Source organism: Ochotona curzoniae, unplaced genomic scaffold, assembly GCF_017591425.1.
Source record: "Ochotona curzoniae isolate NIBS_2020 unplaced genomic scaffold, NIBS_Ocur_1.0 scaffold_4683, whole genome shotgun sequence".
NCBI lineage: Eukaryota > Metazoa > Chordata > Mammalia > Lagomorpha > Ochotonidae > Ochotona > Ochotona curzoniae.
This window is the reverse complement of record NW_024467121.1, coordinates 31,346,717-31,635,074: the sequence shown is the minus strand read 5'-3', so window position 1 is coordinate 31,635,074 and position 288,358 is coordinate 31,346,717. Positions and strand designations below refer to the sequence as shown.

The 288,358-nt window shown below is 42.3% G+C and overlaps 1 protein-coding gene across 2 annotated transcripts; it reads right to left on the bottom strand.

Moving 5' to 3' along the window:
• Window positions 1-49,230: 49,230 nt before the first annotated feature.
• Window positions 49,231-198,982, bottom strand: SIPA1L2 (signal induced proliferation associated 1 like 2). Of its 2 annotated transcripts, XM_040967996.1 has the most exons (22): window positions 198,931-198,982; window positions 143,283-145,010; window positions 129,414-129,547; window positions 127,236-127,424; window positions 123,193-123,367; window positions 119,552-119,655; window positions 111,377-111,534; window positions 107,737-108,313; window positions 103,504-103,778; window positions 92,105-92,362; window positions 90,271-90,354; window positions 88,840-88,940; window positions 88,381-88,484; window positions 86,396-86,784; window positions 80,747-80,974; window positions 77,071-77,224; window positions 74,607-74,826; window positions 66,198-66,329; window positions 56,677-56,730; window positions 55,993-56,116; window positions 54,672-54,753; window positions 49,231-50,599 (listed from the first exon to the last, which is right to left on the bottom strand). In XM_040967996.1, exons 2-22 carry the CDS (start codon window positions 144,754-144,756, stop codon window positions 50,453-50,455), a joined length of 5,163 nt encoding a protein of 1,720 aa, XP_040823930.1. In that variant the 5' UTR covers window positions 144,757-145,010; window positions 198,931-198,982; the 3' UTR covers window positions 49,231-50,452. The 2 variants fall into 2 exon arrangements, with proteins under 2 accessions (XP_040823930.1, XP_040823931.1); XM_040967997.1 differs by lacking the exons at window positions 56,677-56,730; window positions 198,931-198,982 and having other exon boundaries at window positions 143,283-145,013.
• Between the last annotated feature and the right edge of the window lie 89,376 nt (window positions 198,983-288,358).

Sequence of the window (288,358 nt, the reverse complement as noted above, 5' to 3'; positions counted from 1 at the left end):
AGTGCTTCTGTGTAATTACTGCAGGGCTGCCGTGAGAGCAACAGAGCAACACTGTGTTATGGTGGGGCTGTTGATGGTATCACATCACTGCTCCCCGCAGAGTGAGGAGGGTGGGGCAGGGGGCAGTGGGAGGAGATGACGCCCTGGCAGCTGCATCTTCAGCCCTCTTGACAAACTCCTGAGGTCGCATTTGAATAGCAGACAATCCTGAGAGCTTCAGGTTGGGTTTGAAACACCCAGGTCAGGGTATCCAGGTACAGGGAAGAGCTTGCATGTTTGGGGTGCTGGGAAGACTCTTGCTAAGGAAGTGGAACTGGCTGGATAATCCATCCAAAGCCGAAGTCAGCTGGAACATATTCCCAAGTGAGAACGCTGGTGATAGTTAATAACCGGCAAAATCCCGGTGGATGACACCATCTGCAGCTGAGCTGATGAATTAAAGTCTAAGCAGTGGTGGCAGGAGCAGGAGAGAACATGTTGCAAATGAAGCTGATCTGGATGCATGCTAAGGGACTCACCCTTCCATGTCATAATTGCTGCACTCTCTCAGGCATTACAGCCCAAGCCTTCTCAGCTGTCACAGGTTGGAGAACCAAGGACAGAACAGAACTGAACAGAGCTGTAGTCAATGGTTCTCTTCAGGCAGCAGCTCAAAATACAAAAATTTCTTTTCATCCTGGGTCTAAAATATTCAGATTGGAATGAGATCCTGATTTTACCTGGAAAAGCTACATGACTTTGGGAGGGACCACTTCATTTCTCTGGGTCTCATTCTTCATTATTTACAAAAATTAGAATGATGATGCCTGCCACCAGTGTTATTGGGAGAGTAGAATGAGATTATGTGTGAGAAACAATCAAAGATGTTTTGATTTCAAAAATTAGACCTTTCACTTTCAGGCAAAATGGAGTATCATGTATAAGAATATTGGGAGATTTCAGCTAAACTGATTTTATGCTAACAAAAGTCTCAAGGAAGGACACTGATAACCTCTTTGGTCAGATTATTAGCCCTCCACAACGAGCTGTGCTCAGGGAGACAAGATCAACAAATTATGACAACTTCATAAACAACGACATGATGGAAATGAGGGGAAAACGTATCTCCCCAAAACAGCACAATTTTAATGGATATCTCACCCAAGATTTTGTAATTTATAAGGGCATTCTGAAGGTGAAAATCTGGCAGTGGTTACTATACGGCACACTCAATGGAGAAAAGCATTCACAGACATGTTCCACTTCATGCTCCTCTGAAAGCTCTCCATCGCCTGCATGCTTGGACCCCAGCCTTGAAGCAATAGTTTTATACTTCTTGAGCTGTGCTTTGACAACACTTTAATATAATGTCCTTAGGAAAGAACTGGGAAGAAATCTATACTCTGAAGGTCAATTAGAATTTGCACTGACACATTGAACTGAGCAGTATTCAGCAGACTAGAAGTTAATTTCAATGAGAAGATTGATTAACTTGCTGATAAAACATTCCATTCAGAGACCATGGCAGAGCACAGAGAGGCCTGAGTCTGTGTTACTTAGCACTAGCATCTGCTGCTGTGGTTTATATACTGGCGATGCTGCTACCCTTCTGGGAGCATTATCTACCATTAAATCAGTGTGGTCTGTTTTGCATGCAGAAAGCAAGACATTGGAGATCATCGGCTGCAGGGTGAGTTTGGTTTGGGAAGGACATCTTCTAACTTTGGAGAACTGAAATCACTCTATTTATGATATATTGGGGTTTTGTCTTCCTCTCCCCCTTTTAACTCTTTCTTTGGCAGGAATGGGACTTCTCTCATCATCCAGCTTATAATTGGTCTTCTGAGTCAGTTGCCGCCTAGTCCAGCATGGTCAGTGACACAGATCAGGCCACATACAATTTACCTTGATAACTGAATAACTGGATAGAGTGGGCGTTATGTGCGTGCATTTCTCAGAACGCTGAACCCTTCTTCATCTACTTATGCTAGCCCATATAATAAAACTGAGAAATTGCTCCCAGAGGTCAAAACTTGCTGAGTTAAAAATCTCTTGTTGCTCTCATCCAGTATCAGTGTTATATCAGAAAAATCATGAATTTCCAAGGCTACAGGTGAACAAAGACTGGAATTCATCACCTAGTGCTGACAATTCAGCCCTTGGACGTTTGGCCATGTAAAACCTTGGTCATCTCTGTGAATTGAGAGGTTGCTTCACTCTGTCCATCTAATTTCTGCCATTTCACTCTGGACAGACAACAGGATACAGACTTGGTGCCAAGGAAGAGTGAGTGGCTGTGACTTTGACACCTGCTCATTAGAAAGTGGACTGAAACAGTAATGAACAATTTCAAGCACCTGTCTTTACTCCATCTTACTCATCTGGGCATACAGCTGTCCACAGATGACCATCTGGACTCTCCCTGTCTTCGTGTAACATGGAAAAAAGTAAGATGGAGAGACAGGAGAATGTGAGTTAAAAGGGAAGCTTAAAGAGGAGTAGATAGCAACACACTGAAGGAAGCACCAGTTCAGGCTTAACTGAAATGAAAACTGGGGTATTGTCAAGACATAAAAGGCATAAGGGCAAGATGGACAGCCACCACAGCATTGGCAGGAAAGGGTCCAGGGCACAAACAGCTCATTCTTAGCTCAGACATTCATGGACTAAGCTGGTGGCTCACACTCTGATTCTACTATTGGTCTAACTGGCTACCTGCATCCTTCTGAGTCAATTTTCTGCTGTGTGACTCAGTCTAGCTCTCTATAATATGGCTTAGTGACTACTCTGGACCTTGGCTCGAGGTCCCCAAATTCATTAGGTAACAGATACCACAGACAACACTCTAGTTGTGAATAATTTGCATTTTCCCTCAGTGGCTACCAAAAAGAACACACAAGGGTATTTTTAAAAAACTTTGTATAAAACGGAATTACAAATAAATTTATTTTGGTGCAGAGAAACATGAAATCTATACATATGAAGGATCTTCCAAAAGATCATGGGAAAATGCATATTATAAAAAAAGCCCTGCATGTATTTTTAAAATGTTTGCACAAAAATAAACTTGTTTTGGATTCCATTTTCCCATGAATTTTTTTTTTATTTTTTTTTTTTTTTTAGATTTATTTTTATTATTTTTTATTGGAAAGGCGGATATACAGAGAGGAGAGACAGAGAGGAAGATCTTCCATCCGATGATTCACTCCCCAAGTGAGCCGCAACGGGCCGATACTATGCCGATCCGAAGCCAGGAGCCTCTTCCGGGTCTCCCACATGGGTGCAGGGTCCCAAAGCTTTGGGCTGTCCTCGACTGCTTTCCCAGGCCACAGGCAGGGAGCTGGATGGGAAGCGGGGCTGCCGGGATTAGAACCGGCGCCCATATGGGATCCCGGGCGTGCAAGGCGAGGGCCTTTAACCACTTGCGCCACCGTGCCGGGCCCATGAATTTTGAAATACTATCATGTATCAAGCTAAAAAAAGATTCAGTGAATTTATCTCAAATTTGGGGCTATGCTAAAATATAAACTATAAATGATATTCAGGTATTTGTTTTAAAATTCAAATACTATGAACCTGGGAAGACACGAGAGTTATGAGAAGTAGAATAAGACTTAAATATGTGCGGGTTAGGAATTTCCTAGACAAGAAAGGCAAAGGCAGAATGAACAGGAGCTAGACAGCCAGAAAGCAAAGTCACTGTACCCATTGCTTCAGAATGCCATAAGCAATTCAGTTTCTCAACATAAGGATCCACTGTGCACTCTGCAGGGCCTGGGATGCATGAAGGCCCATATACAACATGTTAAAGTCTTTACAATTTTTAAGTTAAACTTACAACATGATAAAATAAATCATCCCTCTTCTCTTGTAAATATTCTATCAGAGTTACAATCTAGAGATAGAAAAAGATTTAGACATGATGTTAGAGCAGGCAATGGAGTCTTGAATATGACATAAAAAGCACAAGCAACAAATTAGATAAGTATACAATTATAACATTTTAAAACTGTTAGGGCCCAGCATGATGATTTAGTGACTAAATCCTTGCTTTACACATACCAGGATCCTATATGAATGCTAGTTCAATCCCAGCTGCTTCACTTCCCTTCCAGCTTTTGCTTGTGGTTTGGGAAAGCAGGAGATGATGGCCCAAAGCCTGTACCCATATGGGAGACATAGAAGAAGTTCCTGGCTCCTGGCTTCAGATCAGCTCAGCTCTGGCCATTGTGGCCACTTGGGGAGAGAACCAGTGGATAGATCTTTCTGTCTCTCTTTCTCTCTATAAATCTGCCTTTCCAATAAACTTAAATATTTTTTTTAATTTTAAAAGTTTTGTGCTTCAAAGGACACTATCAAAAATAGTGAAACAACAATCCACAGAATAGAAAAAATAAATATTTTCAAATCATGTAGGGCTGTAGGACCTAGAATATATAAAGAACTATTGTACCTCAACAATTTAAAAAAGAGCTCAATTTTTAAATAAAGAGACCTAAATGACCACAAAATACATTCTCTTAAAAAGGCCAGCATTATTAGTCACAAGGAAATGCAAAAAATCCTGATACGATACCATTTTATGCCCAGTAGAATGAGTTCAATTAAAATGAAAAACAATGACAAGTATTGGTAAAGATAAGGAAGAATAAGAACCCTCAAACATTGCATAAGGGAGTGCAAAATCATCCAGTCAATTTGGAAGAATCAGGTAGTTCCTCAAAGTTAATCTCAGAAATGCCACATGATGCAGAAGTTTCACTCAAAAATATATACTCAACAAGACTTGAAACTATATGTTAAGGGGCAGGAATTTGACTCAATACTTAAGATATTGCTTTGGATACCCATATCCCACGTCACAAGTCCTGGATTCATTTTATAGCTCTGCCTCCATTCCAGCTTTATGCTAATGTATATCATAGAAAACAGCACATAATCACCCACCAATGCTTCAATCCCTGCCAACTGTGGGAAACAGGGGTAGCATTCCTGGCTCACAGCTTGGGCCTGTTCTGGTCCCATTGCATTGTGGCATTTAGAAAGCGAACAACTTTATGGATGTTCTCTGTATCTCTCTTTCTCTCTCTCTCTGTATTTGTCTCATATTTCTTGCTGCCTTTCAAGTTAAATGAAAAAAAAGAAAACATGTCTTCATCAGAACGAATAAATGTTCATAATAGCTTTAGTAGCACAGCAGTAAGATTGTCCGAGAGCAAATAAGCAAGTGTCTATCAATTGATGGATGGATAAACAAAATGTGGTACAACGGGATATGACTTAACCACTGCTGAAGTATTGATTTGTGTTACAACATGAGTAAATCTTGAAAACAGTGTGCTGAGTGAAAAAAAAAGTCAGGCACAAAAGACTTTACTTATCACAATTCCATTTATATAAAATGTCCAACAGAAATAAATCAATTGAGACAGAAAGAGTTCCAAATGGATTACTACCAATGGGTATATGATTCATTTGAAGAGTTGTGACATGTTTTGGATAGTATATCCCCATGAAGGTACTAAAAGTCATTTAATAGTATACTCTAAAAGGATGAATTTGTGGGTATGACATCTAAGTCTCAACTAAAATTGCCATGGAGGTTGGAGTCATACTTAGAATGTGTGTTGTCACCCAGCCACCAGCTTTGCTTCTCCTTTCTTCCATCTCTCTTCCCATATCATGAGCATCCTTACCCCCGACTGGGAACCTCCACTCCTATGGCTTCCAGGGAGGTCGTTTTCTAGCCACAACTGAGAAATGGCCTGCAGCCGTTCACACCTTCTCTGACAGCTTGGTGGCAAGAGGAAGTGATGATGGATCATTCTTTAAAGCTTAGAGTAAGGAAGGCCACTGGAGGGGAAGTCAGGTTTCCACATATAAACCAAGGGGCAGGTCTGGGGCAGCAGCCAAGAGACAGATGTGAAGTCTTGCACTCAAAAACAGAGATTTGGAGGAAAACATGGATGGGAACCTAAGCTCTTAGATCCCAATATGTGATGTTTACCCCTATGCACACTGGCTTGCGGGCAATAGCCTCCTCATGCTTTCACGCAGCTCCAGTCCAGCACCAGACCAAGGATCCAGCCTGCTAGGCAGGAACTGACTTCCCTGGAAACACTCAGCACTTCTAGGAAGAAGATTGGCATTAGAGACAGGACACCTCACCAACCCCACGGCGAGCTCATATCGATGGGTATCACAATCACTTTCCAGTACATGGCAGACCTTTCATTTGGAGCAGAATGCTTAGGGAGAGGAGAGGGAAAAGCATCCTCTTACCTCTTGCCTCTGTTTCATCTTTTCTTCCCCATAGAGAGCAGAGAGGAGGGAGGGAGGGTAAGGCTCACCTGCAGCAGGATCTCTGTTCTAACAGGGAATGCATTGGCTGAGCCTGGGAAGGGCAGACCTCAGTGGCACTCAGGAAGCCCTTCCTATTAAATAGAAGCCCCAGGTGAGCTCAGGGAAAAGGAACCCAGAAAAACAGGTTAGGAGTATTCCAAATCAGCCAACCTCCTTGGGCTTGGTACCCTGCCTCTCTGCCACCGAGTGGTGCTGATGATTTACTATGCTTCTTTTAAAAATATTTATTTATTTTATTTGAAAATCAAGAGTTAGAAAGGAGGTGAGAACAGAGACAAGTTCTTCTGTTTGCTGGTTTGTCTGATAAAAGGCTACAACAGCCCATGTTGAGCTGATCTAAAACTGGAATCCAAGAGCATCTTCCAGATCTCCCAGGTGAGTGCAGAGGCCCAAGGACTTGAACCATCCTCTGCTGCTTTCCTGGGCCGCAAGCAGAAAGCAGGGTGGAAAGTGGAGAATCTGGAATATAAACCAGTGATCACATGGGTTGCTGGTACCACAAGGTGGAGGACGAGCCTGTTGAGCCACGACACTGGCTCATGTTGAATATGATAATTTTATATAAAAGTGCTTCTTTTTTGTTTTTAAATATTTTATTTATTGATTTGAAAAGCATAGCAACAAATGGAGGGTCAGAAAAAAAGAGAGAAATATCCTTTGCCATCTGCTGGTTCCTTCTTCAACAAGCGATGGATCAGGCTGAAACCAGGAGCCGGGAACTCTAACCTGGTCTCCCACGGAGGCGGCAGTGGTCCAAGAACTTGAGGCATCTTCTCCTACTTTTCCCAGATGCATCAATAGAAAGCTGCATCAGAACTGCAGTAGCTGCCAGGAATCAGTTCCTCTAATGTAGGATGCCAGTGTTGGTACAGCACCGCAGTTGGGCCACAGTCCTATACTGCAGCATCTGACCAACTCCCTTTTGAATTACAGTCTAGCCACTGAGCCTCATTTTCTTTATCCATTTAAAAATGAGAGGTTTGGGCCCAGGGCAGTAGCCTAGCGGCTAAAGTCCTCATCTTGAACACACCTGGATCCCATATGGGTGCCAGTTCTAATCCCAGCAGCCCGGTTTCCCAAACGCTTGGGATCCTGCACCCACATGAGAGATCTAGAAGAGAGTCTGGGCTCCTGATTTTGGATCAGCACAGCTTTGGCTGTTGCAATTACTTAGGGAGTGAATCATTGGATGGAAGATCTTCCTCTCTGTCTCTCCTCCTCTCCGTATATCTGACTTTCCAATAAAAATAAATATTTTTTTTAAATGGGAGCTTTAAGTGGGATTCTATGTACAAACACCTTAGCACAATCTTGAGACATCTTAAAAACTGCGGCAGAAATGACAAGGCAGGGGAGGACGGGGCAGCCTGGACACACCTGTGTCCCTTGGCTTGGCCTCGATTCGATGGGCACAAGCAGAGTCAAAAATGACAATAGACTTCCAAGTGTCATCCACCAGGATTGTGCTGACCATATTTGTTTATTGTCAGAAAAACTTACACAGCAAAAAGCCAAGCCTTACTTTAGGTAGTGTAAACAATTAGAACTGGACGTCAAAGTACAGTGTCTGTTTCAGAAAGTAGTTTGCAAGTATTCATTTTTAAATAAAGAGTTGAAAACTCTGGTCACTCAATCAGTTCCAAAAAGACTCAAGGAAGCGGTAATGCGCTGGCTACTCATTGCCTGAAAAATCTTTCTTCCTGAAGTATTTTTGCCTTCAAGACTTGGCCTGGCGCGGTGGCGCAAGTGGTTAAGGTCCTCGCCTTGCATGCCCAGGATCCCATATGGGCACCGGTTCTATCCCAGCAGCCCCGCTTCCCTTCCAGCTCCCTGCCTGTGGCCTGGGAAAGCAGTCGAGGATGGCCCAAAGCTTTAGGACCCTGCACCCGAGTGGGAGACCCGGAAGAGGCTCCTGGCTTCGGATCGGCATAGCATCAGCCGTTGTGCTCACTTGGGGAGTGAATCATCGGACGGAAGATCTTCCTCTCTGTCTCTCCTCTCTGTATATCTGCCTTTCCAATAAAAAAAAATTAATTAATTAAAAAAAAAAAAAGACTTGGCCAAGTCTTCCCCTTCTCTCTACTCCCTGCATTCCATTGTTGGCTTTGGGGGTCTTAATGTTGAGTTCTGGGCTGCACACAAAAGTTAAAGAGTCACCATCCACTGTTCTGTGCCATAATACCTCCCCTAAACACACACACACACACACACACACACACACACACACACACACACACACACACACACAGTAAAATGGGAAACCTACTTTATCTGGTGCCTTGGCAAGGCAGACATGGAATATAAAACAGATTAACCCACATCCAACTTTACCGCTATCAAGAAAAAGCCACCCTCCCCACAGATTTGGCTTTATTTTGGCCAATGCAGTGCGAAAGACACAATTGTTGTGTTTTTTTTTTTTATGGAGGGGGTGGTGACTATGGGGAGAACACTATCGAAAATCCAGAAATTCAAGGGCTCGCTGTTTGCTATTATTTCCAAACTGCTATCTCCTATTTAAATTTTAGGCCAGTTGCTATTTTTATCGAACGTAGTATGAAACACAAATGATGAATTGTTTGCTGCCATGGACGTAAAATAAAGAAGGACAATGCAGGTAAAAATAACGCAGCTGTGATTTATAGAGTGACTTCGGGATTTTTCTCTCCTTCCAATATTCATCTAACTTTCTCTCACTTCTCCAAAAATATTTCTCACTCCTAATACTTATTCTTTCTTATCCCTTGGGAAAAAAAATTGTTTTAAAACAAATAACTCCCTCCAATGGCATGCACTTAGTGATCTAGTGGTTATTTACTCAAATTTCTCCAGCATCACAATAGCATCAAACACTGTGAAGGAATCAAAGATGAACCCCCCCGCCCCCCCCAACACAGGGACAAGGGTCTTACCTGGGGTGAGGGACACAGGCTGCTCTAAGTGACACAGCCCTGGGTCCAATGCAGATTGGATGACTCCCATTCTTATTCCTGCTTTCCTACCCAAACAGCAAGATTCAAGCAAGGTTGGGTAAAGAGAGCATCCTACAGAGCTACTGGGGTAGATCATCCCTTCCTGGTAGGGAACCACAGGTCCAGCCCAGTAAATGATGCTTAAGAAGTAGGGTAATGGCTTTGGGACCAAGTTGCCTAGATTTGAATCCCACCTCTGTCAATGTGCCATGTGGGTAATCTGGGCCAATTTTCTTAACTTTTCTAAACTCTAGATTTCTCTACAATAAAATGGGAGTAGTAATAACACCTATCTCACTGATTAATTGTAAAAAGGGCCAACACCTTGGCATGGTAGGTAAAGCCTCCATGTGTGATGCTAGTTTCCAATATGGGCACCAATTCATGTCTTGGCTGTTTGACTTCCAGTCCAGTTTCCCGCTAATGTCCTGGGAAAGCATTGAAGCATGGTCCAAGTTCTTGGGCCCTTACCACTCACATGGGAGACCTTGAGCAGCTTCCAGTCTCCTGGCTTCAGACTGGCCCAGCTCGGGCCATTACAGCCATTTGGAGAATGAACCAGTAGATATCACCTTTGCTCCTTGTCTCTTCCTCTCTATATATAATTCTTTCTTTCAAAAAAAATGATTCTTTTTTAAAATATTAGAAATATACTACATAAAGTACTTAATAAAATGTGCAACTATAATAGCAGTATCAATAGTGTTGTTATAACAAAATGAAAAGCCCAACCCAGGACAAGTTCACTGTCAAAGATGAGGCATTCCAGAAGGAAAATAAATTGAACAGCTTCTGGTTAGCATAGCCTTCTACCTTAATACAATGGAATAACTGTCAGCCCTGCAGGGAAGGAAAAGAGGCGACTCTGTCCGCATGAGGAAATCAGGCCACTTGGCTGAGTGACAGCTATTTCTGAAATGGGGTACCAGGCAGTAAGTAGGAGGTAGAAAATCAACACTCAGAAATAGTGGTTTGGGCAGAAGGACCAGGGGACCCAAGACCTTATGACAGTGGCCTGGGGCAGGAGCCATGCTCCTGTCTCTGCTCAATGCTCAGAGACAGAGAAGGAAATTGGCACTACAGCTTGATGTTCTGCAGTGCCCTGGGAGGGCTCCTGTTGGTCCAGCAGGATCAGGGGAAAGCTACTGAAGTACTTCTGGTGTCCGGTAACATCATGGGGGCAAGGGAGGGAGGAGCCAGCACAAGAGGAGATTTGGTCCTATTACTAACAGACACACCAGACAAGTTCTTGCTTTCATAGGGTTACTTCTGTGAGAATACAGAAACCACATAAATGAAGTTATCATTTCCAAGTAGCTGTCAGGCTGTCTTCTTTGCAAAAAAGTTACAGTGGATCAAATTTTTTTAACCCGATATCACTAGGAAGGCCAGAGTGTAAAACAGTTATGATCCTGGCCACTAGAACTAGCTTGCTGGGATCAAAAATAGCTCTGCTATTTACATGTAACCCTGGGCAAAGTCCTCAGTCCCTCTTACACTTTTATTCCCTTGTCTGAAAAATTGGGATGATAACATTATAGCCATATGCTTTTTTAAAGGATTAAGCATGAAGGAAAATTGTTCGTCACATGATAATTTGTTTTAAAGGCTCACAGATAAATTGGGACATAGCTACCTTAGGACTTTTTTTTTTCCTAAGTAAAAAAAAAAAAAAATACAATAGTTTCCTGAGACAAACAACATAGAAAGTATAAGTTATTTAAGTCCAGAGTTTTGAAATAATTCTGCTTACAGGATGTAAAGCTTCAGATGCCTTCTAGACATGGCTTAATACATGTTAGAAATCCAGGAAAAGGTGGTGGCATGAATTTGGGAATTACCATTCTGAGGAAAGATTGCATACAAATTCAGAAGAAAAAAAAAACTATGAAGGTGAGACTCCAGGGCTTTCCAAAACTCAGAATTAGGAAAGGGAGAGGGACCCAGGATAACCACCCTGACAAGGAGCCATCCGTGAAGTCAGAGAAAAATGAAAGGGAAGAACGTACCAACAACCAACACTTCAGAAGTGGCTAACCAGTGGAGTAGGAGTTGGAGGAGAACTGAAAACAGGTCACAGCTGGGTGTAGATGGTTGGGGATCCCACTCACAATTCAAGATACGGCTGAAGACACCTTGTACGTGTGGGTTCAAAAAAGAATGAGGGGTCAGCTCTATTCAAATATCACTCAGGGAAGGGAATGCTGGTAAAAGATGGGCTCAACAGCAGCTTCTTAGTACTGATGGGAATACAGATGAGAGAATTTTTGCAAAGTCCTAGGACAGGCAAGAGCGGCTAGGATTTAATGCATGGGTTCTGCCTTCGGAAGTGGCAACAGTATGTAACAGAGGGAACGTGGTCAGAGACAAGTAAATTAACTGATGTGACTATGGGGTGAAGATTTTCTTCCCACTGCTTTCACATTCTCAGGTCGTTGGCTGAGTATACACATGAGTGGAAGGTGTTAGAGGGCTGAGGAAGGGGATAATCCCAGGGAGAGCAAGAGCGACCTAGCAGGACCCTGCTGGGGTTACTGAACACCCCTGAGCAGCCTATCTACATCTCTGGTCATGAACCTAAGTTAGTGTCAGGGAGTTCAGAGGTTCTATCACTTTGATCAAACAACTGCTCCTGTGTAGACCTAAAGTACACCTGCAGCTAACTAGTTTTTGTCAGATTCTGCAATAGAAAGATAGCAGTGTGTGTGTGTGTGTGTGTGTGTGTGTGTGTGTTAAACATATATTAATTTAATTTAAAATTATAGTTACAGATGGAGATAGATGAAGACACACACAGAGAAAGAGAAAATGAGAGAGAGAGAGAGAGAGAGACAGAGACAGAGAGAGACAGAGAGAGAGAGAGAAGCGCATCCATTAACTGGATCCACTGGTTCACTCCCCAAATGACTGCAAAAGCAAGTCTGGGTCAGACCAAAGCCAGGAGTCTGGAATTCCATCCATGTTTCCCATGTGGGTAATAGAGATCCAAGCACTTAGACCATCAAACACTGCTTTCCCAGGCACGTTAGCCGGAAACTGGACTGGAAATGAAGTAGCCAAGACTAGAACTGCTCCCTGTATGTGATGATTTAATCATCTGCACCAAAATGCTAGCCCCTAGACAAGATTGTTAAGGGTGCATGTACAGGTGTCATTAAAAGGATGGATTATAAACTGAGAAAAAATGAAACTGAAAATGAAGGGCTTAAAGGTGGTAGGATTACAGACTGCCAGTCCTAGTGGGGTGAGAAACGAGGAATGATTAGATGCAGGATATGAGAGTGGAACTAGAATGATAGCAATTGTTAGTTAGAAACTGGAATCCTCAAAACGGCATAGTTAATGGGAGCATGGTGGGTGATTGGGGTAGGCTGGAGGACAAGGTTACTGTTGACAAGGCTGAGGATGTCAGATGCAATGTGTGGCTTGTAAACCACTAGGAATGATGACAGGAGTGCTCAGGTGTAGGGGAGGAGGGTGTGGAGAGAGCACAATGAGCCAGCACAGAAACCTTTGATGAATGAGAGGAGTCTGCCAATAGATTACAACTTGGGTGTGTATTATGAAAGAGAGAGAATAAATGCTAATTAAGATCAAAGAGGGCCCCACCCCTTCTGAGCTCAAGTGGGATGGTGATGGAGCCCAGCTATGATTGCAAGACACAGAAAAAGCACTGTGTCCAGAAGACCAACTCTGCCCTGCCAAGGGGAATATGGAAGCAACTTCCAACAGGAGCTGACTGTGCCATAGCTGGCCAGGATGCCCAGCGAACAGGAACTAGGTGTCAGAAGCCTGAGGGCTTGAGTCAAACTCAGGGATAGGCCACACCACAACTGGACAGTGGTCCCAAGAAAGGATGCCAAGAAGAAAAACAGCAGCAGTTAGAGAGTGAAGCAGGCAGAATGATCGTCTTGAGCAGTGGATGGGCAATCAGTTCTGGCTTTATCCACTTTATCATCCTTCTCTGCAGCACTATTATCTCTGCAAAGGTGAGAAGGAAAGATACAGGAGTGAGAGGACCATGGAGTACACATAGTTGGGCAACCTTTCCAAAAGAAGGGCTCTCCCCTAAGGCAGAGAAGGGGCAGTCTTACCAGGACAAAACAAGCTCCCTCAGTTCAGCAGAGACTTGCTGAAGCGTAGAGATGTAACAGTCCACACTGGGGACCAACGCAGCATCAAGCAAGAGCCAGCTGGAAGATCCCAGGTACCTCAGCTTGGGACACCCGGATCATCAGACTCAGTAATGACCCTAGGAGCTGGAATCCCATACCTGACACCCAGAGATGCTCTGATCTTCATTAAAGAAGGGGAAGAGCTGACGCTCTGCTTCCCTGTCTCAATGGCATTCTTCCTGCTTCTTATCCACATGTTGGAACAGGCACTGAATTCAGAACAGAAGATTCATGCTGCTGACATGGTGTATTTATATACTCCTCCTCCATGGAAACCCAGCAGATAGTAAATCAGCCAAAAACCATATTTAATAACTCCTAGTAAAACTCAATTTACTCACCTGCCAACCATGGAGAAGTTGATTGCTTCGTCAGAGGAAACCCATTCATTGCAGAGGATTGTAACTGCCCTAGACACACGAAACACATTTTCTTATTTTGGATAAGGATGATGCATTGAAAATGAGCCATAAAATAGCCTGGGAGCAACATGCCTGCTGTTAATAATAGTGCTGGATTACTTTATTTGTCATATATTCCAGATCTGTCTACCTTGGTAGCTGGCACCATTCCTGAATTTTTAACAAGGACTCTTATAGGGCAGCAAGAGGAGGCTGATAAACAAAGACTTGTAGGGAAAGACACACGAAGAACAATGTCCTTCCTGCCTGGTTGTCTCCACCAAGTCATTTGACTTCAGTCTTTGGGGTGGTAATAGCTTTCTGAATGACATCTTATTATACAGCAGTTGTACTACTACTAAGTTTCCTAGACACCTTTCTTCATGACCTCTGATTGGATTCATCACTGGGAAATGGTTGGAAACTTTCATCCCTACCTCACTGACTTCAGCTCTCTATTATCTGCCTAGAATTTTCCCCAACTTTGCTGTCTCTCATCCACAAGCTGTTTGTTCCTGAGAAAATTCCTACTGCTTTCCAGCTGACTCCTGGACACAAGTGCACTTTTATACAAGGAGTCGGAACCAGATCACCAGAGAGGAGGCCAAGGATGCTGCTTGCTAATTTAGTGCCTGTTCTCCTGTCTCTTGCATCTTTTTCTTTGATATGTAAACATCAATTGTTCCAAAGGAGATAACATGCTTTCTGTCTCTGATCTCATTAGCATAGTTAGTATAACTTAAAAGTTCCTCTATCACTTTGGCAACCAAGACCACGAGAACTTACATAGAAAAGAATACAAGATCCAGGCTGCAATGAGACACAAGGAACTAGCATTAGCCCAGGTTCTAGAGCTTTCTCTAGGGCTGTGGAATTACACCAATAATGAGCTGGAACTAGGTTTTGCAAATAAGCCACACTGCACAACCAATGCACTAATTGATACTATACATTTGCCTGCTGTGGACCAGCCTTGCTTCTCCAGCTGAATGTGAAGTCTCTTCAGAATCTTTTTTGATAAACAAGAAGGTTTCTACCACTGTTTATACCTACACTGTCAGGATACATTTAAATAGCAGAATGATGGACTTGTAACTATTATTGAAGGATTATACTTTGGTAATAATACAGGGGAAATCAGTAAGGGTGTGAGTGTGGGGGCTTGGGAAGAGCCAAGGGGAAGTCCCTGAGCCTATGGAACTGTATGAAAAATCAAAATACATTAACTAATTAACAAGCTAGGATCTACAGAAACCAGGCTGTGGTTGTATATGCAAGAACTATGGAAGGTTAGTTGCAGTAAGATAAATGCTTATATTACTTAAACTTGCAGAGGTACAGGTTTTGCAACAGGTTGGGTCCAAATCTAGACAAGACTGTTATAGTCATGTAATGTAGTGTTTCTTTCCTGCCTCTTTTGAAGAATATTGATTTGTTTTGGGGGATTATTGTCAGAGTTTGATGAGATGACACAATACATTGGAATACAATGTTCAGTGAAGTTTTTTTTTTTTCTTTATTTCCACCCCCCAACTTTACCTTGTTAGCTGAATACAAAGTCTGTACTAACAAAGGTATGTGCTGAACTGGTAGGACCAAGAAAGAGAAGCACAACCTTAGGTTCGGTAATCACTGCTCTCTGTTCAGTGGCTGTACTGTTTAACAGTACCTGGTTCAGTTTATTCAGAAGAGATGATAGGTGCTGTTAGATAGCAGCAAAGAGACATTGAGGCTTACGACGGAAGAAAGGTAAGATGTCATATTCCAAGAGATTAAAGACAAAAATTTTAATTTTGGTTCTGCTGTAAATCTAGGGTATTTTCTTAGGTAATTCTGAGCCTCCATCTCTAAAGTGAGGGCATTTTTAGGTCACTGATTTAAAAAAAATTTTTTAGATACAAAACTCTTTCATCAATAATACTTATGCCCCAGAAAGCAGATTGTTATCATGAGGCATGACAGCTTTGGCCAATTCACAGCACTTTGTGAGCCTGATGTGGAGAAGGATTCTTTAGTAAAAGAGAAATCTGTGATTGGTTAGCAATATCTGCCAGGGACATAAAAAGAACACAGGTCTCCCAGTGCATGGCATGCTGTCTAGAAGAAAAATTTGATAAGCAGATAAGAGGAACAATCCAAGCCCAGCAAAACAGAGATGTCCGATCCTGGTTTGCTCTCACAGCAAACCATCCTACGATATGATCTTCGAATTCCTCCTAACCTCTCCTAACTCTTCAGTCTTAGAAGTAATACACTAAAAAGCTGAACTATTCAAGGTTGTGCAAACAGTTTGGTGCTTAATTACTAGAACTATTCCAACAAAACCAAGCAGATAGAAGAAGACAAATAACCTGTGTATTAGGCACAGCCACTGCACTAAAATTTTTGCCTCAAGCCTCATTTTAATTGAGACACGAGAAATAAATTAGGGTTTGAGGGAAGGAGAATTTGTACTAGATCATCATGTTTGGCTGTGGAATGTTTAGTCGTCTCTTGCAGACACCTGCTTCATGTAATTTACCGTCTTATGGGATCTTTTAATGGCCTTTTTTCTAAGGGATGAATAATGTCCCCCTGTGTTGCTCCAGAAGCAAAAAGGGGGGGAAAAAAAAGGCCACAGCTGGGCAAGATGTTTAGCAACTTCTACTGTATTAAAGAGATTGCCAGACTCAGCAATCTACGGCAGTGCAGATTCATCACTGTGTTCATGGGGTACTTCAGTCCCAACCAGCACTGGGCATCTCCTCCAGCAGGCCAAGAGATAAACTTCCCTGGAGCCGGAAAGGGAAACCTGCCTGAATTCTCACTAACTCACTCCCCCCCCACACACACACACTCATGGAACTCTGAGAACTTGGTACCGGTTCCTTGCTCCAGATGCACAAGTTTTGATAAAGGAAACTAGAAAAACACACAGGGGAGCTGACCCCTAGTAGCTATCCTCCGCTGCAAACCATATTTGAAAGAGGAAACCAAGGTGCAGGGGCGGAGGACAGCTAACAATATAAATGCACGGTTTGCATGCTTTTCCTGAAATTTCATTGAAAAGAATAGCATGCCTGATTAAGTTATTTTCTCTGATTATCCTGGGAAATTGATTCTGAGCCTATTAAACCACCCATTTAAAGGTTTCTGGACTAGACAAATTGAATGATCTTTTGAAAGCATTTGGAACCATGCCATTAAAAACGAAGAAGAGGAAGATTTGAACACTGATGATGTTCTTTTCCCTGAAAATACAGTTCAGGACCAGTCACTCCAAAAAACTAAAATTTCAACTCTTATCTATAACATGAAAAGGAGACACTGGGGAACACAAATGAAGCCAATTATTTTTCAGTGCTTTCAAATATTTTGGTTACCTGACATTTACAAAAGGCCCCCAAACATGAAGGCTGAAAACAGGCTTGTCTCATAAGTTGATCTACTATTTTGCAATGCCATGTAAATGTTACTGCAGTTAAGCAAGTATCAGCACCCTCAAGGAGACCAGGCTTCTAAACAATACATCTTCACAACTGATGGTTTTGTACTTTTTGCATATACTTTATTTATTCAACCATCATATAAAAAATACTTGACATCATCTCCCATGTTTAGATCAAAACTGCAGTGAAATATCCTTTTATATCCACCAGGATAGCTATAATAAAAAAGAGCAATGATAAGTGTTTGGCCAGGATGTGAACAAATTGGAGCCTTCATGCCAGGCAGTTATGATTATAACATGGCTCAGTCACAATGAAAAAATCTGACAGTTCTCAAAGCGTTACTGCAATATCCAGCAATTTCACTCCTAAGTATATATCCAAAAGGCGTGAAAATATATGTTCACATGTACATGAGTACTCACAGTAGCATTATTCATAATAGTTCCAAATTGGAAACAACTAAGGTATAAGTAAATAGAATATTATCATCCAGAGACCCACATTGTGGTGCCAGCAGGTTAAGCTGTTAATGCAACGCCAGCATCCCTTATTTTTTTTATCAGCGTGGTTGCTGTTACACTTCACATATAGCTTTCTGCAAACATGTGTAGGAAAGCAGAGTATTATGACTTAATCATCAGAGTCCCTGCCACCACGGTGGGAGACCAAGATGGAGCTCCTGGCCTGACCCAGACCAAGCTGTTATATCCATATAAGGACTAAATCAGCACATGGAAGGCTTTCTCTCTCTTTGGCTCTTTCTCCTTCTCTCTTAATCCCTCTCTGTCATTCTGCCTTTCAATAATTTTTCAAAATGATATGATGTACTTGGCAATACAAAGAAATAAAGTACCAGTACATGTTACATTGTGGAATGTGCAAAACATGAAAATCCACAGAGGCAGAAAATGGAATGTCATCACCATAGACTGGGGTGATGGAGGAAATGCAGCACTAGAACCGTGGGGTAGTTGGAGGAGCAGATGAAAGTGCTCTAGGGTTATTATACTGATGCTTGCACTAGTCTGAGTACAATAAAAAAGCTACTGTATTGTATGCTTCAAGTGGGTAGTTGTCTAACATGGGAAATGCATCTCAATGAAACTGTCACCTAGGAAAAAGGAAAAAGAAAGGGAGAAATACCATAATATCCACTGCCCAGAGTAGACAAACAGTGTAATAAATAAATGCATCAAAAGAATGATAACACCATTAATTTGCCATATGATAAAATGTGCATTACTAATGAACAGAAAGTTGTGAATTGTTTCATTCATTAGTTCAATGAGCTATGATACAGAAGTTATTATTCATCTGTCAAAGACTAAAACTAGATCCTATGTTGATGCATATAAAAGCAAAGTTAAAATGAACTAAGATATAAATTAACAAAATTACATATGTGTTTTGAAGCAAATAACCTTATACTTTTGGCATGTAGAAGGGTTTTATAAACAAGAAATAGGGTATAACTATTCTAAGGAAATGACAGACAATCATGTTTATCTGAAAAAGCTATGAAAAATACAAAATTTGCAAATAAGTAAAACCATAAAATATTGCTCTATTGCTTTAAACAATGTTGAATGAGCATAATACAGGAGTTCTCAGAAGTTTAACAAGAGTTTTGAGAAACATGTTAATCAAAGATTAGCAGATAAATTCTTTTGAGTAGTAGATACTTTAAAATGTCCTCCTAGAGGGAGCTGCCATTTGACCTAGTGGTTAAGGTGCTTGTACCCACATCAGCGTGCCTGGGCTCAAATCCTAGCTCAGACTCCTGACTCTAGCCTCCCTGAGGGAGCAGTGAAGGCTCAAGTAATTGGGTTTTTGCCACCCATCCAAGAAATATAGATTACTAACCCACTTCACAGTCTCGACTCCAACCCATCCCCAGTGGCCGTAGGCATTGGAGGAGTGAGCCAGCAGACAGGAGCTCTTGCTCATATTCTGTCAATCACTTTCTCTAGTCTTCTCAGAAAAATGTTTAAGGAAATAACCTTATGTATATTCAATAGCAGCAACAACAATTCTTTTTCCAGCCTGCAAAATTTAGAAGAATTGAAAATATGTAATCTTACTGGGAAAAGACATTCACTGTCCTACAATGCTAAGAGACAAATTTGTATATGCTTTGGGAATCAAAATATAGCAAGGTCTATGCAGTTTGCTACTCAAATTTCTTTGTAATCTCAAGTTAGCAGTCTTGACTTGTAAAATACCTGTATGGGTGCACAAAATATAAATATAAAGATTATCCATGTAAATAGTGTTCACAGTAGTGAAAAATTGGAAATAGCCTTTAGAGCCCATTGCCATGGGTGAGCACATGAACTACAGTACACAAAGCAGCACACAATTGTTAAAACAATAAATGCCCGGCCCGGCGCGGTGGTGCAAGTGATTAAGGCTTGCACGCCCGGGATCCCATATGGGCGCCGCTTCTATCCCGGCAGCCCCGCTTCCCATCCAGCTCCCTGCCTGTGGCCCAGGAAAGCAGTGGAGGACGGCCCAAAGCTTTGGGACCCTGCACCCACGTGGGAGACCCGGAATAGGTTCCTGGCTTCGGATCGGCATAGCATTGGCCGTTGCACTTACTTGGGGAGTGAATCATCGGACGGAAGATCGTCCTCTCTGTCTCTCCTCTCTGTATATCTGCCTTTCCAATAAAAAAATAATAAAATCTTTAAAAAAAAAAAACAATAAACGCCGACGTAGAAAAGCTCCAAGACACATTCTAATGGAACGAAAAGTAAGTCCCAAAACAATATGCATTGGAATATATCGTTTATATAAAATGCCTATATAGAATATGGAAAATGATCTGCTAACTCCATTACTTGTAGCACGTTTTAGAAGCAGGTGACTCTTGCTCTATACTGTTCTTTTTGTTCTTTGTTTTCCAATGAGTAGGTATTTGAGCATCATTTCATGAATTTTAATTGATGCCTAAACTAATAAAGGGCATAGATGAATTCTTAGTGCCTTTGCCACCCTACACACTTGCAATTTGATCTAGACCTCATTGACTGCCATCTAGAACTGCTTTCATTTCAAAGGAGGCCAAAAACTCTTTCCAGAGAGTAGACTTTCAGGCTTGAGGCCACGTCTGATCTGACAAGGGACACCAGCGTTTAACTCTCTTTAATCGATGGCCTCCGGAGTACACACAGCCAGTTGTTGTCTGATTATGATATTAAGACAGTCAAGTTTATCTCTGCACCATATTCCAGCTGTCTGTGATGGTGTGAAACAGGGGCAACCAACAGTGAGGTGCTTGCAGGCAGAAGAGTGCTTCTTTTGGCATCCGTGGCCTGGCTCTGCTTTAACCTGTGGCTTTTTTAGGAGAGCAGATGAGTGAAGAGACTGCAAAGCAGCTGTCCGAGTGTGACTATGTTTGGGACAGGAACATACTCACTTGGTTACTAAGGTTTGAGGCTAAGCAGTTTAAGAAATGGATCCCAGTTTGCATCTTAACTATCGTGTTGACAGAAATCTAAGCGAAGCTCACACAAAACAGGACCCACAATGCACATCGACTATCTTCTTGAAAAAATGTTGATGCAAAGGGCAGAAAACTTCTCAAGCTATAACACCATATACTTCCTGGCTTAACAACGACACCAAAGTGGTTAAGTTACATCAAGGTCGTACAGAGAATAAAATTTGAACCATGTAAGTTAGGAATTGGGACTCCCCTTTCTCTTTCTCCTTACCTCTTGCTCCTTCTGTTTTTCAAAAGTCCAAAGTAACCTAAAATTTCAAGTAGGCATCATTATCTAGCCCCTATATCTTTCACTATCCCAATTCTAAGAAAAACAGAGGTCTGTTTGTCTCAGATCAACCTAGGATTGGTTCTTCAGTTCTGGGAGCTGCTCCCCTCACTCTAGCATCAAGGAAAAAGGAAGACAGGGCAAGGAAAATGGCAGGTCAATACTCATGCTGCCTTCTTTCTCTCATCTTCTGGCTCAGGGAGGCAGGTGAGAGCAGGAGGACTGGACACCATTATAGCCAGTCTACATTGCATAGCCTCACATCGGTACAGAGTGGATAGGGTATAAAAACAACACAGCTTCCCACATGGCAGTCACAGTCGTTGTTCAGGCCCAGTCTTGGCATTCAGGAGACCAGGCTCCCTGCTCTTCTCAAATTGAACAACTCTAAGCCAACAACAGCTCTTGGTGATGATCCTGAACCCTATCTCTCTATATTTGCTGGTCATCCCCTTAAGTTTCCTTGTGGCAGATACACAGTGTCAGCAACTCCAGGAAAACTCAACAGGGAGCATATTTCTGAAAGTTAAAGTTCCCCAAATTAGGTGCAAAGCCAGCATAAGAAAATGCCCCTTCCAGTTATATAATTCTGCTCCATGTCTAAACTCCATTAAACACTTGATTGACTGATGATTTGCTTGTCCAACTAGACTTCCCTAAGTCATACATGCATTCATTGATTCGAGAAATATTTACTATATTTCTGCCATCTAACAAATACTATACCATCACATCTTGAACATTCAGTGTCACCAAGAGGTAGTCTCTGCCCTCAGAGCGTTTCTGGTCTGAAGGGAGAGATTAGTCTTAGAAGAATAATTATATACCTAGCTACCATCATGAACATAAATACTGGTAGCTATAGAAGTACAGAAGAGGGACAACCTCCAGGTCTGGGTGAGCTGGGACATCTTTTCATAGCAAGATTATTGTCAGGGCTGTGAGACCAAAAGCATATCCAAGGAGGAAGCCAGGCCGTGTCCTCAGAACAGTGTGTGCAGGGTCAGAGGCAAGAGGGAGCTTGGCCAGGGGCAGAACTGGAGGGGAGGCCAGGCTGGGTGCTTGGCCATTGAACAGTGGGGAAGAGTGTAGGGCCAAGAAAGTGTGGCTCCTGGTTTAGGACTCATCTGGTACATTTTAAGTGCATTAATGGCAGGACTGGTACACTTTGTGATTATTTGGAAGGGGAGGTCAGAGGTGAGCCTTGGCAGGACATATACTGAGATGGAGAACATCAACAGTATAGAAGAGAAGTTAAGTTCAGAGAGGGGCCCAACATGTAAGAGAAACACAGAGACGCCCAAACAAGAGAGAACAGAACTCCCAACAGAGAACATGCCCAGGGCCAGGTTTGCAACAACTCCGACCAGATCCTCAGGGCAGTCCTGCCTCACTGCTCACTAGCAAACCCCATTCTCATTCTTCTTCTTCTTGTTTGTTTGTTTTTTTTTTTTAATATGTAAGGTTGGCAATGTGATGTTCAAAGGGCAGTAGTTTGGGAAATAAAGTCTCTTCCATCAAACTGAGACAGTCTCACAGGCCAGCTACTGTTTTACCTTGACTCTACCATCGGACTTTCCTCCTTGCCTATCTCTTTGTTATAACTTCTCCCCAGGAAGGACTTCATGGTCCTGCTGGTAAAGAGCATTGTTAGCTCTGCCATAGCCTCAGGACAATTATAATTGTGGGGAAGGCCCAAGAACCGCAGTGCATACAAGCATGAGGCTGACAGTGAATAGTGACACTTTAAAGAACAGTTGGTCAGCAGCCATCAGCTCAGAGCCACCGTGGCCCAGCAGCTCAGGGCCAGGGTCCTGAACTGAAAAATGAAGTAACAACACAGATAGACACATTTTCAGGCTTTTGGAAACTCAGACCACTTACCGTGCATGATTCAGAACTTCGTTTGACCTCATCAAAGCTCACAAAATCGGGAGGTCTCAGGCAGCCATCCCTCAGGAGCGTTGGAACCCCTGGTTAGCTCTGAAAACCAGCAGTGCTTATTTCCAAGGGAGAGTTCCACCTCTGCCCACCCCCAAGGCATCTGGATCAATCTTCTGAAGCCAGCAGAGGAGGCTGCACTTGAGCTGCATGGACCTTTGGTCTAGACTCAAGCATCTCTGATTCCCCTCTGGTGATGTTTGTTTTGCCTGTCATGATTTAGATAAGCTATTCAAGTCTCTTCAGTACTGGATCCCTTAACCCCCATATATTCTCTTCCTTGATCTGGTCAGGACTTTCCTGCCCCATAGAAACCTCTGATTCATCCTTACCCACACTCTGACAGCTCACCAGCAACTTCTCTTAGCAGCTCTCTGTTCTTACTCGCACGAGATGATGCTAGTGAACCTGGAACCCTCATTTGCCACATGAGTCACAGGTACCCAGGTGCTTGAGCCATCATCCACTACTCCCCAGACCCACTAACAGGAGACTGGATCAGAGCTGGAGTAGTTGGGTCTCAACAGTCACTCTGTTCTGGGATGCCAGTAGTGTAGGCAGCAGCTTGGCCCACTGCTCCCCAGCACTGGTTCCAAAGGCTGCCAATTTGCACAGGGCCTGAAGCTCCCCTTTCCCAGATTTTCTGTGAGCCGCTCTTGCACCTGCTGTTGTTGCATGGCCCTACTTAGCAGCTTCACTGCTGTGTCCCAGAGAAAATGCCTCTCAAAGAAACCAAGTTGTTTCTGTTTTCTAGTTCCAATTTGGTTGCACAAGCCAAACAGCACAGGAGTAAGAGTTTTTCATTTGTAGGAAAAAGCACACTTTGCCACTGGTTCTGGTACTTGCCTTGTTGCCATTTCTGGAAGACAAAAGGGCCTTCAGCTGAGTAAAGGAACTCTTAAAAATTTCTAAGCCTGGGCCCAGTGCAATGGCTTAACTGACTAATTCCCTTACAAGTATTGGGATCCCATATGGGTCCTTGGTTTGTGTCCAGGTTTCTCCACTTTTCATCCAGCTCCCTGCTGTTATGTGGGAGGGCAGTAGAGGATGGCCAAAGCCTTTGGACCCTGCACCCAGATGAGAGGCCAGGGGAAGGCTCTTGGCTCCTGGATTTTGGATCAGCTTGGCTCCAGCCATTGTAGCCATTTGGGGAGTGAATCAGTGGATGAAATGTCTTGCCTTTCATGAAAAGTGATGTCTTGCCTTCTTTCTGTAAATCTGCCTTTCCAAAAAAACCCCATATATATGAGATATATATAAATCATATAAATATGATATATATAAATATTATATATATAAATTTTTAAAAAGATATCTAAGCCTGTGCCCTGCCCTTCTCTATCCAGAATGACCATGCTGATGGAATCAGCTTGTCTAAGGTTTGCTCTTCTAGCTGGACTGTCATGGTTCTGGAATTGTCCTCCAGAGGAAATGACAGGCCAGAGAGGTAGGTTCACAGGCTGCCCTGATGCCTGAGTGTGCCCCGTGGACAGAGTCTGGGGTGGATAGAGGAGTCACAGGAACACACAGGAACATTCTGGTACTTGTGGATCAGCTCTGACCTTGGTGCGGAGCAAAGGTTTGGGAAAAGCTGGGGGTGGTGAAAACTACTCCAATCAAAGTGGCATAAAGGTGAATAAATTGACCAACTGACACCAGTGCCCTGTCTAGATGCCTCAGGGACATGAGCCATTAGACTCAGGATATTGATTCACTGATAAAAACAAAAAACAAAACAACCAAAAAAAAAAAAACCACTCACTGTAAATTGCATATGCAATCAGAGTATCGTTTTTTAAATTATAGAATAAGAAATTCCACTGTCAGATGGATCAATTGTTCACATCGGTCTGACTAACATTTTCTATCCCTGTAGGTAAATTAGATAGGAATCTAAACATGAAATTTGAGGTGGGGGTTGAGAATAGTGCAATAGCACGGTATCTGAGTCTATTTCTTATCTATATCCTAGCTTCTGGCTGCAACCTCGCTCAGCACCGGCTATTGCAGCCAGCTGGGGAGTGAACCAGCAAATGAAAAATCATCCTGTCTCTGTCTCTCTGTCTCCCAGTCTCTCTCTCTCTCTGTAGCTCTGACATTCAAATAAGTAAATAAATCTTTTTTTAAAATTCACAGAAAAACTGATTTTAAGGACACTGGTACTTTCACCAGCTTTGTGAAGCACCTCAGGAACATTGTAAGAGTACTTGAGATTTGTTAACCAGGTATGCAAAGACACAAATGAGGAAATGCTTGTGATAAAGGGAAGCGTTCAGGTTCACGGTTCCCTAGAGACAAAAAGCACACAGGCAGTGCGCCACAGGGAAATATTGGGGTGGGGCAAGAGTCAGAAGGGATGGGGGGAAAACATGAGTAAGAGCCTTTCTTGTGGTTTCACATGAAGGAACAGGCGAGGCAGGGCAAGCAGGTTTGGGATGGGGTGATTGGGATGATCTCAGTACTCCATGGGCCTATGAGCGGGTCCTAGTGTGTATCCCTGGCCCTGAAGTCACAAGGGTAGTGGCCCAGATGAGGAGAGCTCCATTAGAAGAGACGGGGTGTGGGTCTTGAGTCTGTTAGTTTGTACCTGAAGGCAGGTTTGCAGGTGAGTCGCTTATCATCCTCAGAAACTGCCGAATCCTTAGGAATCAGCTAACAAGGGAAATGACAGTACCTCCAAGGCCAGTGACACCCCAGCCCATCCAGGCACCCAAATACATACCAAAAGGACATGCTTGATGATTACAGTATAGAAATTATATGTGTAAGTTTGTAAACAATTTGAATATTTGAGAGAATCAGTTTATGACAAACACTTGCAGACTGTGCTGTGGACAAGTTAGATAATTTTTTGTTTTTGCTCTACTGGAGCTCATGGTTTAGCATCAGTCTTCAAAAGTCCGATCGTCTATACCTGAAATAAGGATCTACCCTTTGGGTGGGACTTAGACGGCTTCCCTGCCTAATGGTGCTCAGCTGTGTACCTACCACCTGCGTCTACCTGGATGCCTCGTCTTCTGTGACTTTCTGTGCATATTCCTCTTGCATTCTGGAGGTTGCGATCTTTACTCGGGTTGGCTGATACATCAAATTACGACATAGCATTTGTCAGAGTTCTCCAAACAGAAGCAAAAGGATTCTCTCTCTTTCTCTTATAAGTAGGACATCTTAAAAAGTTTGGGGAGAATGTGTTTTGTGAAAAAAGCTTGGTGTGGATTCTGAAAACTGTTTCTAACAATACAAATGTCTTTTAATGCCATTTTTTAACTTCCTGAATTATCCTTCTATAGCAGAGGGAATTTGTGAGAAGGAATGTGCTCATATGACTATGGAGGTCACGAAGTCCCAAAACAAAAGTCATCTGCAAGCTGGAGGCCCTGGGATGCCAGCAGCATAGCTGATTCCAAGTCTTAAGTATAAGAAGTGACCGAAACAGAAACCCTGAGACTGACTCCACCATACTGGACTCAGTGCCACCTTGAATGCTTGCTTACCCATTACTGCCTTAAATCCCTAGCTCCGGCATTGTAACCTAGCGACTAAAGTCCTGTTCTTGCATGTCCCAGGATGCCTGGTTCGTGTCCTGGATGCTATACTTCCTTTCCAGCTCCCTGCTTGTGTCCTGGGGAAGCAGTAGAAGATGGCCCAAGGCCTCAGACTCTGCACCCACATGGGAGCCCCAGAAGAAGCTCCTGGCTTCAGATCAGCTCAGCTCCAGCGGCTGGAGACACTTGGGGAGTGAACCAGTACATGGAGGATTTTTGTCTTTTTTCTCTGTAAATCTGACTTTTCAATAAAAATAAATAAATCTTTTTTTTTTTTTTTTTGAATTCCTAGGTCTCCCTTTTCTTGAATACCTATTTACCCAGCGTTACTTTAAATCCCTTTTAGGTCTCAGCCCCTTAAGGCCCATTTGCCTAAGTAAGCTTAGGGACCTTCCGTTTTAAATTGTGTGCTCCACTAATGCCCCGAGGCATTTATCCACTTACACCTGAGTCAGTCAGTCTGGGTCCCTACATTCCCTGGAGGAATGCACCTCGAGGCTATAAATGTGTCTTCCCCCTTTGTTCTCTCTCTTATCCTTGTGTTCGCTTTCCCTTTCTGCTCCTACTTCGTCTCTGCCCCATAGCTACTCCTCCCCAGCCCCCTACCCAGCTAGAATAAAGATTTCTCCTGCAGCTAGCTCACTTGCTCTGTCTGGAGTGTTGGGTTTGTGGGGGAAAAAAGGTAACACAAAGATGGAGAAAGTAGGAAGCCACTGGTCCAAATTCTGGAGTTAAGGCCAGAGGTCCTACAGTCCTGGTGCACAAAGAGCAGAGTGTGTCTCCCTGTTCAAGAAGGCAGTGAGACCTGCTCTCTTCCCTCTGCTTCTGTTCTCTCTGAACCCTGAACCAACTGGATGGTGGTCACCCACAATGAGAATGAATCCTTCTCACTTAGTCCACTCAAATCTATAAGCTAATCTCCTTGGAAACATCCCCACAGGCACCCTAAAAAACAAAGCTTCAGCAGCTCACTGGGGCCTCTTTAATCATGTCACATTGACACCTAAAATTAACCCTTCCAAGTCACCACCCTGGCCTGGCAGCGTGAGTTCTTATGAGTAACTTTACCTCCATATCTCAGTTCTGATCACATTCTGTGCTGAGACCGTGGTTTGAAGGTCATATCTCTGAAGATTGTGTTCAGGCTGCTTTCTCAAATCCCAAGAAAAAAAACCTGGGAGGAGGACTGACGATGATAAGGGACTTGTAAGGTGAAGATAACCCAAGTTCACACCAATCCCTGCTGTCCCTGGGAATGTCCTTCATCAGACTCCAGTGGAAAGAAGTGTTGAATAAAATCAAATTTAGAGAGCTCCCAGTCCAAGAGCAACCTCGGAAGGGCGTGTATCATCAGATGCCTCTTACAGATACATGTGTGATATATGCAGCCTCATCACCCTAAAGGGAAGACAGCATAAAGCACAGTGCAAATGTGTGTACTGTTTTAGCAAGTTTTCATCAGGGATAGATCCAGTTCTACAGCATGGATATTGGGGATTTTATAACTCCACACAGTTTTCTCTAGGAACAATGTTATAAAATCAGTTTCCTGGACTGGTACCCCAAATCTACTTCATTGCTCAGGAAGATCTGCCTCCAGAGATGAGGAACTCACCCAGGGTCATGTCACAGAAGACTCCAGATTGCACCAGCAAGCAGCTGGCTCAACATGCCATGAGCTGCAAGCTGGAGGCATGAGCATGGAGACATGTAAGTGTCTTTCTTTTTTTAAATATTTATTTTTTTAATATTTAAATAAATATTTTTCATTGGAAAGGCAGATTTCCAGGGAGAAGGAGAGACAGAGAAAAAGATCTTCCATCCCCAAACAACTTTAATGAGTAGAGCTGAGCAGACCCAAAGCCAATAGCCAGAAGTCGGGAGATTTTTGGGGGTCTCCCACTCTGGTGCAGGGTTCTAAGGCTTTGAACCATCCTTCCTTGCTTTCTCAGGCCACAAATAGGGAGCTGGATGGGAAGTGGAGCAGTCAGGACATGAAATGGCACCCATATGGGATGCCTGCACTTACAGGCAGAGGTCCCAAATGCAAGAGTGTTTTAAAGGCATTGTTTTTAGTGGTCCACCTTCATTATTACCCATCAACACCCATGTGCTTGCTTCCTGGGCTCTCCACTCCAAGCTCAAGAGAACTTACACTGTCAGTTGACCTGAGTTAGAACTCTGGATGACAAAAGTTCAGATGAGCTTAAACAAGATGTGTTTCTTACTTAAAAGAGCCATTCTGGTGCAGATCAGCAGTGGTTCCAGGAAGTCCATCAGTACTCAGGCACTTGTCTGCTCTTTGCCCTTCCATCCTAAACCTATGCTTTTGTCCTTTCTTTCCAAGGGAGACACTTTAGCTGTGCTATCAGCTGTCTGTGTTTGTCAAGGGTAAATATTCAAAGTACATTTCAAGCTAAATATTCAAAATACATTCTCTCTCTTGTAAGATTTATCTATTTTTATCTGAAAGTCATATTTTACAGAGAGACAAGGTCTTCCAATTGCTGGTTCATCCTCCAAATGGTTGCAATGGCTATAGCTGATCTGATCTGAAGCTGGGATCCAGGAGATTCTTTAAGGTTTCCTATGTGAGTACAGGGTCCCAAGAACTTGGACCATTCACCTCTGCTTTCCCAGGCCATAAGCATAGAGCTGTTTGGGAAGTGGAGCAGCCAGGATACCAAATGGCACTCATATGGGATGCTGGCGCCACAGCACAAAGGAGTAATCTGTATACCACCACATAGATCCCAAAATTCATTCATTGTTAATTCTCATAGTGATTGTATGAACCAGGTAATTATTATTCCAATTTAGCAACTGTCTATCACCCTGGTGGGACAGCAATGGCACTTTCCAGGATTTGGACCAGCCTGTGCAGGCAGGAAATCAGTGTGTGAGCTTGCACAGTTGATCTTGCATGCCCCCATGCTACACTTGTCGATGGGAGTTTCTTCTACCACCAGCGTAGGGCTGGTCAGAGAACCCAATTTTCTTCAATATGCTTGCTGCAGTTTTGTTCACATTGGCTCACACAGAGAAACTCTGTTAGTCCTGCTTACTTTCTGTGTTAACCATCAGTGGTTTCAATTATGCTGGTCTAATCCCAGGCAGAGAAAAAGCCACCCACAGCAGCATCTGCCACATTAGGAATGTGTTTCTTTGCCAGCAAATGTCAGGGATCAGAGCTGAACACGGAGGAGGCGGGGCAGAAAATGAAGCGAAGGTGGAGACCAAGAGGGGAGGATCTGGCGGAGAGTGAGGAAAGCTGGGCCTATGCAGACGGGGCACTAACCAGGGGACAGGTACCTGGGGACCCAATGGTGCTGAAAGTAATTTGATACCAACACTATGCATTAGGCTTAGATCCCACATGTGACTCCTTACTCAAGGTCATTCAAGTTAAAACTGAATACAACAGAATTCTTCCTATCAGCTCAGGCTATCCAAGATGGGAGATGAGATCAGAAGTGAAAATCAGAGTCAAGCCAGAAGACAGAGAGCAAATACATTAGTGTAGCAAGGTCAGAAACAGCAGCCAAGGTCAGTGCAAAGGTAGAGGGAAAAGCTGTGTCAGCAAAGATCCCTCAGGTATGAGGATGGTGAGGCCACATGGCAAGGCTGGTGCTGGGCCCTAGGCCACCTGTTTCTTCAGTGGAACTTGTCAGTACACCAGGGCAAAGGAGAGATCCCTCTAGAAGGCAGGCAGAACACCCATGCCCTGTACTGGGGTGCAGTTCAGGCTCATGAGTGAGCCAACTGGGACATCCAGTCTGTCTAACAATAATTCACCTAGGAGGACACATTTCCTGATTCATACTGTGATGGCCCAGCAGTCTGTAGAGACCTTGGAAGTGAGCACGTGTCATATGTTGGTTTTGTAAGACATCCTCTGCCACATAGTCCTTCCATTGCAAACACACACACTTGCATGCTCACACACACACACACACGTGCATGCACACAGACATGTCTCTCAGGTGGATGAGAATCAGAAACTCAAGTGTGAGAAGGGGCTTTGTGGGACCTGTGTGTTGGGCAGCGAGACCTTCCCCAAGGCCCAGTGACCCTTGTGGCAGTGAACATGATGCTTGCATAGGAATCAGACCCTGCCTTACACTCCCTGCTGGACTCCAGAGGGCCTTGGCCAGAGCTCCTTGTGCTCCACAGCTTTCAGTAGCTCCACACTGGCATCCCTTTCCCTAGCAGATTTACAGACTGCTTTGCCTGCATGTCCTCTGTGTCCAGCAGAACTTCCAGCCCCTCCTTGGGTGAGCAGTGTCAGAACCCAATGAATGACTATTCCCACCTGCTGGTTCACTCCCCAATGGCCACTATAACCAGAATTGAGCTGATCTGAGACCAGGAGTCACGACCTTTTTCTGGGTCCCATACATGAGTGCAGAGGGCCAAGATCTTCACCCATCCTCTGCTGCTTTCCTAGGCTATAAGCAGGGAGCTGGGTGGGGAGTGGAACAGCCAGTGTCCACATGGGATGCTGGTGCCACAGGCAGAAGCTTAGCCTATCATACTAAGATGCCAGGTCTGGGAAAATAGTTTTTACCTCAAAGTCTAGTAGCTTTTAAAAGATTTATTTATTTAAAAGGCAGTGACAGAAATAAAGGGAGAAGGAAGATAGATAGATAGATAGATAGATAGATAGATAGATAGATAGATAATTTCCACCTGCTGGCTGGCTCCCCAGATGTTCAGGAAGTCTTTTCCTCATTATTATTGACAGTCTGTGCCTAAGCATCTAGCCTCTGATACACATTGCTCTGGGTACATGGATAAATAAGTTATGATCCCTGCCCTGAAAATAATTTTGCCTATGGATTCAATCAAAAGACAATCTGAGTGAGAATGATGTGATTACATAAATGCTGGTAAGCATGCACTGGCCTCAGGAAGTTCCCAAGCAGATCAGAGAGGAAGGAACCTGTTCCTCTGTCCTGCAGCTTGATTTTGCAAATGGCAGACAAGTCTAAAGTGATCGTGACTGTGTTGCTATTCACACGGTTGCCTTTGTAAGCTGCCCATGACAGAGGCCTTGCCCAGAGCTGGCTGTTGTAGGGAGTACAGTGCACTGACTGGAGTCAGAATGTCAACTTGACCTGCCTAGACTCCGAGACTTGGAGTTGAGAAGACACTCAAGTGGGGAAGAGACCTCAGTGCTCCCTGGAGCAGCGGAGCTGCCATCGGCTCTTTGGAGCTGCAGGAGTTTGGGTGGGGACAGGCTCCCTCTGTAGCTGTTGAGGGACTCTACCTAGGCGAGCCGCTTCTCCAGGGTCACGCCTGGGTTCTCCAGGGAAGGCAGCCACCCTGGCATTCCCAGGGGCTGTCATCCACTCCCCACCTTAGACATGGCAGGGGAAGAGGAGCGGCAGTGTTTGTGTAGTTGTTACTCCTTTGTAGAGTTCCCATCTTTCAAAATGTTGCCCAGAGACTCGCTTTACAGAGCAAATAGCAACAGGGCTGACTGGTGAGATGGGGCAGGCAACTGGCAAATAAATCTGAGCCAGGATTTTAGCTCACATAAATTAAGCTGAATGAAACTGGCAGTCTGTTGTCAGGTCACTTCATGGAACCTGAGACTCTAGTTGCTAAGTGGTCAGCCACACAGAACTTCACCCTTCTCCTTCCCCACCTCCTCCCTCTGCACCAGGGCCATTCCCATGACCCTTCCGAGCTGCGTAGACCTTGACAACCAGGATCTTAGCAGGCAGCCTTAGAATGAGCTCTTGGGTCTGGGAGCTGGTGGCAGCCAATCTGTGCCCAGGAGGAATGTGGACAATCATCCCAGTATCCTCTTTCCTCATGGCCTCAAGCTGATTCTGCAAGATAGGAGGCTCCTCTAGGGGCTGAGTAGAAACACCCACGTTGGTCATGTTGCCCTGTTACAACCTAGCTTTACAAATGTCATTCCATGCCACATCAATTTCTCCCAGAGTCCAGCCACGGACTTTGTCTTTAGGTGGGTTTCACTGGCAAACACATCCTCTGGGTAACTACATCCCCAAGCACCTCTGCTTCTCCTGCAATCCCATCTCCCACAGCATCTGCTATGTTTCCACTCTGTGGAAAATGTGAGCATAGAAATGCAGATGTCAGCAAGGCTGAGCCAACATGCTCCACACACCTTGGTCCAGGCTGTGGATGTGACTCTCCCCAGTTCAAGAATCACTGGAAACCCAGCCCAGAAAGCCTCTGCCTCACGCCTGATCCAGAATATGGTCTTGGCCTTGGGGCTAGCTACCAGCTGGCATGGCAGTGCTGTGGGAAGGGGGAGTGTGTTTCCCCATCCTTCTCCAGGTAACTGGCAGAAGCAGGGCCCTGCCTGGTTGCAGGGTGGTGTGCCCAGGAACCCTCTGAGGATCTTCATCCACTACACAAATACCTTTGAGCCCAAGAGCAAAGGTTAAATAGCAAACAGAAACAGTATTGTGGCAGGTAGAAAGAGAGACCATGGAAAATGACTCATTTTACATTTTAGTATCTTTAAGAGGACTAAACAAGTACTGCTTTTTGAGCACAAGGCCTTGCATCCTCATTTTTCTTCAGGTTCCAAATTATATAGCTGGCTCTTGTGAACACCACACACCAGGGACCCTGACCAACCTGTTGGCCTTGCCATGCCATCTCACTTTCTAACAAAATGGCAGCAGACAAAACATCAGCACTCAGGGTGACATCTGGCTGACCCTAGCAATGGAAACAGCACCCAAGCACTGTCTTCCTGGACAGCGGCCAACCACAGTATGTCCTGCCTAAATACGCTGGGGAGCAGAGTTACAGAGTGGGTATTCTTTTGAAGACAGTTAAAGCCAGAGGCTATATACCAGCTGTCTGATCTCAGCCATTGTGTAGCAGGGAGACACATCAGCACAGGCCAGCAGCAAGTTGACTCTTCATTCCAGCAGTTCCTGCCTGGATTGTGGGCAGTGATGGAGCAGGAGGAGGGCAGACCGCAGAGACAAACAGAGCCTTTACCCAAACTGCTAAGAAGTCAGATAACCCACCAAGCCAGACTTCTTTCTTTCATTCCTTTGGATTTGACCTCAGTTCAGTTATGTAGTACTGAGTTGACCCACTTGTGGGTTCAAGGCAAACTTAGATTCATAGATGACCCCACCTGCTTTTTCATTCTGTTTTGTTTTCTTCCTTGTTAATTTCATTCTTTATCACAACCCCTTCCCCAAGCCCTACTTTTGAATTTGACCACTTTTCCTGAGATCTAAGACTGTTTATACAATCCTGCTGTATAGCAATTTATGCATATTTATGCTGACAGAAAATATGCTTTGTTGTTCGGTGGTGTGTAATTTCAAACGGCATCTAAATGGCACTGGAATATCAGGCTCTTTAATTCTTACTTTTTTTTACATCTCACGGTGTCCTGGAAGCATATCTCTGAGCACTGCAGTCCTCACAGCTTCTGGGGACTTCAGGGAATCTGCTCGTGGAGACAGCCCCACGATGATTGTTCTTGTTGTGGTAGGCACACAGTATGCCCAAAAGGTGGGGCACTGTGATGAATGCACTTTGGCATGAATATGCACATTTCTTTTAAGACAGATATACACACACACTTAAGGTATCTTCAAAATGTTTGTGGAAAATGCATGTTATGAAAAAAACCTGTACATGGATTTTTAATGTTTTTGCTCCCAAGTAAGCTTCTCTTTTCACTCCACTTGCTCCGAGTGTTTGTGAGTGTTCTCATTCAGACATATATGTTTATCGTCTATGTTGAATGTTATTGCACAAGCACTACCTGGTTGCTTTCCCAATGTCTGCAGCAGTCTATACCCCAGCCAGCTCCTGCTCTCCCACACCCTCGCCACCAGTTGCTGGTCTCCAACTTTCCAGTTCTGGTCAGTTGATGCAACTCACTTTTTTTTTTATTACATTTCATTTTATGACACAGTTTCATAGGCTCTGGGGTTCCCCTACCCCCTCTCCGTACCCTACCCCCATGGTGGATTACTTCACCTTATTGCAGTATTACAATTCAAATCCAGCCATAATTCTTTCATTGCAAGCATTGTACAACTCAGTTGATTCTCTGTGATTTTAATTGGTATTGCTTGGAATACTTCTGAGGATAAGTTTCTCTTCTTATACTCATTAGCCTTGGGACTTCTCCTTCTGTGACTTGTCTGCCCACATTTGTTGCCTATTTTCTCCACTGTATTTGTCTTTTTTTTTTTTTTTGTCACCGATTTGCAGGAATTCTTTTCAGATGGAACAACAGCCTTTTGTCAGATATAGAAAGTGGACACTTTTTCTCCCAGAAAAACATTTCCACCCATCTGTTAATTTGCTCTCTGATGCCAGTGATTGAACATAAGTCTAGCTGTGCACTAGTGAAGGCAATTGCATTGTTCTCTTCTCATGTGTCTTTTAAATATTTTACTTAATGAAAGCTTTCTCCTATCAAGGCTGCAAAGACACCTTTCTGTATTTTCTTCCTGTTTTATAATTTCCTATAACTGTGAAGTTTTCTTCAAGCTTTAGCTTCAGTAAATCTAGAGTTGTGAAAATTGTAATTGTCAGAAATCGTGGGTTGGCTTTCTATGGCTCTATGACTTTCACACTAATAAAATAAAAATGAAAACTAAGTGGGAATGAACATCAAGGAAGCAACAGGGAAAAGAAGATTTTTATAATCTGCTGCAGTTAAGGAGCAAGAATGCTTATTAACTGTTACATCCCAGAACCAGACAACCCTGAAGTTTTTCCTTATGCAAGATAAGAATTCCTGGACAGAGACCACCTCTCTCCTTTGCTTCATTTGTAGCCACTTACTGGTTCATGTGACTTTTTTATTCTGTGTCCTTTGAAGTATTGACTTGAGTCCAAGACAAAGTGTCATGCCTGCCACACACACACACACACACACACACACACACACACACTCTGTACATGCAATGCACTCACAATTGTGCACATGCATACACACATATATCTGAAAGGATGCCATCTAGTCATGGGATTGAAAAAGGAATTCATTTTGGTGCAAATTTTTTTGAAATCAAGGCGTAAGTTTCCCAGGATGTGCATTTCTGTGGAGCAAGTATGCATTTCACACATACCACATACATATATGCATGAACACACAATGTACACTACACACACACACACACACACACACACACACACAGGCTGTGACTCCTGAGGGCAGCTGCATCCTCGCAGCCTGTATTGTTACTCTGTGTTCTCCAGGCTGCTGACCTGGGAGGATACAGCTCTACAGGCCATGTGGATTCCTTTGTCCTGCAATGACACCGGTTGACATCATCCAACATATTTACTTTATTACCAGGCAAATAGGAAGTCCAGCAAGAAGTCGTTGCCTTCCTGATGGTACCTTTGACAACCATGATCCCTCCTCCCGCAGCTCCACTTGTCTCCTTGAGTAGGCAATTGAGAGGTGTCAGCACAGAGAATTGAACTAAAGTGGTTTCCATGTGTCTTGCTTGGGATGGAGTATATTTTCTTTGCTGAGTGTGATTATATTGGCCTTACCCACTCCCTCCTTTCCACAAATATTTACATCCAACCAGTACCTTGTGACCTGGAGGCAGCAAGTCAAGGAAAAGGCAAACATTTGCATAAACATAGGGAGAAGAAGTTCGTAGGCCAGTTAGACACTGGTGCAAGAAAATATAACCAGGTAAAACTCATGTTGAGCTCCTAGTAAATGCCTGGCAGGACTTTAGGAACTGGGACCCAGCCATGAACAGCAGAGGTAAGGAGCCCCTACTCAACTAGCAGCATGTCTAAAAAATTAACAGTACACTATTACAGAGCAGTAACTGTGTGCTGGTTCCTTATCCATGTGCCAAAGCTGTGTGCACTGAATCCTCAGGACAGCACTTTAAAGTGGATAGCATTATCCACCTTCCTCTGTGCAAAAAACAGAGACATGGGGCTATGAAGTAGCTTACCTGAGATCTAACTGCTCGTAAGAGTCAGCATCCTGGGGCAGCTGTCAGGGTGCAGTGGCTTAGGCCTTGGGTTGGGATGCCTGCATCCCACAAAATAATGCCTGGTTTGAATCCAAGCTTGTGTGTGCCCTCATTGAGCTCCCTGTGAATACACCTGGCATGCAACCTTGTACCTCAAGCTCCTGAGGAGTACTCCCAGGAGACACCTGTGCAGGAAGGATTCAGTCTATTTGCTAGTACAGGGCCCGCCCCCCAAGGGTTAACCTTTCCAGGTATGCCTGTTGCACTAATCGTGCTTTTTCTACCTGTTGCGCTTGAGAAACTGCGGGCCGATCAAGCAGGGCATGATGTTCCCCCACCACATTGCTGATGGGTTCATGTTGACCTAACCACAACCTTCCTGATACACGCGAGACATGCAATGATCAAAGAGCATGAGAATATTCCCAGGAGGAACTAGTCAGGGTATATTAGAACAGCCTGAAGTTCCAATAAATGGCATTCTTCTTACATGAATGACCCAGTGTGTTTGTGATTTTTTTTAACCCTAGTCCCTCCACTTGGCTCGGGGTACCTGGTGACACACGCATTGCCAGCAGCTAGAACTCAATCATCCTCCTAACCACAGTGTGGAAATAAAGGTATGTCTAGGACACTGGTGACACTGCAAGAGTCCCTTTGAAATCTCAGTTTTCAGCCCAGAAAGTGTGAATTAAGCTTCTACTGTGTGTCAGGCACTCTGATAACACAAGAGTGACAATGGTGGAAGACCAAGTAAACAGCAGTCATTCAATATGTGCTTGATGAATGAATCAGTGAAGAGACTAATTAAAGACCAGATGCAATCATGTGAAAGGCTCAGCACAGTAAACCTAAGCCATTCTTGCTCCTGTTAGCAGAAGGCACTTGGTGTAAGTGGCTCCAAAACCATGAGAGCAGGCTGCAGGCCAGGTGACTTATCCATGACCCCACAGAGCTGGTGTAGGAAAGGATTGACAGTGTCCCTCCATGAGGCAACTATGGTACAGGCATATCTACATGCCTGTACCAACCCAGGACCCACCCTGCACTGCTGCCTGTCACCTGCTATGATGAAATTCCAAATGCAGGTGCACAGGAACTGTCAGGTGAAATTTAAATACCAGTGACAATTCCCAATGTAAAGGAGTCCCCGAGATGGCAGTGTTCAGTCTGTGCTGTACTGAGGGGCTCTTCGCAGGTTGGTGAGGGGCATACAGAAGAGGCAGTGAGTCAGTTCTCTACACATTTTCCAATTTCTGGGTGAGTCAAATATGGCAGCAAGTTCCTGGGAAGAATGAGAGGTCCCTATGAAGACACAGGCACAGGCATTCAACCCTGTGCCAGAGAGATTGGTCAAGACAGGCACATTCTGAGTATCTGTTTCCTTCCCCAACTCTGGGCCCTGACTCACCATCTCCTTGCTCATTTAGACTCCGCAGGTGGGTACTGATGCCTCAAGGATTCAGGTCGCTACTACCGACAGGGGAGGTGTGGATGAGTTTCTGACCCTGGGCTTCAGCCTTGTCCAGCACTTACTATTGCAATAAAGTGATCAGCAGCTGGGAGCTCTCTCTTTCTCTGTGTATCCATCTCTTACCATCTCTCAAGCAGATCCCCTCTTGTGGGACTGGCGAAAGGAGAGGTACAGGAAAGGGGGCAGGTACGAATAGAGAGAAGCAGTGCAGGATGGGAGAGAGACATTCTTGGAGAAGGGAATATTTTCCAGTGCCAAGGTCATGGAAGGACAGGGAGAAGCATGGAAGATGTCATCATGGCTCAGCAGTTACGTGCCAATGTGTGACACATAGGAAGGTACCGTTAAGGCTGATGATAGTTATCAAGATATCTGTTCTGGCAACTGGTAACCTTGTGAGAACAGTCAAGGTTAGGAGTATTTAGGAGCCACATAGAAAGCTCATACATACAGTCAGTGTAGACTGGAGAGGCATCCTATCAAAATAAATTATAGAAAATACAGACAAGAGAAAGAGAAAAGGCTGTTGTTAGGTAAGAAGTTTTGCAAGATGAAAGAACATGAGCTACTTTTACAAGCTGAACTGAAGGATATGGTTAGGAGAGAGGGGAGGTTGGGCATGCTTTCCAAAGACATGGCGGGTGGTGCGACTCAGCCAGGGAAAGGCTAGTGGCTTGGATAAGGAAGCTGAATGGCCCCTCCTCTGTAGAGGGAGGAAGGAGAAAGGAAGGTGGAAGAGCTGGTTTAGCCACAGTGAGAGAGGGAAAGAAAAGTGGAAGGAGCAAAGGTGGAGTGCAGGGCTGGAGTGGGATGAAAGAACTCACCATTTCAATGGCAGAGGATGGGTGTTGGGCGAAGATGAGCTCAAAGGTGTGGCTCGGGTGTGAGCTGTGGGGAGGTGGGGTAAGTCCACAGAAGACAGAGGCAAGAACCCCCAGGAACACGCACGGCAAGCTGTTGTTCCCAGCACAGCATGCTGCTCCCCTGTCTCTCTCCTCCCTCCCACTGCTCACACAAAATAAAAAAACGAACAAACAACAACAATAATAAAACACTAAAACCTCATTCACCTCAGCTTTTTGTATGAGACGGAGGGGGCAGAAAAGAGCTTCCCTGGCACAAGGCTAAACCTGGTACCAAAGTCCCTCCCCTGGAAGGGACACGGGGTCCCTGAGCTCAGGACCCGACTGATGTCCAATGCTGTTGTGGCATCTGCAGTGCCAAGGAAACAAAAGAGAGAGGAAGATGTATGAGGTGGTACCCAAAGCCTGCGTTCTCCCCCGTTAAGACATGACTCTGGTCACTCCTGACCCTTGAACCACAAGTGGCCTTTCTGCTGGCTAACAGCTCATTCCTGGGGTCGGATTCACTGTGACTTGTAGACACTTAGGGCCCCACCTCGTCCAGACTGCTGCTGCCCTCTCTTCTTCAAAGTCAGGACAAAGTATTTTTTGTAGGGTCCAGTCTCGCAGTGTGAAATGTTACCTCAAGGATATGAAGAACCCAGAACCAAGGCCCGCAGGGGTTCCTTCTTAAACCCCTGACCGGGCCCAAGCTTGCAGCTCCTTCTAGCAGCTGTGATCCTGTGGAAGAAGCCTGAATTCTTCGGGAGCCAAGCTGGCTGAGTGTGCGGGACTGTGGGCAGCTACACTGGCCTGGGGCTCCTCAGGACATGAATGGGACTGAGCACCTTGTAATGTGCACAACACAAACAGGAAAGAGCCTGTGGGTTGCCAGCTGTTGCCTGGTCTCTGGAGGGGCCCCTGGGGCCAGGAAACTAGTTGTGGGCACCTGCTGGTAATAGGCACAGGCCCACCAAAGGTTTGCCTTTGCTAGATTTAAACACTCAGAACTTGGGAGTGGGGGTGGGGTGAGAAATGCTCCCACTGTCGGTGTTTACTTTGGCACAGGATATGGGCTGGCATCATTTAAAGAGAGTCGATTCCTAGCTGGGAAACACACTGCTGAGCTCTGTGTGCCTCCCTTCACAGTTGTGGGGATGCTTCAGCTCCACCTTGCTCTGCTCAGGTGCAGTTAGCAGGTGCAGCAGCAGATGGGTGGCCATGCAGGTCCTGGGATTTTCAGGGGTGGAGGAAAGATTGGCCCTCTAGAGTCTGCCCCATGCTTCCTCCCAGACACAGCTTGCTGCTGTCACCCTGAGTGATCCAGGTAGGCAAGGGATACGGGCATTTGTGAGACACACGAGTTCCACTGGCCCACTTCGTGATGGTTCCAGCTGGGTTCTGCTGATGATGGCCTCTGTGCCCTAGAAGACACACATGCAGGCTAATTTATGACCATCACTATATGGATTCTAACAGCACCATGCAAAACACAGGTATTTATGAGTTTCAATAGACAAGTGTTGATCCATCATCTTAGGGCACTTGAGCAGAAGAGAGCATCTTTACTGCATTTAGCACTCTTGACCCCAGCATCCACTGTTACAGTGTTGTTGTTCCTTCTCTTTCTGCCATTCCCTGAGAAATCTTGTCCTTCTACTTCTCTCACCACTGAGATAGAAACTAAGCAAGCCAAGAGAGTTAGGACTGGCAAGTGCAAGGTCAGATTGGAGGGGCTGGCCCTGGCAGAGCCGTCCTCTCTGCAGTCTCTCTCCCTATCCACTTGAGATGTGGTATTACTGTAGTATCTATGGACAGTGGTCATTCCTCTGTAAGTAAAGCTGTCTCCCCTCACACTGCCACTTGTTCCTGCTGTATTCCCAGTGCCCAACACAGTGTCTGCCCCGTAAGAGAGGTCACTGGCATTTCTGGGTGAAAAGGAGAATACTTCTGAGGAGGAAGGGGAGAAGAAGAGAGGGAGCACTGAGACTCTGCATAGAGTCACACCAATCAATAAAATGTGAATCAATATCAACTATGGGATACAGCTTCTGTGAGTTTGAAAGTTGAACTTGAGAATGAATGCTGCTTGTGAACAAACTCTTCATATAAGATAGAAGAAAGAATCTTCAAAACAGAACTCCCACAGCCCAAGTCTTCTGGGAAAGTAAATGTCTGATACAAGACTTTTTGTTTCTGTTTTTCCTCCCCCGATACTTGACACTAATCCTAAACCCAACTGTCACTCTTAAAAGGTTTGCCTATCACATGGGTCCTCCCTGCTGTTACACAGGAGGAAAATGGATATGGAACATTTGTATCAAGCACATGGTCTTGCTTCTTTCTTCTCAGGCCAGGTCCTGCTCCACCTTCTAATTTCAGTAAGTGAACACTTTTGGTAAATGATAGCCAGGATAAGCAACCTGGTGCAGGGGTGGGTGGGTCACACACTGTCCAGGCCTCTATTTAAGATGATTTACCCCCTCACTTCAGAATTAATTCATGCTCCTACACAGCAAGGTCAGCCAAGATCACATAAACACTCAAGTCTATTCTCCCTTCCTGCCAAGACTGGCCGGCAGACAGGAATCAGCTTTTTAGGAAGGGCATGTTGAAACATTCCCCTCTGTTCCAGGAACACTCAAGGGCACCGACAGACATTCCCCAGTTCTCTAACAACTAGTGTGGACTTGGGTGAGATAGAGCTGTTCTGTGAAAACAGAGAGACTTCTCTGGATAACCAATTTGATAACTCCTACTAGCAACGGTGACTGCCACGCTTGTGAGAAATGGGTACACACGAGTGAGTCAATGTAAAGTCCCAAGAGGCTGAATGGGGGTGGCAGTCCTGACCCAATGACGGCCTTCCTGCTGGGCTGCCAGCTGTGTGCTGAGCATGGTAAAGTGCACTCTGAAATGCTTAGGCAAGGCAAAGGAGTCTTGAATCTGACCTGTGTCTTGGTTATGCTCAGGTGGTCACTGATGCTGGGAAGCAAGATTTATCGTAGGGGGTGTGTTATAGGCAGGGCCAATAAGGCTAGGCTCATGTGTTAAAGCAGTGTTGAAAAGCAAGATTTTCTTCAATAATTTCTCCTCTTAAAGCTGTCCAATAGTGCTTTCTTATTTTTCACTTCTAGGCCTTGTATAGTTAACGCCAAAGATATCTATTAAAGCTTAAGTGCAGATATCCTTATTCAAAATGCAAAAACTAACCTGTTTATAAACACAGCACTTCCTCTGATCTAGCCAAACAATGGCTTATCACAAACCACACTATAGACCTGGCCTTGCTGGAGCCCCTCATACCTCCACCCATCTAGTCTAGGATGCAACCTTTTGTAAAGTGAAGGGATTGGCCACTTGCAGCTCTGTGAGTCTCCTTCCTTTCACTCTGTATCAGTCTCATAACAGTCTTTGTTTTTTTCTCTTCCAAAGCATTTCTCCTGCTCCACCCCAGCCTGAACACCCTTGTGTCTAAGCTCCCAACTCCTCAAGCACCCTGGAGCTATTCATCTTTAATCACTTCCCCTGCTGCTCTGGGGTCTGATCTCATTCTCCAGCACATCCAACCTCACTGTCCTAATAGATGCTCCTATTGCAGAGCTAACTGTTGAAATTTAGGGCCTGGAGCAAACATTGTGGAATCATTCTTCCCCTCTATGCATTAATTACCAAATTCATCACTCTTCAGAGAGGGCTTCCTTTCCTCTGTTGCTCTTCCTGTGGGCCCCCAGAGCACAGCTCTGGAATGACGTCTCTTCTTGCTGAATAGATGGCAATTGATCAAAGTCTGGCTGGCTGCTCTTTAGCATCCAGAGAGCACTTCAATGGCATCTCTGTATTTTTCTGCACTTGTTCCAACATGCCTTTATTTATTTTTGTCAGATTAAGCTTCCTGGTTTCCATGTGCTTATCCTTTCCAATCCCTACAAACTCACTGACCCAGGGCCTATGTCTTTACTTAAGCATATTCACATTGTTGGACAACCAACACAACGGTCTCTAGAATGTTCTCATCTTCCCAAACAGAAATCCTGTACCCATGAAGCAGCAACTCCTCACTACTCCCTCACACAGTCCTCAGCAGTCACCATTTATTTGGTCCCTATGAATTGGACTACTGTTATCTCCTGTAAATGGAATTATATTGTATTTGTCCTACGGTGACTGGCTTATTTCACATTGCAGAAGATCTTAAAGCTCAGCCATGCGGAAGCATGTTTCAGCATGCTGTTCCTCTTGAAGACTGAGTAACCTTCCATTGTATGTGTACCCACCTGTTGATGGATCTTTGGGTTGTTTCTGCCTTTGAGACCTACCGATATAGCTGCTGTGAAAACGGATGTACAAATACCTCTTTGAAGACTCTGTTTTCTTTTGGATTCTGCTTTCTTTTGAACTCCATGTCCGATTTTTTGAAGGAATCATGTTGTTCCAAAACAGCTGTCCAATTCATAGTCCCACTAACAGTGTACCAGGATTCAAATTTGTTCACATCCTAGATGATATGTGCCCCCAGTATCCTTGTTCAGTTACAATAAGATGCATCACAAGACACAGATCAGCAGGAAATGGGCCATCCATGATAAAACAATAGATAAGTTCACAGATTTCTTGAAGAACCAAGGTTTATTCCAGCTGGGTAAGTCAATTTTTCAAGCAAAAATTTTGAAAATGTTCATATATATATTGGCAAATCCATTTATAAACAAAATCTGCATTTACAAACAGAAATTTGATATCCATATCCATGATGGTCCTTATAGGGTTGAACAAACTTCAAGTACCTAACCTGTTTCATAGGACAAATGAAGACAGACTTTATTATAGGATCTTTACTTATATGACTACATTATTGGATAATATTTAGGCTTTAAATTTTTAAAAATTATTTATTTGAAAGGTAAAAACAAGATGTCCTATCTGCTAGTTCTCCCCGCAAATGCTCACATATTCAGACAGGGCCAGACTGCATCTAGCCATCTGAAAGATAACGTGAGGCACCACTGTGCATGGCCAAAACCCAATTATTTGAGCCATCAGCTGCTGTCTCGTAAGGTGTGCGTTAACAAGAAGCTGGATCAGAAGAAGAGCTGGGATTTGATCCCAAACAGTGTCTTTACTGCTGTATCAAACCATCACTCCTAACAGCTGCATTTGGAAATTAGGCTCCCCTGCAAGAATGACCCTTAACCAAGGATACCATGAACAATTAGGGTGGCCAAGTTGAGTTCAGTTCCATCTTTTAGCGCAAGACACTTTAGAAGCTCCTGCCAGGGATCTGTTAAATTAGGAAGTAATCTTGGTTTCAGAGATCACCTGAGCAACAGAATTAGTTTAAACCACATGGCTTGTTTTCCGCCAGTCCCATGAATTAGGTCACTATCAGAACTCTAACCAACTCTACTTCCTCGCAAAAGATCAGAAATGAGATTGCTTTCAGATAATGGAGCTTGAACAGCAGCCCTCTGAGAATTCAAGATTGATGATGCCAAAAAATCAGGTAGGAGCTCAGGGGTTAAACAGGCTGGCTTCAGTTCCCAGTCAGAAGAAAGTGCATTTCCTCTCAAGAGCAGGGCTATTTGAGCTTTTAAGTGCCACTTTTAAAAGGATATAGAATGTCCATTCTTGGAATTTTATATTCATGGAAGTGGGGGTTGTGGGCTGCAGCCTGCTGTTTGGCAAGTCCTCAGACCAGATGGGGTTCCACAAGGTGTTTAATCAGATCCTAGAGGAGCACACGACTGCCATGTTTAATTATTCCAATTTAATGGAGCATTCAGCTAGATCCGCTTGGTTTGCCATCCATGATTATGGTTGTGGGAAGAGGGGCACAGACCCAGACACCAAGGCGATAGAGGAGCTTTTGCCAGGGTCTGAAATCTCCATCTGCAGATGTGTATTTATAGACAGCACCAATTTGGTCCAGGCAATTTGCTGAAATGCTGTGACACGGAACCTCCTCTTGCACACTTGGATCTCTCAGGATCACTGGAGGCTGGGAAAGCAGCCGATGTTGAAACAACAGAACTTCTGGTACCAGTGCCTAGCAGCCTGGTTGATGGCAATGGCTGGCCAGGACATTGGAAATCTGACCCTTTTGTACTTTAATAACACTCATAGTTTTATAGCCAAAGGATATTTGCATGTCAAGGGAGTTGTTTTTCATTTGCTTCTCTGGAAAACCAGGCTGCTTGGGAGATTTTCAGCAAGCATGCGGTATTAGGGGTGGGAAAGGGAGACAGCATATTTTCAGACTGTGCAGGTGCCAACATTTGAACTTCAACTTAACATTTGAAGAATTTCACAGGGCAGGACACTTTCTGGTATTAGAACGGGAGGAAGTTTGCCTAATAATTTGAAAAACGAATGAAAAGAAAACAAACTTACAAGTTCCTGAATCTGTTGTTCATAGTGTAAAATTGGGGGATAATGCTCTTTAAAAATTTTATAAAACACACAAGGAGATGATATCATGCTTAATTTTCTAATTTCCATTGGTGAATCACACCAGGAAACTTGGTCTCTGGGTTAGTCTGAGGGTCAAGAATCCGTAATCAAATGCATTCTTTGGGCTTGGGCACTTTTTTTTTTATTGTTTTCCCTTTTGTAAATCATACACATATCCTACATGCCTCTAAGCAAGTAGTGAATCAAATTTATTCAACTCTACTCTTCTTTCTGTGAGTAGCATACCTGAACTTATTACACTGGAATCAGTGGAATTATTTGACAGGCAGTCAGTGAGACAATGAGTGTTCCGAGCAGTTGGCTTACTCCCCAAATGACCAGAATGGCCAGGATTGGGCCACCACTGAATCTGAGAGGCAGCAATACAATCCAGGTCTCCCTTAAGGGAGATAGGGATCCAAGGACTTGAGTCATGCCTACAGCGTCCTACAGTTTGCATAGGCAGAAAGTCAGAAGCTGGAGCTGGGAATTGAACTCATATTCTTTGAGCAAGCTGAAGCTTGCTCTCAGGGAAACAGTTTAAATTTTAGTCACCTAATCCTCAGGAACATTTTATTAACCAGTAATTTAAAGGAATGAAGCGTCTTTAACAATCTTTCATCACCCTTCCATACCCAGGTCTCCCAACCTGGAAATTCTTGAGAACATACACAGGCTTTTTCTGAGACTATTGGATAGCCTTCAGAGGCTTATGAGCCTTTGTTGTCTAGAAAGGTCCACACAGACTTCTTCGCTGACAGTGCAGCAACGTGACTGTCCTAACAGGGCTGCTCTGTCACTGAGAGTGGCTTCTCTGGGGACAGCAGACTTTTCTTCTAGTCGACTTACCTGGAACAGCCACAGCTTTTCCATAACCAGAGATCTATTGATCAGTCTCAAAGTTATGCCCATTCTCCCTCTAAACCAGAGTTCCAGGTTTCTTGCATGAGGGGCAAATAATTTTTCTGATCCACGTAGTCTGCTATTATAGTTACAGGTCTTTATTTATAATATTTTTCCTAGCTCTCTCTTTAATCTTTGGTCCTGTAGGCAAGAAGCTATGGGTTATGACTTCAGGAGTTTGATGAAAACTCCAAGTTAATGATGTCATTTAATTCTGGACTGTAATGGGCTTGAAGGACAACAGATCCTGGCACTTTAGGAAGATAATTGTGAGTAGCAAAGGCAGGCCTGGGCTGTTATCTCTTTCAACTATAACATATTTTAATGATAAGCTTTCTCCCAGCCGCAGAGAATGGAAAGATAAAAGCCACTAATATGCTAATTAACTTTCAATTGCCACATATTAGAATGACCTTACTACATAATAGTTTTTTCTATATGATTAGGAAAAAGCACCTGCTTAATTATCCTAAAATAAAAAATGATTGTTTTTAGTGGTTATACTCCAATGTTTAGTCTGTATGTATTAATGCATTCCTGCAAGTTAATGTGTTTGGCTATGAGGCACATTTTACAACAATGTTCAACAGGCTGCCGACCTTCAGAACTGTTTCTATGATGGGAGCACACAGATTTTTTGGGTGCAGGGATTGTGGATGGGAGACACCCATCTGAAATCACTTTGGCCATATTTAATGGTGTGGTACTTTGCAGATAGCCTTGAAAGGTAATTCGTCTTTTTTTGATGACCACAGGTATATGCATTAAGAAGCTGAGATGGCATTTTGGTCAGATTCCTTTTTCTCTAAACAATGTCCACCCTTCTATCTCAACAACACATGCATCCACTCTTGATCAATGAGGTAGAAGGCTGTATTTCAGATCTTTGTCAGGAACATGACTACTGTTAAGCTTTCAATATAGTTAATACATATTTATGGACAACTGTATAAAGAACATGCAGTTCACCAGTTCCTTTGAAGTTGAGCTTATATCCCTGGACCAAACTTTCCTCCTTCTGCCTTCAACCCACAGGTAGTTCTGAGCACCCATCTCCTAGTCCACTTCTACTTGTGGCCCCATCGACTTCTCTCTGTCTCAATGCCTTAGCAGCACCCAAACAAGCATATCAGTTACTTAGAGTTGTCTTCTCTTCTACTCCTTGCTTTGTACTTGGGGTTGGTTAGTAAACCATGCTGATGGGTGACCTTGCAAGTTAAGAATGGCTCTTACCATCTTTGAAATCTGGTAAATAGAAAGTAAAAAAGAAAAAAAGGAACAGTGTGTGATTCTCAAAGCTTCAGATATTTACTAGAGGCCTTATAGAGAAAATGTTAGAGGAACACAGGATCCATTCTCCTTTAGAAGCTGTGAGAACCCACTGGCAACACTGACTACCCTGGGATGCTTTGCTGCTGTAACAGCATCCATTCAGTCTAGGACAACATCCAAACTCTACCATGGCATCCAACTCCATAACAATGTGGGTTTTGGCAATCTTTAAACCCCACCCCCTATTATTTTGTCACTACACTATGTATTCTCAGTACAGTTTGGCTTTTGGTAGATTCCTTGAACACAGTCAGCTGGAAGGGTTAGAAGTCCATGTTCCTCCCTCCTGGGCCAACTTATCAACCAATGATAAAGGAGAGCCTTACAATATCTTCTTCATTGGGCTGACACATAGACAAGAAAGACACACTATGGCATCTGGGAACTATCTGGATAACTCAGTGCTTAGTAATAATTCTTATTCCCAAGTATTCTTTTGATTAATTTATTTCACTTTGAGAGGTGAGGGGTGAGGAAGGGGAGAGGGAGAGGGAAATGGAGAGGAAGAAGGAGCAGGAGGGAGGGAGGGAAGAAGGGAGGTGGGGAGAGAGAGAGAAAGTGTGTGAGAGAGGGAGAGAGAGAGGGTTCACTCCCTCAAATAGTCCCCAGCTAGGCTGGGCCAAAGCAGAAGCCTGGAATTCAATACAGATCTTCTACATGGGTGGCAGGGACTCAGCTACTTGAGTCATCACCTGCCACCTCAAGGGTCTGCATTAAAGCAAGCAGAATTGGGAGTGGAGACAGATTTTGAACTCAGGCTCCCCAATTTGGGATGAGGGCATCCCATCTGGTGTCTCAACCACTAGACCAAAAAGGTGTCTTTTGGATACTCTCTTAATTTCTTACTTTTCAGAATTTGCAATCATTATAAGTCTATCTCCCCAAGTCACAGAACACATACCCTGTGAAATCTGAAACCTTGGTCCCTATTAAGCCTTATTTAGCCACTTGCACAGTGCTTGGAATACAGAGGTAGGATAAAGAAAAGGAAGGAGGATGGTCTCTACTTGACCCATGATGTCCTGATTCCCTGAAAACTACTCCCTGGATGAATGCTGGGGGCACATGCCACTCATTTATAAAGGGCGGCTGCAAGAAACAGAGTACGAAGCCTACTGGCACAGCTGGGACAGGAACAGTAGGACATGATTCAGTGCATGCTTCATGTTCAGGTGAAAACTGTTGTCAGGGCAAATTCCAAGAATGACTCTGCTTCCTTTAAATGGCCGATGCTTTGGTTCTCTGGGGAGTGAGAGCTATGCACCTTCCACAGGTTCCCTTTCCAGTTGAGTCCATGTTCTATAGCTTCCACTCTGACTGTTTTTGCAAATTCCAACTATTTTATTGTGTGCATTTTCTTATAAGCAATACCAAACTTATTGTTGAATGAGAAACTAATTTTAAAAAAAAAGCACTAACAACCTTGAGTACATCACTAAAGTTGAATCACAATTTCCTTGGTTGTAAATGGGAATCCCTTTTCTTATCTACTAGAGATAGAGTGGATTCAATGGTATGGTTAACAAGAAAACTGTCTAGCACCCAACAGCTACTAAGAAATAACAGTAACTCCTTAGGTCAGATTGGGATTCTCTACGAAGGCAACTAAATAGCATTTACTATAGATCAAGATCCCAAACGACCCACAATAAATTCACAGACAACTGGATTGTTCACATATTGGATCATTTAAAAAAGAAATCTACATTCACCTGACGACACCATTACATATTTGGACTTCTTTTGAACATTTATTAAAAAAGCAAAATGTATGTTCATCTGAAATAGAACAGTTAAAAATGGTAAAGCAATACAAACAACTTGTTCCTAGCAGCATCCAGTCATTAGACTCTCCCGCCCTGCTCGTCAGTCTGTTCCTGGTAGGCTCAGCCTTTGCGGAGCTTACCCCTGCCCCCTCCCTCCTCATAGTGCAGGTACAACCCCATTTTATAAAATTAACAATTTAAGGTTAAATAAGCTTAAATAAGGGTGTTAAATACAAGACACTTCATCAAAGCTTCTGTACAAAGATAAACAAATCTGGCACTGTACAAGTGATGCCGCTGCTTCCCAGCACACAGGGGCTCTCTAACAAGTCAGCAGTTTTACTCTTGTTTTCTTTTTCTTTTCCAGCAGAGCAACTATACAAAAGTGAACTAAGAGTTGAAGTGACTACTGACAACTCGGTGAGCCATTGACAAGGCATATGTATCTTTTTCATTTAAAAAAAAATCAGAACACTGTTAATATTCAGGCACCGTTTTTTTTTTTCTTCCTGCAAATAAATAAGTCTCTAAAGTAACTGCATTTGGACGACTGTTAAACATATCAGTGCTTTTTCAAAATTTACCCCAACAAAAGCTTTTCCAACTATTTACTATGTGTCCTTTCTTATTGCTATGATAATGTTGGCTGTGGAAATAAAACTACTGTACATCCAAAAAAATAGAGCACCTTTAACATTAAAGTATATGTCTGATTATTAGTTTTCATGTTTATTTTACAACACTGAAGCTCAAACTATGGTAAATTGCTTTAACATCTCTACCAGGTCACCTGATATATAGGAAATCTAACCCACATCTCTTTCCTCCAGAGGTAAGCCCATGCCACAGCATCATTTAGTAGAGTCTGAAAGACAAAGATCCCAACTAACACCAGGGTTTACATTCATCTTCACACTGGGAGTTACATTCAATATTCACATTAGCACTGCTCTCTGCTATGGCTACCAAGAAAAGAGACGAAGTTCTTTATCCTGCTGGGGTGAATGGTGCTACATTGAATGGAAGAGCAAAAACATCTACAGTTGGTTAACAGCACACTGAAGACACACATTTGCAACTTGGAAGGGACATCGGGCATCCCCGATGGTCCCACAAAGCGGTGCACGCTGGTTAAGGTTTCTTGTCAATGGTGTTGAAAAACCATTCTGTGAATTTCCGCAGCTGAGCCGTGGCAGTCTGGGACTCCTCCTGCAGCCGCATGTTGTCTTGTCGCAGGTGTTGGACTTCAGCTTGCAGAACGGCCTTGTCCTGTTTTTCCTGGACGAGCAGAAGTAAATCAAGTCATTGGTACTGACAGGCACACTCATTCTGAAGTTGGTGCCCAAGAATCCCTTACTTTCATTTTAATGTAGAGGGGAGAAAGGGTTTGCTTTCTTCAGTGATGTAACTTGCCTGCCCCAGATTTCTGCCACCAACGAAGGCATAGGAGCAATCCACTCTCTATATCCTCTCTTTTCGTTCCGTTTTGCTTCCAAGGGATGTCAAGATGTTGTTACATAGGAAGCTTAGTAGCCACGCTTTATTATATCCACTATCCCCAAATGGGAAGCTACAGTAAAGGGTGTAGCAAATGAACAGAGCTTTATAAGTGAAGTTACTACACAATATTGGTTATCACTGTCCTTGTTAGGTATGTTTCTAATAAAATGAGCAGCTGGCCTTTTACTTCACCTTATGCTTCTCCAGTCTACAGTATTTCCATAGTTGATTCTCAAAACTACACAAAAATTATCAACATTTTCAGAAGAATCACACCTGGAGTTTCCCATACAAGGGAATGGAAAATACGTAACACACAAGGTTTGGTCTCCTGATACTGAAGAGGGGATGCCTTGTCCCCAAAAGAAGTGGGTGGGTTGGGGATCCCTATTAGAGTGTGTCAGTGAGCATTTTATTTACTTTTTAATGATATCTAACTTGGTAGCTGACTGCCACCTGCACTGCTAAGCCAGGCTGAGTGGGGTCAGATGGTGATTATGGCGTCTTCAGGAGACATTCCACTCCCATAAGATTTCCTCTTTTATTCCTATTCCTTTCCCTGCCTTCCCTGATATTACTTGCCTCACCACTGGGACTGACAGTCCCTGCCCCAAGAAGGGGCTGTTACTGACCTCCTTGTGAGGACCAACCTCATTCCACACCACACTACCCTCTTTATGCTTATTCTGCCTCCCAGGATCTCTCATGCCTAGCTTGATTCAGAACCTTCCCTGTGCAACTGTCCACAATCAAATCTTCCATCAGCCTGTAGAACCCGGATTCTGCTATGAAGCCCATCTGCCCTCCTAACCTCATCTCTCAAATTCCCTTTATCTTCATGCTCTAACTAAGCCTGGCAGTCACAGAAGGACACGGTCCCTGGCAGCTTGTTATAGGGCTGGGTGGAAAATCTCCTTACTTTTCTCAGTATAGGCCCCTGCTCCTTCCTTTTGGAAAGCACACCAGTGTATTATTCGCATTAGCCCTCTTCAGGGAACTCTCTAATATACCCTGACCATCCAGGGCAGATTCTAGATTCACACTTCTCTTCTCCAACTCTCACTCTCATTGCTGATGGTTTGAAGTCCAGTTAGAAGTTCTATAAAATATCCTATAATCTCTCTACCGCTTTCTCTCAATGATCCTAAAATCCAGCACTCTCACACCCACAACCATATACTATATCTTGTGTTTGCTAACTTTATTTCCTCCTAAAGCAATTTTAAGCACCATCCCCTGTCTTCTAAAACTAACTTCTTTGGAGGCCAGCACAGTGGCACAGTGAGTTAAGCCGTCAGCTGTGATGGTGGACACCCATGTTGGATAGCCAGACGGAGCTTGCCCTACTTCTGATCTAGCCTCCTGCTATCATGCCTGGGAAGTCAGCAGAAGATAATCCAAGTCCAGCAGGGTGGCACAGCAAGCTAATCCTCCATGGTGCTAGCATCCCATACGGGTGCTGATTTGAGTCCTGACTATTCTGCTAATGGCCTGGGAATACAGCAGGGAGGCTCAAGATCTTGAGCCTCTGTAACTACACAGGAGCCCCAAAAGAAGCTCCTGGATCGGGCCCGGCAGTGTGGCCTAGCGGCTAAAGTCCTCGCCTTGAACACGCTGAGATCCCATATGGGCACCGGTTCTAATCCCAGCAGCTCCACTTCCCATCCAGCTCCCTGCCTGTGGCCTGGGAAAGCAGTCGAGGACGGCCCAAAGCTTAGGACCCTGCACCTGCATGGGATACCTGGAAGAAGTTCCTGGATCCTGGCTTTGGACCAGCATAGCATCAACTGTTGTGCTCACTTGGGGAGTGAATCATCGGATGGAAGATCTTCCTCTATGTCTCTCCTCCTCTCTGTATATCTGACTTTCCAATAAAATAAATAAATCTTAAAAAAAAAAAAAAAAGAAGAAGCTCCTGGATCCCAGCTTCAGACCAGCCCAGCTCTGACTGTTATAACCACCTGGGGAGTAAGGTGGTTACCTTTCTTTCTCTCCTTTCTCCATAACTCTTTAAAGTAAAAATAAATCTTAAAAAAAATGGCCCAAGTAATTGAGCCTCTGACACCCAAATGGGAGAGCCAAATGGAGTTCCTGCTCTAAGCTTCAACCTGACCCAACCCTGTTTGTTTGTTTGTTTGGTTGTCACATTGGCTTGCAAATAAATAAACACTTCATTTGTCTTCAGTATCTTCTCCTCTAGCAATATCTAAGCCACAACTACTATTCTTTTTCATTTCCATCAGTCTCCTTCAATTCAGCTTATTCTGTGACACAATGTAGTTACATCTTATACATACCCCATGGTCTTTGTCTTTCCCTCCCCTTAGCGTGGCTTCTTGCCTAAACAATGGTACTGGTTAAATCCAACTTTCCAGCTAATTTAGATCCTTAGCTAAAGAGAAGGTGACCAGCATCCAGTTTGCTTGGGGTTTGGCTAAGTTCATCACTCAAAGCTTCATATCCTGGAAAACCTCTGACCTGTAGGCAAAGTGCGATAGTCTCTCCCCAAAGAAAATCTGTCCCCTGCAGAAAACCAGAACTCTGCTAACACAAACATTTTAATTTATGTATAAATTTAAATGTGCCTTTAGCCTTGCTTGGCAATTCTACCAAACACATCTGATCAATTCCTCTTATACTCCTTTATGTTCAAGCTTTTCATATAGATTGAGAATCTTTTACTTAACATGCTTTGACTATAAATGTCTTAGATTTTGTAGTAGCTATACATGCAAAATGAGACAGCTTAGGCACAGAACTCAAGTCTAAACATGCAATTCATTTGTTTCATATACACCTTTTGTATAATGCTTGATGAAAATTTGATACAATATTTTCCGTGTGCTTTTGTTCTGTGAATCACATGAGGTCAGGTGTGAAATTTTGCATTTGCAGTGTCACGTCAGTGTTAAGAAAGTGTTGAATTTTGCAATATTTTAGATTTTGAATTTTTTGATTAGGGATGCTCAAACTATACTCTCTACCACCACATTTTTAGCTTGCGACTGGAAACAAAAAAAGAGAAACAACCAAAGGAGAACTGGGTCAACTTGTGCAAACTAGGTGTGTGCAAATGTGTGCATGCATGTGTGTACACATATGTGCCCATTACATATTCACAAACATGAAGACATGCTCTGCACTGTGTGCTGTCCCAACTCGCTGAGGCAGCTTCCTGCTTGGGCACTCAGGCAGGCGTCCACTCACTGGCTATCCACCTTATCATGATTTCCTTCTCAACTTGATCTTTTCTATCAGCGTTCATACCAACTGTAACTTCTCCCTTCTTCAAAAGTCAAACCAAACCACCATGATACAGGCCTTCCTGCAACACCCTCCAGCTGTAGCACTGCTTTCCATTACCGTACACAGCCAAAGGCACCCAGCAGGGCTGATGGTGTGATAGGAGCATCTGTGGGTGAAGGACTGAGATTCTTTTGAGTGCTGCCCACCCAGGTTGGTGGCAAAAGCCACATTCTCAGGGTGGGGAGGATGACCCAGCAAGAGGACAGTGCTCTTAGGGCTCCTGAGCAGGAGCGAACTTTTCTTGGGTCACCTCATTTGCAGTGGGTTCCAACTGGCTGACTCATGAACCGAGACATGGTGGCCTGCAGTTCTCCTTCCTGACGCTAGTGAGCGGCCATACTCAGGGCTCATCCTCACCCATTCACTTTCATTGTAGGGCAGGAAATGATTTAGACCACAGAAGTCTTCCTTTCTCATGTTTACTGGGTCTTGGCTAGGGCAGAGAGTTGACTTTCCCGAGTCTTTTCATTTATTGTGACAGTTAAAAGGGGTGGCTTTGACAGAGAGAAACAGTTCTGGTTGTACTCTTGTGAGGTTACTTTACCTTCCGAAGGTCAGTTTGGAGTTGGCGAAGAATTAATTCCAGCTGATTAACTTTGCCAGTCAGTGTTGATGGAGAATGCTCCCTAGCAAATAAGGATATAATTAGAAAGACTCAAGAGAGGTAAAGTTTCTGTTGGCAAAGTTTTCACACAAAGTTCAATATTGCCTGTGCTTAAAACCCAGAAAGGAAACAATGCCGGGTTAGATTGGGAAAGTGCCCACATTGCTGCTGCTTTGGGGGGAAATCCTCCTGGGACTGTATATATTTATTTATTTATTTTTAAATTATTGATTCATTTATTGTAAAGTCAGATTTACACAGAGGAGAGACCCAGAGAAAGATCGATTTGCTGACTCACTCCCTAAATGGCCGCAACAGCTGGAGCCAGCAGCCAGGAGCCTCTTCCAGGTCTCCCATGTGGGTGCAGGATCCCAAGGCTTTAGGCCATCTTTAACTGCTTTCCCAGGCCACAAGCAGGGAGCTGGACGGGAAGTGGAGCAGCTGGGACATGAACTGGCACCCATATAGGATCCTAAAGCATATAAGGCGAGGACTTTAGCCTCTAGGCTACTGTGCTGGGCCATGGGATTGTACATATTTAAAAAGAGGTTCATAACCTGCACAGATATATAGGTTGCAAAGACAAAAGACAATTATTTAAATGAGTTTTGCCAACTGGAATAGAGTTGGTCAGAATGAAGACCTAGGAACTAAATACAGGCTCAGTTTTTCCACCTGGCCTTTCCCTGTCATGAAATTCATTATGCGTAGCTCTGTGTTAAGGTGAATAGGTAAGTGGATTGTAACACAGTTCAAATAAAGTGTAATTAGGAAAGATAAACACATCATGAAGCTGGGGAAATGAGCTGGTGTCTTCCCCACATACTTCAGTAGAAGGTTTGGGACCTGGTTAAGGATCACTGTGGGAGTAACCATTCTTAACACATGATCATACATGGCCCAAAAAAGGAAGGCTGCTTATTGAGGCACTCCTGCCTTGTGCTATCACAGTAATTAGGCAGTAGATGCCTAGCCTGAGGCCTCTTCTGCCCTTTCTCTGCCAGTGAGTCTGGCCAAGTGGGTGCTGGGCTTCACATGGTGGCAGTCAGGATCTGCCCACAGAGCAGAATGGTTATGCAGCCAACTTCCCAGCAGAGAGGAAGCCAAGTCAGTAACACTTAGTCTCTTCTCTGGATCCTTCAGGACTATGGGAAAGGCATGGTGGAAGACTGGCTCCTCTCTGGGATAAAGTTAGCTGAATCCTTGTTTATCACTGGCTTGGGACAGCAGGAAGGATAGGGGTCCACAGGGGCTCACATACCCACTGGCGTCCATGAACTCTTTGCCACTGCTTGGATCTACACACAAGGGCAGATCCTGGTCCCCTTCTAGTTCCTGCCCATGTTGCATATCTGTCATGGTGCAGAAGGATGCCATCCGCTGGTCTGAGGGAAGGGAGAAACACACACGCATACACACAGAGGATTAGTGCTGGCCACAAGCCAACGTTTTCTTATGGAGATGAATTTAGTGGCTGAATGAAACAACTTCCCCATTACTGCCCTACTTTAAATCAAAAGAAAGAAAAAAAATATGAAGTCAGGCAAGCTTCTGGCAATGAGAAAGCATGAAGATTGGCTGTCCTATTGGGCTGGATGGCATTTGCACATCACAGTCACAGGGACAATTAGCAGATACTGGATTTGCTAGAGCCAATTTGCTTTCTTCTTTCCACATCCCAAGAAAAGCCAAAGCTGTTGGCTGTGCATGAAGTAGCAGAGTTGGATGATGACTTAGCTGGCTCACAAAACCAAGGAAATAGACCCTCTCTTGAAGTTCTCTCCAGTCCCAGAGAACACTGTCCAGATAGGATAGCCAGGGCACATGTCCCCCTGTGCAGCCCCAACCCTCAGAGCGGAAATCACCATGCAGACGTGCAGACACATGAAATGTAGAAAAGAGGTTACAGAATATCAAGAGCCAGTGACCAGCTCCAAACAATCACCTAGATAGGACGTGTTGTGACAAAGCAGCCCAAGTTCTTCATCTGAGTCAAAACCTGAAATAAGATTTAGAATTTTCCTGTGAACAGGAATATTTGTGACCTTGAAAATTTCTGGGGCTCACATAAGGCTGAATTAATGGGACTATGTAAAGTATAGTCTGTGTGTGTGTGTGTGAGACAAAGAAAGAGAAGCAGACACACACAGAAGGGTGGGAGACAAAGAAAGAGGAGAATAAGAGAGAGAGAGAGAGAGAGAGAGAGAGAGAGAAAGCAGACCCCTGGAACCAACATTATGCAATGCCAAACAATGTGGAGAGAGTACACATTTCATGTTTAATTATCCTTCTTGGAACCAGGGCTGTAGTGTGGTATGCCACACACACACAGGTCTAAGTATAAGTATACACACTTCTGGTTTTCACTTCCATGACTCACTCCACAAATATAAAAAGGTGACAATGATAGAGATTAGCTAAGATATCTGACTAGTAAGGCTTAGAAGAAAATTGGAGGATTAATAGTTTTAATGATCAGTACGACTTACACAGGGCCATTTTTTGTTCTTGACACAAGGAAGTTTGTATTCCATTGTGGATAGCTAGATAGGAAAGGGATCAGCACAGTTTTCAGGATGGGTACAGACTGACCCAGCTCTCAGGGCTGAACACTGGCCCAGAACACTGGTTCAGAAATGCTGAATGTTGTATAGAAAGTCTCATTTTTCAACCTTATGGAAGGGAGAGGCAGGAATCTCCAGAGATTCCTCCCCACCCCCACCACTTATTTCCTGGTATCTCTTCCCTTGGTTTCTATGCACATGTGCAAATCTATGGTTGCCATCTAAAGAATACAGCAGGAGTGTTACTGCTGCCACAGTCTTTTTCATACAATTTGATTAATGGTAGAGAAATTGCACTTGGGTCCGTGTCAGGCTGGCTCTGTTCTTAATTTATCCCATTCGGTCTCCCTCTGGCTGCTGGTGGAGCCTCCTAATGAGGCTACCTGCTTGTTTGGTTTATGGAGGGTCAGGCACTTCCAGTTAATTAAAAAGGATGGAGGTGCTGAAGCTGCCAGGCACTCACAAAGGTAAGCCGGGGCTGTGGGCAGAGTGCCGAGAGCATACTCTGCACTCCAACAGAGGCTGGGCCCTCCTGGAAGTCAGGCTGAGCTCACCCAGTGACTGATTGCTCAGGGAGTCCTACATCCACGTGCTCCCTTTCCTGACACCTGTCACAGACACACAGATATCCCTCAATCATGCTTTTTTGCAAAGCTCCACACCTCAGACTTTCCACAACACGATATCCATTCTATTACCATCCATTCCTGAGACAGTCATGCTATCAATTTGCTACTAAACAGTAGCGTTTTTGCATATAATACAATAATCTTTAAGATTACCAGTATGATTTGGGCATTATCTACCTACCTCGCCACATGATCTAATGTGCACAGCAGATGTGGGAAACAAAGGGAATACTGATGAGGGGTGAGAGGCTAAAAGAGACCTCAAGCAGGGAAAGATATCACATTTAAAACAAACCAATACATCATGAACTTCACTACTGAAAAAAAGGAACGACCAGGAAACTGGATAAAGAATTTGCACCATTCTTTACATATCTGTGTCTGATGGACAAATCCAAGTAACTGAATGAAAACGTCTTGCTTTACTTCCTGTATTTTTGTCTTACTTCACAAAATACATGCGTATTTTACTGAAACAGAACTTGTTTCTGGCAGTCATTCAGATATTCCTTGGGGAGAAACAAGGTTCTACAGTTCAGGTCGAAAGAAGCCAAAAATAGTTGTGCCAGTAATGTGATTCTACAAAGAGGATTTCATTTTGGATGAGAAAGGCTTGGGAGGTGAAATGCAAATAGGATAGTACCTGGTCAAGCACAGACACTAAACTACCTTACTAAGTCATGATTCTCAGCCATGGTTTCCAGTCGAAGCTTGCTGCCTCCACAATGTATTTCACTGACGACAAATATCTGGTCAGCAAGTGATTGCTGAGATTGGCACTTAATGGCCCAAGCAAAACCACAAAAAGGACAGGCACCAGAATGTTAACTTTAAGAACACAGCACAGCGCATCCTTTCTGCTCTTTTCTGCGTAGTCAGATTCCTGGGAATGTGAGATCCTGGGAGTGGCTTATATGCAAAACATTCCATCTTTTAGATTATTTCCATGTCGGTTAATTCTTTTGGGGCACTTAGCACTAAACCAGATGAAGACCAGATAGTAGGCAGGTACATATCCATCTACAGCTAAGATGGCAGAAACTGAAAATAACTGCCACGAATCCATCTGGGCTGTCCGTGGCACCCAAAGGTAAGGCCACATCTGGCTCAGAGGCAGAACGGTCTGATGGACTAGTGATGGCTGCCAAGGGTGAGGAGTAAGGATACCCGTGCCTGTACCAGGCATTTGCTGTGTGAGATAAATCAGTTCGAGGCTAGTATAAACCTCCTCCACAAACAACGCTGTTCCAACATGTCTGTCAGAACCATAAACTCAAGACAAGCTGAGTTTGTGGCGACACGTAAGAAGTGAAAGGGATGCCTTCTGACACTTGTGTTTATTGGCTTGTTAGGAAGCTGACTTCACTGACGACTGAGAAAGAAAAAACAAAAGTGACACTTTCTTTTCTTCTTCTTTTTTTAAGATTTATTTATTTTCATTACAAAGTCAGATATACAGAGAGGAGAGACAGAGAGGAAGATCTTCCATCTGATGACTCACGCCCCAAGTGACCCCAATGGCTGGTGCTGCGCCAATCCGAAGCCAGGAACCTGGAACCTCCTCCGAGTCTCCCACGCGGGTGCAGGGTCCCAAAGCCTTCAGCTGTCCTTGACTGCCTTCCCAGGCCACAAGCAGGGAGCTGGATAGGAAGTGGAGCTGCTGGGATTAGAACCGGCACCCACATGGGATCCTGGCGCACTCAAGGTGAGGACTTTAGCTGCTAGGCCATGCCGCCGGGCCCGACACTTTACTTTCAATGAAAAAAATACTTAAGTCCTCAAGCAGCCCACTGATGAGCAAAGATAATAGCCTTGGATCTACCTCTGGGAAAGTGAATAAGGCAAAAAGCCTTCAAAGTGGCCTTGAAAATGGCCAAGTTCTTGGGCCCATCAGCCCATGCGGGGGGCCCAGAAGAAGCTCCTGGCTTCAGGCTGGCCCAGTTCCCAGTTCTACCTGTTAGGGCCATTTGTGTAGTGAACCAGCAGATGGAGGATCTCTCTCTCTCTGGCTCTCCCCTTTGTGCAAATCTGCCTTCCAAGTAAAATATGAAAATCTTCTTTTTTAAAAGTAGCTCTTATTTAGCATATACAATTACCATGTCAGACTGAAATGATTTAAATTTACTTTTGAGATGATTTAGGTTGGTTTGCTGTATTACTTTTGACTTTTACTTACACAGCATTCATTCTTCTCTAATTATATTAGTACTGGGAGTTTCTGAGTATGTAATATATTGTTTATGTTTATACACATGCATGCAGAAACACACATACACAGAGTGGTCAAACATTAGTAAGTATAACAATTTCAGGCTGAAAGTTCAGAACTGAAAAGTTCTAGTCAGAATAATTTGTGCTTATTATGTTGAGGGATTAGTGCACAATGAAGATACGCACATTAAAACAGCTTGTGTGGAACCTTTCCCAATTACAGTGATGTCTGGGATGTACGAGCCATTGCTTTGTTCATGTCTCACATACAGGTATTCATGCACAAGCACACACACACATCCATCATGGAGACGTGGAGGAAGACAGGCTTAGGAATAGGGCAAGGACACAGAATTCAGCTCTGATGGTGTGCTTGCATTTTACCCATTAAGTCTGTTTACTCTGAAACGTTACCTGCTCACAAACGCTGGAGAACACACTAATTCACCTTTCTGGAGAATACAGATAGAGGAGAGCTGTTATCGATTCCAGGCATCTTACAGAGATTCCACTTCTCTGCTTCACTAAGAGGCAGGCTGGTTTTGTTTGTTTGTTTGTTTGTTTGTTTGTTTTGTTTTAGATTCATTTTGTTCCAATGACCTTTTTTTTTTTTTTTTTTTTGGTGGGTGGATGGCCCTCCAATTAGGTTTTAGATACAGCGCATCTGAAAATACTGACAGTACACTGACCCCATGCCATAGCCTCACGGCACACCCACACTGTAGGGTATCGGCCCACAGGGAACTGCAGCTGCCTGATACTGCCCAGCATCACAAGGGTATTGTGTTCAGATCCCTGGCCTGGGACAAGCATAAAACTCAAAATCTGAAGAGCATTTTCTGCATCAGTAAAGTTGAAAAGAAACACACACACACACACCCACGCATACACACGCACGCGCGCAAGCACAAACGCTGTGTTGAATTCAAGTCTAGGAGGGCTGCATACATGCCTTATGTAGAAAGAGGACATAGCAGAGGACATGCTAAGTCCCGCACAGGTGGCTGAATGATCATCTCCAGTGACGTTACTCAGGATTTCTAATGAGCAGAGGGTACATCTCACCACCCACCGACAAAGCAGTGCATAACCAAAGTATGAGATGGGGCTCAGACAGCTTTTGGAAGTTGAGAGCCACAGCACAGGCAGTTAGTCAGGTGTGCTGGGTTGATGATTTTGGCAGACAATATTCAAATTAGCATCTGTCTTCCAGTCCTATGAACAGACTTCTCCATTTAAAAAAAAATTAAAAATTTAATTTGGGGGTAGAATCTGGTTATCTATACATTTACCACATTTTGATATGCTGCATAGTATTTCTCTATCGGAAGCTTTCTTTTTTGGGTAATTTCCTATTGGCACAGTCTCAAGAATTAGACTTCTGGTCAAAGGTGTATGTGTGTGTGTGGGGTCCTTTTGTTAGCTTTAGATAGCTATTGTCACACTGCCGGAGTGCAAAGACGGATCACTTTGTAATCTTTATAATGATACCAGCTGTGAGTAGTCTGCATTACTTCCCAGAGCTGTTGCATCATTTTTCAGATTCAAAAGGTGTGAGCTGGTAGCTCATTAGCGTTTAAATATACATGTGTACTGCCAGGCTTCCACATATTTCTTTTGGACTTCTGCTTTTGTGAACTGCTTCTATATGCATTTTGTTTATTACTGATTTGCTGGTTTTCTGCCAGTAAATCCCTTTATCTACTTCAGGTACCATGGTCTCACTTGCCACATTTATTATAAATCTTTTTCTATATAGTCCAGTTATTTCTTGTTTTAATGTTCTCTTTTAGGCTCATAAAAAATTTTATCTGGACCTTTTATATTCTATAGATTCTCATCTTACTCAATAACCAAAGCATTACCTTGCTCCTAAATTAGTTATCTTTTATTTTTTTCTAAAACTGACTTTCCTAATTTCCAAATCCAAACAGAGTACATAAATTGAGCTTTTAAATATATTCATATTTCTGTCTGAGTTTTTAATTTTTCTTCTGAAGGATTCATTTCTATTTTTGAATGGTTACATTACTGATTTATGACACTTTTGTGGAATATTCTTTTATGTAGTTTCCAAATGGTTCAATTAAATTTTTTAACATATACTTTAAATAACTGAATAGAAACTGCACTAATACACAAGTTAATTCTGGAAGGATTGTCTCTGCTACTACAAAGCTTTCTATCCATTCCACTCCTTGCTAACTTTAAGATTTCTCAGTATTTGAAATGTATCTTAGGTTTCTCACATTATAGTTCTTTTTTTAAAAGATTTATTTTTCTTGCAAAGTCAGATATACAGAGAGGAGGAGAGACAGAGAGAAAGATCTTCTGTCTGTAAGGTCATCTCCCAAGTGACCACAATGGCCGGTCTGGGCCAATCTGAAGCCAGGAGCCAGGAACCTCCTCCAGGTCTCCCATGAGGGTGGAGGGTCCCAAGGCTTTGGGCTGTCCTTGACTGCTTTCCCAGGCCATAAGCAGGGAGCTGGATAGGAAGTGGAGCTGCCGGGATTAGAACTGGAGCCCATATGGTATCTTGGCATGTTCAAGGTGAGGATTTTAGCCACTAGGCCACTGTGCCAGGCCCCTCTCACATTATAATTCTAACAGTGGCTTAATTTCTACCACATATGTAGTTCTATCTTGTTGCTATGTCTAAGATGCCCCTCGTGCATGTCAGAGGAGACTGTCTGACAGAGAGCTGCTAACAATTCCTCTGCACTGTGTATCCCAGCCACCCCACCCACGAGGTGACACACTCTATCTCCCTTCCTCTGGAATCTGACTGCTTTGGGGACCTGTGTTGACCAACAGGACAGGGTAGATAAAACGTGTTTGAGACTTTTAAGACTTCACCTGAGGAGAAGGCAGAGTTCTTGGCTTTGCTGTCTTGATTCTCTAAATCTTGCACATTCTCACCAAATTTCCTCATAGCTGCAAATTCTGCACTGATTTTCACAAACCAGAGTCTTAGATAGGATGCTACCCTACAGAGTGGCATCAACGCTCACATTTCAAACACAATATTGACTTTATATTATCTTTTCAATAAGCATTAAGGATTGTATAACCAAAGTCTAATCTGGCAGATATATTTTCGTATTATTTCTGCGTAACTCGTGTATTAATGTACCTGACAGCATGGGGTGATTCAACTTTTCTTGTTAGTTTTTTCTCCTTTTGTGTGAGTGGGCCAACTAAAATATGTATTCTGACTTTAGGGCTGAGAAGTTGTCATATGAACAAAACCATCAACCAGATAGTTAGGACTATAAGAAGCCTCACAAGCTCTTTGGGAAAAGTTCATTATTTCATAGAAGATTAAAAATCAAAACAATGAAGCAGAGGCCATAGGGCATTGTTACTGAATATTCACTGACTTAATACCTGTGAAGTGCGTACTTAACAATGAGGGTGACGAGTGAACACATCACGACAGTTAGATGGCTTGTCCAGGGCTCACAGCCCAGCCTCAGAGCTACATCAATTGCTGGACTGGCGCTTCAGTCCCTCACTGTGGCCCTTTGCTTTCTCTACCCTTCTGAAAAGATCCATTTCACAGCCATGATTTTACTCTGAAGGATAATGTGAAGGGGGGATGGGGTGGTGGGGATCTAAGCAAAGCCACACATGATAGAGAATATAGGGAGAAGGTGACAAATATTGCTTCAGCTCTCAAAAACTGAGCACAAAACACACAAGGATGTCAGGAGTGAAAACCTATGCTGAGCTGGGACAGCTCTAGCTTTATGTGTGTGAACATCTAACAACCACCTGCTTCTTTCTACCAGCTCTTCACATTTGATAAGCTTGCTATGTGTTTGATAAATAAATCTAATACAAATAAAACAAGCAACTTTCCCTTGAGAAGCTCACCATTTAATTTTAATAAGAAGAGACAGAGTGAATAAAGCAGAACTCATTGTGGCAAGTACTACATAGATATTTATGCAGTGAGGAAACACAAAGGACAAAATAGCTGTTCATATACATTAGCCCCCTTTGAGTATGATTTCACTTGGTGTCACTATAGTTTTTATAAAATGAAAAATCCAAGAAATAAATGATTCATAAGTTTTAGACTGCATGCCATACAGAGTAGTGAAATCTTGTGCCACCTTGCTGCGTCTGCCTCTGTACAGGGTCCTCCATTTGATGTGCCCACTCTGTATACGCTGCCCAACATTCAAGTGTCACTTAGTGGCCTCCTGGTTATTAAAACAACACAATGCTTATAGTTAAGCCACTCTTATTCTATTTAGTAATAGTCCCAAAGCACATGTGTAGTAACGCTGGCAATTTCATTACAGTATGTTGTCACAATATATTTTATTAGCTATTGCTGTTAATCTGCTACTGTGTCTACACTATAAAAGTTATAAAAGTTAAACCTGAAAAAGAAAGTTAAACCCTATCATAGGTATGTTTGTATAGGAGAAAACATTCAGGATAGGGTTTGGTACCAGCTGTGGTTTCAGCTATCCACGGAAACTCTTAGAATACACTACCTGCAGATAAGGGAGCGCTGGTATGTTCCCTAAGGGGGTGGTAAGGTCTAGGCAGAGTAAGGAACATGCCAGAAAAAACACTGTTACCTGCCATCTGTTTTGCTTTCAACAGAGGTAAACATGGGTGCCACCTGTATTGCTTTCAACAGAGGCAAATATGGTGTTCTTGCGCTTCTGCTGCAGGCGTGGGGAGCCCAGAAAACGATTGCACCACGCACCTAGGCCTTCATAGTCGCTTCAGAACAAGGGTCTCACTACAAAGCAGATGGAACTTTCTGAAGCTTCCAGTGGGAGTGAGTGGTTTATAAAGTAGGAAACATCAAAAGTCCCAATATTGTCAAGGGAGCAGTGAGGACACATTCATGCTTCCTCTTATTTTCTTGGTATCCGAATCAATATTGACAGTGGATTTGAAGGGTACACCCATGGGTGCTCAGGACCTCATGCTCCCATGCCATAGACAAAGCCACTGACAAGGTATCTCTAAGTGGTCAGACACCATGAGCTCTCTCACAACAGCAAATCTCAACCTTCTGCAGCCTGGCTTCCAGGCCATCTGCCTTCCATCGCACAGAATATGGCTTCAGTTCCTGAGACTGGGTGCCATAGGTAAATGGGCAGGGCTACCCAACTGAAAAGCGGTGGAGGGGAAGGGGAGTGGGAGGCAGAGGCAGAATCCTCTCAGCCTGAGAGGCTGCACAGCAGGCTGCTGGGGGGAAGAGGTGCTAGGAGAGGTGCACCAGGGAAGGAGGACAGAACTGTCCCCACTTAAAGAACTCTGCCTGTTCTAGCTGTCTGCAACTCCAGGAGCAGCATTTGTCATGGTGAAACACATGGAATACAGCAGCATCTGGCTAACACTGACAGCAGTCATGAGCACAGGGGCCTCTGGTTTACACAGCATCACACATAAGGCCTTCACAATGCAAGCAGAGCAAGCATCTTGTGTTTCCTGTGTACCTTCATCTGTGTGCTGGACAAAGGGTATTACTCAGTGTTTTCAACCTCCTAACAATCAGAACAAAACTGATTAAAAACAAAAACAAAACAAACAGCATGGCAGCTCCTTGGAGACCAGCTGGCCACCTACACTTACTAATCCATGTTTCAGAGGAGGAAGCCATGGCTCACACAGGTAGACACAAGCACCAGTCAGTCAGGTCTCCGCAGCCCTTGCTCTGCCAGCACCAGCAACCTTACCCTGCTGAAAGGCCTCCCCTCCCAACCACCTCACTACATGTGAGGAAAACACTGCAGGCATCATTTGTAATCACCTGTCCTTTCTCACATAGGGGACAAAGAAGAAACAATGGGACTCTGGGATGGGCTGCCTGGTGTTCACTTTAAAAAATGGCATTGCCTTCCTTAGAGAATGCACTTAGCTGCAGTTTAGCCTTCCCTGCTTGTTTTCACCCTTATATATGGGCAAAGCAGCCCAAAACTTATAACTGGATGGCAGGGACACAGATGTGTTCCAAGAAGTTGCTGCGAAAGCCCATAGGTCACATGATCCCTTTGACAGGTGGCAAAGCCCAGTAGCGATCACGTCTTTACCTTCAAATGCCCGCGCAGCATCCACAAGGTGGGACCAATCTAACCCCGTGGCCGTGTCCGGGAGAGGCATCAGACTGGGATCTGTGCACTTGGACTTATCTGACAAGGACCCATCGGAGAACCAGAACTCATCTAAACACAAACAACAAAACCAGAACATTAGTCGTAGCACAGGCGCCCATGGCCCTTGCACTGCCAAGCCCCTCTCCCGGTTTGTCACATCCTAGGAACCCCCATCCCTATGCAGTCAGGCACAGCATGTTTACAGCCAGCTCCTTCCTTGCTCCAGCCAATCAGAGCAGAGGCTTCCTCAGCCTCACCCAGCGTCAATCTATCACAGCACACGCACAGAGAAACCCCATCCCACACCCAACTCTCAGTATGGCTAAACAAGTCTGTAAGACATCTCTGGTTCCCAATGAATAAGGCCACACTAAGCGACAGTATCCCCAGAGGCAAAGTATGGGGAAAATGGAGGATTGTCTCAAACAGTTATCCTCAGAGGGATCCAGGGCAATCAGGCCTGTGGATGGGATGGCAGGAGTCAGACCAACACTACACAGCTTTCCTCCAGCACATCCTGAGGACCCACGAGGAATGCCTGCTTCCCCCACAAGTGACTTTCCATTACTGTAAAAAAACAAAAAAGTGTGCAGTAATCTCTTCCCTGATGAATTCAAAGCTTATGGCAGAGCAAAGCTATCTAAACTGAGCATGACAACTTTCAGAAGTCCTGAATATCATTTTTTTATAAAGATGTACTGAGGTTCAATTCATTTTTATTGAGACAAAAAATAACATTATCTCACAGACTGTGCATAAAAATGGTATTTGGACTGTTCTGCCTTCGCCTTCGGACAGTTGTATCACCCACTAGCTATCCACAAACACCTCACCCACATGGACTCAAGGCCTGAGAGTTTCCCTCTGTACAAACAGGCCCTTTCCATTTGTTTTTCCTCTTCAAACCCTCATCGTGGTGCTTTCAGTGTTTACATCATTAATAAAACTAGTTGTTAAGAACTCTACATGTGCTGCAAAGGCTTCCGCTGGACTCTTTTTAACATGCCCTTTCTGAACTTGCCCAGAACCTTGCAAGCAGCTGCTTGCAAATGCGTCTGACTAATTAGACCAATCAAGTTAATGACCACCTGGTTGGCTGAGCCTGCAATGGAGTTAAGGAAGGGACATAATTAACCAAATGTACCTGTAATTTTTGTTCCCTCATCCTTTTGGGGAGCTGTGAAATTCTGGCATCTGGACTAACAGAGATGCATTGATATACTTGGCCTTCAGGACACCAAGCTTTCACACGTCTGACAAACACCGCTCTCAGGAGGCCTCCAACAGCTGCAACTCAGCCAATCCGTGCAATTTTCAATGCTATAATGTTGAACTGTGATAATATTCAACTGATTTGATCCCAGCCTGCACTTAGGTTCATTCCCCTCCCCACAAGTCCCTCACACCATCTTCCACGTACTCTTCTCTCCAATAACAACAGGCCTTATTCCCTCTGCTTGGTCCCTGCCAAGTGGGTGAGCCAGGAGGAGGAGGAGGATGCAGCAATGCAGGAGTGGGAGGGAAACACTCCAGGCTCAGTGCTGTCCTCTTCCCAAGGGTCTTCCTGGAAAAGGAAGGCATGGAAACAGTCTCCATCCAGAGGATGGTTGGGCTGAATCTGCTCTCAACTTCATTTTTAAACTTTGGGTCTAACTGATGCAGAAAAATAAGGAAACCCAGGATTTTCATCCACTTGCATATCTTTTTTATTTTTTAATATTTCTGAAACTCCAGACCTTTGTTCAATATAGGTTTTATGTATGGAGTGTAAGGCAATTCTATTAACCAGGCAGCCAGAACTTGAACCACTGATTTCCATGAGGCCAAGCTCCCAGGAAAAATGGAGTGTGTGTGTCCCAACTGTGTGATATAGGCAGCTGTTGGGCTGGCTGGAGGTGGCTCCAGGGAGCCTCCACTCTCCCTCCTTCACCAGCACGGAATGGGAACAGTTCTCCAGGAAGTACATTCTATCCATCATGTTTCACTAAGAAATGCCACTTCATAGGAGATAATCCTTCACTCCAACTTTGGGTACTCTTAAAGGCTAGACTCAAACCTAACATCTTTGCTGAACACTCTGCTTTCTTCCCTAACCCCACTGGACCACAATGTCTCTACTGGCACTAGTAAGAGCCAGGTAGAGATAAATCCTAAGAGAACAAAAGAGGCAAAATATAATGAAAATGGAGGGGATGGCAGACAATTCTGATTCAGAAGACGGGTGGGAGTCCCACGTCCCTCATGCAACACTGCTCCCAAATACTCAGTGGAGCAGTCTCTTCTGAGTTTTAGACTAAAAATATTCAAGCTTTGACTATTCCTAAGCACTTCTGAAGAACCATGATATATGGCTACTTGTAATCATGCCAAGGCGTAAGTTTGAATCTTAGAACTAAAAGCTGATGCAGAGTGCATGTATGAGTGGGTCCAGCTGTCTGCACAGTGGCTGTAGCCAGCTTTTGGATATAGCAAGTTGCACACACATAGACCACAGGCCAAGCAGCACTGCAGACTCTGGGACCTGACAAGACTTCAGGGTGCATACATCACCACCAAAAACAAACCCAGAGCTCCCCTCTTCCCTCCTACAATTTTTATACAGGATCAGAAAGCAAAAGGAGTGAACAGAGTTTGTGATCAAATAAAATTGGATCCCCCTTCTTCCAACTGTGAATGACACTGCTGCCTGTTCTATACTGTAGAACTGAAAAGATGACTTGTAATTGTAAACAGACATTTCTTTTTCCTAGAGTGTATTCAGGGCACTATCATGCAACAATTTATTCATGACATATTAATTAATTCTTAAAATTTATTTAAGAGGCAGAGAGACAGAACTCCAAAATCCAGTGGGTTGTTTACCAAATGTTTGCAACAGCTGGGACTTAGCCAGGCTGAAGTCGGCAGTGAGGAGCTCTAAACCAAATCCCCCATGTGGGTGGCAGGAATCCAGTTACTGAGCTCTCATGGCTGCCTCCCAGGGTCTGCACCAGCAGGAAGACCGAGTCTACAGCTACAGCTAGGTGTCAAATGGAAATAGGCATTATAAGCAGTGTTCTATCTTTCAGGCTAAACACATGTCCTCATGATGAATTTGATAAGTGACTTTCATATGTGGGGCACAATGTGGATAAAACAGGGCTCATCTTAGGAGCACTGCATTAAATGTGAGAAGGAAAGAAATTAAGAGTAGTAGTAGTAAGTCTTTTGCAGAAAATCATATGGGATAGAGTGACTGCAAAGCACGATGGCATGTTCAGGAAAAGCCAGAAAGTGATACTCAGGGTAAACTCAAGTGACCAGAAGGAGATTCTTGATGAAGAGGGTATTTCTTTCTTTCTTTATTTATTTTATTGGAAAGGTAGGTTTACTGAGCTAAGGAGAGAAAGATCTTCCATTCAATGATCCATTCCCCAAGTGGACACAATGGTTGGCCAAGCTGATCGGAAGCCAGGATCCAGGAGCCTCTTCCAGGTCTCTCACACAGACACAGGGTCCCAAGGCTCTGGGCCATCCTCCATTGCTTTTCCAAGCCACAAGTACAGAGCTGGATGTGAAGCGGGGCCACAGGGACACAAACCAGTGTCCATATGTAATCCTGGTACATGCAAGGCGAGGACTTTAGCTGCTAGGCCACTGTGTTGTGCCAAGAGGGAATTTCTTAATCTAAATCCATCACCTTTCAGGAAGCTGAGAGCTTAGTGTCAATGGCTATCTACATTCTTCCCTGAACAATCAAAGGGAGAATCACTTAAGCTTTCTTTTCTATTAGTTGGTAACTCTTTTTTGTATGTTTGCATTGTTTAGAACTTCAGGCCTGCAAAAATTCTTTCTAGTACTTTCAACTGCTGTGAGATATCACTAGTACCACTTGGATGGTATTTACTAAGCATCCTCTATTCTTACAGTCACACCTTCTGCCTCCCAAGAGCCTAGTCAAGTAGCACATAAGTACCAATGGTGAGGGTCTGGGAGCGGCTGGGATCTGGCAAATGCAATGCAAACCTGACAAGACAGTAATGATCAGCTGCCTGTGCTTTGTGACACACACATAGCCTGCCCAACTGCAAGCCTGAATCAATGCTGCATTTGCTGTCACACATCTACATCAAATATAATGGGACACTCAGTGTGCACAAGAGGTAACTACCAACTGACTTTATCTTGCATCAGTATTATTTTCAGAGGGAGTGAGTATAGAAAGAGAGGTGGCAAGTGAGGATGTTATTGAAAAGCACTTCTCTGGCACAAAGTGGACACATGGGAGGTCTTTGAAAAGTTCGTGGAAACTGCATATTAGGAAAAAGCTTTACATGAATTTCAAAAGATTTTTGTACCAAACTAAACTTGGGTTTGAACTCTATTTTTTATTAGTTTTTCGAAATTCCTCATCTGTTATCCTTCACCCTCTGGAGAAGGGTATCATTTTCTGCTAAACAACTCGCACTGCCTATGTGGCACATAAATCCACTTGAGGCCTCTTTCAAGACTTGCAAGTACAGGGAGGTGGCTGACGTTCAGGCACAGCCAGCGGAGTGGTCTGGGGATTGATTGTATGGCTTCCTGTGTGCTTCCCCCTGACCTGAAATCACAGTAGCAATCTGTAATGAGTCTGAGTTTGTAACTGTGCTTGTAAATGCTAAGGATTTTCCTAACAGCATTTCCTGGTGGTTAGGTATCTGACGTCTCTCCAGGAACCAACAGGTGTTGACTGCAGCAGAGACTGGGACATCTGAAGAAGGGGAAAAAAGTACTCTGCTCAACAGTCACAACTTAGCCTCCAAAGCTTAGGGATGCCCTCTTTCATGCCAACCTAGGCAAGGACTGTCTTGATGGTTGCTGACTGGTCCTATGTCACCTGCGACACAAAATGTCCAAGTCGATGCTTGTGGGCTGCAGTAACTTGTGTGAGTAGTAAATCCTGAGGTACAACACTAGCCCTTTGGATTAATCGTCAAGCTTTTTGGCTTCAAAGATCAAGGGGCATACTTTGTCAGTGCCTAGGTCAGACCTTCTAAGATCTGGAAACATAAATGATGACTGCTTTTATTTCTGAAATTTCTCATTATCTATCACCATAAAAAGATTTCAGAATTCTTTTGAAAATTCTGGTCTCAACAAAAACAAACCAGGAATCCTCTTTAAATTTCTTCTGCATCTGCCAATGGTGGAGACTGCATAGCATAAGTACAGGTGTCCCATCTGTCAGGGAGGAAAAGTTCATTAAAATGGTCTGCTTTTTCAATGCTGCTAGTTGCCTGGCCTGTGAACTCTGTGCTTAAATAACCACTCCCAGTTTTTTCTCCCCTACTTGGGTCAATGAAGACATTTGCTGGCACAATCTGCCAGTAAGGAAAACAAAAGCAATGCAGAAACATTGCAAAAGTGCTGTCAGTTGCTGGATTAGATGCTATTTGCACACTTCCAAGTGGAAGACATAAAGACAGAATACACTGCAGTGACTTCACAGGAAACAAGCATGAATCATGACATGAATCATATTCTCAACAAGTTTGTTAAGTATCTTTCTCACAGGGTTGGATTAAGACCTTGGTCTCAAGAGAAGATTTTGAGAGAGGTTCAAATCTGGGACTTCTCAAAGCTCAAAACATCTGAGAGAAAAGCCTGAGACTGTAAGGGTAACGTGAAGAAAAGGTGCAGAAATCAGCTTCTGGGGTGCACAGGGAAGGGAAGGCTGCTGGTCCTTTACCCAGGCTGCCTGACTTCAAATCATGAACAAGACCCGCACGAGCCCCTGGTGGTGGACAGGTGTCTCAGAGGATCCTCCGCTCCCTAGGAACGTGCTGGTTTTCAATCCTAAAAGAATATGTGTGTCTTCTGAGTTTCTGCCCTTACTCCATTATGCCATTATCTCAAATCATACAGTGCTAGACAATTCCTCAGAACTACCTCCAGTGCAAGATTTAATAATGTGAAGCCAACTTTATTTCTGAGAAACTAAGAGAATCTACAGGAAGACCTTAAACAGTCCTGATTCTCTAAGGCATCAACTAGACATTAGCATTTACATTTCATTTTTGGGTCGCTCCAGTTTGAATGCTGTTAAGCTACTTTCAAAGACTGCTGTCTTCTCAGGAATGGTCTGTGGAATGATCAGAAAGCATAGCAAGTGAAGAGTGATTGAAAGCTGCCAAAAATAGAAAAGCAGAGGGCCCAGGAACCAGTGTCCTCCAAACAATAAAGTACTTACAGTATTTAAATTCTCTGTAGGCAAGTGGCAGGCAATTAAAATTTTTTGGGAAGAATAGAAATTAATACAAGTTACTTTCAGTTTGCTTCCTTACATTTGGCCAATTTAGTCATCAAATCCAGAGAATTTTCCCCGCAGGAGTTTTAAGGATAGAAATTAGAGGAGACATAGGGCCAAATATGAAAGGTTTGCTACAGAACAACAAACAGCAAGGACAACCTGGGGAATTCTCTTAGAGAAATAAACTATAAGGATAAGAAAAGCAGTTACTAACAGGTTCATTAATAAATAGTACATCTTTCTTATTTTCTAATTGTGCCTTTATACTTCAGACACATTAAATGTGGATGCAGTTGTTTAATACAGGCACACATAGATAAACTGCAGTACTTTAAGCCCATGGCTAGGACAGGCATTATGGTGTAGTGAGTAAAGGTGCCACCTGCACTGCTGGCATCCAACACAGGCCCCAGTTCATGCCCGAGCTGCTCCACTTCTGATGCAGCTGCCTGCTAACAGCCTGGTGGAGCAGAAAGGATCTGCAGGGTGACAAAGCTATGTGCACAATCCAGTGCTGGTGGAAACTCACAAGGTGTCCACAAGAAGTAATAATATTTGCTGGTGTGGGTTGAGTTCACAAATGGATCTCTCGTTCAGGAAGTGCACAGTCATTGCGTGTGTGTGTGTGTGTGTGTGTGTTGTGGGGGAGCAGAGGGAGTATGAAAAATTGCCTATTTTTCTGTTCAGTTTTGTTGGAGTGGGTATTGTGACACAGCAAGTGTTGCGGACATCCCAGCAGAGTGGCAGTTTAAGCCCTAGTTACTCTGCTTCAGATTCAGCTTCTTGCTAACACACTCTGGAAAGCGGCAGGTGATGAGCCAAATGCTTGGGCATCTGCCATCCACATGTTTCTGGCTTCAGCCTTAGTCAAGCCCAAGCCATCTCAGCTTTTGTGAGGAGTAAACCAACAGATGGAAGAGCTGTCTCTGACACTTCCTCTTTCTCCTTTTCTGTGTTCAATTAGATGGGGATACATAACCATCACAAAAGTCACGACTACTTTCAAAAATGTGAAGCTATCTTTAAAAACAAAAGACATACATCATTCATGTGGAAGCACAGATGTAGGTAGAAAGAAAGACATGCAATATTCCCACATGACAATGCTTGCAATCACACTTTAAGGACTTGAAAAGAAATAACATTTGTAGGAAAACAGCTTCGGTTTTACATGCTTTTAAAAGGACTTCACACCTATTTCTAAAAAAGCCCATTTAGACAAATGCTAGGGAATTAGAATATATGTATTTAGCTTTTCAGATGGCTGTCAGGGTAGAGTGATAGCTTTCTTTAATTTACCTGAATGATCATTTCTATCAGGCTGGGTATCATGTTAAGGAGGTAGATTCACTTCCAGTCATGCTAAACATTAGAACATTATTAGAACTTTGATTTCATTTAGCTTGAAAGTTCTATGGAAATTCTCAAGTTCAAATTAGTTCTGAAGCCAATACTTTCCACAATGAAGTTAAACATAAACTTTGACAATGCATATATTTAGAATTAAGTCCCAATTCTTGTATAACAGACTGAATGAAAAACACACTAATAAGGGCCTTACCCTAGGACCTGAAGGAATGCCACCTGGTTGCCCCGTGATCCACAAGCTGAAGGAAGCTGGGATGCGGGAGAGTGCAAGTGACATGTATCTGACCACACAGTCCCCTTCTTGGTGTCCATGAGCCACCTACCCTCCCTGTTTCTAACTAGGTTAGAAATCAGAACCTTCTTCCTGTCCACTGATCACCAGAAAAGCTATTCTCCACACCACTTTAGCATTTTCAATAGCTGGGAATGAGACAGAAATCACTATTTTTCTTGTAAAAATACTCAATAAGGGTTTTTAAAATTTCCTTCTAAATAAGCAGTGTCGGCAACATTTTTAAAGAATAATCTACTTTTATATTTGAAAATGACTGAAAACACACGCACAACTTGATACCTACTTAAGAAAGCAAGCCACCTCCCAAACCTGTACCGGAGACACCCAATCTCAAGAGTTAAATGAAGCAAGGAGCTGTCTAACTGGCCCAGCCCCAGTGCTTGGACAGGAAGTGGCTGAGCCTCCTACTTACTTCTCAGGCTCCCCATGCTGGGTGCAGGGTGGGTCCTTGGAGGCAGTGTGCTGTGGTAGGGTGGGGTAGTGCTGAAAAGGATGTCGTTGGGCAGGGCTTGGTCAAGGATGGAGCTTCGGGAACTGCCAAAGGATGAACCCCTCCGGTTACTGCATATGCTCTCATCAGAGAGAGTGCGGTACAGCGACCTCCGTGGAGATAGGTTCCCATAGAACGAAAACTAGAATTTAAAACAAGAGGTGGAGGCACATTATAAAGCTGAAGGCATAGATTTTATCTAAACCCATTTGGTTCATAGGCTTCGGGAACAGATTCTTTAAGTTTTCCCTGTTAGCTCAGGAATTCTTAGGCAGGCATACAGGTCATCCCAGTAAGTGCATCATGGCTTCAGCACAGTTACTGAATTTTAACGTTTTCTTCCTTTGACATTCTGAGAAATATTATCACATATTAGACATGCACAGTTTTATTAATTCTAAAATTTTAAATGGAACCTCCACAACCTTATGTCAGTGAGAGCTCCTAAAATATATATAAGGTTGCCATTTCAGGCAATTGCTACTCAAATCCACATGTAGGGCTGGCTTGATTTCAATTTGAAATGACCACATGTCGATATTGGGCACTTTCTAAACCAATCAACTACATGTAAGGTTTGACTGGATCTAAAAAATAAAACTAATTTTGAACATGGACTCTTTCTAGGCCCACAAACAAGCCCAGTAAAAACAGCAGCAGTGTAGTCACAATCTCACTGCACACATACATGTATCACTTTGCAAAAATCCGTACTATAACTGTGTTGTACATTGAGTTATAGTAATGAATCACAACCAGATTTAATGAACTTACAAACACTACTGTGTGCCAAATCTCAAATGGGGAAAAGAAAATTCTTACTATCCAAATATCCAAGAAAAGCTGAATCAGTTCTGAATTTCCAACTACTTGCTTTGCATACTGGACCACATTCCTTTCACATAAACAATAGTACAAGTCAGAATATTCATATCTAACAAATATAGAAATGGCCATTTACATTTGTGAATGCAGAAAGAAGGCTAAAAATGTTTCTATTGTATGTGTTCCTTCCATTCTGTCGTCTTTCTAGCTGATGAATGGTAACAGGAATGTGTGTGAACTACAAAGTTAAATTTATACTATGAAAAGAAGGTGACTTGTCTTAGAAGAAAAAAAGTCCTCATCAAGTTCATTTCTGCTTAAAAAAGCTATCTGCACTTTTTATTTAATAGTCTATCTTTGCACCCAAGCTTATACGGTACCATCTACATGATTTGATACAGGTTTATAAAAAAGAGACAGAAAGCCTTGTTATGACTGAGTTCTTATGGGATTTTCTCTTCTCACAATTATCAAGCTCTTCAGGGTCTTCCTAGAGACACAGTAGATTAAAGAGTCTTCCAGGTAGTGTCTAATTAGAATGCTGTTCTAAGAACATGGTTAGGTTAATTGTAGCATTGTTTCACTATAGGAAGGAGTAGCACAGACTTGCTGCCCCACCTGATTACAGTCAACACACACAGTGCTGTCTGGTTTCTGTTCTCCTTCCCATTTGAACAGGAGGAGTGCCGGATGAGAAGTGACAGACAGATTCCCTTTCTAGCCCTTCAAGACCAAATTTGTCTGTGTACTTCATATTTCATTTTTTGGGAACTCAGTTACTTGCAGAAAGTAACTGAGTTGAACTACATCATCTGCATACCCCTTAGAATTCTTTACTTTGCTTTAGAAAGCAGTTTAAGAGTCTGTAATAATAATTAAACCAATGTTAACAGCAATCAATAATCTAACATCATCAAGGAACCACCAGACTGACTGACAATGGTGTTTGCTCTACTGAGTGTGAACTTGGCATGAAGAATTGAGCCATGGTCTCTCCCAGTAATCCCTGCATGTCTTTATGTGGCACAGGGCAAGCTCCAATCCTATTTGTGATGCACAACAAGCAGAGACATCGCTAACACCAGTCCTTTTCCCCAGAACATGATTACGTTTGAGGAAGTTCAGCTTGCCACCCAGGTTGAAATTTCAGAACAAAGACAGATGGTAAGAATGTTAACTGCAACCATTCTTGATCATCAGTTACCTTCAGGCACTGTACTAGGATTCTCATGTGGTCCTGTCCTTGCTCTAACTTTGCAATTCAGTTATTCTAATCTCTTTTGATCAGAAAAAGTCATTCAGGCCAACTTGTATACAGCTATTCTTCACAGGGGTGAGGTTTTGGGGCTAGGTCCTCCTGCTTTTTGGCTATATCTTAAGCAGAGGTTGCCCTCGGAAATCCCTCTGAGGTACACTCTGCTTACGGACAGCATAAAAGCCAGCAATAGCCAGCCATGCACAGAGTTGCTGGTACAGTCATGAGAGATGACATTTGTGGTAGTACTGTGAAAACCCTCCAATTTCTTTCTAGTAACTTCAGAGACTCACAGAAAAAACAAACCTTTCTCCTCCCCTCCTCCACCAAAGGGCTATCAGGAAGCATCAATTTCAGGAAGTCTTCTTTTGATAGAATGTGTTGAGTTTCTGAAATAGCATCTCCTACCACGGTCTGATGCTGAGTTGCTGCAGCCATGACATCCATCTCACTGTACATCCTGTTGAAACAAAGCCGAACAGAAGTAAGAAGAATGGTGACCCACTGTAAAGTCTCTGTAGTGGCAAGAATTACAATCCGGTGGCCACTATACCTAGGCACACATAGGATTTTCAAGTCAGTTTACTTTCACTGTGTTTGCTCCAAATTCCCCATGCCATTTGACATCTGTACAATGAGCTCAACTGCAAATTTTGATTTCTGAATAATTCAAACAAATGAGATCCCCAAAGCCCATCATGAGAAAAAAAATACAGCCAACTTTTCAAATAAAGCTGGGTTCTCCCTTTCCTAATCCATGTTAGAAAATGAAGTTTCAATAATTCATCAGAGATTATCATATGTCTTTTGAAGCAATGCTTATCCTTTCCAGATACACGAGAGAATCTTTCTCTTGAAGTCGGACAACCAGAGTCACCAGCTACCACCACACCCAGGCAAGCAGCAGGAAAGGCATCCGAGACAGCCTGGAGCTGCAGAATAATCAACTCATGTGTGTGCTAAGCATGTTTTATTATCAGTCATTTCACAAGGCTGTTTGGATAAGTAAAGCAGCTGTCTTCCTTAATTATCAGCATATAAAAATGTATTTATGGACAACAAAAGACTGCCAAGTGGAATTACTGTTTTCTGCTGTTTTCCAAAGAGAAAACTTGGGAGTCATTTTCAAGAGGTTGACCCTGACCCTGCCTTCTGAGCAACCGAATATTCCTGAAGACACAGGGAGGAACTGGCACCTGCCTTGTCAGCAGAGGCCACTGGGCTTGGATATATGACCTGAAATTCAGCATTCCAGGAATTCATGGTCCTTGGGGGTGAGCTGCACAAAGCGACCTGGATGTGTACCCCCTGAGAAGTCTCCATCTCAAAGGCAAGACTGTCTTGTCACAGCATGAAAGCTCCCCGGGAACATAGTCATGTTCAAGATTAAGAGTGATTTATCTGAAAATCTCTGTGGCCTTTTTTTTTTTTCCCCCTGAGGGAGGCCAGCTTTTACCTCAGTGCTTGAAGGGTCTTAGCACTGACAATGCAAATAAACACAATCTTGCAAAAAGTTTTAAGATCTGGTAGGTTTGTGAGATTAGAAAACTGGACAGTGGGATCTACAAGTGACTCAGAGGGACCAGAACAATGTTGGTTTCAGGAAGATACTGATTTTTTCATCCCGAGTCTTAGAATTGGGAGTCTCACATTCTACAGTCCCTTTTTGCTTTGGGAGAGATACAGTCAAGAAACCCCAGGTCCCACCAATAACTGCATGGATAATGATGATGACAAAGTGCTGTTCCAAGTCACACACATATTTGAATATAATACCTAATCTTTTTTGCCTGTTAGCCATTTAAAAAGACCTGTTCCATAACAGTCCATATATACTGAGATTAGCAGAACATGGACTCCTTGCAGGACCCCCAGCCAGCATGCACATGTGAACATGCTGTGGATGTGCACATGTACACACACATGTGTGTATGGTAAGCTAGGGTGGCCAATTACATGGGACATCTATCTGAAAGCGCTCAGGGTCCCAGCTGGCTCAGAAACTGCAATGAGCATTTAGGCAGGTGGGACATCATGGAGGAGACACAGTGACCAGGCAAAACTGTTCCTATGCTTTACACATTTTAAAACATAAGACCAGCAGTGAGCTCTGGGGTTTTTAGGATATGAAATTGCTACTTAGGGACACCCATGAATAAGGCCAGCTTTAGTGTAGGTGAGAGATGAATTCTGGGTGATTCCCAGTAACAGGGTCATGAAACTTTTGGGCAAGCGTGGGGACTGAGGCCTGATGGTTCGGAGGGGAGTGTCCATAAGATCTGTTTGGGCCAGACTGATTGACCAGCCCAATTAGCAATCCTGAGATGGGCTGTTAGCATAGAGCATCACTGACTGCCACACACTAATCCACACCAAAGCTATGGATGGGGGTCTGTCTGGCAGGGGCCGGTACCATTACTTGACTGGGTGGTGGAATAGTGGATAGAAGAGTAGTCTGACCAAACTTCAAATAGAGTTAGTGCGATCACATGACTGCCCCACTGCAGAGGCCTTTGCCTTGTTGGGTGAGGCTTGAGTGGTGCCGCCCTTGCCACAAGCACACACTGGAGGGAGCACTGGCCTCCAGTACTAGCCTGAATTCTGCAGGAGGACGGGGACAGAACAGTCCAGAACTCCAACTGTCCCCATAAACTGAGGGGCAGGACAGAACAATGGCCAGGGTCATGAGGTGAGGGTCAGCAGCACAGTCTCTGAGGATGGGCAGACTGCTATCCAGACAAACCCTCTGCTCATAGCACTCCTAGCCTTGCCTGTCCTTCACTGTGTGTTACTGCCATGAAACTAGGACAAGGAAACGCACCAACCCTGGGCTCCATAGCAAACCACAAGGGTCCCTTTCACATTTGCCTGACTGTTCCAGTGAGCCCTGGCCTCAACACCATGCTTATGGCAACACAGAAAATGCTTCTGCAAGCAGTTCTCCAAGCTTAAGAAAGGCTTGGAGTGAATTTCTGTGAAGCCATCAGCAGACTTTCACAGGATGCAAACACAAATGCATCGTTCTAACATTTGCACTTATAATGAAAAGCTGTAGCTATCACTAGACAATTCCTTTCTAAGTGACTCATTTGCAATGATTGACAGGATTTTCTTAAACAAAAGAGTCTGTTCAATTTTAGCGTTACAGTAAATTTTTATCCTGAAGTTATTATTTTGAGAGCCACATTTAAGATGGGGGATTTTTAAGGAGAAATAAAGAAATATCGGTTCCCTGACTAAGCCTACAATCCTGAAAGCCTATGAAGAGTTGTCACAGCTCTCCTGCAGGACGTATGTGATCACATGCACCTGCCACACCCTTTAGGCGACTGGGCCACGCAGGCATACAACGCACAACGACCTGGTGACTTAGGATATGTGCTTCTACAAACAAACAACTAACAACAACAAAATCAGCTCCCCCTCTCTGTTGTAGGACATACATGTCCCTGTACACACTTAGCAGCAGCTCCCACCAGGGTGAAAAACCTCCTCTCCCACTGTCCCCCACAAGCCCAACAAACTAGAAGGGCAATCAGAAATCAGGCTCACATTAGGCACAAATGCCTTTCCTTTCACACTATCTTTTACACAGCAACTTTTAGGAGGCCCCGAACTCTGCAGGACTTCAGCCTGCCCTTGACCCTGCATAGTCACAGACTCCACACTCATAACACTAACATCACATCACCTATTGCAGGCAGATTTTTTTTTTGAATACAAAAACAAAGAACTCAGATGCCATTCCATTTTGTGTGCATGTGTATGTGTGTGTGTAAGTGTATGTAAAAACCCAGTGAATACTTTTAAAGAACAATACAAACACCAATATGTAGAGCTTTTAAAAGGACATCTGCAGCATAATCTGTCAGAGAGAAAGTATTTCCCTTGGGGTTCAGGGAGTAGGGGGCTGGTAGTGGAGAACATGTTTGCTTAGTCAGGTCCCAATACTGCCCAGGGAACTGCTGGCTGCCTTCCTTACCCAGGACATTCTGACACTTCAGGCTCCTCCTCGGGTGGCGGGCTGCCGTCTGATTTCTTCCAGCCGATGACATATTTGTTCACCGCTCCTTGCCTGTGGTAGGGCTTGGATGTGGACCCGGGAACTTGTTGTCCGCTACTGTGCGATACGATGTAGACTTTGGATGTGTCCAGAGATCCACTGCTTTTGGAACAGTGAGCTGAAGGGCTTCCTGAATGGTGAGAACCACTGAAAAGAACAGACAAATGCTGCTAGGGTACAAATGCTACAGGGTATTTACACAACCAGAGTTCAGCACATTTGGCATGTGGCCACATTCATACCCATGGGGCTTTTCTTGCCGGGTGCTTCCTGGTGAGCCGAGCTGGGGACAGCACAGCTTGTCAGAGAGCCTTGTTTGACACAGCAAAGGTTATTTCGGGTGGCCCCGTATGTCTGTCCAGGAAGAAAACTAAATGGGCAATACACTTATGCCAATGCCTCAAAAGAAAGGAAGTTCAAATAATAATTAAACCAAGAGAATGTGCCCCACTTCAGCTGCAGACATTGCAAACACTAGCCTACTGACACTGCATACTCCCCAATTAAGAGAGGTGGGAATACCTCACAGCACTGCGTGACCCAGGGACCCAGCATCAGCCACAACATGGAGCTATGGGTATGCTCCTACTGTTGGTGACAGCAGAAAGTATATGACAAACACAGCTTGGACATCATCTATGAAAGTGTGCACCTGCACAGTGTCAATTTCACTCTCAAGTGTACACACCTGCCACACCTCTGTACAAGCAGAAATGGAAAACCTGGAACCCTATCAACAGGAACACTGACCCAAGGTGTCCAATTTGTCAACAGTGGAAGGTTATTCCATGAGTACATAAGGAATACAACCGAATACTCAGAACAAATAAACCAAGGATGCTGACAACTTGTGCAATCCCACAAACTCAAGGTCAAACAGGGCAGCAAATAATACGATGTTTTATTCCAGGTCCTAACAAAGCTAATCACAGGCAAAACTAAAGCTCTTCACCTTCCAGGAAGCTACAAGGAAATGAGAGGATGATGATCACAAAAGCATGTGAGTGGCTCCTACAGGGAGGTCAGGAGGGGGCAGAGCGAGCTTCCAACCACAGCAGTGTCCCAGCACGTGAAGCCCAGTGGTAATTACAGGGATTTTTTTTTAATGTATGATCTAGTATGACCCAGAACTGAAGCATACAAAATACTTAGCAGTAAAAGTTGTAAGGGTTTGTCAGAGGGACTGCCCAGTGGTTGTCTGAGAAATTAAGCATGATCATAATCGGGAATATAAGAAGACTGAAAACAATGTTTTATGAAAAACGAGTAAAGCAGAGATTAGGAATTGCTTCATCAATGTGAACATTTTTCTAGGGCTGGCAGTTTTAAGGTCAGAGTTCAGAAGTTGATGGATTGTACTTTCGGAAAACTTGACAAACAAGCGTCACTTAATGGTGTGAAGCGTTCGGGATTTCTTAACCTCAGTTTTCTCATCTGTAATTTGGGTTAATAACAGTGTCTACCCCAGAGCAGTGCTTTGGACATGATCTGAGTCAGCATTAGTAAAGCATATGAACAGTGCCTGGCATAAGGTATGTTTTTTATAAACATTTTATGAAACCTGATATATGAATCTGTTATTGACAGATAGCAGTTCTTGCCCTTTAGAGGGTTTACTAGCGGGTTCCTCCACTGGAATGGTGAAATATAATCTTCTTTGTAAACCTCTAATAAGCACATACCTTTCCTAGAAAAAAATGCTGAAAGTTATGTATCATAAAAGACAAAAAAAAATTTAAGAAGAATATTAAAATGGAGTTTTAATATACATTCAAGAAGAAATAAGGAAACAAATCGACCCATCTTTGGGCCTCTGCACGTTGGAAAGACACTGTGGTATTCAGCAAACGCCTTAACGGTGTTTTGTTTGAAGTCGGTAAACACACTAAAATATCTGCAATACACTTTTCATGAAACTTTTCCATCTGAAGTTCTTATTTTTTTTTAACTATCCTGCCAACTTCCAATCATTTACACTAACGAAAATGATATGGTATGGTGTCATGAATAATTAGAACAGCTAATCAGATGAATCATTTTCAGGAGGATCCACACTACAGATTTTTTTCTTCCAGTTTATTTCATTTTGTAAAAACTTGGCTTGGATAGATGGACAGAAATACTGCCTTTAATTCTTTTTGGAGTACTCTTGCAGGAAGCAAACACTGTTTGCTGCATTAAAAGCATGTGAGCGAGGCACTGGGGCGTTCTAATGAGTGACTCCTGATCACTTCTTCATTTATATACTGCTCAAGTCTAACTTATTTTAAGAATCTTAGGTCCCCCCTCAGCATGTCCAGGTGCACATGGAGGATATGGCAATACAGTGGAGCCTGCAAAGGACACCTGGTACCAGAACAGAGCACAAAACAAATTGATAAACTACCCCAGCCATATGTTGGCAGTGAAAATCTGGGCAAGTGGAGACACTAAGGTTGACTATTTCAGCTAGTGGATTCTGAAGAGATTTCATCATGCTTGCAATGGTGAGATTGGCAGCAATTCAGAACTATAGTTGAACTATCAAAACCACTTGAGCAGTGGCCTGGGAGCATGCCCTGGGAGGGTGAGCATGGCTTTTCACTTTGTCTCTCCCCTTCCCCTGGATACAGGAAGGAAAAAGCAGAATATGAAAACAATAGTCTTTCCCACTTTCCTGCAGTTCTTGGTCCTTTGAGCCCTAATCAAGAATCCTAGGACCCCTTTAGCACAATCTTAGAATTGGTCCAGACACAACTCCTTTCTCACTCTTGGACAGCTGTAGGAAGTGGCCACCAGTTACTGCCCTGCATTCTGACACCAGGGACTCGGAATGCTTCATCCCATGCTACTTCTCTCTAGGTAACCCATATGATGGTTTGTCAGCTTGACATGAAAGTATGTGTCAAGCACTTTCATTAGTTCCTTCGTTCATTCAACAAATACTTTAGATGTTGGCCATATGCAAGTGTGTCAAGTATACTATGCGTAGTGGACAGAAGTGGGTAAGACAGGCCACGGCCCAAGGGAAGTGTAATAGGCTACGTGCCCAGGGAGCAGGGGGAGGAGGGGAGGATAAACACAAAGACGCTCTCACTCAGGGGTGGGTACTTTGAAGGAAGTGAAACCAGTACAGACATACAGAGTGCTTGCAGGCACAGCAGAGTGACTTTGCCAAGATATTCAGCAATGTCAGCCCCAAAAGAGTCTATTTCTGTTCTTCTACTATTGGCACTACTCCCTGGCACATCTCCTCTCTGGCAGTAAGTCTTAGTGTTGAAGTGACTACACACCCGCCTGAAATGGGACCAAAGAGGAAGGAAGGCATGGAGGGAGACTCCCAGGAGGGGCCAGCATTGCAGAGGGTGCAGAGGCTCACTGTGGCTTAGGAGGTTTGGTCCCTTGTGCTCTGAAAGGGCCAAGTGCCTTTCACCACAACACACGAAAAACAAAGCAGGCACTTTATCACCTGCCTCCCTCTGCAAAGGTTAAAAGACAGACAAAAAGAAAAAAAAATTGCACTGAATGACTGAACTCCACACTGAGTCAAAGCCTACAAAGACAAGTTGAGATATGCCTTCCAAGTCACCCTCAGATAAGATTCTCAAGCAAAAGGCAAGGAGGTGGTCAAAGAATCCACTCACATGAGTGCACTATGGCCATGCATGCATGCACGTATTTTAAAGTCGGGGGAAGAAAGTAGAACCAACCAGAAATTTAGTCTAGTGCTTTTATGTATGTAGCTTTTAAAATAAGCTAACTCATTAAATTAGTGAACGGTGAAGGTATTCGAGAAAATCCACTCCAAGTTCCTATCTCCATTTTATCAAAGTGATCTAAAAGTGATTTTTATGGACATTTTTCTTAGTAACACAAAACTCTGTGTTATCAGTTACATTTATCTAACAGTGTATATCATGCAATCACTGTTGAACAAATCTAAAGTGAAATGACATGTGAGGCTTTTGTAGTATGGCCAATTTTGAACTGTCCCTGAAACTGAAAGAGGATTAATTCAGGTAGCCAAATTCACCAATACTCCTTAAATATTACTTTGTTGATTTATTATTGGATTTATGGTAGGTCAAATTATTAAACACAATAGGTTAAAATGACTACCAAGGCCTATTTTGAAAATGATCTCCATATTCTAGACTGCCCTGTTGTTCCAAGATACACAAGGAAGTATGTGGTGGAGCTCCACTATTGGTGTACGCATCCCCTTTTCCTGGTCTTTTTCTCTGGGAGAATGGCTGTGTTCTCCATGGCCAGCTGCACAGCTTGATGGGACTGGATCCCAGTCCCCAAAGTCCTGAATTTCATGGTCAATGCCACATTGCAACCACTGGGCTTAAAGCCAAGGAGGCATTAGGAGAGGGTTATGGCCTTGGAGAGGGGAGGGCCCTGTGTCTTTGGCAGACCAAGAGAAGAGCCACCTTCTTCCTGGGCAAAGAAGGCAGGACATGGGCAACCTGTAGGTGGCAGAGTCATCTTCAGCCATGTGGGAAGCGCCCCAGATTTGGGAGGTTGCTAGATGTTCCCTGAGATGGAGAGGACACAGTCTTGACCAGACTTCATTACAGGAATCAAAGCGGTCCTTCAGTTAAGCAAGCTAGTTAATGCAATCTTCTTAATTTGTAGCATATATGCTACTCTGTTTTTGCTAGTATCTAGATGAGGAAGGGAAGTGGATAGGAGGGAGGGCTCATAGCTGGAGAACTAGGAGCACTAAGAGGCTGATGCTGTGAACTCTACAACCTTCTCTGAGCATCCCCAATTTGACAAATACTCCATCACGGTGCTGGTTACCATGAAGAAGATTCACATTATCAGTTCACCTTCCTGTCCTCTAGCACTTAACCAGAGTCCAGAGAAAGAGTCAGATAGTAATGTGGAACTGAATTAAGGAGGACCTTAAAGGCAAGAAGAAAAATTACAGTGGCAGCTGGTGTGAGCAGTTAAATTCTTGACCACAACCACATCAGAATCAATGTATTCCTCTATCTTAGCTTTGAAAGTGAAGGAAAAAAAACACAAATAAGTGAATTTTTATAGATATATGTCAGACAGGAATTTGTAACTGTCCACAATAACACCTACACTCAGAATGATGCCTTTACATTTCACTACAGTTTATTCTAAAATCCTAACTGCCAAGTTGAGGACACCTGTTTGGCTGTGGAGATTTCAGGACCTGGGGGCAGCAAGGAATGTAGCTGTACTCTCCCAGTGGGGAAACACAAGCTCAGTGAAATCCCTACCCACAGGATTCTGTCTGTACTTTGAAGATTATCTAATATGCTGCTCTTTTCCAAAAAATGTAAGGACAGCAGACTGAACTAGAGACATTTAAACAGCCTGGCTGCAGCAATGAATATCTCTCTTACCTTTCCATTGAATTTAGCATAAGAAAATAAATCACCAAAAGACATGCATGTGTTCACCATTAGATTTTAGAAACAAGCACTTCCTCTGACTCCAGATAGCTGGCAAAACCATGGCAATTATTGTCATGCACTTCCCCAACCCCAGCAGGGAAAGCCCAGTTGGCACCAGCAAGTGTTGCTTGGCAAGGTGGTGGAGGCTCACCTGGAATGGGATGATATCTCGCTGAGGTCACCCATGCTGCCCTCGGCAGCACTGCTAGCAGAGATGGTGGCTGTGTAGCCGTGCATGGTGTACATCTTGGCTGGATCATCTTCAGGCCCTGAGCCATCAGCTGCATCAGCCCACTGCTCAGCCCGACTGTGGATCAGGGACCTGCTGCCCGTCAGGTGCATGGGGCCAAGGATGGCAGTGGGCATGCAGGGGGCTGTGTCGATGCCACTATCTGTGGAGGCCCCTTTGATGTAGGTCAACCCCAGCAGATCGGGGTCCATCAGATCTCCTGACCCAAAATGCTTGTCGTCGCTGTTGCTGGAGGTGTTACTGGAGAGCGTGTTGCTGCTGGAGTGACTGGAGCAACTTTTATCTCCAATCTTGGGAAGAAATAACAACAGAGAAGCTTCAAGCAAATCCCAGACTTTGTAACTTCTCATGTGAACTTGCAGAGGGGGCAAGCCAGAACCCTCACTACCATTTCTTCTCCGTGGGCAGGAAAAGCACTGCTCTTCTCAATAACAGCTCAGATTTATCCAGAAGTCCCTGACTCACAACTCCTCTAATTTATCTGAAGTTTAACAGGTATCTTTAAGTCTTCACCCAGTCACTTGTGCATGAAGCATAAAATGATGGCTACAGTTTCTCTACAAAGAAAATAACTAGACATGGTTATACAAATTCAGAGGGACAGTGGAAAACTAGTAAGAGGAGGAAAGCAGCTATTTATCAAGATGATGCTTATCAGACAAACTCAGGCAGAAGATCCTGGTGAGAGCCAACAGCAGACCAAATGAGGTAACACAGTGAGCACTTTGGAGCTGGATGTCCCAAGGCAAACAAAGAGCCCAAGTGAAATTTTGGCCCAAGAGCCAGAGACGAAACTCTCTTTAGACTAAACAGGTCTGCAAGACAGGCAAGAATTTGGGGTCCCAGAAAACAAAAAGCAAATAGAACTGAAAAAATATCCCTGTCTATGCAATGTGTACAGACAGATACAGCCCCTCTTCAGAGCCTGGGAACACCAAGAAGCCCTGAAGCATCAGCAAAGGGCTTGGGAATGTGACGAGAATCAGCCGTGCCCTGGCCAATTTTCAAGTGGCTTGGCCTTTGTGTCTTTCATTCCATCCTATTAGATCCTTAAGCAAATCCCCTTGACCTTTTCACTGCACATTAATACTCTGTAGCCCACACTCTCCTCCCTCTCCCTCTGCTAAAACTGCCTAGAGAACCCAAGTGGTGGATTTAAATGGATGTGGCTACATATGACTAAACGTAGATCATAGCCACAGCTAAGGGAAGAAATGTCACATGTCACTAGCAGACAACTGGGAAACTTGACTGATGACAAAAGAAGGAAAAGGAAAGGCACAACTTAATTCAGGAGCAGATTTTCTAAAGAGGCTACTAAAAAATTTGTTGGCTTTATTTGGCAACAATCAGCAAACATTTCCTGCCTCCACACTGAACTGTCGGTTGTTTGGCTGAACTGCAGGCTCCTGAGACCCACCTCTTTCTTCTGGGGAGGGTAACAAGGCAGGGTCACAAATGACCAAGGATGGCCATGTGGGCACCAGAATACCACCCCCTGCGTGTTAGCCAGTCATGCTGTGATTAACCTGGATCACCTGTGACTGCATTACACCGCTATCTGTGTGTAGTTTCCCTAGCCACACACAACACTTATCTTATGTTTCTGCATTATGTCATTAAGTGGAGAAGTAGCTGAGAGACTAAGAATGGGGATATCATTCAGTAACATTAACCCTGGAATCTGAGGATTGAAAGGTAGAAGATAAATATGGTTAGTCCTGTGATCTTTCCTTGAGGTCCTTTATACTTCAGGGAGGGAAAAAGAGAACCATTCTTCCTCTGTGAGTCTGGGAGGTAAAGGAAGTGCCCGAGAGCCCCTGGTGAGCAACAGCCAGGAGCTGTTCCTGGCTAAGAGACTGACTGCTGACTCAACAAGGACTCACGTGAGAAAGCTTGTTTGGGGAATCCTTGCAGCTCCCATCCTTCTGCAGTGCTCGGTCTTTATAGGAACTCAGGACTTTGGAAGGTGGCCCGTGCCACTTGGTTTCTGTTGCATCAAGAGAGAAGAGTTAATTTCTAGAATCCAAGGTAGTAAGAGAATAAAAACAAACAAAAAAGTTGAAAACAACAACAAAAACAGGATTAGCAAGAATGGTTTGGTCAAAACAAAACAGTGCCATGGCTCTAGAACTTCTACAAAGAGTAGACAGAACAACCACTACAAAATAAATGTCCTACTTCCACAGGTACCACAACCATAACCATGCCACCCCTCATGTACTGGGGGCCTTGGCTAGTCACCTCAGCTCAGTGCACATAGAGAGTGAAGGGAAACGAGAATGGAGCAGGGGGAGATGGGGACAGAGGTGGTGGATTTCTGCCCAGGACCTCCAGTCAGTTACCTGGGTGTCTGCTTCCTTCCATGGCATCCTCCCGCTCCCGGGCTCCATCACATTCCAAAGGGCCTGAGCTCTGGTGCTCGAGCAACAGAGGAGACTGGCACCTGTAAAGAACCCACTATCGAGCCTGTCCTTCCTCACCAGGACCCCTGCCAGACGGTCCAGGTGTTCTGGCTTCTGCCAGGGCCAGGAAGGGGAACCTGCTTGTCAGAAGCTGTGTTCTGACAAAGGGAAATGCAGGATCCATGGGCCCAACCCTGCCAGAGCAGCTAGACCTCTCCTTTCAGCACAGTGTCAACAAAGGTGCTCAAAGGCCAGCCGGTAAGGAAGGGCTGCAGACGCCATCAGGTTAAGGAACCCCCAGAGTGGATGATATGCCAGCAAGCTAGGAAAGGCCTTGCTGGTTTTCTCCACAGCACTGGTAATCTTTACAATAAATTTTTTAAAGAAAATAAAATACGGTTAGCTCTAAGCTACATCCAAGTGGGTTTTGTTTTATGAATGTCTCACACAGGAAGAAAATCATCGTATGAAGGTAAAAACTCAGAAAATACATTTACATTACAAGGGGGTCCATTTTGATACAGCAATGATTATAGATCCTTCTTTGCAGCAAAAGACTAAAAGATTCTTCCATTTGTGGGGTGGAGTGGTTATGAGGGAAAAACCATCCTCTATTTTCCTCAACTTATAGAATATAATTTAATTTTTTAAAAATAGAACTGACACCTTTAATGGATTCATCTATTCTAAGGTAGGGAGTACATTACGCTCTGATTCCACATGTTTGCTTCTAAGCACAACTTAGAAGAAAAGGTCACTTGGGGAGAGGAGACACTTTCCCTGCACTCAGGCAGATGGTGACATAACCTTGTGCTCACAGATGAGTCTCCTCACTGCCCTTGTCCTCTGATCTGAACCAGCATGACCATCTCCTGACCACCACAATGGCACAGCTCCGTCACATGGGGGCATCCACACCACTCTTGCCCTTGTTGTTGGGGCTTTAGGGATCAGTCAATGCAGGTCTCTATTCCCAGGAGGCCCTTAGCTCCCTGATCTGGGCACCACATTCCTTCTGCAATGGATGCCATGCAGCTGAGCTTCTCAACTGGTGAGCAAATGACCAGAAAGATGTGTCAACTGCTAAGCCTGCTTCTCTGATTCTCCAAGGGGTTTCCTATTTCAGTGAGTGGAAATTCCCAAGTACTATGGTTTACAGAATCACTAAATCCTTCATTTTCTTGTTCAAAAAGTCTTTCTTTATAAAAATGAAAAACCAGAGTCTGAACAGTGAAGTGAGCACTGTCTACACTGAAGTGATGAGCTGTCCAACCCAAGTTGGTCAGCTCTTCAAAGCACACCTGGCATTTCTATCACCCCCCAAAGCCTCCAGGCTCTCTGGGATAGCAGCAAAGTGAAAGGGAGCCATACCCATCATAGCCCACTTGTGGTCTCCAGGGTCCACTCCCACCAGGTCCCGGGTCACTGGATGATGACTGGTTGCTGGGAGAACTTCTGAAAAAAAAAAAAGACTAGAATCACTAACAATGTAATGTAACAATCATTAGCAATCTGCCAAGCACTTTGACCTGGCTTATTTTGTTTCATATATAATCTGCTTTGATAATGACAAAGCAGTAGAAGCAAATCACATTACAATGTGAAACAGATGAAAATCACGCACAAACCATAGTGGTCCTGAGCTACCAGGTGGCTTCTGGTGGGCAACTTGTCATGTGGCTAGAAGCCTGCACTGTGTAATGACTCAAAGCAGTGCCACTGATTACTCTACTTGTGAAACATGAAGAACAGTAATACCATCCCAGAAAATACAGGATTATAAAACACTGCTAATTCTTGTTGGAAGAAACTGAACACAGTCATATTTTAGTGCTATATTTAAAAATCTATGCACAGAGAAGAACTAATTTTGGCAAGCCATTTATTTTCACACATCTATTGAGTGCAACCCTATTTTTCTTTCTTCAGACACGCAGAAATGAGTAATACTTATGAAAACTCCCTCGATGAAGATGTGCTTGCCAAGATTTCCTTCAGCTCCTAGAAACCTCCTGCATTTCCCCCCTATAATGTACCATAATCTATTCAATATGTAGATTTATCCTTCCTTACAGGATGCTGTTTGTTGTTGACTGTTCCTTCCATTAGCACTATCCAGGTGTATCTTTTTGGCTACGTGAGTTTATAAACTCATCAGACATTTGAGTAAGTGGTCTAAAGTCAAGAAGATGTAAGGTCAAAGTGAAGTGACACATTCTATTCCTGTACACAGACTGGAAAAAAGAAAATGGAGAAAACAGAAAGCAACCAGGTACTTTAACCCTGTTTGCATGCACTCAGTTATACCTAACTTGGGTCTAAGCATTCTTTTTGCCTGCAATGAATCATGTCATCCTCAAGATGTCTGATCAGATCTACAACAGCACCATCATCAAATGAAGAATTAGAGGCTTGGAGACAATAAGTGCCAGGCCCATGATATCATCTATTAAGACAGACCTGTGATTCCAGCCTGGGAAAACTAGTTCCCAGGCCATGCAGCCCAAAGCCTATCAGACCAGAGCCTGCCAAGTCACTCTGAGGAAACCCATGGCGTCTCTTGTCTCCAACACCTACAACTTTCACGAACATCAAGATAAAATAAAAGGAGCAAGAATTCACAGCAGTAACAAAACCCTGTTTGGCACACTTAAAATGACACATGCAAATTAGGCACCCAAAATTCTTAAGAGCCTGATATGATGGGATTTAACTTTTAGACAATTGCATTCATTCATTGAAAACTGGTTTTAACTTTGTTTAAAAGGAGGAAAAAAACCAAGGGCGTGTTTATGATCCGGGGATCTCTTGAAAGTATGGCTCACATTATGATGATGGGATTTCATCACTCATGTTTCAGTCTTGTTTTATTTCTACCTTAACCTGCTCATGCTTCTCTAGAGGCCCATGCAGAAGAGTTCCCAAGGTGGGTTAGGGAGCCTGCTGGACATGAACAGAGGATGCCAGACAATGGGGAAACTGTGGCCTTGATGGGTAGGATCTGCATTTGTCAGCATTGTTGCTGGGCAGGGAGAGGGCCACGTTCCAGGCATCGCTAAGGCTAGGGCCTGTATTATTCACGCTATGTGCCAATATGTTCAGAACCAGCTGATGTACAGCCAAGTAAAGAGACTTTCCTTATGATTCCAAGTTCCCAACCCCATTTTCAGAAAGAGCTGTGTTGAGAACACGGCACTAACATTACCTTGTGCCATCAGGAAGCTTCCGGTCAAAGGAGGTACTGCGAGGAATGGCAGCCTGGGTCTGCTGCAGCAGCTGCTGGCACTGAAGACGATCGGGTGTGCCAGGGACAGGAGAGGCTCTGGAGATGGGCTGCAGGGCAGGGGTGGGCACTCGGTGCCACGTGGTGTTCCTCCTGAAGGGGGTCTTGTACTCGCAGGGGGTGCCCTCGCTGTCCAGTTTGTATTCCACCATGGGGATCCGGCAGAGCTCTGAACAGCCTCTGTTGGGCCAAGAAGATAGGGTGAGAAGCACGACCCAGAATCAAGTCTTATGCATGGCTAACTCCTGGCAGCACTCACCAGCACACAGGACACTGTGTGTGCTTCTCAGGGACCCCAGTCAATGACGGACAGGGATTCACTCTAAGGAGCACGTCAGTTATAAAATGATGGTCCCCAACCATTCCCTTTCTTCTGCTTGCAATTACTGAATTCACAGAAAGATTACCTCTGGCTTTTACCTGGTGCCAAAGCAGGCACACATTACCATTCACGCTTGATAAGAGGCAGGATGCCTGCTGATCTGACTATATGGGAATTAAGATGGTCAACAGGAATGAGCACTTGGTACAAATTCTAACCTGCTGCTCAGGATATCCACATCCCAGTTTCAAGTCCCAGCTCCACTTCTACTTGTAGCTTCCTTCTAATGCATATCCCATAAGGTGACAGGTAATGGCTCAAGTGGTTGAATCTCTGCCACCCACATGAGAGATCTGGGCTGAGTTCCTGGCTCCCAGCTTTGGCCCAGCCCACTCTGGTGTGGGCATATGACAAGTGAACCAGGGGATGAAAAACCCCTGTTTCAGCCTTTCTAAAGTATAAATTTTTCAAAAAGCTCAATTATCAGTAGGTAAGGAGTTATTTCCCCAGATCCCATAATAAGCAACTAGAAAGATTAATATCTGCAATAATAAAAGACTTCTAGGACTCTACAGGTTGCTAAATATTTTAAATGTACTTTTGGAGATAACAAACATTATCTACTCTAATTAGAAATCAAAAACCCAGACACATGAGACACCTTGTTCAAAGCTATCAGAAGGACCAACACTGGGCCCACCATCTCCATCCACATTCCTGTCTCCAGACCCCAGTACTAAGATACTTCAAACCAATATTATCTTAAGGATGATGGAAATGTCTAAATGTGTGTATGATTAATTCATACATGTGCCCAAATTTATCAAACCCAGTGCTTTGTATGCATGCAAATAATTTTATGCCAGTTATTCTTCAGTTTGAAAGAAAAAAAATCCTAACAATTAGGAAGAGAAGAGCTTCCTCTTGTCCATGGGCTTGATGCTTCCCAAAGCTGTTGGGTATATGCAATACATCTGTGACCAGGCTACTTAGCACCCAGGAGAACTGGTCCAATATCTGCAGCTTGCTAGATGGATGTTAACCACAGCATATCACATGCTGGGGCTGGCGAATTGGATTCTATCTGCCCTCTTTGTCCTCCTTTGCCATAGTTCCTCTCCCAGTATTACAAATACTATAGGAGATTTATCTTGAGGATTTATCAATGTCTCTTTACTGACTTCCAGTGACACTTCCTGTCCCACTGACTTTCCCATGGTCCCTGCAGAGTCATGTCGCCAACACAGTAGCCACCAATTCCATGTGTTTGCTAAGAACTGTCTGGAACAGACTATACTGCTGATGAACAGGGTGATTTTCATTAATTCAAACTTAAAACCTGATATTCAGGTTCTTTTTTTTTTTTTAAATGTATGCTTGGAGTAACTTGACTTTATCAATCTTTTTGTAGTAACTTGATTTTATGAAATCTACAACAAGTATTTTAGGAGAAAAATTTAACATCTGAATTGAGACACTCTGTTAGAATACAAATATAGAGAAAAAACTATTTTACTAATAACTGTGATCTATTTATTGAATGTTAAAATAATAATATTTTGGAGACATTGAAATATATACGATTATTTCACATATTTATACTTTTGGAAACTAGAAAACTCAAAATGCAATATTTCTATTGAACAGCCCCAGCACAGAAAGGGACCTGTTGGTCATTAACCACATCCAGCAATAATGCACTGTATATTTGGTCTAACCCAAACTGCTGATCTATCTCATCCCTACTCCTTAACCTGGGGCCACTGCACTTCCCAGTTTGGTCCAGGTCTTATCCTGAATCCCACCTCCTCCACAAGATCTGTATCTGCTGAACAGCACAACGAGCCAACGACTCATGATGTAAATTTTAAAAAACTATACACTCTGTACAAGTGGCCTGAGTGGGCACAGAACCACAGGCAGAGGACAGAGGCTGTACTTCAGGGTCAGTGGTTCTTGAGAACAGGTACCTTTCTGACATAAGCCACACAACTGCAGATAGTGGTCACAGACATGGCTTGTGGTGGCCAAGTATACTAATGATCCAGTAAGAAATAATTTAAATTCAGTATCAGGTTTTTCCAACTCTGGCTAATTGATAGATATAAGTCGTTAAGCAGTATATATACGTGTGTGTGTGTGTGTGTGTGCGTATGTGTGCATATATTCTGTCTCTCCAGGTAGTTTAGAAACTTCCAGAGCAGATCAACACACCTCTTAACCAATAATACTGAATACATGTTAAAAGTGTTTTACCTATATAGTCTGGACTATCGTTCAATAACTAAGAATCAGGGTCACATGTAATATCTCCTATTGGCCTAAGAAAACTGAGAAACACTGAAAGCCGACACTGTTTATGGAAAACATGAGTGTTCACCATAGCAAAGTCAGTTGTGGTTTTTAGCCACATAGTCACACTCCACAGGTGACCTCCTGGCAGGTATGTAAAACCTGTTAACCTGATAAATTTATGATTTGTCAGACATCCCTTAGTTTCCCACCAAACTACAATGAGCAAATTGTATTGTCTGTTAACTTGACCAAAGTCAGCCTGGAAAGCCAAACGGTGCAGCTGGGCAAGGACACAGGCAACAAGAAAACCCTAAGTGTGTAAGTCAGGGTAACTCTTTCTAATTTACCATCACAAAAGCAAAATTCATTTCTCCTTCCTAGTTTACATTTCTCTGGGTTTAGTGACTTTCATGGTTAATTAGTGGTCAAACTCAGTGGAAGTCCAGATTTACTGAGAATACAGCATCCCTTATACCTAGGCTTTCCTTAAGAGTTTTCACTCATGGGACTTCATAGCTTCCAAACGTTTTTCTACATCCCCTTGGAATGCTGATTCACTCATATGGTCAATAATCTAATGAAATGCTGTCAAGTGAGATACTACAGTGGCATGACAGCAAAACATCAACAAAACCTGATCCTTACTATTGTCTTCTACTCTAAGCAAGTCACTGCATGTTCAAGCAAGTTGCTTCAGCTTTTGGTTTCAAAGGACATCTCGGTCTGAACAGCTAAAGCAAAGGAAGCTGGAATTGATTCCCATCCAAGTGAAAGGTCCTGAGGTTATATTTTGAGTGAAAGGAATGTGAACTTTGAATTATGTGGACCAAAAGACAACTTGCATTTCCAGTGCTTGTTTGGGCTTCAAGTTCATTTGGTTTGGACTTGATGTGTACAGAGGAAAGAGAAGATAGATGGCTGAGTAGTGTGGTCTACTAACTCATTTTCATATATTTTGGTCTTTAATAAGATACTATAACTTTAATTTGAATTTTTAAGATAAATTCTATATTCATGCAAAATAATGGCTAGTACTGGAGAGTGTTAAAAGTTTGTGCAATGCTGAAGAGCAATAAGGCAGGATTATTTCATTTTCAATCTCTTGCAGGTGGTCTTGTGTATGAGTTTTTTTTTAAAATACCAAAATAGCCATTATTTTGCTTTAATAGAAACAATTCTCAAAAGAATGGCTTTATCTTAATATCAAAATTAACTCTGTCATATGATACTTGCATACAACCTCTCTTACAATACTAGATTTTGCTTTAATTCCATAACTAAGAAACCAAGCACCACTGAATATCACCAAGTTAATACCAAATCTAGTCAAACTTAGCTGTAATCCATATGTATGAGAAATTCCAAGAAGGATACATATAGAAAAATCCAAGTCCTTTTTAGGGAAGTGGGAAAAAACGTATAAAAGAATCATAAATTGACTGCAGAGGTAGTTTATGCTGTAGTGCTTATCAAAGGTAGATCTGCTTCTTCCCTTGTCCTCCACCTCTTTCCTTCTTGGGTAGCAAGGTGCCTCAGCTCATCTGGATTGCCTACCATGGGGCTGCAGTGCAGGGACACAAGACAAATTTGTCCAACCACTAAGTGAAAGTCAGCTGAAATGCAACCAATACTAAACGCAAAAAGACCCATCACAGAAAGACATTACTAAAAAAGTAAGCCGTTCTATTGGTGTGTAATTCAAACTTTTTTTTTTTCAGGAAAAGATTTCAGCTTTTTGCTTTCCTATAATAGCATAAAAATTCAGAGCTCATTGAAAGATACATTTGGCTTCCATTTGATGTACTGAATCAAATCAAGGAATGGCAATTGCATTTATAGCTTCTGGCACATTTTGCACAGTTTGCTTGCCAATAGGAGCAAAACTCCAAAATGTTAGATCAGTCTGTGGGATCAGTTGCATGTAAGCATATTGATTTCTTCTTGGCTCCATAACAAATGTACACAACATCAAATTACACTTCTAATTACCATGTTAGGTAGGAATCAATAAAATCTCTGCTTCAGGGTTAAATAGGGAAATAATTTTTAATATTTCTTATCTAGCCAGTAACTTTTTCAAGCCTAATCTCTCTTGCTAGTACACCCTGGAAGGCAAACCATTTTATAGTCCAAGAAGGTTACTGAAAATGCACTAGTTAATAATCTTGCATTAATAAACTCTAAGAATGACAAGCAGTCACATTGACTGTAATCCTCAGAGGATCTACATTTTATCACTATTTTCTGAAAAACAACATTGCTTGTATTTCTGAATTCACCTTTGTGGACCTCCCAGGATAGCTCAGCCCTGAACAAGGGATGCTAATTGATTTATTCATATCCACATTCATGCGCTTTCTACCTGCTTCCTGTTAACATACAGTTTCTCACCATAAGATGTCTTGGTATAGAGTTGCCATCATGCTTGGGTTCTAGGCATGTCCAGCAACATGTGGTGTCTACTCTGGCTCTCAGTTAAGTTTCCCATACTCACTGTCAACCACTTACTGCAGTACATGGAACCCCCAACTTCAGAGACAACCCATAAAGAGCTCCAAAGTAGCACTGACTCACACAGGTACATCTCTTTCCAATGATGCCTCTAGCTTCTTAGAAGAGCCCTCAATTTACCATCAATAATCCAGACACTTGAAAAAGACTTTCTGTTGACCAGGTTTTGTAACTAAAGCATCATCGCTTTGACCTCTGCAGCCTGCCCATTAGGACCTTCACTGTTGGAGCCCAGACAAGCAATCCAGTATCCTTTATTTGCTCCCAGTAGAAACCTTTGACAGCAGTCCAATTCTTTTCTGTTAAAGAGCAAGTCTTAACAGTTTTATAGACTTATAGACTAGACTTATAGTCTTATAGACTTACAGTCTGGAAACATGACAGTCTCCTTAGACCCTCTTCCTAAAACATATTAGGAATAGCAGAGAGTGTATCGAGATTAACACATCAATTTCGTAAAGGCACAAATTCATAGGAATGAAATGTGTTACTATTTGGAATTACTTTTTTGCATTACTTTTTGCTTCTACAAAAGAGAGAAAACAATAACTGAAAAAGGCACATAAACTTTCGTGGAAGTTCAAGATAACAGATGTTCATAGACGGCTGGAATTTTAACATTCAAAATTATAAAAATTTTAGAACTATAAAATCCCCTTCCTCTATATTCACCTATGGAACAATGCATTGTTGCTCTCTTATATTATTATTCTCATTTTGCATGAAAGTAGGACACATGGCTGTTGCATGATGCTACTTCAAAACTGAGAAATGAGGAGAATCCTAGGGGAATAATGAATAGAAAAACAAAACTGAAAACCCAGAGAAACCTGAGAAAGTTCAAAGAAAAAACATATATTCTCCACCTCTCTCCCACCAAACCTCTACTGAACAAATTGTCTGGACTGGGAAGATCACAACTTCATTACATGACTATAACTTGCACTTACTCTGAAGCTGCCTACTGGTTTTACTTTACTTGGCTGAGACATATCAAAGCACCTTTAAACAAGCTCAGTAATGAAACACAAAGGGAAAGGTCACAGAGAGACAGAGAAGAGATAAAGAGATCTCCTCCATCTGCAGGTTTCCTCTCTAAATGCCCACAACAAGTAGGGTTTGGCCAGGCTGAAGCCAAGAGCCTGAAATTCAAACCAGGTCTCCCATGTGGGCAGCCATGGTCCAAACACGGGGCATCTTCTGCTGCCTCTCAAGGGGCACAGGAACAGAGAGCTGGATCATAAACAGGCTGGTACAACACTATCCTTTACTTCTGGTTCACCACCTTGCATTGCTTAGCACCTCATTTTCCACATTCTACACTGGAAACCTCTAGTTTTTTTTTTTTTTTTTCCAAAAGAATCAGAGAGGTTGGAACATTATGAGAGCTAATGAGGGACAAGACCCACAGTGGACCTCAGGTCCTCTTGACTCCCAGTTCAGCACTCTTCTAAGAACAAATGGCTGTTCTTTTTTGTTTGCTTGCTTATTTGTTTCACTTTGCTCTGTTTCTAAAAAAAAAAAAAAATCAAAGAACATTAATTCAGCCCACAATACGTCCTATTTTTCAGGAGATGGCTGAAAGTCTTTAGAAACAAAAGCAAAATCCCTCAAATGAAATACCTGTTTCTTTTGTTACGTACTTTGTAAAAGAATCCTTTTATAGCCCTGGGAATTAAAATAATTACTGATATTTTAATCATTTAATGGCTGTTATGCTAATAACCTGCTAATAGTTAAAAGACTTTTTCCAAATTACCCAACAAGGTGACAGGGGTAATTGATGTTCATTCACTTGAATCACAAACTCTTTCTGGCACATAAAAAAAAAATCAAAAGCTTCCAATAGGATGATAACCACGTGGTATGGCTTACTGTAAAGGCTAGGGCAGTGTCATACATGAAATTGACACCAAATTAAACATAAATTCACTTTTCAACAAACCTCCTTAATTTACATACAGAAATAGATACTTAGACTGTGGATAGGAAAAGAGACGTCCAGGCCGTATACCACTTGACCAAGCCCTCTGAAAGAAGGTCTGGAGCTGAAAAGCTATGTGCCATATGAAGCAGGAAACAAGGTTATCTGGCACTGAATAATTCATCAGTTCCCTTCCCTGCCTTCCTCATTAACGACAGAGGCAAACCGTCTCTTTATATCCCTGTACACAGGACAGCACTGGACAGAGGTTCAGAAAGCTGTTGCTGAAACGAATCGCTTCTCTCTACTTTGTTGTTGTTAAAAGCTTGAGAAATGGAATTACATTTTATTGTATTGTTTTTCTTTAAAGTCTCACCATGGAGATTTTCACTGGCTATCTGATGCTTGAGTTTTGGTGAGTGTATTTCTATTGGGAGGTTATTCAAGAGCTAGCCATGGTGTAACTTGTCAAGCATGACATGGTTACTTGCTCAGGAGAAAATATTCTTGCTATATTATCATCCTTTGTAACACGCAAAAACAGTGTCGGCGCCAATTGTGGATTATTAATTGGAGAAGGTGACACATATTCTGCACTATTTGGAGAACCTGATTAGAAGACACCAAGTTGTTTGAGAAAATAATTTTTAAGTAGGTAAAAAATGAATAGGAAATACTGGATTTTAGAATGTCTGATTCTAAGTGCCAGATGAAAAGCAGTTCAGGAAAGTAAAGAGTACATCTTTCCTGTGCATTTTAGTGTCTGTAGCTTCCAGTACAATCTCTGTACAGATCAGTACAGATCAGCTGAAGAGTGGCTGAACGAGTGGAAGCAAGGCAACACACCCTCAGTTCTGTAATCTCCCGTTCTTACTGCAGAGGAACAAGAAAATGATCTGAACACTGTGTGTGGCAGAACTGGACAGAGAACTCAGAATAAGGTGGGTACTGCAGGTGACTTTGAGACTTCAAGCACTGACTTATTTTCACACTTCACAGTAGAAATTTATTACTGGATGGTCCATAATATAGTATCCAACATTTATTTTCACACAAACAAATTGGAACTCTAATAAAAAACCTCACATGTACCCAAATTCCAACTCAGCATCTATTTTATATACATAGCTAAACTAAAAAATTAAGTTTTCTTTCCTGGTTCTATTTTCACATTCTCTTCTCCACATATTTCAGGCAGTGAACAGTCAGGCAAGAAGCAATAATATAGAAGACAAACACATAAAGTTTTAATTTAAAAAAGCAATTCCATTGATTTGCATTATATAGAAAAATATGTCATGGAAAACATGTCAACAAAGTGCAAAAAAATCATGCAAAGCAGATGCAACACAGCAAGAAGTTCCATTTCCATTTTTATTGGACGTATTTACTAAATTTACTCACACTGTATAACAACTCATGCATAATTCTGATGAGCTGTTATTTCCTTTAATTCTGCCTTTTAAGTTGACATGCTTTCCTTAAAAGGACATTGATAGAATGTGAGTCACCTTGGAGAACTGCAGGCTGGGGCCATCCTAGAGGCTATAAACCACCCCTTTGAGAACAATAAGGATCTTAATTAAGCAGCCCAAGTAATGGCAACCCTTCTTCATCTTCATCCCAGAGACTCTACCTGGACAACACCCACACTCCTTTAAAAAGCCCTCATTTCCATTTGAAGACCGTTACTCTCAAGCTGCTCCTAGCCACTCATTCCCAATGTATATGAATTCGGTCCAGGCTCTAGTCCCAGTACGAGAGCAGTTAATAAGCATTCCCAAAGGTAGATCCTTCCTACTTGGTATCCCTTGACATTCCACAATGAAAACGAAAAATGTCTCTGCCATACTTTAAAGCCGAGGGACAGCTGGCTTGTCATCTTCCCCTGTGCTGCATAATGGGCCTTCACAGGGCAGGTAGTATTTGATTCAAACTAGAAATTCTCCTTGCTAAAGTCTTTATTCAATCCAGCAGTTTCTGAATCACAACTTAACAATTCCCAACCTGAGGACAAGCACAGCTAGGCTATAGGACAGGTCTCTCCTGCCCCTCACCGGAGCAGTGTGGCTTCCACTGACAGCATGTAGGATAGATACCAACTGGGATAAGTGGTAAAAATCAACAGCAGCACTTAGTACAATGTTAATGAAGACTAAAATCTTTAGTAATACATTAAGGCAGCCACTTTGGTAGTTCTTACCACAGATATGTAATGATACAAATATTACACACACACGTATACACAAGTATATTTAAATTTATGCTACTGATAATAATTCCCCCCCCCCCCCGACAAGCATCAAAAGCCAATCTGTGAAAGAAACTAGAGGTAATTTCGCATGCCACAAGTCAAACATGCAATTTCAGCTTGTGGTAAATCCTTGTGTATTTTACTGTGGGGATAATGACACTAAGGGCTGCATAGTTTAAAAAGGCTTGTATTTTAGTTTTTAAATGAGTTAAATGCTAACCATTTTCTCATTTAGTCCCTCCTCTACAGTTTCTTCGGCATCGCATGCACAGCAGTGCAAAGCAAAGGGCTGGGGTGTTGCCGGAACAGCTGGTTATGGCAGTCTATCTGACAGAAGCAACCTTTTTATCAAGGTACCCGGACAGTTACATTCGGAAGACTCCCAAACTAACAAAATCATGGATTTAAAAATCTGCAAATTCAGATCCACAGAAAATCGAAAAACTGAGTTGTAAGAGGTTTGAATGTTTTATGCTGGGCTTAAAGCCTTCATGACTTGCAGAAAAGTAAGTGATGGGCATGGCAATTTTGGAGTGTTACCACCAGGCAAATGGCTAATTTGAACATTCTGGCCAGCGTACAGAAGACAGTTATTTCCGATGGACAAGGTGGACAAAAATCTATATATTCAGAGCATGATACTGATGAGATTTTTCGGAAACAAAGACAAGATTTTGGTTACTGTCAGTATAACAATTGATAATTTTTTACAAGTAATTATGTGTAGACCAAGGTAGACAACTGACTCTCTTTCAATCCAACATGTCCTTGGATAAAATACATGGATCACGGTTTCTGCTTGGGACAAGCATACTGTAACAAACAATACTGGACAGTGCTGGTTTAAAGTATGAGGAAAGAGGATGTAGAGGAAAGAGAAATGACTTCATTTAACACATCCAGAAAGTGGCAACATTAATCTCATTATATTTGCATGATAAGAATTTCTACTTTATTATGAAAGAAATGAAAGTAAAGTTTTATTTTAATTTTTAGCTAAAATGTGTACGCTACATGGTTCCATGTACTTTACACACATCACTTGAATTTTCAAAAAAACTGTATGAGGCTGGGAGCATTACAATCCCTATTCAACAACATGGTGAGGCGTGGAGAGAGCATGTGTTATCTTCCAAGATCGTTGAAAATCTGGATTCCAACCATATTTTCTCTGTCAAAAACCAGATCCCTTCTTGCTTTCGTGTTTGCAGGAACTGCATTTGAGATGGAGATGATGACACCGTGCTCTAATGTTATCATCAGACACCCTGTACTGTCTGTGCTGGGCTACCAACTGAATGGAAGCTTGTCCTACTTTAATACTCTGTGTCTTTGGGTTTCACATTTTCTTGTTGCAGAACATGATTACACTCTGTTAACAATGGAATACTATTGCTCTCTAATTTTAGTCTTGTCCCTAAGCTCCAGCCATTCATATCAGACACTTCCCAACCTAGCCATTTCTTTTCACCTTTCTTACGACAAGTTAGGACAATGTCCTGAACCATCTGAACAGCTCTCAAGTTTTGATTGGCAAAATGGAGTAGCCACCATACAGGATATATCTGTGATCATAACATATAGGTATCGGACTCTTAAATACCTTGTTGACACTTCACAATACAGAAAGAAATCTTACCTGTGTAAAGAATCCAATTTGCTAAAGTCTGAGTTGTGATAAGGAATGTCTCCCCTTAGCCATAAACCTCAGTTTGTAAGTTACGATTAAGAATGTTTCTTCTAAGCCATAAGTCTCACTGGTTCAGGCAAACCAAGCAGGAATTCTTCCCTTGAGTTTATCAGTCCAGCTTTGATGTCCTCAGTGCCCCACTCACTAAATTGCTTGCAAAATTACAATCTATCATCCATTACACATTGATTATTTTGCAATTGCTCTCCTGGCTAGCATCCCATCAACACTGTGGAAGATACACATGACACACATCCTAAGACCCCTACTGGAGCCGTGGGGCAGCCTGCTCCTAATGAGGCTAGTGAAGGCCTCACAGCCTTACCTCCGGGGTGAGCCATCATCGTGGGGATGGATAATGACCACTTTCACAGTCACAGAAGTCCGGAGCAGGTCGATCATCTGCTCATGAGTCAGTGTGGCCACAGCCACTTTGCAGATTTCCACGAGGCGGCTACCTTGGCGAAGACCAGCCTTCCAGGCAAAGCCAAAAGGTTCCACATCTGCAACGATGCCTTCAAAATTCACATGGAATCCGAGCTGACCCAGCCCATTCCTCCTCAGCGTCATTTCCACAGTCTCGCAGCCTCTGGTCACTATCTAACGGATAAGGCAGATGGTTAGAGATGCTCCTCTTTTCCTGCCTGGACCTCTGCAGGGCTCCAGCAAAGACGAACATACAAGCTTGTATGTATTACTTCCCACCAACACCCTCCTTGATTCTCACAAATTAGGGAGTTCCCTTACCTTGTCTCAGTGGCCCCAAGGACAACATAAGGACATTTTTAATTTCAGAATTAAGCACAATTAACTCCAGTATTTAACACAAATAGGAGTCCAACCATGTTTCACCCTTCAGAGGTATATCTATTCTTGACACAGATGTTCTGCAGTTTCTTAGAGGACACTGATCTGTAGCTCAGGTGTGTAAGATGGGCTGTGGTAACCCCTTCCACTCTTGCTGTATCAGTTGGTTGGCTCATAAGCACATAAACTGTATTGCTCTGGGCAGATTGTAGCAATGGGGAAAAGTATAAACACTTTGAAAATCACTGCCAAACCTATTAGACAATATCATTCAATTAAAAAAAAAAGCCCAAAGCATATTCAAGGTAGTACTCAGGGCCTACTTCTGAATTCAGGAAGCACAAGAGCAAGAAATCAATGTCAAGAAAACTCTTGATGCTTCTATACTATTGATGCGCCATGTATGTCCTGTTTTGTCCCCTCATGATCCTCTTCTGCAGAGTGGTGGCCTAGGCTTGCCTGGGTAGAGAACCTTTCAGATCAAGCATGGGGCATGCCCAGATTAATTCCTTGGCCATCCATAAACAAGAAGTCATGCAGATTGGTGCTCTTGCTGCAGCAGAGACCCTCTGTGCCTTTGGGCTCCTTCTCCCCCATCAGGCCTGTCCCTTTGGGAGTTATGGGCAACCCCAAGCAATGAAAGCTTCAGTGGCTGTCACTTCTCCAAGAGCAGAAGTCTGCAGCAGTACTGCAAAAAGCAACATGAAAGAGGAAAGGCAGCTTGCATCCCACTCAGTGCATTGAAGCACCAGTAATTAGTTAATGCAATCCACAAAAGCGCTTAGAGTGCAGTTTACAATGCAATGAAAGAAAAACACAGGCTCATTAAATACCATTTGATGACTATGACATCACTTATTTGTGGGGAATTTTCAAGTTGGGAGGTATCACAACCCCTATTCCCAAAAGCCTACAGGCAACATATGAAGTTTCAGTTTAATAAATGCTCCATTTCTATGAAACCTGCTCTGCATACACAGATACCTATTTAATATGACTTGTGATTACAAGTACAGCCAAGGGACTAGGGCAGATTCCATGTATCACCATTGTGTCTGCTGTTTCTATGGTTACCACAAGCACATACTGCCAATCAGCCTCTCCCAGACAAGCATGACAGTTCACGACTCAGCAAGATGGAGAAAGGAATTGCTGGTGTAAGACAGTGATGAAATTTTAAAAGTTGGAAGTTTCCAAAGATATGAACAGAACTAATTTAGAACTGTTGAAAAAGTGTGTTTGTAATATTCACAATCAAATAAATTTGTCTTTCACTTCCTTTCCACATCTGTTCCAAGCAACCCTACCAAAAGACTACTCATAAAATGTGCCCTGACTTCCTTCAAATATTAATGCAATGGTGGGATGAAATCTAATAGCTACATATTAGATTGAAAACTGACTGGCTTGGCTTTTCCAGTCATACAGATTCTGTTCCTCTTACTTTTTCCCTCTACTTACTTGCTGCTCTCTTAACGTGGGCTTTTTGCTATTTCTTTGTCCTTCCCATTTCTCGTTTCTTAACATCCCCAGAGTCCAAACAGACCAAACAGTCATTTATTTGAAGTGACTCATATATTTGTATGAACTCAGTTATCAGGTGAAAAGAGTAGCCTCCTATTCATGCGCCCAGGACTAACTACATAATTGGTGCGGCCTGTTAGTCAAAAATTACGTAGACTTTCAAGATGAGAAAAGCAGAATATTTAACTCTCATATGAGCAACTCCCTGTGTGGAGGCAGACCCATGAAGCCGGCCTTATACATCCCTCTAGGCATAGCTCTCACTTCTTCTCTATCTTTATCTGTGTAAGATACCTTTGGCTCCACCATCACGGTGGAGTGGATACTGAGATTACCAGCTGCCAAGCAAGCACTCAGTCCCAATACCTCTACTGTGATTGTGTCCTCTTCCATCCTTGACCTCATGTGTCTTTATTCATATGAACAACAAAGTCACTTTTCTAAGAAAATGCTGGTCAGGGGGCATCCATGGAATAGGGAATATGTAAGAACCCATGTGTAAATATTTATAGGAAGTACAATTAGGTGGTTGATGAAGCATTATTTGTTTTTGTTAGGTTTTTCAGGAGCATAGATTATTATTACTCAGTGGATACACTAAAAAGAAGTGTTTGCAATTACCAAAAGCAAAGTTTATCCTAAGACTCAGAAATAAAACTCAAGAGTCAACTCTCTAGGTGCCCATACTAATCATGTACTTTAACCTTCCCTAAATTTCTATCTGGGTTTTCACACACATACTTTATAATACTGTTGAACTAACTGGCATCCTTTATTGTAAACAGTGTCTGTAGAAAATGAAATTGCTTTTTCAAGGCCAGTTAAACACTGACCTGGTTTTATTCTCTCTTACAAAGAATTTTTAAGTGTGTGTGAGAGAGAAATATTTGGTGTCAGGAAAGAGGTCAAGAAATGGATATAATTTCTTCTTTTTTCATGATCTGTAGTTGATTTAAATTTTTTAATTAAGAAAAAAATACACTTTCTTTATGGTAAGGTTATTATGAGAAATTCTATTGCCTAAACACATCTCTTTCTTAACTTATCAAAAACAATTAAAATTAGAAGCAGTTTTATTCCTAAATTATTCTTATACATACTCAAACTGAAATCTGAACTTTTGTTAAACTGAAAACAGAAATAATACTGCAAAATAGCATAACTTACTACTAAAAAAAAATCACATTTTGAAAATTATCAGTTTAAAGATTAATTTTATTTCTGACCGACCTTCCTTCCTCCCTTCCTTCCTTTCTCTTTTTTGAAGATTTATTTATTGATCTGAAAGGAAGAATTACAGAGAAGAGAGTGCGCTTCCATCTGTTGGCTCACTTCCACTTCCCAAATAATAGCAACGACCAGGTCTAGGCCAGGCTGAAGCCAAGAGCCAGAACTTCATAAAGTCTCCCAAGTAGACAAAAATTGGCCTTCAGACAGATGTCAGGTTTAGTGGTTTAACCCACTGTGTCATGATGCCAACCACTATTTTCAATCTTCTTAACTCAATGATCAACTCAACAAAACCTTAAAAAGGATAGGCATTGTGACAGAGTGAGTTAAACCATTGCATGGGATCATCTGCATCCCTGCTAATGTGTCCTGAGAGGCAGCAGATGATGGCTCAAGTGCATGTACCCCTCTCATACATGCAGGAGAACAGTTCTGCACACTGTGTATATTTGGGAAGTGAAACAGTATATGAAAAATATCTCTTTCCCTCTTCCCTGTGCCCTTCAAATAAATAAATATATAAATAAATAAATTATGGCTAGGAGATTAATATTTAATCTGTTCAATGTACTTACACAGAAATATCTGCTATATAAACACAGGTAGAGCTGAAGATGAAAACAGGCCTCAGGTACTCACATAATCAATAGCAAGTTTCTTCGTATTAATAACCAATTGGCGAAATATGTCATTTCAATCTCCATAAACACAAAATATCTAGACAATATATCTTCAGGCATTATCAAAATATACCCCAATATTCTCTTTTTAAGCTGGTTTAACTCCTGTTTTCTATTTGATCTGTGATGAGTGCTTTGCCACTGCTGTATAGTCAGCAACTGCTCCAAAGGATCAAGCACTAAGCATTAAACTGAATCATTAAAATGTGTAATTAATTTCCAAGGCACTGGGATTATGATAGGATTTCCTGGTAAACACAAGTGGAAATATGGAACTGAAATGTAAGAATAATGGGAAACATAAAATCTGTACTTACTACCAATCGCTGCACAATCTCCCTTATATCTTCAGCACAGTTATCCAGTGACGACAGAAGGATACATTCTCCTCTTTCATAAAAAACTTTGATACTCATTAATCCAGATGTCCACCCAATAACATCCCTGCAGGAACAGTTAAATACCACATTCTTGGAATCTTTTTCAATCAACATTATAAACTCATTGGAAATCCCGAGAAGACACTCAATGTCAGCAGCCTGGCCAAAGTCCCGTGCAATCACGTGCCACATGATTGCGCCGATACTGAACAAATGGGCGTCCTTCCTTGGCTTTACTTTCTCTTTCTTCTTTGCTCCCAGTGTGATGAAGCTGAATTTCACAGAGGTATCCACGGTGGCGGTCGTGACAAAGTTTTCTGCCAGATCTTTCAAGTACTCCTGCCTTGTTCGAGTGGCCATTGCCCGGAATTTTTCAGATTTGTGGGCTGCATTTTCTGCATTTATTACTTTGGCTAAAAGGAAGTCCCGAAATACTGCAGATTTTGGAAAAGTTACACCTTTCGGGATTGGTGGTCCAAATGGTGGCACATCTTTTGATCTGGAAACACCAACACTGAGGAAGAAGAAAGAAAGACAAGATGAACTATGACACTGTAACATTTACCTTCAGGAACTACAGCTCAAACTTTCAGTTTAACCTATCTACGCCACCAGGTTTTGTTCTTCTAATCCCTATATAACAAAAGTTTTCTTGTTTATTTAAGTAGAACGTTTTCTTACATTTAGTTAAAGGGGGGGTGTTATGGTCTGAACTGTATCTTACTCAAAATTCTAAAGTTGAATTCCTAACTCCCAAGTGCTAGGGATATGAATACATCTGAAAATAGGAATTTTAAGAGGTGATGGAGTAAAAATTGACGGCCTTAACTCAAATGAATTGGGCCCTAACTCAAATGAGTGGGGTCCTTCTACGCAGAAGTTCGCGCATGCATGCACAGAGATGTGAAGATAGTTGGGAAATGTACATATTGATCAGTTTTGATATCTAAAAGAAAATTTTACATAAGTTTTAAGAGAATCTAAGAAACATGTAACAGTAGTCACAACTGGAATGAAAGGAAACACATTCTGTCAGATGCAAACGTCTTTTCTGCAAAGTGGGTGGCTAAAGTGTAAAGACTCCAGTATTCTCTCACTCTTCAGTAGAAGTTAGTCACCTGTAGCAGCAGGCTAGATGACTGGCTAACAGGGCTTTGCTGTTTACACTCTAGTTCATGCACTAAGCCCAAGGGTGGGACAGGGGAACTTGATCCACGTTTCTGACATGAAAGGAAGTTCTTTATATCAAGAGGCTGATTCTGCTGGGTTCTACATCACACAGGCTCATCTTCCCTCACTGCCATCCATAGCACGGACATTCTAGATTAACGAATTTGGCCTCTATATAGTAACTGCAGAAGAGTGGTCCCAAAGCTACCTGGCTTGGACTCAGTAATCACTGTAACCACACCATGGGGCTTCCCTTCTCGATATCACCAATGAGCTCAAATGGCTCACAGCACTGGAACCTACCCTCTCTCTACATGGGGCACAATAAACTCTAGCTTCCCAACTCCCATTTGGCCCTTTTTTTCCAGTAAAGGGGACAGATTTCCAGCAGTGTTCTACCAAGGGAATGCTGGGTTACAGTATTGACTTGATTGCAATTTCCATAAAATTATGGCTGATTCTCTGACAAATACTAGTAAAGTGTTTAAGCATGATCAGTGAAGCTGACAATAGACTTCCAAATATCTGAGGCATTCTATTGACTGGATAATGAATCTCATTGGCAAATGTTAATTTAATGATAATGATGAAGTTTCTTTAAAGAACCAACAATTTCTACAAATGATACACTTAGGCTATATTCTGCCTGAAAAAGATTAAAGCCTAAAGATAAAACATAATTAAAAATACTTGATTGATTGGGTCTGAGTTTATTTTAGATTATTCTTCATAATTACTGGTTGAGATTTAGAAGAGAGGGCCAACTCACCACATGTGCACCAACTTAACTTATTTCAGCATTTTATTTATACGAAATAGATACTGTACTATTTCAAATGGCATTTTTCTAAAGGAGTCCTGAGCATGCAAGCCAAGGAATCACAATGAGGGAAAAACAGGCAGCTGTTTGGGTAAATTCCAGATCGATTGCACCAAACACTGCATTCTACAAGCCAGACTCTCAATGACGAACAGGCCAGCCAGGAAGAACACAGGTCAAGAACTGGAAACGTCAGACTCTAGTATTTGAAGACAGGCGGGATATCAGGTGGAAAACCAATTGGCAACATTTGCTATTGAGCAGCTTCCTTTTTCCCTTCAGAGAGCATCTCTCCAGTCTTTACCTCCCCAAGATTCTCTTAACAATGAATATGCATGTCCCCAACCTAGGCTCAGCAGGCAGCTGTACTGGCAATTCCTATTTTAAGATTATAAAGGAAAATAACCTTGGATGAATGCCAAAAACCTTAATGGCATTTTGCATAATTTAAGCTACTCTGAAGTGGGTGTTGTTATCTTCGATTTTAGAAAAGGAATCAAAAAGCTAAGAAAAATAAAATAACTCACACAAGCTGGATTCAAACTCGAGTCAAAGGCCCACTCTCTTGGCAATACCCCACATTGTATGATCTTTGAGTGGCAGAATCTGTATGCAGAAGTGAAGACTGAAAGTAGATCCCCTCAGAAACAGTGTGGAGATTCTAAGGCACATCCACTGTCTTTTGAAGTCACCCTAACAAATTTCAACTCATCACTACAATAGACCTGAGGAAGTGAGCATACCTAGGATCTCTGATGAAATGAAGTCTCTCTCTTTTTTTTTGTTGGCCATAACACTTAATTCTAAAGAGGAATTTTAATAGGCATACAACCTGACCCCGAGCTTGGTATCATCTAAGCTACTGATTCCAGCTAGACGCGGTGTTTAAGCAGGAAAAGTGTGTGCTACACCACCACCACTTTGTTGTTTTTTTTTCACATAATATTAATATTTATTGCTTTATATGAACACTGTATTGAAAGCCCAAGCATTCAGTTTACACACAGAAACTGTACAATGATATTCCACTTCACAAAGGCAGTGAACACAGGACAGTCTACAAAATCTACCTTACAGAAATTAAAAAATTCTAAATATCAAAAAGTACAGCTGAGGAAACAGGTATAAATTTGGCAGCCAGCAATTTCGACAGGGAAGTTGCAGCTCGCATGACTTTAAATATGTGAATTTTAATATGCTGAGTTTAGAGTAATCATTGTGCTTTGTGTTGATTTGAAAAATATAACACTGGCTGTCAAAGAAGTATGTTCAAAAATATTTAATTCACTTCAAAATGTCATACAAATTATGGTGGTTTCTAAGCACCCCTAACACCCTACTTAGCTCAGGGACATTACTAAAGCAATATATTAATTCTTCCAATACAGACCACCACGATTTTGAACTGCTTAGGTCTTTCACTTCTACAAAGGGGCAAAACAGGAGGAAGGTGACTGTTAGAGAGTAGCTTACCGATAGAAGACAACATGATGAGACAATTGTGAGGCTGGAGAAAACAAAAAACCCTTGGGAGAAACTGCTCTGTTGACAGTCTTTTGGAGAATGCATCAAGGACTACAGACTCACCTATAACACACATTTTCAGTACATGGATTGTGCACTTTGACAATGACAAAAACATGTTGAAAGTGAGACCGGATGCTTTTTGGAGTAAATGGAAGTGCCCCAGGTTCCTGGAAGACGATGGTGACGATATCATTTCCTATGTGCCTTTTTCTCAGAAGCTGTGGTCAAGAAAGTGAACACACACACAATTAAAAACAAGCATTTCTTCAGAACAAGTAAGTAAATATACACAATTCCCTCAGCTTCCACTTTGTGTGATTTATTTAGAAAAGTTGAGTCATTTTTTAACAGTGCTTCTAAGAAAGAAAATCAAAATGAGCTGTGTCCAAAAGACCCAGGGAAAGAGAAATCTTAATATTTCTTCTACTTTAAAATTCAACTTGTGTACGTGAGGGTCAAACATGTTGGGCAGAGCTGGGCTGGGCAGCAGCACTCACTGGTTTGCTGAGGATGGACGGCAGAATAAATTGATCAACTACCCCAGTGAAGCTTGACAGCAAATTTCTGGGCCAAGGGAGACTCAGAGGTAGATTGTGACAGCCAATTGACCTTGGAAAGATTTCCTCATCCTTGGAACAGCAATATCAGCAGCATCTCCACATTTTTAAAATCCCATGAGCAGAACCCTCAGAAAATGCTCCACAATGGGGACCCTGTGGTGACGTCTAGTGGCAGTTCCCCCTCCCCTGGGTAATGTGGCAATTGGGAGGCTGTACAGGGTTCCTCCTCTTATATCACATTCTCCCTCATACACAAGAAGAAGAAAAGGAAAATGTGTAAACAATGGTCTCACCCACTATCTCCTGATCCTTGATCTTTCCTACCCTGATCATCAAATAAAAATAAATTTAAAAATTCATCATGTATTCTTCCTTTTCATCTTGTCCAGATCCTTCTCATTTTATCCCTAAAGTAATAGCATGTTACAGCTCAAAGCATTTAGAGAAATTTTTTGGTATAGGCTCATGCATGAGGCATGAGAGGGTATGGATTTGCTCCAAAATCCTACACTGTGAAAATGGAGGACCTTGCCTTGTATCATGGGCAAAGAAAACGCCCCCAAACAGAAGACTGTTGCTTGGGTGGGTAATATATTCAAAATAATAAGCTGAAAACTGGTCTTGAAAATATACTTCATAAACTCAGAATCTGCGCAGATTGAAAGTATAAAAGCCAACATCATATAATCTCAGTGCAGAGCTGGCAAGAAAGAAAGACCCTCAAAGCCATAACGTTTTAACAATGCCTTGTTCTTTGGGGTTCCTTCTGCCAAGAATACCCTCTTCACCCCAAGCTTTTTGTAAGCAAAGCAAGGAGTTGAGAGTCCTCACTTTACCTGTAAGAATCACTCTAGTTACGACTCCCCACCCTAGTGCTCCATCCACACACTCTGGACGCGACTATTGCACTCATGCATGAGTCCCTTTCTGCTGCTTCGTTCACTTGGTCATAACTTCCTGGAGGACAGGGATTGGAATTCAAAGCTTTATTTCCAAGTTTTTAATGGAGTGGTGGCCAGTGCAAAGGCAGCACCCAATAATCACTAGCTAATGAGCCAAATGATAAAAATACAATATTAATGTCCTGTGCTTTCAAATTGCTTTTTCCCTATGAATGCATGCCAATAAATCCACGTACAAGATACCCAGTAAATTTATGCAAGTAATTTGTGATTCTACAGTTTGTGACCTTCAGTTTTAAGACACAGAAGAATCTTACATGAGTAGGTGATGTCACTGGAATGACAGGACAATCTCAGGTAATGAATCTGTCTTCCTCAGCAGTAACAAAGACAAAGACTTTGCCCTTAAATTTATTTGGCACTTATGGTGCATATATCCCTGTAAAGGGTATTAAGTTCAACTTTTAAAACCTTTTAAACCAGATAAAGAAAGGAGTTCATTGTCAGGTCTCTGACTTGTGATTTAGCATGATAAAAGGCCTGGAAAAGGGGAATGAAATGTTCATTTTTTCAGAGTTCTCCATGGGCCAGTTAAATTGCTGATTCATGAGCTGGAAAATTTCAATTTAAACCCCATGGTTAAAGTTACAAAAACACAAAAACGATCTTGCTGTCTGAGTGAAGTTTGGAAACATATTAATATATAAAAAACAAGATTCAATGAGTCATCGCATTTAAATTTTTGGTTTAAAAAACCCTTAGACACTTAAACAAAATATGCACTTCAAATGTGTATAAAAAAATAAATGAAAACTATATTAGTCAAAGGCATTTTCCTCTTTTTTCCTCCAATAACTAAAATACACGATTCATTGGTACTTTGGTAAAACAAGGGAAAATCAACAACAGATCGGATGTTAAAACATGCCTACCATTGTATTCAATGGATTTGCAAAATACAAAACACAGTAGCTTTTGCTGATATTTATTATCCTTGAAACACAGGACTTCTATGATTGATACACGTAAGAAGATGTTCATAACAGCTCTGGCCAGGCAGTGAGTTCTGAGTGACATGTGCTACCTCACACAGGCTGGCCTTCTTAGCCAGTATGCTGCAGAGGGACAAACTCATTAGTGCTTCCTGGCTTTTGTTATTTTAACAGAAAATTTGGTAGCTTTTCTACCCAATTTCTCCTCCTCCTGAAGGAAGATGTTGGATCTAATTCTACACTGCACCATGGGAATATTTAAAGAAAACTTTAAGCGTGGTTACCTTGACAACATGCCAAGCAACTTTTGTCCTTTTCTAAGCATATTCTTTAGCTTTGGAAAATGTGCCAAAAAATGTTCTTGGAAGTCTAGTAAATTCACCCAAGGTCACATATGTACTTGGTGGAAAACATTCGAAGTGTATCTGGTGTGTGCATCTTGTTCACAAAGATTCGTGAACAAGAATAAAATCAAGGCTGCCATTGTGACATGGTTGGTAAAGCTATTGCCTCTGACACCAGCATCTGATATGGGCACTGGCTCTTGTCCTTGTCACTGCACTTCCAATCCAGCTCCGTGCTACCCTTCTGGGAGACATGGATAAAGCTCCTGGCTTCAGCGTGGCACAGCCCTGGCTACTGTGGCATTCTGGGGAGTAAACCAGCAGACAGATGGAAAACATCTTTGTGTGTTTCTTTCCTGTCTTGCACTCTTTTAAATAAATAAATAAATCTTTAAAAAACGTAACAACAAAGGATAAAACCTGAAGTCTCATGAAAGAGAATAAATTAAGACAAATAGATTCTGTCTGTAAATAGGATGCCTGACTTTGTTTATTATTCATTTTTATAAAGTATGTTAAAGATACAATTACTTAAGCAATTTGTTGGCTTTCTCAAAGGTAAATGTTTTCTTTAGAATTTCATCTGTGCTTATTTCAAACCAGCTATTGAAATTCTGTATAATCAAATGGAAGGGAATAAAGAGGACAAACCACAGACAAGTGCATACCCGCAAAACAGGAAGACAGTGTTTGTTTTAGGAGTAAAAGGAATGGCATCTTCTGGGGTTAGCTTCTTTCTAGACAAAAGAAAAAGCCACTAATGCTTTTTCAGCACTGCCAAGAGAACCGACTTAATGTCTCCACTCAACAGTGAAGTGATAAATATTGTACAAGTACTTGAAAGATTTACATAGTCAATTCTACTAAATTTCTAACACTTGATTCAAGCTGTGAAACAGGAATAAGCTCGTGTTGTGACAAGCAAAATGAAAATGTGAGTATGCCAAATTCCATAGTAAAAGCACACAATTCAACCTAATGGCAATCTTGGGGTTTAGTCTTAATTCCTTAAACATACTTCAGGGTTTGACAAACAAGTTTTACCTTGATGCAATGATGAAAAGTAAGTGAAAGCAAACCCCTGTCTAGCAGCCACAGTGGGAGCCAAAGTGGCATCAAGTTGAACTAGGTTAGATCTACTAGCCTCTAAATAAATGTTACATTTGTTAAATTCTTCCCTTTGTAACATAGCAAGATAGAAACCAGACATTTTGCACAAAATTCAAACTAAACTGCATAAAACAAAAATGAGGAAGTGGAGGGCAATTCAAAGAACTTCTTGAATAAGGGAAGGGAAAGCTCATTAGATGCTGGAAAAGGCCCATCTCCAGAGTCTTTGAAAAGACGTGAATCTACATATATTTCATAAGAGAGCAACTCCAAAGTCTCAATCCTTGTCCTTAGGCTCAAATCTAAGTCCAGTCAATATGAGAAGGGCTGAGGAAGACATCTTCAACTTGGCTACCCTCACCTCTCCAGGACAGCCTTGGGACCTACTCCTTTGGACATCACCTTGTCCCTCCAACAGGCTCATCTGTCCCTATCCAAAGCACTTTGTCTTTGCTAACCCCCTCCTTAGAAACTTCTCCCCTTCCCAGCAAGAGCTGCCTTTTCCTCCTGTGGAGCCATGGCTCCAGTTTTGTGCCACACACACACTTTATTCTCAGGAGTTTATGCCAGCAGTAATGATTTGATTCTAATGTTTCAAGGATTTACTACTGACATACCATTTCATATAATTATTGGACATTAACAATTGCAAGAGTGACTGTACAAAACAATTCGTCAAAGCTAAAAATTTTGAGAATGGAGAAGCCAAAATACTTCAAGAATGTAGTGTTTTTTTGTTTGTTTTGCTTTTTTTTGTGATTTCATAGCAAGCTGAAGCTGCAAACGGGGTCATAAAACCTAAGTAGTTTCTTTATAACAACTCTTTATTTTTTATTTTAAATTTTGAATTTTATAATACAATTCTATATAGTCTGGGATTCCCTTCCCCCCAATTCCTACCCCAACTGACTTCCCCCATATTGTCACAACAGTACATCCTTATACCAACTCTAATTCTAAGCAGCAACCCTTATTATTTTGTTTCATTTTTACTCATGGTCTGGGAACAAAACTAATCATGCAAAGATGAGTAAGCATTTTATCCTTCCCAAATCCTTCACAGTAGTATTCATAGCTGAAGCCAAGTGAAGACAGGACTTGCTCGAATGGGACATGTTAGGCAGACTGCTCCAGCATTTAAATAGCTCCCTGACAGTATCAATGAAGACACAAGGAAGTGCACAAACCTAATAAGGCAGGGTTAGGGTGGACCAGTATCCTTCATTTTCAATCTTAGAAACTTAGGTTGGTCTGGAGAACTTGATGCATTTTCTTAGGGAAAGGTCTGTCTGTGTTGGCAACGAGCTGCTTCTACCTGCTTTACACAGCTGGTGGCAAAAACAGTGTGTATGCCAAAGTGAAAAGACCTTTCCACTGATGGCACTGTGGGATGCCTTAATCATGGTTTCTTTAGGGAAACACACAGGGAAAGCTAACCTGGGGAAGCACAGATACGCTGCCCCGTATGCCCAGAAGAAGCTGCAGGACATTTGGAGAGCAAACACTCTAAGGACAGAGATTCTTACAATTCCCTCAGTCTGGCTACGTTTTCTTGTAGAGAAGAAACACTCCAAAGATTAAACTCTTGTGTAACCTTGGTGATCTCTCTAATGACTTACTACATCTTAGAACCAGCCTTCAACTTGATTTGCTATAAGAAGGAACACAAGAAATTTCATCTGATGTGGATGAGTCTGGACCAGCTAAACAGCCACAAACACCTTGGTGGTAATGAATTCAAGATTACAGGCACAATCCATGAACAGGTTGCTTTACTCCAGAGTTCTGCTGCTGCCTCACATGGCACTTGTGAGCCTGGCTGGTCATTTCATACTATTCTGCCCTTGAAATGAGCAGAAACTATGGGTATGGGTGGGGCGGGGAGAGATATAGAAGAAATCAACCACAACAAACCTGGGAAGCATTGCTGAACAGCAAAGAGAACATTCTGACAACTCACAACCAGCAAAAAATAGTTCCCTAAATTTCAAAGTAAAATGCTGAAATTTTTGATAAATTTGATCTCTTACTTTCTTAACCATTCAGGTCTTAGTTTTTTCAGGAGAGATCTTCCACAAACTAGAGCATCATACGCAATGAATTATAAACCTGTGAACACAGTAAGAACACTGTGTACCTGACGCCACTTTAGAAACTTTACATGGGGTAAGTCACCTAATCTTCATATACCATTACCTAAAACAGGTTAATTTATTGTTTCGCTCTTTATTCTATATTTATTGACTTACTGCTTGTCAGGTTCTGGATATTGCTCTAGGTGGCATGGAGACCCCTCAGTTAGGAAAACAGATACAATCAGATATAAACAAATAACAAATAGATACAATTCCATTCACCTGGAGACAGAAAGGAAATCACAGAAAAACATCTCCCTAAAGCATGTGGTTCCTCTAGCTCAGTACCATGAATTTTCACTATGGTTAGCAACAAATGAAAAAGAATTAAACAGGCCTTTAAGCTATAGGGTTTGTAATCTGCTGCCTCATATTTCAGGGGTTTTCCTTTTTCACTCCAGTTAAAAGTATAAAACAGAATCATCTCTGCTTACTTTCCACCCCCATCTACACTCTGGCTTCCTGTTCTCCAGAATTTGTAAGGGCAGCTTCAGTGAAATCAAGTTAAGGGCAGAGAATTCCAAAGCCCACAGACTTCAAGTATATACAATGAAAGAGGACAGGGAGGCCAGCTGTGAGCTGTACTGCTGAGTGCCACCTGGGAAGCACTGGGGCCAATGCACTTTGGAGTCCAATGACTCAAGTAATTAGAGCACTGGAAGAGCTTTGTGGTTGGAATACTAGATGACTTGGGTCAGAAGGCACTGGCTCTAGCTCTGCTAAAGCACAGAGAGATTTTCTTGGCCTGAGTAAGCCCTGTCAGTTTTCGGGGCAACAACTCCCACAGAATTTAATTACTGAATGATTCACAAGGATCTGCTGGACAACTGTACTGGGCTAAATTAAGCTTCTTAATACCCAGTGAATCAGTTTGACATTATTCCAAATGCATTTTTTTAAGAGCTGAAAATTCTTTAGGTTAAAACATGCGTATAAATAGGTATCTGTAATGGAGTGACTGTAATTTGAGCTCATGAAAACATACGGATCATAATCTAGAGATAGACTTTTCTGAAGGCAATGGTAAGAATGATGATCAGCTAGAAATGTTATGAAAATTTGGGGGAAAGAAAGAGATTAGGTTAAGAGAAAATGATGAGAAAGTCCAGCTGGCCATTGCCATGAGGAAAGAACTACTGTCCCTAACGTGAGACACCTTGGGAACCAGGCCCTGCTTTGACACTCTGACGCTTATGACAGCTAATGATGGACAAAGAGAGATAGGGCATTGGTTTTTTCCTTGGCAAACAAAATGGGGAGCTTCATGAAAGTCATCAGATTTTACTTTTTTTTTTTAAATAAAAAATAATCTTTAAAACAAGTTTAAAACCAAGTTTCATTCCTTCGGCCAATGCCTATTGAGTAATTCCTATGCAGTCCTTGATGTTTTGATATATTGAGAGCAAAGTCATAGTTCAATCACATCAGAACCAATTTTCCTAGGATATAGATTTAACTCAATCAGGCCCCTAGAGTTACATCATGTTATGATCTGTCTGGAGACTGTCCTAAGTGACTGATCCTCTGTAAAGGAATCTTCAGCAGTCCATGTTCCTAGAGCTTTTAGCTTATACACAAGACATTTCAAATATTTCCAGCACAAGCAAAAACAAAGGAACAATTTCTATAACAATCACTTCAAAAACATTGATTGCATTTTAGTTATATCAAAGAGAGATATAAACCACTTTATGATGTTTCATTCCTCATTCAAATTTTAATTCTTAGTAGTTGCACTCAAAGCATGATATTCTGCCCCCCCCAAATGATCAATAGATTTTGGCCTATAAATCCCAGTAAACTAATGAGAACTAGATAAGGAAGAAAAGCTGAAAATAGCACCAGGAGCAAGGTTAAACAGTTATTTTCTAAAACTAAATTATTTATTTCCTACATGTAGGAACCTGTCAGGTCAACATAATTGGTCTTTTTATAATTAGCAGGGTTGACATAATTTTCTCTGAATATTTTGTCTAGTCATTAACAAAGGTGAATGTAGAGAATAGCCAAGTTCTATAAGAAAAAAGTCCAAGAATACTCCATTTACAGCTCAAATACTTTCAAATCCTAGAATACTCAAAGATTACTAAGACTAATCAAGACAAAACTGTTGATCCTTTGCAAAAATTATCTGTACCAAATATCCACAGAGTTCTGCTCTTACCATGAAAGCGAGAGGCCAGAAGACTTACCTGCTGTCTGTTGTTGGGCATGTAGGGAAGCAAAGTAGACACATGGAACATGAGCTCATAGTCTTTGTATGTGGTGTACAGGGAGTGAGTTCCTGTGGAATCAGCTGAAAATATTCATCACACACACAAAAAGTTAGGCAACCATACACAGATAATCAAATTCTAACACTTAAAAAGCTATGTTGACAAATACCAAAGCAAGTGAGGGAGAAAAACTCAGAAAACTCATATGCAGGAGTGAGCAACAAGTTCCTTGACGTTCCCTCTGCTCTCACCACCCCCAGCTGTCCACAGGGACTGGGCACCGCATTTTCCCTTGTTTGCTTTCCCCCACCTGCTTTTTATGGAATGCAGTATTTGTGCTCTCTTTTCTTCTTTGTTCTCACCCCCCCCCGACCCCGTACAGATTTAGATGACCCACTGAGGGCAAGGTGCTCTTGCCATGAAAACACAGCAGAGGACAGGAGCTGGGGCAGATCTTATTCAATTACCCAAAGGGCGTTACTAATTGACAGGCTTGTTGGCTGTCTTCTTTTATATATAAGTTTATAGTTAATTTTTACTTATTCTTGGGTACTTGATCTTCCCAAACTCAGAAAAATGAAACAGGGTTAATTGAATATGGAAATGAGAAAAAAAACTGTTCTTCTAAAAATTTAATAATATTTTCCTTCTTTTTACCAGAAAATGAAATAGTGATGTTATGTAAATTAAAGAGAATGAATGTGACCTAAGAGTTTTATACATGGACACATACAGTAACAAAAATTGGACTGCAAACCTTTGTTAATCATCAAGTTATTTTTCTTTTGAAAAGCAGAATGATTCTTTGCAAACTTAAAATCAACCTGTATTATCAGTGAGATGACCTGAGCTTGAATGTTTCAAACACTAGACCAACTCAGTAACTACAAAAAAAACTTAAATAGCAATTTTGGGATAAAGTTGTGAACTACTTTGCATATGGGTAAATGTAGACAAAAATCTATGTAGAAAGTAAGGCATAAATGGAATGCATGATTATATTCTCTGTCTTGAGCTATATAGTTTTTCTTTCACTTTTAAACAAGAAACTGTTAGTTAATATAATCTATTTGACTGCATTTATTAAGAAACTAAATTATCACCTCGTGCCAATCTTTTTTAATCCAAAGGCAAATATTTTCACTTTAGAAACACTAAAAAATATTTAGATAGTAAGTTTCAGACTCAAGAAATTGCAAAGAAAGAACAAATGATATATTTGGGGAAGGTTAATCACTTTCAGAAACGTGCATGATAATCTATTTAATCCAATCAGTGCCGAAGATTGAATTTCTAGAATTAAATATTCTCTAAGTTTTTAGTTTAAATACCAACATAGTAATGGAAAAGGTAAGCGGACAAGACTCGCTCAGGTTTGTGCTCCAAATATTTGTATTCCAAGATAGCTTGGAGCCATGGGTTTTATCGTTCTCTGCATTTAAACCAACAATGGTGCCCAGGCTGGAGATCCATACTCTGGTCTGGTTAGCACAGTAGGTTAGCAACTCAAGAAAGAAATCATCCAAACTTACAACTGGTAGTGACATCCCAAATAGTCTAATCTAATGACCCTGGGCTTTTCCATTGGAAGAACCTGAGGTCCAGGTTTGACCAATGTCCTACGGGTAGGAAGAGTCTAAAGATTTTATTTGCCCCTTTTATTAAAAGATACATTTTGAACATGATCAGTCCAGCACACTTCATTCAGAATATCTCCTCTCTGCTAAAGGAATGTCTGCCTTCTTAACATCATACAGAATGCCTTGCTCATAAAATTTAAGATTCGTTGACTACTAGGGTAAATATATTAAAATCTAGTCTTATTTTCTTGTCCCTGTAAGCTAAGGTGCTTAATACTCTATCTGTAATATACTAAGGACATCTCCTGAGTCATAAAAATTCAAAGTTGATACCAATTTTATACATAGGGAAATACTTGGATCATCTATGCTGTGGTTTCACAGACTGTACACATCAGACATTTTGCAAACTTCACTGAAGAGAGAGCATACAGTCTTTCAGTACTAAGACCTCTTGCCAGCAGTGACTTTTCTGGAAGGAGGTCTCTAAGAGCAGCACAATGGTATCACTACCAGGTGGACAGGGTTTGCAGGAAAGGAGGCTTGAAAGAAAACTGAAATAAACCAGAAAAAGGTCTTACTGCCTTCCTGAAATTCATATTGTGGTTCCAATGAATATTATCCTTATTTTTACATACCCGAGGCATAAGCAATATACAATGTGGAAGTCAAACTCCAGGCCTGGCATGTGTGATTGAAAGGCTCATGCATGAACTGTCTTATGATCTATCCCACATCTTTCAAATGGAGATATAAAATAACATTGACCACAAGCATCTCCTTCATTGAGATTCAGTAGCAGTGATGGGTAAGGCCAGGACCTGAAGACTCACAGGGCATCCAGGCACCTGATTTCAATACAAGCTCCGCAATACCCCGATGTTCCCACAGAGAGAACTTCCACTGCTCCCAGGAGTAAGCCTGATGATATCTCAGATTCTCAAGTTTACAATCATTAGTTTAATACTTTTCATTAAAACAGTATTCAATTAACCATTTATAATAAGCAGAAATCTCAGGTCCAGCATGACAGCCTAGTAACCAAAGTCCTCTTCTTGCAAGTACTGGAACTCCATATGGGCAGCAGTTCTAATACCTACTTGCCATTCAGATTTCTGCTTGTGGCCTGGGAAAGCAGGAGAAGACATTCCAAAGCCTTGGGACCCTGTACTCTGTGTGGGAGACCCAGAGAAAGCTCCTGGTCCCTGGCTTCAGACTGGCTCTGCTCTGGCTGTTGTAACTACTTGGCAAGTGACTCAGTGAATGGAGGATCTTCCTCTCTGTCTCTCCTCCTCTCTGTATAACTGACTTTCCAATAAAAATTAGCAGAAATCTCCAAAATGCTCCAATACATAAAATGCTGCCTGGCATTTTAGGTCCTAAAAATAACTACACAGCAGCATAAATGCAAAGATAAAATACATGTAACTAATGAAGACTCAGAATATGATTATATAGAGAAAATGTGGAAATATGCATATTATAGGAGCCCATGCTTTAAACTGCTCAATCTGGCACACAAGAGCTAAGATGCCATATTCAAAGGGATGCAACAGAGGTTTCTAAAAAACAGGATGAACACATTTTAAAATCATTGTTCCAACTCCCCAAGTGCCTTCTAACCAATGAACAAAATAAGTCCCAAAACATGGAATGAATGAATGTGTTAACATTTTTTTCTCTTCAAAACGAATGCAGTGCTTGTCCTTGGTATTACTGCAACAAGGGTGTTATAGAAAAGGTGGAGTTAAAAGAAAGAAGAAAATATTCAAAGATTCCTCATGAAACACTGGGGAGTTTCTGGCAATGTAACAAAGGAGAAAGAAGTGACCTTTGGAGCTTCTGATGTGAAGCACATACCTCTTGAGAAATGTGCTTCCTTTGCTCATCTGAGAAAGTCTAAATTCGATCCCAAATAAGCTGGCTAGGCTATTTCTGGGGTCAAGAACAGGAGGGCACATGCTCACTCACTTAGATTTATGCATTCTGCCTACCTTGGGGGAATTAAACTGGTGCACACACAAACATGAAGCTTACTTTTATTGTCTAGCTGAGCTCGGTATTTACTGAATCCTTTCAGCCGTACACGCTGGCCCAGAAGATCAAGGAATTCTTCAAAAGCTGGTCCCGCTGTTTCATTGTTATACATCTCTTCCTCTGTGCTCTGGCCTGCTTTGCAATAAAGGATCCCAATTTTGTGCTGAAAACTCAGCTGAAATTACAGGAGAAATGTAATTACTTAGCAAAGTGTATCAGACAAGCCAACTTCTGGTAAAATTACAATTATACAACCTTCAAGTTCTGTTCACAGGAAAGCACGTAACAATTCCCGTAAGCAAATAAGCAAAATACACATCTATCCTTGTGCGTAGTGCCACAAACATACTCTAAACCAACAGCCCAAGATAAAATTGGAGAAATATCAGGGAGCCTAAGAAACAAAAGGATGGCCGTTGGCACATGGGATTTGGCCAATATCCAAGAGGAACAGGCTGTTACTTTGAAGTATCTGCTTAAAAACACAAGTGCAAATACGGTTTGTACATGCTCACAGAGTGATCAATCCTATCTACTAAGATGGAAAGGAAAAAAGGAAAAAGGAAAAAAAATTGAAGTTTTCTCTCTCTGGTTTCTAATAACCTTTCCTTCTTTATTGAATATTTATGGAAATATGCAACACTGTAAGAAGAAAAAATTCAAATCAAGATCTGGGTTTAAGGAAATAATCCCAACAGAAGTTGTGATACAAGTGGATACAGAAAAAAATGCTTGCCCCCAAAGAAACTTCACTTATACAAGTACAATTATTTCTTAGATTTCGACAATTGCAAAAAGGTATATACAATATACCACAATAGCAACTTAAGAGTTCTTCTCTCTCAGTCAATGTCATGCGGGAAGCCACTCAACTTTCCAGGGCCAGGGGGAAGCAGGATCCATTTTTATAGCTCGCTTATTTCTCCAAAGAGGAACTACTTCTCACTCATGCAATCAGAGTTGTGAATCTTCCCACCAGCAATCTGAGCCTCAGACACAGACCCATTTTCAGACATCACTGATTCCCTACAGACATCAACCCACAGCACTGTTCACTGTTTGGCAGTGAGCTGTAAAATATAGCCTTTAATCAAAATTCATAGCTGACTATAGCAGCAAAATAAGGCAAAATGATACTCATTTCCCCAGAGCAGTGAAGTGATGAAAGCAATCTCATCTGTATCATTACTTAATGACAACACACACAACTCGAGAAAAGCAGGAGATGCCTGCAGGGTGATCTTGACAGATTGCAGGAAACACCCATTTGACTAGGTACTATGGGAGAATATTAAAGAAAGTATCACCTGTTTGTAATCAGCTACCTGAAGGAGAACTGTTAAATGTTAAGGCACTGCCCAAGTACCTGGGCTTCAATCCCCATCAAAACCTTGGGCTCCTCAACCACACAGGGTAAGATAATGAGTCCCAACTTAAGTGTGGAAACATGATAAGGTGTGTCCAAGAGACTTGATTTTGATGCTATGAATTTTCTTGTGTAAATAAAAAAAGTTTCCATTCATCCAGAGACAAGGAATAAATGTTTCTGACCACTTCAATTATCCAAATCAATGAGGCAATACATTTACTGTAAACTAACCATCATCGTAAAAAATAAACACTGTAACATTATTTCATTATAAATATTATTCACTCCTGAGTGACTCAGGGCACATTTCAAGATCTTAGCATCAGGGAAATACACACTGTTAGCCATTATTACACAGATATTGGTGGTGTTAGTAACTGTTGGAATCTGTATCATGTCTATGCTATGGTCTCAGAATGAATTCTTTCCATTTTCATACTGTATAATATTTCATATTTTCATCAGTGTCATTTTCCTTTTGCTATTAGAACAGATTTCAGCTCCCGGTTATACAGATCCTGCTTTAATCAGAATCCCCCACTGATACTGGCAAATCTTAGGGCTACTACACAGAATTGCAATGTCTTTACTTTTCAGAGCTCACTGTTTCCTCTGCACCGACAGAGAATACTATTTACGACCTTCATTCTGGAAGTCACTCTGTCTCCGTGGCTGCTTTCCCTTGTTGGCCCATTCTCTCTTTGTTACCTGGTGCCTGACTCAGAGAACTGTCAATGCCACCTCATCTGAGAACTACGGCTGCCACCAATCAACCCTTGCCTGTCCCAGTCTGTTCCAGTATCTCCTCTGGAAAACACCTCCTCTTCCTGTATCCAGTTCCTTGGGGGAATAGGCCTGGAGCAGTGCTGTCCAGAGACACAGGATTTGGATATGGTATGTTTTCATGCGGCTTCAACAAAGCCCTCCCTGAAGTGGGCCACTTTTTCTAATTTTGTGGATGACCTCTTTCTCAGGAAAAAAAAAAAAATCCAAGTTACTGAGGATTAAAAGCCCGATGAGACCCCTTTGTTGACTCATGGTCTACGAATTTCCTATCTGTCTCCTTCCAGTCTGAGAAAAGGCAGCCTGTGTATAGATCCCAACTGTGAACAGGACTGTGTTTCCATCCAAAAAGTCCCTAGACTCATGGGAATCAGGATGTGGCTAATGCTAACTCTGAAATCCACAGGTGTCCCACGAGACCTGTCAGACTCTGGTTCTTACGAAACAACCTGCTATGGACATGGCATGACACAAGTTTACTGCCCATGGGTACTTGCCAGTCCTGTCTCTGCGATCAGTCTGTCCACAGGAATAGAAGGTAGGAGAGAGAACAGTCCAGAGACTTAGAATAAACAGAACTGTAGCTTATTCATTACCAAGGACTATGATTTCACTAAAAAAACACATAACATACATAAAAGTGTTTCTATATATAAATATATCAAATATCTACACAAATATATAAGATATATTTAAATCTAATTAATAAACATATTATACATCTATGTATAAAATATAAATATAAACATAAAATATATTTATATATAAAATATTTTGGATGAACATATAAACATACAAATGAATACATATCCATAATAATAAATGATAGATATATATAACTATATATATTTATAAATATAAATAAAATGCACCAATTATCGAATTTTTTAGAGTAGCCTCACGGGAACAAACACCTCACCCAGCACCTGATGTGCAGTGGGCAACCAACAATTCAGAAACACAAGTGGACAAAGAGATGCTACAGTGAGTGGGAAGTTCTTTGCACCCACTGCTCAAAATAAAAACAAGCGCTCTTCTCATCAAGTCTGTTTGAATCCTGGGTTAGGTAGATCAGTCCTGATTCCTTCTTCTCCATTCCTCCTCCAAGTTTTTCTCAAGTGCTTCATATATCCCACATGCTTTACCAATCAAAATCAGGGCCAGCTTATCCTGTGTGCCATTCAATTTTGGAAATCCACCACTTCTTACAGTTTTGGTTCAGAAATTTTTATTAACAAACTAGTTTCCATTCTTGATACAGACACACCAGGATTATTCACTCTGAATGCACAAGGTTCCTCAGAACTATCTATCCTTTCTCTCTTGGAACTTCACTCCGCGCTAAGGGCCGGGTGGAAATGGTACCTCCTCCCAGGAATTCACCTGGCCAGACATCATTCCTACTGTGACCACAGCGCTCATGCAAGGCCAACTCTTCATGACCTCTTCCAGTCCTTCCTCGCAGAAGATGCTGTGCCTTCGGTCTCACAGCTCTCACAGCTGCAGACTAAGTCTTAACTTATATACCCATTTGTTAGTCTGACACCTGTCATACAGGGGAAAGAAAAAACACTGACTGGTTCAGGGGAAGGGTCAGTGTAAGATGATCAAACCTCAAAAGAAGACATCATCATCTTCTATGAATGTGCCCTTGTTGGCGAGCACTTAAAGGAAACCTATGCAATATGAGTCACAATTCAGCAAGAGATGTACTAAGCTCTGAGGGAATCATGATTCTCAACTACCAGAAAGGTGAATCTGGACTAACGAAAACTAAAGAATATGCTGTAATTGGAGGATTAAAAGAGAAAATGGACAAACAAAATTCAAAATGTTTGGAAACGTAAAACAAATTGACACAGGAACATAAAATACTACATGTGATACCTACCCCTTGTTCATCGAGCTTGAGCAGTTGCTCTGGAACCTTGGGTGAATTGGAAGCCTGACGCAGGCACTGAATGCTCAGCTCTGGAATGACATATTCCAGAACTTCTTTGAGAGGTAGTCCTCGTGCTGTCCCATGCCTAGCGGTAGAAGGTATAGCATCTTCTAAAATTGCTCCTCTCAGGGTGGTAAGCTGCAGGGGCAAAACATTAACACTGCAATTACTATTAACCCATGGTGAGTTGGAGTTTAATTATCTTAAAAAGAGAAAGAATATAAGCAAGAAATGTAAAGATACTGAAGTATTCCATGTGAAGAAGCAAAATCAACATTCAAATCATCTTTAATCACTAATCAGTACACAGGCATTGGGGAAAAGTCAGGCAGGATTGAAACCATAAGATATGGCCCTAAGAGGCACAGTAACACTAAGAAAATGCAAACATTCCTATGATATTCTGCACCCGATGAGAAGGATGTCAAGGAGAAACCACACCTGAACTCATTTCTTCATCAGTTTTTTCTTTTTCCTACATCATCTTTCTTTCACTCCTTTCCCTGTCTTCTATTTAACTTTTCATGCTGACCATTGCTGAGGTTGACATTAGATAGCCAGAGGTTCCCATAGCAGGATGATTCATCCAATCCTGCCTCACAATTTGGTATACGTCCTCAATCTGCCATGGGAGTGGAGGGCTACTACACCGAGCTCAGCCCTCCCCATGCGATGGATGAGAGAAAAACACCAGGCACTGCAAATTCTGAGAACCAGCTGAGAACAGTTTCCTCAGACAACATTGTGGGTCATTAGGCAAATGTTAGGCATCCTGTGATTACCGTCACCACAGTTCCTGTTGTTAGTGCTATCACAACTCCATCTCCACAATGGGGAAACTGTCTGCCATGATGAGAACTTCTTCTAACCGCACCAACAAGGTAGTTGACAGCCACATCAAGAACAGAGCCCGTGAAAAAGGATTGGTGTGACTGAGGAGATGAATGTCTACTTGTATTTAATTATTTTAATAATTGGACAGCATAAATCTATAACTTAAGATATCCCACTTCACTTGGAAAAGTCTTCATCTCTCACACATCTCCTATAGTTCTCTGACCAATGCAATGCCTCTGTACTAGCTAAAACACACAAGGGTATACTTCCTTATGAAGCTGCAGGAAGCTAGCAAGGGGTTGTCTTTTCTGGCTGCTCTAGAAGTACCCAAGTAGAATATACATACTGGAGTATTTGCCAAACATATAACTCTGTAATTAAAATGGGTTAAGGGGAAAAAAATTACCCCCATGCAAGACAGGTATAACTTTGCATATAATCCTCTCTACTTATTTAGCTATGCTTACTGCTAAATCTGCAATAATCTTACTTTCATGCAAGCAAATTTAGAGCAAATTTTAAGGAGCAAATTTAGGTTCTCACATAATGAAGTGCGGGCAGACAGCACTACTGTCTTGTAAAAGCAGCAACCAGGGCCCGGCTGCGTGGCCCAGCGGCTTAAATCCTCGCCTTGAACACCCCGGGATCCCATATGGGCGCAGGTCCTAATTCCGGCAGCTCCACTTCCCCTCCAGCTCTCTGCTTGTGGCCTAGGAAAGCAGTCGAGGACGGCCGAAAGCTTTGGGACCCTGCACCCGTGCGGGAGACCCGGAAGAGGCTCCCGGTTCCCGGCTTCGGATCGGCACAGTACCAGCTGTTGCGGCTCACTTAGGGAGTGAATCATTGGACGGATGATCTTCCTCTCTGTCTCTCCTCCTCTGTAAATCTCACTTTGTAATAAAAATAAAATAAATCTTTAAAATAAAAGCAGCAACCAACATCCTCTCCATTGTGGGCTACCTGTTTCCTCCACTAGGTGCTACTTTTAAATCTCATACGGACTGTGTGCTTCATCCTGCCCTCTGCATGGGCTCCCCCTCAAACTCTCCATGTTTGTCATGTCATCCTTTTTATTAGGTAATGGTATAATCATTGCCATTTAACAACCATCACGAGTCTCTAAATTATTCATTTGAAATAAAATACTGCACCACTGCTTTCAATGTTAAATGCTGTGATTATTAAAATGATAAAAATACACCTGAGATCCTGTGTGAGACAAGCAGAAATGACAGTATGAAGAGTGGCTTCGACATTCAGACAGGGTAAGAACCTCAAGCAGCCCGTTACCTCACTGGTCCTGAAAGCCACCCTGTAGTTGAACTGGGACCCTTCCTTCTCCTTGGCGTCTTCCACCTTCTCTCTTCGGATGCTGACTGCCACTGGGCCCAGGTTTTCGTCAATTCCAAAGTAGTTTTGGTGCTCTATGACAGAAAAGAGTGGTGGCATCAAAAGAAAGAAAGAAAGAGCAGGACAGTTATCTTGAGTTAGTGCTGCATGAACATCTCAGAACACACAGCTCATAAACAATTTTCCTGTATGTGCTAGGTCACATTTTCTGGTTTTCAGTAAAATGTACTTTTCACATCTCATCTCATGTCATCTTTTCTCTGACATTTCCTGCTTTTTACTGGCCTTGAGGAGCTCCTCATTCTTAAAGCTGTGACTTGACTGTTACATGAGACGAACACCATTAGAAAGGGTCACTTGCCATTCTTGGCAACTCTCATAAGAGGAAAAGGGCTAATTGTAAGATCCTTGTTGAAAAGCTTCCTACTCTTAGGGGAAGTGATCTTTGAACAAAGAGCACAGGGGTTAGCCAGAGCAGCCACAGTTAAATTAATTTAGGTCATTGGTGGAATGGCCAAGATTACCCTTTCATTTTATCATTAAAACACCTGGAATTTAAAGTGAAATTTATCAACATGAAATACATAAAAGCTCATTAGCTTATTCAGGTCAAATTCTATCTACAATTCCAACAAGTTAGTTTTACTACATTATCAGCTAGTAAATTTTTTTTTCACATAAATTATTGATGGTAGAGCTGAATCATCCCCCCTCTCCACAAAAAAAATTCTCCATCTGGGCTGGAGATTTTGCCTATGTGTTGAAGATGCCTGTGTCCCACATTCAAGTGCCAGCTCTTGCCATCAGCTCCCTGCTAATGTAGACCATGGGAGGCAGTGGTGGTGGGTTTCCTGAAACTGTGTAGAAGCCCTGCATTGAGTTTCCAGCTCTTGGTTTCAGCCCCAGCCCTAGCACCAGCTCCAGCTATTTTGAGTATTTGGGGGAATAAACCAGCAGTTGATTGAACTAGTGGGCTCCCTCTGTCTCTCAAATAAGTCAAGAAAAATACTGAAAATCACAATCTCCTGGTAAGAGTCATTTCAACATAGAAATCCACCAGGATATTCTTTGTAAGAGATGGCAATGAGTTAAGACTCTCATTCATATATATGGTAATAACTGCCAGTCATTGTTGCAGCAGTGGAGAAAAAGAACCTTCCAGAAAATAGCCCTACTTATGAAGTAGATACTTTCACTTGAACCCCTCCAGAAATGGAAATTTTACTATTTTATGAGCTATTCCCTCTGGACTGATAAGACTTCTTTCCAGAAGTTTTCTTTTCAGTAGCTGCCTTCATCATGGCAACCTCCAAACATTTTAAGTGTTTCTCTGAAATTACCCAAATTTAATACCAGACATGTTCCAATCCATACATAATTGGAGGAAATACTCAAATGTTTTAATGCAGCCTAAAATTTTATCTATTTTTAGCAGCCCCACTGTACCCGTAAGTTATGCAGAGCAGATGATATATGCAAACAAGTATTGTTTAATTATTTGTTAATGCACCTCTTTTTTTAGTCCACTTTAAATGCATGACACCACATTTATCCCTTTTGAATGCCACCTTACTGCTTATCGCCAAGCTTCTCTCTCAGATTAAAAGAATCACAATATAAAGAACATTTATAAGCTTGAAAAACACTCATGGGTGCACAAAAGACTTTTACATATGCTGAAATGCTCTGCCACAATGGTTGGAGTAAGAAGAGGTATAGAAAAAGTTAAGACGAAGTCAAGAAAGGAAAACAGAGTCTGGATCACTGAGAACGAACATAAGCCAAACCCTAATGAATACTGGCCAGGTCCTGAAAAGGCCAATCATTCACTGCTTTATAGCTTGAAAATCAAATGAGATTAATTCTGACAATATTTCCCCCCAGAGCCAGTCAGGGCTAGAAGCAGCAAGTAAACTATTTCAGGAGCTGAAAGGTGAAATATTGATTTTGTATCATCTCAGAATTACATAAAAGGAAACAGGAAACATGCCTTTTTATTTTAATGAGAGAAACATTCCTTAGATATATTGTGTGCTGATGACCAAATATCTTACAAATATAAACAACTCTTGTGAAATTAAACATTTTTTAAAATTCCCTGGCTTAAAGAGAGCTGACCAGAAGCACTTGGTTGTGATGTGATTATTGTTTCTTTAAAAATTCAGTGAAAACCAGACATTAAAAGTTAATTGTTTGCATAAGGCTACCAGGTATATCATTATTTCATTATTGCCTTACTGTTGCACAGCTCTAGCGAGCTTAAGTCCTAAGTCAGATCCCATAGACAAACACCCAGGTCCTTGGGAAGCTCCAGAGGAAAACCCAACCCCTTTCCTTTCCCGGTTTCTAGACACACACTCCTTGAATTTCTTTCTTATCTTCAAGGTCAGCAAGGATCACTTCTCTTTCCTCTTAGGAGGACCCTGTGACTGCTGCTCATTACTGCCCCACCTGTATTATCCAGAATAACATCTTCATCCCAACACCCTTAACTACACCTGCAAGTCTCTATTCCCATCCAGGGAGGACTTGGGACACCTATGGAGACCAGTATTTAACCTATACTACACATATTTAGTTCATTTCAAGTAATTAATTCTGACAGTAGGCAGGGGACATGTTTCAATGGTGTGCCAGAAACTACTGAATTCCCAGGAAACAATATTGAATATGACACAGAACCTGCTTCAAAAAAACCTGAGTGCAGTATAGGAGGTGATATTAGAAAAGAATCATACACTCTGGATTCTGTAAGTGGAGCAAACATCAGCACAGTGTTATCCATGCAGTCCAAGACCATGTCACCAAGGCCATCTACTCGATTTTAAACCCAGAAATAAATGTACCTAATTTTTAAAAAGCCAAAAACTGCTCTTCCTTGGCTTCAAGAAAACAAGCTATTATTCCCTCCTTAATGATTAATTCTATTATCAGAAAACAACTCTTTTGAATTCTTTCACATTTTCAATAGTATCATTCATGGCACAATATGCCCCTTCCGCTGGTTCTTGACAATGCTCTTGTAGCTCTCTGTAGAAGTTATCCATGTTTCTTTATATTCAGTCTTAGTATGTTAGTATTTTATAATAATATAATCACATACACAGGCTATTAAATTATAAGCTTGATCATTTTGAAGCAACTGATTTAGATTGTCCTTAATTGTGTGATCTGTCTTCAATGGTCCACCACATTTTAAATTCCATTTATTATTCAACGGATCAGGAAGAGGCCAGCTGCCAAGATAGGTAAACTTTTCTTTTGAGTCAGTGTCCCTGGGAAGGCTCTTCCAGTCTGCTATCCAGAGGGATTCAGCTGCAAGCAGGGAAGGCGTTGAGCACTGCACTGCGTTGATGTTCACTTCATCCCAGCTTTCATGAAGTGTCCTAGTCCTCCCACTACACAGCATTACCGACACCAGGGGTGGCAGAATGGCAGCTTTCTCCCACTTGCTGACTGCTCTTGCTCTTCCACCTGTTCTGGCTGTCCCTGTTTCTGTGAATTCTCTCCAGCTCTTCTTTTTCTTTTGTGGCACTATACCCAATTTTATTGCTTCACTTTCATTTTTAGTGACATTTTGGCAGGGGGAGATCACACATGTATTCAAGTCACTCTATGTAAGTAGCAGTCACAAATCTATGTTGTCTGTAAAACAGTCATTCAGAACCGTGAAGACTGGTTTCTGAATTGGGGCTTTGCTACTTACCACTTCCTTTGCCTTGGGTTAGTTGCATGAGTTTAGCATTCTGCCTCTCTCGTTCAGTAAGCACTACGCTATGATTAAGCGGCCCCCAACCGTCCATGTGCAGGAAGTCTCATCCTCAACATGGCAGCACTGGCAGGTCAACTGGAAGGTGAGATTTTGAGAGGGGGCATGCACTAGGAGGTCCTTAGGCCTTAGGAGTTCTGCCCTTGAATGAAATAAAGGCATTCCCCTGTAACTCACTGGCAGTGTTCATGAGCCTGAGTTACTCCCCCTCCCCCCCAAATTAAACCTAAACCCTAAGTCTCTAAGTTTCCTGTTTGAGATGTAATCACTTGCTTCTCACACTTTTGCCATGGTCATGTACGAAGAGGTGATGCAGCCAAGAGGGCCCTTACCAGGACAAAACAGATGCCAGAACCATGCTCTTGACCTCCCAAACTGTGAAAAGAGAGAGCAAAATAATCCTCTTTTCTGTATAAGTAGCTTGTGTCAAGTATGTTCCTACAAAATGAAAACTAATGCTATATGCTTATGTGTGCAACACACACACACACATATTTCTAAATAATTGTCATCAATGGCCCGGAAGAAAAGCATGATTTTACTGACAAAACTAAGCCAAATAAGAAAAAAGGAGTACATATAAAGTAAACAGCATTCTAAAACATTTTAGTTTGTGTCATCCCTAAAGGAGATTTCCTTTAACCTCAAATGGTGACCTAAGGTCATCTAAAAAGACTAAATTTTCGAAAAAAACAAAAAACCAAAAAAAAACAAACAATGGCTATGTAGTGTGTCACTAAATATGTGTACCAGAAATTATACTTTAAAAACCTCACATTTCTGTATCAATCTTTTCATCAAAGATGGCAGTCAAGGTAATGAAACAAGTTTTACTTTATTCTTATTTCTGCACTAATCCCTGTATTACGCCCATTTTCAATTTTCCCTTTTGTATCACTAACACTGTGATTTAAAAGAAAAAGTGTCATTTTTTAATCTGAGAAGTAGAGAAACAGACATATGAGACAGGGAGACAGCTTTCACTCACTGACACTCTTCATCAATATCTATGATGGCTGGGTGCAAACCCAGGAGCCTGGAACTTAAACCAGGTCTCCCAGAATCCCAACTACCTGACCCATCACCTGCTTTCTCCCAGGGTCTGCGAGGACAAGAAGTTCGAGTGGGAAACTGCTCATAGGTCCTCTGGCATGGGATGCGGATGTCTTGCCTGTTAGGCTACTTGCCTGATCCCCGGAGACCTACTTCTCAAAGACAAGTACACAGGCGGTTCCAACTGTTTACCAGCATCACACAATTGGACTTTTATACCTCACAGCCACTTTCCAAGGGAACTGTCTGAGTTTGGGATTCACAGAGGAAGGAAGACAGCAGGTTGCCTGGATGTGTTCCTCAGGAAATAAAACTCTTCCACTGCGCAATATAGCACAGTGTCCAGCTTTGATAAAGGACATCGCTTCAACCCAGGAGGATAAGAACACAGACTGTGTTTTTTCCAGGGCTCTAGAAGAGAAAACGAGTTCTTTCAGGTATCATTCTGCATTCTTTTCAGGGAGATGCACTTGTTAACACCCAGCCAGAGAAGCCCCACCCATTGCGGGAAGAGGCAAGCAAGCCTTGCTCAGCACCTCGTGCGTGCAGACCCACACCCACCAGAGGCTGTCCTCATTTCCAAGCAAATGATTTCCATAAAATTGCTTCAAGGGGGAATCACAGGAAATTGTTGTTTGGCAAAAAAGGAAGCTGTGAAAAGACTGTCGAGAGGCTGAACGAAAAGCCACACATTATGCAAATACAACAGGACAAGACAGAAGAAAACTGCTTGACAAGACTGTAGTACAGGAAATGAGAGCCAGTGCATCTCTCTGGTACGTCTGGCTGTTCAATAAATAGGAGGGGGAAAAGAGCCTATCTCAGAAAAGTAAAAAGGGGGGAGAGTCACACAAGGTCCTCACCCAAAAGCTGTTTCTAAACACCAGGATACCTTGGGAGGTTTCTTTGGTAAATCATTAATGAACTGAACAGATAAGGTTCACAACTCCAAACAGCCTCCTGAGGCTGGAAATGTAAAAGTGAAATACTCACAGCTCTCTGCCTTGCATGATTTATCAAAGCTGCTAGGACCCGGGGGCCACAGCACTGTTTGTAAGTACTCTAATGCCCAGAAATGGTAAGTACACAAATGCCACAAGCAACTCTGGAGCTATGCCCTCAAGGCCTTTACTTTAATATGCACAGCAGAAGCATATTTGCTATTTCCCCCTAAAATATAGTTTAAAAGATCTTTGCTATTTCAACAACAAGTTGTTCATTTAACTGCAGGCAGCTCTCTGCGGACCTCGGTTAAGACCCAGGCTGCAGCTGGCTGATCTCTGAATTCCCACATAGCAGACACTGCCTGTGTCCTTTCCCTACAAACAACATTATGTCTACTGCTTCAATCACACTCCCTGCTCTGCACAAGTTAAAAAGAAAAAGCAGAGAGCTGGCACTATGGCATTGGCAAGTAAAGTCGCTGCCTGCAGTGGCATATGGGTACTTCAAACCCCATATGGGCACTGATCTGTATCCTGGCTTCTCTATTTCTGTTTCAGTTCACTGTTATTGACCTAGGAAAAATAGTGGAGGATGGCCTAAGTGCTTGGGCCTCTGTGACCCACATGGGAGAACCAGATGAAGTACCTGGCTCCAGCCTGGTCTCACTGTTCGCAACCATCTGCGGTGTGGAACAGCTGACTGAAATCTGTCTGTCTCTCCTCCTGTCTCTGTAACTCTGACTCTCAAATAAACCAATAAATCTTTTAAAAAACAAGAGAAGTGAAAAGAGGTCCAGTAACTGGATAAAGCAGAGTGATGTGTTGCTGAAAGACAGAAACACATTCTGAGAAATGCACCATCAGGCAATTTCATTTTTGTGTGAACATCACAGAAGGCATTTAGACAAATGAAACCAGCTATGACTTTACTGAGCATAGCATCTTATGGGACTACTATGATATAGACAGTCTGTCATCTACCTAAACATGATTAGGTCATGCATGACTGTAACAGTACCACTTAGTGTAGGTAGATCATCCAACAACTTCAAGAAACTTCAGCTGCTCTGTACATGTTTCATGGACACAATCAATGAATTTACCATCACGGGAAAATGGATTTTTGTCATGTAAATTTTTGCTCCACTGACTCAGATTCAACCCAAGTATCAGTTAAAAACATGAAAGACTGGCAGCATGATAGGCACCACTATCCTCCCTATTTCACAGGAGACATGTTAGTTGAGTCCCTGGGCAATGGACTCGCCCAGGCTCACAGTCTGGCCTTAACAGAAGTCAAACCTAACTGGCCTAGCTCGACTGGTCTTTCACAGAGAGCAACTCAAGGATGGCAAAATTCACGCAATGATTTAAAAATCAATGATTACAAATAATGCCACACAATTTAGGACGATGGAGCAAATAAATCCTGAACAGAAGGATGTTGTCTCAAAAGACATCATTTTAAATAAAACAGTGAAACACTGACAGAGCAAGACAGCCGTCAAAGGATTCCTTTAATGCACTGCAATTTTTAGTATCTTCTCAAAACAGGAAGAAAACACTAGATAAAAAAAAAACTTGTTGCATAAAAGGTGAGAAGTGCAATGACTGACAAGGGAACAGCTACCCAGCTGTTATTTTTTTTTTTCCTTAGGTGGCTTAAACAGTGACATAAATTTAGATCTGAACAAGGAAGGTTTTACTAAGCATCCAGGTTCTTTTTATCTTCCAAAGAGCTCACTTCCAGGGAAATAACTTGTAATACAGTTAGGCTGGCACAGGGGACACACATTACTGCCTTCTAGAGTGTTTGCGGGGTTTGAGTCCCAACTTTTCTTCCAATCCACTCACCTAATGTGGATCCTGGGAGGCAGCAGACAACGGCTCGTGTACCTGGGCCTCTGTCACTCACATGGGAGACCCAGACTCAATTTAAGCCTCCTGGCTTTGGTCTGCCAAGTCTCAGGTTTCACAGGCACTTGAGGAATGCCTGGTAGATAGATCTCTTTCCCTTGCCTTTTAAATAAATACACATGCACATCTTTTTTCTTTTTTAAAGATCTTCACTTCCAACTTACTGTTGGAAAAATGCCAGAAAGCGCTCATACTTACCTGGTAGATAAATCAAACAGCACAGAAATTAAGAGTACTCATTCTTCTGCCCAAGAAACTAACAACAAAGTAGTTCATAGTGTTCAATGGCTGACGTAAGGTCTTTGGGGCCAAAAGATCACTACATTTTAATTAGCAGCCAGTTCTTTGCAAGTGCCTGCAGTGTTACAATGGATGGGCATGGAGAGGCACTGTCGCTGCCCCATCAGGGTGCCCCTAGTGGAGAGAAAGCCCACAAGTTCTCAGACACATGTTGCTATTTGCAAAAATGACCCACAGCGCTGAATTCCACAAGCAGCTGGGCAGTTCCTCCCTTCTGGGAGCCCCTTGGGACTCAATGGGACCTCTGTCTGTGATCCAGTACTGGGCAGGGAGGGAAGTTAAGAACTGAGTTGATTATGTCCATGGAGGGAGGAATTCATGTCTGAGAAAGACACTATTGTTAGACAGCGCTCTGTTCACCCATATGAATTTAATAGTGCCCAACTCCCTATTAATTTTCATCAATGACTATGTAAAACCAGAAGATAAAAAAAGCTACCAGGCATGAAATTCAAAGCAAATGTAGCCATGCCTCAGTGGGCAGGGAGGTCTACTTGATATGCAAAGGTATGCTCTGGAGACAACTGTCACATTAGTGACACTCACATGCATGTGTTTGGAATTGGGGATTGGGAGCTTTCCTGGATACCGTTCCCGGGGACCTTCTCTGCCATATGGCACTCTATCTCGTCTATCTTCCTCTTCAACCGAGTGAAGTATCACCTTTTACATACAGTTGTATGTGTGATCATTCCTTTTCTTTTGTAAGAAGCCCTTGGGTAAGGAGCAGCCTTTGGGACATGGACCATTGTAAGCCATCCTGACAGGTAGGTATGCATTATCCCATTTAGCAGGTGATTAACTGAGCAGCAAGGCTGTTCAAGGTCCTTCTCCTTAGGTGGGACGTGAAGTCACCAGTGCACCTCATCTAAGGGATATCACCTTACCTGCCATCCACAGGCTTCTGCTGACCTCCAGCTATACTCCAAATATATGGACATTTTCACCAAATCGTTAAAAAAAAAAAAAAAAGAAAGATGATTCTTCAGCAAGAGACAATAAGCTGGAGTCAAGGGAGGTAAGAGAGCTTCTACATAAATTCTAGAAGCTTTGGTTTACTTGTTTAGTTAACAGACTTTCTAGGAGCTGTTATCCTTCAAGCCCAACCCTGTAAGTGTACAGCTGGGGAACGTGAAATGGTACAGAATAAAGAGCTGCAGGAAAGACCTATGCGTCCCTATAGCTGCTCCAGGGACTTCACTCTCAGGGACTCAAACAGCACAGCAAGGGACGAGGCAGGGACAAAACTCAAGGCCTAGCATCACAGGTCAGAAACAGACTTAACAAAGCTAACCCTGCGCCCTGCATGGTGCCGGATACCTGCTCTGCTTGGAAGCAGCTCAAAATGCTTTTCCTGGAAAGTTTCTGCAAGAAGAATCCCATTCTGTCTTCACTCAGGAAAGTCTTGGAAAGCTAATACAACAAAGAGGAATTATAGAAGTGTTCTCTGGCCTATTCATTTGATACAAAATAGAGAAGAAAGAAAATCACAGAAGCATAACAGATTCGTAAACCCTGGGATTCTCAAAGCACCAGGCCAGAGGAGAGACAAAAGGTCACCCTGAGCCTCTTCTCAAACATACCACAGAACCTTCCCCATATAACCACCAAGCTCCCCGCTCCCTGGGAAAGCATTCCTACAAGATAACGTTTTTTTTTCTTGTTGGATTTATTACAGAAAATCTAAAAAGTGAGTTGGGAATAAAGGCTTTATTGAGAAAGATTTGGTGGACTGGACACGAAGGATATCCTGGATCACATTTCATGGCTGCTTGGTCTTAGTGTACAGATTTAAGGCGGGGGTGGGTACTAAAACAAAAAGTCTTCCTGCATTTCAATAAACCAGAAGAAAATGTAAATTGTAAAACCTGACAATCACTTGCCCCTTTGGATAAGCTGGAGAACAATATTCTGGAGACCACGTAACTGACAGTTTTACATGACTGAAGCACAGCATGTCTGTTGACAGGAATCCCACCGCAGTTCACAAAAAGAAACACATGCATGTCTGTTATTTCCAAAAATTGCAGGTAAGTTCTTGTTTCTTCCTGCTTTAAACAAATAGATTTTCATTTAAAATGTTCCATGACAATTTATGCCTTGGATTTTATTTCAAACTTGTTTGAAACTTCCATCAGTTACAAAAGGAGCAGTTTCTTCAGCTTCCAAGTGGATAACATCTTACATTACTTTGGAACAACTGGTACAGTTAGTTAACAGATACTAATATACTACTACTACTACTAGTGACTGTGTGTATCATTCAATTTCCTTTCCTTTTCTCCGATGTCCTTCTCCACCCCTAGACTCCTTCTGGGATGCCACACTGCATCAAGTTGTTACGGCTCCAGAGGGTTACTTTATTTCTGTTCCTTTCTCTACATTTTCCCATTTCCTTATCATCATCACCATATGATTCCCATCATTTATACAAGCTAGAAGAAACAAACAGGATAAATTGTCAGTCTTCCTCAGTGTCCCCACTGCCTTCCCCCAACACTCCAAGCTCTGGTGAACGCCGATTGCCCAAGAAGGATCAGCCACATCCTGCCCTCTGGCTTTACCAACTGGTCAGCATTACTAACTGGCTCCCTAGGGACAGTTCTGTCTGCATGTTATGGAATAGGGCACAGAGCAGGTTTAGAACTCCTGAGTGATTCAGCAGGCAAATGGTTAATTCTAGAGGACCCACAAGTGACCAGTGTAGTTTCAACTCTAGCAGTGTTGGACACAGCACCTGTTGTCCAGGTATGTCCAGTGGAGGCTGAGACTGCTACCTGGGAAACTGACCTTGCTGATACTCACAGGACCCACTGTGGCCAAGTCCAGGCCTCTTGCTGGTTCATTAAGATGGAAAAGCTCAGGAGGGAAGCGGCACCATCACTAAGAGCTCCCGCAGAGGCAAGGCAGCTCTTCCCGGCCCAGCCGTGCTGGTAGAAGGAAGGCACCGTGCATTCTCTGTGCTGGTAGTAACCCCATTCTCCTGACAGAAGCGGCTGCATTGAAGGCACACACTGACATGCCTGGACAAGTGAGCCACTCCCCTGTAAAGACTGCGGAGTTCTGAAAACACCTGTCAGCGACTGTGTGTCATGGGCATTTACTTCAGTATAAAGAATAGCCCCTTGCACGTTAACTGCCCCATAAAAAGTAAACCACAAGAGCAAAATTCTATACTTAAACCCAGGGTTAGGGAGCCAGTGAACTCTCTTGAAGATGAAGTTGCAAACAGAACACTCAATTCTAAACAAAATAAAAGCCACTCGGAAGAGTAGCAAAAGTTCCCTGAGCGCCTGTTTCCCAGAGAAAACTTCGGAGAAGGGGGAAAGAAGAAAATGGAAACAGGAAGAAAAAAATCAGCTGTCTGAGAAACCACCATGTTTTGTGCCAGTGTGTCTGCCGTTAAACACGAGGATGCTACCACAACCTGCGCTGTATTTCCAGCTCAAAGGGTTCTGCTGGTGAAGCCAGGGTGCCACACTGCTGGCCTGTCTCCTCTCCCACATCACAGCTGCCCCTTCCTTGCCCCAGGCAAGCCCTGGTTCCCAGCACCCAGTGGCTTTCTCTGCCCTAGTCCTTAACAACTCTACACAGAGACCAGGAGGAGCAGCAAATGCTATTGTGGGCAATTTTCTTTTAAGTCACACAGAGCTACCAGAGAAAAGCTAAATATAGGAGAACACAGGGCCTGCTCCACAGCTGTACTGGAGAGCCGAAGCGAGCATGAGGCTCAGCCTTTTCTTCTCTGAGTGGCTACTCATTCCCCCAGCTCCTGCTGCACAGCACAACATCACAGCACCAGGAAGAAAAAGCAGCCATGGGACCCACTTGCCCACTTTGCAGGCTTTGCAAAGCAGTCCTGGAGCCCAGGCATCTGGCTAGTTCACAGATGCTTAGCCCAGTCTGGGGCCACGGAAGCCAGCAACCCTGAGCTGCATCACTCACAGGACAGACAAGCTCCCAATCTTCTTTGAGGCTTGTTTTTATCTTATATTGGAAGTTAACAAATTGCTTTTATTTTGGATGCCCTCCAAAAAAGTGGAGGAAGTAAAATACTCACAGAGGAGTTTTCTAAACAAGGCAGTGATGGTGGAGAATTAGAAAAACAACAAATAGCAGTCAGGAAGACTAATAGGGCCTAGGGCGCAGCAGTCACCCCATGTACCAGACAGAGCCTGGTGAGATGAATCAAGTGGCGGTAACCACTGGTCCTGGGAACAACAGGTATTCCTTCTACATGCACTCAAGAGGTGCAAGAAAGTATAAATGAGATGCTGGCACTAAGTCCTGGCATAAATATGAAGAAGCACATGAATTATATGTTTTGATATTTTGAAGGATGAATCACAACCTATTTAGACAACTCAGCTAGCCAGCATGATGAATTTCCTGAGGATTTTAGGGCATAATAAATCCAAGAGACTGTGTTTATTGCTAGTATCATTATTGCTAGCCATGGCTTCATTAGTGAAAAAAACAACTTTAATTAGAAAGCCCAATTTTCCACTGCCTCTTATTTCAGAAAAACTTGGATTCATCCAGAGGCTATCCATGAGCAAAGCTTTATGCTTGGGAGGCCCCTGGATGAACAGTTGTAAGGTCATGGGTTATTTTCTCAGCACAGACTAGCAGGCAGAAAAAAGATGCTGTGATTTTGCTGGTCAGTCACAGCGGTAATTCTGATACCCACTCAGGAGTGAGATTAGGAGCTAAGATCCAGAAGGAACAGGAAATGCAAAGAAGAAGCAGTGCCTGTTGGTAAAGTTACTGCAGTTCCACTGAGCACAGATAGCTCACCTCTGTTTATTTAGCTTTCTTGCACGTATAACATCATAACTGTTTCTCTGATTTCTATGATTTCATATTACAACTACAGATGACTGGCTAAATCTGAACTGAGGCCAAAAAAAAAAAAAAAAAAAAAAAAACAGGGGAAAGGAAGTTCTAAATTTAATCAAGAACATTTCTCCAGCACACAGATTCTTTTTAAGTTCATGGCTGGTAAGACAAAGTAACAAAAAGGCTTTACCCTGGTTTTTGTTAAAAGTGACTTGAATGGACAGAATCACCAGCCTGTGACTCATTCCATAGAGACAGCTAGCCTCCCAAATGACTTGTCAATACTCTGGAGACAGAATGGCATAGCTGTGACTCATTCGGGACAAAAGAATGAGTGCATCTGGGCCCACCCCTGCTCCTCAGCTAGTCTAGGAGCTTACACCTGGGATGGGGGAGAAGAGTAAAAGGCGACACTGTAGGCAGAAAAACACAGCTTTGGAAAGCAGCTCCCACAGGGAATGGGCAGAGGGGTCCAGCTGTACCCTATAGGAAGGCAGTAAGACGGTTCTACCAGCACATGTGTGCAGTGTGCATTATGTGGTTTCTGGGGAAAATGAAAGACACTCAAAGACTGAGGTCTGAATTATACAGCCTCCAAGGAACACATCCCTCAAGTCTGAAGACAGACATAAAAGTAAAACTCATGGATCTTGCATCACATTACAGATTTTGTACCTAACGATACCAGAGAATTGTTGACATCTTAACATTTAAGCCCATTTACAGAATGCTAAGGGAACTCGCCTATCATGGTAATCCATGCCTTCGCTCCACAGGAATTCACTTAATATGTCCAACACATACAGTAATGCGGCAGGAACAAAACACAGAAAAGGCCTAAAGGGATATAAAAATCTACCAAGGTTAGCCGCAAGTTCAAGCCCGGTGGACCTGTAAGGAAGGCCGTGTCATGAAGCAAACGTTGTACCCAGCTCCGCCAAAACGGTCACAGAGACCCATGTGCAGACCTGCAGAGCACTTCCTTACCTTTCCCATAGAAGAACTTGCGGTAATAGTAGGCTCCCAAGTCAATGTGCTCTATGATGTATCTCTTGACCTTCTCCCTGTGAATGGCCTGGTTTTCTCGTGGCACTTCCAAGACTGAGACGCCTGCGTTGGTGCAGTGAGAGCTGAGAGACGATTCAAAGGAACAGCTTTCCCCGGAGCTGAAAGAGGATGAGTTGGCCCGGGAGAGTGCGATACGCCTGTCACCTTCTCCGCCAGTCTCGTTTCTAAAGTAAGGGCAGCTAAGGACAAGGTCATTACTTTTCCCATCCCCTTCGTCAGCATCCAGGTTCTCTTTCGAGTTGAGATCCTCCTTGCTCCCCAGGGGGGACTCACAATTGCCTGTCTGGCCCGTGGGCATCTGGGTCTGGGATGCTGCAGAAGCCCCAGTCGTTATGTTTTTTCTTTTCCCCACATTTGCCCTTGTAGCCATGGCTTCGTTGATATTAAACAAAATGCTCTGGACATCGTAATGTGCAAAACATCGCTGACAATGCCAAGGGCGCACGACCCTCTCCAGGCGGCCCTCCTCCAGCTCCGATGTGAACTTGAAAGTTTCATGCTCACTTTTAACAGTCCGTAGCTTTCGGAACAGGGACGTTTCCACTGACTCCGATTTTAACCTCCGTTTGAAAGGTTTGTCCCTGTCTCTGCCCATCAAGAGGGCACTGTCCATGTAGTCCAACCCTGAGATGCGGACGAATTCTCCCCTGGAGATCTGTGCTGCTGCATGTAGGCTGGGGGATATTGCAGGGTCACAGGGGAAAAACTCGGGGAACCCAAAGGGGACCATTGCCTTGTGGTCATAGTTTTCTACTCGGTACCCTCGGAGCATAGCAAAGAAGTTTTCACCAGATAAGCCTTGCCTGTCAATGGACGATGTGCTTCCGTACTCCCGGTGCAGGGCGGCCCCAGTGTTGGGGTTGACTGCGTTTTGGTCTAAGACATCCTCGGCATCGATGTCACTGATGGTGACATCACTGTTGCTTCTCTGCCTGATGGGGTGAAGCCCCCTCTGAGGAGAATGAACAAAGATATCTCCAATGGTGTACTTGGCTTCCACGAAGTCCACATCAAGCTGATCCTCTGGCTGCCCATCACGCTGGTCACTCTGCCCATTGTGCATGAGGGAGACACTTTCATAGCTGGTTTGAGACTGGCTTTCCCACAGCGTCTTGCAAGTCAGCTCCTTGGAACAGTCCTTTTTAGGAGGCCACTCGGACACTCTTGCCCTCACACCCATTTTGGGCACAGCTGGGGTACCATTGGCTGGACCACCACCCTCACTGGAATTTGAGGCATTTAAAGAAGTAGCAGCTCCCAGGTTGCCGTTAATGGCTTTAAATTTTCGAGCAAAATAATCATCCGACTGCATGATTCTGGGAGAATCCTTAAACTTTGAAGAGGCTCTGCTGAGTTTGTGCTTGTCTTCTTGTGACTGCCTTGAGTCACTCATGTCTAGCAAGGCCAGAAGCTTCCAGACCCCTCAGAAGGATGTATATAAATCTAATTACATTGTTCTTTGTAACACAACAATAAATGCAGATACAAAGGCTTTGTCTATTTTCTTAACCAAAAGCAAACAACATCTTCAGAATGCAGTTTCACCAAAGCCAACTTGCTTCGCAGTCATTGCAATGTAACTTTGTATCTGTCCGTTCTTTTGCAAAGCATCTCTTAAGACACGTTGATTGTGGATGTTCCCTTCACCTGCAATAGAACACAGCTATTAGTAATTCACAAAGTTAAATCTCAATACATTTTATAGTACGATTTATCATCAGTCTTTCTGTCCCATTTCTACCCACATCCAGTTCCCCCAAGCTGTCATGAAATTACACACCTCCTCAGTACAGTCACTCCGTTCTTTCTTTCAGATACATCTTATCCTCCTTCCCTACATGGCTGTCTCCTGCCGTGTCCATATCCTATATCTGAGCAAAACTCCCTTCTGTTACCCCACACACATGCACAGGTCAACCTCAAACAGAACTGCTGACTAGTCAATCTCTCTCACTAACTGATCCCAAGTTCCTCTAAGCCAAGAACTATGCCTTTCCGTGTCATCTCACATGAACTATTCATGTAGTCTGGCTTAAATCACATAATCTTATCACCTTTCAATGACTAAATTAGCTCTGAGAATAATAAAGCCATCCTGCATATAATGTGTTTGAACATTAGTATGATTGTACTTTCTTTCACAATGCTTAAACTCATAATGTCTCAAGGCACAATGATCAATCCAGGCATTAGCATGGAAGTGTGCGCAATGACTATACATAATCCAAGTACAACTTACAGAGATCCCCCTTAAAGTAGGAAGGATTCTCGAAGGATCTGGTGTCAGAAAGAGTTCAACTTCCTAGTTCATAATGCCACAGGCAAATGTGTGGGATAAAATACAACACCCATAAATATATAAACAGTGCAGCAGGGTTGTGTGTTGGTAGAAATTCAATCTAATAAAATCTTTGACTACAAATATCTTTCTTCTATTTTATCTTTAATTAGACTAAAACATTGTTAGGATTATGTATTTTCCCAAATCACGACAGACTATCTCACTTGTCAGTATAAGAGTGAAAGAACAACTCCATTTCTTCTGAAAATTAAGATGGTAATAAAGGTAATAAAATCAATCTACTTCACCCTTCACCAAAGCCTGGAAAATAACTACAATTCTGTTGGAAAATGTTAAAATCCCAACCAGCTACACAGCATAAGAACTCTCCAATGAGCTCTGAATGATGCATGTGGTGGTCTTGTGACCTATATTTTCTGATGATGGCAGTTATCTACACATGACAACACGCTATCTATGTCCAGAACTGTTCTTAATTGAGGAAACATCTTAGGATGAGACAAACAAAAGGAGAATGAACAGTCAGATGCTGACACACTAGAAGAGGAGACACACTATCTCATAGTTCTTAAGTAAGAAATATGAGTGTATCTTACTTTTGCACTTAGAAATTATGCTGAAAAGGATCAAGTAAGACTCTGCATTATAGGTATTTCCTGTATAATTCAGGTTTTATCAAACCTGTTCTTACAAACCTAGACAGTGACAACTAGAATACAAAACATTTTGCCTAACCTTTCACCACTGAAATGTTTTGGTCATTTGTACTATGCTTATACATAACCAGTAAATTCTGTTGACACTTATGTTGTGAATAGCACAGAACCAAGTGTTATTTCAGTAACTGCCAAAGAACTACATGAATTCGTAATAGTCACTAATACAAAATTTGTTTTCAGTTATCCATCCATACATTTTCAGTGCCTACCCTACCCAGCACCCAGTACCAACCCAGAACTTCTGGGAATTTCATCAGGAATGCAGAACTCACCGCCTTAAGAAATTTTAATGAGAGGACCCAGCCAATAGACTAGTAGCTAAATCCTCCCCTTGCATGTGCCATGATCCAATATAGGTGCCAATTCATGTCCTGGCTGCTCCACTTCCCTTCCAGCTCCCTGATTGTGACCTAGGAATGCAATGGAGAATGGCTCAAAGTCTTGGGGCCCTACACTGATATAGGAGACCTGGAGGAAGCTTCTGGCTCCTGGCTTCAGACTACTTCAGCACCAGCCATTGCAGCCACTTGGGGGAGTGAACCAGCAGACTGTCTGTCTCTCCTCTCTGTATTTCTGACTTTCAATAAAAAATCAAATAAATTTAAAAAAAAATAAATGAAGCAATAAAATGTACATCTGGAGAACAGATAAAAAGCTGAATTTACAGGGAGGGAGAAAAAAGAACACCAAACAAAACTAAATCCTAGTTTTGAAATAGTAAGGAAATAGGGAGATGGGTATACATCTTCTCAAGCTTGAGAAAGTCAGAATAATGCACAAGAATTCAAATAGGAAGACATAAGCACATATTTAAGAAATGTGAAAACAAATGAAGCATAAAATAATTATATAACAAGCTACTCTATAACAACAACTCTAAAAACTCAGAGGAAGCAATTTCCTAAGAAAAGAAATTCCCAAAAAATGACTCAAGAATGGGAAAATATGGAAAGTCTGATAGTTATTATAGGAAGAGACAAAGAAAAATCAGCACCAACTGAAAGTTGTATCATAAATAATGCATGAAGTGCAAAAAACAAACCAAACCAAACCAAACCAAACCCCAGCTTAATCGCTGCTTTGAAATTCCTATTTATAAAATAAAATGTCAGTTAAAAAGGATATGGGATCAGTGCTACCGTGCTGATATGTCACATGGGAGCTGAGTGGAGTGTTGGTTGCCCCGTTTCTTATCCATCTCCCTACTAATGTGTCTGGGAAAGCAGCAGGGATAGTACACCCACTTGGGAAACCTAGAAGAAGCCAATTGTTCCTGGCTTAGAATTGGTCCAACTCTTGTTTTTGTGGCCATTTGGGGGAGTGAATCAGTAGACAGAAAACCAGCAGATAGAAATCAGTAAATAGAAAAACTCTCTGTCTCCTCATTTCTCACTGTAACTCTGCCTCTTAAGTAAATAAGGAAATTTTAAAAGCCAAACAAACAAACTTAGCACATATTCTATTTTTCTCCCTTTTCCATGATGTTGGCACACATGTTAAGTAGCAGTGCTTGTATGACATAGGGGAGTCAGAGCAAGAAAATATCCAAGACCAGAAGCACAGTTTAGAGACTCACAGACTGCCAGCTTCGCCACCCTGGCCCTCACCAGACTTACAGGAGCCAGCATCTTCTCACACCTGTAACCCTTTTGTCACATCCTGCAGGGAAGCTCTTGAACTTAAGCCACCAATTAAGACAAGCAGAAAATAGAGAAACTATAAAATATTAAAACCAGAATTAGAAAAGGTAAGACACACACTAAGTAATTAGTCTGGGAAAAACTAATTGTAAGTATGAAGCTGTAAACATTTACTGGGTTCAGATGCCTTGTGGAAAAAAATCTGTCTTCTGTACATTCACATCCCATACAGTTCAAACTTCCTCGTTGTTCAACAGACAATATTAAAACCAGAAAATGTTTATTCAATGGATCTCTTGAAGAAGTAGAAGACAGAGTCAACAAATAACAGATGAAATTAACAATCGGTGGATTTTCACTTCGTTTATTATTAGGTTTGTCACCAAGGTTAAAAAGCTAAACTCCAAGTGCAGCAAAGCCTTTGTCAAATGCCTGGGCTGATGTGTCCACTAATCCCCATCACACTGGTCCTCCCCAGCCCAGGATACCTGCATGGCATGCTCTACTTCCAGCCACCCCTTTTATGACTTCCTGCTTCTATCTGTGAGGACCTCTCCTAGCAGAAAATTCTGTGGAGTGGGTATTTGGTTTGGTGGTTGCTTGGGGAAGCCCACATGTCATACACAGTGCCTAGGTCCACACCCAACCTCACTTTCACATGCAGTTTCCTGCTGACGTGCACAGCAGGGCGCATGAGATAATAAACAGTTCAAGAATTTGGGACCCTCCCATCTATGTGGGAGATCTAACTGGAGCTTCTGGCTTGAGTCTGGCCCAGCCCCCACAGCGTGTGAACCCGCACTGTCTGACCTTCAATATAACTTAAGAACAAATTCTGTAGTCCAGAACTAAGTTTGTTTGGCTCACCCATTTCACCAGCAATATGCACCAGTTTCTAGTATGTGGTAGATGTTCAACAGGTATTAGTAAATCAACTGCTAAATGACTAAATAGATACATTAGACAATAACTCTCCATAATATAATATTTAAATTTTAAAATTCTTGCGTTTACAAAATATACTGTAATCACACAAGAAATTCACCTTTCAGAAACATGGTCATTACAGGTGCTGCCAACATTCTGCAGGGTACTTATCTGCTTCAAGACATCGTCTCCAATCCTCACAGCTGGTTACCAGGAACACAGATTCACTACTATCTCACTCTGAAGTGTTTCCTACCCCCAACATCCCACGGCAGACCAATGTGGTGACTACAGACACGTCTGGTAATTGTAGAGACGGCAAAGAATGTCATACTTCACCTTCAAAACATTTCAGCAGCTTCCTCTCTGAGGTTAAAGGCTATTCCCAAACATGGTAAGCAACAAGGATACTTAAACAGCCAGTTGTGCCACCAGTCTGTGCCCCCTTCTGAGCTGAGCAGAACAGTTGTCTGCAGAGCTCTTTGCATTGAGAGCCGCTCACCTGGAGCTCTGGATGCCTGCCCATGAACCTCCCAACCAAATGTCACACAGAAACCACCCAGTCAAAGAGCCTGGTCAACAAGGCACTCTGCTCCACATCCACAGTAGAAATGAACCTACAGAGGGTGCAGTTACACTCCACCCCTGCCCACTTTGTTCTTTTTCATGAACATTGGGAGTCTACTTTCCATCTTATTTTTTGGGACCTTACTACCATCTCAACCTTCAAAGACATTGTGAAATTGGCTTAGGGTAGTTTTACAGTGGCACACACACAGTGGGGCACCAAAAAAGCCATGGTATTCTTCCTCCAGAAGTAGTGCTATCGTTTCCAATAATTATTATATTTTATCAGATTCTATCACTTTCACTGCTCATCAAAAATCAATAATTGTCCCAGCTCTCCATGAGCACTTTAAGAAACAATGGAAACCTGTGTGACCTGGCAGGTAGAGGGTGACATCAAGTGAAGAAGATAGTGAATGCAACAACCAACAACTGTAAGATACATGAAAGAGTTTCAGCGTCTGAAAGAAGAATCTATTTTTATCTGATTGGTTCTACTAATAATTTTCCAGGGTTTTAAAAGATGGAGAACATCATATGTTAAGCATAATTGTCTTTAAATAGGATGCTTTTCAAAGTTTTTCATTAGACATTAGTGAACGTTTAAGACCAATATTATAATTGAGACACTTATCAGGACTGAAGCTAAGGTAAATGGACTGAAAAACTACCAAATGCACAAATGATGAGCCCCATTCAAGAAAAAAAAAAGGTGAAAATTACATAGCAGATTTATATGCAAATGTAACTACAGTAAAAACGCTTATTTTCTCTACTAGTATTCCATCAGCTCGAATACTAACCTATGTAATTAGGCAAGAAATAAGAGGAACAAACTGACCCCACTTTTACCAACTCATCTGTGGACAAAAAAGACAACAGAAGAGCCTGAGGTATGAGCACCAGAGACACATGTACAAGAGGACCAACGTGACCAGAGACACTCAGTGTGATGTTAAGTGATGTTATGACTAAATTGCTGTGAAACAATTCATGAGCTCACCTTGCTATCAGACAGACTACCCCCATCAAGGATATGAAGTGTCTTGAAAAACGTCTTGCTATTAAATTATAATGGTTATAAAATAATATGAAATTTCAATAATAACATTTTTGACTGGTAAGTTTTGTTACAGTTGGAAATGGAAATCGGTTATTGGACATTTCATTCTGAATAACTGGGGTAGTACCCACGATAGTTTTGGACATAAAAATGAGAACATAAAAGTAACCAGAACTCTTTTTTTTTCTGGTTTGATAGCACAGGGGTAAACTATCACTTAGGGTGGGGAACAAAACCTTTTCCTGATGGGAAGTTCACACTGGTGGAAGATCAATTAACTTTTCAAGTCAATTCACTTTTTCTATTTGGAGGAATGCATCAAGTAACGTCCCCTGGGTATAGTTAAGGATTTTTTTTTTCGCCATGGGAGTATAGCAGGTCATTTGGAAAAAGCAAAAAAGTGGCTGAAGGATTCAGTTTCAAGGTAAATCTCATATTATTAATTTACATTGCAGTGACTTGTCCCTCAGGGTGAGTAAGACAGCCAGATCAAAGGAGTATTGGGGTGTTAGGCGGGGTTCTTAGATGGCTCTTCTCATACATAGTAGTAAGGCCCGTTTTAGAGGAGTCCTGGTCTTTCATATTTCCACTTAGTCATGCCTGACACTTAGCTGTCACTCACATTTACGTAAACTGCAGTGATTATACACCGGAGCACTCCATAGCACTGTGCTGACATATATCCTAACCCCATGGTTAGATTCTCCATTCCCTCCATTTGGGCTCCTGGCTGTTCCCTCTTTCTCTGACTTTTCTGAAGTGTTCCATTCTATTGGAAAGTCAGATATACAGAGAGGAGGAGAGACAGAGAGGAATATCTCCCGTCCGATGATTCACTCCCCAAGTAACCACAATCACCAGTGCTGTGCTTATCTGAAGCCAGCAGCCAGTAACCTCCTCCAGGTCTCCCACATGGGTGCAAGGTCCCAAGGCTTTGGACCGTCGTTAACTGCTTTCTCAGGCCACAAGCAGGGAGCCATGAACGAAGTAGAGCTGCCGCGATTGGAAATGGCGCCCTTATGGGATCCTGGCATGTTCAAGGCGAGGACTTTAGCCACTAGGCCACCATGCTGGATCCCCACCCCATTTTTTTAAAGATTAAGTGTAGCCATTTTTTAGAGCTTACACTAAATTGCCTTCTCATCTAACCCTATGCATTTCCTTGTGCAACGTTTCTAGTTTCCTTTTTTTTTTTTTTAGATTTATTTATTTTTATTGGAAAGTCAGATATCAGGGAGGAGGAGAGACAGAGAGGAAGATCTTCCATCCGATGGTTCACTCCCCAAGTGAGCGCATCAGCCGGTGCTGTGCCGATCCAAAGCCAGGAGCCAGGAACCTCTTCCAGGTCTCCCACACAGGTGCAGAGTCCCAAGGCTTTGGGCTGTCCTCAACTGGTCTCCCAGGCCATAAGCAGGGAGCTGGATGGGAAGTGGAGCTGCTGGGATTAGAACCAGCACCCATATGGGATCATGACACGTTCAAGGCGAGGACTTTAGCTGCTAGGCCATGCTGCCGGGCCCCAATGTTTCTAGTTTCACATACCATCTCTTTGCTGATGACTCACAAACCTTTATCCACAAGCCCAAAGATGTCTCAGTCTTCAGTATTTCCAGGTTGTAATTTGGACGGCTTATTTGTTACCCACCCACTGAACTGTACCCAGCTGCCTAAGCCAAACAGCCAGTGCTTATACTATCTTCCCCTTTTAGCCCACATCCTAGCCAAGACCTGCCTATCTGACTATGTGTTCCTTGTAGCCATACCCCTCTCAACCACCTGCCATCACACCACTAACCACAGATTTTTCCACAGATTATCAAGAAAGCCTTTCAATGCTTTCAAATAAGCCTCAGAAAATATCCTAGCATCTTAGGGCAGCCCAAATCCTGATCTGATCCCTGACTATCTGCTCTGCCACTAATCCAGCTGCTCTATCTCAACATCATGTTTATCTTTAGTAAGCTTCAATTTCTTGTCCCAGGGGCTCTGACCATCCTGACTAAATATCCTCCCAGATTTCTTTCTCCACCTATCAATAGCAGTTACTAATGATTAGCCTTCAGCTCACACATCATATTCTCCAGAAGCCTTCCCAAATTATAGGTAAGTTCTTAGTGGTCTTATTTTAGGCCCAACACCATCTTGCATCTTGTTTGTCAGCATAAATTACACCAAGTTGTTTTATATCAACTTACTTATTTTTCTACAATCTTCCTTTAAACTCTAAGCTCTGGGATGGGATAGACATGTATGGGCATTTGGGCAACTCAGCAAGTATCCCACTCTAGCATAGCTGAAAACACAGTAACATTACTTATCTTCTCAGAGCTATGTATCTGTAAAATGCAAATAATGCTGCCTTATTAATTATCCCATATGCAATGCTAGGAAAAAATAATATGCGAAAGGGAAACCAAGCATGTAAAATAAGTATAAAACATAGCGATTCCAAAACAGCAAGGGAAATGAAAAAGTCATGTTTACGAAATACAGGTGAGGGTAGTGTTGTGGCCCAGTGGGTTAAGCAGTCACCTGCAATGTCCCTATGAGCACTTGTTCGAGCTCTGGATGCTCCACATCTGATCCTACTCCTCACTAATGCCTCTGGGAAGGCAGTGAGAGGGGGTCCAAATGATTGGACCTTTGCACGTGGGAAACCTTGGTTTCTAGCTTCAACCTGGCCCAGCCCCGGCCAGTGTGCTTATTAAGAGAAAGAACCTACAGATGGAAGATCTCTGCCTCTGTAACTGTGCCTTTCAAATTAATCCATCAGTCTTTTAGAAATACATAGGATGACTGTGGCATGATGGCTCAATTGGCTAATCCTCCCCTTGCAAATGCCAGGATCCCATTTAGACACCGGTTCGTGTCCTGGAACTCAAGTTCACATCCAGCTCCCTGCTTGTGGCCTGGGAAAACAGCAGAGAATGGTTCAAAGTTTCGGGACCCTACACTCATGTAGGAAATGTGGAAGAAGCTCCTGGTTCCTGGCCACAGATTAGCTCAGCTTCGGAGGTTGTTGCAGCCAGTTGGGGGAATAAAAGAGTGTATGGAAGATCTTTCTCTCAGTTTCTCCTTTTCCCTATTAATTTGCCTTTCTCTCTCTCTCTCTCTCTCTCTCTCTCTCTCTCTCTCTCACACACACACCACATAGGATGACTTAACTGATTCACATGCAACAAATAGCACAAAGCAGTATCTGATTTATGGTGTTTAAGATGTTTCACGAAAAGACAAACAGAAGCTTTTAGAAGGCAACAAAATCACCCAAAGGTGTTAATCTTCCCAGCTGTAGTTCCTTCCTCTTTCCCTTGCTTTGCTTTGTTTCTTTCTTCTTCCTTAAGTCACTCTAAGGCAATGAGCAAGCAATGTGGGATTACTTAGATCCACATAACTCAATCACAATGAAACATCCACATTTTTTTAAAAAAAGTATTTATTTGCTTTTTTTATTTGAAAGGCAGAGACAGATTCCATCCACTGGCTCACTACCCAAATGTCCACAATCAGTCCAGGCTGATCCAGACCAGAAGTTCAATGTAGGTCTCCCCCACAGGTAGCAGGAATTAAAGGGCTGCTCTTCCCAGGAAGCTGGAATCAGATGTGAGTGGGACTCAACCCCAGGCACTCCAATATTGGATGTGAACTGTTATACCCAACTACAACTTCTAGTTAAGATTACGCAAGGGGTCAAATTTGTGGTATCACAAGCAAAGCCACCATCTCGAAAATTAGTATCTTGAATGGATGTTGGGTTTGTACCAACTGCAGCTCTTCCAATCCAGCTGTCTATTTGTTTTTTCCTGAAAGAAGAGTAACAACTGTGGGTATTGACTATTTCATGTAAAATGTTTTAATTGTGGAAGAAGTAAAAAGAGATAAGCCCTCAATTCCTTCTCTCAGGAGGTTATCCGTTAATACATCTTTTCAATAACTCAGCCCCTGAATTACAGACAACTCAGTAGGAAGTCAGCTGTTCCAATAAACTATTGAAGTTAAAGTACTCGTGGCGAAAACATGGACAAAGAAGAAACGAATTTTGACTTAAGACCAGGGAGCAAAAAGATAATCTGTTCTATTCTTTGAAGAAAAGTTTTGTGACAATGCATAGTAAAGAAAAGAATCTGGACATTTTACAATAAAAGATGGACAGACTAAGACCTTAAAAATATGAAGAAGGCTCCTTCCTGTTGTTTGTCCTGGGGAGAAGCAAGTCCTCACTCTTCTCACTAATATTATTATCCATTAGATCAACAGTGAAGACTCTTGTAGCGCAAAGGATTTATGTCACTCTGTTCAACAAAACTACAATCAATCAACGGGATTGAAAAGAGAACTAAGCAGCACAAACAGCCAGCTTCATTGTGTTCTTTGTTGAAATGCAACAAGTAAACCACAAAGTCATCAAAACTGAAGATGCTTCCTTTCAACTTAGCATAAAGCACATGAAAAGAAAACACTGTCAATCCATACAATAGTCTGGTATTTGATGTTTTAAAAATAGTCTTCTTAACAGAGAGTAAACAACAAACTCCATTCACTACTCACGTACACTGAAAGCCATCTCTGCATAAACTTATTCAGTTCTATTAGGAACTGTATTGGATGTCGGGGAGTTGAGAAAGCATGAAAGATGAATTAGAGTATTCTGAGCCTCAGGAAGCCTAGCTGGGAAACACACACACACACACACAATAAGTCACAGAAAATAAGGATAGAACAGGGTGACACCACTCAGGCCAAGCAAATGACAAAAGTGTATATGTGTCACATGTACACACACACACTCCATGCCAGGGAGGGCCTATGGGATGGATCCCCCACGAGCTTGTAAACTAATACCACCAATTGAGCACTGATAATGTACTACATATTAAGTGCCACTGAACTGATGAAATCATTTCAATGAGCAGTCTATTCCTGAAAAGTCAACACAAAAAATTAAGAGATATAGAGAAAACTTGTATACAAAGGTACTGCTCCTAGGATCACAAGAATGAGGCATGTTAACATATCACCCCCACTCAATGGAATACTATTCAGCCCATCACTTTTTCTTTGAAGAATACACACACCATTGGGAATTCATAATACAATATGTGAAGACCATATACAAAACCTTATATAAGGCACAAAATAAATTATGCAAAAATGTAAATATTTAAGCCTTATGCATGCTTTCTACTTTCTTCTTTGGCTTTTTCTATACATATGCAGAATTACATATGTATGTTACATTTTTCCTTGAATACAATAAATAGAAAATATTTTATTTTTTTCCCAATTTTTTTATTTTGACAATCTTTACATAGTTAATTTGGGTAAAAATGGTCAAGGGCTACAGGAAAGTGGGTAAGACTCTTATTTCCATATTGTTTCCTTCATGTATCTGAGGTAAAGGGGGATATTGAGGGAGAAGCCCCACCTGGTTTCCCACCCACCCCAAGTCCCGCAGGTCGGGCATGCTCGGAGATATTCGCTCAAGTGGTTTCAATAGTTCACCAGTTATGAATCACTGCCAATCTCGCCCCTCCAAACACGATGAGGTCGTTGAAAAATCCACTGATTGATATTGTCCATCATAGTGTCTCTATTTGCCCAGTATTTTGTTGCCAACCTATAGCTAAGGTGGTTGATTAACTTGTTCCATCTTCTGTCCTTTCATGGTTAGGGTTCTGAGTCCGGCATTTCAATTGGGGATATCGCCAAAGAAACTTTGTCTGAGGTGTTCTCAAACTAGATTCCCACCCCGGTCAGCTGGTGGTTGCAATTGCTGGGTTGGTTCTGTTTTCAGCCCCGCCTTCCACTGGAACCAATGGGTGTTGCAGTCCAGACTGGTTCTGCACAGCGCATACTCGGCCCTCACATAAACCATTGGAAGCTGCAGCCTAGTGAGAACGACTCGCAATAACCCCCACCAGGCCCATCCCCTACTCTGGTTTGCCAGTATATGCAGCAGATCAGTCCAGTCTGTCCCACATCCCCCTTGGCTCTCGTACATGGCAAATGGCATTGAATCTTAGCTCCATCTAACCAGCTCAACAATCAAGCCGTCACGGCAGACAGCACAGCAGGTGTTGTGCTGTGTCCCACTTGGGATACCAGATCCTGTATCAGAATGCCTGAGATGAAGCCTGCCTTGGCCTTGACTCAGCTACCAGTTGAGTCCTGGCTCCCAGGTTCAGCCAGGCACTTCCCTGCATGAGTGATCCAGTATATGGAAGATATTTCTTTCTTTCTTTTTTCCCCCTCTTCTTCTGTCATCTTGCCTTTGAAATAAATAAATGGCAGCCTGAATGAAAAATATTTATGTTGCATTTACATAAAATGTATGTACTCTTCATTTCATAATGGTAGACCAGCTCCAACTGTTGTGTTCATTTGAAGAGTGAACCAGCAGATGGAAGATCTTTTTCTCTCTATGCCTCCTTATCTGTAAATCTAAGTTCCCAATAAAAAATAACTTTTAAAAAAGATGGAAATTAATACGAACATTGGATTACTGTTGGTTTACATGTTTTAGTGGTGATTACTGAAAACAATATTGGCAGTTATTCCTATATCTTGGAAACTGCATTGGCTAGAATATTAATGTCTTACACTTCAATATGTTTTTTTTAAAGATTTATTTTTATTATGTTTTATTGGAAAGGCGGATATACAGAGAGGAGAGACAGAGAGGAAGATCTTCCATCCAATGATTCACTCCCCAAGTGAGCACAACGGCCGATGCTATGCTGATCCGAAGCCAGGAGCCTATTCCGGGTCTCCCACGTGGGTGCAGGGTCCCAAAGCTTTGGGCTGTCCTCAACTGCTTTCCTGGGCCACAGGCAGGGAGCTGGATGGGAAGCGGGGCTGCTGGGATAGAACCGGCGTCCATATGGGATCCCGTGCGTGCAAGGCGAGGACCTTAACCACTGTGCCACCGTGCCGAGCCCCAATATGTTTTCAAACACTGTACATCTCAGGTGACCTTCGCTCCACCGCAAGGCTGGCAGAGCAATGGAAAGCATAAGGGACTGAAAATTAAGAGCTTGTGTCATATCTTTCAGAGATTCCACTGTTAATTGTGACACTTTCATACTCCACTTACTTCACTTTCATCTACACATGGAATAACACATGTCTAGCACACTCACGTAGGCAGCAGCATTCACAAGTATTTAATACCGCACAAATGCAAGCTGTGTGCCTTATTGTTATTTAGTAACAGAGCACATGGAAGCCTTGGTGGTGGAGCTGCTGTGAACTGTTCCTGGGACTCTCCAAGCCTTGACTAATGCTATTTTCTCCTCATCCAGAAACAATTCTTTTGTCCACTTAAACTCTGGTTAATGAGAAGGTCGGAGAGCAAGCTGAATCAGGAAGATCATGTTGTTGGGGAAACTCTAACTGAGAATAGGAATACCAATATAAAGTTCTGGGCTCATCTGCTTCCTGATCTCCTTGAGGAGTATTCAAGACTCATCTACTCTCTGTACCAGCAATACCAAGAGACAATGAAAGTAGACTGTATCACAAGAAAAAGCAGACCTAGCCTCCCCATGCTTGTATCCGCTATCCCCACATACTAACCCAGGACCTTGGAATCCAAAAATGTTCAAGTCTAACTCTTCAACAGTTAAGACCAGTGGGGTGCACACTTGTTAATGCGCTGTCCTGATGTGACTCCATAACTGCTGCTTCAAAGTCCTTCTAATTTCAGAATCTGAGTATAAGTACCTGACACACATCCTGCCTGGACAGGCAGAAGGAAGGGTGGACAAGGAGTCCCATTAGCCATGGCATTGCCTCCACACCTATGTCTGGGAAAGAGGCCATGACTATGGATCACAGAAGAGGATCTCTCAAGGCCTGCTTTACCTGTGAAGCCAGTGTGTGTGGTCACCACTCACAGGCAGGGTAGTCATGAGGCTATGAAAGAGCTCAGGCAGGCAGAGGATTTCCTTTCTCCTTCTTCCCAGCTCTCCTTTTGGCCCTCTGTACAACTCACAAAGGAACAATCTGGACAACGGCCTTCAGGGAGCAAGCAGTTTCTGTAGCCACACATCAGCAGGGAGACCTAGGCCCAGATCTGGCTTACAATCAAGTAGCACTGTGTTCCCAGTTGGTTCTTGCTAATTACCAAATATCCTGAGGGAATCTCAGGCATGTCATTGGCAGAATTGACTGGATATGATCCCAGCAATAACACCACCAGGTAACAAGAGTGAAATGTCCACAAACCACTAGCAATAACATTTAATTGATCCTTTTGGTTCTGCCTCAAAGAAACATTCTTTCAGAGCACTGTCTAGTCTGGGTGTTACTCACTGCTTAACTCACAATCATAACATCAGAGCCCAAGGGAATCTCACACCCTCACTTTAGGAACCCATAATTTAAGTAAGATCACATTACTAGTTAGGAAGAAAATAGATTTCCTACTGGAGTCCCCAGATATTAATAGCTTCTGTTCTTTTTTACTGTTTATTTCAATATGGGATTAGTGAAAAGGATTAATTTGGAAAAAAAGTCTAATAAGTGTTCCCCAACTGTACCCTTGCCCTCTAAACTTCTGTTACTAGAACTCCTTCTTCTTCCATTAGTAGTAACAAACTAAATGAGTCAAAGTCATCAAGCATAACTCTTAACCCTCCAACTTGGGTTCACACTGAAAACAGAACTTGGAAGATTTCACTGTTGCTTTATTTTACCATAGTCTATATTTTCACTCATTAGCACACACTTTTCCACCTGTAAAGTTACTATATGTTAGGCTGGGACAGAAGTATGAATGACATGTCTCTTGGATATAAAGAGACATGTGAGTATGGCTCAGGGTGCCAGCGCGCAACTCAGGGAAAGGAACATTGCACTTGGGACTAGCATGGTGGCACCAAGGGTTGAGCTGCTGCTTGTGCCACTGTTGCCAAGTTTCAACTGCTCTACTTCAGAAACAGCTTCCTGCTAATATGTCTGGAGAAGTGGGAAAGCAGAAGATAACCCAAGTAGGAGTTGGCCTGGCCCAGCCTGAGTTGGTTGCAGCCATTTGGGGAGTGAAACACAGATGGAGGAATTTTTTCTCTGTGCCTCCCGACTACCACCACCCTGTTGCTGGGTCTCTCAAACAAACACATTTTAAGGGGGGAGGTGGAGGGAAGAGAGGATGGAGAGAACACTTCTCTCAAGCTTTTTTACAGCTATCCTTGGCTCCTATCAGCCAGAACAATGCATCTTGGCTCCTACTGGCTAAAATGATGTGCAGAACCATGCATATTTCCATCCAAATTCAAGTTAGTAAGATTTTTAATCTTACTAACTTGCAAACTCACACATTTGCAAAACTAGGCAGTGGCAAGGGCCATTACTACAAAATGACTAGAAAAGACAGTTTCCATTGCTCTGTCCTTATCTAAGAATACAGAGTTGTAAATCTTACTTTTTGTCTTGGGGGTGTAGTGGGTAGGAATAAACAGCTACTTCCGACTTGGGCCAGATCAGGCTGGCCAAGAGTGACTGCTCTGACTACTTCCCTTCCTATGCAATGTGTCCTCAGTGACCTAAAGCCCCACTTCTCCGCTGAGCCAAGGCCAGCCAAGCTGTCAGACTTCAAAATGAGCATCACCACTGATGACAGCCGAACTCTTCTGACCTGTCATTCACTCAAGGTAAACCGACCCATTTCCACAGTACTGCTTCCTAGATAACCAGAACTCATGTGTTCTCTGGGAGAAGAAACTCTGACCACTCACTCTACTTGTTTGTACTCTCCCTTTTCATTTTAGCCATAGAATTTCTCCTGTAAACACAGACCTAAGTCCCTCCATAGAAATAAGAGTGCAGAAAAACTGGTGAGCTTTACAAAAATATTAGAACAAATTTTGTAAAGAAAAGGTAAATATTCCTTCACCCTAAGAAAATTGAATAAATCTGGGATGGTTGTGACCAGTAGATTCAAAACCTGCTATGCATGTCCTACGTTATTGAAGAGATTTTTCTGCCTTAAATCCCGGCTTCACTCCCCAAGATTCTATTCAGAGGGCGTGGAGGAGCCCAGGACCCACAGCTCTGAGAGTTTATTCTCTGGCACAGCTATGACTGAAACAGAACAGTTTAAATGAAATTCTAAAAGATAAAAAATAAAGGTGGATGCTTGACTCTAAAGCCTACCCTTTTTTTCCTCTCTGAATTATCTTCTACTCAGATTTTTAAGTAGTTTGGAAAAAAAAGTCCTGAAATGCAAAATAGAGAATACTTTAAACAGTCCAGTTTCTACTCTGTACATAGCAGCGAGAGTTTGACATACTGTCACAAGACAGACCTTAAACTGCAAAGTTATTGAGTGCTTTCCAAGTGTCAAGCATTTTCTAAGTGTTTTTCAGATATTGGAATTCCAATAATAGGAATTACTACCATGCCAAATTTAAAGCAAAAGTTCTTAAGCACCCCCTCTCAACACCAATAGACCATTTAAAGGTCCTGCTAAAACTTAGTGCATTTTACTTCTCCACCTTAGCAACAGGGCCACTAAGAATGCCTTTAAGATTCATTTATTTATTTATTTGCAAGGAACAACTATAGCGAGAAAGGGGAAGAGAGAAGTGGAGAGAGAAAGAGAGAGCTCTTCCACACAGTGGTTTATTTCCAAAATGGCCACAATAAGCAGGGCCAGGCCTGGCCCAAGCAAGAAGCTTCTCCTGGTTCTCCATTGTCAGTGGTAGGGGCACAAGAACTCAGGCCATCTCCCACTGCTTTCTCAGGTGCATCAACAGGGAACTGGATTGGAAAATGGAGCTGTTGGGATTTGAATAGGTGTTCATGTGGCAGCTTAACCCACAGTACAATAGCACTGGACCCTGAGACCGTTTTTATAAACTTTCTTTCTGTCTTCCTAAGATACTGGTCTACTTGCACATTCATGACTTTCTATTTGTAGTTGTTCCCCTGACCTCTGGAATGTCCTTTCTGTTCCTCAATCACAGCTCCTCTGTGAATTCAGAATATAGGCATTAGGGTGAGTGTCTGATTTAGTGACTGAGGCACCTGCACCCCACAATGCAGTGCCTGGGTTTGATTCCAGCTCTGGATCCCAGTTTTGGCTTGTGACCAAGTCAGATCTTCAGAGATAGCAGGGGACAGCTTAAGAACTTGTGTCTACCTCCTACCCACATGGGAGACCAGGACTGAGTTCCCAACTTTCTGGTTTAACCAGGCCAAGTCTTGACACTGTAAGTATTTTGGGAATGAATCAGCAGAAAGAAGCTTTTAGTTTCCCTCTATCTCTCGCTCTTCCCAGACACTGACATTAGACCTACATTCAAATCTTGGCTTAGCCGTTTACTCACTGTTTCCCTGGGCAAATTTCCTAACCTCCCAGAATCTTGGTTTCATCATCTCGTTAAATTGTCTTCATTTGTGCTTTCAACAAATATTTGTGTATTCCTGCTCCATTTAAGGCACTATGCTAGAGCTGAAGACAGTAATGAAAAAAGGCTAGGAAACACTGCTGCCACAGAATGTGTGTTCTGGCAGAAGAGGTCATATAATAAAGGAAAACAAATCATGTACAACCTGTCAAGGGCTAGTACTAAACAAGGACAAGGTGAAAGGCTTGGAGTATTATTATGTGGAAACAGATGTCTAAGAGGGGATAACGGGGAGAAGGGAGTAGCTCCAATCAGGGAGGACAGAAGACTGGATCTGGGAGCAAACCTGGCTCACCCAAAGAACATCAGGGACATAGGGTTCATAACATGGTGAGACCACAAACAACATTCAGGCTTTGCCTTTAATTCTGGAAGGTTCTAAGGGGAGTGGTAGTGAACCTAACCAAAGTTCCCAAAGTCAGTCTGTATGCTATGCTAAGAAAAGGCTGTAGCAGATGAAGGGGGAAAAAGGAGAGATGCAAAGCCACCAAGTTAATCAATGAAAGGGAGAAGAGAAGCTGAGATGGTACTAAGAGGCTTCAGAGTGGCAGAATCTGGACTCAGAAAAGGAGGTCCAAATGGCAGTATCAGCTGAAGGGATGGATTGAGCAAGAGATAGGGAAAAATCAAAGGCAACTCTAGGACTTTGCCCACAGAAACAGGGAGGAGGAAGCTGACCCTTACTAAGATGGAGACCAGCATAAGAAAATCAGAGGTTGGGGTTAAAGATAATTACATTTGCAGGAGGCTTACCAGCACCATGCCTGAAACAGTCAGAACTTGATCAATACCAACAGTTGTTGTCACTTCAGCTCACACCTTGACCCCGCCAGGCCACAAAGGCCCACTCCTCACACATAATTCATACTGAATTACCTTGCATTAGTACATAGTTTCAATGAATGAAAAGAGTAAGCAATGTAAATTTAGCTTCCAATTGCTTTATATTGCGTCTTGAGAGCAGTAAATTACACCTCACAGTACATGTTAAAATGAACTGAACTTTCTGGAAAGGTGATGAGATTGTGGTTAAAAACAAAAGCAAAGAAAAAGATTCCCTACCACAGTATAATTATTTTTTCTGTCCAGATTTTAAAATCCTATAAGATTTTGAATACAAGAATTCTAAACTGCCAAGGGGCAAGGGGAGGGGAATTACCTAAATTCTGTCTATTGACCAGGGCCAAACAGTCACCAGAAAACTAGCTGAGTCTGGCCAAAGCACAGACTCCTTAGCCACTTCCCTAGGAATTTTGACTCACTGGACTGGTGTTATACCCCAGAGACTGCTTTAAGCAAGTTCTTCAGGTGTTTCTGGAGTTGATTCATCTTTTAGAATCATGAGATAGAAAAACAATTTGGAAAATACAATATCATAAGCATACAGTATAATTAAGCTATTAATTTAAAAGCACTGCTGGTGGTTGGGTTACCCTTAAAACTGTCTTTGAAGCCCCTCCCTTCCCTATTGCCTACTGACTTTGTCCACTGAAGGCTGCAGCTCTCCTTCGAGTGCTAGCTCTTAGGCAGCCCTGGCACTCAGACTAAAGTGCCTGGCAGGGCAATGATCCTACTGACAGCTGGAGCGAAATTACCATCTGCCTGTAAGTGGAGTCCGAGACTGAGAAGATGGAGACGGGGCTGCAAGTCAGAGCAGGTTTCCTGAGGTCAGTGTTGTGTGAAAAGACATGAGCCAGCAGGCAAAGTGTTGGTTAAATCACGGAGGACAAAGCTGGTACACACAAGATGCTCAAGGCAAACAGAAGTTAACAGAAAAAATGTCACACACATGCTGCTGGGCTTTGATATACCATATATGATGTTCATCTAACTCCCATTTAAAGAGGAGGAAATCATGTTTAAAGACAAGTAAGAAGCTAGTCTACAGCATAGCAATGTGTTAGGTGACAGAACAAGACTCTGACAGAGAAATATGTCTGGCTCCATCCAAATGTATACTCTTGCTGACATGGAGAGTATATAAAAAATGCTAGATGCGAAGAAATTACAAAGAGCCTGTGCTTATGGATTACACTAATAGTGTGAACTGTACCCAAAACAATTCACAGATGTAGAGCAATCCCCATCAACCCATATGACACGTAAGAGAGAGAGAGAGAGAGAGAGAGAGAGAGAGAGAGAGAGAGAGAGAGAGAGAAACAGCCTAAATTTCATGTTTAACCTCAAGGATCTCCAAAAAGCCAAAATCTTGAGAAAGAGGAATCAAATTGGAAATCTCATATGTTTTAATTTCCTTACAAATGTAGAATAATCAAAACAGTGTGGTACCAGCATGAAGATAGGCATTTAGACCAACAAAATAGGATTTAGAGCTAAGTAATAAACTCTTACAAATAGTATCAAAACTTTCAACAAAGCAGCCAGGGACACTCAGCAGAGAAAAGACAATCTTTTCAATAAGCGATATTAAGAAAACTGGATGACCTGAAGCAAAACAACAGGGCTGAACCATTCCCTAACACCATATGCAAAAATGTAGCTTGAAGCTATTCACAGATCCAAACATTAATAATAAAACTATAAAATTCATGAAAGAAAACATGGTAAGAAACCTTTATGACATGGGATTTGCACAGAGTTTGGATATGCCATCAAAACTTCAGGCAACAATAGAAAATAACTAATAAGCTAGACTTCATCAAACTCAGTGTTTCTGTACATCAAGGAACACTATCAGCAGAATCAAGTGAAAAGGAACACAGAACGGAAGAAAGCATTTGTTCACTGCATACCTGGAGAGCAAGACCTTCAACAGCAGACATACCCTGCTGAGCCCAGACACTCTCAGAAGACTGGATAGCACCACCAGGGTTGTCTGGGAAGACCTTGTGTTCTGGTCTTCTCACCCTGTCACTCGGTGAACCATCCAGCTACCATCAGTGCCCTCCATCACCACTACCACTGGCACCACACACTCCCATTCCTCACAACTTCAAGTACTTCACATCTTTCTGAATTCACATGAAAATAAATTAGTTCTATGGCAAATTACAGTTAATTAGTTGTAACTGGTACCTTTCTGCTCAGGATATAAAATGGCCTTTTATCCTTCTGAATGTAATATATATGACAGGGCAGAATCACTTGCCCTGATAATTTCATATGAGACACAGCTCCCAATCTCCACTCTCCAGTTGTCTATTTTGGATCCAGCAGTCCCAAGCATGATAAAATAGTTTAATAAATGACTGCAACATCAAGGAGCTGGGACTTCAGCGAAAGTACACTAAACCCAGGGAAGAAGTATCCACCTTAAATGGTTTTTTTAAAGCTGTCACAATTTAAGGTCTCTCTAAACATTTACTGTTTAATCTAATTTTCCCTCAACGAAGTCTGGCTTCAGCTCAAATTGAATCAACATTTCCATTATAAATCTCTATTTTCACGTTTTCCTGATTTGACTGTAAGCCATCTTCAGACTAAAATGTAATATAAGCAGAAGCCTGAATTTTAATGTTGTTCATTGGCAAAATGGTTTTACTACAAAACCAAAATCATAATTTTCTGCAAGCCAAATGCTTCAAAATGTGTCTGAGCAAAACAAAAACTGAAAATCTATAGTAGACTCTTACACTACAAAATTTATCTCAACTTCTAAAAATAAACTAGTGCTTGCTTTCGCTTAATATAAATTATTGACTATCTGAAGGCACAACACCCAACTTTGCATTGTGAACACAAATACACACTGTAATGCTGTGTCTGAATGCTATTCTATACCAATCATTCAGTTCTCATCAAGTGTATTATATTTCATAGTAAGGGACTGTGTAACACATGGTTAGATTACTTTTAACAAGTAACTCTACAGTGTATGCATGATCAATGTTGAAAAGCACCAAAATCTGCTATTAGTTATTTTCATCAGAACAACTAATTTTATTCTTATCACAAAAGAAACACCTGTGGGACACATTTGACATAAAAGAATACTAATGTTCTGTCAAAGATATAAATGCTGGATACTCAGGGACTTCCTTGGTTCCATATCTAACTCAGGAGAGCATCTCTTGAAACTTAGATACTGGCAATGGACAGAAGCAAAGTGCATAGGCTGGGTGGCCTCAGCTAACAACCTGATGAGAAGACCCAGGCACTAGGTCAGAGTCAAGGAAACCACAGAACTGGTGACAGGCCAGAGATTAGAAAAAACAGTAGCCAGGAACAGGGCTAGAGGGACAAGTCAGCCTTACCAGAAAACCAGGTTTCACCATTCTAGCTTGTGCTGTGAAATTTCCCACCTCTACCCCATACTCTTCTCTCTATGAGCAACACAGCTTTGCTTCAGTAACCAGGTTTGGGGGCAGGACACCATTAGCAGGGTTTTGTGTATACAGATCATGTTAACACAACATGCGATCTTTAACACAAACGAGAAGGAATCAAATTTGATGCCCATAAGTTTATGGATGACTATGGCTACATACCTCCTTTAGTAGACCAAACAGCTACTCTCCAGGTCTCTTGGGTCATTCCTTTAAGGAATCACTTGTTCTGCTTTATGCAGGACAAGTAGGCAACTGGGGCTTCTAACACCAGCAGCAAAACTTAAGAGACTAAGAAAAATCAGGCTTTAAAACATAGGCCTTTTAGCTAAATTCTGATAGCTTACATTACTACAGACCTCGAAACAGAATGCGGAAAAGGAGTTCTGATAAACCAAACCAAGGGTGGGCTATAACATTAGTAGGAATGCCTGTATCCCATATCAGAGTGCCTGGGTTCAAGGCCCCAATGCACTCACCGTTCTACCTTCTTGCTAATATGCACCCTGGGACCCAGCAAGTGATGATCCAAGTATTTAAATCCTTGCCAACAACTTAGAAGGTCCAGATTAAGTTCTGTGATCCTGGCTTAAACATGGTACAGCCTGAGGTTTCAAGTGAACTAATGGATGGGAAATCCCTATATGACACTCTCTGCCCTTTAAAAAACTAAATAAATATATTTTTTAAAATCAGAAGCTCTAAATCTATAAATTCATTTCTTTTCTTTTATGATTGTAAAATTTTTATGAATTATTTCATTTTCAAAAATAATGGATAAAAAGCCCTTTGCCTAAAAATATTTACAGTACTTATAAGTCCTTATATACTTACAATGACTGACAGAAAAAACATCTGAGGAGACATAGACTAAAACATCAAAGAACAGTTTCTCTTTTTCCTGAATATTTGGGAAGCCTAATGGCTTAAAATTCTTCAATTTAGAAATTTATGTTACTCTGTATTACATTCCCTATTTTAGCTATCATGCATAATTACATTATGTGGTAATTTAACATGCCAAGCAATTCCTAAGTATAGAATGTCCTTTTTCCTGGAATGTCATATTCCAATCAGCAAAATTAAAAAATACTCATATGTACACAAGTATAGAACTAACAAAATAGGCAAAGTACATTGGAGTTTCTTAAGAACAACGGAATAAATCTTTACAATTCCTTCACTAAATATACACTCAAATCCAAGAATTAAGACATGAAGCAATAAAGGATGCTTCATAAAGGAAAACAAAAATCCTTCACTTAAAAATCCTTACAACTTCCAATTGTGTGTCTATCATCCTCATTTCGCAGGAGGGTTGGCATGGAGATGGAAATGGGACAGGTGAACCAGATTCACAGTCCTGCACTGAATGACCACCTGGGCAAGTAACCTGACCTTGAGGAGTCTCCATTTTGCTTTCGGTAAAATGGAGACAATGGCAGGATGGCTGTAGGGTTACCTGAAGTAAAGTAGGTAAAGCTTGGAACAGCATCTCCCAATCACAATTGCAACTCATAATCCTTAAATCTGTTACCATATAACATTTCTCCCTCTAAGTTAAAAAGAAAAAAACAATTAAGTCCATGGTACTCACTGGTTACAGATATCCTGAATTTCAAATGTACCCTAGGATTAACCCTTTCTGTATAAATGCCATTAAAATTGTCTCTTTCAATTCCCCAGGAAAGTTTTCTCCTCCTGGTTGTGACCAGAGTGCAAAACCCACTTAACATTTGTTAAATTCAAACTACAATGAAGTCTCAGTCATTTTAAAGGTAGCAGTGCCAGGTCAGGGGTCAGTCTAAGAGAAGAGAAAAGGAGATCTGCTCATGTGTGGTTCAGTGGGACACTGGCCTGCTGCAGGATGAAGAGGAAAGACTCAGACATGAGGGGAAGGGCTGCTGGGCAGAGGACAAAGGCCCTTTCACCTGTGAACCCTCATTTCCCTTCTCTATTGTGGCAGACGACAATGACTGGCCCTCAGGAAAAGGGTCCTGCTGGTGTCACAGTTGTATTTGATTCTCTCAAAATATCTTCCTCTACGAAGACACACTGCAAGGCACCAACTCCCAATCAGAAAGTCCATCCACTCCCCAGTGAAACCATTTGAGTACTGGTACTTACAAACTGAGACTCCACCCTTTCCGGTTCCCAGGAGGCTGAGAGCTTCAGGACAGACAATGCCGTCATCCTTCAGAGCTTTTGTTGGCTAAGTCCTACTTCATTGAATCCTGAGATCCTCATGTGTTTTCCTACTGCTTTTCTTTCTCTCTCTCTCTCTCTCTCTCTCTCTCTCTCTCTCTCACACCCACACACACACACACACTTTCAGTAACTTAATTCCTATCAGAAAGTACAATCTGAGCGAAGAACTCAAATTTTCTCAATGTAACAATCCACCAAGCTTATGGGTGGGACTGGCACACCAATAACACAAAAGATAAAGCTTGACTGACCTCAGCATCTGTAAGAACATGAAGTGTTATATTCTTTCTTCCCTGTTTTTGTGACCCACTCCGATCAACCAACAAACATCGAGGTATGTTTCATCCACCTTATTCTCTACACAGCCTCATCTTCTCAAAGGCGAAGGAGGGACCAAGTCACGTGCTCTATTTTGGCACCTCAGAACGAAAATTCTCTCCTCAGAACGCCCACATCAAGCAAACAGTAAGCACATTTCTGCTCTTCCTCTGCCATCTCCAGGCCTGTTAACATCACATGTGGCTACAGGGAGAGCAGCTGAAACCTCTAGCCAATAGCTGATTCCACAGCAGGATTTCTTGGCAGCTGGCTGACTCCTGCAAGGTCTGGCAGTTTTGATGAACCGAAGTCCTTCCCAGTACTTCCAACTACAAGAAATCTCAGCATCCACTCAAAGGTCAGGTCAACACGCTTCAAAGCACTTCCTTTGTTGCCTTCACTTAACCAACAAAAAACAAAGCAGCTTCCTTATACAGCCTTGAAAGTCATGAGACTTTCTCAATGATGAGAAAGTATCTAAGAAGAGATTACCCTCCCAGGCCTATCACCTTCAAAATTTAGTGCACAATGCACCAGCAACCATCAAAATTAAGACTGAGAAGTAAGGGATCTTCTGTTGGCACGTGGATAGCAGAAAAGAGTGACAGCGTGGCTCCTCTCTCATTCCACCAAACCAACTCCCACTGTCTGACACAGACCAGGCTGCACCAGGTGCTGGAGGTCTATGTTCTTGCTTCAGGAGGCCCCTAGTGACCTGTCAACCCCAGACTGACTCCTTCAGTCTCAATGTTGTAAGTTCCTGTTATAATTTCTTACAGACCGGGAAGCCAAAACAAAAATGAATGAAAGTCTGCAGCATCTACGATGTTCCTGGATAACAGTCCCCCATACCTGCATGGTACAGTCAGCAACAACCAACTCAGCTCTCTTTGTAAGCTGAAGTTTCGAACAGAAAGTAGCAAAGCTGAAAGCTAGATCGCAATGGAATGGCACCTGCAAGTAGAGTTCCAGTTCAATGAGCAGCCTCCGCTGTTAACAGGCTTCTTGGCCACCTTTTTATGTCCTTGCTGTTTTCCATCCCACCCCACCCCCTGCTCCCTGCTGCTGCCTTCTACTTTCTGCATTCATTCAGGGGAAGGACTCACAGACAGAGGGCACTCAAGTGAGTCAGGGAAGATGACAAAGCCTAGCTGGATGTCTCTAAAAGAGGAAATTAAGTAAAAGCACGAGGTAAGTAGACAGAAAGAATAGAACTGAAATCAGCGGAGTGGCATAGGGTGAGAAAAATCTAAAATGTGATAAGAATTATTCTATCAATAACAACAATCAGTGAATCAATTGAGTACTTTTTCAGTAATGCGCAGAGAGCCCAATGTGTGCACTCCTTTACAGCTAATCTCTGGATTTACCATGGAACAATAATTTACCACTTTCAACAAGAAAATAGCTTTAGAGTCTACTGGACATAGGTTTTTATTAAACCCAGAAGCCTTTTGCCAGTAGGGTTCCACGGGTTTCCTGCTTTCTACGGCTATAGTGAAAATAAGGTTTTCATAACAGAGAAGGATTCCTTTCTCTGTTAGCTCTAGTTTTGGTATCTGCATCTCAGAACTAAGACAGTAAATCAATATTTTGGTTCCTGTAAAACATAAATGTTCATCTAAACTTGGATCTCATCTCCCATCAACTAAACTTGCTCATGTGATGCCTTTTACTGCTATTTTATCTAAAAGAAAGAAATCATGAGCGAAAGGCATATTAAGACTTGGTGAAGTTCAGTTTTAGTGCACTCCCACATGCAAGTTAACCTGAGGGTCAGTGTTTATACAGGGACAGCCCATCTGTAGGATCTGGCAAGAACAGCTTGACCCACTGCAGAAACGTGGACTGGTGTAGCAGGTGGACACAGGAAGAATGCTAAGTCTGAGGCTGGGTCTCAAATGTCTCTCTGCATTATTTTTAAACTGCCCACCTAGACCCCTAACAGAAGACATACAAATTTTCTTCTTTTTTTACAGTTACGTCTGATACATAAAAATATCCTCTGAATACTCAGCATTTATAGTTAGTGATGTAATTACTTAAAGTGACAACAAATACCATTGGACCATTGGACTACCACCACCTAGTTGTATAACCTCAGTGATGCTCTATTATACTTTATCCACTATTTGGAAATAGGAAGATTTCATTTAATTTAGTTAGTCCTTTACTCAACAAAGTTAGGGAAAATACTTTGCTCACCATAAATGATGGGCCCGTGCTATAAGTGCGTGGGCTTCTTATCTCACAGGAATTACCCAGCTTCTAGGAGGTCCCATCACAAATGCCTCACTGCAGGGACAGGGTGTTCTTAAAGCACAAGCATAGAGTGAATTATTCTATGTGCATCCATTGCAACAGAATAAGATACAAACCTCTGAGCCTAGCATCCAGCACAGGTATTCATCAATTCTATTTCCCACTTTGCAAGGGGACAGGGCCCAAAGGCAACGAGCTTAGACTAAAGCCCATAGTTTGATGGGTGACAGAAAACCCAAAATGCCCTTACCCCAGTCAGGTCTGCAATGGTGAGCACTGATGCTGGTTTTCTTACATTCTGGCAAGTTGGTTCTGTCCACTTAATCTTAAGGGACAAGCTGAGCCTCAGGAGGAATCCTGTATTTTTTACGGTTAGATCCCTATGTGTCTGCAAATATCCTTTCAACTAAGAATGGAACGTGCCTTATTTATAGACACTGGAAGTTACATCTGACAAACATCAGGCTGTGCCACCTATTAATTCTGTCAAATTGGGAAAACAAGTTTTCCAAGAACAATCAAGAGACTGTTTTGAGTAAATTTTATCAATGTGCACACCTCCATCAGCCTCAGAATATAGCACAAGAGGTTTCCACTCCACAGCATCTGTGTATAACATAGTCAAATCGGCATGATCTGACAATGCAAAGCCTGGGATAACACTGCTCCACAAACAGAATCAAGAGTCATGGAGAAAGCCCTACTATCCTCAATGTCTTTTGACTCTCAGTCTGAATTAGCAGGAAAAGAAAAATGTCTCATATACATATGTGTGTGTATGTATATATGTGTGCATATATATATATATATGAACTGAACTGATACAAATGAACCGTAATATGACTATTATAATTTCTAAAGTTTCTGTTAGTATTTTCACAAGAAATATTTTAAACATAATCACACACACATAGGTATAAATAAAAGCAGCTCTATAGGTAAATCTCCCAACAAAACCTTCCTTCCTTTTTTTTCTGATATAAAAATTAAATTTTGATCCTGATCCACAGAACTGACACTGAATTATTTTCACATTCTTGGACATATCTGAGATACACAGGATCCTTTATGAGATTTAGTAGTTTAAAGGATTTCTAGTATTAAAATGTTTGAATGTCAATACAAAACTTAACTTCCCTAAAGGTACCTACCCCACCATCTTTAACACAAGCTGATCCAGTGAAAAAAAAAATTATCAAAGGTCTGCTTGGCATGTCTCTACACTCTGGGTCCGTAAATAAAAGTTACCTAATGCCCACAAGCAAATAAAAGTTACCTAATGCCCAGGGAGCCAAGTCTCCTTATACAAACAAAACCATCAGAATGCCTAAAACTTTATCATTGTGTTCTCAACTCAATCAGAAAAAAAACCAAACAGATCCTCATCTCTCTAAGGCAAGGACTTCACTCAACTACAGCCTGAACTGACACAGAAATTCTTTTCCAGGCAGTCCAAAAGTGCCCGCACCTGTAAACAGGACAGACCCAGCAACATTTTCATTCCTTTCTTTCCTTAGAGAAATATCAGCCAAATGGGTTGATGGTGACAGAAGCACCAAAGCAGTTAGCCCTACTTTAAAACAGCGTATTTCTATTTGCAAGAAGATGATAAAAATTGTAAGAAGTCTGATGGCAGCTTTGACAGCTAATTATTTTTACCATGCCACTCGGCAATCCAGTAAGCACAAACCCATACACAAAGTTTTTGTGCAGTATAACACAAAGCGAACCAAACTGCCTGCATTTTCAACTTGGCCCATAAACAATCTTCATTTAGTGATTGCTTAGTTTCTGACAATTTAATGTACACATTTCTTACTTCTTAACCATCTGACTTAAAAATAAATAATAATAAATTTAAAGTGGAGTTTAATGTGCATGCCTCAAATATCTCACAGACACTACTTGAGTATCCAGGTGCCTAAAAGAACCAGTTGGCTTTGTTTGCTTTTAATTATGAAAGCAATCTACTTATATGAGGAAAAAAATTACACATGAAACTCCCACTCTTACAGAAATTATTTTTGCCTAATTTTCCCCTAACGTCTATCCTTGGATTGCTTTCCCTAACAGAAAACTAAAAATTGTAACTTTTATTCTGATAAAATAATAATTATTTTTTAAAAATTCAAACTGTCCAAAAGAAGGTAAAAGCTTTATTCTTAACTGTATTAGCAGTTTGATATACCATGTATTTCTAGAACCTATTTTTGAAATTGATGTATTAATGATTTTTCTCTGTTAATGAAAGATCTATGCCACTGTTTTAAATAAGGCGTAGTCAGCTTCCTCTAAGAGATAATAGATAATAGATGCAGGACTGCTAAGCAACATCTTGGAACACAAATTATTTACAGACTGAGCAGTTTCCTCCTTTTTCTCCTTGTGTTGACGATGTGTGCACAATAACAACCCTGATGTTGGTAAGCGTGTGCTAAGAACTCAATGCACCCATCACCAAAAATGCCACTTTAATCTTCCAGCACACTGGAAATCCTGTCTAAACCTTGAGACTAAAGGGAAGATAAAGCATGTCAGATTCATAAACTCTAACAGATCATTGTGAAGATCAGAAAAGTGTATTCTGCATTTCCCAGGCTGTTAGAAGCCATCTGCATACACAAATAATTCAACTTCTGCATATACAAGCAGCCCATTCACCTTAAAAAAAAAAAAAAACTCTATTCTTCATAAAGAACTTTTCCACTGCCCTTGAGAAAAGAAGGGAAAGAAAACACTACAAAGCCACTATTGTTCTAAGACTTCCACCCTCACTGACTTATCACTTTTCATCTACTTTTACAAAAGGGTATTTATGGTCCACTTCTTTAATAAGAGTCAGTACATTTTATGAACTTCCCATTCTACCTCACAACAGGAAGAGCAGCCGAGCCAGTCAATCAATGACATTGAACGACAGCACTCAAGCACTAGACAAGATGGTGCCCACTGGACTCCAAATAGTTGCTAAGTGTGCTCAGACATGGTCCAACACACTTTGCCTGAGAAACAGTCCCATACTAAGGAAAAATTCATTCCATTCATTTGCTCAATGTCTTCACTGTGTGAGGAAATTCATGGGATAGTGACACTGTAGAACACAGAAGGTCGGTTCCTAGACACAGGAGCCTAGTAAGAAAAGAGGCCATGTGACTAACTAGAGCCTGTATATGGATAATACGAAAGAGATAACTGCACAGCACCATGGAAACATTTAGAAGAAAATACTTGGGTAGATGTTGTGACTCATCAGGTTAAACTACCATGTGGGACACCAGCAACCCATACCATACAGGTAGTATCCATTTCAAGTCCTTCCTGTGATTCTTCTGATCCAACTTTCTACATATGTGCCTGGAAGGCAGATGCCACCCCAAACTAGGCTGAGTTCCTGGCTCCTGGCTTCAGTTTAGCCAATTCCAGCTGTTGCAGGCATTTAGGGAGTAAACCATCAGACGAAAAATATCTCCATGCCTTGGCCCGCCCCTCTCCATGTCACTCTTACTTTTAGATAAATGAATAAATCAATTGTTAAAAGAAGACAATCAACTGTCAGAATAAGGCTGGTTAGAAAGACTCCTCAGAAGAGGATGAATCCCATGTTAGATCTTATGAGAAGGAAGCCTGTGGTGGAGAAAAGAGGCTAGCACACTGCAGACAAGGGAACAACGGACAAAACCAAAGCATGGCAGAAGCTGGGTGTCTGGCATGGAAGTTAAGCTGTTGCTTGAAATGCCCACATCCCATATCAGAGTTTCTGAGTTCAAGTCTCACTTCAACTCTGAATTTTAGCTTTTTGTCAATGAGCATCCTGGCTAGCAACAAGCATTAGAGCAAGAACTTGGGTCCCTGCCACACACACAGGAGACCTGGGTTGAGTTCCTAGCTCCTGATTTTAACCAGGTATAGCTCTTACTAGGAGCTCAAATTCTGTCTCTCTGCATCTCCCACTCTCCATCTTTTTGCCTAGCAAAGAAGTAAAAAACGTATTTTTAAAGAATGACTGAATGCCAGGAAATCATAGGAGATGTGAGATATCTGCAACATAGAAAATCAGAATTATTGAGTCTAAGAAGCAGATAAAAATGAAAAGAGAGTTGGCAGGCAGATGGCTTATGACCCCATAGTTCATGGAGGTTCTGTGAGCTTTCCAGGCACTGGGGAGCCAAAAGAAATTGTAGATTAGTAAGACTAGATCTCTTTTCAATGTCAAATCCAGGAGTGGGAAATAGAATCAGTGTTGTACAGTAGCAGTGGTGATGGTGTATTTATACCTAAATAGATATAGCTACAGGTTCTTATTTGTGTTTTCTACCTACACTCATGTGTGTGAGTGTATATATATGTATGTATGTGGGTGTGTATGTATAGATAGATGATACACTGACTTACTGTAAGGACTGCTTAGCTTACATGATTGTGGAGAATAGAAAATTCAAATCTAATAAAGCACTTTGCAAATTCTTTTTAATTTTTTAAATGATTTATTTATTGTCATTGGGTGGCAGACTTGTACAGAAAAGGAGAGACAGACAAAGATCTTCCACATGACAGTTCGCACCCCAAATGGCAGCAATGGCCAGAGTTGAGCCGGTCTTAACCCAGGTAGAATACATTATGGATCTGTATCCCCAGTCAGTCATTCAATTCCTGTCTGCATGACCTTGGCTTCGGAAATTAGGAACACAACCTTCAAAAGAGGAAAAGCCCTGTTCCAAGTGAGTTGGGCTCTTCTGTATGATAATTAGGTATTCCCTATGACTGAATCTGGTCTCATTCCATCCACATGAGTTTCCAAATCCCCAGCTTTCTTTTTCTTTTCTTTTTCTTTTAAGAAAATACACTTAATATCTGAAAGGTAGAGTTACGCAGAGTCCCTAAATGGCTGCAATGGCTAGGGCTGGGCAAGGCAGAAGCCAAGAGTTTCCCCCACTTGAGTTCAGGAACTGAAACACTTGGTCCATCTTCCGCTGCTTTCCCAGGTGCAACACATGGGAACTGGATCAGGAATGGAGCAACTGGGACTTAAACCAGAACCCATATGGGATGCTGGGACTGTAGGCAGTAGCTTAACCTGTTATGCCACAGTGCCAACCCCAGCACAGTTTTCCAAATGTGTTCTGGGAATCATTTTGGTAGGGGGACAGAATCACAGTGACAGAAAATCAAAACCCTGAAAAACCACAATTCTAGGAAAAAACACAGCACTCCATCATCCAAATCTCATGTTAATCAGCCTTCCTCTGAGGCCCCAAAACATGTTCCTACGGATAAGTGATGATGAGCCGGATATCTGACTCAGTCCACATTTCTTTTCCAAATTCATCGATCTTTACATATACTTTCTCCAGAATAATGAACATCTGAAAAAAAAAAAATCCCTGAGGTGAACTCCCAGGCTGAGGGAATGCCAGAACAGCACAAGTGACTCTGCTCACACTGGCTGCATTAACATCTGCTTTGGGCAGAGGTGACCCCCAGATACACAACAGCGTAGACCAAAGCCTAACTCCCCATTGGCTGTCTCAAAATATGATTTCCATTCTTCTCAAACACTCATCCCAAGAGCAAGTAGAAAGCCAATTTTCTAAAGAAGTAATTACATAATCCACTTTTTACAGACAAGCTTTTCTGCAGAGTAATTACTTGAGCAAAAGGAAAATAAATACTAGTATGACTATTACTACAGTAATCATGAATACACTGAAGGCAGAGCCCAAATCTTCACGGGTTCTAATGGAGTCTATAAACCACAGATTCAAGAACCATATGGTTTTCTTCTGTAGCTCTGTGGCTGCCTCATTAGTGAGGCTCACAAGATTAAGGCTTGGTATGATAAGCAAACACAGCTGAAGAGCCACCCCTCCTCCCCAGGGAACATGCACGGACTACAAACACCCTCATTCACAGTCTTAATTTGCTTCCCACCTCCCCATACTTTTTTCTCAATTCATAAGGAGCATGGAAGCCAGGATAACTGTATGGCTTGGCATTTATCATCCCACAACATTAAGACTCACAGAAGACAAAACATTCATTTTATAACCCCAAACAATGGTAAGCTTAATAAATATACTTCACTCATTTATTGTTTCAACAAAGCTGTACTAAGTCCCAACCTGAAGGCAGGTGGCAAGCCTAGCACTGCAGGAGTATCTGAGCAGGGGGTATGGCCAAATCTCCAAGGGTATAGAACTGGAAAAGACATATGTCAAGCAGGTCCTCTGACTCCCTGAAAGAATGGGCACATAGCAATTGTCAGGATAGGCCAAAGCTGTCACTGACACTGACCCAGGCAAGGGGTGCAGCTCATGCCAAGGCACAGGTGAGAGGGAGCAGGCTCTGCACAGGTGCTGGGAAAGGAAAACTATCAGAAAGCGGGGGGGGGGAGTGCCAGAGGGGGTGCACAAGGCTCTGGATGAACCAAGGGTCCATGCATGAAAACACTGATGCTGGGACTGTACTGCCAGCAGAGCCCCTCTTCCCCCACCTCCCTGTCTTATACACGATCTGCCCCAGGCTCTTTGCTTTTTTTCTCCCAAGGCTCCACTGTGGCTATTTCTAGTCTTTCACAGCCATCCTCTTTCACCTGCTGTTCATTCTTCCCAGGGGAGGTTTCTCATGATCCCCCCAAGGCAGAGATTTGAAGGCACATCCCAGCAGCTATAGAAAGACTATCCAGAAGTAACACTGACCATTCTAGAGCATATGCAATTGGAAGGAGTAACGGCAACAAGCTACCGAAGAAGCCAGGTTGTTAGTGGAAAGTGTTAAGAATGTTTCAAACTATGCGTTAAATTATTAAGCTAAACCTACATTGTCTAAGGAATCTAAGTGGGACATTTTCCCTAATGATTACAGATTGAGGCACAGCTATTTGCTTAAAATCTGTAGGTGGAACTGAGGAAATGGAACTGAAAGACAAATAAAACCTAAGTCTTTTTTAAAACTGAAAAAGCTATGGACCCAACTTATATTTCCAGTTCCAATGTGCACAAATAATGATCAATATTTTCTTCTTGGTCATTTTTTGCACGTTTCTAAAGTACTATACCATATCTATGGAAGGAGGATAATTCTAAATCATTTTGAGACCCAGCCACACACAGGCAGAAAGCCCCAATACATACAGCTCGATGGTGACTGTGACAGATTTCATTTCCATTCCTGAGCAGAGATGGAAAATAGCTAATCAAATGCCACAAAAAGGATTATATGCTTAACTATCTACAACTTAGACTTCAGAATCTGTGCACACTGTAAGTACCAACTCTCACTTTGGATTTTTTTCTTCTTGCTCTTGCATGAAATATTTATTAATAATGCTACTTCAAGAGTTTACCAAATGGCATATCGCTGTATTCAAAGGAGAGTATTCATTACTCAAAAGACCATCTGTCTAAGAGCTCAACAGAATGTTTAAATAGCCATGATCTAGAGAAGAATGTATGGTTGCAATATATCAAGTCAAATATTTACATTCCTCAGTATTGTAAATATGAATGTTCTTATCCAGTCACCCACTACAAGTCAGACTTAATTACTATGCCTTTTTCTTTTTTGTTTCTATCTGCTATATTTTCAAGCCAATATAAGAATTTCAATACACGGATAGCTTAACTTAAGCAAACACAATTGCCAAACTTGAGAGTCCATGCAGCCACCTTCATGAGACAAACAATAATCCTGACAGCAGCAACCCTTCTAATCAGAAAAGCAGTTAAATAGTATTACTCAAATCAGGGAGAAAAAATTCTGCTGACTCTGCCTTTCTGAGCACTAATAATTGAGGCTCTTGTGGCTGTGATCAACATTAGTAGCAACAAAAGCAGCTATGTCACTCATTTAGAGGCAGCCAGCAACACCAGTCTCCACCAGACCCAAGGCTGCCAGTTCTTCTCTCCTGGGGGAGGCGAGACACAGCAAGGCCTTCAACAGATAGAGGCGCTAAAAATGCCGTCCAAACCATTAGTGAAAATATTCCAGACCATTTCAAGTGGAAAAAAAAGGGAGAAGCAGCATAGAAAATGCATCCTTAAGTCAATTTTGTAGAGCGAATAAAGTCACAAATACAGGTCAGAGACAGTGAAGCAGAAACAGTGGACAGGAGTGAGAGAACAGATAAAGACCAATTCTGAGTGAAAATGAGATCTGTGAGACAAACAGGCCTAAATGAGATTCCCCTGCCCACCGCTTACTGGCTATGTGACCTTAGACAAACTATCAGCATGCCTGAGCTAATTTCCTTATCTTTAAAGATGATTGACCATGTATATCCACTTTCCTAATCGCAGTATTTTGAGTTCAAGTCTCAGCTCTACACCTGATTCCGTCATCCTATTAATGGAGACCTGGGGAAGCAGAGGTGACAGTTCACATAGCTGGGTCTATGACACCAAAAATTGAGTTCCTGACTCCCAGCTTTGACTGAGTTCAGGTTCGGCCATTCCGGGCACTTGGGGAGTGACCCAGTGGAGAGGACCTCACTCTGCTGCTCCCTCCCCTCTGCTTTTCTGCCTCTCAAATAAATAAAAATTAATTTTTAAAAAATGTATAGGACAGGCAGGAAGATTAAATGAAATGATAATGATACAGGTGTTTAAGGTCTAAGGAAAGCTTCAAAGAATAAAAACCATAAAACACTGGTATAATTCTCTCTTTCACAATCTTCTAAAAGTTTTGCTTCTGTTATAAAACTGAGAATCAATTCTTTGTCCATCCATAAGAGAAAAAGGGTTACTCTTGAAACATCACACCATCGAAAGCTTCTCCGAACTTTAACATCTAGAATCTAACTAAGGAACCTTGGTGCCATTGTGTCCACTGCTCCTGGCTCACTGTAGGAGGGAAGGGAGACAGGAGAATGCCAAGGACTCTAGAAACTAGTTAACACGGGCCATCAGCATTTGGAAAGCAATGTACCAAGACTGATCAAATAGTGCAAGAGCTATAGGGACTCAAAAGGAGGAGAGAAGGCCCTCTGGGAAAGGGAAAAGCCGTACCTAGGAGAATGGTTCCACTCTCCAGACACAGGAAGGATCAAGAGTGCCAGACTGCACAGAGGCTGGTGGCCAAGGAGGGCTGAGTGTAGATAGACCACACTCCAGCAAGCAGTAGAAATGTAAAGTGGAGAGGCAAACATTTAAGTGGTAAGTGGAACTTTAACAGACAAGTCAAGAAATTAACCAATTTTTAAGTGAGAAATGTCTGGCTACTGTACTGAGATCACTGACTAGTGAAGAGTCAGCAGTGACTAAATGTTAGCTATTGTTCATATTAAAAACAACAATTTGCATACATATGCATTTTCTCAGCCTAGGTTTTTCTTGACTTTTAGGTATACAGGTAAAATCATGAGATTAGCACCTCACTGACTTAGAGAACTGATGCTTTCACAGACATGCCTTAAGTAACCAGTAAGTGCTCTATCAAAGAATATGACAATATGGATCATTATAGCAAATTTCATGTGACAGGGAAGAGATGGGACCAAAGAGTGAAGGCAGAATCCTGGGGCCTGCACCACTGGGTAATGGGTAAATCTGCCTCCTATGATGCCAGCATCCCATATCGGCATTAGTTCTTGTTCTGGCTGCTGAAGTTTCAATCCAGTCAAAAATACTATGGAACCACTTAATATCCCAAATGTCAGTAAAGATACAATATTTCCATGGACAGTAAGAAATTCAGTTTCAGATGTGAGGCTAAAAGACTGTTTTCCCCTCACTGGATACCTCAAGAGGTGCTGTCAACTGAAGGACAGTCCTCAAATGAATAGACTGAGAAATAATCCATGCTTTTTTTGATCTGATAAAATACAACAAAACATCTTAAAAAAAAAAATGTTTCAATCCAGCCCCCTGCTTATGTACCTGGGAAAGCAGTGGAGGATACCCCAAACCTTGGCTCCTGGACACACGTGGGAGATCTGCAAGAAGCTTTACACCTTGGTTTTGACCTGGTCCAACTCTGGCTGTTAGGGCTATTTGGGGAGTGAATCAGCAAATGGAAGATCTTTTTTTCCTTCTATCTGTAATTCTGCCTTTAAAATAAATACATAAATCTCAAAGAAAAAGAAAAGAAAAGCAGATTCCTGTACTGAACATCAGTCTAACTGGCGGAACAGCACAGGGCCTTTTCTCTGGCTCCAAGGATCTATAGAAAAGGCCAGACTACCAAAGGTAAAGACACCCAACCAGAATTTAGACCAGGGTTGCTGTGTCACCTATCATGTCCATTCCCGTTCTGCTCTGTACATCTAGTTAGCATTTTCCCCACCTCATGAAAATACATCTAAATCTTCCTCTACAATGACATTTATTTTCAAAACGTACCTTTTCTATAATTTGTGAATATTTCTTATCTCCATCATGAGGCAGTAACCTCTTTGAGTTCACATTCAGTATACAGATGGGGTTATCAATACATAATCAACAAAAATGCTCCTATTAAGGAAAAGTAGGATATCATAAAAGATTTCACTAACTTGTGTTAATTTTTTTGTCCAAGCACTAATGAAGCAATGGCCAATGGCCTGTGGAAAACAATACTAGATACACACATTGGAAAAGCGCTCTCACTTCAGGAAGTTTAAAATTAACCATAGGAGGCAAAATCAGCAAATACATTTTTCCATAATATCGCTTTCAACTTCATCTCCAGAAAATAGATTTCCGGAATTAAGATCACCTTGACCAAGAAATGACAGCAGGTGCTAGATTTAATTCAAGTGTCAGAAGAAACCAGAAATACAGGAAAAAGAGAGGAAAATGTAGAAAATCAAAATAAGACATCATAGCGGATTGTCTAAAATAACGTAATAGAGATTGCCATGTCACCAAGAAAGTGGCTTACACAAAGAAAAAAACAGTTCAATGGTTGCCCTAACAGAAGAGAATCTGGAGTAAAAAAAAAAATATTTACAGTTATCCAGTCTCTCCAATACCCAAGCTTTCAACCAGAAGTCTTTCCACAAAAACAGCCCCCCATCCCTTCTCAGGATCTCATGTACATTTCCTTTCATTTGGCTTTTGCAAGAAAACGGGTCTCATGAAGAATGAAGTAATTACTTATTTTAACTGGAGTGTGGTATTTATACAATGTGCACATATCCTGACACTATCGCACACGTGCTGATGTTTTCGTTCTGGAAATACAATCTGCATCAGGCGTGCCTGCTGCGCACCCTGGCCTCGCAGCTGTTGCCCTGGCGAGGGAGACACTGTTCCCAGGCATTCCATAGTTTGGAAGGTTTAATTTTATCGAGCACAGTTTTTTTAAAAGCTCAATTATTTTTATTAAGATAACAATAAGAATATCATTCCCAGCAATGAATTTCAACGGGAAAAAGTCTGCACACCATATTTCTGTGTCTGTAATTAGCAAAATTAAATGTCCTTTTTTTCTCCATTAAGGATTTGGCTTGCTTCCTTAGACTAACTATCCATGGAATAAAAGCAAATAAGTTAAACCAGAAATTGAGTTTACACATTTTTGTATGTTAATTATTCAATTTTGGCAGAGGCTTTTTCTTTAAAATCCGTTACAACCCAATCATCTGAAAAACGACCAAGCTCTAAATTACCTCACTAATCTCAGCAGTGCTGAGAAAACAAGTACATTTGTTCTACTGAACAAATGAAACCACCCAGGACAGCATATTTACATTTCAGTTATGCTACTCCCATACCCCAAATTAAACAGAAAAATGTTTCAGACTCCATAATTCACCTCCACAGGAATCTGAAGCCACAGTGGGGTAGCTGCATCTGAATGAGACTACCCACAATGTCACACTCTGCCTCCCTACAGCCACCTAGAGTAAGCTAACCCCACTGTGATCCTGAACACCTGCAGCCTGTGGGAGAAGAGTCCACGTTCCCAAGGTCTACTTCTAATCAGAAATCCTACAGACTCCAACCAAATGCCTCCAAGAATGCAAAAGCTCCCCCTGCTCTGCTAGATACAGGCTCCTGCCGAAATATGACCGAGTCCAGGAAAAAGCACACAGCTGATGCATAATCCAGCTTTTTCAGGCCCCTCTAACAAAACCCCTACTGTCAAACGTAATCTAATTATTAGCATATGTAAGGGTAAAGGTCCAGACCATGACATCAGCTTCACAGAAAGATCAGCAGATTCAAAAAAGAACAAACTAGCCCATGTGCTCTGTGGAAATTCCAGATAACTGAAAGGATGAAAAGGATAAAACAGCAGGAGAGGGAGGACTCTACATTCTAAATCCTAAAAAATGCACGCACACACGCACACACAACTTTTACACAAAACCACTCTGATAATTTCCATTATAGAAATGCATGCTATGGGGAAGGGGGCGTAGGCATCCCCAGAGTATTAACTAAAAAGCTGCTTCCCTAGCAACCTGGTCCTTGAATAATAATCTGAAGCAATGACACACCAAAGCTAACCTAGGAGACTGTCCACAGTTCAAGGATCAGCTAAAGCTGATGAGAGCCACTGAACAGCAACCATAGAATTCCTTCAAGATAAACTTTACAATTGGGGATAACAGGAGTGTACACAGGCTGGATATCAGTAGCAGGAATGCAGGATTGCCAAGCAGTTTAAAGATGTTTACAGTGTACACCTCTGCCTGATCTAAAAATGCAGGAGAAACAAAGGGACTTCAACTAAGTCTCTATCCTCAGGATTCTGCAGGGAGCCTTTCCAGTGCCTCCAACATCCTTTCCTTCTCTGGCATGCCACACTGCTTATGGTAAAGATAACCAAGGAACTGATTTCATTTACCTGTTTTAAGAATATTAATCATCAAAGCCTCTCTTTAGGGAGGAGATAGGCCCACAAAGAAGTTTAACACATCAGGTGATGAATTCTGCAAATGTGCTTTCACATTAACAAAAAAACAATGGAAAGAGAAAAAAACCCTGCCACTCAACACTTAAGACTTTCTGAGCTTTTGCTTTGTAACACCAGGCATTTTTCCTCCGTTCTAGAAACATAAAATTTAAGAGAAAAAAGAGAGAGAGAGACACTCCAAACTAGTGAACATGACAACAGACAAAAGCCTGCCAAAATAACAGGAGAAAATTTACTCAGGTCAAGTTAATTAAATCACACTTTTTTTTTAAAAGATCATTTCCTTCAAAATTTTGGGATGAGGTACCCACATTTCAATGAATACAGGACAGAGAAAAATCACTTAGGACAAGGCAGACAACACTAGCCTTTAAAAGAGGTTAGAGAGCAATCACCAATGGAGACCACAGTATGCGTAAGCCCTGCACCTGACAGATAAATCTTCATCTGTGCTCTATCAGCAGGGAAGGAGGAACAAAACCTGGTAAGGGTGACTCAGTAAAATATTAAACTTCCCCAGAGGGTGAGAGTGACATGGAATGACAATAGAACATGGAGCTTGCCTATCCCACAGTCCCAGTGGGAACATAGGAAGAAATGGGGAGGTACAATACACACTGAACGCCTCATATGGCCTGGGCCTCATTTAAGGTATTTTCTTCGATGGAAGGTACCAGTGATATAGTTATCAGTATCCCTGATAAATATGAGATACAGGTTATCAGGGTTTAGAGAAGCATTCAATAGAGGAAGCCATGTTCAGCAGGGGTTAAGTGTTACCCCAAGTTAAGGTTCTACAATAATCTCCCATGTTTCCTTCCCTCGTGTTTCCTTTCCTCTCCTAATCCCACAGCCCATCAGGCCCTACCAAGGACTTCTCCTGGTCTTTCCATTTCTGGCCACAGAGCTTCCTCTCTAATCCTTGTGAACTCAAACTCCAGGCACTACGGACTTTCCAATACTCCCTAGGCAACATGTCCTTTCTACCTACTATGTCTCCCATACATTCCCACCACCTCTGAGAAGCCATAGCTCTTCTGTGTTTTGGCAGGTACAACCTAACATTGTTATAATGTACTTAAATGCTTGTCTATCCCACTTAGATGGAGGACCTAGACATTAGAGAGGGGAGTTGGTGCAGTGAAAATGTGAAAAATTGTCAACTAGTGAATTACTGCCATAGGACTTTCACATCACTAGTTGAGAAATAAATACATGTAGAACATTTTCACAAAATGTTTTCATATAAGCCACTGCCTCTTGTCAACAAAGCAGTATTAGTATGGAGAATAGGCCAAAATTAAGCAATTGCCTTATCAGAAACAGAGACAAATTAGATCTGTATTGTTCATACAGAAATCTACCTGCAAAGCCAGATGTCATGAGCTTTTATATCATACTGGGAAATCTCTCCCAGACAGCTTGAAAATAAGGAAAAAAAGATTATCCACTGAGATTTAAACTTTAAAAACCAGGAGCCTTAAGGCTTGTAAAATTTCACTGTCTCCTAATTAATGGTAATTCATAATTGTAAAAAGAGAAAGTTTTGGTCAGGGACATGAAAAGAATTACAGAGCAAATTTTAGCAATCAGAGAAGAGGGATCCTGAGCCACTTCTCAGTGGGAGCCCTAGTCTAAACCAGTAATGTTTAGTTTGTTTCTTTTCCATGTTCTGATGACTTCAGACTTCTGTCTACCTTCAGTGTGACGGTTCTCAGAGGAGGCTTGCCATATTTACTTACACAAATTACTAAGCAGCCATTCTTACTACATACTCAAGTAACTAAAACAGGTTAATATCACTACAGGTCAGAGGGAGGGATCCATTCTCAGTGCCATGGGGTAGGGGAAAAAGCTTTATTTTGTTTTCTTAAATGGCAAATAATAAATAACACCCATAAATGTCTTCCAGAAGAGTTAGCTGGCATTTCTGCTGGCTGATGCATCATCCTTACCCATCCTTCATATTCATTTCTTTTTCATTCTATACTGTGTGGATCAAGGGTTTAGAGGGCAATCACTTCAGGCAACAGTGTTTTCACCAAACAGATAGACAGTTTACTCAATAAAATTCAAACAATGTACTCAACAAGACTCACTATCCTAGTATAAAATCATCCTCTCCCCTCTTGGGGCAGAAACAGTTGGATCCACCAGTACCAAATTAATTCTCCCTTTTCAAGGCAGAGGGTAATTCTTGCAAAATTTAATTTGCAAAAAACAAGCCCAAGGCTACCACACTACAAAATTCTCTTGATGTGTTAATTTCACACTCTAGAGTCCTCATCCCACTGGTGGGTTGGTGATATCAATTATGTAAAATAGAAAAGTTTCTGAATTTGCCCAATCAACCCCAGACTTAAGTCCTATGAGCCCAGCAGGGTGCTACAGCTCAGCTTCCCTCCTGCCAGCCTGCTGGATACCAGAAATTATCCTAGAAATCAGCCAGGCTGAATAAATATTTTCACTAGACAGAACTCAATCACAGGGCACCAATGGCCCATTTGACAAATGGTCCCTTCCCTATCTTCATACAGACGAGAGGCTTCCAAAATGGGCAAATAATAACACAAACTCAATCAGCTCATCAATTCCTAACATGTGAAGTGCTTTGGGCTCCATAGCCAAAAGCACCACTGCTGAGAAGTGCACAGCTACAAAATACAAAATTTGTGCTCAAGACGCCCATTCCTAGTAAGAACTGTTTCAGCCTGTGAAATAAGCCCATTCAATGTCCTCAAGGAAAAGATACCATTTATGGCAACTATGAAATCATGAAGTGCAATGTTAGCATGCTTTAATTAAAGCATACCAAAATATACACACAGCATGCTCACAAATATTTAACACAAGCACATATTTATAGCCCCTATTTGTAGAAAGATGATTAACAAAATTCTGCAAAATTTTATTTTCAAAACTGGGTGCTAGCATTTGGAGTAATTTCATTTCCTTCTATTCAAATATTATAGAAGGAATATGTATTACTTACATAGAGCTGACCTCTATAAATAAAACATGCCTTTGGTTGCAAATATTAAATATACTTCAATGTATCAGCAAATGAAGATTTCTATGCTTTACTCTAGGTACATTTACAGTGAGCTACAGTAGTCCTACTCAAGGACAATCCAATATAGATATGTTAACTAAATCACTCAGGGAAATAAAATTCAGTGAGTCAAGAAAAGCAAAGCCAACATGTCTGGGTCTGAAAACCAACTACTGGTGTCCTCCAATTCATTCTTGGTTTTTGATCTCTGACTGAACTGCTATTCTGTTACGTATGGGACTGTGGGATTTTTCAGGGTTCATGAAGAATTAACTGAGAAGATAAACAGGCCTCCCCAGTCCTTTACTGACAGCAAAGAAACTTGGTCTGTGGGTTTTCTAAGGTCTCCCTGTAATTCCAGAACCATACTTAGGTAGGCACCATCTCATTTTTCCCTACAATCAAGATATCAGGAGGGAATGGCTTAAACATTTTCTACCCAAAACCTACCAAATTCATCCCCCAGCTAATACCATCACAGCACAAAACAATCTAGAATCGGGTTATTAGCATGTGTCTCAACCAAGCAACATCACTTGAAGGAAATTACTGAGTACCTCCTGTTGGTCATACGCCCATCAAGCCTTAACAAAACCCACAGGAACACAAAATGTAATCACTTATCTTGTTTAGGTAATCTGTCATGATTCCTCAGATGTAAGGTCCCCAATGTCTATGAGATCTTTAAGGAAAGGAAGGTGCTGCTTATTGTGATCTGCATTGTGTCTGTGGCCAGAAGGGCAACAGGGAGGGCAGAGGCAAGCATGCAAGTTCAGCCTCCAGGGGGCTCCACAGATGCACTATGCCAGCAGCTAGCCCCAAATGGAAACAGAATCATGAGAGGTGCCACTGCGGAAAAACCAAGTTAAACTTGAATCCTTTAAAAAATGTAAATTTTCCACCAAAAATAGTGAGCTCTAGAATCTAGATTTTTAAGAACAGGAACAAGCAAAAACACAGCATTACCCTGAATTTGAATTTTAACAGATGTAAAGAAGGCTTTAAAAAAAAAAAGCTCTATTTATTTATTAGAAAGAGTTACAGAAAGAGACAGAGGAGATTTTCTACTGGTTCACTTCCCAGAAGGCCAGCACTCAGTCAGGCCAGAGCCAGGACCAGGAGCTTTATTTGGCTCTCCCACATGGGTAGTAAGATTCCAAACAGTTGAGCCATCTTCTATTGCTTTCCCAGGCCATTAGTAAAGAGCAAGATTGGAAGTGGAACAGCTCGACATAAACCAACGCCTACATTGGCATTAACAAGTAGCAGCTTTACCACAACACCACAGTGCCAACCCCAAAAGAAGCAATTTTTAGAGCTTTAATTCATCAAACATTTACTTTTTAAAAAGAGTTATTTATTTGGAGGTCAAGAGTTGCAGAGAGAGTTACAGACATTTACATGCCAGATGCTGACTGGCCCTTGACATATATCTGCTTTATCTAATAAACTTGCTAACAAGCCTATTAGCATGCAAGACTAACCACAGCACCCACTCAACAAAACAGGAGGTCCAAACAGGGGCAAACCGTACAAGTAACTTTCCACCTTCAAGAACCAAAAATGAACCTCATACTTACTGTCTTTCAGTATAGTGCTGGGTGTATGAATACAGATATCATATATTCATCCTATGTCTGTCTTAGCTGCAGCGACACACACACATGCACATTTCCAGAAACAGGAAATGAAAAATACTAACGATTAAAACAGTCCATTGCCCAGGTAATTTGTCCGTCATTTCTGCAATATCTATAGTACAAAACAAAAACAGAGATATTGTCTTCCCTTTTGATGGGCAGATCCTCCTCCAGTATGACCCTGGCTAAGCAATTTAACATTGCTAGACTTTGTCCCAACTACTCAGGCTACTCAGGTTCATACCAATAGCCTATCAGAATGATCTTCATGGAAATCCCACTTTCCAACTCCCTGCTTATATCTGCTGAAACCAAATCCAAGGTGGGAGAGGAGGGTAGGGATACAAGGCAGTATGTAGAGGTGCCTTGGACAGGATTTCAGTAAAGGCATCTGGTAACTCTGGATATGCGGGCTTGGAAGTAATTAAACACTTTCTAGTGCCAGAGGTGAAGCAGAGGCCACAAAACCACCATAGGAAGAACCCAACTATGCCAGCTTCTCAGGAGAGGTCCTAAGAGAGTAGCTGTGACACTTACCAGGATTAGGTGCTCCAATCACCAATAAATCTACATTGCATAGAGATGGGATACTGGAGAAGCATTGTAGAGAAGAAATGAGAAAAATGGCCCACATGTATTGACAAAAACCCAAAGGCTCGCCCTGACTACCTCGATGTGTCCTCACACAGCAGCAAACCTTCCAATAGCTCATTTCAGACACCCAGGAAAGCCATACACTTTAACAGCAGCAGGAAGAAGTTGAACACGTTTATTATTACTCAGGAAGGTCCCCAAAGACAAGTGAAGCGCCTACCCCCTCACTAAGTACTGCTAAAGAAAAATCTTATTTGGCTAACTGCCTGGATGAAAATGACTTTGGGCTATGTACTTCCAGAAGTTAAAGCAGGCTACAGTAATTCTAATACAGTGCCTATGATAGCAATATAATGAATAGAGATGCAATGGAGGAGGAAGAGAATCATAGATAATACCCAATCTATTAGGTGGACACATTAAGTACATCACATTATTTAAAAATGAGAGATCTGTTTTTCCACAGCAGCCACAAGTAACTTAATATTGCTTCGTCCTAAGGGATTTGAGGCATATTCCTGAGAATGAATTAGAAACCAGAGAAACCTGATGGCCAGTTTGAAAACATATGTAGAAAAATAAACATTCAATACTTGTTTCACCTGTTTAATACATTTGATAAACTATTCTAGTCAAAGGGGTCTCCCCTCAGAAGACAGAGACTGGATAATAAGAATACTCTTCATTTGCTTACCAGCCTGACCCTCCCCCAATATCGCTAACTACACATATGTTAGCACATTTCTAAAGCAAAGGGAGAAGATAAAAATTAGCAACCTCATAGCCACCTGCAAAGCTGTGTCTAGAGAAGGGAGCATGGAAGCACAGCTATGCAGACATCTGGCAACACCTGTCAGACTGCCAAACCACTGTATTTTTAAGCTATTCAGATGCTTTCTAAAGAAGAAAAAAAAAAATTCTTCCATGCCTGAATGGTGAGGCGGGTGAGTCTTCTGTAACTCAGCCATCAGACAAAATATAGCAGCCTCAAAAGGTTCAACAGCCTTTTTATAAGCCTATTGTATGGTGTGTTGCCCAAAAATAGTATGGTTCCTCAGGCAGATCATACCCAGCAATAATTGTTACATGCCAACCCATTAAACAACAGAGACAGGAACGGAAAAGAAGGCCAAAATGTTGCCTCCCTCTGAGTGCTCTTAACTGCCTCCCTACCTGGATTCTTCCAATACCTTTACTGTGTGCTGGGCACACAGCAGACCAGGCTTACAACAGGAAACACCCCAACAGTAAGCAGGCAACTGAGGCACACTCACTAGAGCACTCACTGCCACTTGTAGCAGATCTCTTCATCCCCCACTGAAACAGAGATGAAGGTGATGCCTACATCAGAATAATTAGTGAACATGGCTCTTTCCCATTCCCTCACACAGCAGCGGAGCTCTCAGCCTTCACAGCACATCAGAATCACCTGAGAAGCTTACAATAACACAGATGTCAGAATTTAAGTTTGGAAATATTAGGCACTGATATTTATTAAAATTTCTGAAGTTGAGTAGCTAGAACTGGGTACTCCTGCAGAAAACAACAAGATTTGGAGACCAAGTCAACCGTCCCAAAAACCAGATCAGAGAGGGTGAGCAGCAGGCTCTAAGCCTGCAAAGAACCAGTGGAAGCCAGGAACATGACTCTTCCAGCGAACATTGCTAGACAGAGTAATGTTCAATTCATCTTACATAAGAGTATAAAGAGTGAAAAATTAAAAGCTAAATTTCATATTGTAATACTCCTTGAGTTTCAACTTTAATCTGGCATTTGTTGTTTTTATTTTGTTTTGTTTCATTTTCTCAATATATTTATAAAAAGATTTTGTTGTAGAAACAGAACAAGGCCAAGATGGGAGAAATAAAATAGTATCTTACCAACAGAGTTTAGCTGATTTTTTAGAAAAATCCAAACAGCTCCATTCGTTCTAACAAGCAATTCCTTGGTCAATTCTGATGAAAATCTTATGGCAATTTATTACCTGTATTTTGCCAATAGCAATACTGAGTTTAGTCAACTGCCAAAAGTAACACTAACAATCTGACAATCTGGATGATCAAGCATGTAGCTGTCCAACTCAAAAATTAAAGTTCTCTCAGGTTCTTTTCACTAAAGTACTGTGTGTACACCATGTCCAATTGCCAAGCTTTATTTTTTTTTTCCTCCAAATTCCGATTAGCCACATACAGGCTCACAGCAGAGTCTGGCACTGGAAGCTGCTTCCTGAGAGCAAAGTGGCAGTCTCAGAACCTCTGTGTAAGCTGGACAGGGGCCTGGAGCATCTCTGAGCTTCCAGGAGCCTGTATCCACATGTGCTGCATGGCAGAGGGCAGAACACCTGCAGAGTGTTTAGGGGACATGGACAGAGAGCACTCAGCACATTCTAGACATGACGCGCACCATGCTGAGTATAAAGAGCAGCCACCATTGTTAGTGGCAAATCTAGTGTTCTGTATTACACTCAGCTTGCTGCACACATGGATTCCCTATTCTTCTTCTTTGAATAAAGAACCTTTCACAATGGATGTCCGCCTAGTCTTTAGTTTCCTTCCACCACAGTTTGAAGGGTATCGAATGATTCATGAGGTTACAATTTTGTACATCACAGAAATGTAGGAGGTAAAGGGAGTGTGTGAATTTGGAATGACTGTGGAAGCACGCTGGTCCTCCCATCTCTCCAAGACATGAGGCCTAATTACCACAAAAGTGCCTTCCCAAAGAAAAGCTGTTATTTTGCTAAAGAATCAAAACCTTATTTCTATTGTTCTTCACTGAATGACTCTTTATGAAACCTTACACTGATATTTCCTCCTAAAAGAGACACTAAAAAAAAAAAATAAAATAAAGGAGAGAAAACAAACAAACCATGCTGAGATTTAACTTACAAAATTACAATGCATTCAGTGAGAAAGCTGAGCTTCAACCTTCAAAATTACAATGTTTTGTAACAAAGCTACACCCGAGTAGCACTGGCAGCTTTTCACTAAGGGCGTACACAGAATTGTGTCTACACAATACCACAGTATGTTTTCCAATTAACAACATGGTAGATTTATGTAAAGTTTGGCATTGCATTTTAGGCATCTGTCATGTGAATCCCTCACATGCTGACATTTGCATTAGTCCCAGGTGCCTGCCTCTCAGAGGTCATGCAAAATTATCATTGCCATACTAAGTCAGAAGCTACTTTATCCATACAGGAAAGAATCCAACATTTTAACACTCAGAGGCCGTGGGGCCAGCATTGGGGCACAGCAAGCTGGGCTGCCTCCTGTGACACTGGCATCCCATGTGTATGCCCAAGTCAAGTCTCAAGCACTCCTCTTCCAATCCAGCTCCCTGCTGATGTATCTAGGAAAGCAAGCAGAGGATAGTCCAAGTGGTTGGGCCCTGGGCTCCTGGCTCCTGGCTTCTGACTTCAACCTGGCCCAGCGCCAGTCACTGCTGTGATTTAGGGAGTGAAACAGCAAATGGGAATTATCTCTGTCTCTCCCTCTTAACTCTTTTAAATGAATAAAATAAATATTTTAAAAAATTGATATTTCAATTGAGTCTTCAAACCTTGACTGAATCAAAGGTTCATTTCAGTATGAGAAACAAAATAATTAGTTCATATTATTTTAGTGCATATTCACAAACTTTTATGAGAATTGTATTGGCTCATTGGCTCTATACAATATCATTTTGCTTACCTTTCTGAGTGACCAACATATGGAAATTGGATGATACAAACAAAATAGAACAAATTCTTCCTTTTGACTCATTTCATAAATGGGTGCAGAAAGGAAGTTCATAGGCTGACACATCTGCAATACGTGTCTAAATGGATGACTTGGCCTTCCGTGCCTGAGTGTGATGTCCAGTCTTGCGCTGTCAGTGATCAGCTATGTGACTTTGAGCAAACCACTAATTCTCCCTGAAAGAAGAATGATGATACCTACTTCAAAGCACTATGGGGAGATGACATGAGATAAAGTCCTAGACTATTAACAACGCCACAGTGTGCAGATAAGAGTTACCATGAGAACATTAGAAAATAGCCTACAAAAGCACTGAAAATGAGAACAAGTGTCAGATGCCTTCAATTATGAAGGGTCTCTCTTACATGAGCAAGTTGATGAGAATTGCATTTTGAGGAAACTTAAATGCAATGCAATGAAGACAAAGCTTGTCATTCAGTCAATTAGCTATACTCCTATACTAAGTAAAGAACTGGGGCACGAGCATGGTCTACATTGTGGCACAGGGGGTTAAAGCAGCATCCCTCATCAAGTGCCAGTACAAGTCCCAACTACGGTTTCTTCAGCTCTTTTTGAAACATTTATTTACTAGAAGAACAGATTTACAGAGAAAAAAAAGACAGAAATATCCTAGTATTCCTTGAGACCAGAAATTGAACCTTCTCTCAGAGCTACTGGTAGATTCCCCACTAGATAACAAACTCTCAAATGGAAGGGCTGCCTTCTAATAAACTTGTTTCCCCTGGCACTTTACTGAATGCTCTGTAGACAGGATTTACTCTAAACACTTACTAAACTAAGTCACCCTCAAGCATTCATGGCATAGGAAAGATCACAGTCACTCTCCCATCTCCCAATTTTAAGATCCACTAGCATTTGTAAACATAGCTGAGAGATGAAACATCTCCAAACCTAATTTAGAGAATGTCTGTGATCACACATCCCAAGATTCTGCAAGCACTTGCACAAACAAGAAACAAACATTTTGGAGAGATCAGAAATTGTCTAAAGGCTTCACAAAGGGCATACTCTCCCCAACAGTTCAACACCTGAACTGAACATTATTAAGTATCAGCACAGTTTAGCTTCCTTTAAGCAGCAATCTATGCCAGAGGCAGCACATGGCTGCTCTAAGTAGGCCAATGACATCCATCTTCTCATGCTCCAACTCCACTTCCAGCCCCACAGAGAGATCCAATAACTCGGATCTTTCTTTGGAGACTTGAACATAACAGTGGGAAACTCAGCAGTCTGAGAATACTTTAAGACAAAAAACAGTCTGAAAGTTTGAAATTCCGCCAGAGATCTCATATTCCACTGGTTCTACAAGAAAGAGAACGGGAGGTACAAAAGCAGCCTAGCACCAGCTTGTCATTACTTGTTCTGATTCCTAAAAGGTGACCGTGGCTGGTGAAAGCTGAAAGCGGAGCAGAGAAATGAGATATTCCAGGCGTCACAAGAGTACGTTCCTGAGAACAAAACACACAAGGAATTAAACATTCTTCATACAAACCTGAGAGCTGAAATATAATTTTTCTGTAACACTGTTCATTTCCGTAAGGACAGAATTTGGCACTCAGCCAAAATACTTTGTGTCATCATCTACAATAATAACTTTGTTTCTTCCACAAAACAAGCCTCTAATCCTCTGGTAAACAAATTGCTAAGCCTTGGTGCTGGTTAAGTAAATAAATCCTAACCACAAGAGAATAAGAACATCCAATGGTGCAACCATCCTCACAAGATTATATAACAACTCAGTAATTAAACTATTTGATCATCACCTTAGTTCTCATACTATTATAAAATTGGTTATATTACATAACCAATTCCTCATAGACAAACATCTGGAGAGTAAAGCTCATTCCAAAAGAAAAAATAAAAGAAACTTAACTCTGTATTTTTTAACATCAGCTCAGATTTGTGACAGTATATAAACATGTTCACCAACAATGTCATTCCAACAAATTTCTCTTAATGCTTGTGTATGTCTATGTACAGATATTTTGTTCATAATAATCAAATCATCTAAATGTCCTTCAACAAAGTATTGAAACAAGGTATAGTATTCCACACAGTAAGAATTAACTCAACACAAAAAGATATGTAGCACTGGCTTGCTTGGGGGCGGGGGGCCTAATGTGCCTCCGGGACCACCCCAACCTAGAAGGTTTTTTTTTCTTTTTAACACACTTGGGTGCCTGTAGCCGGGCAGCCCAGGCACCAAAGGTGCTGGGCGAATCCCTTCAGGCCACCCAGGGGAGCACCCTCATGGTTAAAGGGTCTGGATTTACAGGAGCATGATGGGATTGCACAGGTGGCAGGGGGAGATAACCTGTGGTTTTTATGCCTGGGTTAGGAATTACAGCTAAGGGACTTCCACTGATAAGTCCACGACATACGTATGTATGTAGGGGACTGACACCCAAGTGGTTTGGAGGGGAGAACAAGAGAGAAGTGGGTCTGATAGCAGAATCTGTGGGGGCAATGTGGGCTCACTCCTGTGGAACTGCAAGCTCAGCTGGCTTGCCCAAGAACTGTGGATGGGCTCAGGCCTTGCTGGGGAGACAAAGGGGTCCCCCAGCTGCGTTGGGTTTCCCACTGGTGAGGAGGAGAGTAGGACTGGGGGCAGCTGGCTTGGCTGGACATGGCTACAGACTTCACCAGCATGGGTATGCACTGGGACAGTGGAGCGACAGATTGGGCTTGACTCCAGCACCTTCTGGTACGTGTGAGAGTCAGTTTGGGTATAGAACAGGCCAGACTAGGTCTTGACTCCTGCTGAACTACATCAAAGCTGTGTCTCGGCGCGGACCAGGTAGCACTGGGCTACAACAACCAACAACATAGACCAGAATTGTGTGGCCAGGTGAGCAAGGCCACTGTTCTTGTCAGGACAGGAAGTCGACAAAGTCATCTTGGGCCAACAACCCACTAGTGTGCTCTACAACTGCCACTGGGAGGAAACTCAGTAGAGGAGCTTGGGAAACTTCTTCACTGGGACGCAGACCCTACAGGTGAGCACAAGAAGCAAGGCAAGGAGCAATCCATACCATGCCAGGTTACAGTACCCACTGGCATAATGTGGGTCAGGTCTGGGAACAGACCAGTCTGGGCTAGCACATAACACTCACTGGCAGATCTGAAAACCAGGTCAGGGGGCAGGAGGAGCCAGATTGGGCCACAACACCAACCAGTTCACATTAGGACCTGGACAGCAAACAGACTGGGCTAGGATAGGATGCAGCACCCACCAACAGGAGCTAGAACAGGGGGCAGACTAGAATAGGCCAGGCTGTGCAATAAGACTGCAGACACTGAGGTGAGGCCAGTCATGCCAGCCTGGGCCCAGTGGGCGCCAGGTATTTGAGTCCCAGGAATGGAGGATATGACAGGGCTCGGGCAGCTTGGTTCAGGTACTGGGCCCCACCTGTGTGGTGGGGGATGGGTTCCTGAGCCTCGGGGATGAGGGAACTGGCGGGTGTGGGATGCCTGGCCCAGAAGGTTTTAAAAAGGTCTGTTAATCATGTTTGACTTTCAAGAATCAGACCACAGAGCAAGATCTATGACCTATTTTACATATTATATGTAGTCTGAAGTAACTATACTTACAACTTTATGAACTGTAGAATAAAATTTTTAACAAAATCGAAGTACAACTAAAAACATATCAGGCACACATATCAGAAATGTTTCCAACATAATGTGTTCTCTAATATCCTTATAGCTTTACTCTCTGAAATTGTATATAAAGAAATTAAGCTGGAGATTTAAATTCTCTAACTGCACCTCTGTACATGGCCAACCAGGGAAAATCCACAAAGTCTTAAGTTCAGGGAGCAGCTATTTCCCAACAGTATTCAAAAGCACAGTACAAGCCTGATGGTCATGAGTCGCAAGCAAGGAATGCCACGTTTCCCTCCGGCCAGGAACCTTCAGAGGGGACCAAGAACCAGGGAGGGGCCAGAACATGCATGAAGTGAAGAGTCTCTCCTTTAAAACAAACCTGGGTACCATTTCCTGTTTCCTGCACTGAAAATAATTACCTCTCTATTGTCACTTCTGCTCACTAATACTGATTGGTATTGAATCAGATTCCACTGCTTTCATTAGCACTTCCGCCAAGCCTTGATTTGCAGTAAGAGTGAACAGGGTCTTTTCTAGCAGCATCATTCTCTAATACAATGTCCTCAATTCCTATGCTTCTTTCTCAACCTCATTCACTATTTCGGCATTCAACAGATCTAAGTGGGCATGGAGAGTGCTGAGACAACTGAACAGTGATCTGCGGTATGACCCAGCTATCCCATTCCTGGGAATATATCCAAAGGAAGTAAAATCTGTATATGAGAAGGTAACATGCATCCTGATATTTATAGCAGTACAACCACAATAGCAAAAACATGGAAACAACCCAGAGGACTTTCAAAAGAGGAATGGATAAAGAAACTGGTACATCTGCTCCATGGATTACTACTCAGCCATTAAAACAATGAAATTCTACCAGTTGCAACAAAATGGTCCAAGCTAGAGACCATTGTGCTCAGTGAAACAGCCAATCACAAAGGACAAATATCCAGTGTTCTGTCTGATATGAGGCAACCTGCATGCAAAACACAAGACAAACACTTTTTACAAGTAAACATTTATATACGTATATTCTCCTAGAGAAACTGTATAATGCAGACTGGCATACCAGAAAGTGAAGATACATGGCAGCATGCATCTCTACTCCAAATAAAAGGAGGACTCCCAATGAAACTGTTGACACCAGGATACCAGATTTTCTACCACTGCCTATACCTGCAATGCCATAGTACACTTGGATGGTAAAATGTTGGACTTGTAACTGTCGTCAAAAAACTGAGCTGTTACCTCAGTGAAAATCTCTCTTAGGAAAGACACACTGGAATACTTAAGAGTAGTTAGGTAACCATGTACATAACTCAAAGAAAACTCGTGTGTGGAAACACAGACGTGTTCACACTTATACTGATAGAGGATGAAAGACAATATGGGAATCCATGTCTGACAATTCAAGACCAAAGATCAAACGTGGGTGGCTACTTCTGTTAGAACTACTTCATGGAATGTTATATCCTGCTGCTACAGAAAAACAAACAAACAAACAAAAACAAAACAAAAAAACCCACTACTTACAGTCAGGGGGCAGTACTGCCTTTATCCCCTAGCAAGAGAAGGGTAGAAGGGGCAGGGTCCCCTGAGCCAAAGGCAGAGCCAGGTGGAACCTGCCCCCACAGAGGTCCTCTATCACCTCTCCCTCATAGCAACTCCTCTCAACACATCCAGGACAGGAACACACCCAGCAGGTCACACTCCTCCCAGCACATCAGCCTTCAGGGCAGTCCTATTCCCACCACCTAAATCAAGGAGCAGTCAATGGAGACATGTCCTAACGCATTACAGAAGACATATCCCTTTAAACTCATTGAAGAATGCACACAGGAACTTGTTAAAGATTCCCTTAGAAGTCCCTAATTTGAGCAATTCTAAAGTTCAAATGGGCTTTCCTGAAATGTTTACCATGTTTCCCGTGAAGGGTGACATAATCAAAACATTCAACACGTCCATCAATGGCAACCCAAACAAATGTTTTATTTATTGGTTAAATAGTATCTGAGATTCAGCAAAAACAAAAGTAAAACTCTACCCTTCTGATTTGCTTTCCCAAATGCCCACAAGAGGTGAAGCCAGGGCAAGTTGGGGGCTGGGGCCTCAGCCCAGGTCTCCCACCTGCATGGCAGGAACCCAACGTATGCCAACACTGCTGCCTCTCAGGGTCTACACTGGCACTGATCCAGAAGCAGGTACCAAAGCCAAAGCCAAGAACTCCTGATGTGGGGTGCAAACAGGCAGTTCTGACTACTCAGCTAAATGCCTGCTCCCCAAACCATCTATGGGATAGAAAAGTCCAATTTAAAAATTAAAACCAGTATTTGCAGTGAGGATGATTATGCTGCTGTCTCACTAGCAGACTTACCTGAGGGGAAGAAGAGCAGGCTCCTACTCACACAGCCCGAAGAAAAAAACCTGTTAAAAAACAAAGAGAGAAATCTGATTCAGACTTTCAGAAAAATTCTTGATTAACTTTCGAAATGTGGCCTGAGGACCTCCAGCCATCCTCAAACCATTCCATGAGTTCATGAGGTCCAAGCCATTTCCATAAAAGGTATCAAGATATTATCAGCCTTTCCCACTCCCCTTCCCTCATCAGTGCATACTGGAGTTTGCAGTGACATTCACACAACAGCACACAAGAGTGAGGGTAGAAACAGATCTAAGAATCCTGCTGCCTGCTCCACTCAGACTACAAAGAAATTTGCAGCAGTGTTAAAACAAGGCTGTTCTGTTAATTAATTCCTCAACTTTGGAAAATAATTATTTCTGCAACATGATATTTATTATAAAATGCAAAGAGCTTACTGTCATAAATATTTACGAATGTTTCAGTTTCAATCATAATATGATAAATATCAATAAAGATAAGCTACATAATCAAAAGCTCCCTCAATCTTTTATCATGTTTTTAATTTTAAAATGTTATATATTTACAGGGTACAATGTGATTTCATAATACACACATGTAACATGCAATGTTCACATTCAGGTGTGATGATCACATCCAGCTAATTAGCACATCTCAAATCTATAAACTACACTGGGAACATTCAAAATCATCCCCCCTATTACCTAACTTAAATATATATTTAACAGTATCAACCAGCTCCTTGACTATGTTACAGACTTGTTTTTTCAAGATGCATTTATTTTTACTGAAGGGCAGATTTATAGAGAGAAGGAGAGACAGAGACAAACACCTTCCATTCGCTGGTTTACTCCCCAAGTGGTTGCTACAACCAGAGCTGAGCCAATCCAAAGCCAGGAGCCAGAAACTTCTTCCAGGTCTCCCATACAAGTGCAGGGTCCCAAAGTCCTGGACCATACTCTACTGTTTTCCCAGGCCACAAGCAGGGAGCTGGATGGGAAGTAGAGCAGCTGAGACATGAACTGGCACCCATATAGGATCCTGGTGAATGCAAGAAGAGGATTTAGCCACCTTCCTATCTTCAAACACTTTTTAAGACTGCCAAGGGACCCTAATACCAACAAGTCTGAGGCCTGATGCTCAAGTGTCTATTTTGGTGCAAAACTTTATGAAGCCACATTTGCTTTTTAATGAGAACAGCAGTGATCAATACCAGCTATGTACTACACATGCCACTGAGTATAAAAGGGCCCTTCAGAAAGGTCAAAGAAGGGGGAAACTAAAGCTGTTTATTCTGGTGAATAAAAGTTTTGAACTCCATGCATAGTTTTCCTTATGTTATACATTTTCCATGAACTTCTCAAAGAACTACCTCCCCATAAGAACGGATTTCTTTAAAAAGTACATTCCAAGAAACTTACATTTGAATTCCAATTTCCTATGAACTTTTATGAAATGCCCTCATATACCTCATATATGCAATTCCCAAAGTCAATCTTATTTTTTAAAAAAAGTCTTTTTTCCACCTCCCTGGATAAAAGAAAATCTATACTAAAGAAATCAGTTCTTGTTCAATGTGAATCAACAACAAACTTCAGGATGTGAATTTAACTAAGTTTGGTTCCTAAGATCATGATCTTTTCAATATGGCTTTGTGAAAATGGTAATTACAAAAACTAATAACTTGATACCTCAAAGCACAACAGCTTGGAGTACAGTCACACAAAACTGGATGAACATGGATTTATGAAGACAGTATGGCCCTAAATGCTGGTGGAATCCCCTATTCCGTTTCCCACAACAGACAGACTGCAGTAAGAGGCAGAGCCAGTTTTCACCTGTGGCTCCTATATGGTATTAACAGTGCCACGTTCACGTTGAAAGATGATTGTCACAGGATCACCACCAAAAAGCCTATACTTGGTCTTCAAAACCCACACTAGTCAACCAGTCTCAATTTTTATGAAGCTGATACAAAGCTACTAGTAACTCCTCAACTGCCACTGAACTTAAAGATTATGGGCAGGGGTATGGGCAGAGAAAAAAATTCTCAGCTTTTGCAGCCAATATTGCGAACTCTGAGCTTAAAGATTTAAAGTATAAGCATAGTGGATTCCTCCAGCAAACAAATAAATACAATGGAAAAAAAAAGAAGTTAAACAGAGCATTATCATATAACCCAGCAATTCCACTTCTTGATATACCAAAAGAACTTAGAGCAGAGTTTTAAAATATTTGTATGCCTATGTTCACAACAGTACTAATCACAAGAGCCAAAATACAGAAATAACCCAAGTGTCTATTGACAGACAAGTGCACAAGCAAAAATGTGATACATACATACTGTGGAATATACATTTAACCTTAAAAATAGATTGAAACTCTGATATATGGTATAAAATGTGTACGTTTGCAATATATGACTGGAATAAACTGAATCAGAAAATAAATATATTTTAGAATTGTATTTATATATCTTAATTGAAAAGCAAAACAGGGACACAGAGAAAGAGAGAGAAAGGGAGGGAGGAAGACAAAGAGAGAAAGAGATGGAGGAGAGAGGAGGAGAAAGGAGGAGAGAGGAGGAGAGAGAGAAATGCCCCCATCTGCTGCTTCATTCCCCAAATGCAAAAAAGCAGGACACAACAGGCTGAAACCAGAAGACAGAACTCTACCTTGGTATCCCACATGGGGAGCAGGGAACCAATTACTAAAGTCATAAATAGTTCCCTTTTAAGGACCAGTAGCAGAGCCAGGACTGAAATCCAGGAAGTCCAATTTGGGATGTGGGCATCCCAACACTGTAAGATTCTGATTGTATAAAGGTCCTAGGGCAACTTCATAGAAGCAGAAACTCTAACTGTAGTTACCAGAGTGGGGCATGGACAATAGGCACAGAGTTTCAGTTTTCAGATGAAAAGAATCCTAGAGAGAGATGGTGATGATGGTCACCCAACAATGTGACTGTACTCAAGGCCACCAACCTATTTGACCATAGTATAAATAAAAACCCACCCACCAAAGTATCGAAAGGTTTTCCAACACTGATTAGGAGAGAATATATTACTGGACATCTTATGTCACAATTTCAATCTTCATTAGTTGATTAAGTCTATGTAAGCACTAAGCCACCTATCTACCTGGCAGATGTTCAACAGTCATCGCCTGGTTTTCAACTATAGTGCTAGCAACAGAGGGCTTAAGTAGGCATGCAGCAGTCTGCTGTGGAGGATGAACAGGGAACTGGACATAACTAAGATGATTGAAGAGCAACGTGGAGAAGCCCATGCGTGAGATGTCACTACACTATATGATACACGTTTCAAAAACAGCACATGACCTTTTACAAACAAGCAAAAGTCTCAAGTTCTCTCAAGGGGCAGTAATTTTCAGTTTGGAGATCCCCTTTTTAACTTCTGAAATGCTCTGTGCTGTGTTTTTCATACAGATACATTATTACATCCTCTACTTCACAGACAGAATAAGTGTTGAAAGTCCTAGCAATTAAACAACCCACCATTTGATAGTTGGTTTGATACTTTGTGAGTAATATCACTCCTCCAGAAAAGGTCCCTTCAATTATGCTGTAATTTTCCCAACACAAAGAATGCACCCTGGAAAGGGCGCTTTTCCTTCCTTTCATGCAGCAAACATCCCGTAAACAATTAATGCTCTACTTCTGTAACTGAGTGCTTTTGTTTACTGACAGGAAAGGAAGCCACAAATTCTCTGAGTAGCCACAGGGACTCCAGAGTCTGGCTTCATTTCCTACGGAGCAGGTGGTTTATGAGGCAACTGGTGATTGTATTTTAACCATGTTCTGACTTTACATGGGGGAAAAGTTAACTTTTCTCAGGCAAAAGCATATGGACAACGGGTTGGACACAGCAAGGAGCTCTGCCTTATTCCTGGCCCTCACAGAGAGGCCAGGCACCGGTACACTCCAACAGGAAGCTCTGCCTGAAACCTTGACTTGCAGACATACTGAAGTCTGGTCCTTTGTTCTTACCAGCAGGTTCCCCAGCTGTTTCCCCAGCAAACAAAAAAAAAGGGGGGAAGGGGTCTGAGAAAGTGAAGGCAAACATTTTCTTTTCACTAGGAATAAAAATATTCCATCTTACCCTCAGTTTCTGCACTCACTGTTAAAGAGTGGGCTTGCTGGTAACTGAGGAAAGCCAGCACTAAAGACTGTCTTCTGCTTTAATTATTTTTTTAAACAATAGGGGTAGTGCTTGGTGCAGCATGCAAGACTTAGTCTGGAACCTAGCATGCCATACAGGAGGACCTCAGTTCAAGTCTTGGCTCATTTTCTAACTCTAGCTTCATGCTAATGCATACTCTGACAGGCAACAAGTGATGGTCCAAGTACTTGGATCTCAGCAACCAGCTGTGAGACCCAGATTGACGTCCTGACTCCTAAGTTTCAGAGGAGTCAAACAGTGGATGGAAATCTCTCCCTTACCTGCCTCTCCCACCAACACACCTCTTACATAAAGTTACACATATACATATATATAAAGTTTATTTCAAAGGTGCATTGACAGGAAAGGCACAGAAAGAGATCTCCCATCCACTAATACACTCTCCAAATGGCTATATGGCCAGGACTGCTCCGGGCCAAAATCAGGATACTGGAATGCCTCCTGGATCTCTCACATGAGTGACAGGAGCCCAGCTACTTGGATCATCTTATGCTGCTCTCCCTGGTACACTAGCAGGGAACTAAAGCCAAAGAGGAACAGCCAGGACTCGAACGAGCACTCCAATACGGGATGCTGATGTTGGAGACAGCAACTTAACTCACTGCGGCATAATGCCAGGACAGTAAATTAAAACTAAAATAAACAAATAAAAATTCCTTTTCAAAAACAATAAAATCTCGACAAGAGATGAAATCAGAGGGTTTAATGTATGTCCTATCTGTTTGTTCATGTGCCTGTGAATTTTGATACGATATATAGTCTCTCTTTCCCAAATGGGACCACCCTTTTGGCCAGCCATATATGAAACTCAAGAGATATGTTTAGCAACCACCAGCCTATGCATCACATTTCATATATAGCCCAACCTGCCCAGCAGCAACCCTAGCCTAGATTCAGAGGTTCCAGAAGTCCAGTGGACACATAGCAGACAGTTCCTCAAGAATACACTGCCTCAGGACAGTTTGGGGACACAGAGATGAATGTCAGAGGGCACCACTTGCTCCAGGTAACATACTCTGGAACCTAGTGAGCAGCATCAAGGGCTGAGTGTCCAACAGTTGGCCACTTACTGGTGCCAGCAAAGAGGCTTTTCTTCCCCAACTATTCATACCCAGATACACAAGCACACAAATCCATGGTCTCTGGGAGATGCCTGAGTCTGTATATTAGTTCATACATACCTGTCTATACTACAAACAGGGGTCAGCCCACCTGGAAATCATGCTGTAAACCTCAAGTGTATGACATGGTCAAAATTCTGCTTCCACTGGGAGGCAGGTACAATTCTAAACAGAGACAGGTCCCATGGCTTCCTTGAACCTTGGTCATTTGTCACTTCAATGTGGGGTGACCTAAAGCACTAACAACAGCGTTCTAAAGCCCCATGGAAGAAACAATTGAATATAGAGGCCCTCCAAAATTTCTTCAATATTCCACAAATTTTTATTAAGCACCTCTAGCATATAAACACTGCATTAAATGCTGTCTACATAAGACCATTTGGCAACAGACTACTGCTCAAAGTGGAAAGTAAACCTTCACACAAGATTTGGGACCAAGTAACAAGACGTCTATAATGAAAGAAGCCTCTGGTAGGATACTGCCAGGACAGCAGAGAGGAGGAGACTAAATTTCTCCTGGCATGAGACTAGTGGGCAAGAAAAGGCTTCATAGATCCAAAGACAATGGAACTAAATCAGAGTCAAGATGTGTGGAGTGAAGATGAACCAACTCCCCATCACCTGTCAGCTGTTATCAAGATTCATATCATCTGCTCAGCTCTCAAGACAGGACATCCTCTGCCACATCCAAACCCCACAATGAAGCAGGTACATTCGAGGACTGGGTTGCCACCCCATACCTCACAGAGCACCTTCAGGCCAACACCTCCATTTCTCCCAGAGCATCCTCTTACCAGACTTCATCCTCCCCCCAGGCTTCATTCAGGTGGCAAAGGCTGAGTCCTTACTCATGACCACAAACATAGCACTGAGAACCATACTCTGCATTTAAAATGCACCTGATCAACATTTTCCAAAACACAAGAAAGGAACTGTGGAAGGAGAAATTAATGGGAAAAGGGTTGGCTTTCCATGGAGACTGAAAACCCACTAACAACAGGAAGATAGGTGCCTAGTACAGCTCAGGGTACACAATGCAGACTCAGTAAGCAACTGCTGAAAAAGCGAAGGTAGCCACCTCCCTAGGAATCTTCTAAGGGAATCTTATAGGACACCTGGGACATATGCCACCAGCAGTGTTCAGTCACTTTCATCTCACAAAAATGAAATGGTGCCTGATGATTCTTACTGAGCTCACCTGATCTATACTTATCTTTCTCAGTTACTTAATTTGCTACAGTCCAAGCTTTATTCTCCCACATGTCATAACAGCTCACTGGCCAAACAAAAGCCCGGAATGTCCCTAAGTCACTGTGAACAAGACAGAACCTGTATCCTTCTTGATAAAGCTCCCCATCCCACTTTGGCTACTGTTCTCAGCCAACAGCTCCGTCCCTCTCTCCTCTTGTCTTTGTTGCTGTTGCTGTTGCTGCCTACCATGGCAGCTGCACAGGATTTGTCGTCATCACTTAGTCTCCCCACATCCCTTCTTCTGTTCTTTCATTCAGCCATCCCAACCCTATGTGCACTGCATCACCTGAACCACTCAGGGCCTTCCGTTCCCTTTGCATGAGGACTGCCTCAGAGATGTGGCAGAGCAAAGCAACGTCATCTACAGTCTTCTTGGGATCTTGGCAAGTTTAGTTCTGCAGAAGGAACCAAGAGAGGAGGACATGGGAGAGGCACACTGGCTATTATCTTGCCGATCACATGCGAAGGGGTTGGCATGCAGAACCCAGCAAAGTAGAAGGCTGAAGGATTTTGAAAGAAGCCCTGAAGCAGCATCTGAGTCCCTGGCTCCAACAATGCCAGAAGCATGCTACTCCCACACGTACGAGTACCTGCATAATAACTTTCCTGCTTCACTGTTTTGGCATAACCTGGTTTCAGGCAGATTTCTGCTACTCATAACCAAGAGTCCACACAAATGCATTTACTCGAAATTATGCCATTCATAGCTTAAATCTTAAAATAGCCACCAGATAATTCTATTAAAATAGCCCCAAGTGGCTTTTAATTCTACTTCCCTGCCTGAAAGTAACAATATGCAATAAATGACATTTCCAAAATGCATGCAGCCTGAAGCTTCCAAACTCTGAGTCTTTCATTAAGAATTTCCCATTATTCAAAATACCCAGCATCCTTCATGGCCTCAAAAGACTTCACCCCACCTCAGATATTTCTGGGGGGAATGAGGAGGGAGGAATGGCAGAAGGGAAGGAAAAACTTCCTAGACAGAAAGTGTTTCTTTCTCTCTGCTGTTCTGATACAAAATTTGCAGTAACCTTGCTTTAATACTTTTCAGCCAAGTCTCCTATGTGATTTGTTTATAGATATATCTACTAGCTTCAGTAGCTGAGCTTTAACAGGTTGAATTAGCACAACACAAATCAATAAATGAATACTAGCAAAATAAATACTCATAAGTAGGTGAGCTTCTTACATTTGAAAAGCACTTGCTGCTACTGCTGTCTCAATTAATGTCTTTATCCTTGACCCATAAATCTGTTATATTAACTACTTTCCAAATTTCTAAGAGTCAATAAATTACTGTGGCCTATGGGAAGGTTTTGATGTTGCACAGGAAATTCTTTGACTCTTTTGGCATTTCCTATAAACAAGACAAATAAAGAGAACTATTTAAGAGCCAGCAGAGCCCTGCTAAATGAAAGCTTAAAAAAGTCTTAGCCAATGCCACTTGGCTATCAGTCCAATCTATTTTTCTGATTCCTGCTTCTCTTGTTCTCACACCCAAATAACGACTCTTTAAACATGCTCAAATGCAGGGATGGGACAACAAAAAAGCATGGCTCCATGCACACCTATCTCCTCTACACTATTTGTAAGACACTACAAATAATAGTATTTTAGTATCCAGGGAAAAATAGAACATTGAACTCAGCATGCAAAGCTGGTACATGCTTTTCCTCCATTGAGGAATACAATCATTTTTGTTTGTTTTCTTTATTACACTGATCCAAATCTAGAACTACTTGTGACCAAATGGAGCACAGTAGGAATCACAGTGTCCTATGCTCTCTGTTCAACAAAGCTCCAGTTAGTGATAAATGTCATAATATAATCATTGTACGGAAGTGCCCTGTAGTATAAATCTGGAGCAATATCCATTCAAAAAAAGACAAAAAGAGTAAGGCATATTTTCTACACTCCATTCTAAGAACATGTACTGACAGAGACCATAATAAATTCAGAAAGTCTAGTTACAAACGTATCTTTTAAATACAGATATCCATAAAAGGTAAAAATATTTCCAGTTAATACTGCTAATACAGCTGTTTTCTGACAGTCAAAAGGATAGAATTCATTATTGGTTGAACTTCCTGAATCGTGCTTAACTTTCACAAATGCATGATGAAAATCCACAATGAGCTGCACAAACCGAACAGAAGAAGAAAAATAAGGGGAAATAAGTTGTTAGAAGTTTGTCTATATTAGGCTCGACCACTTCTAAACAAAAGGAAATGTTTCAGTGACAACTTGTATAATAAATAAGTTGCCATGTTGTAGGGGGAGGAGTGGAGGGACGAAGGGGGAATAAAGTCCATTTGGTTAATCTCTATATTCAACTTAGCACAACTTTGATCAGTTTTCGCATCACCAACATATTAGACCCACATTCGACAGCTCTATGAACAATATTCTATTCTTAATGCCCCATGTTTTACTTCTTTTATTTTTAACTTCAGAGAGAGAAAGCATGTGTTTGTAGACATATATGTGCTTTCCTATCCACTGGCTCACTCCCCCTAAGAGTTGAAATAGCTGGAGCTGGATCAGGCCAAATCTGGGAGTTAAGTACTCAACTCAGATCTCTCATATAGGTGTCAGTAACAACTACTTGATCCATCACCTGCTGCTTCCCAGGGTTCAAAACTGTTGGGATCCTGGGTTTCTTAACAGGAGTCTTAACTGCCAGGCAGAATGTTGCCATCTTATGCATATTTTTCTAGCTAAGTCTCTTTCTCCTTCCAGCAAAACGAGATACTTCTACCCTTATCTATGGAAACAGTCAGTGTCACTGAATACTATGGGACTTCTAGGGGCATGGATAAGGACAAAGTGTCTATGTGAGGGGTGAGGGGAATGACACAGGTCAAAGGTTCAGAACCTTACCTAAATGTAAAGCGATCAAAGACTATCTCTGTTCTCTAATTTTGACTCTCTTCCTTCCTCCTTTACTTCAGAGACTTCTTCCCACTCCTATAAAGCTTGGTACCTGAAGCCCTGTGCTCACATAAAACAGTCAAGAAGTACAACAGTGAAACAATACAAAGAGAACAAAAGAGGAAGGAAGCCAGCCCTGGAAGACTCATTCTCCACAACAAGGCTCCCAGGACGAAAGAGGATGCTCACAGTGCTGACACTGAGCATGCAAATCAAAGGGCCTGTCTGCAGCAGCAGAAAGGAAAGCTGCAGGTTTGCTAATAATGCAGTGACTGGCTTGTAAACACCCCATAAATGCTTGCTGAACTGAATTAAATATTTCACAGCTTGAAGCAGGAAAAACATGATGAGCAAGCCTGGAAGAGGTGGTACCCCCCATCTGTAAAGATATTAATAGCAATAAAAGAAAAATTGTGCAGGGGAATAGAGTTGGAATATTTCAAAATAAAGGTGCAACACCAAAAGAAGATAATATTTATTTAGGTTGGCTTCATCAGCTTACCCTAAAAAACCCCATAAGAAAGCACAGCACAAGACCGGGTTCCTCCTGAGGAAAAGTGCAGGGGAGTTACACAGGTGCCTCCAACTTGCCCTCTGTATGTCAGGGTTTCCTCAGTGATCCCGTGAGTCCTGTCAGGTCACAGCAAACTCAATTAAAATGACATTTATAAAACACAATGACAAGGTTTCTGTCACACATATCTTCCAGAGCAGGTGTCCAATAACGTAGATATTAATATTTCATTTAGATGAGTCCATCATCACCACAATGCCTGTTCCACCAGGGATTCCTAACAGAAATGGCTTCATTTCAGCAGCGTGCACAAGATCTCCTCCATCCTCAGAACTCTAGGCTCACAGGCAGAGGCCCTTATCTCACCACACAAAACCAGACAGCCAAAGAGAAGTATGGGGTGATCAGGTAATCATCTATGCTGAATGACCTAAATTTAGAAAATAACACAAAACAAAATGATAGCTTTAACCCATCCAAGTACAAATTAGTGCTCACTATCACCAAGATCAATTTCTTTTATGAACAGAGAGAGAAAAAAGAAAGAGAAAGGAAGGAAGGAGCATTAATAGGAAATGACAAGCTACTCTAAGCACAAAAGCTTTCTCTTGAGCCAAGTAGGAAGAACAAACTTTATTTCTCTTCTACACCTAGGCACAATGCAAGAACACTGAAAAACAGGAGTGAATGACAGCCTTTGCCACAAACAGTAGACTCAATTACACAACCAACTCAATGTTGTTGCTTTACACTGGGCACGTTCCCACTGACAAAGCACAAGCCAGCTTTTGCAACTAAACATCATAAAGCTTGCCATGATTATTTTTAGAGTGCGGCTACAAAGCTGGTGACACAGACCTTAGTGAGAACAGAAAACAGGCATTTCAAAACAAGATATGGCATAACTAGTTAAGTTGGAGTGAGATGGAAAGCTGGGCCCCTGCATAAAAATGCTGCCTCTTTAACTGTCAGTTCTGTATGCTCACATTCCCGGGATGCTCTCATATCCAAGACCAGGGTACATGCTCAGACCCTTGTCTGTGTGCACAGCCAGTTGGGGCACCATTGCTTTCAACATAAAAACAGGTGCAAGGCTGTCCTACTCTCAGACAGACCTACCCAATGGTAGGCACTGTTCTTGGTTTTCCTTCTCTCTCTAGTTTATGAAAAGCTCTTGAGGAACTTCTCAGTGTGGCAAAAGCCACAGGAGCATCACAATATATGTTTATTCCCTCACTGCAGGTAAGCTTATTTCCTATTAGCACAGGATACCCGTCTCTGCTTTGCATCTCTGCAGGATGCAAACAACAGGATTAAAAAACAATTAACATATTCATTGCTCACATCAACAGCAACTAGAGAAAGTGATGACATCATAGGAAGGGAGAAGTGGAGGGGCTACAGAATACTTATAACACAAAAAATTATCCTGACAAATCTTTATTCACCAATACAAAACATTTTTTTAAAGAAAATGCTGAAGTTATACACCAACTACCTTCAATCTAATCATTCAAGCTACTGATGTATCAGTGACAAATCAGGCAGATGTTCAGGCTAACAGGGAGTGTTCAACATACAGGAGCTGATGCCCCAGTGGAGAGCCCCACTCACACTCCAGTGACTCCGTTAAACATCTACCACACACGTCCACACACGCCTATCACGTGCAGTGCTGCCTTTAACAGAATACCACAAATTAGAAAAGTCTACTTGGCTCACAATTCAGGAAGCTGGGAAGTCCAAAAACCAAGGGGCCACAGCAGCTGAGGGCTTTGCAGTGTTGTACCTGGCAGAAGGTGTCACAAAACCAGAAAGCTCAACTCATTTTTATAAGAAATCTACTGCTGGAATAACATTAAGTCCATTAATCACCTCTTGGGGTTCTCAACTCTCAACACTTGTTCTGGGGATCATGTTTCCAAAATGTGAAATGTGGTGGGCACATTCAATCCACAGAACATACCTGGGACAGGCTATCCATTTCTGTAAACTACAATAAATGTACAATCATGTACTTATGTATCACCAAATCTGACTTGTTTCACCTAATCTTTCCCCATTAGCTTAAAGCAACAGTTTTCAAAAAGCATGACCATAAACTTTTTGGAGTCCTCAATGATCTTCAACTGGTTTGTAAGGCCAAACTACATTCAGAATAATTTTAACATGGTACCTATCCTTCTTGCTATATTAATGGTAGAAAAGGAACAGTGTATAAAAATGCAGACACCTTGCAAATGCTGCGACCCCATATCAATACCAGTTTGTGTCCATTTCTCCACTTTCAATCCAGTTCCCTGCTTGTGGCCTGAGAAAACAGTGAAGAATGGCCAAAACCTTGGGAACTTACACCCGCATGTGAGACCCAGAAAAAGTTCTGGGCTTCTGGATTCAAATCAGCTCAGCTCTAGCCATCAACTTCTCTGTAAATCTGCCTTTTCAATAAAAATACATCTTAAAAAAAAAAGAAGAAAAGAAAAATGCAGACACCTGAGCACAAAACAAGGAAACCGTTCCAAATTGTTTGGTTGTCATACCATATAATAGCAGTCAGAATCCACGAAAAGGCCATCTCATTTACAGCCTTTGATATAGAAGTAAAGAACATTAGCAACTTCATTAAATCCTGACTCTTAAGGCTTCATTTTTTAGTCCTTTGTGTGATGACAGGGGAGCCTTCCTGCAGCATGTAGATTACTGTCCCTGAGGGGCAACACCCATAGGATGAACCAAAAAGGTTCAGAAACTTCTTTGTTCCATGAATCAACGATTATATCCAAACAATGGTGATTCTGACAAGGTTATCTGACAAGTACCTTAAAGGGGCAGACACTGTAGCATAGCAATTTAGGCTGCCATTTGGGAGTCCCATGTCTAGTACTGGAGTGTCTGTTTGAGATCCAGATGTTCTGCTTTCAATCCAGCTTCCTACTAATAATGCACTCTGGGAGGCAGCAGATGATAGCTCAAGTGCTTGGTCCTCTGTCATCCAAGTGGAAGAAAAGGATCTATTTCCACATTCCTGCCTTCAGCTAGGCCCAGCCCTGATTATTCTGTCAATTTGGGGAGTTAATCAGGAAATGGAAGATATCTCTCCTTCTTCCTCTCTTTCATGTACATGAAAATAAACCTGGCATGATGGCACAGTGGCTAAATCCTTGTCTTACAATGCCAACATTCTCTATAAGCACCAGTTCATCTACTGGCTTCTCTACTTCCCATCCAGCTTCCTGTTTATGGCCTGGGAAAGCAGTAGAGGATGGTTCAAAGCCTTGGGACCCTGTACCTGTGCGGGAAACCCAGAAGAAGTGCCTGTCTTTGGATTAGCTCAGCTCCAGCCATTGCAGCCACTTGGATGGTGAACAAACGGATGGAGGATCTTTCTATTTCCTTGTCTCCACAAATCTGATCTGTCTTTCCAATAAAAATAAATATTTTAATGGAATATAATAAGCCTGTTTTCATAGAAAACAGTAACATTCAAAGTTTGTATTATTCATTGTGAGCCTGACGAGTTCCCTAAACTTAAGTCTCCTCTGGTGACATTTGATAGTGCAACATGAAATGCACCAGCAAAGGTGAGATTTTTCCCAATGATGAAAGACATTAAAATCATGCAAAGAACAGAGTTTTAAAAGTTAGTATAGTTTTAGAATCTACATCTTGACCAGTCTACTTATACTATCAAAGAAGAGCCACAGTTATCCAAAGGAAATTAAAGTACTCCTCCCTGTTCCACCTACAAATCCATGAGAAGCTTGATTTTCTCTCAATAGACAGCAACCCAAACAACTGACTGAATGTAGATGCAAAGACAGAAACCCAGCTGCCTTCTATTAAGCAGATATTAAAGACATTTGCAAAAAATAAAACATGCCTTTCATTGTTTCTGCATGGAATTATTTCCTCAAAAGTATTAATTACTTATGTTAACATATAATGGCTGTGTGTTAGTCATTTTAAATTTATGTCTGATTTCTTTAAAAAAAAATCTGGATTTGTATTTCTAATATGACAAATGCTGATACAGCCCACATTGACAAAAACTCTCAGTTGCCCTCAGCAATTTTAAGAGTATAAAAATGACCTGAGATTAAAATGTTTGAGAACTAGTAATCTGAAATTAGTATTTAAATGGCAACTGCCACAAGGAAACAAAGCTGTCAATTTCTGGAAAAGAATCTGTGATCTATAAAACTAACCATCAGATGACATTATATAAAAATAGCTACACTTTAATTCATGGTGCCAAATTCTCTACAGCTTCACTGAGGTTTCTCTTTAAGGTCAGAGAAACAAACTATTTAAATGCTGGGTCTCCACTAATCTCCCATAAATTTCCCAAATGACTAGTTTCATATGACATTATAGGAAAGCAGTATGTAAATTCACCCAATTAGCCTCTGATTCTTGTACATTCACTGAAACTCACTAACCTTCACCACACTGCCTTTTGCCACCATTGACTGAGAGAGTTCTCGCTGAATTATTGATTTCCTGCCTATTAATTACCATAGGAAGATTCAGTTGGACTTTGTAGAAAGTATTATTTCCAGTCTCATTTCCCTTATGCCTTTTACAGTCTGTTGGAAAGTCAAAAATAATTGGAAATCTAAGGATGAAACACTGAATTTTTAAAATACACTTCGCACAACTTACAAATAACCCAGTTGTCAGACATTTAAACAGGCAAAAGACCTGCTTTCCATCACTTTCCAGACTTTGACACTTCTCACTTAGATCTTCCCTCAGTCCCCTGTCAACAACCCTGCTGTGTGCACCCCAGAATAAGTCAGGTTTCTGAGCCCAGGGGATGACTGATAAGTACATTCAGGCTTACACTTCTGTTCATAAAAGGGGTATGAAAAAGGGAAACAACACCTCATTAATGTGGGTTATACACAGGCATTTTAGAACTTCTAGCTTCTCAAATAATATCGGCACAATGACCACTCTTGTATCAGCTCAGGAACCACCTACCCTAGGATGAAGACATTAGTACAAAGCAAGAAGAGGGACATACATCCCTCTACCTGCAGCCTGCATGAGTACATGTGCAAACAGGGTGCAAGCCCAGACCCTGGCTTGAAGTCCTCCTCTCCTCTCCTGCTCCCCACCAGAGAACCAAGACCCTCCAGACATCCTATGGACCAGGTCACCCTCATCTCCGCATCCCTGCACCTGCCTTCACCTTCACTGTCTTACCTGGTAGGTTACTCAAAACCCTTCAGGAGCTTATCTCAGGAATTTCCACAACCAGCAGCTGATTCTCTAAAGGGTCTGTGTGGCACCCATTGAGCAGTGAGATTCGGTAAAGCTCTATTTATTTTTATCTACAACCTGAGTCTGGAGAAAGTAAACAAACTAAATCAAAGCTTAATAAAGCTGCAAAGGAGAACAAGGAGAAATGTAACTCAGTGACAGAATCAATGTTATAACAAGGTTGCTAAAGAAAGAATTTGAGTTTATATTCATTCCCTTGGCAAAGAGAAAGGAGTGAGGGTGGGAGAGGGTGAACTTGCTGTCAAACACTAATTCAGACTCCAGCTCTCCACTTCTTTGAGCCCTACCCTTTCTCTGAAGGAGAACTAGGCTGCTAGCTCCAGTGAGACTATCAGATCACACAATTAGCCTACCGGGGTAGCCACATATCGAACAGGTGACTGGACAAGGGAAACTGAATAGGGCTTAACACTGATTAACAGAACTGAGAACCATCAACTTTAAAACACAGATAACTATAAACAGGAAGGGTCTGCTTTGTTGAGTTTGCTCAGTATGTCTGACCACAAACAAAAGCTTCATCCAGTTACTGGTCTGGTGAAAGGCAAAGCAGCTAAGTCAGGACATGCTCCATTTCAAGATGTGGGTCTGTTTTCTGCAATGCATTCAGCACAAAGTCCACTCTCGCCTGCCTTACTGACTCTCTGAGCACCCCTGCTGAAGGAATCAGCAACAACGGGAATGACTAGAAAACAGTAGAAAGAACCTGAATGGAAAGACTTGATAACAAAAATCAATCATTCTGTCTGTTTCAATAAGATTTCACACGTGGTTCTCTACTTACCTGTCTAAACTGGAAAAGTGCTTTCTTGCTGTCCATATTTCAGCAAGGTTAGCATGCGTGCAAACACACAAGGTACTGAAACAGTCCAAGCTGATGAACAAGGAACTGCAATCAATCCTGCAAACAAAGACTGGGCACCTGCTACTAAGAACCAGCTTAACCTTTAACCTCTGACTCAGAGCTGATTGGCTATCAAGTGCCTTTGTATCCTTGTCTACTTGATTATAATTTTTTTTAAAGATTTATTTATCTTTATTAGAAAGGTAGATTAGATATATGGAGAGAAGGTGAGACAAAGAGAAAGACCTTCCATCTGCTGGTTCACTCCCCAGGTGGCCACAATAGCTGGAGCTGAACCAATCTGAAAGCAGAAGCCAGGATCCAGGAGCTTCTTCCAGGTCTTCCATGCAGTGCAGGGTCCCAAGGCTTTGGGCCATCCTCTATTGCTTTCCCAGGCCACAAGCAGGGAGCCTGACGGGAAGTAGAGCAGCCAGGACATGAACTGACATCCATATGGGATTCTGGTGCTTGCAAGGCAAGGATTTAACCACTAAGCCATTGTACCAGGCCCCTTGCTTATAAATTTAAAGAAAATTATTGCAGTGCTATGACAGCTATTTTATTCTTATTTTTAATTTTTGTAAAATGAGTTGATTTCACATTTTCCATGATACAGATTTAGAAGAATAAAGGTTCTACCCTCAGCCCTCTCCCTCCGCCCTCCCTGTATGCCACTTATGATTTTTCTCAAATTATCCCAATAGCATATTCATTAATTTCACAATAACAAGTTTAACTTTCCAATATTAAAGGTATCATTACATAGTAAATTGAGGAAGCAGAAAAGTTAAGATTGCATATAATAAAACTAAGCTAAAATGAAAATGGAAATTCTGTTATTACTCATAATTATAGATGCTTGCTATATTCAGCAGTTAATTCCCCATGTGCTCGTCTCACTCACAGAGACCAGTGTATTGTGTTCTGTGTATTAGTCATCACAGATCAGGGAGAACTACAAAGCATTAAAGAAAGAAATAAAGACAGCTGCAAAACATGGAAAAACCTGCTTTGATTGGTGGAATCAATATGATCAGAAATGTCCATACTACTCCAAGTAACCTATAGTTATAATGGGATCCTAGTTAAAATACATTTCTTTTCAGGTGAAAGAATGATGCTAAAATTCACATGGAAACACAGCAGCCCTGAATAGCTAAAGCAATTATAAACAAAAACACAACAGTAGACTTAGAGAGCCTATGTCTGGGACAGGCGCCTAGTGACTAAAGTCCTCGCCTTGAACGCCCCGGGATTCCATATGGGCGCTGGTTCTAATCCTAGAAGCCCCACTTCCGATCCAGCTCCCTGCTTGTGGCCTGGGAAAGCAGTCAAGGACAGCCCAAAACCTTGGGACCCTGCATCCCTGTGGGAGACCTAGAGCAAATTCCTGGCTCCTGGGGATCTGCACAGCACTGGCTGTTGAAGCCACTTGGGGAGTGACTCATCGGACGGAAGATCTTCCTCTCTATCTCTCCTCCTCTCTATATATCTGACTTTGTAATGAAAATAAATAAATATTTTTTTAAACAGAAGCCTATGTCTTCTGTTGTGCTTTTGCCTTTAAGCTTTCCTGACACAGGTTATTAATGTGACTTTTGGTTGGTTTTCTCTACACTTTCCAGTCCCCCTTCTGAGGTCACGACAGGACAATCTGAGAAAGTCGGGAAGGTGCAGGAACTTAGGACAAGGAGAAGGAAAAAAGGCCTCCCAAGGCCTTGTGCCAATAAATACCTGATCCAACAGCAGTCAACAGGAGTTAATCACTTCACAGTCCAAGTTAGCCTCATCCAAGAGGAACTCAAGTCACTGCTCACATTTTAATTCTTAGCATACTAGGACGAGGGTAGACTGTCGCTTAATGAAATAAAAATACCACAAAACAGCACCAGTGCAACCCTCCTGGTGCCTCTTGCCAGGAAAGGCTACTCCCATGGGTGGCACAGAGACTTTGTTCCTTTCTTCCCAACAATACTGATGAAAAATCTACTCCCACAGATTTCCTACTGGGGAAAAAAAAGCCAACACAGAAAAGGAAGAACACAAATGATCAATTCTTATATACACACACTCACAGGTTGTCTGATAGCAAGAGGAATATTTAGCACCAACATTTGCAGACACTTACTGTCAGAATTAAAATGGGAAGCTTCAAAGATAGAAGTCATGGAATAATTAGCAGTGAAGACAATTTTACTCCACTATCTGCCAGATACAATTACTTTCACTCCATCTCCAGAGGTAAACATATCTAAACTGGCAGAGCTGAATGGGACCACCTGCCGCTTGTTTTTCAAAGGTTCTTAATTTGGGGACAGGATTGTGGGCACCCAAACATTCCCAGCTATTATAAATAAGTCTGCTACCCTACATCATATCTCTGGTTTATATACAAATCATAAAACAAAAGCAGATTCACCATGCGGTCTCTAGGTTTCCAGAACCTAGGTATCAGAAGACTAAGAAAAACTTTGTTTCTGAATCAAGGAAAGCAGTGTTATTAAGCAAAACTTAGCTGATAGGCTTTCCAGAACTTAAAGTATCCTTTCAGAAGGTTTCCAACTTTTTCAAGATCCTTCAGGCTACCTGATACTGATGTAGAAATAAAAACACCCCTCCCGTTTTAAGTCTCAACTTACCCTTTCCACAGGTTCACAGAAAACAATTAGCTGAAAACGTTTCACTTTACATCCTTCAATTCATGCTACTGTGCTTGTAAGACTAGGACAATGCCAGAGGAGGCAGAGGAGTCAGGTCCGGAAGGGAGTCAGCTCCCTCTAGTCTCTAACCTTAGGAGTCTCACTTTCAACCGTGGCCCAGTCAACGGAAACAGCCAGGTATGGTTCACATTTTTACCTGGCAGACATAGAAAATACACAGCAAATTCAAAATGACTCTACAGACATGTCAATTCAGAGCCTGCATAAATTATTCTGCATTATGTCACACATTTAGAACACACCGAAAGATTACTTAAGAAAAACTAAAAAAAAGTTTTTAATCCCAAGTCAGATATCCCAGAGATACAGAATTAGTTAGCCGGTCAAATTTCCGTCTAACATGCTAGTGGGAGCAAATAGATGCACCAGGCTTTCATGCCTAGCCATGGCCTGGGACAGAGTGCAGAAAAGAGGAAGCATGCCGTGTGCTTGCAGCTCTTGGACTGACATGAACTCACTTCTCTAGCTGGGACAGCAGGGCAGGCTTTAAGGGCTGATCAAGAAACTCCATCACAGCCAAAACACATCAGAAAAAGATCTTAGATTTACTGTCTCTAGAATGCTTTCATAAAATGACATTATGATTTCTTTACAATACAAACAATGTAAAAACCATGGCTAGGCATCTTGTTAACAGAGAAGGATTTTTCAACAAGTTGTCAAAATGTAATAAAACACATAAATCCTCATAAAAATACAAGCACAGCTCACTGAAAAAAAAAAAATGTCAAAGAAGTAGTACAGAACAGAAATGGGTTTTTTAAATCCTTCTTTAAGCAAACGCATGGAACACTGTCACCTAAACATTCTTCAGCCTCGCGTTGCCTGGCAAGGCGCAGTCCAGCTTGTCTGAAGCGCCAAGGCCAAACCCACCAAGGACCCCTCAAACCCCAAGGGCAAGCCAGGTCCCTCCCTCAGCCCTGCTCAGCTGACCTCTGCCTTGATCATCTCCAGCCTCCTGTCTCCCACACCCTAACCCCAGAACCCTATGGCCACCCACCTCCAACTTCCTGTTGACCTCACTCTATATGCCCAATCCTGCCTGGAACGGATTTGCTGAGCGTGACTCCTACTGACTCCACAGAAACTAGTGACACGGAAAGTGACCCTAAACATGAACAAAAGGAGAGCATTTCCCCTGTGGGGAGAGGGAGAGAAGGTAGCCACAGCAGCTGGCTACAGGGAGTCCGGGACTGAATAAAAATGAACAGCTGGCACCAAGGACACAGTGAGAACAAAAGGAAAAGTTGAGTCCAGAGCAGTGGGTGTTAGGCAGGAGCACAAAGGACAGGCGTCACTCAGTGGACAGGCAGAGGAACCAGGCGGGGTTCCGCCCGAAGCCCATTTTATTCTCCTCATCATCCATTACCATGGCTCTGTTTAGAGCAGCTGTGCCCACTTCATTTTTGTTTTAGAAAGTCCCGCTTCATTCTCTTCCTGGGAGAAACACCTGTACTGGCTCTTTTATCCAGCCTGAAAAAAAGTTCCCACCAAAGCTTTCCCAGCCCTACAACCCTCAATGGTCCTCATCCCCTAAATTTAGAATCTCTTGGAATCTCTCCTAAAACAACTGAACGTCATTTAACTTTAAAAAAAAAAAAAAAGACAAGAAAAAAGAAAATCCGCAAATGCTTGAAAGGCATCTGCATGAGCCACACTGCTATCCGCAAGAGAGGCAGAATGGAGAGGATGTCACCCAAGCAGCACCCAGACTCCCTGACTCCCACATTTGCACTGCACCTGTACCAGTGAAGCTAGAATCTCTGCATTGAGGCCCAAGCATCCCAACTGATTTTTTGCTTTTGTTTTCCAACTGCCATTGGTGGTGGAATGTGCAGTGAAGTCTGAGAAGACACAAAGAGACTTGAGCACAGGGACCCACGCTGCAGAGCCCATACAGTGCCTGGTGAGATCACATAGCACCCGCCTCACTCACCCCGTTGACAACATTCCACCAGCCCTTTCATCTGCTCCTAGTGACCCCACAGGTGAACAGCACCCGTGTCAGTTCTGCAACTCAGGATTCTCCCTGTCACTGCCTCCCTTCACTCAAAGAATGCTTGTCCGGAAGCTCATCTCCTTAGTCAGGTTAGTCAAGACAGCTGAAGATCCAGCCAGAAGTTTCAACTGCTTCTCTTAGCAGCACCACGCCCCATCCTCCACCTCAGGGAAGGGGTGCAAGGTTGACCAAGGTCAGCAAGCAGGCCATCCTTTGTGCTGTCACTGTGCCACCAGAAGGCTTCTGACTCTTTTCAGCTGTCACCTTCCTTACAAAGGGAGGAGGTCTGAGGTCTGGACACACTCTCCCAGCTCTCTAATCTCATTGCACCAAGCTCAAACTTACTCCGGGGCTGCAAAGACCTCCTTTGTGTTCTCCCCAATAGAGGCTCCCAGAGGCCGGACTTTCACAGAAACTGTCCGAGCTGATGCTCAATGGGAAAGGTTGGAAAGGACAGTACCGATTCCATTTAGGCATACACACATACATACACACACACACACACACACACACACACACACACCCTCAGAACTAGTCTGCATCATGAATAGCCATTTTCTTCCAATGTCCTTAAACAAAACAAAAAAAAAAGCTAACTTAAAAAAAATACTTGAAATTTGAGCATTTATTCCTTTAGAGATATTTCAGCATTTACTCCTTTTGGAAATGTCAAAGACCAAAAAAAAAAAAAAAGAAGAAGAAGAAAAGAAAAACTGGCTTCATTAAAGAGAGAAATCAATTTCAGGAGATAGGATCAAAGAGGGGCAACAATACAAGTAAAGCAAATGCTACCCAAATCCAAATAAATAAAAATGCTGTTTCCCATAAGGTTGACAATAACCTGTTGAGAAAGAGGGTGACATTCCTTGTCTTCAATACTGCTGCAATTCACTGAGGAAGCCTTTGCGATGAAGCCTTTGTAAAGAAAGGTTAGCAGCAGGCTTGAAGCAAAGGGATGGAGGTGAGAGCAGTAGTTAAACACAAAGGAAGTGGAAGAGAAAGACAAGAAAGCTCTGCCTTGAAAAGGATCAGGATTTCAGCCAGTCAATAAGCTAGACTTGAAATGTTTCTATCCATGCTCCGTGCAGGCTTACCCTAAATAGACGGCATGTTCTGGGCTGCTCTCTCTGGAAGAAGTAGAGCCAGACACAAAGAACACTGCACTGGAAGAGTCCGCCAACACTCCTGTTGCTAAAAGAAAACTCTGCTACGTGTTTCCTATATGTGAAAGAGATTCCAAACAGACATCGCATTGGTTCATCTCCGACTCTAAGTGACACAGCATGACACCTCAATCAAAGCACAGCAGAATCAGGCTCTAAATCACCAACTAGAAAGGACCTGAAGGTAATCCTTTGGTCACTGAACATGTTCATGGCATCATAAAACATTCACAATTGGCGACAGAAACATCAATTGTTAAAAGTCTTTTTCATTAAAATATTCCGAAACACCCATGTTCCAATGGAGGAAGTGTTTCACCATTTGAACTCAACAGTTAGCTATATTACATTTCCACCTGATTATACTTCTCTGTGGAAGCCACCACCTACCACTGCTGGCATTAAAACCACCCTCAGGGGCCCGGCGCGGTGGCGCAAGTGGTTAAAGGTCCTCGCCTTGCACACCCGGGATCCCATATGGGTGCCGGTTCTAATCCCGGCAGCCCCGCTTCCCTTCCAGCTCCCTGCCTGTGGCCTGGGAAAGCAGTCGAGGACAGCCCAAAGCTTTGGGAACCTGCACCCGCGTGGGAGACCCGGAAGAGGCTCCTGGCTTCGGATCGGCATAGTATCGGCCCGTTGCGCTCACTTGGGGAGTGAATCATCGGACGGAAGATCTTCCTCTCTGTCTCTCCTCTCTGTATATCCGCCTTTCCAATGAAAAAAATAATAAAAAATAAATCTTTAAAAAAAAAAAAAAAAAAAAACCACCCTCAGGAAAAACCAAAAACAAACGAACAAAAAAACCACCCTCAGGCAGAGGCAGAGTTTTACACAAGCAGGTTGACAGTGCAGTGTGCTGCTTCTGCATTTCGCATTTCTGTCTCTAGGATTCAATGAAGAGGCCCCCAGCCCAGAAAAGGTACAGTGAACATCTAATTAGAAAATGCCTGTCTACAACCTCCTTCTGCTCCTCCCAGGCCCACAGTGCCTGAGCCTAGTAAATCTGGGGCCTAACCCTGAAACTCTGGGAGCAGCACCCTTTGGATTTCACAGTGAGCCATGCCCTCCAACTTCAGCTGCACCACTAGCGTGTTTGGGCCTCCAACTTTATGAATATAGTTTTCAACCTTGTCAGCGCTAGAGCAGGAAAGCAGAGCATTACTTATTGAGCATCCCAGGGTTTCCCATATGAGCACTGGTCACTAGGGCTTCAGTGCCTGTCAAAGGCAAGTGTGAATGACTGATGGATTAAAGTGGAAACTTCACCTACGTATGGTATCCAGGAAGTGGGCCTGGTAGGAGCCCAGAAGTTAATTCTCTGGAGAGAGCTGGTTACAGAGGGTTTAGCTTTGCTGCTGTTGCTCTGCGTCAGGTTCACCACATCATCCTCTGCTTGCCCACTCTCTGCTTTCACCAGCAGCCAAACGAACATGGCTCTCCAATCTTGTACTGCGAACAACCCAAACTACAAGCCGAAAGAGCCTGCTTTCTTCTTCTCAGATATTTCGGTTAAATTCATGAAAAGCCGAATGCTAATTTCACTTTCCCAAACGATATCTTCCACCTGATATTGAGTCTGTGATTGTAGCTAAAATAACATATGGCATCATCACTAAACCACCCCCCCAACAAACACAGTGAATATAGCTGAGCTTACATGAGAACTAGTTTATCTGAAAATTATGGAAATACATTAAAAGTACTTTGAATGCAAAAGAAACACACATTCAAATAGATAGTCATGAACATCTTGCTGACTATCTGTTATGTATAGGAACTGTACTGGAAACCAGAGCTCCAGTGTTAACACAGTTAGTAGGCCCAGCTCCCACTGAATGTGCAGCCTGGCTGGCCTGAAGAAGGTATCCAACCAGCAGGTAGAATGAGCTACAGTAAGCCTGGTGAGAAGACATGGGATACTCCTAGCAACCAGAGCAGAAAAGGCACCGAATAGCACATGTGGGCAGGAGTGGCAACCACCAGGGAGGAAAAGCCCAAGAATCAGCAGGGGAAACTACAAGGTATGGACAGTGGGTCTGCAGAGGCAGGCAACAACAGCCTTTGTGGTGGCACAAAGGCACCTGGACTTAAACTAAGATGTCTCAAGATTTGATCTGTGAGGGAGAAGAATCCTGAGCTCACTGTTTTTCATGATCCAGGCAAGAGGCAGTGACAGTGGAGGCTTGAGCAATTCCAAAGGCAGATTCAGAACCTAAAACAGGAACTCCTCATAGGCAGCCTGAGTTTGAGTTACCTGAAAGAACATTTTAATAACAGAAATCAACTCCTCACTTTTATAATATAGTCTCTGCATTAAGATCTTCATATCTCAGTTGTCTTACAGCAAAGCATACCTGCAAGTGAGCTACAGACTGCACCCAAAGATAACAAGGCTTGCCAGTAACTGGGCTTTCATTCTCAGACTGGCAATGAGCTGTTAGTTTACACTATCTGACTACCAAAAACAATCTTGCTCTGTTTGATCAATGCTCCTTTTTTTAAAAAGGCAGCTTGTATCGAATTCAAACACTCCTGTAGTCATTTCACATAAACACAGATACAGGAGGTTGGGTGTTTGGCCTAGCAGGTGATATCAGAGGTATATTTGGATCTCACATTGGAGTACCTGGGTTTAATAACCCTACTCTAGCTTCTAACCCCAGCATCCTGCTAACACAGACCCTGGTAGCCAGCAGTGAAAGCTCAGGTATTGAGTTTCTGCCTCCCACATGGAAAACCTGAACTATGGTCCTACTCCAAGATTCAGCTCCAACCCAGCCCCATGATTTTGGAAGTGAGCCAATAGGTGAGATTTCTCCCTCTTGCTCTCACTCTGCTCACTCCCAAATAAATGAAAATGTATTGGTATAACAGTGGGTTTTTTAAAAGATTTATATTTATCTTTTTGGAGACAGATCTTCTGTCTGCTGGTTCACTTCCCACGTGGCCACAGTAACTGAAGTTGAACCAACCCAAAGCCGGGAGCCAGGAATTTCTTCTGGACCTCCCACATGGGAGCTGGGTCCCAAGGCTTTGAGCCATCTTCTATTGCTTTCCCAGACCAAGAGGGAGCTGGATGGAAAGTAGAGCAGCCAGGACAGAAGCCAGGGCTCATATGGGATCCCGGCATATGCAAGGTGAGGATTTAGCCAGAAGACCATCACACCAGGCTTGAATCAAGAGGTTATATCAAAGTATAAACTCTGTGACACATAAATAACTGATGTTTTATTTGCCACCATCCTGGAGGCTGTAAACTCAAGTTCAAGGCACTGACAGGGTCAGTATTTGGTGAGGATTTGCCCCTGATCCCTGAATGACCACTGTTTTCACTGTGCCCTCATGTGATGAATAGAGGGACAGAGAACTCCCCAGGTTCCTTTTCAAAGGGATCTGATCTCATGCATGAGGACTCCTCTCTCATGACCCAATTACTTTCAAGACATCCAACCAGTAACAGAATCACTGTGGAGTGAGAACTTTGTAGTGACACATTCACTCTACAGCACATTGAGTCTGGTGAGCCAGACTAAGATGAACCAAGACAAACAGGCCTTGGGTGTGGGTCAACTCCAAGTAGTTCCCAGGCCCAGCCGGGACATGTGAAGAAAGTCATGAGAGGTTCTCATCCAATCAACACCATTACTGCAATGTCCCCACATTCACAGGAACAAATCTTTGCCCTAAAACAAGACCTCCAGTCCATGGGATTTTTAATCTGGTCATTTCAATTTAATTCAAATGTCCTTATATCTCCAAATCCATTCTGCCCAATTCCATTATTCTCTTAGCAAATATTATCCACTGGGTAAAGAACTCCGAGTCATAGGCTCGAAGCCCTGGAAAGTCACTGAAAAGAGGCAGAGGTTCTGAATTCAGAGTATGCATTTTAAAATGCATAAATAAATTAAAAGAGAGAGAATGAATGCTGATCATTGAGAACACAACACCTTCTACAAACACTGTTAATTTGTACTTTGGCTAAAACAGCTGAAAGAATCTAACACAATCCAAGGGCTTGATCCCAACACCTGTATTCCCATGCCCTAAATCCACGACTTGGTGGGGGTCCAGGCCAGCAAAGGGCTGACAGCTCTTCCGTGAAGTTCTGCCACAAGAACTGTAGCTGAGCAACAACTTTCCCTAGCTGCAGGAAGCTTCAAATAACACCATAAGACTTAAGTGTGTTACCAGTTGTGGAGACACAGATCCACGGTGTGTACTTCTGCATGCCCATGCCACATGGCTCACCACGGGAGGCATATGTAATGGTCTAGGCACTGCAGTGAGGGTGGCTGCACATTGGGGCAGTATTTGTCCTCTTGAAGTAAATCTCTGTCCCCTTCAGGGTGCCTGCTGCAGACAACCCTGGCTGGGACTTGTGCACAAACATGTATCCAACAACTCCTTAGTCCCATTTAGTAACTAATCACACACTACGAGGCTGAGGACCACGACTACATCATCTCAGCCTGTGCTGCAAAAGTACATGCTCAAAAGTGCAAGACAGGAAACAGCAGCGGTGACACTAAAATGATGGGGCACATTCTTGAGGGTCTGGGAAAAACTGGAACTGCAACTGGATCCCTTATTGCCAAAAGCGGCCACATTAAATCCTTCTCTCCGCTGCTCCTGTCCCCATTGGTCTAAGTTTTCCTCCCTGCTTCTTTGGCCGGCCCTCTTTCTGCCACCCTTCCTCCCATTCCTCTTCCCGTACTTTCCCTGTCTCCTTCCCGCCACCCTTCTTCCCGCCCCCCCAGTCTTTCTCGTCCTTCTTCATCTATCTATTTATCCGTCCGTCGTCTGTCGCAATCATCCTGTCGTCCGTCCATCCCATCTGTCTGACCCCTGCCTAGCTTTTACCAGCTACTTTTATATAGTTCTCCACCAACCACTTCTTCCCATGGGTCCACTTAATGCTACATGATAGGCCAGTAGCAATGACATAATCGCAGCAGGGGCATTAGCCTATCCTTGTGACTTCCTGTTTACCAGCTCCGCCTCCTGGCCCTGGGCCAGCCACCATCTTGCAACAGCCCCTCCCAAATCCCAGGAGCGGCTTTAGCCCCGGCTCCCCACAAAACACTTTCCTTGAAGTGTGTTACTCAGTTATGTACAAGCCTACCAACATAAGGGACTGGCGATCATACAGCAAATGGTTGAGGATTTTCATACACAAGTGAAGGGTTCCTGCCAGAATCCACCAACACTGATGCAGTCCAGGGTTTACTGTCTTCCCTAATAGCATCCTGGGCCCCAAAATGCCTCTGAAAGCAGGATCTCAACTCTGGCAAGTGCTATAAACATGACAACCATGGCGAGTCTTCAAATGAAGCGGCAATGCTGACATCCAAAAAGGATAAAGTCATTTCCACTGCCTTTCTGTACTACTATGCTGTGTTAGGCAGAAATAAAAACCATTGTACTAGAGACAAAAATGATCATCAACTCCCTAAGTTTCAATCACCTTCCTAGTAATGTCACAGTATAACTCAACATTTCTTATTTTACCTATTTCTTATGGTCACTTCAAGCTTCTAAAGGCAAGAGTTCTTCATCTGGAAAAGACCTGTACCCAGGAAGTGGATTTAAAGGAGGGAAGGACAGCATTATGGCATAACATATTAAGCCTGTAACAGCAGCAACCCAATTGAGTGCTGCTTTGAGTTTCGGCTGCTCCACTTCCCATCAAGCTCCCTGCTAATGCACCTGAGAAAACAGGACGACAGCCCAAGTGTTAGAGTCCCTGTCATCCACTCAGAAGGACCAAATGAATTTCTGGCTTCTCACAGGCATCCTACAGGCCCTTCCAGTCATTTGAGGGCTGAACTAAAGCACGGAAGATGTCTGTCTGTCTCTCTCTCTCTCTTTTATTGCCTCCCTCCTTCCTTTCCTCCTTCACTACCTCTCTCCCTCACCCTGTTCTCTAAAACTCTGCCTCCCAAGTAAATAAATTGTACAAAAAAAAGATGCTGAAGTGCTAGCTCGGGGTGACTGACAATCAAATTATCAAATTGTCGGCTTCTGAATTGGACTCACTCTTTTTTATTTATATTAATTTCTAAAAACAATTTATAACCTTAAGAGTGTCCTTGCTGGAAAACCTACCATTACTAATGATCACGAGGGCCCTAAGCAAGCAGGAGCTCACTCCTTCCCCACGCTCAGCCCTGGCCCCGGGACTCAGTCCCAGGGCAAATGTGGCAGTCCCCCATTCCAATCTTGAAGCCTCAGGGCACACGGACAACAGCCAAGCCAATACTTCATTGTCCTGCCAAGTGACTTAAGAACAGCTTGATAAGATCATCCAGGCCCCCATAAACACAGTTTACTGTTTGTCAAAAATAATCCCCAGAGGCAGGCCCTATGTACCCAATTCCTGTGTCCAGTGTTGCTTGCCCAAACCTACCAGCAAGAGAAGTAGCCCCTATGACTTCACGTGGCCCTGCTCTGCACCACTTTTGTGACTACACAGGATCTTCAAATCCTTACCAGATCATTCCTCCTCCCAGGTCTCAGAAGCAATCACCAGACAGGTTCAATGGATCCACTTCTAAATACTAAGTAAAGGCTATCCAGTAGAGAGAAATGTTGGAAATGCAGGGTGAAGTGAACAGGGAATATGCCTGCAGCGGACATCATAATATATACACAAACACATCTAAGAACTGTCACCTACATTCTCTGCCTTATAACACCTGTGGCATGGCACTTATCACACAAATGGAACAGCAGCCACGCAAGGATTAATTATAGTAAGTCTAAGCCCCGACATCTCTGCAATCGCTTGCTTATCCCCATTTCAGCACCTTCAATGGATTCTAACGGGCTGTCAAGTGAAAGGGAGCCTCCCCTCCCCTGCCAGAATCCTGGCCAGCTTTGTGTTTTGACTCTCACTATTAACTAATGAGAATAGTAATGATTGAATGCAATGGTTATATTTTGACTTTTTAAAAACTGCACATTCTTTACTAAAATCCACTTGGTTTTTAAGGACACTCATGATTTCCTTCCCAGTCACCCCTCTGACTGCTTCAGTTTAGGCAAACAAGCAATTTAGCACAGACCGGAAGCTTAGTAAGGCAAAGGAGGAACAGTAGCCGTAGGCTATTCAGCACCCAAGCTTCCCCAGATTCTACCCAGAGCATTTTTATATGTACCACCAGAAGCTCCCAACCATCTTTCCCAACAGGTACTACATATCCTCCAGGGATGTGGAAATCGCAGTCCAACCTACTGAAGTAGATACAAAGCTCAAATTCAAACCCTGGAGTACCATACTATCCCAAACCATGGCCCTGTTCAAAAATCACACTGAATAAAAATAACTTGAAACCTCAGACTCATTCCATTAAAATTCAAATGCTGATGCATGAGAAACATTTTACCTTATAATATACATGAAAAACACACAGGGTTTCCAATCATCTTTTACAAGTACATCACTGCCCATATCCACACATAGTCAGAGGCCACTGCTACTTTCTGTTCCCAAGTAATGCTACACCTCACAGCTCATCCTGGCCTCATACATGGGGTGCTAATGAAGCCAGCAATTCCTGTTCCAGAAAAACAAGCACGTCCCACAGGCAACTTTAGCAAAGGCAAAAGAATGGACTTCAGAATCGATGAATACTTTCCATCTACCAATCACTGCAATCTGATAGATACTAACACCTGACTTCAGAGTTACTATTTAAAAACGATTCTTAAATCATGCTTTCATAAGCCACGTAGACTAACTCACAGGGAGACAATTAGCCTTTGACACCACATTTAATTTCATCAACCATTTCAGATTTTTAATAGAGGCATTAACAAGCATGAAAAAGGAATGAACTATCTTTAAGACCTTATAACTTACAAATTGTCTAATTCTGATTTTCAATATAAATGTCAAAAAAAAAGCACAGTATCAAAAGCCTAGCAATTATACAGCTAAGCAGACATGCAAGTTAAGAACTGAGTCACAGTTTGCCTGTTTCCAAAGGTAACAAGAGGACTTCTGCAAATGACAAAATCACTAACTTAATGTTGTAGTAGCAACTAAGAAAGAGGTCCTGTAAGGATTGAATAAAACTATCAGTAAAAATAAGTAATCCGGGCCCGGCGCAATGGCACAGTGGTTAAGGTCCTCGCCTTGCACGCCCGGGATCCCATATGGGCGCAGGTTCTATCCCAGCAGCCCCGCTTCCCATCCAGTTCCCTGCCTGTGGCCTGGGAAAGCAGTCCAGGACAGCCCAAAGCTTTGGGACCCTGCACCCACGTGGGAGGGGCAGAAGAAGCTCTGAGTTCCTGGCTTCGGATTGGCTCTGCTCCAGCCTTTGCGGCCGCCTGGGGAGTGAATCATCGGACGGAAGATCTTCCTCTCTGTCTCTCCTCTCTGTATATCTGCCTTTCCAATAAAAATAAAATAAATCTTTTAAAAAAAAGTTATCCAGGGTCTTACCAATAAACTATATTAGTAATAGTTAAAAAAAAAAAAGTCTTTAATTTCAATGCCCTTAAATTGTATATTCCTTGCTCTGTAACCTTAAATGAAAGAAGGTAGCCAGAAGGTTAAAAATATATATATATATATGCAATGCTAAACTCAATCACAGAAGCTCAGCAAATAATTTTGAAAGATCTGCTTACATGAAACTAAGATTATAATGCTATAGTTGCTTTCATGGTAAAGAAAACATTCAAAAATTTGTATATATATGTAATAACTATTTGCAGAACACTTGCCTTATAAATTTCTGTTAGAGTCTAATAAATATATGGTTACCTTGTATCTGCTTGTTGCCTTACAAAGCAGCAGAGAATGGCTCAACACCTGGGGACCCTGTGCCCATGTGGGAGACCCAGAAGAAGCTCCTGGCTCCTGGCTTCTAGCTTCAGATAGGCTCAGCTCTGGCCACTGTGGCCACTTGGAGAGTGAGCCATCAGATACATAATCTTTGTCTCTGCTTCTTTCTGTAAATCTGACTTACTAATTTAAAATTTAGTCTTAAAAAATAAAAATAAATAATTATACAGTTACCACTTGCTTTAAAAACCTAGGCTAAATATTCTCAAAATAATAAAATTAGAAAACTATATATAATAGAAGGAAGTCAGTGGTAGGTGTTTTTGGCTTAGCAATAAACATGCTGGTTGGGATGCCCATATCTGATATCAGAGTGACTGGGTTCAAGTCCCCACTCTGCTCCCAATTCCAGCTTCCTGCTAATGCAGATCCTGGAAGGCAACGGGTGATGAAGCACCAGGGTCTCTGCGTTTCTGCTCCTAGTCTCAACCTGGCATAGTACTGGACAGTGAAACAGCAGAAAATCTCCCCCTTTCTCCATTTCTTCCTCTCCCTGCATCTCAAATAAATCAGGTAAGTAAACTTTTGCAAAGTTAATCCAAACTACCAAACAGGGCAACTTACATTCAGACAAACTAATAATTTTTATAGATACATATAACTTAGTCAAATACTTAATAGTATATTTTTCTAGTTACAAAATTAATTTTAGAAAAACTGGAAAGCAAATGCAAAAAGAAAAGTAAAAGATAATTACATGTAACACAACTACTAGTAATAACCACCCTAAGTGTTTTAATGTATGCTTGTCCCATTAATACATATGCATATTTAATTTCTTGCAAAATTGGAATCTATTATGTATATTGCTTAGCACAAAAGTTTTTCATTTAGTATCCTGTGAATATTTTCCAATGTCATTAAACAGGCTTATAAACAGATATTTAATTGATTTAAATTACTTGATTATATGGAATATCATAATTTAACATCTTACTGCCAATATTTTTCTAATTGTTTTCACATTACAACTGATACTACAATGAGCATCCCTACACATAAACCTTTTGGATTAATTATGATTACTGCACTGGAATAAATTCTTCCACCATAAAGCCCCATACAATTATTAACCTTCAGTCTTACAAAATTTGCAGAGGTTGGAGTAGAAGATGTAGAGAAATATAGTTGAAGTACATGCACTTTCTGTCCTCTTCACCCGTGCCATGGGAGAGTGGCTTTGGTCCAAGTCTTCAGAAACCCATGAGGGTTCCTTGGTGACATTCCCATCTGCCCCCATTCTCCTTCCTCCTCATCTTGGGAGGAATGGCATAACAATCTTCAAGAATAACCTCTCACAAGAACACAAATGTCCACAAGGGAACTGCAGCTGTCCACAGACTATCGCAAATGTAGTAAGGACTCTGAAACAACAGAAGACATCAGTGGGCTGGAATTCTTATACGCTGTAGCTTTCAAGGAAAAAGCTGTCCCTTGAAATTCAGCACTGCAGTATAACCTCAATAGCAGAGATTTAATCCAACCAAGAAACTCAGAGGCAGGTCTTTGGGGGGTTATTAGTATTATAAAAGGTCATGGGAAAGGGGGCAATGATTGAATTAGTGGTGGCTTTACAGGGAGCAAAACCAGAATGAACACACACACACACACACACACAAGGTTTCCAGACACAAGGCACACACATCACACATCCCTTACCACGTGGTGCCCTGTGCTCTCCTGGGACACTGTCAGAAAGCTCGTCACCAAATGTAGCACCTCAAACTTGTACCTTCAGACCTGCGAGCCAAAGGAAATCCTTTTCCTGTGTAACTTACTCACACCATGATATTGTGTCATTTGCAAGAGGATTAAATAATATGATAGGGTCTTCTTTGAGTATTATCTCTTCCTTTACCTTCTCTATACAGGCTCAGCCATTTATATGGTCCTCCTTTAACTTATTTTGGCACTACTAGGTGATGCAACTTAATGCCTGTCTCTGCATATGGCACACCCTCATCTCTCACAGACTTCAAACACGAAGCAGGCTGCATGCAAGAGAGGAGACCAGCTCTCATAGTAGGGTAAAAGCCTAGGGCCCGTAAGCACATACCAAAGGAAGGCAGGCATGATCTCCTGGGCGAATATGACCAGATCCCATAGGACATTTGAAATCAGCAACTCTGGAATAAATTTCACAAGGAGCACTTGGTTATCAGTCGCCTACACAGAACAGACTGGTCTTCATAAAGTCAAACACATTATCGAAGGACAACCCACACAGTCCACTTTAAAAAATACAGAGCTTTTTAAGTGACCTCTTTTTCTAACAGTTTGTATTCCGCAGTTTTATCTTGTTCTCTAAGTGGTAATTAAGGATAATCATCTTCCTCAAACTATCTGTGTCACCTCAGATGTGATTGAGTATGTTATGGTGAGTTACATGGCTAATTATCTTCATTAGGACAGCATCAGGACTGTGATATTTTACAGCTAGTTGCTCACTACAAAAGTATAGAAAATCCAGAAAGCATTTTTGTTTGACAAAAGAGAGAGTAACCATTATTTTATTTTATAGAATAAGCATCAGGACCTAATCACCAACAATAGATCAAAATAAATCCTAGAATACAAACATTGTTGGCTCACCTACTGGACAAAACTTTAAAATACATTTATTAAACCTAGCAGCTAAGATCCTAGGTTACAATGTTCACATTCTGCATCTGGGTACTTGAGGGCTTTTCTCAGACTTAGTGCCTGATTCCAGCTTCCTGCTAGTGTAGAATTGGGAGGGCGGGGGGGGGGACAGGGGATGGCTCCAGCAGCTGGGACCCTGCCACGCATGTGACAGACCTGGACTGAGTTCTCAGCTTCTGAGTTTGGCTATAACTGGGTAGCTGTGGGCAGTGGGAGAGTGAACCAACAGAAGGGAGTTCTCCGTCGCTCAAATAAATAATGTAAAATTAAGATAAGATTCAAAAAAGAAAGAAAGAAACAAACAAATAAACAAACAATTGTGCTAATACTGGGTCTGAAACCCAGAAGCCACCAATGGCTTTCAGCTCTTCATCCAGAATGAGTGGTAACATGAGCAGTAGTTTTTAAATTAACACTGCCTCTACCAACAGATATTAATAAAAACATCAATATTTCTAAAGGACTCTTTACACTGGACTTAAAAAACGGAAAGATCATTCTGAGCACAAAGCTGCAAGAAGTCCATGTAAGGAGGAGGACAGTAGAATGCTACAGGTGATCAATGGGGAGTCACCCACTTTTATCAGGAAATCATGGGTACAATCTCCATTTGTTAACAGGATTCTATGCTTCTCCAAAGGTGTTAATCAGGGAAGAGTTCCCACAATTCAGGAGCTAACCATGAATCAACACACTCACAAGAATAGAGGAAGATTTAAAAGCTGTGAACAAGGGCCCTGCACCACAGACTTTGCATCCACTGGGATCTGAGATGGTCACCAGTTCTAATCCCGGTGGTCCTGCTTCCCATCTAGCTCCTAGCTTGTTGCCTGGGAAAGCAGTTGAGGATGACCCAAAGCCTTGGGACCCTGCACCCGCATGGGAGACCCGGAACAGGCTCTTGGCTCCTGGTTTCAGATCAGCTCAACTCCAGCCCTTGTGGCAACTTGGGGAATGAATCAGCACAAGGAAGATCTTCCTGTCTGTATATCTGACTTTGCAATTAAAAAAAAAAAAAACTTAAGAAAATATAGCTATGAACAAGGGCCCAGTAGGATAGTCTAGTCTATCGGCTAAATCCTTCCCTTGGATGTACCGGGACCCCATATGGGAACCAGTTCATTTCCCAGATGCTTACTTCCCATCCAGCTCCCTGCTTGTGGCCTGGGAAAGCAGTAGAGGATGGCCCAAAGCCTGTGTGGGAGACCCAGAAGAAGCTTCACATGCGCTCAGCCCTGGTTGGCCGTTGAGACCATTTAGGGGGTGAACCAGTGGATGGAAGATCTTTCTGTCACTCCTTCTCTCTGTAAATCTTCTTTTTGAATAAAAAAAAAAAATCTAAAAAAAAAAAAAAGAATAGAGGAAGGATTAAAAGCTGTGAACCTAAACACAGATACTACTACAAAGATTTGAGGGATCATATTTTCGCAAACTTCTCATTCATGTGATATTATAATTCAAGAACAGAAAAGACACAATGCCCCAAATTTTTATACATGACAAATGTTTATTTAATTGAATGTGTGAAATAGGAGAGGAGAGTGAAGAGAACAGAGAGTAGGAGAGGGAACAAAGAGTAATAACAGAGCAAGAGATGGAGAGATGGGCACAAACACGGCCTTTGCAGGTACCGTTTGTTTTTTAAAAGCCACAGAACACACCCAGCATACAAGCCTTAGGAAGCCAACATGGTTTTGAACACAAAAATATGTAAGGCTCGCCCACAGGATTAGAAGCATGGTCCAGCAGGTCTTTAGTCTGAGTCCAATAATAACAGAGAACTTAGTGGGAGAGCGCAATGTAAAAACCACTTCTCTGAGAAGTATTACAGCATCTGTGATTTTTTTGGCATCTCCTCCCACTCCTCCCATGAAGATGTGAACTCCAAGAAACTACACTCTGGCAGCAGTGTTCCTTCCCCCTTCATTCAAACCATCCCATCAGCAATTTATACTAACTTCACATTATGTGAAATAGAGGCCCATGATCCATGCAGAGACTGCCACAGACTTTAAGGAATAGCCTAACCAGAACAGGATACAGAATCTTGGCTGATGGAATAGCAAGCTATAAGGGCAAAGGCCAGTGTAAATACTTTACTCATTAATAGGAAGTTAAAGCACACATGCTTTAAAGGCTTATTAATGCAGGGGCTCAATCAAAAGCCAATAAATCACCAGGCCAACTCTTCACTTACCCAAAAGCTTAATATTTCACTTAAGATAAAGGAGACTGAGAAACTAGAGAAGGCAGGAATGGGGATGCCTCCAGCAAGGCACCTTTCACCCATACCTTTTGCTCACAACCAGGTGCTATCATTGATGACCTTACTGGCTAATCTGGTAAACTGGGTGAAGCTGAACCATGTTCCTGCTGAAGTCTAGGCTGAAGATGATGGTCTGAACAAAGAACAAACTGCATATAGGTGGGCTCTGAAGTCTTTGAGGATTTCAGAAAGGAACTTTCCAAACCCTTAAGTGATCCTTAAGTCAACGCAAACTTGTTAATAAAGCTGTTTTTCTTTGTAAAGTAAATGAATAAAAGATAAAGGAGAAATGTCATCCTCAGATTGCACATACATGATTAACTTCCACACTGCTCTTTTGTTCACTATAAACAGAAAGACGTGAAAGACTCCCAAGCCACTATGGCCTGCAACAAAAACCCAGCCTCTATAACTGCTCAGCCACAGATATTTCCCCCGAATCAAATGAAAGACTCAAGAAAACTCTTTTCTTAAAGCCTCAGCAGCTGTGTTCTGATCCCTTTGTAGGTTCCTGAGTCCTTCCAGGCTTCAATCATGGCAAAATGAGCAAAATCAGCATACGCACCCAGCAGCAGAGCCTGAGCAGATAGTTGCTACAAAAGGAAATGAATGCATCAGGCTCATCATCAAGTGTTACAGTACTCTTGTGAAACAGCCATTCAGTCTTCTTACTAGGAGCTATTCTCTCCTGTTTCATCTGCTAGTGGACAATGACCAAAATAATCCTGCTGCTAAATATTCTTTTGGGTCTAGCACAATGGCTCAACTGGTTAACCCTCCAAGTGGGTACCAGTTCCTGTCCCAGCTGTTTCACTTCCTATTTATCTCCCTGTTTGTGGCCTAAGAAGGCAGCACAGGATGGCTCAAAGCCTAGGTAGGGCCCCTGAACTTATATGAGGGATCCACAGTAACCTCCTAGGTCCTCATTCTGGATCACCTCAGTTCTGGCCATTGCAGTCATTTGGGAAGTGAACCAGCAGATGGAAGATCTTTCTCTTTGTCTCTCTTTCTCTCTGCAAATCTGCCTTTCCAATAAAAATAAATAAATCTTGAAATGTTCTTTTATGGATCTTCATTTAAGAAGCTTCTCCAAATACCAGGAGAAAAGAAAATTTTAGTCCAAAGCTAGGCGGGATTCTTCAGCCTTGAACAAATGAGTCTAAGTTGGTGAGGACTTTGCAAGAGTAACAGAGGTGACCTGCTAGAAATATTACCTTACACAGCCTTGGAAACCCCCAGGGTAATTTTAAAAGAGCACAAAACTCAAGCCCAGGAGAGGTGCCATGTTCTCTTCCCAAAATGCTATCTAGTGAGAGTGGGTCATGGCACATCTTCCACTTGCACCTGGACAGACTCAAAATGTGCTCCATGTAGTCTCTAGGCAAGCCAGTTCCAGCCATCTGAACTGGCACTTGCAGAGTTCCTTCCGTGTTAGCCAGCAGCCTGCTGCAGGACCTTGAAAGCTAAAGCAGTGTCACATGACCTTGTTGCAGCGAGAACACTCACAACTGTTTCCTTATGATTTGCTCCAACCCTATCCCAGCTCCTCCCACAGTGGGAGATGGTCTCCAAACTCCAGTGGAAAGCCTTCAGGAGGGCCCATGAGACCTTCTGAGTCATTCAGAAGTTTCCTGCTCCCAGGAAACCCTCAGCCTCCTGAATTAATGATCACCATTATTCCATTCATCAGTGCCTCTTAAGCCTTCTTTTATGAGTCTGAATTTTAAACAGGGACTAGAGGTCCTTTATTACATCCTTTAATCCATGTCCCCAGTTACACTTCTTTCAAAGTTACAGAATCTCTCTGCAATTTCATTATTACTAGGCTTATCCTCCCTTCCTCCACCCAGAATTACTCTGTACATTACAAGAAAAAAAGAGCTCTAACTCTAATGGCAAGAAAAGAAAAAGAAATCTTTGAGAAACGTTTTATAAGAAAATCTTAAAATTCCAGAATGAGAGCACCACAAAAGTAATGCACTGTCTACCCTGCCACCATAACATGAGTCCCAAGAACTATGTATTGCACAAAATAGCGTGCAATAGACACCTGACAAGTGGGTGAATACATCAGATGCCTGCTCCAGGTGCCTTTTTTCAGCTAATCCTTTCTGTAATGCTGTGTGATGGACCAAACCTTAATCATTTATACGGGTAGGAATCAATTGTCAAGAGCCAGGTACCAGAGTATAAAGGGATACCCTCAGCCATGCACCCATAACCCATCCAAAATGTGTTCTGTGTCTTGGAAGCAGAGTACAGCCAATGGGGTGTGGGAGGAGCATAATCACAAAAATTTTTTTAAGATTCATTTTTATTGGAAAGTCAGATCTACAGACAAAAGGAGAGACAGAGAGGAAAAATCTTTCTTCCAAAGATTCACTCCCTAAATGGTTGCAACAGCCGGAACTCAGCCAATCCAAAGCCAGGAGCCTTCCTCCAGGTCTCCCACGCAGGTGCAGAGTCCCAAGGCTTTGGGCCATCTTCACTGCCTTCCCAGGCCACAAGCAGGGAGCTAGATGGGAAACCAGGCTGCCAAGATTAGAATCGGTGGCCATATAGGATCCCACAGTGTGCAAGACAGGACTTCAGCTGCTAGCCATGGTGCTGGGCCCATCACAAAAACTTTTATCTGGCATTAGGCTGGGAGGTACCAGGGAAGTGCCAAACACACAGCACCTGCATGAAGCAGTGCTTCAGAAAGCCAGGCAAAGCAGAATCAACCAACCAGCAACATTCCTTCCTTAGACCTGGAGCAGAATACCCAAGCAGCTCCAAGACAATCCCAGAACTCCCTAAAGGCACATGTCCAGAGGAACAAGAGCAGACCCTTGATGGTCCATCTCCTAGTTGCCCCTTTCCCTTTTGTCAAGCCTCAGTACAGTACACTCAGGAATGCTGGGGCCAAAATCTCATGCAGAAGACTGAAGGAACTTGGGCCAATTGAGTAGTGTCAACGGGAGAAGAGCATCACACCTACTCGGACCTCCAGTGATCACAAAAGAAGTCAACTCCCTTCTCAACCAGACACTGAACTTTTGAGTGTCTTTCACAAGTCAAAGAAAAAACACTCCAAACATCACAGACCTACAGGAACACTCCAAACATCACAGTCCTAGAGGAAAACATCTCCGCACACTGACAGCAGACCACATCTGTAAAACAACCACTGACCCAGTATGTGTGTATTTACTTATTTAAAAATTTACTCATTCTTCTTGAAAGGCAAATATACAGAGAGAAGGAGAGACAAGGACCCTCTACCCTTAGGGTCACTCCCCAAGTGGCTGCAACTACTGAAGATGAGCTGATCCAAAGCCAGGAACCAGGAACATCATACGAGTCTCCAACGCAGGTGCAGGGTCCCAAGGCTTTGGCCCATCCTCAACTGCTTTCCCAGGCCACAAGCATGGAGCTGGACAAGAAGTGGAGTAGCTAGGACACGAACTGGTACCCATATGAGATCTTGGTGCATGTAAAGCAAAGATTTAGCCAATAGGCCATTGCACTGAACCCTTTCCACCCCTAGTATCAGTTGGTTAAACTTATCTGCATATAGTATATTACCATAAAACTAAACACAAGAAATGTTACTTTTAATTAAACCACTGCATTTGAACTAGAATAATCCCTACAGTTTAACAAAGACAGATGTATTTTATTTCACCTTCCATTTTCTAAGTAGCACATACAACCAATAGGTAAAGTGTCAGGATCCATCTCTTCAGAAGCATAGGCACCCAACCCAATGCTGAGAGGCCCTGCAGCCAGTACCAGCAGATCCATAGAAGCAGCACCTGCTTTTCACAACAGATGGGTCACATGTAAGAAGATCCACAAAAAACAGGCAAATCAGACACGAGTACCAGATTACTGTAGAGAAAGGGGAAGATGTGACTTAATATACAAATCTCTAAAAGAAACTGATGCTAAAAATACTTAGCAAATAGACATAACCCGTTTGAAGTGTATGCAATTTAAGCAAGAGCAAAGCAAGCCCCCAGCCATATGATAACGTATTTAAAAATAGGGCAGGTGTTTGGCACAGCAGTCAAGTCCCTGCTTGGAACACTATCAGCCCACAAAGGAATTCCTGAATTCAAGTTGCAGTGCCAGTTTCCTACTAACACATACCCTGGGAGGCAAACTGACAGCTCAAGTTCTTAGGCCCTTGCCACTCACATGAGACCCAGACTGAGTTCTGGGCCCCTGACTTGGACCTGGCCCAGGCCTGGTTGTTGCAGGCATTTGGAGGAACAAATCAACAGATGAAGAAGTCTCTCAGTTTATGACTGTGTCTTTCAATGAGTAAAAAAAATAAAGGGCAAAGTGTACATTTATACATACACACACATAAATGCTGGGACAGAGGCTTCACATAAAGGAATACAACTGCATGACTCCCTTTACATGAAGTTCAAGAATAGGAAAACAATATCTATGGTAAAAAAAAAAATGAATCACAGTTTCCTGGGATGAGGTATGGGTGAGGGGTAAGCCATTGGACAAGAGGTATGAGAGAATTTTCTAGGAAGGTAGGAATGTTCTCACACCCTAATAGAAGTCTGAGTTAAATGGGTGTATCCATTTGTCAAAACTCAAAGAATGAGGTATGCATTCCATTGTATAAATTTTGTCTCAAAATGTAGAAATGTTTAACTCATTTATGAAAATGCATGTTGAAGTGTTCGGTGGTGAAAATTTGCAGGACTTTGAAATGCACTGAAAAAATATGACGGATTGACAGACTGATGCAAAATGGGTGGATGTGTATAAAGCAAATAGAGCCTAGTGTTAACAAGTGTAAAATCTGAATGGTACGAATTCAGGTATCTACAGTACTTCTGAAAGTTTAAAATTTTACCTGCTAAAAAAGGTGGGAAAGAGAGGAACATACAAGGTGATTTGCATGAAATGTATAGGTCTAGACTCTAAAGGACAATGGGCCTCCAACCCAGCACTTACTGTTGCTTCATGGGATATAAAAATGAGGGAGATGAAGCAACAGAACACCAAGCATACTCACACTCCAGACAGATCAGAATGGTAGACAAGATTCTCAGGTCTGGTGGACCCCAGTTATCCATAGCCTGTCTTTATACTGTCTTGGCTTAAAGCTTTCATTACTCATGAAAATTTAAAACAAATCATTTTAGTGAATCAATGATTAGGTTATAGATTCTTAAACATAGGACTCAAAATACAAGACCCTCAACCTGTAAATATAATACTATATGTATATTCTCCACACAAAACCCAGAACTGATCCAGCAATTCATACCAAAGTATCACTTACACTTCTGATACATTAAAAATGTTTCCTAGGCTGGCACTGCGGCATAATGAGTTAAGCTGCTACCTACAAAGCTGGCATCCCATATGCACACTGGTTTGAGTGCCAATGCTCTTCTTCAGAACCAGCTCCTCAGCAACAGTCTGGAAAAGCAGTAGAAGATAGCCTAAGTCCTTAGGTCCCTATACTCATGCTGGCGACCCAGACAAAGCTCCTGGCTACTAGCTTTAGCCTGGCACAGCCCATTACTACAGCCACTTGGAGATTGAATCAGTGGATGAAAGGTATCTCTTTATCTGTCTGTCTCTCTCTCTATGTCCTTCTAACTTTGACTTTCCAATAAATAAAACAAATCTTTTTTAAAAAATTTCCTATAGGTTTATGACATATACCATAACCTTTTGCAAGCTACACTGAGAAATCATATGGTCAGCAATCACCACTTTGAAACGATTATCATTTTGTGATGCTATTTTTATTAATATCAATTTCTACAACTGCAAAAGCTAAACCAAACGATGAGTTTGATTTTAGTCAGAACTCTAGGATCAAATGAACTGACGATGCTTTATATGTATTTGGTGGTCTCCACCAGAATGTTATAGTTGGATAAATTTTGGCTTATAAACTCAAGCAGGATGATTTTATTTTAAGATCTATTTATTTGGGGGCCCGGTGGTGCGGCCTAGCGGCTAAAGTTCTCTCCTTGAACACGCCAGGATCCCATATGGGTGCCAGTTCTAATCCTAGCAGCTCCACTTCCATCCAGCTCCCTGCCTGTGGCCTGGGAAAGCAGTCGAGGATGGCCCAAAGCTTTGGGACCCTGCACCTGTGTGGGAGACCCAGAAGAAGTTCCTGGATCCTGGCTTCGGACCGGCATAGCATCGGCCATTGTGCTCACTTGGGGAGTGAATCATCGGACGGAAGATCTTCCTCTCTGTCTCTCCTCCACTCTGTATATCTGACTTTCCAATAAATAAATAAATCTTTAAAAAAAGAGAGAGAGATCTACTTATTTGAAGGGGGAGAGGGGTCGGAAGAACAGAGAGAGAAGCAGATCTTGCACCCACTGGTTCACTCCCCCAAAGGCTACAACTACGACTAGATCGGCTAAAGCCAGGAGCCAAGAACTCCACCCAGGTCTTCCATGTGAACAGCAGAGGCCCAAACTCTTCAACCATTTTCTAATGCTTTCCCAGGCATTTTTACAAGGAGCCAAGCCATACTAAAAGCATACCAGCAAGACTCAAACTCACATTCAAATGGGGTAGCATCATTTTCTTCAAAGTTTCTTGATTTTCTTTTTCATTTCTTCAGCAACACATTAGCCATTCAGTAGCATGTTATTTAAGTTCATGATGTTGTTAATCTCTTTTTTCTTCCTGTTGTTGATTTTGTTTTATGACTTTTCATTTAAGGGGATGTATAGTAGCTGTGTAATGGAGACTCTCATATCTAGTAACATGTTATTTTACTTCATGGCATTGTAAATTTCTGTTTTACTTCATGTTGTTTATTTTGTATTGCGGCTTTTCATTTAAGGGGATGTACAGTAACTGTGAAATGGAGACTAACATATCCAGATGTGAGGATACAATGCAGTATGCATCTCTACTTCCAGGCTAAAGATGACTCCCAATGAAACTGTTTACTATCTCACAATAGGAAAATGGACTCTCTGCCATTGTCCATGACCACAATAATGGACATATCACTATGTATGAAGAATTATAGTTTAGTAACGATATAGGGGAACTTGGTGGGTGGTTGGGAAGAACTGGGGAGGGAATAAGGGAAATCCCAGAGGCCTATGGAAATGTATCATAAAATGATAATAATAAGAAGAATAAGAATAATAAATAAAAGGTTAAAAAAAAAAACCAAATGGGGTACCAGCATCAAAGGCAGCACCACAAATGGCCAGCTCCTCTAATAGGATTTTAAATTCTATGACCGTGCTTGATGGTGCTACAAGAGTGGAGACTTGATCTAATTAGGATGTCTAGGCAGTGTGCCCAGTGGAAGATCCCTAGGTCACTGAGGGCCTGGCTGGAAAGGCAGTTCTCCCAGGATTTGGTTATAAAAACCAAGTTGGACCTGGCCACTCTCTGCTTCCTAGTTCTCCACGTGACCCTTCCTCCACATGAGCTCCACCAATACTATCCTCCAACCTCACCACCAAGCCAATGGGGGCGCACCCTCCAATAACAGAAATAAACCTCTTTTCTTGAGAAGTAATGTGTGCTGAGCATTTCATTGTAACAATAAGCTGACAAATAAACAGCCATCGACTGCAACAAAAATTTATATAACCAATTTTCAAAGCTTAACCCCAGCCATAACATTCTTATCAAATGTTCTCCTAACTGTGCAAACTCACATCCTTCCTTCTGGAAGAAGTTGTAGTGCCCCTCTACCCTTGACATCATTCACACAGGAATCTTTTCCCACTCTAACTGGTACACAGCCATGACCTTGGCCAAAATACAAGTGGATGGGTGATTAGTTCATTCCCTAACAAGGTAAGCAGGTAAGCCCATTCTATTGTACAATAGTTCTCATTCCAGTCTTTTTCTTCATCAGTATCATGGACAATTAATTATAGGAAAACCCAAAGGTCCCTAGGAGATGGAAAGTATATGACTCTCCCTAACACTGACTGGAGACTAGAGAACAGGCACAGACAAGACCCCTGCCCTCCCTCAGTAATCTCATGCCCTGGGGTACTTACTCAGCAACTTAAAAATAACACAACAGCAGTTTTAAAGGATCTCAAAATTGAGTGGCCTCAAAATTGTATGGCCTCACCATGCTCATCTCAAAATTGGATTATACTCACTGTCAGTTAGCCAAGGTCCCCAGACACCTCTCACCTTACCTCCATTTTCTACAATAGCGGGAAATTCTATTTTGCTTCTCTACACAACATTCCAAATAGTTTAAGTTATCATCTTTCTTCCTTTCTTTTCCAGAAAAGGAGAAAATAGAAGTCCACTTTTAAACACACTGATACTCTCAAGGATGGCAAGGAAGACGAGTCAATACTGCCATTATTTTCCAAGAGGGGTCATCTGCCTCCAGAACACCTCCCAGGGTACCACAGGGAGGGGAGGACAGCTGGGACAAGTACAGGTTCCTGGAATGACAACGACATAAGTGAGATGAAAGTACTTGAAGGCTCTGGAAACTATCTGAGGGCCTTACTCTTCCCTCCACACATGCCTCTGGTGCCAACGCCATCTCCTCTTTGCTCCACGGTTTATTTCAGGAAAAAACTTGGAGTTACAGTGCCAAGCTCCGAGGATGAATTTAGCAAGCTCCACATAACCAGACGCACAGCGACAGCAGCCATCAGACATCACCCAGATTTAACTGCCCTAAAATTAGCAGTGGGAGCAAAGTAGTTACTGTGGTGATTGCGTCAGAGCTGTTCTGACTGGCGAGCTGCCAGTTTTAAACAAATTGTCCTGCTTTCTCTATCAGGGAAACAATATTTTGGAAGAGAGCCAGCTCAGCCTTTCAGTGAATGCTCAAATTCTAGCTTCCCTATTAATGTTTTATAATTCAATGACAAGGTGAACAAAGTCTCTATGGGTTACATCTGCAAGGGTGTTATTTTCTTTGTTGTAAGCACTTATTCTTTGGGTGAGTAAAGTACTGTGGATGAATCCTTTTAAATATTTAAATGCTTGAAATTTATTTAGGGATTCACATTCAACTGGCTTAAACAAAGATTATGCAAATCTAGCAAAGTATGAATGCAAAACAATTTTTTTTTCCTCTTATAGTTCTTTGAATCTTGGCAAAGACTCAGGGGCTAAAGAAATGTTCCCTGCATGATCACAGAACCCACTCGCTTTCCCACGAAGAATATATAACCTGATTCAATCAGCAGAACTGCTACCTCACCACAAAGTACAAAATTCCTAATTAATAGCAGACGATCCCCTGGCCGATAGAACAGGCATTCTTGAGGCAAGAACAATAAGCTCATTAGGCTCACCCCTCAGCCTCCATTTCCCCCTTTCAGGTTTACTAAGTAGAATAATTCCACTACTCTCACAGGCATGCAGTTCCTTTACTCCTCCTTTATTGTCCTTCCACTCATTACTATGACTGTGACTTACTGAGACCCAGGGTATCTTACCAAGCCAGCTATACGACACTGGAAAAAGCACTGTGATTGCAGTCAAGAAACGTGCGGTTTAAAACAGGACTAAAAATCCAGAAAACCATATACTTTGCTCTCATTAAACCTTGGCTTTACATTTGAATGAAAAGAAGGTACCACCAGGCTTACATAGATCTTGCTAAGCATGTCAGAGAACATACACAAAAAGACTAAGCCCATCACCTAAATTTCCCATCAGGAATATCTGTCTTAATTCTGCATTCTACTCATACATCAAAAATATCAGTCTCCTCCTCTCACTGCTTATATTAAAAACTTGTTAAGTACAAAAACAAGACCATTATTCTAAACAAATGACAAAAAATGATCTTTAAATAGACAAAACTAATAAATTAGATGCTTCTACTACTATTTATAAGGTCTAATATCTAAAGCTCTCATCACAGTATAAACAAATTTAAGAGAGTTGAAATGACAGTTTTCTGATTTCAGGTAGGAATTAGCAGTATTTCTGGATACTAAATAAAAAAGATTTCTATGACATAGAATTAAAACTATGGTTCCTGAGCATCCATTATTTGGAAGGCATTAAGTAACACCCTAACCTACTTTGCAACTCTCAAAAGTACCAAATCAATAAAAAGTGTATTATATGTACTTCTGATGACACTTTTTTACAATTATTTCTTGTGGAAATCATCATTGCTAATGGATTGAGAGATACAGGACAATGTTGCATAATTCAGAGATCATTGCTTTCCAGTAATCTTTACTAACATGCTCAAGGGAGAGTATGAGAGTGAACTGCAGTCTCATCTAATTCCAAGATGGCACAGTCATCAGCGGTGACCAGACACTGAAACCTTGGGAAAGGTGTAAACCACCCTCTCTCATGACAGGAGGACACCAGAGGTGCCTGTCTCCCTGGAACCACACCTGCTGGCTAGGATTGTGCAGGTCTTGGTGTGACAAATGCAACACTGTCAAGACCGACTTGAGAAACCACTATGTTTTCAACCACAGATCATTTCAAATGGCCTGGGAAAGGTATAAAATGAAGTATAAAATATTGTTTAGCTGGATGGTTGTATGACTTAACAAAGCTAAGATATCAAAAGCCAAGACATGGAGGACTCTCTCCAGTTGAAATCCACAATTACGAATCATTTGTTTTATCTATCAAACATTATTTAGTGAGAGCTTATCATGTGGCAAAAATCATCTAAGTGCCTGTTTACAAGCAGTAAGCCAGAAACACTGCTTGTGTGGTGTTCAGGTTCCGCTGAAGTGAAAAAGAAGATGAAAGTACAAAAAGTAAGGTTTACAATTATATCAGGCAGTGATAAATACAAACACTAAAATGGCATTGGAGAGTGGCAGAGGTGCCAGTGCTAGAAACTGCCACTGGAAACTATAGGAGACAATCACAAAGCCTGCTGCTCACTCTGCCGTCCTTCCCAACTCAAATGCCTTGTTGTTGGGTAGGAAGCTAAACTCCTGCAGCACTAAGGATAGCTGTGTGCAATAGTTCAGATGAATTGCAAAAACTTAGAACTACACTATTAATCTCTACCTCTAGAAATTTCTGGATGAGGAAATAATCAGTCATCTCCCTTCCTTAACCTGGGGCTAGTGAAGGCTAAACATGATGGTATGATACTTCCTAACAATCTCTCTAAGTTGAGTAAGAAAAAAAAAAATGAATACAGTCAACATAGGACCCATAAAAATAGACTTTGTCGGGCCTGGAGTGGTGGTAGCCTATTGGATAAAGTCCTCATCTTGCATGTGCCAGGATCCCATATGGGCACAGATTTATATTCCTGCTGCTCCATTTCCCTTCCAGCTCCCTGCTTGTGGCCAGGGAAAGCAGCATAGAATAGCCTTAGAAGGGGCCCGGCGCGGTGGCGCAAGTGTTTAAGGTCCTCGCCTTGCACGCCCAGGATCCCATATGGGCGCCGGTTCTATCCTGGCAGCCCCGCTTCCCTTCCATCTCCCTGCCTGTGGTCCGGGAAAGCAGTCGAGGACGGCCCAAAGCTTTGGGACCCTGCACCCGCGTGGGAGACCCGGAAGAGGCTCCTGGCTTCGGACCGGCATAGGATCGGCATAGCATCGGCCCGTTGCGCTCACTTGGGGAGTGAATCATCGGAGGGAAGATCTTCCTCTCTGTCTCTCCTCTCTGTATATCCACCTTTCCGATAAAACAAAATAATAAAAATAAATCTTAAAAAAAAAAAAAAGAATAGCCATAGAATAACTTTGGGACCTCCCATCCACATGGGAGATCCAGGTCCTAGCTCCTGACTTCAGATTGGCTCAACTCCAGCCATTGAGACCACTTGTAGAGTGAATCAGCAGATAGAAGATATTTCACTCTGTCTCTCCTTCTCTCTGTAAAATCTGACTTTCCAATTAAAAATAAATGGACTTTAAAAAAATAATAAATGGACTTTTTCCTCACAAGACCCACAGGGCCTCTACTAATTGTTGCAAAGCAGATGAGTTCTATTCTGAGAAAGTGGCAGAGCAGTGGTTTCCAAAGGGGAGTTCAACAGTTCAAATGAGCCCTTGAGATGCATACAGAAATATCATCCACCTTAAATTTTATATTTGTTTTACAATGTTTATGGTATCTCTGCATACAAAGTTATACATATATACCAAATGACACACTCACATTTATAACCAAGCGCACTCAGGCATATTTTTTTTTACTCACACATATACACAAATGTAAATATATATGCAACTGTATATATAAGCACACATGAATTGACATTTAGGTAGGTAATTGTATACAAACAGGATGCAGGTTAGAAAAATTGAGAGACTCCCATGAAACAACCACTCTTCTCTGGATTAGGTCACTCAACACCTGAAACAATGGTTATTTGCCCTGCAAAAAGAATCAATACTATAATTCTTAAAATTACTTCCCACAAGCTTCAGTACAAAAAATCCCTAGGGCTACACCTGACTCACACAAATATTCACGATTCAACAAGAAGCCAAATGTACTGTCAAAAGTACCCTTATGAGACAGCAGAAGCCGTCACTATGCTGACTACATAGGATGCTATTCCACAATTAAGTCACAATTTCTTCTAAAACTTCACACAATAGTTTATGTCAGCACATATACTTTTTTATTCACCCAACAGTTCTTCTTTACACAGCAGTAATTTTTAACACTGGCTCTTTACTTAATTTTTAAATTCAGAGTAACTGAATATGCAACTAAGTAGCCTCCTTTGGACTGCTCTGATTTCTTGAACAGCTCAAGTAGACATGAACAAAGTTAAAAACATCCCAAAACAGTGTGCTTTTTCCTATAATCTTTTCAGTGCCTAAGGCCTCCAGAGGCCACATACCTCCAGAGGTTACGTATGTGTAGCCCTAGTTTCTCATTCAGTCATTAACCATCTACTTCTCAACCACCAACAATATGTAGAACATGTCCTACTTACTAAGAGCAGACTAAAATTGAACTCATGGCTTACAATAACTTGGTCGGTAGAACCAGCAAAGGATTGGACATACTATTTCAAGACATCCCTGAGGAAAGGTGAAAAGAGATGGACCACTTACAAGAAATGAAATGTATAAGTACTTAACTGTAACGAACAGTGTGACTCCTTACAATCCTATGGATAGAAACACAAGTCATCAGTGACTCAGGTAAAGATGCAGCTTGGTCTTGGGTGCAGACAGCATTTCTGCAGGCGAAGGTGCTAAACAACAGAGTAAGCTTCCAAAACGCAGCATGGAAAGAACTAGTTCAAATAAAGCACAAAAAATAAAGTACACTTGTGGTCTTGCAATACATTAGTACTGGATAGCAAGAAGAGGATCAACAGAAACATGTGATGAAGGGTCCAGGGAGGTTAGTAAACAGGAAAATCTGCATAGTGTGGCCACCGGGAAGTGAATACCAAGTGAATACCAACTCAGACTACTTCAGCAAATGCAGGGCAAGTGACCCGGGAAGGCTGTCCTCCTCTTCCTTACAAAGGTCTAGTTGCACAAAAAGCACCTTTGGCTGACATTGTTCCCCAAGTAACTCAAACACCTGTATCGACAGAATTGTCCTGTATGCGACTAATGGAATAAAACAGTGAAATAGGCAGAATCAGAGTCCATCTAAGTCAACAACACCTTCTAGCACTGAAAACCATCTCAAACAAGTGCCCCTTCCAGGCACTTCTGGACATTGCTGGAAGACCTTTGCAGGAAGTATCCAAAGGGACCCAAGCCTCAAGAGAAGGTTAGCTGGGCTGCTCAGTGAAATCCAAACCTTGGAGCTCAAGGAAGTTCTCACTGGTCCCAGAAAAAGGAAACCGTGTCAGAGCGGGTGCATACACACGCGTGGAATGATTTCAACAACGCCCCTGTGATGGAAGCAGCTCTTCTTTAACCACACACATACACACACACCCCTCCCCTTTTCTGATGTATCAATATAGCTTCAGGAAATTTGTTGCTAATAGTAATCACTATTATTAATTTCTAATACACTTATATAACAATATCTGAGAAAAAATCTAGCAATTTTATAACTTTGTCTTTTGTTTTTCAATTTTTTTTAGGTAGATGGAAATAGTACAGGAACAATATGAACGGCTAACTCTTAAGTTCCTTTCTGGTTCACAGACCTGATGGCAATTGGACTCAACTATGTTTTCATCCTTCCTGGTACCCAGCATGGCTACCCAGCACAGAAGGAAAAATCCAGGAAGAAATGGATTACACCACATATGAAATCTCTCTAGAAGGAAAACTTCTACTGTGAGTCATATCTGGCCCTCTCTAACCATTGCTGCTGTTTGGAACAGAAGTTCAAAAGGGTCCAAAATAATTTGTTTCTCCAGTTGTGAGGCATTTAAATTCTTATCACATTGTTACTTGTGCCCCTTTATAAGGGGTCAAAGGTAAATACAATTGGAACAGAAAAGCAATTTCAGTAGCCACACCTCCAAAGTATTCATCTATATAAGCTAGAGCAAAAAAAAAAAAAAAAAAAAGGCATATGAATTAAAACATCCCGCAATCCTGGTGCCGTGGCCTAGCAGCTAAAGTCCTAACCTTGAACGTGCCAGGATCCCTTGTGGGTGCCGGTTCTGATCCAGTGGCCGCACTTCCCATCCAGCTCCCTGCTTATGCCCTGGGAAAGCAATCAAGGATGGCCAGGACCCTGCAGCCACGTGGGAGACCTGGAAGAGGTTCCTGCCTCCTGGCTTCTGATTGGTGCAACACCAACCGTTGCGGTCACTTGGGGAGTTAACCATCGGACGAAGGATCTTCCTCTCTGTCTCTCCTCCTCTTTGTATATCTGGCTTTGCAATAAAAATAAATAAATCTTTAAAAAGAAAAAAAATCCCGCATTAATTTTAAACATTACAGAAGTCTGAAGTTTTGTGCCACAAGAAATCATGGAGCAGTGTATCTGAACTCATGTAGGTGTCAGAGAGAGGAACCTGTGCCTGATGCTCCTTCTACTCCCCTGCAAGGCAACTGGGTTCAGCAGAAGTAGGGACTCTACATCATAATTCCTTCTATTTTCAGGACTACATTTTTCAGTCAAGTTCAAAACAGGGAAAAATAAAATCTTCTTAACTTTTGAGTCAGTAAAAGCCTAAATGCTCTTCAGATTCAGCCTATCTCTGAAAAGACGTATAATCCTAAATCACCATCTTAAATAGATTATGAGTTCAAAGACTCAATAACTTTCTCATTTTTTGGAGTTGTTTTTTTTTTTTTAAAGATTTACTTATTTTTATTAGAAAGGCAGATTTACAGAGAGGAGAGACAGAGAAAAAGATCTTCCATCCACTAGTTCACTCCCCAAATTGCTGCAACAGCCAGAGCTGAGCTGATCTGAAGCCAGCAATCAGGACTTTTTCCTAGGTCTCCCACGTGAACGCAGAGTCCCAAAGCTTTGGGCCATCTTCTACTACTTTCCCAGTTCATAAGCAGGGAACAGGATGGGAAATAGAGCATTCGGGACAGAAACCAGCACCTATGTGAGATGCTGTCACTTGTAGGTAGAGGATTAGCCAGTTGAGACACTGCACTGGTCCCCCCAGTGACTTTCTCGATCTCAAAAAATAACCTTTGCTTTTCCCAGTTGTAACTAGAAGATAGAACTGTAGCCACAAAAAACCCAGAATTCTGTGCAAAGCATGCAGTAAAGACAGTCCCTTTTAAGCTAGTTTCAATGGTCAAACACAACACTCTCACCAGTTTCAACTACCAAACAACTGTCCCTTCAGGACAGCTCACTAGTACGACCTCACTTTCAGAAATAGATTCCCAAAATGAATAATTTACTTCTCATTTTGTGCCAGGCAAAAAGATCTCCAAGGCAGAGAGGTGTTCACTGAGTTCAGGTACCAAGGAATCCTTCAAAATACCATTCCAGTCTCCAGGGAAGAGAAAGCATTTCAAACCCTTTCAAATCTATATCACGGTTTTAAACCACAGCAGGCATCAGAACTTCTACAACATGATGATCTGATAACTCCCCTATTTGAGTAAAAGTTACATGCCATAAAATTAATGTTCATTGAGAAAGTCTTTGATTTTAAAACACAGCATAACATTTTATGAAAGATACATAATTTCAACCACCTGGAGGGAATCCAGTCAGAGGCTCTACCCACATACCTGCGATTCACCTCTGCCTTAATTTTCCAAATGAAACACTCACACTGCTTATCCAAGTTCATTGCACCCCATCTATAGGTGGCATGTGGGTACTGATGAAAGCTGTTTCTGATTCCATTTCCTAGTTTCCAGATGTTTTGCTCAGTAGCTTTTCTATTTTTTTTTCTTTTCAGCTATTTCTGAATGCGCTCCACTTTAAAACAAACTCAATCATATTTTAAGCCAGGCAAGGCACATAATAAATGACAGCTATAAAGGCAATTCCAAATACGTCCAGTTTACAAGTTTGGCTACCTAAGCAACATTTGGACAGACTGCTATGGTTTGCCTTAGAATGAAAGTACTTAAAATCCTGAGAACTTACTGCCAACTCAGTAGCCAACTCCAGACTACTGAACTTATCATTGCGGGGTTGTACTTGGGAATCCAAACTCAAATATTATCTGGGAAGAAGAAAATGAAAACATCCCTAACATACACCTTGATGTGACTCACGCAGATGCACAAGTACTTCAACTCTTCCCCGAGTGCACCAGCTGAGTCTTAAGGAACAATTAATGCTATTCGTACCTGAAACTCAAGAAAGATTGCACTACCCTGTAACACTCTTCGATGCCTATCTGAATCAGGGAATGAAACTAAATCAAGCAGCAAACATGCTGCAGGTGGATTCTAAATGGAATTACAAACTCATGGTATAACTCTGAATTTCTGGAGTAAGCCGAAACATGAAACAGACACTTTTAAACGCACGACTAAATATAGAAACCAGATTATCTCTGGACAATCACCTTTGGGAGTCCTGTGCCAGCAACAACAGGCCGCTTTCCCGTTCCTTCAAAAATATTTGCATGGGTTCTATGGCTCAGCAATATGTTTCCGATGAGATTTCTTCTCCTTCATTATTAATTGTAAAATCAGAAAAATCACTACACAGATTGCAGACACAGGCAACTCGGAGGGGCAGTTTACTGTCATAAGAAAGCCACCTAGTGTTAACGTTTAGAAATGAAAACTGCAGACAAAAGAGGCAAAGACAAATTTGCAGGACTACCTTGAACTTGCTAAGTAAACCCTTGAGAACCACCAAAAGTCTTTGTTTCAGGTCCCTCCACCCCCTTTTTTAAGCCACCTTTGTTCAAACCAAGTCTACATTGAAGCAAAATCCAAAATGTCTACAATTTTATTTGGACCACAGTACTGTTTTTGGTGAGCACAATTTCATGACCAATGCACTTGTTTTTCCAATACCCACGGCTGGAGTCATTTTGGGCTGATTTAATTTAACCGAGGCAGGTTAATGATGACAAATATCTCCCAGAGGACTAATGCCAAGTTGTTCTCACTTCCCGAGAAGCCTCGGCTCTAGCTGCAGAAGATGAGCCGAAATTGATTCTTTGGGTTTGCGGCGCAGCAGGAAATTAATCTGTAGGTGCTCCTGGGGATATTGCCAGAACGCGGCCAAACTACCCTCTCAGATGAGGGGGACACCCCTAGGGGGTCCAGCGGCGGAGGACCGAGCGCCGGCACACACCAAGTGCAAAGAAGAGAGGTCGAGCTGAGTGAGAAGGGTGCTGGCCCTTGGGGTCTTACAGAACGGGTGCCGTCCGGGTTAGGGCGCGCGCGCCGACGCCCCGGACCCTAGTGAAGCCGCGCCACCACGGCAAGTTCCGCGAGTCTCCAGCCCTCTCCCGGAGGCGAGTTAGGGTACCTGAGAGCGGTCCTCCTCGGGGGCCCGTGCCATCGCCATAGTGATCGATAAGTTGGGGAGGGAACCAGCCGGCCGCGGCTCCACTACCACCCCCCCAGCTCGCGAGCGTGGCGCATCTACTTGCCGGACCCCTGGCCAACAGACCCCGCCGCCGTCACCTCGCACAGGAGGAGTCCCTTACTCACCCTCCGCCGCCCAAAGGCAGCCCCTTTCCCCCTCCGGGACCATCTTCACCTCCCCGGGACCGTCGCAAGAGCACCCGCGCCTCAGCTGCCCCGACACGCACCTCGCAGACGCCGTCCGTCCTCCAAGACCTGCTACACCCCGCGCGCGCCGGGCGGCGCGAACCGGGCCAGCTGCCTTGCCGCCCTCCGCTGCCCCGGGCTGCCCATCGGCGGCGGAGGCGGCCGGGACCCGCCGGCTGTGGCTGGAGCACTCGGCCTGTGTTCAGACAGGCGGCCGGCGGGGGCGCGGCGCTCCTCCTCCGTCTTCCTCCTCCTCCCGCTCCGCCGGCTCCTCCCGGGCTCTCCCCGTCTGCCGCGCCGGCTCCCGACGCCGCCCGCCCGCCCGGCCGGCGGTACCGCCCCCCGCCCGCTCTGCGGTCTCCCATTGGCCGCAGCCCGCCGGCCCCCCTGGGCCCCGCCCTGCGATTGGGCGCGGGCGCCGTCCGTCCCGCCGACCGCGGGGCTCCGGGCGCAGCCGGTGCGCTGTTCCCAGGCCCCTCGGCGCGCGCGAGAGCGGCGGGTCCGGGAGGGGCGTGGGGTCCCTTCCCGGGGGAGTAGGTTGCGGGCGCCGGCTGTACCTTATCTGGACTCTTCAATCGTCCGGACGCGCTTTCGCACTTCTGAAGAAGTTAAAAAATAAAAAAAATCCTAAACCTGGCTCCGATCCTCCCCCTGTCGCAGACGCGACCCCGCCGGACCCCGTGTTCGATCAGGCAGGGACAGATGCGTTGGCCCGGTGCTCGCGTCCCTGCGCCTCCGTGCCGCGGGCCGGGACAACACGCACAGCCGCGAGCGCCGAGCGGCACCTGCCACTGGTTCGGCCCGACTCATTTTGTTCAGACCAGAGCCCACGGAGGCGCGCCTTGGTGTGCGGGGCCCCAGGGGTGCGGGAGGGTGCACGGAGAAACGGCTTGAGGAAAGGGAAAGCAAGGAGAAAGCGATGGAGGAGAGGTCTTTCTGAGCCGGGAAGGGACGCAAAGAGAGGCCGGGAGCCCGAACGTCCCCTGGCCAAGCCCTAGGCGGCTCACCTTGCCCGCCCGCCGCCAGCGCTCGGCCCAGAGAGAACTGCTCTAAGATGCTTACCTCAGCCAGAAGGAAATTCTACTTTCTTCGGGAACGGTGATCACCCGGGAGAAGGCAGAACTCGAAACTATGAGTTGACACAGTGTGCTCCTGGCATTGGACGCTGAAAGACCAAGCAATCTCCGAAGAATGTTTCACGCTAGACTGGAACTGACAGCCTAAGAACAGCGGGAGTCGCTATTAGCAGGCCGAGGTGACCCAGGTGTAGGCGGCCTCTCGGCCTCCGGCTTTGCTTCCAGCCCCACACAGGATTTCCTGAGCTGGCTCTCTGGTGTCACTGGCTGAGTTCCCTGAGAATGAATGGGGGTTGTCAGTTCCTCTAGAGAGGCAGGATTCTTCCTGAACAGATAATGTTATCTCCACTTCCCTATCAGAAACACTTCCTAGAACACAACCCCTTTAAAAGTTAAATAGAGCCTGCCCCTCCCCTGCCATAACTAAGATCTAAAGTGTGTAGCCCTTGTACTGGTCTTTATATCTCGATTTTTTTTTTCCCCGCAAATAGGCACAGTACATGGGAAGAGGCAGAATGAAGCCTGTCTGACAGAAATGCTCTGATAGCAAAATTCCTCAAGTTTGCTCAAGTTTGCACGGGCTTTCCCACTGCCACTTGTACCACTGCTATGCATTTATTCCACAAGTATTTACGGAAATGTTCCAGAGGAGCAAGGTGTGGGCTTATGCAAATGCACAGAACCTAGGCCCAGCTTTTCTGGGGTTCATCTCATATTCTCCTATACTGTGGGTACTTTGGGAGAAGTAGAGACAAAAATCCCACAGGAGTAATCATGAAAGGACTTCCGCTAGGGACGCCCAGGGACCAGCCTTTGCTTGTACGCGCGCGTGCACACACACAGGCTAGTACTTCAGGGCATGGTACATATCTTCTCCTCTATTCTGTAAGAGCCATGAGGAAAGAACCAACTCTCCCTCTGGAGTGTTGCTGCAGCACAGAGCCAGTTCTACACCAATGTTGTCATTGTGATAGATCTTGCTGCATAGCCTAACATGACAGGAACATGGCCCTTTGATGTCAATGTGTGACCCTGACATTGGGATTCTGGCCGGCGTTCTCAGTGACGCTGTTAGCCACAATCATCCTTCTTCCTTCCTCCCCTTCCATGCATGCAATCTCTCAAGGGTCTAAGCCCTTGGCTGCACTGCTTTCACAGTGCAGGTCATTGTGCAGAGTAAACTGTTGTGTGCCCTTACGAACATTCTTAAATATTTCTAACCCCATCAGCTTGCATGCATACCTCCCTGACCAAGACATGTCTACCCTCAGCAACCAGATGCTGAGCCCTTTGGCCCTGCCAGAACATGGTGATGCAGAAAAGGGCAACACTCCAAGGCAGCTAGCTCAAGGCTGACCAAGACATCGGCCGTAGGTGCAGCTCAGAAATGAATCTGAAACTTCTTCCCTGAATCCAATGCTTCAGGAATATTCTGCCCTTCGTTGCTGGCCTTCCCTCCAGCACCCTCTTGTTTTTCACCTTTTCCCAGAAGCTTAGTAGCTTTAAACTTGGAAAAGTAACAGGGTTTGTAGCTCCTGTGAAGATACCACTGTATCATTTTATCATCAGGATATCTTGCTGAAAATTTTTTTTCTAAAGCTATGCATTTTTGCTGAAATTTTAAATGAAAATTTAACTGTGAGGTTTGGAATATATTTGCCCAAAAGCTAGAGAGAACAATCATTTTATCTTCTCACTTTCACCTTTCCCCAAGCCAACCTTTCCTCCTTCCTTCCACAGCCTCATTTGCTGTACCTCAAAAGTCTTCTTCAGTGAATTTCATCTGGCTCTAGAGAGCTCTCAAGAAAGAAACTCAAGGAATTAATTCTCTTTGCAATCCTGACTCAGCACATCAACTCCTGAAATAATTCCAACATCATTCTTACCTGTTTTTCTCAAAGAAAAAATAAATGGCACAGAGTTCAAAGATGGACCAGCTGTTTACTCTGTTCCAGGGTTTGGAGCTTCTTGGCTGACCTTGCCTGGAACTTCTATTTACTTTTAAATTGAGCAAAAACAGAGGTCTTATTCTCTCGACATGCTACACCAAAGGCCTATGTACAGATGACTGCAATAAACCCAAATGGCTAAGTCCAATTAGAGTTCATATTCCCACTTTTATTTCCCCTTCTGTTTTCTGCTGCCAACCCTCTTGCGGGAGTATTTCTTATGTGTCAAATGAATGCCCATCATTTACAGCTAATACATATTAATTATATACTATGTTCTGGGCATTATGTATATTCTCAAAGCACCCAAAGGGCTACTTGCTAGAGTGTGAGTTTCATTAGGAGGGGCAGAACTTGAAAGCAGGTGCTTAGGGTCATCACCAAGTGGTTCCCACAGGAAGGGCAGGAGAACCAGCAGTCTACAGGCAAAGCCAGGGCCCGTCACCTCTGATGTCAAACAAACCAGGCAAGGAGGTGAGAACAGAACATTACCCCTGGCAAGAGGAAGCGCAGTGGAGGAAAACAAAGAAACAGCAGTGCCCTAAGGCCGCACACAGGCTTATTCACTTACATAACCAACACTCTCTTAACATAACCAACATAACCAACACGTCACTTCAGCCAATCGTATTTTCTGCTTAGAGAGCACATCTTCACACAGAGTATAGGGACGCTGTTTCACCTTGTTTGCAAAATGGAAACATCTTACAGCAGAAACTTATTATGGTCTAGTGAAGTAAAGCAAGAAGTACCAAGCCCTGCTTCAATTAAAAAAAATAATAATAATAATAAATAAAAAATTTTAAAACCTGGCTCAGAACTCCAGAATCTGTGTTCCTAGTCCTGGCCTTGTGCATCAGTCATCCTGATGAAACAAAGTATGTGTTGCTCTGTCAGTAGAAACCAAAAGAATAATGTAAGAATTACTGAACAATGGGACCACTTACCACATAGCACCTATGGGAGCCAAGAAGCAGGTTGTGTAATGAGATGTCTCCACTTGGTTCTGCAAGCACCTGTGAAACCCTATGTGCTTAGTCTGTTCTTTTCAAGCCAAGAGCAGCTTGGTGGAAGTGCACTCCTGCCCTGCTGGGAGGTTTACAGAGCAAAAAATTCCCATAGTGCCTAGAGAGTACATGGGAAATGCCAAGCTCAAGTTCAGGGTGCCCAGATCTGTGCTGTCAATGACCAAGGTCAGGAACAAGCCTCTTGCAGAAGGGAAGGCTACATGCATGTGTTTCTTGCCATATGTTTTTAAATAGCAAATCCTGCGCATGGACCTTTGCTATAACGAATCCAATGTGAAGTGTTTCCAAAAAATCTTCCAAAGATAGGCAAGTCATCTCTTTTCTGATGTTTCAAACTGCAGGCCATCGCTCTTTTAGGGGTAGAAAGTATAATAATCTTTCTCATATTTTCTAGTCTAGTCCTACAACTTAGCAACTTGTCCAGATGTTATCACCTTAGAATTGTCAATTGTCCTTTTGTCTCACCTCACTTTAAAGGGAGAGAGGCAGGGGACTGAGGGTAGGAAAGAAAGGACACAGGATGGAGAAAAGAAAAGAATAAAGGTATGGAGGGGGGACCAGAAAGGAAAGAAGGAAGAAGGGGAGGAAGGAGTGTAAGCTACCTGTGGTTCAGAAACTATCTTCCACCTTTGCCTATACCGTAAGTAGCTCACGCCAGTAGTAAATGTTGAAGAAGCCTACATATGTTAGTGTCAAACCATCATGGCACTGAGTCATATTTAGAAGCTTACTAGATGCAGGACTACAAACAAGTTAAATTTCAAATTTCCATTTTATACGATGCCCTATGGTTTTGCAGGCCAGGAGCTGGCACAGCAAGTGTGTTTGAAACAAAGTAGATCATCAGTGTTTTCTTTTTCCTCTTACCCTTTAAGGCAAATACTAGAACGATATTTCCAGTCTGCCGTACAGAACCTGGCACCAGAGAAAGGTTTGATCAATTTCTGATGAACGAGATAGTGGGTTGATGGACTGCATTGAAAGATAAGGTACTGCGTTTTTGTCTTTTCTACCGTAAGAGATTTAAAGTTTATATCAAATCCATTGCTACTTGATATATATAGCATTCTGTATTGATGTTTTTGATGAAACAACCAGAATGACAATGTACATTGATCTATGAGTAGCTATTATCCTACACCACTAGATGGCGTCTATCAATAATAACACTAGCAAGTGCCACCACACTCTACCAGATACTTTATAAAAATTAATACAGAGGGGTCTTTATATCTATGAAGATTTAATTTAACTAATTCTTAATATTGTGTATTTATCTAGATCTCTGTTTTTGGAAAGCCATTTTCTTTCATGATTTTAGGTCTTCTGTAACAACACTTTGCTTTTGAAGCAGCTGCAATGAGCAAGACTTTCTCCGTCCTCATAAAGTTTTCTCAGACCTCTTCTAATGTGCTGGTGGAAAAAACCAAGTCCTTGGGAAAAACCTTAGGAACAGTTGAAAGCACAAGAGAAAAACAAAAGTCAGATGACATTCTGCCTGCCTTAGTCATTCATTCATGCAACTTTCAGGGACTGGGAAGCTCTTTTTGGTTACTTCAGAACATGTGCTTGTTATGTTATAAAGAAAACTATCAGAATGTTGAGAGGTAAATGCTAAATGTTTATGTCATTTAAATCATTAACGGAACAGGCAGGGTTTTGCTTGTTTGTTTGTTTGTTTTGAAATGCAGATCTACAGAGAGAAGGAGAGAAAGAAAGGTCTTCCAGGCTTCTGGTTCATTCCTCAGATGGCCTCAGTGGCTGGAACTGAGATGATCTGAAGCCAGAAGCCTGGAGCCTCTTCTGGGTCTCTCCTGCGAGAACGGGGGCCCAAGAATTTGAGCTATCTTCTGTTGCTTTCCCAGGCCACAAGCAGAGAGCTGGATGGGAAATGGAACAGCTGGGGCACAAATCATGCCCATATGGGATGCTAGTGCCTGCAATGTAGAAGATTGGCCAGTTGAGCCATAGCACAGGCCTCAGGGACAGCTCTGAAATGTTTAACTGAGATGAGATAGCCTTTGCCTTCCAGTGCCCACATGGATCAACAAGGCCAAATTTCCTCATCAGGACATTCAGTTGTCTATGGAAGAGCTACAGTTGAGGCTGTTTAGGACAGACCTACCTAAATAGGGAGAGAACTAGGGGAGACAGACAAAGGGAGGGAAAGGAGAACAAAGGTTAGGCAGCCTGCAGGGGGAAACAGGCAAATATAAGAAGAGGAGTCCAGAAGGGGCGGTACAAGTTATACCAGGAAATCTGAAAATGAAATATTGGGAAGGATCTTTTGTATGAAGGGAGTAAGCCCACATTTTTTGAATGAGTAAGGGGAAAGGATGATGAAACAAAAGCAAAACAGCTCAGCATTCTACCTCTGTCTTTTAGAATTGTGAAATCAAGTGTAGAATTTGCAAAGCTGAATTCCGACTTGTGAAATTTACTTCCCTGTCTCCAGAAACACCAGAGAGGGGACTGAGCAGAGTGCCTGTAGTAGGCACTTTTTCATCTACCAGCAGAAGGTGAGGAAAATCAGGGTTTTACAATATTCTCTACACCTCATGGCCTAAACTCTGATCTGCCAATTTTCTCCACAGGCTCACCACCTTTGCTTTTGTCATAACAAATGTGATCAAGACACACTCTACCAATACCACACCCAACAAGCGTCTCCGTGGGCTGCTCACTACCCTGCAAGATCCAGCAGGAAAATGGTTTCCCCCAATAGTCTCACACATCAGTCTCTTTCTCACTTCCATTGACGTCGTGCTCCTAGGAGTTTCCACCTTAAAGGGATGGGGGTGGAGGTTGGGGGGAAATTAGACTAAATGAGCTCTTCATGGTCTGACTCCCAACTTCCAGTCCAGTGAACACATCCAACTCTTGACACATAGATTCCCAGCTGACAATCCTTCCTGAGCGTCCCTCTGCCTACTGGACCGTGTCCACATCCTCCACACCTCCTTCCATGAAGGAGCAGAGAGTGTAGACTGTTCATTCTGGCCCTAACCTTATATTCCTGCACTTCCAGCAGTATTAGCTGCTGCAAACCACTTTCTCCCTCCTGGAATACTCACTGTCTTTTCCCCATGTGCTCCCTCCTCCAGGAATCCCCTGTTTCTCTCTAACCACTCCTCACTGCTTCTGAAGATCCTTTTCTTCTACCACGATCACATCCATGGCATCCATGGATTTCCTCCTACCCTGCTCCTTATCCCTAGGAAAGCTGACCTTTCCCAATCTTTATAGCTACTTTCTGGTCTCTGCAGTTACTATTCCTGAGCTGGACCTTTGACCCCATATGGACAGCCATAGCATGTACGGATGAATAGATGGATGAACAGATAGATGTGTGGATAATTAGATTTCAAAATTATTATCTTAAAGTCCATGCATTTTTTAATAACATGCATTGAAATGTCTCAATATTACATATTTATTCAGTACTTCTACTTTAATATTTCAAAGGTAGCTCAATCTCAATATAATTTAGACTTGATGTATAAAAAATTTATTAATCCCATGATCTCCAACTCCTTCTTTTCCTATAATTTCTGTTTCAGCAATGGCATTGGAGCCCATGTATGTGTATGGTCAGGAAGCTAGGGCAGTTCTTTCTCTTTATCCCTCATGTTCTTACCCAATCGGTGGTCAGGCCTTTTTACTTTACCTCCTCAATCTCTCTTGCCTGTGCAGCTTTCGCCTCCTCATTCCGTCTTGCAAAGCAATAGTGATGGATACCTCAGGTGTCTAGGTTTTTTTTTTTGTTTTTTTTGTTTTTTTTTTTTTTATCTCCCATCCAACTCCTTTCTAATACTCTGCCAAACTTTGGCCCTTCATATGCAACAATGAGATCAACTCTGAGACCACCATTTCAAAATCCTCAGCAGCTTCCCATTTTCTCCTTTTAAAAGAAAACCTTAACCTTAACATTCCTTACCCTATTTGCTCTTGCTCCCCTACCAACCGCCTGGTTCATTATCCTCAAACAATGCCTAACACCTTCCAGTCATGCTGTACTCCTCACACAACCCTGAACCTCCACAGACTTTCTTCTCTACAAAGAACACCTGTCTCTTCCCATCTCCATCTCCCAAACTCCTGTTCATCTTGCAGGTGTCAAATGCAACTCTTTTAAGAAGAGCCTTGTGCTGGAAAGGGGCCTCCTAAGATTCCTCATGGCAATTTGGCCCATCCTGATCTTCCTTGTCCTTTCCTGTGTGTGACTTCTGTCTTTCCCTTTAGTGAACTTTCAATAGTTTTTGCCAAAGGAAAAAAGGAAGAAATTCACATTATCCCCAAGTGGGCTTCTGCTGCTTTGTCTGATGACTGAGAATATGGTTCCAGCAGATAGCAAGTGGTATCTCCATTTGCCAAGAGAAAACCAATGCATTGTAAGAAAAAACCACATGTTTGGCTACTTATTGAACCAAATACTTGTAGAAGAGGGGTGTTTCTTATGACAAAATGATCCAAGTCACTCATACCAATTATCCTGGAGCTTGCCTTTATGTCCTCATGGCTGCATTGCAGGAAGAAATAGGGCTGTCATCTAAAAGATGTGTTAAATTTGTGTGTGGCATTGAGTCACAAGCCAGGTGCATCTCATTTTTTGTTGTTGTTGTTGTTATAATACGACGAGAGAAAGACAGTTTCAGTCAAAATTCAGCATGGTCTCTAAGCAACACTGGAATCATAGTAGCAATGTCTTTCTTTTCTTTCTTTCTTTTTTGAGATTCATCAACTTTTATTGGATTCACAGATAGGAAAAAAGACAGAAAGATCTTCCTTCTCCTGGTTCACTCCCCAAATGACCAAAATGGCTGGGGCTGAGCCAACCTGAATCTAGGAGCCAGGAGCTTCTTTTAGGTCTCCTACATGGGTTCAGGGTCCCAAGGCTTTGGGCCATACTCCACTGCTTTCCCAGGCCTTAAGCAGGGAACTAGCTGTGTACTCCTGGGACAGGAACTGAACCCCTATGGGATGCCAGCATTTGGAAGCAGAGGAACCGACAGCTGAGCCAAAGCATCAGCCCAATAGTAATGTCTTTTAAGAGGTGGAAGAAGCAAGAGGACCCACTAGAGACAAGAGCCCCCAGCAAGAGAATAGTATTGGTTTGTAGAGGTGGCAAATTCTAGCATGTATGGCTTTTCTCCAGGCAGCCACAGTACCAGCTGCTGTGTCCTACAGGGCACAGTGCACCCAATGGGAGTATCAGAGTTACAAGCAGATTCAACCATATACGTAGAGGATTATTCCCTGAGAACACCTAATCAACTGTGAAACAGGTCAGGATTTTCTAGAGAGCTGGGATTCTGTATTAGCTCATGGGACAAGAGCCAAAACAAAAGACAAATGGCTGCTTTGAACAGAACCCTGGTATCAGTCTAAAGGATCACTGGTGTCATACAAACTGACTGTACGTGTCACTAAGTTTTACAAATATTGTTGTTATTGCTTTGTTGTTATTGCGCTAGGTATGATCAATGTCTTGTCTCCTTAACTGCACTTGATAAGTGATAGAGCCAAGTGTGTCTGAGCACCTTGGCCTCTGTTCAGGGAGCTTAAGGAATGGTGTGCTTCGTGTGGGCAGAGTATAGGGGAAGCATTACTCCTGGGTTTCTACCTCCTCTGAAGACTAAAACCAGGAAAATACAGACCTGCCTTTTTCCTACTCAAGCACAGAGGGGCCAGAGTCCCAAATTCTTGTTGATCTTGTGATATAAACATGGCTATGTATCCACTACATGAATTATTATCATTATCTTTCCAGCCATTTCCCAAAACAAGTTACATAAGAAGGGCGGGAACATTCAGCCATGAAAGTATCTGTGGGCAAGTCATTACAACAAAGTCATCAGTCCTACTACATTCTCAAAAAGTCATTGCTGTAGGGTCACCTGTTATGTCCCTTATCCCTGCCTTTTCTCTATGCACTAGCATAAGTCATCAATAATAGAGTAAGATGATTTCTGCCCCCAAACACAAGTTATGGGAAATAAAACATAAGGCAGCACAGTCTCTGACAGGACTTTTCCTGTTAGCATGCTGTTTACGGTCATTTCTGATCATCTAGAAACCACCCATCAAAGGTGCAGTCTGGTATCCAGAGTTCTTGTTAGTTAGTTTTTTGTTTGTTTGTTTTTTAAGATTTATTTTTGTTAGAAAGTCAGATATACAGAGAAGAGGAGAGACAGAGAGGAAGATCTCCCATCTGATGATTCACTCCCCAAATGGTCACAATGGCCAGAGCTGGGCCAATTTGAAGCAAGGAGCCCGGAGCCTCTTCTGTGTTTCCCACACAGGTGCAGGGTCTGCTTTCCCAGACCACAAGCAAGGAACTGGATGGGAAGCAGGGCTGCTGGGATTAGATCCAGCGTCCATATGGGATCCTGGGCACATCCAAGGCGAGGACTTTAGCCGCTAACCCTGTTAGCTTTTAGTGCTACAAACCCAAGACACCAGGCACAATAAACAAGCTACATGGAAGGTCTTTATTTCCACGGGACAAAGTGAGAGCCGAGAGACAGAGAGAAGAGCAAAGCAGAAGATGAGAAGAGCAGAAAGAGACAGAGAGCATGAGGGGAAGAGAGAGAGAGAGAGAGAGAACAAAGGGAAGAGGCATCTTTATAGCCTCGAGGTGGGTGTGGGGAGTGCGGGTTTCACAGATTGGCAGATACAGCTGTACACAGACAGCAGGAATAAATGCCTCAGGGGATTAGTGGCATGCACAGTTTAAACCTGAAGGTCACTAGGCTTAGGCAAGTGGGCCTTAAGTGGGCCTAGGGGATTTACAATAAGTAGGCATTCAGCGTGGTACTGAGCCCAGGTTGGTGAGGTCAGGATGGGGGGATTTTCCACCCACTCATTACAATTCCAAAGGAACAGAAGTGGCAACTGAAATGCTACAGCGTTAACCCAGGCATCCTACAACATCTAACAGCTAGGTTCCCTAACTGTGCAGTCTGATCACTTACTACCATATCTTTCCTTGCCTAAGACTCACTCAATTCTGAGTAAAACCTACCCTAGAGGAACAGGGTGACACATATGTCTCTATCTACCTACTTACATTTAAGTCAGTGATAATCTTCAAACAGGAGATGCTAGCTGTTCAAGGAACACCGCGCACTGCATTTCATTTGATCTTGTTCTGATCCTTTCCTACTATTAGTGGTTTACCAGCAGGAAACCATCAGAAGGGACCCGTCCAGACAAGATGAGACAATGTAACAATCATCATCTTTAGTTTTCCCACTCAGAAAACTCACTGCTATCCATGTAGGACAATGAAATCAAATGTGCTGGTGCATTTCTCCCAACTGGTGGAGGAGGCAGTCACTGCAGAAAGGACATCTGTATGGACTGTAACCATAATGAAACATCCATCTCATTCATTCCAAACATCCAGTTTTCTCACTTTCCTGTATAGAAATATCAGGTATACTGGTACCTTGCATGCTATTTGGAGACCAGAGAATCCCTCTCTAGATATTCACTTAATCAACATGTGTGTGTTGAACTTTTACTGTATGCCAGCTCCCTCAGGGGGAAGTGGGAGATTACAATGGCACAAGTCTATCTGATAGATAAGGCTGACTCATTTCTAGTTTGAGGCTGACAAGTCCTCAAAGGATTAAAAACAGTCTGAGGATACATACTCATGCATTAATTTTGTCTTTCATTCATGCATCCAAATACTCACTTCTCCATCCAGGCATCAAGCGTCTTTGTATGCTATGATGTCAAGCGTTTGTACTAGGCACTGCAGTTGCAAAGATTAATTCAAGCTTCGTCTCCAGCAGAAACAAACAAACAAGAAAAGAAAAAGAAAGTAAAGGGAAAGGGGGTGGAGTGGGGAAAGCAGTAGACTAGGTGCTGATTCCACTTCAGCAATCCAGAAAGGAAATGATGTCAAGGTCAGCCCCAAAGGATGCCAGGTACCAGCAAGATCAGGCAAGGAGCCTGTTTTGTATTAAGATGTCTTTCCCAGTTACTTTCTGGCTGTCACTTTCCTGTAATTTTCACCTATCCTCTACCTCTTCATGCCCCGCAGCTAACTCTGATAAAAACAATATTTTTCTGTATCTTAACTTTTCCATTGGCCTTAGCTCAAGGTTACAGTGTATCAAGGTTATTTTTGAACCAAATCTGCTGAAGTATTTTCCAGTTTAAAGATAATGCAAAAAGGATTCTTTTTAAAATGAAATCTGCTGATCCTTTACAGTTGCTACCTAAAGATTTTAAGCTTGTCTTTTTAATCTAAAACTTTTATTCATCAGTTTCTTTTTCTTTGTTTTATGCTTTCATCAAATTTTGCATCCTAATTGAAAAGGAAAATAGGAAAAATAAAATCTAACTGACATATTTGAAAAAATATAGGAAATCTGTCTCTGAGTGCTGCATAAACTCATCTATGTAGTGTGAACATAATTTTCAATTCTTCTTAAACTTTTTTTTTAAGATTTATTTTTTATTGGAAAGGCGGATATACAGATAGGAGAGACAGAGAGGAAGATCCTCCGTCCGATGATTCACTCCCCAAGTGAGCACAAGGGCTGATGCTATGCCGATCTGAAGCCAGGAGTCCCTTCCGGGTCTCCCACGCAGGTGCAGGGTCCCAAAGCCTTGAGCTGTCCTAGACTGCTTTCCAGGGCCACAGGCAGGGAGCTGAATGGGAAGCAGGACCGCCGGGATCAGAACTGGTGCCCATATGGGATCCTGGGCGTGTAAGGCGAGGACCTTAACCACTGCGCCCCCGTGCCGGGCCCAATTCTTCTTAAACTTTAAAATACTATGAGATTGGGGCCTGGCGCGGTGCGCTCACTTGGGGGAGTGAATCATCGGACGGAAGATCTTCCTCTCTGTCTCTCCTCTCTGTATATCTGCCTTTCCAATAATAAAAATAAATCTTTAAAAAAAAATACTATGAGATTCATTCAGTTATCTCAATCTGAAAATATATATTTTTTATGAAAAACATGAAAGGATTTTAAATGCTATGATAATATTGTGGATATTTTTTACTAACTTCAGTAAGAAAAATAAAAATGTCTGGTTCAGAAAACCTAAAAATATATGATTTTTAAATGTAATTGCTTTAATTAGGCAGTTGGGCCAGAACTTACTTCTAGGTAAGACTTATAATTTTCTGTGTTTGAAATTTTCAGTTGCCATTAACACTAACAGAGTTGTTGAACTCTATTTGGCTCAAAAAAATATAGATTTTACTTACATTTTTTTTATAGGTTCTACTACTGCTGCCTCCAGAACCCGCCTTTCCACTCTCCCTCAGAGCATATAACTTAGATATCTAAGTCTTTTATCTTTCCAGAGGAAAAAGATATGCCATACAAAACAAAATGCCATATTGCCTTTGTAGTGCCATGGAACAACAACAACAAAAAGCTTATCTACTTATAAATAGGAAAAAAGATAAGGCTAAATAAAAAGACAACAAAGCATGGATAGGAAATGTCTGGCATCTGGCTTGGGAAGAGTTTGGACACCACAGAGAATATGACAATGTGATTCATCTTTGCTGCAATCCGTGATTCACCCAGGACCATTTCATCACTTCTGTGATTATTGCTCTTCGTAATACAAAGTGCATCATTCAGGTAAGACAGGCCCTACTACCAAAAAGCTGACAATTGAGACTTTTATATGGAGACCTGAATTTTCTCCAAGGGAACATAAAGTCATTAAGTCAATCTTATGTGTAACCATATTTACCAGATAATGCAATTTCTTTTTCCATTCAGCTGGGAGTCAGATCCAAGGGCTAGCCTTGCTTTGCCATCGACCTGCTATGGGATTTAGGGACCTCACTCAATCACTGAGCACCTCAATTTGTTTGACTGCCTACTATGGAGAGGGAATTAATAACCTCTAAGATCCCTTCTGGCTCCTGGGATGGAGGAATCAGTAATGAATGGTGGACAGCTGCAATCCTTCAAGGTTAGCAGAAGCCACTGTATCCTCAGAGGCTGATGCCCAATTATAGGATGAGAATACTGCTGTTTGTTCAGAAAGATGCCACCTTCTAAATGCAATTTGTTGTGCTTCTGCATTGGTTCTGCCAAAGGCCTAGCTTAAGCAGGACCTTTCTCCTAAAAGCCATCGGCCAGATTTATTAGCATTCCTATTGGGTTCTTTAAATGAAAGCAGTCATGGCCAGACTGTTATCATTTTTATCTGATTTTAAAGGTTGACCAAGTGGAATGGAAATGATTTCTGAGCAGTGGGTCATGGAAGTCTAAACAAAAGCCACAAAGGCTTCTTACCCTTTCCTGCTGTAATCTAAGATCAGAAAGCTTTGTTTGATAGTTCTTTCAATCTATACTTTCCTTAAAGAAGTTTAATGGGATGGCAGTTTTTTATTGTCATTATTTTTTCAGTAGGTCTGTGTTTATACTCCATTGATCTGTGCCTGATCAGGAGTCTTCTCTTTTACCATACTGTATTTCTAACAACTATGTGTTTTCTCAACTTCATTTATCACTAGTAAAATGATTGTCAAATGGAAATTTCTTCTCTTGGGACTTCTTTTCTCCAAGGGATCATGCTAAATCTCACTCACTCTTCTTTCATTAGTAACCAACTTCTCCCTAAAGAGAACAGACTTTAACCAGAACTTAATCCTCACATATGACAGGTAAGAGAAAATGTATAGATCTGCTTCTTTGAAAAATATGTAGGAGTTTAGCCATCCAAGGAAAATGATTCTGAGTTTAGCCACCAAACAGAAGGTAAATCCTATTTATCTTGCAGCCTTTATGTTTTCATTTCCCTCCTTTAGAAATCAACCCAAATGAAAACAGCCAATGCCAGCCTTGATAATAACAGAAAAGTGAAAGGACCCAAAGCTTTTGGTAAGTGGCAGTAGAAGAGTTATCCTGCATTCCCTCTTTTTGATGAAATAATTGTTTTGATTGGATTTTGGTTGAATTTTTGGGCCTTCAGTGGTTTCCATGTCGCATCAGTTCACTTTATGAGCACATCCAGGTTTATGGAAATGGTTACAAAATTTAAAATATGAAGGTAATCACAAAGTGTACCTTATTTCTCACCACCTGCTTGTTTTGACCACTGAGCATTTACCCCTGTGCATTGCACAGTGATCAACTGTGACACAACTCTGCACCTTCGAGCCTCATGGACACAAGAACCCTATGGACATGAAAGAGGCTTTTTCCTTAAATTGCCAGCATTTAAAACAAAAACAAACAAAAAAAGCAGAAACTATACAAGGTGAGAGGTTCACACACAATATGGGTTATGTAGGTACAGGTAATAAGGGACATGAAATCCCAAACAGGGAACAGTGAGGCATCAACGCAAACAAGGCAGACAGGGTACCTCACCCCAGCTTCTCCTCCCCAGTCCAAGAGCAGCTCCCTCAGTAACCCCTAGGACCCTCCCTGCTGATAACAGGGAGAAACTACTGGAGGGAACTGGAAGCTCCACTTGCATAAGTTACCTCTGAAAGCAGAACAAATCAGCCCTAGTCTTGTGTTTGCAAACAGTGCCATGTGTTATCTCAGGATTCCCATAGGTGTGGAGACAAGTGGAGATTAGCTGTTCCCCTGGCTTGTATCCCTGGGGCGTGTAATAGGGTGTTGGCCACGGCTGCCATCATCTGAAGGCCTGACTGGGAGTGGATTTGCTCACTTAGGCCATTGTTGGCAGGACCCAACCCTGCATGGGCAGCTGGCATGATATCTCCCTTAGCTGCTTGCCACACTGTGCAGCTAACAACATGGCAACTGGCTTCCTCAGAGCATGCAGGCAAGAGGAGAAGATAATATGGACAAGACAGAAGCCACAGTCTCCTTTTCAGCTAACCTTGGAAGCCCTATCTCATCCTTCTTGCCATAGTCTATCAGAACACATGTAGTTCATATTCAAAGGGCTACTCAGGGCCACAAATATCAGAAATGTAGGTTCCTTGGAGTCATTGCCAAAGCTGTCTACCACGCAGGGAAACCCACACACTACCAAAGGCAGCAGAGGAAGCAAAAAGAGGGAAGAATAACTCCAGCTTCCTCTCGCCCTTTAATCTTCTACCAGAGTCCCAGCTGGCAGATCATTCTTGGAAATGTGGTTCCGTGTGCTACAGCAGAGCAAGGCAAGGTCAAGGAATAGGTTCAAGGGAAGACTGGCTACCCACAAGCACAATACTCTTCTAATGCTTTCTGTCATAGCTGAACAAACTTGAGGGATTCTATCTAATGGGAAATGATGGAAATTATGAAATTTCTAGGACTACAGAATGTTATTTTAGATCTCTTGTGGGGTGGTTCTGTGCCATACTCCAACCTTCTTAATCATCAAGAAGCCTTCCAACACACACACACACACACACACACACACACACACACACACACACACAATTCTTACTTGTATGATGGAGTTTTCTTACTTGGTTGGGAGAAGACCAAACATGCCAGCTTCTCTATATCTATAGCCTAGAGAGAACACCTATAACTGAAGAGAATTAAATGTGACCATTGGAAATGTGCTTGCTCATCGAGACAAGTCTTGGGCTACCTGGTTATTATCACACAGTGGAGGCAGGTAACTCATTAATCCATGTGACTTCTCCTATTTGAAAACTTTTGTAAGGTTATTGAATTAAGGAAGTACTCTGATTTTGAAGCATTCTTTTTCTTTCTATACTGCAAATATAACTCACGTTCCCTTGAGTGCAAAATTAATAAGCAATGACCAGTTGGTTTTACGTTCTAATAAGATGCTTTTAGCAATTATATTTTCCGTAGATGGCAGCAGCAGTATTTTTCATCCTAGATGCACCAGGACCTTGCTACATCTCTAATAAGAGACACCCTTAATGTCCATTCCCCCTTCCACCTGGGTGAGTATCTGTGAGTATTGCCTAAACCAATGCAGTATGGTGGAAGTGATGCTTGAAGTTGCACAAATGTCATGAACTTTGCCTTTATTATCTTGTAACACTTGCTCTCAAGATACAACCACTGTGTTGTACACAAACCCACACAACCAATGGAGGACGACATGGAGGGGAATAGAGAACTCTGGAAAATTATGTGAGTGAACCATGATGAAAATGTGTTACAAGTCTTCTGTTAAACTTCTTCCAGTGGTACCACTTGCAGTAGAGAAATCATTATCACTGAACCCTGTGTCCACATCTCAGATTTGTGTGTATAATACATGATGATTGTTACTTGTTACTTCAAGCCACTGTACTTTGAAGTGGCTTGTTAGCAGTAGGAAACTAGTAGCAAAAGCTGGCACAATACATGAATTAAGTAAATGCATGGCATGAAGTCACAGAAAACCTGACTGAAAGGAACCTGACTTGCTTCCATAACAAGACAAATAGAAATAGAAGGCTGCCAGCATTGGTGTGGAGGCTTGTCTATCAGGGTCATTGTGCAGCTGAAGTCCTTGAGTGTTTGTTGGCTCTTAGTAGTGTGACAACTGTCCCAGCCTCCAGTCCAATATCTGAGTACCCAGTACAATGAAGAGAGGGAAAGAGGCTGACTCAGACCTATTAGCATCTTTTAGTCTCTGTTCAAATTATCTAAACCTCTGGGCTGTACAAGAAGGAACCTGGCAAGCTGGAAGGGAGGAGGAATGATAGGCATTTGCTTTACACACCTATAGTGAAGGGTAACAAAAGAGATGGGTTGTGTTGGGCCCTGGGAAAGCCCAAGGCTTTGCAAGGCCGGGAATCGCATATGAGAGTAGGTAGATGACTTTAGGTAAGCTGTGTTGGGGCTTCAGACAAAGAGAAAGGGTGATGAGTAGAAGTCAGGCCAGTCTTAGTTAAGAAAAATGCAGCTTAAACTTTGGTTTCACATACTTAATATTCTCAAAGGTTGGAAAAATCCCATAGCCAAATAATTCACTTAGATATTGCCTCTTATTCTTCAAGTACCTTTTGGCAGGTGTTTCCCAAATTTATCTCTCTGCTTCCCAACCCCTCCATGAATCGAGGCTCCACATTTGTCACCATCTCAGGTCAGAAATACGCTTATCACATACTCACTGATTTTGCCGGACCTCTAAGTCAGTTCCTTTTATGTCTCCACTGTTAATGCAAATTGTTGAATCTTCTCTCTCCTCACCCAATTTCTCTCCACTCAACTGTTGTGAGGTCTGGCTTCCCTCTGCCGGCAACTTTAGTTGGACTCCAATTAGCTTTCTCTGGAACTAGTGCAATAAGCTCCTTATTTCCTTTGTCACTTCCATTCTCTTTTCCTTGTAATTCACCCTGTCCTCATCTTGGACTTCAGGTATGATTTTTATATGGTTTGATAGAACTTTTTAATTTTCTGAGAAGACTATGTGGGCTTCATGAATATTTTCTCCAGTGATACTGTCTATTTATTTTATAAATAAATACAACATTTGCTCACCAAAGAGTTCTTGGTCATGGTCTAAAGGTACAGCAGTAGGACTGATTTGACTGTCTCAAAGAGAAGAGATAGAGGGGCAGACTGAGCCTTCTCAGATTAAACCTACGTAATTCCAAGGGAAAAGGGAAAAAATTCTGTACCTGCCAACATATACAAGGTAGCATGATTGTTCACTTAAAAACTTGAATTTCCACGTGTGACGTTCTAGCATGTCAGGGTGAAAAAGCACTCATATGGCCATTTTTCAGCTGACATGCCAAAGGAACCTCATGTTGATCCAGATCTGCACATGTGTAGGATTGCCTTCATTTCCTCTTGTCAGGCTTATGACTTTCAACAAACTGGTGCAACTCAGTCTACACAACTTTATCATAGTAAGCTTCATAACAGTTTAATACACACATCTTCTGTGCTGTAAAATATATTTTTAATTAAAAAAGATTATTTTCATCTGTTTGAAATGCAGAGCACAAGAGAGAAAGAGAGCAAGAGCGAGCGAGTGAGAGAGACAGAGGAGAGCTCTTGCATTTGTTGTTGATTCATCCCCTATATCGGACTGAGCCAGGCTGAAGCGTGTATAGCATGGGCTCAAGAACATGAACCATTACTTGTTGCCAGGATGTTTTAGTAGGAAGCCGCATGGGAAGCAGAGTAGACAGAATTCACACTGGTACTGTGCATCCCAAGTGGTGGTTTGATCAGCTGTGCCTAACACCCACCCCTCAACACTCTTTCATGGCATCTTCGTTCCAGTTTTTAATTATACACGTCCTTCCATAGCAAGCTAAGGTCAATCCTTCCATGATGTAACAGTCAGCTTCTCATTACTATGAAGAACAAAGCATAACAACCCAGAGGCAAGCCACTTATGAAGGAAAGGAGTCTATTTAGTTCACAATTTCTGGGTTCAAAGTCTAAGGGGCATGACACAAACTGGTTCTGGGCCAGGACTTACGATAAGTGGTAGCATATACATGGGCAGGAAGCACAGGGAGCGGCTCACACACAGGTTCTTTTAACAACTCTTTAGGAGAACCACCCTGAGGCACACCCCTAATGATTAACGGATCTCCCAGTGGGCCTCACTTCCTGAAGGTTCTGTCCCCTCCCAATATTGCCAACCTAGCAACCAGGCCTTTAATGCGTGGGCCTCTGGGAGCCATTCAACATTCAAGTGACAGCACATGCCCATTCTCCCTGGTGTCCATCTCGTCCTCTCTCCTGCAAGCCAACATGTCAGCACTTTTCTGCTAACTACTGTTTGCTTAAGACGCTCCCGTTTCAAACATGCCCTCCTCTACTTGCAAAATACAGTTTGAAAATGTGAGGTGTTGTACGAGGTATATTCATTTATTTAAGGAATTTACAAGGGAATAAATTTCATTTTTATAGTATAGGTGTTATCAGAATACTCTGCATAGGCTTGACACTCAGTAAATATTTGTTGGGAAGATAAAGTGATGGTCTTTCATCTACCAACTATTTCCCAAATAGACTGTTCTCTTAAAAGATATGTGGAATGATTATCTGGCTAATTAATTGTCCTCTGTAGTCTGTGATGTTACTGCCTGCCACTTTATAACGTTTGTCCTGTGTTGCCATTCACAAGAATTGCACTGACATAAACTACCGACTTTCCATACATAGTCATTCCAGGTGCTGTTAATTTCCCTTCTATGACAAATGACTATACACTTAGCCTCTCTTGGAACTCCTCCAGCACTGTGCTAATATCTCAACAGAAGGAATGCATGAAGGGAATGAAAGAATGTACAACCATGGATGACTACAGTTCTGCCTACAGCATGGAGGAGTCTAGACATTATATTCCTCTGAGTTCTACTCATGACCTTGACCTTTTTAATCATTGAAGCAGTTACTGAAGTGGCTGCAACCTTCAAATGAACTCCACTTTATTCACCTCTGGTTTTCAGGTCGGAAAAGTGGAGACTTCATCTTTTTTATGGTTATGAGTTATAGTAGACAGCAACATTCACTCTGTCCTTCTGCAGTTTCTCTGCCTTACGTCAGCAGGTAGCAGAAGACCCCTCTCCATGCTCTGTTTTTCTCTTTTAATTTTTTAAATTTTATTTTTGATGATGTTTATGTAGTCGATCAGGGTGGGAAGAGTCAAGGATTATGGAATAGTGGGCAAGACCATTGCTTACACATTTTCTTTTTCTTCTTCCTGTATTTGGTGGAGGAGGGGATACAAGAAGAGAAACCACTCTCAGCCTCCCAACTGCCACATTACCTGGGGATTGGGAATTGCTACCTGATGTCATTCCAGGATCCCCATTATGTAGAGCATTTTCCCAGGTTCTCTTCATGTGTTTTTGATGGTTCTGAGATGCTGCTGATCTTGCTGCTCCAAGAATGAGGAAATCATTTTAAGGTCGATTGACTGTCATAGTCTACCTCCTAGTCTACATTGGCTCAGAAATGTGCTGTCAAGCTTGGCTGGGGTAGTTATCAGCTTGTTCTTCCCTCCATCCTCAGCAAACCAATGTGTGCTGTGGCCCAGTCCAGCCCTGCCCAACACACACTCAGCTCTCGTGTACCACAGTGGGAAGTGCAGCCCAGTCAAAGTGACCTTCAATAACCCTCACTGGATTGGCCCCCCAGCTCTGGTTCCTGTACCTCCTAGCACGTGCTGGTCTGGTCTGTCCCACATCCCATTGAGATCTTGTATACACCATCGGGCATTGAAGCCAAACCCAACCAACTCCACCTTCCACAACACTCTCATACCAGCAGTTGCTACCACCTGTCTAGCCAGGCTCGCTCATAGTCCTGTTTCTCATGCTCGCTAGTGGGAGTTGTGGCCCACCAAAGAGGAGCCCGCAATCTCCCCGCTGGACCCACTCCCTGCCCTGGATCTCATACTTTCTAGGTGGTTCTGCAGTCTAGCTTGACAGGACTTGCTTCCCGTCCCAGCCCTTGCCAACTGATGTTATGGCAAAGCCCAACCTGCCTGCCCTTACTCTGTCTCATGCCTAAACCAGTGGATACAATTGGTTACCCCAGCCTGGCTCTCCCCCTAACCCAGCTTACATGTAACTCAGCAGGTATTGTAACCCTGCCCAGCCTGGTCTGTCCCCAGTTCCAGCTCTCATGCTCACCAGCATGAACAGTGGCCCAAGAGTAGAGTTCCCACTATTCCCCCTCCAGGGTCACATTCCCCATCCTCGTCCTGCATGTACTGGTGGGTGCTGTGGCATAGTCTGACATGGCCTGTCTCACCTCTGCATTTGCTGATGGGTGCTGTAGCCTGGCCTGGCCCAGACTGCCTCCATTCCAACTTGTGCTGGCTGGAGCTGCCACCAAACCAGCAGTCAGCCCCTGGTCCCACCCTAATGTGAACTGGATGACCCAGCTTGTCCTGAACCCTCTACAGGTTTTCGGATCTATCAGTGGGTGTTATGAACTGGCCCAGCCTGGCCTGCCCCATACTTGAGCCACACATATGCCAGCAGGTACTATATCCTAGTCTACTCTGGGCTGCTCCTTGCTTTGCTTCTGTGCTCATTTACAGGGACTGTGTCCTGACAAAGGAGTTCCCCAAGATCCTCTACTGAGTCTCCTCTCAGTGGCAGATCTCACACACATCGATGGGTCCCTGGTCTGGGCTGACATAGCCTACCTCCTGTACTTTCAGGAACAGTAACCTTTCCCAATTGGTCCATATCCAACTCGGTTCTTATTGTTGGGTGTTACAGTCCAGCCACACCTAGTCCACACCCTGATACAGCTCTTATGTGGCTCAGTGGGAACAGAAATCTAGCCCAGTCTGTTCTACATCCATTCTGGCTCTCACGAGCACCAGTGGATACTGGGTCTAGCCCAGTCTGGCATGCCCCAGAGCCTGTCCATGCCCATGCCGAGGGACAATGCAGCCATGTCCAGCCCAGACCATCACTCCCATTCTGGCTCTCGTGCTCACCAGTTGGAAGCACAACCTGGCCAGGTTGTCTTCTTAGCTCCCCAGCCAGGCCTGTTCCTTGCCACAGATCTTACACATGCTAATGGTTGCTCTGATCCAGCTTTGCATAGCCATCCCGTGTCTTGACCTTTGCCATCAGACGCTGCCTTCTCTGACCCAGCCTGCCCCCAGTCCCGACTCTTTCTGGTGAGTACCACAGCTTGGCCCTGCCTGGTCTGCTCCCATCCTGACTAACACAAACCAACAGGAGTGATAGCATAGCCAGGCATGCCCTGCATCCCAGCTTAGCTCCTGCATTTACCAGTGATTTAAGGTTGGTCTGGCCCTTCCCAGTTAACTCCCTTTCAAATCCACCCCAAACACGTGAGGACAGGTGGAGCTACCCTGCCAGTCTGACCAATATCTGGGCCTGAACCACATGTTTACCAGCAGGAGCAATGGCCTGTCAGGAAGTTTCCTTAGTTCCCCTACCAGTCCCACTCCCAGACCAAGATCTTGTCCACGCTAGCACATGCTATGTCCTCACCAGTCAGACTATGCCCTCCGTCCTGCATGTGTATTAACGGTGGATGTTATGTCCCAGATTGTTGCCCACCCCACCCCACACTATATTCTTGGGTGTGTCTGCAGGTGCTGCAGCCTGGACCAACTCGGAGTGTACCCAATCCCAGTATCCATGAGTGTCAGAAGGTTCCATGGTCATGCCTAGCTCAGTCTGTCACCATCCTCATCTCCAAGGAAACCAGCTGAAATTACAGATCACAGAGGTGGGCCACACAACCCCCACAGAATCTGCCCCCAGACCCAGTTTTCTTGCATGTTGGTTAGTACCATGGCCCAGCCTAGCATTAACTATCCCCTGTTTTGACTATTGTTGGTGAGTATTGTGATCTAGTCCTTCCAGGTGGGTCCCCAGCCCTAGCTTTAGTGTGCACCAGAGAGTGATATTCGGGATTGGTCAATACTAACTACCCCAGCTCTGCTATCGCACTAGGGCTGGTATTTTGGTTTGAACCTAAAAGGACCTTGTATTCCCCCTTCAAGATCCCACCACCAGGTGGCCCAGGTGCCAATTGTACAAGTGAAGCCCTTAGGTCACTCAGTCCAAGCCCTGCTACCTGGGAGCCCACTCCCAGGGTTAGCCAGCCCCCTCCAGCTCTGAGCATTCAGCAAGCTGATGGACTCAAGCCATTCCACTCTCAAAGCATAACCTTCCATGTGAATATATCTGAAAGGTCCTAAGCAGTCCTCTGCTTCTACACTTGGTTGTAAATCCACAAGGTCTCCAAGCTCCATCCTTCTTAGGTATGTGTGCCTACACAGCTGTGCATCTCGAGTCCCCTACTGCTCTCTCTCAAGACTGCCTTTTTCTGAGTACTCAGCATGTAAGAACAGTTTCCAAGGGCAGGGGAGAGAATTCTGGAACCTACAGGTTGCAGGTTCACAAAGTTTAATTACTTTACCAACAGCTAAGCATAGAAAGTCATCCCTTGAGCCCTCCTTTTCCTGCCAGTAAGAATACAGAGTGCACAAAGCCAGCAGGCAGCATCCCCATTACTAAGCACATGAAATCCTAGTGATAGAATCTTGGTCAACCTTTTTCAGTCTCCACTCCTGAGCTGTAACTAGAGAATTCCAGAAGCTCCTGACCTGTGAAAGATTAGTAAGTCTGTTTTAGTTGAGCTTATGTGTCATTCACATGTGATATGAACTAAATATTGTCTTAAATAAACTACATAATTTTATTTTGGTGAGATTTCTGTTTAATTCATGAACATATTTTTCCCTTATTCCCTTTTTTTATTTCTTGTATCTTAGGTTAGAACTGTTATAAGTCAAAAATGAAATGATATAATGCTAAAGCTACTGCTAGTAGGCAGTTGAGTAATGTTTACTATGGATTTTCTAATTAATTTAAGAGCTAGGATAGGTACCGTTTATAACCAGAAAACACCTAGACACTTTGTTTATATTCTATTTGCATTATGTTAACATCACCTCATTCCTAATTCTATATTCTTCTAATTTGATGCCAAGTTCTCCTTAACACTTAATTTTACTTAATAGTGCTCAGTTCAATGCCAACTATTCAAAATTTGATGCCTCAGAAGATCTGTCATTGTTGCAAGAGTAGTAATGAATAAACAAACACCCCCACAAGCACACACGGTGTGTGTGTATGATTTTTATCATACGACTCCTAACATCAGGTCACATGAAATGTACTTTTTAAGTTCTGCTGTACAACAATCTGAGGCATTGAAGATCATCTGCCACAGTTCAGCGACTGATGTAGGAGTTCAAGCTAGGATCCAGACACACTTTAAACTCTGAATCAGAAAGCATCAGCACCCTTTCAAGATGAGAGCAGTTCTTTGATTACTTTTTGCATTTTGCATATAAAGACACTGAAATCCTGAGAAATGACACAATTTTTCTCAAAGGTACATGGTGGGACAAGGTCATGCAACATAGACTCTTGACTCCTCTGGTGCTCTGTAGCATGTATAGTGTCTTTACCTCCAGCCCATCTGCTGAGTCTGGGCATGGCATCTGTATTAGATCCAGCTCCTCAGAGCATAGCAAGCATAAGCCAGTTGGATATAAGTACAAAGAGAGCAGAAAACTCATTTTCGAGGCAGCTGGAAAGTTTCCCTTGGAATTTATTTTTAGCATCTCATGTGCATTCAAGAGCAAGCAGAGCAGCAAAGGTGGCTGGGAGAACTTGCCAGAGACCCTTAGAAGGACAAGTAAATAGCACAAGAGGAACACTGCTTCATCTTCATGGGAAATTCATGACAAACTGTCACTGGGAGAGCCATCACCATCAAAGAAGAAAATCAGAAGCAACGGGACTTGCTTCCACTTAGGTCATCCATGGCTGATGAGGTCATCTATGGAAATCTATCTGCCCTTCCTTGCCTTTTTCACCCAGCACCAATTACAAAGTATAAATTAGTCTCAACAAGCTTCCTCCCATTCTGAGGTCTGGTCAAAGCAGGTCACATTTTGTTTACTACAGACCTTCGTGAAAGTTCAAAATTACAGAGCCACGAGAGGGGAAATGAACTCTTCAAGACCTCTGGCTACCATTTGGCGAATGACTTACAAGCCTTTATCACCTCAGCAAGGACACAGTTGGAAGCGAGTGCCCTTGCTCTTTTATAAAAGGTGAAAGGCTGAGTGAGAATATGACACCAGAGCACCATGTAGGGCCATGCTGCTCACATGAGATCCACGGCCTCTAGGAAAAACTCACTCCACTCCTGCTCACGTTGTAAACATTTCCTTCCCTGTCCTGAACTTATCCCAGACAGAAGAGGACATTGAAAGGACCCAAGGCCAATTCAGGAAAACGCAGTTCCTGCATTTCTGTCAACTTCTCTGGACAACAGCCGACCCAGGTAGTGATTTATGTAAGCTCACAATCTGTATGTTTGGGACACTATTTTTAAAAAATGTTTTATTAATTTTTTGAGAGGTAGACTCTACAGAGAGAGAAGGAGATAGGAAAAAAAGAGAGAGCGACAGATTTTCCATCCACTGATTGGTTCATTGCTCAAATGACCATAATAGCCAGAGCCAAGCTGATCCAAAGCCAGGAGCTAGAAGCTTCTTCAGAGTCTCTCATGAGAATGAAGAGCCCAAAGATCAGAGACATCCTCTGCTGCTTTTCTAGGCCATAAACAGGGAGCTGGATTGGAAGTGGAGTGTCCAGAAGTCAAACTGGTATCTATGTGTGATGCCAGTGCTACAGATAGAGGATTAGCATGCTAAGCCACTGTACCAGCCCTGTTTTCTCAAAAATTTGAGAAATCAGAGTTCTCATATTATTCTTTGTTAGAAAAAAATATCTACATTACCTGTAACCAATGTTCAGTTTATGAAAGGACTGACACAAGGAAGTGAGATATGCTTCAGTTCAGTCTTGGTCAGTTAGTGTTTTTCTGCCTTTTCATGGTGACTTAAAAATCTTGAATATTTCTAATATAATTTACTGCATTTCCAAAGGACACAAAGATATGTACTGCATTTATTTTACAATGCAATGATGTCTTGAAATATAGTAATGATTGATAAAAATGTTTGCCATGGACTTGTCTTCTATGGTTTTAAACACATTTCATTAAATTCCAAAGTTGCAAGATGAAATTGCTGCAAGGGGTTGGCTCTACGAAAAATCATTAATCACTTTCAAGATCTTGGATTTGTGTTGCTCACAAAGAAGTATTTAATAAATAATAGAGGAGGAAAATAAAACCATCATTATAGTCACATGGTTGGGAAGACCTCTATTGATCTTTAACCTCCCCACAAAACCACATAAATATATAATGGTGTTATTGACCGGTTTCCTCCAAGCAAATGAACTGTGGCATTTCTAAGAAGTATCCCAGTTATGATGGAAGAAAATACTAAAGATAAAAAGAGAAAGCTCTTATGATCCCAAACTGAGGAAGACGGGAGAAGGGGGGCAAGATTATTCAATTTATTTCTACCTTCTGTCCTGAAAAATTTTATCAGGCACAATATATTCTCAGAATTGGGGAGACAGCCTAAAAAGGCATGATTCATCATTTTTCCCATAAACTTCCAACCTATGTATAGAGCCATATTATAGTAGAAGTCAGTTTCTCAGCGCTGATGCAAAAAGAACAATGGGCCTGAGAGAACCTAGCCAGTTTGCAGATTCTGCTACAAATGTGGGAGAAAGGAGATGGTTTCTACAGACACTCACTCGCTGCTTTCTCAGTATTGGGAAGGAATACGGCTCAAAGCATCTCGCAGGGATGGACGGTAGGCAGCAAGGCTAGCAGTCCAAGGAGACCCTTTGTCAGGAGAAATGACACAGGATGCAGTTTCAGGAGCAGAGCCTATTGTTAACATGAGATGTGTGTCAGAAATGAAACTGGTGATGAAGGGTACATTGCTGTGTGTGTTGTTGACTAGAATACAGGAACTGTAGTCTCCCCAGCAATATGAGGGGAAGGCAAATTGCTCTGCTTTCTCCATCAAAAACGAAGGCCTCCTTCTTGGTTGAGCTTTATTCCAAATAGATAAATGGCAGTTTTATAGTCAATGTGAAAGCATCATGGAGAGAGCCAAAGAAACACTGTTGTGTCGTGCTTAATTCCAAGTGAACAAAGAGGACACAATAACATTTGGGCAAGTATGTGACATGCAGGCCAGCTGATAGCCAACTAAGCATCTCAGTACTGCTGGGTAAGCTGGCTCCTGGTTTCCTGAAGGTTAGAGATGTAGAAAAGGAAGGAAAACGGCCCTCCCAGGTAAGAAGGCAAGGTCATCAGGGAAATGTAGGCACCATGTATCTCATTCCTAAATAAACCTGGGAAGAAAAACTCTGCAAGGCTCCCAGGGTTCTCTTTACCCAAGGGCTGCTCAACTTGGCTGTGCTGTCTCCAACCCACTCTCACACAGACAAGCCTCTGGGGGGAAACTCCTCTCACTAAACATGTCACAGTTCCTTCCTTTTTTGCAAAGATTTATAGGAGAAAGAGACATTTATTTTCACATAACTGTAGGAAGCATGGCTTGGTTGAAAACGTGTAAAAAATGCAGTTAAGAAACCTGTTGTTCAAGACCCCAGATTCTGAGTATTGGTATAGCCCTCTAAACCAGGGAACTAATAATTCCTACAAGATGGAAATTTCCCCAGGATGAAGGGTTCTAACACCTGTGAAAGTGGTATGCAAATCTTGGCCTAGAAGGAAGAACAAATATCATCTTAGCTATTCCTTTAGTTCTCAGCCATATCATGTCTCCATTTTTCTGGCCCAAGTTAGGCAAGACCAGAAAAGGCTCTAACATGAAAGATTCTTGATAACATTCCATGTATGTAAGAGACAAGTCTTTATATCATAGCTGATGTTACTTTCTGTTTTTGCTCATCTCAGTAAAGATGGAACCCAATCATAACTAGTGGTCTTTGTTTTCACAAAGTCTATAGCATCACTCCTCAGCCTTTTTTTTTTTTTTTTTTTGCAGACAGAATCCTGCCAAAACTTGATTCCCTAACACTATGATTGGAAACCTGTGCCTTGCTGTCTCCAAGAGATCTAACTCACTCTCTGCTGGAGCTGGAATTGTATCAATATGGAATCATTTCTCATCCTGATGCAGCATTATTCTATTTTCTTCTGCACCTCTCTCAGTCTTTGGACACCGTGACAAGGTCCTTATATAATTGGTTTGTTTTACACATATGCAATTTGCTTTGTCCTTGATGATCTTGGTTCTAGTTGCTAGCTTACCAAGGACATATTTAATTGCTCTATTCCTTTACACCAAGGTCTCAGTTCCTCCTGTCTCAGTGCTAACTACAAAGCTAACAGAGTATGCCCCGCTTGCATCAACTAGGGGTTACCCAGTACTGGATCCAGAGCCAATGTCATGCCAACAACAGTTTTTATATAGTTTTAAGTTGGTAGTGCTATTTTTGAAAACTGTTCCTCTACCTACAAAATTCCTATAACATACACAGCTACATGGTAACTGCAAAACAGTTCATACAGTCTTACTATTTTAGTATAAAAAAATAATGCAGAATAAAATGCTCACGAAGGTAAGATATCCAAGGTTTTCCAAGCTTTTTATTTTGATCAGAGAATAGGTCTCGGTTTTTCTAACCAGATTTGTGCTTTACAGTGCTGTGTCATTGGCTAACCTAGATTTTCATCCTTTGAAGACAAATTTAAAGTGAGTTTTTCTGGGACAGAAGTTAGACAATATTTCGATGACTAGAAGAAATTCAGCATTGTTTCTTATGAGCTAGGGACCCTTCGCTTTGACTTCATGTTTCACTCACTGCCAGAAAGAAAGGGGAATGACTTATGCAGAAATAGCATCTCTCCCCAAAACCGGTCATTTTCACCAGACCAGTAACTATAATCCCTTATGATGAGAACTGGGAAAATTATATCTTTACTCCATTCCCTGCTCACCCTCTCACTATAGCAATCTTGTTAACAGATAAAATAAACTTGGACCTATTCATTCAATGAAAGCCACATGGTCTAATGAAAAGAAGAAAAATGGTTTTGGATAGTAAGGGGAAAACCTCAATCAGCTGCTGGCTTGGAAACTGAAGGCTGGTGGATACAATTACAGGCAGTCCAATCAACCAGACAACGGAAGGCTTCTTTGAAGAGAACTACTAAGTGATAGAAGATTTCCTACATGAGTCTGAAATCATGACCTCACGCTTTGAAACACAGGCTGAGAATGGGAATCTGCACCATGCAGATGGCGACTATTTCAGTTAGACCCAGATAGAACAGACTAGAAAAACTTTTCACCCAAACTGGCAGGGGGTGGGGGAGGCTCTTTTCAGGCATCCATGTATTCTTTTCCTCAATAATGCTTCTTAAAACCCACAATAAAAAATCATCAATATGTTTGGAGAGGTACTTTCTTTTACCATTAAATTATTTTTCCTCTAGGGGCCAACATTACGGTGTAACAGGTTAAGCTGACACCTTCAACATCAGCATTCAGTAAGGGTACTGGTTTGAGTTCTGGCTAGTCTTCCAATAAAGCTCCCAGACAGTGACATGAGAGTGCAGTGAAAGACAGCCTAAGTGCCTGGCCCCTGCCATGAATGTAGAAGACCTAGAAGATGTTCCCGGCTTTGACCAGGCCCAGCCTTGGCCATCGCAGCCACCTGGGGAGTGAATCAGTGGATAATTTCCCTCATTCCCAACCCATACACCCTCTGTAACTCTGCCTTTCAAACAAAACTTAAAAATAACATCCAATATATTTCTTCTAGGCCAAAAAACTGTAAAAAAACTAAACTAAAAAACTAAAAAAATTGCACTTTTTTTCTTTTCAAGATTTGTTCTAACCACCAGACCAATCTTCTACATTTAAGCTAGAGATCCCACTGAAACATACCATTTTATTTATTTTTTAAAATATTTATTGTATATTTATTTATTATATATTTGCAAAGTCAGATATACAGAGAGGAGGAGAGACAAAGGGGAAGATCTTCAGTCCTATGATTCACTCCCCAAATGACCGCAATGGCTGGTGCTGTGCAATCCAAAGCCAGGAGCCAGGAGCCAGGAGCTTCCTCTGGGTCTCCCACATGGGTGCAGGGTCCCAAGGCCCTGGGCCATCATTGACTGCCTTCCCAGGTCACAAGCAGGGAGCTGGAAGGGAAGTGAGGCGACCAGGTCCAGAACTGGCACTGACATGGGACCTTGGCATATCAAGGTCAATCACCAGGCGATCATGCCAGGAGCCATATCATTTTATTTTTAATGCAATGTATATGGTATATATGAAACAACTTTCAGCAGAGAAGCAATTTCTATGGTCTCTCACTGTGACTTGGATAGGTTCAATGAGATAAATCATATTTGGGGATTGAACTACAGCACTCCAATTTGTGAGTGGATAAATTGACACGCTCAAGAGTGAAGTATATTGTCTTTAATGGATCCATCCAATCAATAATGAACACTTAATATGTGTTCATTACGTAGTGTGAGAAATGAGAAGAAACTGCATGACAGATCCCCTTTTTAAACAAATATTTATGTTGGTGGTCATACTGCCTTGTTCTTCCAGAACTAATCCCCCTTCTTCTTTTTTATTTTAAGACTTAATTATTGGGCCCGGCGCGGTGGCGCAAGTGGTTAAGTCCTCGCCTTGCATGCCCGGGATCCCATATGGGCACCGGTTCTAATCCCGGCAGCCCCGCTTCCCTTCCAGCTCCCTTCCTGTGGCCCGGGAAAGCAGTCGAGGATGGCCCAAAGCTTTGGGACCCTGCATCCGTGTGAGAGACCCAGAAGAGGCTCCTGGCTTCGGATTGGCATAGTATTGGCCGTTGCACTCACCTGGGGAGTGAATCATCGGACAGAAGACCTTCCTCTCTGTCTCTCCTCTCTGTATATCCGCCTTTCCAAAAAAAAAAAAAAAAAAAAGACTTCATTATTTACTTTTCTTGAAAAAGGAAGATCAGATTTACAGAGAGAAGGAGACACAGAGGAAAACATCTTCTATCTGCTGATTCACTCCCCAAGTGGCCACAATGATTGGAGCTCAGCCAATTTGAAACTAGGAGTCAGCAGCTTCCTCTGGGTCTCCCACGTGGATGCAGGGTCCCAAGACCTTGGACCATCCTCAACTGCTTTTCCAAGCCAAAGTAGCAATCTGGGTGGAAAGTGAAGCATCCAGGATGTGAACCAGGGATCCTGGTATGTGCAAGGTGAGAACTTTAACCACTGTGCTATCACACCGGGCCCCATAATTACTTCTTGATAAGCTCTTTGTGATGTGATTCAGAGAGATACAATTTACAAGTAAAGGTCCTATGCTGCTGAACAATGTCTGCTCATTCCTTGAGAGCTTGGTCTAATACAAGGTGCTTCAAAAAATGTGGGAAATGGAATTAAAAGACAAGTTTATTTGGTTCAAAAAATTTTGAAAGCACACACAATTTGTTTCATATGATCGTTTTCCAGGACCTGTGTTGTGGCAGCAGCATCCATGTGTCACCAGCATCCCATTTGGGCACCAATTTGACTCCCAGCTGCTTGATTTCCATTCTAACTCTTTGTTAATGCACCTGAGAAAGAGCTCCCAAGTGACTGTTCCCCTGCACCCACATGAAAGATTAAGAAGAAGCCCCCGGCTCCTGGCTTCAGCCTAGCCAGACCAAGCCATTGCAGCCATTTGGGGAGTGAACTAGAGGATGAAAGATTCTCTCTCTATCTCTCATTCTCTCTTTCTTTCAAATTTAAAATAAAATTTAAAATTTAAATAAATTTCAAAAATCACATATATAAACTCTTTGAAAACATCTTGTATGCCACAAGAAAATATTAGAACTAACCCTAACAAACCTTGCAAAATCACAAACTTAAAAATCATAAGAATTCACATAAAAATTCTTGCTAGTAGCTTGTATAAAAAAGTGGGAAGTTTGCCCCAACATAATGACTTATTAGCTAAATCCTCACCTTGCATCTGCTGGGATCCCATGCGGAGACCAGATGAAGCTCCTGGCTCCTGGCTTCGGGTCAGCTCAGCTCTGGCTGTTGCAGCCACTTGGGGAGTGAATCAACAGATGGAAGATTTTTTTTCTCTGTATCTCCTTCTTTCTGTAAATCATGCCAATAAAAATAAATAAGTAAATCTTTTTTTAAAAAAGAAGTAATTGTAAAGAAACTGTTTTCCTTTCTAGTCTGTCCTCAAGTATCCCAAGGCATACGTGTGGTAGAGCTACTATTGAATTTAAGAATATTTTAGGGTTAATGTTTGGTGCAGCAGTTAGTTTGCCACCAGGGACACTCATATTCTCAATCAAGGTGCTTGGTATGAGCTCCAGCTACCCTTCTTACTGATAACATCCATCCTGGGAGGCAGAAGAGGATCACTCAAATACCTGGTCCCTGCTACCCGATAGGAGACCAGGTTTGAGTTCCAGGCTCCTTCCTGGCTTTGCCTTGATCCAGACTTGGGAGTTGTGGACATTTGGGAAGTGAAAAATTAGGTAGAAATATTTTTGTTGTCTTTCTGCCTCTTTCTGTCTTTCCATCTTTCAAATAAGATGAAAATAAACAAATAAAATTAAGAAAGAATATTCAGAACAGCCAACCTGGTGCTTGGCCAGCCACTGTAACTCATTGTAACAGACAAAACCCTCTAACAGATGAATAGCCTCAAATTAGAGATTTGTATTTTTCTAAAGGCAGAGGCAAACTAAGTCACATTACATTAATAACAAAAGAGGCATAATTTTTCCTTCCTAAGTAAAACACACTCAGGGAAAAATTGGTTCTTGGAACTGTTCTGTGTAACACTCAGAAAGCTACTTCGACAAAGGTTATCTGCATTGTGTTACCTAACACTGCTGATTAGAAGGACTTTTGCAGCTCAGTGTGCCATTGCACTTGCATTTGGCAAGAGGAGCAAGAAGCAATGCCAGAGAGGCTATGATGCTTGTCTGGGGGTGGCCAACACATGCACTGAACAAAAGCACATCTGATGGGAGGCTGGTCGACACAGAGCAAGCTGCCCAGATAGATGCTAAAAATGTGCTGTGCATGGAAGACTAGAACTGATTCTCTCATGCTTACTCTCGTTTAGATCAAGGAGCTCTTTGGGGATGCATAGAGCATATGATTTATGTTAGTGCAAGGAGACGGGGGTTGGGGGGAAGGTCCATTAAAGAAAAGAATAATTGAACTCAAGTGCTGTAAGGTTGGAGGAGATGTCAATTATCTTGTTGTGTTCCTTTCTTCTGGAAGGGTCTGTCACTGCCATGTAATTTATGAGCCTGAAGAGAAGCATAAAACCATGAAGAAGAGGAAACAGATGAAGCCAGGCTATTAGAAAACTCGAGGTAGAGCTCACAGATCTTTATCCTCTGTTTCTGAAGGAATTCTCTAAAATGTAAACAGGGTAGAGAGAAGACAATGCCAGCTCATTTTAAACATTGTTCTGTCTTAATTGTACGAATTTTTACTTATCCAAGAAAACGGTACCCCTGCTCAAGGATTTTTTTTTTATCATATCTTTTTGCATTCAATGGTTTCCTGTCTTTGAATATTGCATTATACAGTATAACAAAGAAAAAAGATTTTTTTTTAATAACAAAGCTTGGGACATTAATTTTACAGACTAGGAAAAGAAGCAAAAAGTTAAGTAATATTAATCTTCCCATATCCGAGGTAGAGAATTGCAGGAAGCTTTTTATACATGCACACTCACAGTTTCTAATCCATTTCCCCTGTCAAGAAGCCCTCAAGAGCCTATGTGGGGGACAGGGAAACAGCAGTGTGCTTCCAGCTACATCCATAGTGGATTCAGCCAAAGGCCAAGTCCCAGATCAGGATGGACAGGGAAGCAGTGCATATAATCGAGAAACAAAGAAACAAAGAAACAAAGGGTGGCTTGGGAAGGGGAGGGTACAAGAACAAACGTTGGTGATACAAGAATGCTTCAGAAAGTTCTGGTGAGGTCCTGGCACGGTAGGCAAGCTAAAGTCCTTAGCTTGTATGCGCCAGGATCCCATATGGATACTGCTGTTGTGGCCACTTGGGGAGTGAATCATCGGATGGAAGATCTTTCTCTCTCTGTCGCTCCTCCTCTCCGTACATCTGCCTTTCCAATAAAATAAATAAATCTTTAAAAAAAAGATAGAGAATTTCTTTACATTTGAAAATTAAGTAATAATTTCCAAATAGCACATTGGTTAAATTAGAAATCATGTTGAAATTTTTAAACTGAATAATAATTAAGAAAAATGATTACATACCAAAACTTTTTAAAGGATACCAAAGCCAAAGGAAGCCAAAGCTTAATGGGAAATTCAGAATTTTTTTTATTAGAAAAGAAGATAGAAAAAGGGACAATTTGGTCATCTATTTCAGGCAGTTAGAAAACCTAAAAAAGTATAAGGGAAGAAATAATGAAGCATAAAGTTAAAACTTATAAAGTATACTTTTAATAAACAAAATCAGGAAGTCACAGTTTAATTGTTTGCAAAGAATAATGAAATATACTAACCTCAGGCATAAGTCAGGAAAAAGGGTAAAGAAAATACAAATAACCAACAATAAGGCAAAACTCATACATGACTGACTGATGTTAAAATGATCATAAGGGGATATAATGAACACCCATATTGTACTAATGTATTTGACAGTGGATCAGGCATATTCTTAGAAAATGAAATGTATCAGAATTGATATAGACACAAAATAAATTTATAATTAACTTTCACCAAACAAAATTGTAGGCCCATATGACATTAATGAATTCTAACATTCAAAGAGTAAGTAACTCCAACTACAATTCATCCCAAGAAAGAGAACATTTACAGACCTTTTAATGATGCCAGTTTAGCCATGATATCAAAGAATATATTAACCATGATACCGAGATTATATAGAAAAAGACCAGAGGAAAAATATCTCACTTAATGATACATTCTGTAAAACTTTCCCCAAAAGAACAAGAAGGAAGTAAAGGTGATTGCCATTACCACTTCTAGCTCACATTTTCCTGAAGGTTTTTGCCGGCAAAATGGAAAGAGAAGATAGAGAATCTGAAAATGAAAAACCAAAACCCATTATTCTCAGGTGACAACAGTGTTAGGTACAAAACACAGAAGGATTTTCAGAGAAAGTATTGGAATTAATAAATG

What these genes read in the sequence shown, in the direction of transcription:
- SIPA1L2 (XM_040967996.1), bottom strand. Translation starts at nt 144,756, where the DNA reads ATGAGTGACTCAAGGCAGTCACAAGAAGACAAGCACAAACTCAGCAGA. An exon ending in TGGCTTTCAGGACCAGTGAG is followed by an intron (nt 127,425 to 129,413) that starts GTAACGGGCTGC and finishes TTGCCCCTGCAG; the next exon opens with CTTACCACCCTGAGAGGAGC. An exon ending in CCCCAAACAAGCTTTCTCAC is followed by an intron (nt 86,785 to 88,380) that starts GTGAGTCCTTGT and finishes TTTCTTCCCAAG; the next exon opens with ATTGGAGATAAAAGTTGCTC.